Source organism: Gobio gobio, assembly GCF_949357685.1.
Source record: "Gobio gobio genome assembly, chromosome: 24".
Taxonomy (NCBI): domain Eukaryota; kingdom Metazoa; phylum Chordata; class Actinopteri; order Cypriniformes; family Gobionidae; genus Gobio; species Gobio gobio.
Window position 1 is genome coordinate 31,294,644 of NC_137120.1, and position 263,597 is coordinate 31,558,240.

The 263,597-nt window shown below is 38.7% G+C and overlaps 10 protein-coding genes across 14 annotated transcripts; 6 read left to right on the forward strand and 4 right to left on the reverse strand.

Moving 5' to 3' along the window:
- Nucleotides 1-9,302: 9,302 nt before the first annotated feature.
- On the forward strand, nucleotides 9,303-11,916 carry org (oogenesis-related gene; the record flags this gene model as incomplete). Its single annotated transcript, XM_079807069.1, has 5 exons — nucleotides 9,303-9,356; nucleotides 9,464-9,544; nucleotides 11,161-11,389; nucleotides 11,475-11,812; nucleotides 11,896-11,916. 5 exons carry the CDS (start codon nucleotides 9,303-9,305, stop codon nucleotides 11,914-11,916), a joined length of 723 nt encoding a protein of 240 aa, XP_079663195.1.
- A 27,230-nt stretch (nucleotides 11,917-39,146) lies between these two features.
- Nucleotides 39,147-81,340, forward strand: lingo3a (leucine rich repeat and Ig domain containing 3a). 2 transcript variants are annotated; one of them, XM_079807937.1, is made up of 3 exons: nucleotides 39,149-39,577; nucleotides 51,574-51,664; nucleotides 77,015-81,333. In XM_079807937.1, exon 3 carries the CDS (start codon nucleotides 77,054-77,056, stop codon nucleotides 78,869-78,871), a length of 1,818 nt encoding a protein of 605 aa, XP_079664063.1. In that variant the 5' UTR covers nucleotides 39,149-39,577; nucleotides 51,574-51,664; nucleotides 77,015-77,053; the 3' UTR covers nucleotides 78,872-81,333. The 2 variants fall into 2 exon arrangements, with proteins under 2 accessions (XP_079664062.1, XP_079664063.1); XM_079807936.1 differs by lacking the exon at nucleotides 51,574-51,664 and having other exon boundaries at nucleotides 39,147-39,577; nucleotides 77,015-81,340.
- A 2,149-nt stretch (nucleotides 81,341-83,489) lies between these two features.
- nfil3-4 (nuclear factor, interleukin 3 regulated, member 4) lies at nucleotides 83,490-97,991 on the reverse strand. The gene is made up of 2 exons (XM_079807523.1): nucleotides 97,706-97,991; nucleotides 83,490-87,189 (listed from the first exon to the last, which is right to left on the reverse strand). The coding sequence occupies exon 2, from the start codon at nucleotides 87,060-87,062 to the stop codon at nucleotides 86,283-86,285; it is 780 nt and encodes a 259-aa protein (XP_079663649.1). The 5' UTR covers nucleotides 87,063-87,189; nucleotides 97,706-97,991; the 3' UTR covers nucleotides 83,490-86,282.
- A 1,740-nt stretch (nucleotides 97,992-99,731) lies between these two features.
- LOC307120227 (uncharacterized protein) lies at nucleotides 99,732-102,391 on the reverse strand. Its single transcript, XM_079807115.1, has 2 exons — nucleotides 102,235-102,391; nucleotides 99,732-101,545 (listed from the first exon to the last, which is right to left on the reverse strand). Exon 2 carries the CDS (start codon nucleotides 101,539-101,541, stop codon nucleotides 100,552-100,554), a length of 990 nt encoding a protein of 329 aa, XP_079663241.1. The 5' UTR covers nucleotides 101,542-101,545; nucleotides 102,235-102,391; the 3' UTR covers nucleotides 99,732-100,551.
- Nucleotides 102,392-123,286: 20,895 nt separating this feature from the next.
- atp8b3 (ATPase phospholipid transporting 8B3) lies at nucleotides 123,287-154,071 on the forward strand (the record flags this gene model as incomplete). The annotated part of the gene is made up of 24 exons (XM_079807070.1): nucleotides 123,287-123,301; nucleotides 123,420-123,471; nucleotides 124,100-124,155; nucleotides 135,861-135,974; nucleotides 138,279-138,377; nucleotides 138,533-138,594; nucleotides 138,714-138,786; nucleotides 141,476-141,669; nucleotides 141,754-141,932; nucleotides 142,041-142,063; nucleotides 142,155-142,311; nucleotides 143,871-144,059; nucleotides 146,378-146,490; nucleotides 146,580-146,744; nucleotides 146,851-146,962; nucleotides 147,042-147,117; nucleotides 148,471-148,591; nucleotides 150,614-150,800; nucleotides 150,887-151,110; nucleotides 151,270-151,353; nucleotides 151,450-151,674; nucleotides 151,783-151,921; nucleotides 153,620-153,750; nucleotides 153,838-154,071. The coding sequence occupies 24 exons, from the start codon at nucleotides 123,287-123,289 to the stop codon at nucleotides 154,069-154,071; spliced, it is 3,024 nt and encodes a 1,007-aa protein (XP_079663196.1).
- Nucleotides 154,072-158,800: 4,729 nt separating this feature from the next.
- On the reverse strand, nucleotides 158,801-174,884 carry onecut3a (one cut homeobox 3a). Its single transcript, XM_079807106.1, has 2 exons — nucleotides 173,598-174,884; nucleotides 158,801-160,451 (listed from the first exon to the last, which is right to left on the reverse strand). The coding sequence occupies exons 1-2, from the start codon at nucleotides 174,649-174,651 to the stop codon at nucleotides 160,147-160,149; spliced, it is 1,359 nt and encodes a 452-aa protein (XP_079663232.1). The 5' UTR covers nucleotides 174,652-174,884; the 3' UTR covers nucleotides 158,801-160,146.
- A 22,162-nt stretch (nucleotides 174,885-197,046) lies between these two features.
- On the reverse strand, nucleotides 197,047-198,621 carry foxq2 (forkhead box Q2). Its single transcript, XM_079808305.1, has 2 exons — nucleotides 198,131-198,621; nucleotides 197,047-197,515 (listed from the first exon to the last, which is right to left on the reverse strand). Exons 1-2 carry the CDS (start codon nucleotides 198,515-198,517, stop codon nucleotides 197,159-197,161), a joined length of 744 nt encoding a protein of 247 aa, XP_079664431.1. The 5' UTR covers nucleotides 198,518-198,621; the 3' UTR covers nucleotides 197,047-197,158.
- A 4,999-nt stretch (nucleotides 198,622-203,620) lies between these two features.
- Nucleotides 203,621-213,714, forward strand: pias4a (protein inhibitor of activated STAT, 4a). The gene is made up of 11 exons (XM_079808152.1): nucleotides 203,621-203,691; nucleotides 205,543-205,927; nucleotides 206,033-206,117; nucleotides 207,069-207,110; nucleotides 207,191-207,281; nucleotides 207,389-207,517; nucleotides 207,646-207,751; nucleotides 208,430-208,503; nucleotides 209,057-209,217; nucleotides 209,294-209,445; nucleotides 210,669-213,714. The coding sequence occupies exons 1-11, from the start codon at nucleotides 203,665-203,667 to the stop codon at nucleotides 210,935-210,937; spliced, it is 1,521 nt and encodes a 506-aa protein (XP_079664278.1). The 5' UTR covers nucleotides 203,621-203,664; the 3' UTR covers nucleotides 210,938-213,714.
- A 1,034-nt stretch (nucleotides 213,715-214,748) lies between these two features.
- On the forward strand, nucleotides 214,749-226,101 carry map2k2a (mitogen-activated protein kinase kinase 2a). Its single transcript, XM_079808153.1, has 11 exons — nucleotides 214,749-215,337; nucleotides 215,431-215,641; nucleotides 215,725-215,871; nucleotides 215,949-216,026; nucleotides 217,520-217,571; nucleotides 218,449-218,573; nucleotides 218,769-218,982; nucleotides 219,861-219,925; nucleotides 220,056-220,117; nucleotides 224,234-224,279; nucleotides 224,628-226,101. Exons 1-11 carry the CDS (start codon nucleotides 215,255-215,257, stop codon nucleotides 224,736-224,738), a joined length of 1,194 nt encoding a protein of 397 aa, XP_079664279.1. The 5' UTR covers nucleotides 214,749-215,254; the 3' UTR covers nucleotides 224,739-226,101.
- A 153-nt stretch (nucleotides 226,102-226,254) lies between these two features.
- zbtb7a (zinc finger and BTB domain containing 7a) lies at nucleotides 226,255-240,330 on the forward strand. 4 transcript variants are annotated; one of them, XM_079807028.1, is made up of 4 exons: nucleotides 226,255-226,474; nucleotides 234,750-235,286; nucleotides 235,374-236,209; nucleotides 239,012-240,330. In XM_079807028.1, exons 1-4 carry the CDS (start codon nucleotides 226,466-226,468, stop codon nucleotides 239,457-239,459), a joined length of 1,830 nt encoding a protein of 609 aa, XP_079663154.1. In that variant the 5' UTR covers nucleotides 226,255-226,465; the 3' UTR covers nucleotides 239,460-240,330. The 4 variants fall into 4 exon arrangements, with proteins under 4 accessions (XP_079663154.1, XP_079663155.1, XP_079663157.1 ...); XM_079807029.1 differs by lacking the exon at nucleotides 226,255-226,474 and adding an exon at nucleotides 227,113-227,257; XM_079807031.1 differs by lacking the exon at nucleotides 226,255-226,474 and adding an exon at nucleotides 228,250-228,604.
- The last annotated feature ends 23,267 nt before the right edge of the window (nucleotides 240,331-263,597 follow it).

Below are 263,597 nucleotides of genomic sequence, written 5' to 3' on the forward strand. Positions count from 1 at the left end.
CCTGGATAAAGCAGAAGAAGATGGATGGATGGATGGGATGGATGGAGTAATATTTAATAGTTTTGATATTTTATGTGTTTTCTACAGAACATGAAACTAAGCAACTTGAAGCACACTAGTAACAAACTCCTTGCAACAATGAAGTTGGAAAATGCTTGGAGACAAACACTTTGCAAGATACCAGTGTAATCATCATACACTGTCATATTTCAGTCACTAGAGGACGCTGTTGTCCCTTTATACATAATAAGCAACATCAAACATGACTTGAGACATATGCCCTGTCCCCTGTACACTTCATATGCACTTATGGTCTGGTTGACTTACAATGGCTGCCGTGTGCAAATGTCTGTTAAGTCCATGGCTGCTTCCGAAATCGCATACTCTCTTGAGTAGGTACTTATTTTGAATAAGTAATTACTTCACTGCTAAAAAAGTATGTTCTCTATAGTATGAATGTAATCTGGGCATACTTCGCCATGTTGCCCTTATGACGTGACCTACCAGCGTCAGTTACGACGCTTCACTGCCATTCACAAATCCTCTCCCGAGACCTCATGGGATAGTAAAGTGTCCTTTGTATGCACACTTCATAATCTCGCTGGAAGAATTATGTCAACTGGGTACTTTTTGCTTACTCTTTATGAGTACTGTAAATTCGGGCATACTTCTTTTGTGACACACTGTTTTTCACCAACTATATAGTAGGGAAGTATGTGATTTCGGATACAGCCCATGAGACCGTTGTCATTTTCGGCTTCAGAAGGGTGCTCGCAAGCGCCCTCTTTGCGGTCGATATGCACCCTCGATGTGCACTTTTGCCGAGCCGGCACTGAAGCGAGCTCCACAGCAGACTGCCATAGGCTGCATTCAAAACCACATACTTCCCTACTATGTAGTATGCGAAAAACAGTATGTGACAAAAGAAGTACGTCCAAATTCAAAGTACTCATTAAAGAGTTGGCAAAAAGTACCCGGATGACCTACTACTTCCGGCAAGATTCTGAAGTGTGCATACGACAGACACTTTACTATCCCATGAGACCACGGTAGAGGATTTATGAATGAGATTGAGGCAGAAAAAAAAGGTAAAACAACGATAAAGTTGAAAATATAGTGTTTTTGCTAAAGGACATTAGTATTAGTCTTCACACGAGCGCTTTGTAAACACGGGGGCGGTACTTCTGCCTACGTCTTGCATGACCTTTCCTACATGATTACGTCATCCTTAGCACTTCGCAGATCTGCGCAAGATGAACAATTTAGGTTAAAAAGTATATTCTTTTTCTGTTTTTTTTTTTAAAATGCCCGATCGTTTCGCTAGATAAGACTCTATTCCTCGGCTGGGATCACGCAGTACCATTTGAAGCACTTGATTTGGACCTTCAGCATTTTGGTTGCAATTGAAAACCATTATATGATGAAAAATTCTGGAATGTTTTCTTCCGAAAACTTAATTTCTTTTCGACTGAAGAAAGAAAGACATGAACGTCTTGGAAAAGATGGGGGGTGAATAAATTATCAGGAAATTTTAATTTTTGGGGTGAACTAATCCTTTAAAATTATATTTAAAAGGCATTTTAACCTTCAATATGCCTTAATTTGAATTTATTTGATTAAATTTTTGTTTACACATGGTTAAATATGTTTACTTGTAGTGGTAACCATGGAAATCTATGTATAGTTTAACTAAAACGCTTGCACGTTTCAGAAAAAATATTTATCAATTTGATACTTCTAAGAGTAAAAAAGACACTATTAAAACTACTACTAATATAAAGAAATATTAGCAATATATATGTGGCTTGCTAAAAAAATGTTTTCAGTATGCATTGCTGATTTTGAATGGCTGTGAATGGAGAAACAATAGATTTAAAAAAAAAAAATAAGACTAACCGTGTTGAACTATAGCCTATAACCTGTCGATAAAAGTATCCAAACAGTTGCTCACCAGTCTAATAAAACACATAACATATTAAACATAAACATATTTTGATAGGAGGCGCAATGACATGGGCTGTGTCACTGGTTAAAATAGCCGATTTGGCTGGATTGTTGGAAAAATTTGGGATAAGTAGACAAGTCAGCAATATATATTTGATTGTTTTAGTGTTTTTTGTATATCTTATCCAATAATCTTACATATTGTCCCTTAAAACTCAAGGCATGCAGCTCAAGAGGAACATTCCCTATTTAAAGGTGCACTGTGTAAATTTTAGCGACATCTAGCTGTGAGGTAGCACATAGAGAAGCTACGGTGGCCGACACAGGACAAAGGTGTCGTCGTCTGAGACAGCAGAGAGTATCTAGCGCTCTGTAGAGAAGTTTGTCCGTTTAGGGCCACTGTAGAAACATGGCAGCGCAAAATGGCGATTTCACTGTAAGGGGACCCGAGGTGTATGTAGATAGAAATGGCTCATTCTAAGGTAATAAAAACATAACGGTACATTATGTAATGTCTTTATACACCACTGAAAACATAGTTATGTATATTATATTGCATTTATGTCAATAGATCCTTATAAATACTACACACTGCACCTTTAAGGCCTCCATTCAGACTGAGCTCTGTGATCAGGCTGTAGTGTCTTCAGTCTTTTGTCCTTATTGTGTATAGCTGAATCTTGCTCAGAGGACTTGAAAACACAGATAAAAGATCTATGACCAAACAGATTGCATAGATTTCCTTAAAAGGTGAAAACAGTTATGAAATATAGCAGCAATGAGGCACAGTTGACAAAGGGGTCAAATTAAAGCAATGTGTGATGCCTTTTTAAAGGTATTTTTCCTTTAGTATTTATTTTATTTTATTTTTTGCTCCCACAAAATGCGTTTTTTTCCCCCCTCCATAATAGCAATAATTAAAAACTGTGAACACACAGAAAATATAAATTATAGGTTAACTTAGGTTCAATGTATGAATTTTTTCAACGTTTCAAACTGTCTCTACTCTTGCTGTCATAATAGAATCCAGATGTAGGATTTGCATGTTTTGATGCGCAAACGGAGATTTCTTACAAGACCATCATGTCCATAAAGTGCAGATCAAAAGATGAATTGCCCAGTTCTAATTTAAGACATGAGTGCAGGGAAGAAGAAGCTCTCATCAAAATAAAAAAGAAGCAAAGAAGCGAGGACAATAACAACGCAAGCACTGAAGAGACCCTGAAGTGGACCATCATTAAGATCATATGCTGCTCTCAGTAATGAGACTCTTCACATGCTTTGAGGGCTGGGGCTTCCTTACGCACAGATTATGCCACAGATTTACGTCAGTAGCCTTGTCATGTCGTCAATCAATGCTGACAAAATTCAAGGAAACTGTCTTATGAGCCCACTTGAACCTAAATGGAGTCTTACTATGCAATATTCAAAGATGCCAAGTGAATTTTGAATACCATTTCCATATAACTCAGTATTATTCTTTTTTTGATAGTTGCATTAAACACACACATACAAACACATATTAGGGACGCATCGGCAACATATCATTATCGTCAATAAATGCTAATTTTTAAAGTCCTCATGAAATCAAAATGGACCCTATTTACTTTATTAGCACATATTACAGGTCATATGCTGCGTTCACACCAAACGCGAATAGAGTGTCAAAATTGCTTCTAGTTGGACGCTTGAACATTTTGAATCCATTCGCGCGTCCACAGTGAATTGGACGCGCGTATAAATCGAGCGTTTGAAGCGAAATACACGCGCGTTCAATGTGCTCCAGGAGAAATAAGTCATAAAACACCTCTCTGCCTCTTTTCATTTTCATTAAAAATATATATTAAACATTAATAGCCACACAAATGTGGTCCAGGCAACGCACTACATTATCTTCACTGCATGTATATTTAAATATCCTTAAAAAAATAAAGTTATGAAACTTCTCTTTGCCCTCAGTCAAAACGATTTGGCAGACAACAAATTATAGATTCATGACACCAAAAATCACCCGTTAGATCCACACAAGAAGAATTCTATCTCACGTTTAACCAGTACAGAGACATACGAGCCAGCGGCAAACGTCAGAAGGACTGGCCGAGTAAAGGCTGCTCTCGCCGGGGTTAATGAGCGCTGAGTGCCCGATGATCGCCTGGATCTCACAACTCCACAAACACAAGATCATTTTTTTTAAATAGGCGCTCTCTTTATAAATAAACCACAGATTTGAGCTTTAAACAACTACATTCTCACCGGAAAAAGTCTTAAAACTACATTTTGTGACACAATAGTAGTATTTTTAAATTATGCGGGGTTTCTCATCACATCACTTTACCACGTGACAGCAGCCAGCAGGCTCCTAATTGGTTAACGCGGCGCGAATTGACGGCAGAGTTCCAATTTTTCAACTCAGGCGTCAGACGCGAATTCGCTTCAAACGCGTGAATGCACAAAAAGCACCACTCGCACGTAACGCGCGTATTGCGCAAGACACTCAATTCGTGTCAAATTCTCGTCATTCGCACGACGGAATTGCGTCCATCGCGCCGCGCAAAACGCGTCTATCGCGCCGCAGGACCTCCAGACGCACGTCAACACGCCTTTCCATTGACTTAACATTGAAATCACTCGCTCCTAATGCTTTATTCGCGTATGGTGTGAACGCAGCAGTATTGTGAACAATTAATCCATGCAAGTTAATACACAGAAAAATGTTTTTGTCGCTGTAATCTTTAATCAAAATCTGAAAAGTTACTTCCAGTCTGGAAATGGCGTTCCTTCTCAGATTACATCAGTTTGACGGCTTAGGTTTGAATATCCTTAACCATTCCCCTCCAACCATTAGTCTGCTATGAGCGAGACATGGAAAGGAGGAGCGCTGAAGTAACACCCTGCCCTCTATTTAATATTCCATTTCACTTGGAAATACGTCACAGCACTGAAGAAAACTCACTTGCTACTTCCGGTTCACTGGGACTTTAATGTTATCGTTATCGATCCGACAAGAACTTTTGTCCGATATATTCTAGCCGACAGATAAAGTATTATTTCCTTCAGCTGAGACACTTCAGATGCGCAGTGTTCACAATGATGGTTTGAATGGCTTGAAATGTGATCGTAAAATGCATTCACTCAAACATTCACTGATGCTCAAGAAGAAAACACATTAAGAGCTGGGGGGTGAAAACTTCTGAACAGGATGATTTTTTCTTTTTTATATATACATTTTTTTCATTTAGTACTGCCCTTCGGAAGCAACAGAAGATTCTTTTACATGTTTCCCAGAAGACAAATTAAATACAATTTATCTTGATCTTCAAATTCATAAAGTTTTCACCCCCCGGCTCTTAATGCATCGGGTTGTCTTCTGGAGCATCAGTGAATGTTTGAACCTTTTAATAGTTGCGTTTGAGTCCCTCAATTGTTCTCAGTGTGTAAAGATGCATCTCAAAATCATACAGTCACTGCTGGAAAGGGTTCAAATATGCAAAAGATTTTTCTGAAGAATGTTGGGTAGCTGAACTGCTCAGGACAAACAAGGGACTTTTTATAAATTCAGCAATTTTTTTGTCTTGTGGACTTTTTAAAAACTTATTTTATGTAAAATTCAGGACAGTAGGCTACTAAATAAAAAATAACATGCGTTTTGTATGATCCCTCTTATTTTGTTAAAATTATTCACATTTTCACAGATTCTGCAAGGGGTGTGTAAACTTTTGAGCAAGACTGTGTGTGTGTGTGTGTGTGTGTGTGTGTGTGTGTGTGTGTGTGTGTGTGTGTATTCTTATGTCTAAATACAGTGGCAGGAAAAAGTATTTGGACTCTCTCAAGTCACACCTGTATACTGCTTTAGGCACAAAATATCAAACAAATTATGCTATACATTTTCTCAGAACTTCCAGCTGGATTCAATTTTGCACAATATAAAATATATTTCCATTAAGTGTTTTGCTGTGTTTTGACACTGTATGTCAAAAGACAAACCATTTGTATTTTCAAAAACTTTTATTTTCATTGTACGATCATAACATCTATCTGAACATCTGAACATGAGGAATTCATGCATAAAATGAATAAATTATCTCTCTCTCTCTCTCTCTCTCTCTCACACACACACACACACACACACACACACACTTGTTGATTCACAATAGAAGGCGATTGATTGTCATGTTATTGAGCAACATTGCTCTGGGTTTGTTCATTTGTGGTTTAAATCGAAAGACTTTCTTTCTTGTTTGCGAAGAATTCCCCAAAGGCTTCGTTTGCTTTTGCTGACCGGTGCTTGTTTTACTGGCTCACTCTTCTGAGCCAGTTGCCTCTGAATCTCGATTCCTGTAAGGCTGTGGCTTCTAAAGAAACGATGAGCGACAGGAGACTGATGTGGAGGGGTGCAGGCATGTATCTGAATGGGGGATGTCCTGACAGGGACGCTTCTTTTCGTTTCCAGCTTATGGTGCCTAGAAGTGTTGACCTCTTCATCGTGACCCCAACGTCTATGTCCCTGGAAGAAGAGCGCCTCTTCGTCGGCCATTTGTGGGCTTTTGCTCAAAGTTACGAAGCCGTATGGGGTGGTGACCTTGGGAAGGTGAGGTAAGGAGAGAGCCGCTTGGCTAGCAGGGTCAGAGCAATGTTTGAGATCCGAGAAAGCTTTTCTTCCAGGTACAGGAGATATGCTGCATCCAGAGGATGACGATGACACTGATGAAGAAAGCGAAAGCCGGGCATGATAGGATCCGCTAATGTCGTCGTTGCTCCCCCAGTCCACCTCTTCTTCGCCCTGTCGTTCTTTGTCATTCGCTCTGGATCTATAGCCATCCTCCAGGGCGAGTTTTGGAATGGTGAATTGTGGGATGCTGTCCGGGGTCACGACGATACTGTGTATGCTGTCTTTACTTCCTCGGCTTTCTAAGCCCAGGAAACTTCCGAACGAGCAACTTCTCGCGGTGGCCCATTTGAGCGCGAGTATTCCCGCGGAGCTGTGCCTGCGCGCGAACGGGAATCCCGCGCTTTCTGTCTCGCTCTCGGCACTCGTCCCCGAGCAGTTTCCAACACTGATGGTGCGCGTCACCGTCATGTTCTTGTGCGTTGCTGCCATGCTGTGCTCTGCCTTACTGTATATCAAATAGTAAAATATATTGTTTATTAGGCTACCTGTTTGTGGAAAGTTGTGACTGGAAGAACAACCTCAGAGATTTATAGTCCTCCAGACCCTTCAAATCTGTTTGTTTTAGACGTGCGTAAATGTGACGAGGGAGCTGTGCCCGGAAACACGCCCATATGTGGATCTCTCCCGCCTGACGAGTCTCCTCAGTGACTGAAGTTGATGACAGGAACCCCTCACGAAAATGTAGTTTGGTAACCATAGTTGCTGTTATTACAGTTGAAAGAATAAATAGCTATTAAAAACATAATGAAAACTTGTGGAAAAGAGATAGTAGACCTATGAATAGCCTGTAGATAATATAGTAGATCAATTATAGGCTAATATATGAAAAAAAAAAATAGTATTTTTCCTTTCATTGTTTAGTGCTTAAGAAACAAATGGATTTTTGGAAAAATTATATTTTATTCATATGTTATGCTATGTCCTTGTCAGTGGACACCAGGACTCACTTGTTTAAAAAATAAAATTACATGAAATTATTTATTTTTCATTCACCAATACATTTTTAGGTTGCATAATTTTTGAAACCAGAATTTGTTTAAAGATGATTTTCAACTAGGCTACGTTATGAAAGGAACAAATTGATATGCCATTTTACTTAATGCAATATATGGGTAAAATGGCCATACATGGGTTTTCCCATTCAATGCAATGCACACTGGATCTAATTTGCATATTAATGTTTTCTTGGAGCAACATGTAATGACAAAATTAGTGTAAAAATGGGGGTAATAGTTGGCAACATTTTCATTGATATGTAATTCCAGCAGCACCTGACCAATCATAGAACTTATCATTCTATTCATTTTCTGTCTGTCTAATTTATAAAAAATAAAAAAAAGAGTTCTGTCCTGTGTGTTCTGTGCTAGATTAACTGAGACTTGTAACAGCACTTGCATACTGTTGCCCTTGACTGTTCTAGTTGCTTCTATTGCTCTCATTTGTAAGTCGCTTTGGATAAAAGCGTCTGCTAAATGACTAAATGTAAATGTAATTTCTTTCCCTATTCACTTGTTGTGTCTCATAAAATGCCTGATAAACATGATTTAATGTCCTCTATTGAGGACATGTATGAAAGTAACAGAAAGTCATATTTTGATTAGAAACCCCATAAGATTTTCCTGAGATATTGATGTGTAACAAAAGTTAAAGTAGTCATATTTAAATGTTATTTACAAAATATGATAATATTTCCATAAGAGTGCAAAATTTGATCATTCAGACCAAGGGGAAGTTTTTGTCCTGGTGAAACCTCAAAACAAATGGTATCTCTGAAAAGCCCTGAATGTGCTCTTACAGGACATTTAGACTAAAACTGTGACATGTATGCTGTCAGAGAAATTCACTAAAATATAATGTCCTCGTACGTGGCATCCAGGAGGATAAATTATTATACCGTATCATATTTATGTGTAATGTGTTTTTACTCCAAGGTAGGCTACTTCAAACAATTCAATGGTATAGTGTGCACAAAACAACAGGATTTTAGTTTAAAATTTGTATAAATGTAAGGATATATTTTTAGGAATATTTTTTTGTTTGTTTTGTTTATGATTTTTTTTGATCCACAATCATTGTGAGGCAATTTATTTAAAAACAGATTACACTGGAATTAATTAATTTAAACAAAACGAGAAATGTACCTTGTATATAATTTTTTTAAAAATATATTATTCATTTATATTATTTAAATGTTCACATTTTATTGTTTTTACCTTTACATGAATTTGTTTTCAAGGTAACATTAAGATGCAAAAAAAGTGGCAATAGCATATTGCTTTTACCAAACATACAAGACATTCAAGTCGCCTTTATTTATATAGGGATTTTTGCAATGCAGATTGTTTCAGGAACAGGAAAATAATGCAATAAAGTTTGTTTTGCTATACAGCAGCTCTAGAAGAAAATGTCATAAGTAGGCCTACGTTCAGTGTTTCCGTTGTAAAAAATCAATCGTTATTAATTTAGGCCTCGGTAATAATGTTGAATATTGAATATGAAGTAATTGCGTACATTTCCATACGTTCTTATTGTATTCAATTTCGTACAAAGCCAAGGTCTCCACGCATGCGCACAAACCGGAGTGGGCTGGGAGAAACTCACCTGTTTTAATTAGCACGTGCGTGGCTGCTTGTAAATTGCTGGGGAATCGCTTTCAGACAGTCGGTGGATTCATTCAGAGAGCATCGAGATGACTAACCAGTGCAACTACACCGTTGAGTCTGAGAACACTGAGGGCCATGAGGCAAGTTTATTCGATTACATTTCCCTCACTGAAACAACAGGTGTTTGTTTTCTAAACACGAAAATGTGCGTTTGTTAAAAAATAAACAAAACGCTTGTCCTCAACAGAAGAAAGCTGTGGCGAAGAGAGGTGGAGTCGTTTCAGCCGTCCTCTGTCGGATTTCACAGTTTTGGCCAGTCAGTTTTACAGTAAGTCTTAAGTGCAAGTGAACTAACTTGTAAATAAGTGAGGTACTGAGTACCCGTTTGGTTAGTGGTCTGTTTGGACATTTAAAATGTCAGACTGTGAACAAACGACCTAAAACACTTGGAAACCACTTTTCTTATACATGCATTTTTTTGCTTAAACTTAAAGCTAGATGATCTGCTAGTATCAGTGGACACTTCTGGTGTATTGAATGACAGGGACACCAGCTAAACCATCATGAGCACCGGGCTGACCAAGACCACCATAAACCAACTGTGACCAGGAAACCAGTTTAAAATAGAAGCATTTACTTGCTTTTTAGTTTCATTTATTTAGGTAATTGTATTTACTCGACTGTGGCTGAGTTATTATTACTAGCTGCATCATGGCAGTGAGTACCTTTTAGGTTTGGTTAGTAGATGGTTTGCTTGCTTATAATGTCAGGCTATTAAACATACAACCTCAAACATTTTGGATTATCAATTTTATTTATATATTATCAACACCGGTGCAAAAAAACACAACCTTAAACTAGCCTATGCTGGTCTGCTTTTTTCAGTGGACACTTTTCAGGTGGCCATTCTCTGAAGCTAGCTAAACCATTGAACACCACACTGGCCAAAACCAGCATAAATCAGTTTAGGCTGGATTTGGTCATCTAATTGTTTTTAAAAATGTATGTATTCCATAAAGTATTAAACAAATCGTTAACTTTCTTTACAAGGTTTTTTTTTTCTTTTTAATGTTTAAAAAATATATATTTTTAAAGCTGCCGTACATAAGTTTTGCCTCTTTGTCGCCATCTCTGTTTGAAACCTGGAATTGCAGTTAGTTGTGTACTGATTATCATCTTTACGTGGGTTGTGCATTGTCACTTCTCCTCAGCACGGGTGAATCTAATGTTTTGGGGAGTATGTGTAGGCTGTCAGTCACTGCACTGGTGTGGAGACTGTACTTCAGATTCTGAATCACAGGTACTACCTCTTGGAAGTATGACCAAAATAAGTTACCGGAAAATGTCATCTGAACAAGTAGGCTGACATTTCTGCCACTTTTGTTCTGACCGACTAAGGAAAAAAAAAAAAGCATGACAAATTCTGTTACCAACGGTGATTTGTTTAATCTAACGTTCGGCTCATATCACATCAAACCATGCAAATTATTAGTATTGTTATACTTTGTTTTCAATTTGTTAATGTTAACATCAGCATTGCGTGACTCTGTATTAGCGTTACCTGTAGTCTAATCCTTTGCATTTGACTACGGGTGTAGGTTATAAATCTAGGCTTGAAAAGGCTATAAATGAAGGCTATAAACGCCACCTGCAGCATCCTCGCATGCACTACTACTACTAGCCGGACTCCTTTATGTATACAGATGTGACAAAAAAAATAAAAAAAGTTGCATTTCCTGTGGAAATCCACCAGTACCAACACATTACAAGCTTACTGTTGAGAATCGGACTAAGGTAAGGAGATGGCTTTGAACACTGGCTGGTTCTGTACTTGCTCAAATTGATTTTGGGTCATTTTTAATAAAATAAAAAAACGTTACAGACTGCAGCTTTAAATACTGTAACTTCATATTTTCGCTTTGATCTTGTATGCCGTTTCTTAAGATGCGGGCTTTCCGTGGCTTGTGGTGGCTGTTTGGGTTCTCCACTCCAGTAAAGGCCATCTCTCCAGCTGGTGAGCAAAAAAGCGTCTCCCCTAAAGAAAGACAGTGCAGAACAGTCCGAAAACGTATCCACAGGGCCACACGGCTGCTGTTGGCCATCCTGCCCCGGCGCCTACAGAGCGCTCTGGGTTATCCGGTCTGCACCAGCATTGGCTGTGCTGTGTCCCCGGGTAAGCTTATCCCTTTACTTTGGGTAAAAAAAAAACACTTTCAGATATGAGACATCAAGTGCAGCAGCTGTTATTTCTGTTTTAGAGGTGCGTTGTTCCCCTACCAAGCCTTGTGGCAAAGGCAGCAAGAGAAAGCAGGATGATTTGGATGAGGACGAGGATGTAGAGCAGCAGTCCTGGGTGGAGGCGCTCACTCAGGAACTGGCCGAGGAAGACCACGCAGTTGATCCAGATTATGAGGTTTGCTTTTCTTTTTCTTCCTGTCGGTATGTATCATTAGTCGCTGCCAAATTTCGGGATACTAATCTTCACCTGCAGCCCAGTGCAATCGAGACGGACAGTGAGGAATACCAGTCACACAATGACACTGAGAGTGACTTGGAAATAGAGAAGGGCGTTGTGGTGATCAGAGACTTGGAGACGGTACAGTTCTCACTCACCACCTTTTTGCTGTCTTTAATTTCTCTGAACTCTATATTCCAAGTCCCCTGTGTTTCTTGTTTCAGGTAGTTCCTCCTGAGGCCTAATGATGGCAGTGTGTACTAATACTAGTATGCTAATCAAGAATGGTGCAACAGTTGCAGTATGTGTTCATTATGTATGTTCTCTGGCTTTGTCGGCATTGCTCATTTAATGGTTTCCCAATTTGCTGCTTGTGTTCAGGTAATTTTGTGTATTTGTGTGTTCAGTGTTACTTTGCCTAATAAAAGTATTTGTAAGTACTATGTCTAGTTTGGTTAAGTGTCCTACACATTTCGGCCAGAGGGTGGCAGATGCGGAATTAGTTGGACTGATGGATGTACAGTCTTGCTGCATTAACCCCCCCCCCCCTTTTTTTTACTAAATATGCAATAGGTGTGCTATAACTATAGTTTTTAATTAAATACTGTACTTGTTGTTGTTTTTTCCCCGTGTATACATTTGTGGTCTTTCATTTGTGTATACGCCATACAAAAATACACTTAATGTTTACACAGTTAAATATTCCATACAGAAAATGTAATATATTTACATGCACACAATGCATGTGTAAAATGCTTTTATATACATGCCAAAAATGTATTCACATAATTGGTGTACAGTAACGGTTAAAAGTATGGTTTTTTTATTTTTTAATGGCTTTGAAAAGAAGTCTTATGCTCAAGTCTGCATTTATTTGCTCAAATACAGAGAAAAACGGTAATATTGTGAAATTACAATTTAATATTTTTATTTTTTTTTGACGCAAAGCTGAATTTTCAGCATCATTACTGCAGTCTTCATTGTCACATGATCCTTCAGAAATCATTCTAATGTTGATTTATTAAAGTTGAAAAGTTGTGCTGCTTTTTTGGAACTTTTTTTTTTTAATAAAAAGAACCGCATCTATTCAAATGCACTGAAAATGATTAGTTGAATTTACAAAATGTTTTATCGTAAGTGGTCACAATCAATTTATTTTAGCTCCATTTAAAGAACACGTGCAATTCCTATACAACCAATACATTTTTTTAAAATCAAAACTAAATTTAAATTATTTAAACGAGCACAATATGCTTAATTTAATCGGGCCATAATTTTTTCAGTGTGGAAGTCTTATCTAACTATAAATCTTTATCACCTTTTTATCATTTTAATGTCCTTGCTGAAAAGTGTTAATTTCTTTCAAAGAAAAGTTGACCCCAAACCTTTGACTGTTAGTGTATATTGTTAGGAAATATAAAATTAAGCATCACTTCTGTTTCCAACATTGATAATCAGTATATTCGATTTCTCAAGGGTCATGTGACACTGAAGACTGAAGTAATGATGCTGAATTTAGCTTTGCCTCACATAAATCAATTATTTTAAAGTATATTAAAATAGAAAACCCTTATTTTAATATTTCACAATATTACTGTATTTGATCAAATCAATGCAGGCTTGATGAGCATCAGAGACTTCTTTCAAAAACAAATGTTTGTTTCCACTTTTGACTGGTACTGCACATTTATTTGCATGGTTCATGAATTTTTAATATCCGTTAAGCGTGTTGTCTGAATGTTTTGGACTTTTTTTTTCTTTTTTTCTTTTGCATAAATTTGGGGTTTAAAAAAGCTAAAATAATTTTCAAAGAACTGGACACCATTTGTTAAATTAAATGTGCAACATGATGGATTTGCTTGGCCTGGTCTTACCAGACTCTCGTACATTTAATTTGTACAGAGAGTCTGGCCACTCTCCATTGACAAGCGTTTACTTCCTTGAAGGCGGGTACTCTGAAGTTTAAAACTATTGGATCTGCCATAACCATAGACTGTAAAAAAATATGGACGTAGTGTCCGTGACGTCACCCATAGGATTCTGATGAGCCGTTCTGAAGTGCAAAGTATGGACGAGATGGCCGTTGCCATCTTGGCAGTGCGTCATCGCGCGTCACTCCCGAATAACAGAAAATGGGCAAAAAAGCACGACGTGGGCGGAGCAGAAGTGACGTGATGACTAACAGACAGCAGATAAATGGCTATCCACCTGTCACTCGAAGTGGCCACGCCCTTAATTATGCAGAACTTTAATGCTTTATATAATGTGAACGAATGAGTTATAAAAAAAAATCACCCGCCTCACAGTTGTCATGAAGGGTAAAATTAGCCGTATAGACCAAAACCACAATTTGTACCAGGCTGTAAACATGTTTTTTTTCTGCTGTAAAGTTGGCCATTTTAACATGACGGACTACTGAAGGAAAATGAAAATTGAGCGGAAATACGTAGGAGGGCGGAGCCAGGCTAGGATTTGCTCCCATCTGAAACCTTTTTTTCCCATGAAGTAATGCATATTTTGCTCACAATTTTTCTGTTCTGAAAATGGCCTCAATCTTTCAAGCATTAATTGAAAGACGCCAGCTTTCCCAGAACAAAGCATTTTTGTCTATTGACCCGTTTTTTAATAAAGTATTTTAAAGAGTGCTGAGATTAGAGAATTGAGATGTCCTTTATTTTTATCAGTTTCCACGTCACAGGCTGGAGGAAGCATCAGTTTGGGTGTTGAGAAGCCCCCATTGATTACTCCAGACTCCACCTACCATTTATTCACCTTTCGTCATTGGTGAAGTTGGGAAAATCTTACAACCACTTGAGTCGGATGTGAACACGCTCTCTTGCTCCTGAAGGCACTGCCACCTACACTGGTGCGCTTTTAGCCTAAGGTGAGCATCATTCTTGCTTCTCGAGAAGTGGGGGTGGATTGCAAGGACTCTTAACGGCCCTTTGCACACCAAGAAAATCATTTTCAAGCTGCATATGGCAGAGGAAATGCTTCCCCTTCCCAAGTTCACAAATGAGACCAGCACATTAAATTCAGGAGTGAGGTGGTACGGAAGTGCGCACACATCCATGTGAAAGAATAGAGCGAATCGGGCCAACCGTCAAAATGCTTCTTGTTTGTTGACCTTGCTAGGAGTTTTTCTCGTTGTTTTCTGACAACATGCAGTGAAGAAAAAATGTGGTGAAATGTGATTGTTCATGGAGGCTTTGAGAAGAACAGAGATTCTGAGGGGGTAAAGAACAGGGGAAAGCCTTCAAAGTGTACATCAGATCTATGGCCTGCTGGGATTTCTTAGCTGTCGGGCGTTTTTTGAAGAGGAGACGGATGAGTCTTAGGAGAATCTTGTTTTTAGTGTGCCTGAAATAGCGCTTGTGCAGCAGGAGTTCTTATCCCCCTCTTCTCGATTTTTCCTTTAATGTAGATGTTTCTGTGTGTGAGTTCGAAGCCGATGTGATGCCTTATTCTCGATTCACAAACGCCGTTTCCTTAAGCTATGCTTAGATGCTGACTTATTGACTGTAGATGCAATTTTATGGTTATATTATGTCTCTTTCATGTCTTCGGTTTCCGTGCTTGTCCTCGGGGTAACCTCAGGCGAGGTGTCGAGGTACATAGATGGCCTGCTGCGATTTGGCACACAAAACCGCTTCCCTCGGCACATTCTGACACTGGCTCATTGTCACCTTCCTTGAATGACATCGGGTGTCGTGTCGGCAAGAGTACATTGTCCGACCTGAATGCTATTAACAGCTATATTATCTTGTACTCCCTTTGCTTGTAATGTGATTCCATTTATTTTATATAGGGCTGTGTCCGTGTATTTTAATTGAATTAATTATATGCAGTGTAATTAGCTCCGATAATTGTATACCACAGTATTTGAGAGAAGCCCCCAAACAATAAGACATTACATTATTGTGGCTGACAAAAACATTGAATAGACATTAGAAAAAAGTGGCTTTAGAAGTTCAATATATACATACATGCATACATACATACATATATATGTGTATATGTATATATATGTATGTATATATATATATATATATATATATATATATATATATATATATATATATATATATATATATATATATATATATATATATATATATATATATATGTGTGTATGTGTATATATGTATGTATATATGTGTGTGTGTGTGTGTGAATATGTATGTATGTGTATATATATATATATATATATATATACATACATACATACATACATACATACATACATACATACATACATACATACATACATACATACATGCATATACATGCATACATACATACATATACATGCATACATACATACATATACATGCATACATACATACATATACATGCATACATACATACATATATATACATATACATATATAGACATATACATATATATACATATACATATATAGACATATACATATATAGACATATACATATATAGACATATACATATATATACATAGACATATACATATATATACATAGACATATACATATATATACATAGACATGTGTATATATATGTATATATATGTATGTATGTCATATAGCATCAGCCTACTTTACACATCATTTTAGTTTGTCAGGGGTATATTTAGAGACTTTTTCTTTTTTAATTTTTTTTGCACTTTTTAAAAGTAGGGGCATACAGTATATCTGTGAAATCTTGATTATCAACCAATTATATATGATAATTTACAATTATATATTATATGAGTGTATTTTATATTGTTATTTATGAACAGATATTATATTTATATAAAAAAAACACACACCAATCAGGCATAACATTATGATATTGTGTTGGTCCCCCTTTTGCTGCCAAAACAGCACTGACCCGTCGAGATATAGACTCTTCTAGACCCCTTAAGGCGTGCTGTGGTATCTGGCACCAATATGTTAGCTGCAGATCCTTTAAGTCCTGTAAGTTGTGAGGTGGGGCGTGTTCCCCTGGTAAGCGAGGCACACGCATCCAGCCATCCACGTGATGTAAAAGAAAACGTTATTCATCAGACCAGGCCACCTTCTTCCATTGCTCTCCGTGGTCCAGTTCTGATGCTCGCATGCCCACTGTTGGTGCTTTCAGTGGTGGACAGGGGTCAGCATGGGCACCCTGACTGGTCTGCGGCTATGCAGCCCCATACGCAAGAAACTGTGATGCACTGTGTATTCTGACACCTTTCTATCAGTTCCAGCATTAACTTCTTGAGCAATCTGAGCAACAGTAGCTTGTCTGTTTGATCGGTAAACACAGGCCATCTTACTCACCATGTGCATCAATGAGCCTTGGCAGCCCATGACCCTGTCCCCGATTCATCACTGTTCCTTCCTTAGACCACTTTTGATAGAGATCTGACCACTGCAGACCGGGAACACCCCACAAGAGTGCCATCCTTCAGAAAAAAAAGTGTCTTCTCTATGCTAAGTTATAGTCGCAGGAGTTTGTGTATAGTTTTTCATGGGTATTTTATCAGATCGAATGTGTCTTTAGCTTAACTATCCCTTGAGCATTACAGCGGTTTCTTCACATTCAGACAAGGGTTTCTCGAGGTGAATTGAGCACATTCACAATGGGTTTTTAAACTGCTGCATTGTTTAACATATAGCAGCAGACGATTTTACTGCAGACGAAACGGCTGTCACATCATTCTTCTTTAATCTATGCAGCGACGTCTAACCCCTGCTGTTTGATGATACCGTGGCACTTCGTTTTTCCAGCATCACTCTCACAGGCGTTTTTCCCTTCACTTCCCAGAGGTAATTACCTTATATGAGCACCACGAGAGTACTCTGCAATTCTATGGCAAATTGTTCAATCGATAGGTTTGAGCTCAGGGACAGATGATGCTGTGCCAGAGTTTTTAGTATTCAGACTGAAGCATTAATTAAAGATCCTCACGCTGCTACCGCACTACATGAAAGGACCTTTCTGTTGAACAAAGATACTACACCACAAAGATATTTAGTGATGGACTAAACAGCTGCTTTGTGAATGTTTGGCCTACATTTCATGACTAGGCATTAGTTACTTGCTTCTAATATGTTGATTTAATTAGGCTTACGAACTAAATTTCGTTTTGGAAGAATTGTTTATTCCAATAATTATTGAAAAAAAGTGCATAATACTGATGTCTATGGTAGCGATTAAAATAGAGCAAAACACCTTTTAAAATGAACTTGGTGCTTCACATAAAGCTTGTATCAATTGCATCGTTACACCAGTCGGGGGTAACAAGTGACTGTTAAAAAAAGTGTTTGTCATTGAATTATTCTTTCAAAAGCGCTGATTCATCCAGTAATGAAACAATGTTGCGTTCCAGTTCGTTTTTTATTATGCCCTTCACTTGCTAACTTCCCTTCATCTCGTTCACTTGGATGTATGCTTACGTTCCGTGAGTGCCCACTACTGGCGGAACCTTTGCAATGGACTGAACTGGAATGTCCTAAGCCCTTGATCACTTGGAATCCACTATGGAGTTGATTTATTTAAAAAAAAATTCTCCTTTACGAAATTGTTTAATGCAGCATTCTATATGTATATAGGTGTGTTTGGGTTGTTTTAAATGTTTTTTTTAAATAATTAAAATATCATAGAGTTGTTTGAGGTGGGGCAAATTTAAACGCGATATGCGGTGACATCACAATCGTGTTGCATTGTGGTATATGAAGCTGCCTAAAGTGTACATATGAAGTAGACTCGCTCTGTCAAAATCGAGGGAGCGAGGGTCTGTCCATATAAACTTCCCTCATCCACTTCACGTGGAACGCACTTCAAAATGGCGGCAGGGATTCCCCTGAGGCGAAGTGCTTAGGGAAGTTCACAAGTGTGTGTCTAAAAGTGGAGTGGAACGCAGCCCAAGTGAAGTCTGTATGAGGGAGTCATTGAATCATGCATTCAATAGACTTGTTCAAAAACACTGATTCATCCATTAATGAAACAAGTGAAGTCTGTATGAGTGAGTCATTGAATCATTCATTCAATAGACTTGTTCAATAACACTGATTCATCGATTAATGAAACAAGTGAAGTCTTTATGAGTGAGTCATTGAATCATTCAAGATTTTGTTTAAATAAAAAGCATTATTTTTTTATTTATTTTTAAACATTATTTTATCATGTGCATTGCTTAATGTTACTGAATGAAATGCTTTGGGAGTGTTTATGTTTTGATCATCATTCTGAATCCCATCCAGATGTAGTCTTTGACAAAAAAATGTTCTTGTTCAAAATGTTGCTTTTTTTAATGCGTTAAAATCACTGTATTTTTTTTCTTTTTGCTCTATTATACTGGAAGAAGAACATGCCCACCCCCCAAAATAATAGTATTTTTGCCAATTTTTCCAAACATATTTTTGGGCTTTTTCCCGCCCTGTAGCGTTCAAATTCTTCAAAATAATCGATAATTAATTCTGTCCTGTCCCTCTGCTGCATGTGCTTGTCATAATCCGACCTGTCAATCTCCAAGATTTATTAATCAAAACAGCACAAAGCTGTCACATCAAATCAGTGTCCATTCACCACAAGTCATTTCTAATGAAATAAAACAGTTCTTAATATGTCCAAACCTTCAGCGTTAACTGGTCGCCTTTCTTCTAAAGCTCCTTCAGTTGTCTGCAAGAATCATTAATTTCAAGAATGTAAATCTTCTGAAATGTGTATCTGTCAAATCTCACTGTGCTTTTTTATTTATTTATGTGAAACATCTCTGTAGTGTATTTTCCAAACATTTAATAGATTTTTTTTGACTGTTTTAGACATGCAAATTTTGGTAAAATATTCCATTCCCTTAAGGCTGTTATATATTGGAAAAGTTGCAACTTCACATTAAATATGCAATAGTCTGGTCCGCTTGGTTCACTTTAGGCCACATTTTCTGGTTTCTCAAGCCATGCAGCAATGTCTGCACTGGCTGAGTATAATATTTATCTCACTTTATTAGAGCATAAAATTGCTTGCACATGCAAAGTCAGTTTCATAACCAAGTTGAAAAGTTCAATTTGAAGAAGTAATTTGGCATCTCTCTCTTTTACTGCACATGTCAAAGAAAAAATACAATCAACCATTTCAATCTAGAGAAGGAATTCCCAATAAGCCATTTTTTTTTTTTACTACCAGAACCCCTGATATAGTGTTCAACTGAAAAACTCTCTTTCTGTTCCCGTCAAGGGACCGTAGTGTTCTCTACCCAATTCCTTTCATTCTGACAGTGTTTTGACAAATTAATAAAGGCACCGTTGGCTCCCTAAGTGACTTGCAGGAGGCCATCACTTTTTGACAGAATCGCATGCAGTGAATTTTTAAGCAATTCTTAATTAGCAGTGTCGGTCCCTTGTGGATGCAAAGTTGGAATTTGTTTTGGAAACAAATTAGTTATATCTGAAACCACTCTGGACTCTTAACCCATGGGTAAGCACAGTTTTTAACAAGACTGAAACAATCTGATTTGCGTTCAGATGTTGAATTCTAGCTTTTTGTTTAAATAAAAAGCATTATTTACATGGAATGCTTTATAGCCTTAATTAACTCTTTCTCAGCCATCGACAGAATTTTCAGACAATCCATGTTTTCACTGTTATATGGTAGGGGGCGCTGTTACACATCTTCTGATAGAGTACAGAAGCAGCAGAAACAAGTGATATAAGCATTGCTTATGCATATATATATATATATATATTAGGGATGCCACAATACTCAATATAATATTGAACCGTTCGGTACGACATTCACGGTTCAATACGCGCTTGTGAATTGCGTTTTTTTTTTTCCGGTTTTGCATTTAATTAATTATTTTTCTACAAATTCTATCATTTGCCTCCATCCCAATATAGGCCTACTGAACAGCGCGACATACATTCACATCACATGTTAGTGGTAGAGTTCTACTCACGGAACACTATAGTTATTCACAATTATGAAAGTTCATTATTTGCATGCGTTTTACAGCCTTCATTCGCGTGCATATGCACTGTTTTAACATGCGCTTCTCCGAGCGCGCGCACTAAACGCCTGTCAAACACGCAATTACTGGAATAAGTAGTCTTATTGCGCTAATATGGTCAAATACACACAAGGTTAACATAAACACAGTCGGTTATGTCTAAAGTGAAAGTAAAATCGCCGTGTCTGTATATTAGATGCACGCAGGTCTTAAATTGACATCAGCGCAGCCTATAGTGAACACGCTGTCCTTAAAGCGACAGTTCACCTCTAAAATTGTCATTATTTACTCACTCTAATATCGTTCCAAACCTGTATTAATTTCTCGATGACAGAATTTTCATTTTTGACATTTTTTAACAAAAGACAAAGAGAAAATCACTCACTGCTCTTGACTGAAAAACTTTACTACAGTAGCTTTAATAAGAATCAGTGTATATTTTATAGTGAAGTCTATGTAGTGTTTTAATTTTACATTTATTCATTCAATTTCATACTTAAATGCTGCTGTACTGCTCTGAGCTGCCAGTGTAAATCTTTATTTTATATTTTACAATACACTAGGAATGTGTACAAGTTTTTTTTAAGTAAACTTTTAAGTTTAAGTAAGGTTTTTCAATTCTTTTAAGTAAAAGAAAGAAAGAAAAAAATAGTATTTTTTCTCCTTAACCTCTTGCTGTTCCTGACGCTTAAAATAGAATAGCGAAAAACTGATGTGACAAGCCATCAGAACCGAACCGAACCGAAAACCGAGGTATGTATTGAACCGTGGCCTAACTGTATTGTTGCATCCCTAATATATATACACATATGTACATATACGTACATATACATACAGGGCTTGACATTAACACCTGCCAGCCCGCCAAATGCGGACAGATTTCAGCAGCCACTAGCCACTTTGGCGGGTTGAATATAATTTCAGCCTATAAAGCCAAATAGAAATGCCAAGACCATCGTATCACAAAATTACAATTCAATTACAATTCTTTATCGATTAACTTGCAGTGAAGGCGGGGGAAGGCGGCGATCAGTTCTCCTTGCGCCTGAATAGTCAAATACTAGCGCACAAATGTGCAAAATGTGCATCGTGTGGAGCATCTTGCATGAACACAGTCGGTTATGGCTTAAGTGAACATAAATAGGTGGGTAATAACTGGATATGTTTCAGAATATTACGTCCATGCATTCAGCACCCCAATTAAATACTTGTCTGTCATTAATGTTAATCAAACAACTACAGATGTTAAATAAATGTATACATATTAAATAAACCTACTGTATCTGAATTTTATTTTTTTGTAATTTGCTAATTTGTTTTATTTTATATAGCCTAACAAAAATAACTTGTATATTAAATATAGCTAGTAACTTTAGAAAACCACTAGCCACAGTGTCTGGTGAGCAAAAAAGTTATTGTGACGCTGTGTGTGTGTGTGTGTGTGTGTGTGTGTGTGTGTGTGTGAATGTGTATATATAATACACACACACACACACACACACACACACACACACACACACACACACACACACACACACACACACACACACAGAGGGAGCTTGACAAATAAATAAATAAATAATAAATAAATAAGCTTTGTATCAGTAGAAACCCGGTGGTATATTCAAATTATGGTACTTTTCCCCCTCATGTCCCTCTGAGACGAGAGAATTATGCATTTTATTTCTGGAAAAAAATTAATTTTTTGGCCAGAGGCTAGAGACTACAGGAGCTAGTTCCGCATGTTTTCAACCCGCCCACAGGGGAGGGATCTCACTCACAGAATGTAAATGCGCACGGCCGCTCGGCTCGGGCATTAAAGGGTTAGTTCACCCAAAAATGAAAATTCTGGCATTAATTACTTACCCTCATGTCGTTCGACACCGGTAAGACCTCCGTTCATCTTCGGAACACAAATGAAGATATTTTAGTTGAAATCCGATGGCTCAGAAAGGCCTCCATTGGCACAATGCACTTTACACTCTCAAGACCCATAAAATGTACTAAAGACGTCGTTACAAAGTCCATCTCACTACAGTGATTCTACAATAACTTTATGAAGCAACGAGAATAGTTTTTGTGTGCAAAAAACCCTAAATAACGACTTATATAGTGATGGCCGATTTCAAAACACAGCATCATGAAGCTTCAAAGCGTTATGAATCAGCGAGTCGAATCATAATTCGGATCGTGTGTCAAACCGCCAAACTGCTGAAATACGTGACTTTGGCGATCCAAACCGCTGAATCAACTCACTGATTCATAATGCTTCGAAGCTTCATGATGCGGTGTTTTGAAATCGGTCATCACTATATAAGTCGTTATTTAGTTTTTTTTGCACACAAAAATTATTCTCGTCGCATCATAAAGTTGTTGTAGAACCACTGTAGTGATGAATGAAATCTGACTCCTGCTGCGTCTGTGCCGTGACTTTCGCTCAGCTCACTCACACGTTATTGAAAAGACAATTTTCAAAACAGTTTTTAACTGTAGTGCCTATTCTCTAACTGAACGAAATGATTGCATTACTAAAAGAAAATCAAAACGATGGTGGGGGCAGTGTCATAGTGGGCAAGTGATAACCAGTAGCCGTGGCTTTGGGAATGGCCTCGTAGGGCAGCGAATCAAGTGCATTCTGGGAGTTGTTGTCTTTCATCCACATGAGACAAAAATACATTTTCTGTCTTTTCTCAGTCTAGAAGCAACCAAATTCAAAAATAATTTCACATTTCTAGTATATAAATGACCCAGTTTAAATACACATTCATCTTCCCAGCGCTGAAGTACCCCTTAAAATAGCATATAAATCTAAACTGCCTAATGCTACTGAATTAAATGTTGAACCCAGGGGGTTGATGGACTCAATCTTCTCCATCTATGTTTTAATCATCGTTCTGAATCCGTGAAAAAACGTGTTTTTCTCAGCTTTTTTCCCCAAAATGTTGCTTTTTTCATGAAACGTACCCATATTCAAGTGTTGATAAAAAAAATAAAAAATAAAGAATGCATGAAGGTTTTTGTTGCAGAAGATATTTTGTCAAATTTCTTTATTTGGTCCATACAATGGAAGTCAATGGGGTCGAAAAGCCTGGAAAAGAGCACCCTGGACATTCTGCAAAAAATCTCCTTTTGTATTTCATGGATACAAAAAAGTCATTCAGGTTTGGAGGAACATGAGGTTGAGAAAATAACAACATTCTCATTTTTGGATGAACTGTTCCTTAAAATAAAAATAACCCTTTGTGTCTGCAGTATGTTCGTGGTTCCTCCAGTCACATTGTGTTCATGAATCATACCATGGCCAGACTCCAGCGACCGCCTTATGTAAGTGCCGTGGGCTGGACCCTCCCAGCAGGATGACAGAAGCAGTACATGAGCCTGAGGTAAAAAAAATCAAATCAAATAATTGTGTAGTCTGGAGGCCTTGCTTATTTTTGTAACTTTATTTATTTTAATATAGTGTTGTTGCTTGAACGTTGGTCTGCAAGAGATGTAGTGTCAGTCTCAAGCGCGTTCAGAAAACATGTTGTACGATCAAACATGTTGAACAATCAAACATGCCTAACCATGCATTTCAATCGTTCTGAACATGCTCATGCCATTAAGCCACCCACGACAGGCTCTCCTCTGTCTGAATCTGCATACGGCGTAGGAGGCTATTGTGTGGCCTCTCTTTAGTCCACTTAAATATCCACATTAGACTCACCGCTGCCCTTTCCTTCTGCATAAAAATGAACATTTGTGTGGCAGATGCAGCAAAGCTTTCAACGGGAAATGTGTACAGCTCCACTGTCTTGTTTATGTTAATGAAATCAGAACATTTTGACACTGAGTGACTCAGATGTGCTATTTTTTAAAAGATTTTATACAGCCCTTTTGCACAATGAGCATGAATGGATCTCCATTATGTGTAACTTAAATACTCCCATAATCCAATATAAATGCATGCATTCATATTGGATTTAAAATGTTTGGTTTTCCTGGATATCCGGAGTTAAACGGCTCGTTTTCTGTGTGTGTGAGCGTTCAGGAGGCTAGTGCCCCAAGCTTGTTCTGATATGAGTATATGGAGAACAATAAATCCATTGCTATTCTTGGACAGGCTGTGGTGTATCATTCTTTATATAAGCTGATATTACACTCCTCCACGGCAATTGTTCCCTCTGATTGCTTTCAGCGCTCACCGCTATTGTGTATCATCCTATCATTCCGTAAGTAAACATTGGGAGATGGCCTGTTGATGTTGCTGTATCATGAGGGACGGAGGCGAAGGAAATTGCTTAGGCCCTTTTTCAAAAACCTCCCATCTCATTACATTCCTGCTGGGCTCCAACAGTCAAATAAATGTGTTGCTTATTGACTCAAGAATGGTGAATTTCACACTGCCATTTGTTTTTGATGGATTTGTTTGTAAGATACAATAACTTTCTGGGCTGTGCTTAGCCTGAAATTTTTCACACAAGGACTTTTGTAGTCCTTTCATAGAATGTGCTGGCTTTGATAGGTATGCTTATGTTTAATGCATTGTTAGCTTAGCCTGCTAGCTAGCAATAATAACAGAAGTGGTCTCAAATGACACAGTATATACTATGCACTATGTACTCAACTGTCTATTGTTTGAATTTGATATGGTTATTTTGTCATCCAGTTTTGTCGGATTGTCTGAATGCCCCTCCCCCTCTGCTATGTAATTTTAGGTGTGATAGTTGAGTGCATGAAGTGTCCAACATTATACACTTTGTTTTTATGGTTAAGTGCATCATCCATGCACATACACTACTCACGATATTTATACTACAAAATGCCATAGAATAAAACAGAAGTATGTACATTGGGACTCACTTAGTCTTTTTGCAGCATTCCTGGATGTAGGCTACTCCATTTGCCGCCTTGACATTTTTCATTTAATGGTTCAGTTTTTTGTGCGTATTGACTAATTTAATTGATGCTAGCTCTGGCTGCTAGCTAGTAATGGCAATGGCCTATTCAATCACCCTTGTATAACTTTTTAATTTGTTGTGGAAGAACTTTCTTGGAGGCTTTAGCGTTTGCACGTTATGAAAATTGCATGATGATTTATTCTCAACCATGAAAATGTATTCTACATTACATATCTGGATTTTTTTACTGGGAACATTTTACTGGAGCTAAAATAGTCAACTTACACATTTCCCTGTCTTTGTGTTTTCAGTTAGCCGTCAGTTGGCAGGTTAGCCTACTAGCTTAGCTATGTTTTTCACTGATCTAGCTTTTTTCTGTCACAGAATAAAAAATTAAAAAATACTTTTTCTCTCACAATTCTCACTTTGTTTCTCAGAATTATGAGAGAAAAAGTATTTTTTTTAATTTTTATTCTGAGATCAGAATAAAAGCTAGATCAGTGAAAAATGTAGCTACGCTAGTTGCAACTCTGCTAGTTGCAAATTGCAATTCTGACTTTTCCCCCTTGCAGTTCTGACTTTATAACTCACAATTCTGAGTTTATAACTCGTAATTCTGACTTTATATTTCGCAATTCTGACTTTATATCACGTAATTCTGACGTTAAAACTTGCAATTGCGAGTTTATATCACACAATTCTGTCTTTCACGCAATTTGGAGAAAGAAATTGCGAGATGTAAACTATAGAAAGTCGCAATTATCTTTGAAAAAAAATTATTCCGTGGCGGAAACAAGCTTCCGAACTTATATAAATGATATAGAAATCATTTATATAGATCAGTGTGCTGCAGTTTCGTAATCTGCCACGTTAAATGCTAGAACAAGGTTTGTGGTTTAGTGTTTTTATCATTTTTATCGTTCATCAGCGGGAAAAAATAGTTCTGAAGGTGATCCCAACATTATTGTTCCTCTTTGTCATATACTGTAGTTGTGAGGTGGACTTCCCTAGTCTCATATCATTAAAATTATTATTAAAGCTATGTAGTTATAGTTCTTAATGTGAACGGCCCATAAAGGGATAGTTTATCCAAAAAGTTACATTCTGTCATCATTTACTCTCCCTCATGTTGGTCCAATCCTAGGGGTGTAACGAAACATGCCACGGTTCGTGCCTCCACTGTAGACTAGTCAGAAATAATAGACTCATTTGACCATTTACCATAATGTAAAAAAAAGCACATTTATTTCATAAAAATGTATGACACACACAATTAATGTCCCACTTTAGCCTACTTAACAAACACATAAATTGTATGAATATGACCAATACTGATGAATATATAGAAATTATTTAATAAAGTTATTAAATAGCAGTTTTTGTTAATACAATAAAGTAGCCACCACGTTAATTTAAAAATAAACAATAACATAAAGTGAAAATAAAGTGGCATTTTGGGGTTATGGATACATTTACCATGGCGAATACCAAATAAATACATCATGAACTGTTAATGAATCATATAAACTGCTCCTGACGAACAGAATGAACATCATACCTGCATGCCTTCCCAGCTCACACATGTCGAACCAGTTGCGTGATTTATTGGTACTTTACTTTTGTTTCATGACTTACGAATTGACAACGTAACGTTGCATGCTTGTAGTTTCTCTTGCGCTTTATATATGAAGTGATATACAGCGTGTGCCGCCACATTTGCGCGTGTAACTGAAGAGTGTGCTACCAGCACAGTATAACGGCTGACATGACAGGAAAATGGTTTTCTGAGGTTAGAGAGATAATTTTTTATTTTGTAACAAGCTACAAAAATGACGATGTTGCTGGGACTCCATGGTAGCATTTAGCCAACCTGGATTTTTACCCTTTCACCACGTAACTTGAGCGATCACCCAAGTCACGTGACATGCACTTGGAAAACAAAAGTTATTTAGTAAATAATATTTTGAAACAATACAGCTCTTATTAGTTGTTAAAAGTGTACTAATTACTGTTTGATAAAATGTCAAGGAAGATTTTTTTTTGTGGCATAAGGTGAAGTGAGAGCTGGGCCGGGGCAGCAGGGGGCGGGGCATGTTCGGTTCGACATGAGAGTATCGTGGTTCGTACTATGGGTGGTGTATCGCGGTTTTTCGGTTCGGTTTGAATATCGTTACACCCCTATTTCCTGTATGAATTTCTTTCTTCTGCTGATATTTATATAGTAACAAAACAGTCGATGGACCCCATTGACTTCTATAGTAGGCTATGGAGAAGAAAAAAAATACTATAGACATCAATGGGGCCCATCAACTGGTTACAGACATTCTTTTTAAACATGCTTCGGTATTTTTCCATTCTATATGTTGCAGTTTATTATGCAGCCGGGATGGTCCTCTTGTTAAGAAGTGTGCTTGCAAGGTAAGTTAGGGTTTCCGTTTGTACCATTGGTTTTCAATTCATTTTCCAGCGTTCAGTGCACCACATCCCGCCTTATCTGCTTTTCACCAGAGGGGCATTTATTTATTTGTGACAGCCAAGAAATTGGGGTCCATGACCACAACAGGTATAGACTCCCGTCTACCTGGGCTTTTGCTGTTTACTCCGACTGCGTAATCAAGTTCCGTGTAAATGCAGTGACACAGTTTGACCCCGTTTACAATCCCTAAGCCTCGTCTGAAAGTGCTTTTGCTTGCAACTAAAATTTTGAAGGGTTCGACAAAACCACTGACATCAGCGCTGACTCGTTCCGTCGTGGGAAAAGGGTAAGAAATGGTTCCTCTTTCATAAAGTTTACCTTTGCCAAGCAATTCCTCCCTGCCCTGATAGCATCAAGCTCCTCTGTAAATATTACATAGTGTGTCTTCGTTTGAACTGATGCGACAGCACTCACAGTGCCACTGGGAACATGATTAAGAGATTAGTTTCCTTGTTAGATGCTCTCTGAAGCCAACAGCTCAAAAGAAGCACAGTTAAGGTACACATTGTGCAATGCAGACTGCAATTTCCTCACACCCAAGGGGCACTTTTATGAGACAGCTGGATTTTGTGTTGTCACGTTGGCCAGTCGTGAAGCAGACAGACGGCCCCTTGCGGAAACACACGGTGCTTTTGGCCGATGGCACCCTGTTGCCGTAGTCTGGATGCTGTAATAGCGATGGCTTCGTTTTTTTTGGCGAGTCTCCCAGCGTTACTCTGGCATGTATCACGGGGCAGAATGCTTGGCTGTGTTCTGAATTGCTCATTACATTCCCAGAGGCGAACACAGGCCAACCCAAAGATACAAACAAAGACAGACGCAGCCGACAGCATGGAGTCCCCCCCACACACACACACACACACACACACACACTGCACGGTGACTGCTTGCATTTCTCTTGCAGTGCTAGCGTAAGACTCACTTGCTAGCCAGCCATTAATTCAGTGTGTTGGGAGTAGGAATGTGCAAAACTGCTTATTTTTTTAAATGTACTACTTGGTTTTAAGAAAGAGTTGTAGGCCTACAACTAGACTGGTTTTGGTTTCACTTGGTCCTAAATCAGATGAATTGTTAGTGGGGCATTAAAATGTATGCATGCTTACATTTAAAACCAGCTAGAGGGGTTTCTTGAGACACATTTCTAAAAGTGTTTTGGGAACAAGTTCATCTGAATGGTTGTAGCAAGACTCATTCATTTAGATTAATTTATTTACATAGATTCATTTTCACAAGAGGCTTTTATTGTGCTAATGTTTAATTACCGTGCTAATTAAAAAATGATCGGTTGTGTTACCGAAACTGCTAATGTGTAATCTTTTTTTCCCATCTAGCTTCCTGCTAGGCTAATGGCTCACTAAACAAACCTAGCATAGTGCTAATTGGTTAAGAATAGCGCTTGTGATTAGCTCAAACGAGATTGCTTGCCTACTCATTACATGGCAACAGAGCTGTGCTAACTGCTAAAGCATCGTTAAAAAGTGTTATATTACTGAAGCTGCTAATGCTCAAACGTGTGTTTTAAAGTTGACCTGTTAGCAAGCTAATGGCTTAACATACAAACATAGTGCAAATTAAAATAGCTATTTTGATTAGCACAAACAAGATTTCATGATAGCACAGTATGTATTTGATCAGTTAAGGAAGAGGGAAGGATCTTATATAATGGCTAGCTGTTCTAGGTCATTTTTTCCCCCTTGATTTTTTCCAATTTGTCATCTCGGCTATGGGATAGAAAAAGTATTGATCGCAGCCTACTTTAAAATAGTGTCAGTGCTTTAAAGGGAATGATCTCTGAGAAAACTTTCCAGAGAAGCAAAAGAGCTAAAGCACAGCACACTAATTAGCGCTCTGGTACTAGAAATACCCAAACGAAAGGAAAATATATAAGAGAAAATCTACATAAACAAGTTAATCAATTAGCCTATTGAGGAGGCAGAAACTAGACCTTGACTCATTCCTAGTTCTGTTTGACCAGATTTCAACTTGCCACAAATTGATGGTTGTTGTTGTTGTTGTTTTGTTTTTCCAGCTTCTGAAGAACCAAAAAAGGCTGTTATTTCTCAGAACACGCTTCGCATCATCTGATGAATACTAGCTCATGATCTTTGCAGGTGAACATCATTAAATTTCCTTTCTCATGTAGCAACTTGGAAATAAATATGACATATAAGGATGTATATACAACTTATTAGTCCATACACACTTGGTGTATAAATAAATCATTATTTTGGGGTTCATATATTCATCCGGATGAATAAAATGTTTTTGCAGAAAGGCATCAAAGTGAGTCTCCGAATTAACCAGAAGTCCTGTCTCTGCAGTAGACCGGTTTGGTTTTTTTTGAGCGTGAACAAGAGGATATTAATTCATCTTGACTGCAGAGAGATGGCATGTCATGTGCTGTGGAACCCCAGGATGTGTAAGGCTGTAATGAAGTGCTGTTAAAAGAAACCAAAGAACGTGTCCCGGCATCATGCTGAATGTTAGATGTGGTACCTAATAATCATCGGGCAACTTGATCCAGGTTCTTTTCAGATGGAGACCATGTAACCTATTAAGGCTACAATGAATGTAAATATGCGTTTATTTCCTTAAAGTGTGCATTGAAGTGCAGAAAAAATGTAGTTCATTCCTAAAGTAATGATCAGGTGAATTCTCTGCTAGCATAATCAAACAAAATGGTAAAAATACGATTTCTATGCAGGTTTCCCCAAACCCATCTGCCATTGGTCACATGAATGTACAGTCACGCCCCTAAATTCACGGCATTGGTTAAGCCAGTACTATGGCATCAGGCAGGTCAGTATGTTACAGGCTTTTTTACACTTTTTGAGGGAACTAACATACAGATTATTGACTTATAGATGTCTCTGTGCATTAAACTAGGATACAATTAAGAGAAAGTATTTTGACGTTAAAAATGTTTACACTTTACCTTTAAGGTTTTCGTTCTGCCTTGCTATGCATGTGGATAAGGCAGCTGTAGTTCTAGTTTCAGTTCCAAAACAGTGTAACCTTGGCAAATTTGTTGTTAAATTAATTCGATTCTAACTTAATTCGTTCACACTTTAGATTAGGGTCCAATTCTCACTATTAAAGGCACAATATGTAAGATTTTTGGATTAAATTATCCAAAACCCACTAGAACAATGTTTTTGTTGAATTTTGTTGACTTGTGCACTTACATCATCCCAAATGTTTCCAAGGATGATTAAATCCAGAGAAATAAGCAATTTTAACCAGGACACGGACCCTGTGCTTGCGTCGCCTATCAAGTCAACTTTATTTATATAGCGCTTTTAACAATGCAGATTGTTTCAAAGCAGCTTCACAGTGTTAAACAGGAAAATAATGCAACAGAATTCTATTGAGCCGTACAGCCGTTCCGGAGAAAACAGTGATGTCATCAGCTCAGTTCAATTCTCATACAGTGACAATGTGGGCTTTAGAACAGTAATTAGATCAGTAATTTAGTTTATATGGCTAATATATGGTTAATTTAGTTTAATAATTAGATTTATTTGAATATTTAGTTGAAAATTTATTTATTTATTGTCCCCAACTGAGCAAGCCAAGCCAAAGGCAACAGTGGCAAGGAAACCAAAACCCCATTAGGTGACCTAATGGAGAAAAATAAACCTTGGGAGAAACCAGGCTCAGTCGGGGTGCCAGTTCTCCTCTGGCCAATTAACAAACAGCGTATGATTATTATTCTGGCAACTTTACAGGTCAAAGGTCATAATAGATCGGAATATTCGAAAGATCAGAGGCAACACGCCGGAGACGGGTTTATTGAGGATGATGTGTCGATTAAATAATTATTAAATAGGAATAATCGAAATATCTGAGTCATCACGCCGGAGACGGTTTATTGAGGATGCCGTATTGATGAAACAATTATTAAAGTGCAATATTCGAAAGATCGGAGGCAACACGCCGGAGACGGTTTATTGAGGATGCCGTATTGATTAAACAATTATTACATTGCAATATTCGAAAGATCGGAGCCGTCAGGCCGGAGACGGGTTTATTGAGGATGGCATATCGATTTAACAATTATTAAATAGGAATATTCAAACAATCGGAGTTATCAAGCCGGAGACGGGTTTATCAATGACATCATAGTCGCGTTACCCTCGATTTCCGGGGATAGAAACCATGGAAACACCAGAGACGCTTTATTTGTTTTATTAGACAGGTGAGCAATCTATATGTTTGGATACATTCATCGACATTATAGTTTAAATCTCGTTTTCTTGATTTACCGCGAGTATCATGTTTTACCATGCCTAATATCGATCTAGCTTTACTGCAGTAGTCTCATAATAACCCCAAAGTGAACTTACAGAGTAGCATTATATAACTTTCTCAAATATTGTATCTAATATGATAAAATAACACTGCGTTACCCCACATTTGCATAAGCGGAAGAAGCGATCATCTGCGGCATAATAAAAGCTCAGAGAAATCAAGGCGTCATCAAGCAACGCCTTTGTTTTGAATTAGCGAAAAATTACATATTGTGGCTTTAACTATTAACTATGACTTTTGCCTCAATAAACTCCTAATCACTGCTTATTAATAGTTGGTACGGTTGTTAAGATTAGGTATTGGATGTAGAATATGGTCATGCAGAATAAGGCATTAATATGTGCTTTATAAGTACTAATTAACCACCAATATAGTAATATGCATGCTAGTAAAAGTGAGAATTGGACCCTTAATTAAAATGGTCAAAATTCAGATTTTGTGGGCTCTCAAAGTTCCCAAGTAGACTATATAATGTGTCAGCTCTTCCCTATGAATGTGCTCTTCCCTATGAATGTACAATGTCCCTGGACAGTCCTTTTATAGCCCCTAGCATGTATTTTAAGCTTGTAGAAGGCAGTTAGTATTTACAGCGCCAGATACCTGGCTAATGAATTTAAATGGCTGTGTTGTCTTGGATCTGTCCAGGGGAAAAAAAGGTGATGTCATGCTTCAGAAGAAGCTGGTTGTCTATTTATATTCGTTAACTCTGGGGCTGGAGCTCTGTGTGCTAGCTGAAAATAGCATCCATTATTTAAAAGTAGCGACTCAAAGCCAGCATTAACCTCCAAGGTAGTGTCGCTCGACTGTGCTTCATTCATTTTCAACAGATCATCGCATATTTTGCTACCGTTGCTCTCTGAGAGCTTTCTCGTCTTCTGGTGTTTGGCTGCATCAGCGGTATTAGCGCAGGTGTGCGTGACTGATTCCCAACGCTGCCTTTATCTGCGTCGTCAGCTTATTTCCACTTCACAGTGTTAGTAAAGTGTGTCAGGTTTGTCCTTTTTCGAGTTAATTTACCACATGAGGACATGGTCTTACATGAACCTGACATTAAAGCCCATCTCGCCCTCATCTGCAGTATACGAAAGCAGCTCGGTCCGGAATTGCAATGACTTGTAGCTTATTGGATTTTGGGGGAAAAAAAGATGACCATGGCTTCATTTCCCCACTCATGAAATTCATGAGCTCAAGTCTCCTGGTCCTTGACCTCCTTTAGAATGAAAAATCAACATCTATAATTCCTCCAATCCGGAGGGACTATTTAAATATAAATGTGTAGTTGCATAACTGGATGGTTCCCAATCCTTTCACTCTTCGAACGGAGGATAATATGCGCTTTGTTTATGGTAAACAAGAACACCCGCAGCCTTGCATATTGGATATGAAAGACATTTACACGTGGCTTTGTGGACATCATTGAACCCCTCCTGGAAGGCTAGGGACCGTCTTTCAAGAGCCGTCTGTGAATATTAAATTAGGTAAATGCAAATAGTTTTGGGGGAAAGCAATGAATGCTTATCAGTCTGGCTGGCAGTCAGAATTAAATTGAGTGGTTTTTAAATTCTAAATCAACTTAAATGTGGTAGAAAACCATGAATTAGTCATAAACATAATCAACTTTACGTTAATAACCAGTGTTTGAAATATTTAATTATTTGGTTAGCGTATATGTATATGTATAACACTTTTCTGAATTGAATTCTGGAAATGGCATTGGTTGTTCCCTCTCATTGGGATGCCCTCTGGTTTTCTGTCTTTCTCGCTCCCTTTCCTCCCAGTAGGGACTCGTTTGGACCCGGTGGGACTCCAGCTACGCTCTGCATGACTTCAATCATGACTGCCTCTGGAGGCGGCGGCTTGGTACAGCCAGACCAGTCTCATGCAAACTCCACACACACACACACACACACACACACACACACACACACACACACACACACACACACACACACACACACACACACACACACACACACACACACACACACACACACACACACACACACACACACACACACACACACACACACACACACACACTAAGGGTGCAAATTAGTCCCTGCTCTTGCAATGTCATTTACTGCTAAAAGAGAAGAACGCCCTAAGTTCAGCATGGTTAACTTTTGAGGCATTGCAATGACATCGAAAATTTGAGTCACTTCTGTCTCTCTGCTTCATGGTGATTTCACAGCAGGATGTCACTTTGTATTATTGTGTAACACATCTCTGCCTGTGTCATGTTAAAATATGAAATGCTAGACGACTTGCTTTGGTAGTACCACAGGAACCGGCTTAGCCTCCAACTAGTGACTAGATTTTTCAGTAGCAAGACAGTTGTTTACAAAACGGTGTAGCTCTTCCATTAACAAGCTACTTGATAGCAAGCTAAGCTAACAAGCTGAGTCCTGACTCCTGAGTTTTACATAATGTTTTGTCGCTAATTATTTATTTGCAGTTCTACTGTAAATAAAATAATTAAGCACAATATAGGCCTAACTTAATTGCAATATTTATTGTTTCACAATTCCTGGTGATAGCTTTCCAACCTGATTGAAATCTGTTTTGCAGAGTAGTTTCGCTTGTAATTTTTCTAGAGATGCTCGATATATCAACCACCATATCAGTATTGGCCGATATATGTTCATTTTTTGAAAGTTATTATCGGCCTGTTAAGAAAATTTGGCCAATTAAAGACGATAAATAATGGATTATTTTCTTCAGCTGAGACACTTCAGATGCGCACTGTTCACAATGATGGTTTTGAATTGCTAAAATATGATTAGAATCACTTCAAAAAAAGATAAATACTGAGAACATTATAGTTTTGTGCTTGGGACATGACTTTTGTTTTTGTAATCAGGCTCTCAAAAATGTAACAATTTGGAGCCAAGATATCAGTTATCGGCTTTCAAGTATAAAGAATTATCGGTATCGGCCAAAACTTCATATCGGTGCATCCCTAAATTGGCTTGACATAGCTCTTCTAGTAATACAATTTTTTTTTATTTTTTTATGTTTTATAACTCTCTGTGGTACTAACATCCTGCTTAGTTAGCCTTCAACTAGTTGAATCAGTGTTAGGAATTAGCTTACTAGACTCTGAGGGGTTAATAAAGGCCTTCTTAAAGGGATAGTTCACTCAAAAATGAAAATTCTGTCATCATTTACTCACCCTCGAGTTGTTCCAAACCTGTATGAGTTAATTTTTTTCTGCTGAACACGAAAGATATTTTGAAGAATGGTTGCTCTATCTGCTTGGTTACAAACTTTCTTCAAAATATCTTCTTTTGTGTCCATCAGAACAAAGAACCTCATACAGGTTTGGAACAACTTGATGGTAAATAAATGACGACAGAATTTTCATTTTTGGGTGAACTATCCCTTGAACTATCTCATAAACGATAGGTTTGTGTAAGGAAAAATATCCATATTTAAAACTTTATAAAGTAAAATATCTAGCTTCCTCCAGACCTCCTTCCGTATTCAACTTAAGAAAAAAGCTTTCTTCATAAGTTGAATGCAAAAGGCGGTCTGGCGGTAGCTAGATATTTTACTTTATAAAGTTTTAAATATGGATATTTTTCCTTACACAAACCCATCGATTCACTTAAGAAGGCCTTTATTAACCCCCCGGGGCCGTATGGAGTACATTTATTATGGATGGATGCACTTTTTTAGGCTTCAAAATTTTGAGCTGCCATTATAAAGCTTGGATTAGCCCAGGACATTTTATAATATCACTCTGATTGTATTAGTCTGAAAGAAGATTGTTTAAACTAATTTTTTGGTAGCTTGACAGTAGCTAAAAAAAGGTAGCCTATAGCTGAATACAGTAACAAGCTACATGCTAACAAGCTAACACCTGCACAGCTACCTCATTTTTGTAGTAAGTTATCTGTTTTTTATTTTTATATATTCAATGCAGTTAGCTACTTTGTTTGATTTGTGTAGCTAACTATTTTATCATTTGTCGTTTAACTACTTTAAGTTATGATTAGCTAGTTCAATAGCTTCTGACTGGAATTACATTATCTCTTTATAATTAAGGTTAATTAACACACAGTTAGCCCCCTAGCGACTCTGATTACCCAGTGCAATGGCCACCATATGCAACAAGCCATCTAGCATCGCGCACGGTTAGCATCCTGACAGGCTGGAAAACGTGCTAATGTTACTCAGCTTCACAATGTTCTGTGGCCACCTTGAAAGCATTTTAACAAGGTTTAGCACCCGGAGGGAAAACACACACGCGTCAAGGTGACCTCCTCCAAGTGCCATGGGAAGACCCATTGCCTTCGCCACATCCAGAGTCCCTATCATAACTTTATTTTGCTTGCAGGCTGTTCTCACTGTTCTCAGTAATGCAGATGGTCTCACCGGACCAAGCTCAAACACCTCCAGGTGCCCTTTTGCCGCCCTCCACCAGGGTTTGTTGCTTCAAATAAAGTGTGACGCACTCACTTCCAGATCTTGGAAAGGTCAGTCAGTCTTTTTTTTCTTCTTCTTCTTCCTTGAAAAAGAAGACAAAGGATGTTTTTTTTCTGTTGCCCCAGAATTCCCCCGTCTCTTCACTGTTCTCTTAACCATTTTTCACAGCTGCCACTCAAACGAAGCCATCTTAAAGGTTTAAAGCTCAAGCTGAGTTTGTGAGGGTGTTGAAGTACGTTTCAAACACCCACATCTAAGGCTGGCTGAGGCCATTAGGAGCAGAGAAAGCATTGCGATGTGTGTATTGTTATCTTGGCTGTTTTTAGAGAAGGTGCCACATTTTTTAGGGGAATCCAAGGTGTCTCAATGCAGTATTCTGGATAGACTAGTTATGTAGTCAAGGGGCAGTAAGGTTTCTTGGAAAATGTTTTTGAAAGAAGTCACTTATGCTAACCAGGTCTGCATTTATTTAATAAAAAAATACAGTAAAAAACGGTAATATTGTAAAATAACATTAAAATAACAGTTTCTTCTTGAATATATTTGATTCATTATTCCAGTCTTCGGTGTCACATGATCCTTCAGAAATCATTCTAATATGATGATTTGCTGCTCAAAAAACATTTCTCATTATGATCAATGTTGAATACATTTGTGCTGCATAATATTTTTGTAGAGAGATATTTTTCAGGATTTACAGAATGGAAAATTCAAGAGAACGGCGTATAGTTGTGTCTTTTGTAACATTATAGGCTAAATGTTTTTACTTTTTACTTAATCAGTTCAATGCATCCTTGCGGAATAAAAGTATTAATTTGTTTTAAAAAAAAAACGTACTGACAACTTTTGAATAATTGTGAACTATATAGCTTTAAAATAAGCTATCCTAAAACTAAATTGTAAGGCTTTTAGTGTATTTTTTCAGCATGTTATGATTTTAAATTGAATTGTTATCTCTTATACTATTTAGGACAGCAAGATAGAGAACAGGGATGAAGGGCATCTCAGTTATAGTCCAGTGCATGTGTCCTTCACCAATAAAAATACTTTGCTGTTATTTTGAGCAGCTGCAGTGGTAAGAGTTTTGGAATATCTTTACTTGTAGCTAGCTACTATGAACGCCCATTTCCACTCTATAAAAATGCCTTGGTAAATAGTAATAAGGACATAAAAAGGCCATAATTATTAGATGGAAAAAGTCATTACTATGAGAAGTCAAAATTGAGATTAACGGTAACTCTTTACATTAAGGTTCATTAGTTAACATATAACTAACAATGAACAAAACATTTGTTACAGTATTTATTAATCTTTGTTAATGTTAGTTAATAAAAATCAGCCGTTCATTGTTTGTTCATGTTAGTTTATTTCACCATGCATTAACTAATGTTAACAAACAAAACTTTTGATTTTAATAATGTATTAGTAAATGTTGCAATTAACATTCATTTAGATTAATACATGCTGTAGAATTATTGTTCATTCTTAATTCATGTTAACTATGTAGTTTACAAGTGTTAATTAATGAAACCTTATTGTAAAGTACTTACAGATAAACAAAAATATGATACTACATCATAATTGTTTGATTAAAATGAATTCATATTTGTTGACTACCATATTTGATTACAACTTATCTCTTGCTTCTCATAATTATACGTAGCATCTCCATTTCGACGTATCTCATAATTTAATTTCTCAGTCAAAAGTGACAGTAATTATGACAGTCACAAATAAATCAATTCTATAAATCAAAAGTCAATTATTATGACAAATCCAGATGTAATTTATGACATTATGTTTTTACTATAATTATGACTGTACATATCAAGTCATTATTATGACATTCTCAATTTTGACTTTTTATGTCATATATATATTGTTGTATTTTTATCATTTTGAATGGTTAATTATGAAGAATTTTGTATATCTATGGTTTTCCATACGCTGTGACTCAACATTGATAAAATGCCATCACTCTCTATTTCTTTCTTGTCTCTTTCTCTCAGCCTCCACTAACCTCCTGCTGAGGGGTCTCCGGAGGTAAACAGATGAAAACTGAAAACAGGACAAAAGATGAAAGGATTGCGCATTAAGAGGGTCACATGTCTGCTAAAATTATACAATTCCAGCTGCCTGTCTATGCTTGAGTATTCAAGCCCTCGTGGACATGGGGAGCTTTCGGTGAGGGACTGAGTTGTGAAGTCAAGGGTGAGTATGAAAATATAACAAACAAAACTAGCCAGAACAGAAGAGTCAATTCACAGTGAACTTTTTGCAAGACCCACTGAGTCCTTTAGGTGTCACCCCGAGGGACGCCAAGTGGATCTGTTTCTAGTGGATTGCTCTTGATTGTTTTCAGTTAGTTTGCACTTTCGAGACGGTCCCTAAGCGATCAGTTCGCTGGCAGTGTGAGTTTTGAAGCCATACAGCCGTAGTGGAGAGTAGAAGAGAGACAGGCTCGCTCACATATCACCGCTTCACAGAGTACGACTCATCCCGCCTGATACACTCACACACACACTCTCTCTCTTTTCCCTCACACACTTGTGCAGAAAGCCACACATCCTCCCTACTGTCACTGGAGCAATGTGTATGGAGAACCTAATGACTTCTGGCTGGCAACAGTAGAAGACAAAAGAACGATCCATTGGCGAGAAGAGGGACGATCCGGTTGGGATCTTGGAATCTTATGCTGCAGTCAGGAGCATCTGCAAGCTTAATTGGGCGACTCAACCCAAGCAGCTGTGCACAGCCCCCACGCCGAAGCTGAGAGGGACAGCCGAAACCGAGGATAGACGCGTACGCCAAGCTGACAGGGCTGGCTGATGTGGACCTTCAACCTGTCAAGTTCTGGGTGAGCACTTTCATCTTCTCCAAAGGGGCCGTTTAGTGTGGCAAATTGGCACTCCTGTAATTAGGGCTTAAATATAGGGAGCTTATTTGGGAAGTCAGACCTGTAACTTGTCATCTTTGCCGTTGGGTTGACAAGGACCCGGCGGATACCGTATTGTTCATTTAAAGCAGTTGCTATTGCTTCAGGAGCTTCAAAAGCATTTATATCCAATCTAATGCAATAATTCAGCCTGCGTCCAGCTTAATTACCTCTGTGGTGTTTATGCATGCAAATAACGAGCCTCGTCATTTAATTACGGCTGGTCCGTCTTCTTTGGACGTCCTCTTCAAGGTGGTTTTAAAGGAATGGTTTGTTTAAAAATGACATTTACTCACATTTATGCTGCTTACAAACCCATGTTACATTCTTCTGTGGAACGGTATAACAGAAGATGTCTTAGAGTTGATATGTAGCACTTTTCCGTTTATAGTGACCACTTCTGTCCAAAAACGACTTAAAACGCCACAAGGGCTGATTCACACTGAACGAATCAGCTCAATTCCTGTATTTTTTATAGGTTGATCTAAGCTTAGCTTGAGCATTAAGGTTATAGTGACCACATCTGCCCAAGAGGACAAAAAAACAGCACAAGGGTCAGTTCAAAGAAACGTGAGACGCAGGGGAGTGAAATGTATTCTTGATGCATTTTTTAAAAGTTGAAGTTGCATGAGCACAATGGTTAAAAATGTCCATTGAACGTTTTATGGAGAAATACAAAAACGCATTCTGTGATAGCTTTGTGTGAGGAACAGTCATTATTCACTAATAACTGAAATGTCATTCACGGTTATTGTTATATTAAAAAAATAGCACACCATGACATCGTGGAAGTTTTGTTGTCATTAATGGCAAAAACGTACTGGTTCGCACAAACATATTTTATTGGACTGTCCCGGTTTTAATGCAAGTAGAATTTTTTTTTTATGAAGTAAGCTCACTTAAGGACTTCTTGTATACTATTAATTGCTGTGTTTTTCTGTTTGCTTCGTTTTTATTTTTATTGTACATATATAACTTTTGTATTTTTGTAATTCAGTTTTTGCCATGAAGATATAAATAAAACTACTGATACTGATATTGATTCGCACATGTCGCAACCAAAAAATGGCACGAATATCAGTGAATAGTGTTGTAAATTGGCATCTGTTCCTCATATAAACCTGTATAACTTTAAAAGATTTAAAGTGTAGTTCATGAGTCAAGTGAACAACTTTGGGTCTTGTGGTTAGTGTAAACACTCATATAGAAAGATACGTACATTTTTGTGCGAAAATTTCCCAGCAAACGGATTTGGAACAACTAGAGCGCAAGTAAATAATGACAATTTTCATTTTTGTGTGAATTTTACCTTTATTATCCTATAATTCTTTTGTACTACAAAGTACAAATGCAATATGAGCTTGTACCATTAACAGTTGGTGTGTTCAAGTCTTCCTGGGAAGTTCACATGTACGAGTCAGGAAGTCATGATTATTTCTGCGTTCACGCCATGTCGTAATTACCGTAAATAAAGCTCTGTATGCTTTCGAATCGATCTTGCGGTACTTTGCGATGTCATACACCGATCGGTCTGCACAGCGCCACTTCAAGTCGAGCACACCTTAAATCTGCAGTGGTCCAAGTACAAATCGTAGCTCTCAGACAATTACGAGTTTACACATTGTAATTACAAGTTCTACAAATGTAACTGGTCCTACTTGACCTGCTCCGAGCAGAATTCGAACCGGTGTCTCTGATGTAGGAGCCGGGCTCTTTAACAAGGACACTAAAGACTGCAGCCACTAACATCAGTCACTAGTGCACCTCTTGAGGCCAGGGGAGGGAGGTTTACACGCACAGCTCTTACTGGCTTACGTTACACTCACCCCCCTAAACCTCACTCTCATCCGGGTCAAGGCACCAAATGTAACCGGTCCGACTCGACCTGCTCTAAGCGGGATTTGAACTGGGGTCTCCGGCGTAGGAGGCGGCATGCTAACAAGGTCTCTAAGGACCGCAGCCTCTAGCTTGAGGCCAGGAGAGTGAGGTTTACATGCACATCTCTTACTGGCTTATGTTACACTCACCCCCCTCAACCTCACTCTCATCCGGGTCACGGCACCAAATGTCACCGGTCCTACTCGACCTGCCCTGAGAGGGATTCGAACCAGGGTCTCCAGCGTAGGAGGCGGTATGCTAACAAGGTCTCTAAGGACCGCAGCCTCTAGCTTGATGCCAGGGTAGTGAGGTTTACATGCACATCTCTTACTGGCCTACGTCCGTTACACTCACCCCTCTAAACCTCACTCCCATCCGGGTCACGGCACCAAATATAACCAGTCCTACTCAACCTGCTCTAAGCGGGATGCGAACTGAGGTCTCCGGTGTAGGAGGCGGGTATGCTAACAGGGACTCTAAGGACCGCAACCTCTAACTTGAGGCCAGGGGAGTGAGGTTTACACACACAGCTCTTACTGGCCTACGTCCGTTACACAAGCACTTGAAGGCTTTTTACAGTTCAGAATCATTACAGTAATTATGACTTGACGTGAATGCACCTTATGATGTCAGGTGCATTCAAATCACTTTGGTCAGTGCAAGATGACGAAAAACACAGGCTTTTTAAATCATCTTAGATTAGATCAATCTATCGTAATTGTATAATACTATCCTATTTGGAAAAAAGTAATAATTTTGTACATTTCAACAAACTTACCAACTTTGCATCCATTGTGTCCTCCATTTTGAGTCTCCCACTCGTAATTATGACATTGCAGTGCTGTTTGTGTGCGTGCAGCAAGTAAATGCCATCTCTATACCACATGATTTGAAAGCACCAAGTGTCTTTATTCTCATCTTGAGAACTCGTCTGTTGTGTGTCTCTATTCAGGCATCATTTTTTCATTATAGTGTCCCTGCTCAAAGCTCAAACATCAAAACCATATTGAACGTAAACTTTGATGGCAATAAAATGTGTGAGGCAATTTCATTTTGGAAGGCATTATTGAACTTGGGTTATTCAGCCCCCTCTTACTGTAAGTGACAAGCTCTGTCTTAACTGGATCAGCAGCATAAGGTTTCATTGTTGCCTTTATACGCAGAGCTCCTGATGAAAGCATGATGAGCAGAGAGGATCACTCTGCGTGTGGGCAGTGGAGGAGGAGGAACAGACATCGCGGCTGTTGTGTTCGGATCAGTATAATAAAGATCAGGCTTGCAGCTGGGAAGGAATAATCACCTTCCTGTCCAAGTTGTGATCGTCTTTTCTTCTCTATTGTGACGTATATCTGAGTGAAATGGCTTCTCGGACAAGAAAAAATGTAGGGAGGGACTTGATTTTGTCCATCAGGAAGTGTTTGGATGGTTGTTTTAAACTCATGGCACATGAGTTTAGAAAAATTATGCGCATGGATAAATAATTTAAAATAAATACTGCAATAAAATATGAATGCTCAATTTTGACTTCATGGTGACTTTAGTAATGCACATACTTCTTAAGACCCCATTAATGTTATTTTTCCAGTCACTTGTGTTCTCCATTTGAGCTCTTGTAAGTTTCCGCCGAGTTTCTTTGCTATCACATTTAATGAGCTCAAGATCCCTCATCGCAGGACTGGTCCTACTTCAAGCCAAAGTACAGTAATTGGACCCTTTAAAAAAATCTTGAAAAGGGGACAAAAGCAGTTTTGAATCGTTAATGTTTTATTCATTGCCTTGGAACAAGGCTTTATTTTGCATATCTGAGGCTCCCGATGGGGTACAACAAAACGAGATTTTACATGCAGCGCATATGACGAGTATGTTATGGTTTGCATGTAAATTGCTGGTCAAAGGTCACTGCATGTGAGGCTTTTCAAACTCAGTCTCCAGATTAAAAAGATTAGTTCATCATTTCCCACTTAGTTACCCTAATGTTGTTCCAAACATGTGTGACTTTTCTCGAGGAGCACAAAAGAAAATGTTTGGAAGAATGTTGCGGTTGCCCTTTTCCATGCAGCTGCAATGAATGGGATTGATGCTTTCAGACATTATATTTTTCCTCAAAATATTGATATTATTCACACAATTTTCACTTTATGCTCAACACATTAAAACATTTATTTCTGAACATTACAATTTTATTCTCAATTTTGGCCCCGATATACTCACGTTGAAGTTCTTTTTCGTTTTTCGCTTAAGGGTAAACCAAAGTTCGAAATCCTACTGTTAGTGAACATCTGACTCCGCCCAGATTGCTGAGAGTGACGGTTATGATGAATATGTCAATATGAGCTGCACGCTTTCCTCTCGATAACAAAATAAACACAATAAAATTGAGAAAGCAGCAAGCATTTTTTAATAAAGCATAAGAAAAGCGTCATCATAGCAACGTGGATATGTTTACACGGCGCTAGTAGCCACATCACATTTATTTGTGTAGCGTTATACAATAGTTCGCTTAAAATCAAGCAGATTTACCGTGAGAAACATGAGAAACAGTGTCAGTGTCTCGTTTCATTAGAAGTACAACTTTAATTTTCTACTATAAAGCAGCTCTCCAGTGTGTTCATGTTTTCACTCGCGGATGTCTGACCTCGACCGACTGAACAAAAGAAATGAAGCGGAAAAGATTTCAGCGTGAAAGAAGGCGGAGCCTCAAAGCCACACCTACCTATTATGTAATCGCCACGGACCAATGGTAGTACAAAGGTGTTTACATGTTGCTGTTTGAGCATAAAGAAGATCTGCAAGGTTACAAAGCTCAACGTCCACTCCAAAGGGAGATATTGTAATTAACAGAATCCACTTTCAAAGAACTACAACATACGACTCGTTTGGACTACAAAACGGTGCGAGGCCTGGTTGTTGCGATGTCAAAGAGACACTTTTTTTTCCCACCCCGTTTCCAAAACTCATTTGTTTTTAAACACTGTTCCTGAACGCAAGCCAACGCTTATCTGTGTGCTGCACACTTTACGGAGAACAGCTTCCAGAACCTAAGAGCGTACAATGCAGGCTACGCACAAAAGCTTCTCCTAAAATGGAGCAGTTCCCACTTTGTCGGGATAATCTTACACAACTTGTAAGCATGTCTTATTATTTGTAATTGTGTTTTCTATTAACAGTTCCAATTATAAGTTTTTTGTTGCTGCGATGTAAACAAAGAGCAAAGCTTTGCCTCCGCTCGTCTGCTAGCCAACATTAGCGTTGATATAGTGTTTAATGTAGCTTTTGTAAGACAGTCCACCGGCCCTTAGGAAAATTAACCTTGGTTTTGCGATTACTGTTTGTATTACCATAGTTTTCCGACAAATAGACGCACCCTAGCAGCAGCAAATCTAATTTGCAGCCAGGGCGTCTAGCAACTCTCCGTTGGCTTGCGAGCTGGAAAAACCAAACTCTGGTCAGGCCAATCACATTGTGTATAGAGTCGGTGGGCGGGCTTAACATAATGACGGCAGAGTTGCGACGGTTCCACGTGCTACTTGTAAACAAAGAAGCTGGCGAGCAGCGGTCTTTCGAATCACCTTTGGCTGCGACTCTGGAAGACTTTGAGTTAAGCTTTTCTTTGAAAATTTGAAAGACAACCGTTTATCCCGCCCCTCGGATTGAGCCCTGCCAATGGTGTGTTCCCAGACCCAACATCTTGATGTGGGTCTGGCTTGTCAGGCTTGTATAACATCGTATCTAAAATGTAAAAGAAATTAATTAAAAACAAACCACTCTGGAACGTCTTGTGAAATCCGTTCTGTACGTTCTGAATCAGGCTTGAATTGGTTTGAAAAAGACGCCATCCTTAATATTTACTATTTGAGTAGAGCTTGCGGTTATGTTAAGGGGCGGGACATTTTCCGAAAATGTGTTGCCAATCGCAACACACTGGTCCAGCTAACCAATCACAGCACATTTTGTATTTCTAAAGGAGGGGCTTCATTGAAACTGGAACTAAATGGCGCATTCGAGCCAGACTGGGAAGAGAGGTGCTGTAATAATGTAAAATATGTGAAAAATAATGTTTTTTGAACAATCAAGCATGAAAGCATATTCTAATTCACCCCAAAAACAAAATCAAGACTTTGTAAAAGGGCATAATAGGACCCCTTTAAATGTCTCCTTTTGTGTTTCACAGAAGAAAGTACTATCGTGCTAAATTCATGTGTTATGGTATTTACATGTTACACAAGAATACTAGTGTATAACAATGTTCCCTGGTTCACTCTGTACTGGCAGCGCTCACTGTAATTGTCCTTTTTATGTTGTTGTAGTCGCTGTTATTGCTTGAGGCAGGCCAGCCTGTTCCGCTTAATCGCACTGTGGTGAAATGTGACGCACGTAATGCTTTTCCCGATAACTCCGCTTTTAACATGACGGATTCATGACGTTCAGAGGACGGCGCTTTTCCTCTGCTCAGTCATGGACTAGAATTACCTTTTCACCGCCCTTGGCTACTTTCTAATGTTCGGGGTGAGGCTCAGGTTGCATGTCTTCGGTGTCGCCCTGCATTGGGCCTTTATTTCTGCCAGCTCTTTAATTATGTAATTGGATTAACATCCTACGCATCAAACAAGCCCTAAAGCTGTTTGTCCTCTTCTATCAAGATGAGATTGATTTGATGGGAAGGTATTCGATAAGCCGTCCCCTTAATTTCCACTCATCGGTTGCTGGCAGATGGAGGTTGATTAATTTTTTAAATGTTAGTCCCCAAAATAGCCCCTCTGGGTTGGAAGTCCACCCACAGGTTACACAAGAGGCAGATATCTCAAGCTAGATGGCATTAATAGACGTTTCCTGACCGCTTCAATGTTGACGTTTAATCAATTATTCATTGCGCTCTACAATTGGCCATATGTGATAAATCCCGAGCGATGACATATTAAGGCCACGTTTTCAAAGTTTCAGCCTGACAACAGTCGCACACGGAGCGTAACGGTGTCATGAAGGGTAATGATGGATAGAGACTAATAACTCTATTCCGCTCATTTTCACGCTTGAGACTCATAGTATCAATTTAAAGACTTCTATCTCCCCTCTGTTCTGCATTAAAGTCATGACTCATTTCATCAGCCAATTTCTCTGGCTGAGACGGAAGCAGAGAAAGCCGTTTAGCCTGGTGTCGCTTCAGCATATAATTCATATCCATTCGCCGGAGGAATGAGTGCGATAATGGCAGGACGTGAATTTGTAGTGCCGTCGTTTTTGTGTAACATTGGAAGTTTGGTAGAAGGTTAATTTGTTTGACTTTTGCATGGTTTCTGAGTTAAAAGCAACTGAAACTGCACAACTTTTATGGCAGTTTCAAGAATGAAGTCGTAGCATTGTGAGATGATGTTAGAAATGTTTTAAGAAAGTTCAAATTATGGGATTCAAGTGGTTATTAATCCTATGATGTCTTTATTCACCATTTTGACCTTTCTCAAAAAAACTATTTACATAATTTTGAATATTGTTCATGTATTGCTAGTTTTTCAACATTCTGCTTCTCCTAATTTTGACACTTTTTCTCAAAATATTGCTGTCAATCCCATCATTTTCACTTTAAAAAATTTATATTGCGCCTTTAAAATATTACTCATATATTGACTTTATTTTCAAAATTTTACTATTCTCAAATTATGACTCCTTTATTCTCATAATTTTCACTTTATTTCACTCAGAATGTTTTAATTAGTTTAAATATTCATAGAAAAAAAATTCTCAATTTCAACTTTATGCTACTCTATTCTCTATGTTGAATTTACTCACAAAATATTGATAATTTATTACTTTGTTCTCCAAACTTTGACGTTTTTCCTCAAAGCGTGATTTTATTCTCATAATTTTCACTTTATTGTTTTTCCACTTTATTTATTTCACTCACAATATTAATATATTTTAATTATTTTAAATATTCACAAAATATTAAACAATATTCTCAATTCTTCAACTTTATTCACAAAATATTGCTACTTTATTCTCAAATAATTGAATTTACTCACAAAATATTTATAATTTATTACTTTGTTCTTCCAAATTTGACGATTTTCTTCAAAACGTGATTAAAGTTTCACTTTATTTTTCACTTTTTTATTTTATTTCACTCACAACTATATTTTCATTATTTTAAATACTCCAAAAATATTAAAAAATATTCTCAATTTCAACTTGATTCACAAAAATATTGCTACTTTATTCTCAATGTTGACTATTCACAAATATTGATAATTTATTACTTTGTTCTCCAAAGTTTGAAATTTTTCCCTCAAAACATGATTTTTTTTTTAAACTTTTTTCACTGTATTTATTTCACTCACAACATTACTGTATTTTCATTATTTTAAATGTTCACAAAATACAAAAAAATATTCTCAATTTCAATTTAACATATTGCTACCTTATTCTCTTTTTTCTTTTAACATTAGATTCTTTTTTCATTTTCATAGATTTTTTGGTGGGTGGGGAGTGGTGGAAGAGTTAGTTTTTTATTACAATATTATTTTAACATGAAGCTGCCTCTCTTTGAAACCGTTGGACAGTACTGCTTTAGAAACAAAAACAGTTTGCACACGGCTTCATCAAGTATTTAGTAGGTTTTTAAATATTTTTTCGTCCCAGTTTTTCCGTTTTTTTGAAGCTTCACTGCCTGTCTCCTCAGTGCAAACAGCCCTGGTTGATCGTTTGGCTTTTCTCTGTAGACGAAACTGTGCCATAGTTGTTTCAGAAACTTTTGGACTTGAAGAGGCTTTGATGTCGATCGTGAGCAAAACAGCCCGTTCCCCAAGGATGGTTTAATTGTTCACGTTCCTTTATTGGATCGTTCTTGACAATATGGCGACAGATGGTGAGAGAGAGATCGGTTTCAACCCGCACCCCTTTGCTTCCCGTCTCCTGCGGTAGCTGTCAGGAAGACCTGGATCATTTCATCAGATAGATTTTGTAATGACGCTCCAATTCTACACACCATTAGAGAGTTTGTTTACACAGCATATCAAGGTGTCTTCACGCTGGCATTCAGCAAGCAGTACTGGGGCGGCGTCCAAAAAAAATCTCTTGTGCCTTGTGGAAATAAATGGATCCGCTCTGTAGAGAGTTTGCCAGATGTCGTTTTACTAGTTGTCAAACGGATGAAGGATGTAGAAAGAACGACTAGAGGCAATTGATTTTGTGTATCGGTGATGGACGGGATGCCTGCACAGCTACGGTTCAAAGCTAGTCTGACCCGAGCAACAGCATCCAAGGTGGGCGGATCTTATCTTCATGTGCGACACCCTCCGTACCTTTACCTTCCTGTGCCAGTGTGTCATTCGGAGGGCCTCGAGGAGGCAATATAATGACCCCCATGTCGATGCATCCATCTAGGCAAGGCTGAATTCAGATAGACAGTGCTGATGGGACTTCAGAGGACCTGCCATGAGTTTCTCATGTGACTTAAAATAGAAAGTACAGGCAAGCTTGAACATCTCAGGCATGTTGCCAGGCATTGATGAATTATTCAGCTATAATGGAAAACCCGTTGTGATCATAGAGCCACATGTGGCAGCAAATGCGAATTCTCACTTTGTTTCCGTCTCTGTAGATTTCGATTTTCTTTGTGTAACCAGATTGTGGTTGACCGTTAATTCATTTGATTTCACAAAGTAAATTTCGTAATGCTACGACTTTTACTCTCATAATACTCTCATTTTGACATTTTTAAAAATAACTACTTTATATTACATCTTTTTGACTATTCTCGACATTGCTGTCAATCCCATCATTTTCACTTTATTCTCAAAATATTACTACTTTTCTCAAAATATTACTGCTTTATTCTCATAATTTTCACTTTATTCTCAAAATATTACTACTTTTTTTTCAAAATATTACTACTTTATTCTCATAATTGTCTCTTTATTCTCAAAATATTACTGCTTTATTCTCATAATTTTCACTTTATTCTCAAAATAATACTACTTTTCTCAAAATATTACTGCTTTATTCTCATAATTTTCACTTTATTCTCAAAATATTACTACTTTTCTCAAAATATTACTGCTTTATTCTCATAATTTTCACTTTATTCTCAAAATATTACTGCTTTATTCTCATAATTTTCACTTTATTCTCAAAATATTACTACTTTTCTCAAAATATTACTACTTTATTCTCATAATTTTCACTTTATTCTCAAAATATTACTACTTTTCTCAAAATATTACTGCTTTATTCTCATAATTTTCACTTTATTCTAAAAATATTACTACTCAAAATATTACTACTTTATTCTCATAATTTTCTCTTTATTCTCAAAATATTACTACTTTTCTCAAAATATTACTGCTTTATTCCCATAATTTTCACTTTATTCTCAAAATATTACTACTTTTCTCAAAATATTACTGCTTTATTCTCATAATTTTCACTTTAATCTCAAAATATTACTACTTTTCTCAAAATATTACTACTTTATTCTCATAATTTTCTCTTTATTCTCAAAATATTACTGCTTTATTCTCATAATTTTCACTTTATTCTGAAAATATTTGTTTTATAATTTAGATTTTTGTTCACAAAACATTACTATTCTCAAGATACTACTCGTAACTCAAAATATCGCTCCTTTATTCTCATAATTTTCACTTTATTCTCAAAATATTACTACTTTTCTCAAAATATAACTGCTTTATTCTCATAATTTTCTCTTTATTCTCAAAATATTACTGCTTTATTCTCATAATTTTCACTTTTCTCAAAATATTTGTTTTATAATTTAGATTTTTGTTCACAAAACATTACTATTCTCAAGATACTACTCGTAACTCAAAATATCGCTCCTTTATTCTCATAATTTTCACTTTATTCTCAAAATATTACTACTTTTCTCAAAATATTACTGCTTTATTCTCATAATTTTCTCTTTATTCTCAAAATATAACTGCTTTATTCTCATAGTTTTCACTTTTCTCAAAATATTTGTTTTATGATTTAGATTTTTGTTCACAAAACATTACTATTCTCAAGATACTACTCGTAACTCAAAATATCGCTCCTTTATTCTCATAATTTTCACTTTCTCAAAATATTACAACTTTATTTTCATAATTTTTACTTTATTCTCAAAATATTACTTTATTTTCATATTTTTGACTTTTCTTCAAAAATATTTATATTCTCCAATGTTACACCTTCATTCTCATAATTTTCACTTTATCCTCAAAGTATTTCTATATTTTATAATTATGACTTTTGCTCACAAAATATTACTATTCTCAAAATATTATTACTCATAATTTCCGCTTTATTCTCAAAATATCACTATATTTTGACTTTTCTCAAAATATTGCTCATTTTATTGTCATTATTTTCACTTCTCAGATATTACTACTTTATTTGAATAATTTTGACTTTCGTTCACAAAATATAACTATTCTCAAACTATTACTACTCATAATTTTCACTTTACTCCCAAAATATTATTTTATTTTTATGTTTTACTTGGTTACACAATATTGCTGCTTTTCTCAAAATATTACACCTTTATTGTCATATTTTTCACTTTATTCTTAAAATATGACTACTTTATTTTCAAAATTTTGACTTATTCACAAAATATTAATACTTCATTCTCATACATATCAATTTAATCTCAAAATATTAGTATATTTTCATAATTTTGAGTTGATCACAATATATATCTATTGTTCTCAAAATAGTATGCCTTTATTCTCATATTTTTCTCTTTATTCTCAAATATTACGACTTTATTTTCATAATTCTGACTTTTGTTCACAAAACATTACTACTTTTAATAATATCAATAATATTATATAATAATATTCAATAATATTTCTACTTTTCTCAATTTTACCTTTATTTACAAAAATATTGCTAATTAATTCATTCTCAATTGAACCTTTATTCATTGTCATTTATTCTCAATGTTTGAGAATGTTTCTTTCTCTGAATGTTTAGATTTTTTCCTCTCACACTAGCTTGGCTATATTGCTGTGGTCGATCTTTGACTAGTGTTTTTGATGTGACAGGTTTCAGACTGTCATTGTGGAGTTTGTCTGAAAGGACATTTGTCAAGGACACAATCAGGTTCTTCACTGTCTGTCTTCGATCAGATGTAAGGTAAAATTGCAACACTGCCAAATCTCAAAACTGTCACACATGAAAGGAAGCAATATTGTAATTGGGTAATCCATCTTTTTTGTCACATGCACATCATTTCTCAAGTAAGACCAGATGTGCAGTTTGCTCTCTGCTTTTACTGAAAGAGAAGAATGAAAAGGAGGAATTTAAATTAGATCTGTTTGATCAGGGAAATCCATCATCTTAATCTACAAAAATCAAACAGAAGGCAGGTAATTCTATTTATTATGTCTAACTTTTTCTGGAATATTAATATAATTTGCATTGTGATTTTTTTTGACACATTTTCACCCCAAATTATCATTATAGTAATATCTCATTACTGTAATACAAAAAAATATAATAATATTGATTAAAGTCTATACACTTATAGCACAATTATTTTTATTTTCACCCCAAACCCTGCTTACCATGGTAACATGTTATGATGCAATTATAATATATAAATATAGATAAATCATATCTTTTATAAAAAAATGTTTATCCTATATTACATATATTTAATTGTATTTTATTATAGGCCTGGCTAGTTAAGGATTAGTACCATATTAAAAAACAATGTTTAAAAAAATGTTTAAAAAAAAAAAAAAATTGCTTTGTATTCAAGCAGATTCATAATTCTTTAATCAAAAAGTTGATTCACCTTTTGATGGAAATAAATGTTGTGATGTTATTTCCATCAAGAGGTGCATACATTTTTGGCCAAGATCTTGTATTGACAATGCAAGAGTCCAGCACTCTGTAAAGTCTTCTCCAGAACACCCCAAAGACTTTCAATGAATTTAAGGTTTGGACTCAGGTGCCAAATCATGTGAAAATGATTCTTCATGCTCCCTCCCAACCGTTCTTTCACAGTTTGAGCCTGATGAATCTTGACATTGTCATCCTGGAATATGGCCATGATGTGTCTTCCTACGTGGTTGTTTAAGAAATGAAAAGCTACACACTCCATCAATAAGGGTTAGAAGAACTGTTGACAAACATATAACATAGCTAGAAACATGATAATCACTGTAATAATGATCCAATCATTGACTCTCAAGCATTTGAATATTTAAGTCCGAACAATGAATCAATGAATCAACTAGAATTATTCAGCATTTGACAAATTGTCCACTTTTTTGTCCTCATAAAGGGTGTCATGCTTAAATAATGAAAAAAAGAACTGCAGTCCTTTTGAATTTGCAGCGCTTGCTTGAAAAAAGTAAAAAGTGGATTTTCTCAGTACTTTCTTCGTTATTCATATCTCATTTCATCCTCCTTCCTCTCTTCCCTTTTAAGCCTGTTCTCAAAGAGGCCTTAGGATTGACAGTCATTTGCAGTGGCTCAGCGTTAATTCCCCATGAACACCGGGGCACTGACGCGGCTCCCACCCACTGGATTTATATGGTGACAGCCCAAAGGGGAAGCTTGAGCTCTTGGGGGGAGTAAAAAGGGAGCACCCGGCAAGTTCCCATTGAGTCAATCGTTCCCCCAATCCCCTCTATCTTCCCATCTTTCCCCAAGCCTGGTTCTGTCATGCCGTATAATTGCCCCCAGCATAGTTTCCCAACAATATTCATCACTGTTCTTGTGGTAAAATAAGGTTTTGTTGAACTAAAAGAAAGCGTTCACTCCCATGCACTAACTCATTATAGCAGATTTGTAGGTATTAAAGCGATATTTCACCCAAAAATTAAAATTAGCCCATGATTTCCTCACCCTCAAGCCAACCTAGGTGTATATGACATTCTTCTTTCAGACGAAAACAATCAGAGTTATATTAGAAAAAATGTCCTGGCTCTTCCAAGCTTTATAATGGGAGTGAATTGGAAAATTTGAAGCCCAACAAAGTGCATCCATCCATTATAAAAGTGCTCCACATGGTTATGGGGCGTTAATAAAGGGCTTCTGAAGTGAAGCGATGCATTTTTGTAAGAAAAATATCCATATTTACAACTTTTATAAAGTCAAATATCTAGCAACCGCCAGACAGCCTTCGTATTCAACTTACGAAGAAAGTGTAACGCCTCTCGCAGTTCAAAACATTACGTCCTAGTCTTGCGTTGCACGCTTTCTTCGTAAATTGAATACGGAAGGAGGTCTGGCGAAGCAAGATATTTTACTTTATAACGTGTTAAATATGGATATTTTTCTTACATGCTGTTCACGTAGTAAACACACTGCAGTGCTTCGGGGTTCTATGTCAGAACGGCGGCTCAGTATTGGCCACTGATTGCCCAGCTCCAGCATCACAAGCATGTGTCGTTGTGCTCATGTGAACTGCGTTGGCCAATAGTGAGCTGGCGTTCTGACGTAGAACCTGGAAGCTGTGTTTACTACGTGAACATGGAGACTGACATGGAAGAGAAGAAATTGTTGAATTTTGTTGTTATTTTGGGAGGTTAATTGCTCACAAAAAATTATTCTTGTCGCCTTACTGTGCATTCACACCGGACGTGAATGACGCGAATAAATCACGCTATTCGCGCAAAGTTGGACGCTTGAACATTTTAAGTTTACTCTCTTCATTCGCGCGTCATGGGAGGGGCTTCTGCCAGGCGGTTCGTCTCGTTGAGAAATGGCTAACATGGGCTGTGTTTACACGTCTTTTTTGTTAAAATTCTACTGTTAATGTGTGACAAAACGTAGTTTTAAGACTTTTTCAGGCGAAAATGTAGTTGTTTAAACCTCAAATCTGTGGTTTATTTATAAAAAGTGCCTATTTGAACATTTTATCTGCCGTTTTCTGAGTTTTCGTTTTCGCTCCGCGCTCATTAACCCCGGCGAGAGCAGCCTTTCCTCGGCTAGTCTTTCAGACATTTGCCGCTGGCTCTGATGTCTCTGTGGTGTCTCGAGCTATAATTCGTCTTGTGTATATGTAACGGGCGATCTTTGGTCTCATGGATCTATAATTTGTTCCCTGGCAAATCGTTTAGGCTGAGGGCAAAGAGAAGTTTCATTACTTTTTTATTTTTAGGCTATTTAACTTTACCTTATCGTTGTAGCCTACTAGCACTGATTTTGAATGTTTGACTGAATTGTTTGCTTTATTATAGCTTATTATACCTTTTAAGTTACTTATACTTTTGTATTATTGATCATACATAAACTTGCATTTAACAAAAAGAGACTGGGTTGTGTTTCATGTCATTTAATGTTATCACAGTGATAATCATGCACACTTGTCTGAACCAGATATTAATATATGATTAGTATAAACCAGATTTTCTCCTCATTGTTGTCACTACTAGAGCAAAGTTCCGATTTTTCAACTCGGGAGATTCGCGCCAATCACGCGTCAAACGCTAAATTCGCTCCGCGTCATTCGCGCGAATCGCACCGCAGAATGTCTATTTGCGTCTTTGCATTGACTTAACATGTAAATCACTCGCGTGGATCGCGTCATTCGCGTCTGGTGTGAACCCACCATTTAGGTTGAACCACTGTTGTCACATGGACTATTTTAATGAAAACTTTGCATGCCCTTGTGCATGCTGGGAAGAGAATGAATGCAACTGAACTACAAGAGCTCTTTTCAGGCATATTTGAACAAAAATGTGTAATACACTATTTTAATATGGAATCTACATGTCATGGTATTTTTTTTTTCGTCATGAAAATTACTTTGTGCAACTTGATATTGTCCCAATTGCAACTTTTTCCTTCTAATTGCAATATCTCTTTTTTTCGTATTTCACAGTGTGACATCTCAAAATTGCGACTTCTTCCAACTGTGAATGTATTTCTCCATTTTTTTCTTTTGATTGCCACTATCTCGCAACGTGACTTTATATCATATTTACAGCTTTATTGCTTATAATTGCAACTTTTTTTTCTCATAATTTGAATTTGTATTTATCTCAGTGTGATGTTCTTCCAATTGTGACTATTCCTAAAGTTGTGTATTCGCAACTATTCGCACAATTGAGAGAGTCTGATTTGAACAAAAAAAGTATTAATACCATATTCTAATAGGAAATCTTCATCTCCTTGGTTATTTTTCAGCATTATTTACTAGAGTGCTCCTTTACAATCCTAAGATTTGGGATTTATTTACTTGAAGTTGAAATTTGCATAGACTTTTCATACAATAAATAGCAATCTGTGGATTAAACAGACAAAATCCAAGCCATTTCTTGCCCCAATATAATCTAGTTTAGTTTTTTTGTGTGTGTTAGAGAACTGCAGTGAACACCACCTGATGTGTTTTCTGGGCCAGAAGGGGTTTACAATAGCAGAACTGCGATAAATCCCACAAAGCGTGAAAACATTAGGGAGGCAGCAGGTTTTACACAGGACATCCTCTGCTACTAGTTAGCCTGCTGTCGTGTGGTCTCTTTCCTAGAGACAGTGTAAGTCTGCCAGCTGTCACCGCTAGGACACTGTTGTCTAGCCAGTGCAGAGATTAGAGCTGGTTATTGGAAACAGCAAAAGCACAGGATTAAAGACGACGCTGAAGTAGGCCAGGCTCGCATCCAGAACAAAAATACGGGGGCCACTGTCCCAGAACATCGGCCGTGTAATAACGGTTAATCCTTCTATTTTACACCGGCACATGCCTGTCATATTTCTGTCAATGTCGGACATTATGCGGTATGCTGCCGTTGTGACAAAAATAAGCGTATACTCCATGGTTTTCCTTTCATTTGGGGTTATATTCATAATTCTAGTTTGACACAGAGTGGGTGGTAAACAGCATTACTTTTGGATGCTGCTGGGTGTTTTTGCAATTTTGTCATCGTTGGTAATCAGACTTACAATGAGATACGAGAAGCTTATTATCCCGGAAGCTTGAGGAAACCCATTCAAGGTTTGAATGACCTCCTCTCTTGTTTGATAAAATCAAGCACTTATTGTTTGATGCCTATTAAACACACACTTTTCTGTAATGAAGCCTGTTTCAAAAAATTCTAAGGAAATTATTTTTCACAATTGTGACTTTTTCCCCCCTCATAATAGCCACTTTTTCTTGTAATTGCGACTTTATATTTCAGAACTGTACCTATTTTCTCACAACTACCATTATATCTCACAATGTGACTCTCAGAATTACAACTTTTATTTCTTGCAGTGACTTTTTTTTGTAATTGCCACCATATTTATGACAATCGTGACTTTATATCTCATGATTACAGCTTTATTTCTTGAAATTGCTTTTCAAAGTTTTCTTGTAATTGGGATTTTTATGTTTTAAAGGGATAGTTCACCCAAAAATGAAAATTACCCCATGATTAACTCCCCCTCAAGTCATCCTAGGTGTATATAACAATCTTCTTTCAGACGAATACAATCAGTTATAAAAAAAAAAAAATGTCCAGGCTCTTTCAAACTTTATAATGGCAGTGAATGGCAGCCCAAAATAGTGCATCCATCCATTGTAAAAGTACTCCACACAGCTCCGGGGGGTTAATAAAGGCCTTCTGAGGTGAATCGATAGTTTTTTGTAAGAAAAATATCTATATTTAACACGTTATAAAGTCAAATATCTAGCTTCCGTATTCAACTTATGGAAAAAGCACGAAAACTGGCGCGATGATTATGTCGGACAAGGCGTAACTGGCGGGACGATGACGTAGCGTAAGCATTTTGAACTGCGAGAGGCGATACACTTTCTTCGTAAGTTGTTTTTGGGACTTTTACATCTTAATGCGATGCTCTCACAATTGTGACTTTCTCAAAATAGCCACTTTATTTCTTGTAATTTCAACTTTATATTTCGCAATTGCAATTTCTCAATTATTTTTGTGTAATTGGGACTTTTATATCTTAATGCAATGCTCTCACAATTGCAACTTTTTTCTCGAGATTGCAAATTTATATTTCACCATTATAACTTTTTCTCGTGATTGTCGCTATATCTCACAATGTAACTATTTCTGATAATTGTGACAATATATTTAAATTACAGCTTATTTCTCATAATTGGGACTTTTATATCATCATGCGACTCCTGTAATTGTAATAATCCTGTAATAACTTTAGATCTCACAAAATCTCCCATATCAATTATATCTTTTTTTTACTTAGAGGCGAAAAACTGACTTCCATCAATTGGCACCAAATCAAAAGCCTGACTACATCCTTTTCCCATGAGGGCTTTTTCCACATGCGTGTCCTAATGGGTGTCCCATGTTTTGTCTGTAACTTAACCTGAGGTATATGGAGCCTATATAGACCTGTATTTTCAAGGAACCCAGTTTGACTCGAGTCACTCCAAACTTAACCTTAGGCTCATTATCCTGCAACAGCTGCTGGTGTCAAATGGTTGTCACTGTGTTCTCAAATTTATACTGGTTGACTGAATGCAGTGACAAATGTATGGGGTCATGTTCTAGTATGCATGTAAATCCTCTGTCAAATGTGTAATTTCAGCGTTATATATATTTATACTTATATACAGTGCCGCCGCTCCCACCACGTGCTCAGGGGGGCACTACAAGAAAATGCTCTCTCCAATCACCAATCAGAAATCATTCTAATATGCTGATTTGATGCTCAAGAAACATTTATGATTATTATCAATTTCGAAAACAGTTGTGTAAAACATTTTTTTAGGATTCTTTGATGAATGGAAAAAAAACATTTATCTGAAATAGAAAGCTTTTGCAACATTGTAGTACTGTTCAAAAGATTTGGGTCAGTAAGACAAAATTTTTTGGGGGGGGGGCTGAAAGAAATTAATACATTTATTCAGCAAGGATGCATTAAATTGATCAAAAGCGACAGTAAAAACATTTATAATGTTACAAAAGATTATATTTAAAATAAATGCTGTTCTTTTGCATCACAGAAATAAATGACATTTTAAAATGTATTCAAATAGAAAACAGTTATTATTAAAACACTATTTCACATTACTCATTACTGTTTTTTTGTATTTTTAATAAAATAAATACAGCCTTGGTGAGCATAAGAGACATCTAAAAACATTAAAAATCTTACAGATTGAATGTATGCACTCAATAAGAAAAGCATAAAAACGAGTCAAGAATTTACAACCTCTCTTTTTAATTCACTCAAGTGAGCCAAGAGTATGAGCGTTTGATTTGATCAATGTGCATTTTCCAGGCTTCATCTTTGCCATTCAGTCATTGAGTTCGAACTTCTCAAGGCAGTTGAACTCCACTAGTGTCAGGCAGAGATTAGAGCAACCATTGATTTTGAGACACTTTAAAAGCAGTTTATTCTTTGACATGCATGATAAAACGAAACTCTTAACCCCTTTACTGTCACCCACCTTTTTGAGTGAAAATGTGAAAATGCACTATCCAAACATAAATGGTTCTAATTCATGAATGCTTTGGAATATAGACCTACGGTTGGTCTCTTTTTAAAGAAGAAACTCAGCAGAAGTGAAAGCACTTCAAAAAATGAAAGTGTAAAATGTTTAAGTTTGTTGTAAAACAACTGTATTGTATAAAAAAATATATTAAATATATATTTAACAAAATAATTTTCACGCAATAAAATCAAAGCTAACCAAGTCGTGTTTCAAATTTGAATTTGATATCACAAAAATTGAAGTTCCTATGAGATTTTGTTTAGGCGCTGTACCACAAATAGCCACCGGGTGACACCTATATTCCAAAGATTTTTTTTATGCGTTCTCATGTGACAAATTAATACATTTGTCACATCCCTTTTATCACAAAACAGTTGCCAAATATGGATCCTTTCCGACCATATGCATTTTGTCAAGATTTAAAAAAAAAAAAAAAGTTAGTGGGAGGAGCCTAAAAGGTTTTAATGTACGGTTTCCATTGTAACACAATGTCCGATTTCAAAACGTTTTTAACACGATGAATTTTGAGTTATTACGCTTTCGAATAATACCCAATTTATGATTACTAAAATATGTGATAGGGATAAAAAAAGGCAAAAAGAGCGCCAAGCATCCCGCTAGTGGGACGGTGACAGTTAACCAGCAATTTTAAAGATGCCGTTTTATTCTCAATGCCAGTTTATAGATTTCCAGCCTTTTTTGGTTTCCATCTCCCAAACACACTATGTTCTAAAGCGTAGTGAGCTGCCTACAGAGGCAGTATTTTAAGGGATCAGAGGCATACTCTCGACATGAAGGTAGGCAACTTAATTATGATGCTTCTTAAGATACCTTGTTTTAAGCTAATGCTAATGCATTGTGCTCAAGCTCAGTAAAATAAGTTAGATAGTGGATGAGGAAATGTTGATTTATAAGTTGTACTTCATTCTTTAAAGAGTTCGCTTATTAGAGGAGCATGCTGTTAGCTTAGCAACATGCTAACTAATGAGTCAACGTTCTTCTGTGAGAAATGCTATTTTGTGAGTCGCTGAATCTGAATCAGTCACATATGAAATTCCATAATGGTTAGGATGCTGCCTATGTAGACAGTGGGCCTATCGCGATTGGTCGATACAATCGACTGCGTCGCTGTTAATTAGTCGACGTCAACATTTTTAGTCGACTGGGTAAGTTGGGTACGATATGAAATTGTATTAGTACCGGTACTTTAAAAAGGACAGCACTCTAATAAGAGCAGTTTTTCTTAATTTGCGTCTATGTGTGACAGCAGGAGTGAGGACGTGTGTGAGCTCTGCTTCCAACGTTCAGCTGAGCAGAATGGATTTAATTATAATATTCTTTATCTGACTCCATTTTACAGATTTTTTTACCATTCAAACCCAATAATCTGAAACTGGCTCTTTTTCCTGAGCTGCGCGTATATATTTGACTGTTCTGCTTCCATTGTTTAGTGTCCAGTTAAATCTATTGGATTTAATGTCAATTTTCACTATACAGTGTCATATGTGTTTGGCATTGTTTGAAATGTCTCATAATCACAGAAATATACAAGAAGTTAATAAGAGTTTTTAGAGCTTAGAGGTATTTTACTTATGATGGTGGGTGTGGCTGTTGGAGCCATTTGGTTTCCTTTCAATCAAGCCAAATGAGAATTTGACTCAATTTAAAGTCCCTTTGTTTTCATGTATTTCCATTTGAAACAGTTTTTGGTCTGGTCTGAGTTATTTAAAGCGATGCAGCAATGAGTTCGGGGCTCAATACTATTAACAACACAGAAAACGCTCTGTGTTACGTAATATTCAAAAAGTCAGGAAATCTTTCACTCTTTAAGCTATTTCGGAATATTTGATGTTATGTATGAATTATCTTTGAATTGATTATGTAATTGGCATTATACATTTACCTGACTGTTAATAAAATTGTTACATTTTGATCCTTTCTGAATGATTCTGTAATTATTAACTATCTCCAGAACGGAACGATATAATTGCATCAAAAGGTTCAAACGAAATGATTAAATGTGTGACTAACTATCAAATATAAATGACCAAACAACCCATTGGCATTCTATCCTAAATTCGACAACTATGATTAAATGGAGTCAGATAAAGAATATTATTATTAAATCCATTCTGCTCAGCTGAAACACGAACGCGAAAACGGCCTTCGACTCGTTATCGCTACTGATCCTTGGAGCGAATTCAGCGGCCTTAAAATATTATTCAATTACTTTTACAGTTTTTTGTCATGGTATTGATTCAGTATCGGTATTGAGGTATTTTAGTCTGGTATCGTATCGAAGTCATCATTTTGGTATCGTGACAACACTATTCTATATAAAAAGTATTTGCTGATATTCTCTTTTTTTGTTATGTTGGTTTACAAATTTGTACCTTTTTACATTTTTACTCTTTTAGTTTTACATTTTGTCAATCGCTTGTTTGCATTTATACTATTTTATAGTACACTACTGAATGCCAACGTTGCAAGTTAAATTAAATGTTTTTAAGTAAAATAGTTGAAAATTGTGATAAATTAGTCGATAGATTAATCGATAAATTAGTCGATAGATTAATCGATATAAAAATAGTTGTTAGTGGCAGGCCTAGTAGACAGCGAGGCAGCTTTCTAGTTTTTGAAACGGAGCCATTATGTCAGAGTTGAATCTGTGGGGTTTTGCCAAAGGCTTCTGATAATTGTGAGGAACGGGGTAAATTACTGAGGTAAAGACTGAGCATCAGCTTTCACGCAGCAGGATAATAAGAAATGGTTCTCATTGGTGCTTGATAACTCCAGCTAATAGTGTCTAATTGCTCTTGCTGATTTGTAAGCAGAGAGAACGTTGATTAAAGGCAAATTAAAAGTCATACACAGGGGTTGCCAACAGCCGGAGGGTCCGATTGTCATTGCAGCTGCTGCAACTCGCAGTAAAGGATTGCAAATCTCAACCAAAAGTCATGCTTTGACTGAATGAGCATCTAGCTTATCTATTAGCCCATTAGCTCAGTGCTGCACTAAGATCGTGTACAATTAAGATGTGTTTCATGTGATCCAACGAGTGTAAACGTAAACCAAAGGTAGTCGAAAATGCTATTTGTAGCATAAATGCTAATCAGTCTTGATGTGTCCTGGCCTTCTAAAGAGGTTACTAAAAAGGACTAAAGTTATTCTTCAAAACAATCAGGGGAAGTAAAACTCTTTCTCTTTTATGATTTTGTACATGGATGTGTTTTTGTTGTGTGACAGCGTTTCCAAATTCACATGCGATGAATCCAAATCCACTCTCATGGAAGGCTAAGCTAACCTGCTTGGCAGTGGCCAGGCAGTCTGAAGTGATTCATTTTGACAGGGATAGAATGCCAGCCAGTGAAGGGTGTCTTCTAATCCAGTCAAGCCAAAGAGACGACCGCAGGACAGCGTCCAACCTCCGCAATGTGACCTAGCTAGGCCATGGCCTTTTCCGACACTGCCCAAAGACATTTCTCATGCAATACCAGGCTTCACGCTTCTCCAGCTCTCTCGTCTTTCTAATTAAAAGCTTATGCAACTTCAGTGTTATATTCGCCCTAATGGAATGCGTTTTAATTTTTATCACCCTGTGTTTACGTGTAATTGGCCCCAAGAGTCAGTTGCGCCAATGAATTGGCAGTTAGGATAAGTATCTCGAGAGGTTCATGGTGGAAGGCATCATAATTAGACGTGTCTTTTGTTGCATGAGTATGGTTTTTACTTTTAACGTTTTCATTTCTTGGCATTTTCCCCCCCCCCCCTTGACTTTTAAGAATTAATAAGCATATACGATAATTAATCTCTGGGTAGTTTGGTAATAGTATCTCTTTTTTGTAATATTTTAATATTTATAAAAGTTTGTCTGTTTAGTATTACATCATTTTATTACTCTCGCAAGTTGATGGTGTATCATGCTAGCGGTCAAATTCATAACATCGAGTAATAAATGCTTGCAGTTTATGGCACCGCACTCGTGTGTAATCACAATCTTTATACCGCTTCTGTAATCCTCTTAATTCATTTCCTCAGCTCTGAGGATCCCTAACACGTCCAGTGACTGGCGGCGCTCCTGTCAGTGCCGTGTCTCAATTTGGAGGGGCTTACAGAGAGGATGTTAATTTGCGGGTACTGCTGGCTGTGCCCAAATGCCAGGGGTGCCATACATGGCTGACCTACTTTACTATTGCCCTGTCCACATGCATGCTGACTGCAGTGCTGTTAGGACCTGGACTACCTAGTGGAACTCATTAGCCGCTGCGTAACTACAAGGAGAAGCGATCTTGAGAAATACCGAAAAAGCGGAAGGTCATTTATGTATGGTGGAAATTATTGTGAGGTGTGTGTTTTGACATTTTGAATTCACGAATTTCTTTGCTGGAGAGAATACATTTGGAGATGCTCTCTGGGACGTGTTGTACTGAGTTCAATCTGATGAGTCATGCCATAATAGAGTATGACATTTACCATCATTGTAACCTGAGCTACTTCACTGAACACACTCCGGTGACTTGAAAAACAAAAAACAAGATGTTAATGAGTTAATGAATCTATCAAAAGTGGTCCAAGGCAGGAACAGTGGGGAACCGATGACAGGATCGTGGCTCATTGATGCACGTGGGGAGCGAAGGCTGGCTCGTGTGGTCCGATCAAACAGACGAGCTACTGTTGCTCAGGAAGTTAATGCTGGTTCTTATAGAAAGGTGTCAGAATACATTCTGAGCTACTTCACTGAACACGCCCCAATCACTTGTGAACATTCGGTGCATTTACATGCACCCTCATAATGCAATTAAAATTGGATTTTGGCAATATTGCGATTAAACTTTACCTCATGTAAACAATTTGATTAAAATAATGCGCTTAAGCTCATAATCGTGGTAAGCATAATCGCATTAAAAAGGCATGTTAACACCTTATTTGCAATATTGCCGCTCTGACCAAAGTGCGCTGGCGTATACGGATGCCGTGTTGTTCACACAACTTCATGAATGAACTGTGGCATTATTCTGAAGTTTTCTCTTCTCCAAATCACTAAACTCCGTCAACACAACTCGCTGCGCAGTCTCTGCTCCTTATCTTCATCCAGACAGCAAGAAGAAAGTAACGACAGCGTAGGCAAACCTGGCATTATGATGTTCATTGCTGGGCCGATTAATATCCAGTACGTCCATAAAAATGTATTTTGAATTTGATGTGAGTAGATTGAAACAGTGTGGTATAACTTATTAGTGAATAATAGAAAATGCATGTAAACTGAGTGAAGAGTTCTTCTTACTGCGATTAAGACCATACTCTGATTATTAGGAATAATCAAAATAATTATTGGTGCACGTAAACGTAGTCATTGAAAAACAAAAAACAAGATGTTAAAGGTCCCATGGCATGGATTTTTTTTATTTTATTTTATAATGTATTCTGAGGTGTACTTATATTGTTAGTATGATTTTTACATCATAAAATGTCATAATTTAGAAATAAAAGGCATTTTTTCTATACTGATGTTTGTCCTCTGGCTGAATGCCCTGCTTCAAGAGGCGTGTCTGCTGTGAGACTTCAGTAAAAACGCCCACTGTTGTGATTGGCTGACATCTTTGCATTTGAAATGAGTATTAGATCTTGTAGTGGAGGGGGCGTGGTTTAATGAGGTCTACGAGGCACGAGCCTACCAGAGAGACGGATGGACCTGAGTTCACTTCTCTCAGCATGTCTCAGTTCAGTGAACTGTTGTAGTTACTAGCATATACTTCAGGTTATTCGTTTATTTCTAGTCAGAGGGACTGTCACTCATGTCAGAAAGTTAGTAACTTTAGTAAATTATGGATCAGCGCTGACTGGAGACGCGAACCGTTTAGAACGATTCAGTTCACTAAAAAGAACCGGTGCAAAAGAAAGATTCGTTCGCAAACCGGACAACACTAGTGGACTAGAGACGGAGCGATTGCTAACAAAGTTATATTGTAACTACTGAGTTGTGAGAGCGTTGTCAGCGCAAGTTTATTTTGTTTGTATCTGAGAATTCTGAATAAGAGCCCAATCCCGTCTTCCTCCTTATTCTAACAACTTTGTAAAACATGTAATGTACAATTACAGCTGTCGAGATGAACGAGTTACGAGTAAGTGTTGATTATAGCATTATTTTTAGATATTTTCCTATCATATGACGAGCGTCAGTGACGTGCATTGAGTACACAGCGCAAACAAAGACACAACAGCGCAGTAATCGAATGTAATATTCAGGCTAGGGGAACTCATATTAATGTTGAAAAACCTCATAAAATGAAAATTTCATGCCATGTGATCTTTAACTTACATTTTCAACCAAATATTTACGTTTACTATTTTAACTCCACAAATGAAAATAGCTCCGAAACAAACCACAAAAAAAATTATTGAGTCTCCAAGCTCACAGTAGTGACGTTTCATTCCTGAATTAAAGGCACAGTATGTAATATTGACATCTAGTGGTTGAAATTGGTACTGCAGAACACATTCAAAATATTGGAGAGAATTGTTTCTCCCATGCTCACTTGGGTTGCCAGATTGAGGACACGCAACAGGAATGAGCGCAATTGACAATAGAAGGCGAGAAGACTTACACACATCAAGTTGATGAGTTGATTTATCCACTTTTAATGCTCCCATTTTTAATGCTGTTTTCTGCCAAATGGGGAAGAAAATACTATTGGGTAAATTGGCAGTGGGTGGAATCACAGACCAAAACAAAAACAGACATTTAAAAGTAGAATAACTGGCTATAGTATTGTTTTTTTTAGAGAAACAACTTGGACGACATGCTAAAAATAACCATTAGTGAACATTCTGTATAGGTTCTCATTGGGTTATTCCAAAAAACTTCCTTGAAACGTTCTGGAAAGGATATTTTATGGTTATAAAAAGGTTCTGTATAGATTCTCCTTAGGTTATTACAAAAAAGAATGCAATGTTCACTGCAATGTTCTGGGTAGGGTAGTTATCATTTGGTTCCCAAAAAATAACCAAATAGGAACCATATGGGAATGTTCTGTGTTTACTGGGCAGTTGTTGTGATCTTGAATAATCTCTTTTTTTTATCAAAATGGGTTTCAGTGAATGATTCATTGGCTAATCATTCCCAGAACATTCCAAAAATGTTTTTGGTTGGCCAGGAAAATTGCCTTTACAGAAATAGAATGTTCTTTTAGGGTTTGCAACAATAGAAGCTAAAAAATAACCATTTGCGAACATTCTGTATAGGTTCTCATTGGGTTATTTAAAAAAAAAAAAAACCCTCCAGCAATGTTCTGGGAAGGATAGTTCTTATCTAAAAAAAAACAACAACAACCAAATGGGAACCATATGGGAACGTTTGTTGTGTTTGCTGGGCTGTTGTTGTGATCTTGAATAATCCAATTTAACAAATGGGATTCAGTGAATGATTCAGTGACTCATTAATAATAAACAATCTTGTTTCGCTCTTGAATGAATTTGTTTTTGAACAAATCAGTTGTAAATAAGTAACTGACTCACTCATAAAGACAAATCACATCTATATTAGTGATAAAATTTGCAGAAAAAATAGCTAAATTCTCACCAGCTAATCCCAGACCTAAATTTTGTAATCTAGCATGCTAATGCAAACAGTGTGAATGGCCTAAAATTTTAATATGAGCGCCAAAATAAATATGCTTTCGGTTTGTTTAGTAAAGGCAAATGGCCCTTTAATGAAAAAATCATTAGATAGCATCTCAAAGTTGCGCTTTAATACTGGTGTATATTGAAGAGTTTAAGTTATAATGGTGTAAATGAGTCAGATGTGGCCTGGAGGCTGTGACTCAGACCAAACTATGAGGATGGCAAGACTTGCATCATTGGTTTCTCTCCATTTTTCACATTCATGTGATTTTTTTGGCCAACAGCCATTGTTTTCAATGTCATTATCAACATCCTGTGGAGAGACTGTGCTCTCCATATGTCGATGGAAATTGGCTGTAAATAGCGTTTGTTCATCTGGTAATGAAACCAAATGGCTCATCTCTTAATCGAGAACTGAATATTCTCTCAAGGTCAAGACCTTTTGGCTTTCGTCACTCATTTACACAAATATTTTCAGTCTATAATATACATAAAAGATCCATGCTTACGCCCGTTTCACACATACTCCGTTTGCAGTGCGTATGCGGTGCGTATTTTTTTCCGTACCCATGTTAACGGATTACAGCTTTCACACTGCGCGCGGATGCTGTCCGTCTGTCCGTTCCAGGTGCGTTGCGTCTGCAGCAGTCCGGCGATCGTTTCCGTACCAATTCAAAGTCGTTTTGATTAGTGAAAACAACACCATAAAGATGATGCCAGCAATGGTTGTCCTGTCTTGGTTGCCACGTTTAGTCAGTACCAACCCTATTTCTTGACCTAATTATCTAGCTCCTACATCATAGCTGGAGCCAAGGATCAGGTCTTCTAACACAACTTCAGTGAGGGAAGATAAAACCAGCATTAAGCGTCTTGCCAAGCAGCTGTCAAGAGCATCAGTTAATTTATTCACAGGATTGTAAGCCAATAAAAGAGCAAATGTTCAAGAAGGTATACCACTATTCTTGTTGGAGGAGGTCCATCAGGGAGCCGTGGTCAGTGTCTTTGTTCTGGTAGGTCATGTTAATGGACCATGATAATCTGAATTATTCATCCCATCAGGAAACTGAGCAATCGCAATCGATGGTAGCATAGAGGGCCTTTCTGTTCTCACCTGTATTAAATATGCATAAACAAGTCATGTTCCCAGCCTGCGGTAAACCATTGTCTTTCTTCCCTGAAACACAATTGATACTCTATTCCCTCAAGAGTTGTGTGTGATTGTTCTGCCCTGCTACTACAATAGCATGCCATCTCTCATTAGCTTTCAGCTGATTAACATGCATGTTCATGAACCAGATCAGGTGAAGTTTCATGAATGCTTTTAACCTTCTTTTGTAAAAGGTGATATGATTTTATTCATGTTCATATTCTTATGTTAAAACTGAAACATACAGTGCATATATGTATTTATTTAAATCACAGCCATTGCTTTTTGATAATCACACTCAAGTCATATCAAAATGTCTGTTTTATTTTTTATAACTATTATATTGGTTCGTTTTAGAGCATACATTGGGTTTAAACATGCTTTCCAAACATCAGCCTCAACTATGAGGTGCGTTTCTTTGGGACTGTCCATTGGGTGACCCATGAAGTCTTTCATTTTCAGTTTTCGACTGCTTTACGATACGATCTTTATAATTTACTCATCCTTTTGTTGTTCCAACTCTGTATGGCTATTTCGTCTGTGGAACTTAAAATATATTTCAAATGTTTTTGTCGATACAATGCAAGTCAATGGGGTCCACAACAACATTTGGACCCCATTGACTTTCATTGTATGAATTTCTGTGTTCTACAGAAGAATGAAAGTTGTTCAGGTTTGGAATGACATTAGTCATTTTGTGGTCAAGTCCCCTAGCCTGACAAGCCAGACCCACATCAAGATGTTGGGTCTGGGAACTCACCATTAGCAGGGCTCAATCCGAGGGGCGGGATAAACTGTTGTCTTTCAAATTACCTCTGCACGCAATAGGATAGCGCTACAACCAACCAGAGCAACGCAGAAGGGGAAGCGGAGCTAGTAGATAGATTAAACTTTCGCTGTATCCGGTCGGCAAAACTCTGAACACGTCTTCCTTTCTTAAGAATGACTTCAGTGCCGTTCTTTGTTCTTTTCTCAAAGAAAAGTCTTCCAGAGTCGCGGCCAAAGCCGATTCGAAAGACCGCTGTTCGCCAGCTTCTTTGTTTACGAGTAGCACACGGAACCGTGGCAACTCTGCCATCATTATGTTAAGCCCCCCCACCGACTCTATACACGATGTGATTGGCCTGACCAGAGTTTTTTTTTTCCAGCTCGCAAGCCAAGTTGCTAGACTACCCTGGCTGCAAATTAGATTTGCTAGGCTACAAGTCCCTGTGAAATCAAAATGTAAGTTTTTTTGTCTTTTAGTATACGAATGTACAAACTCTATAAACATGGGATAGATCATGGACCTCTCAAACGTTATGCTAAAGAGAAAATCCAGCGCAACTTTGAGGGGTCCAAGCGAAAAATTATGTATTTCTGCTCAGCTATAGCGACATTGGACATCAGCCACACGGCAAACTCTAATACTTTTTCATATACTGTCTACTTTATTTGTATAACAGTTCTATCAATTAACACATTAGACAGGACTGTTAAACAGATCGTAAACTAATGAAGTCAGAGAGTGGGAGAACTGTGTGCTCAGGCTCTGCCGTTCTCAGAGTCGTCAAAATAAAGGTCCGCCGCGCCGTCAAAATAAGTGTCACAACAACAAGCTCGGCTTACGTCACTTCAGAGTTCCTACTGGCGATTTTAATGCAACCAGTAAAATGGCCCTAGGGGGAAATTTAGTTCTTGGGGAACCACCCTGGTGGTTTACTGTTATCTATAAGCTAGTGTGCTCCAAAACAATGACGAAATTCACAAGATATAAGCATACAAAACTTGCAGTCTTTCACTTCCGGCAATATGGATCAATGATTTTGATGACATCACACTGCACTTCAGCTTCTCATCAGATTTTCTGTCCAATCAAATGCTCTCTAGAATCTGAAGCATCCCGTCCCCTACATGAATGGCACATAGTGCACTATATAGGGGATAGGGAATGATTCAAACAGTGTAAATATGCTTTCATTGGGGCGAATGAAGTCTGGTTTCACATTAGTGTCACATGAACCACCGCAGCGCACACACACACACACACAGTCCGCTACGGTCCAGAGACATGATAGCACAGAGCGGATCATATGCGCGAGTCGGCGCAGACCAGAAAAAGTATCGGACCCATTTGAATTCTACACAGAATGCTCTATTTTGTGGAGATTAGAAGGAGAAACGGTTAGAGATTTATGGAGCTCAACAGCTCTGGCTGAGCTGTGATATCAACTAAACGCTATTGTTAAAAAGGGAGAGGAGCTGTTCGATATGTCCCGCCCTGTCTTCCCTTTTCAGTGGAAATTACGCCAACGCATTGAATAATGCAAGGCACTTCAGTGGACCTTTAACGCCGTAATTGTTTGCTCTTCACACTGTCAGCATTTCACTGTCGCTGCTTCTTGTTTGTCATCTCCTTGAACTCCCAAACGCCTGCTGAATCCTAGTACATCCCTGGTCTCAGTTGGCTTCTGTTCTCCAGAAACACGCTGATGCCCTTGTCAACTCTTGTTTGGCCAAGGGGTACCATTGCCTCTCTGAAGTACGACTTCCCCTTGAGATGGCCCCTCCAGGGAGTCCACTTTCACCCTGAGCATCCGTCATTTGCCCCTTCCTCATTCTCGCTCTGCTTCATCTCGTCTGACTGTCTTCTCACGGGCCACTGTAAGGTTTCCCTCGAGCTGCAGATGATAGATGGGCTTGCGGAGCAGCGAGAGACAGAATGAGGAGGATATGTACGGTTATGTAAAGAGATGTGTGGGCAGCATTTGAAATCGATGTGCGTTGAAGAGTGCTATCAGCAGCACTAAACTAGTGCAGATCCTGTGGTGATGTATGGGAAAGTTGACGCCTCCACACACTTCCCTTCAGCTTACGGCCGCTCCATGAGTTCTCGCACCTGCCCTAGAGTTTTTTTCTTTTCCTTCCAGTGTGTGTTCATTATTCCTTTTTATGTGCTTTCTCTCTAATTAAAGGTACTAGGTTGCCTTAATTGCTCCCGGTCCGTATCATCGGTTTAATTGTTTTTATTTTTTCCATCCCAGATAGACCTTTCCCTCTGATGTTCGTGCGATTTTTCAGTCTGTGCTTATGCTGCTATTTTTTCTTTCTCATCATTAAACCAGGTCTTGTTTTATATCCTGAACATCAAGCACCACCTAGTTAGATGTTTTTCCCACTCAAAACAAGTACTCCTTCAGAAATGTAGAATGTCTTTCATTTCCTTTTCACTTCATCTTGCTCTAAATAGTATGGTTCCACAGGATGGTTGCATAAAGAGACAAAAGACAAAAAGTACCCCAAAAGTTATCCCACTTATAAGTAGACTTAAAATGGTAAGTGACACTTAACCCTCTGGGGTTCTTCATTTATGGGTCACACTCAGGACTTTCGGGTCAAAAATGACCCGGAGGGCGGGATTAAGATAAAATTTTGATCAATGGAATATATTTTTGTTCAATAATATTTTTTCTTTTCTTTTTTGGTGTTTTGAGATAATTTTATGATTTATAATGAATATTTATGCAATAATTATGACCCATTTTTTCTCATTGAATATAATAGAAAAAAAAAAAAGAAAAAAAAAAATATATATATATATATATTATATATATATATATATATATATATATATATACATATATATATATATATATATATATATATATATATATATATATATATATATATATATATATATATATATATATATATATATATATATATATATATATATATATATATATATATATATATATATATATAAATAAATAAATGTTTTTTAATTTTTTAAGCTGTATTTAATTTTAGAGTCAAGCCTAGGCCTCATGAAAGCAATTTTTTAAATGAGATCGGTGCCATCCGGTGGACACATTGAGCATTTTTATCACGCAATAGCACATTTTTACCACTATAGTGGATTTACAGCTCTCTGTAGAAAGGCTTGTGAATTCTAGTGATTTTTGCACATATTTTTGCCAATTTTTTTCAGGTTGTTGATTTTAATATATAATAAAAGATTCTCAAAGACTATTTTTGTCAAGTTTTTTGTTTGTTTGGTTGGTTGGTTTACCCTCTGGGGTACTTCGGGTCAAAAATGACCCGAAGCGTTTTATAAAGGAATGTTAAAAATCGTAGCTTCATCGGAATGGTCCGAAAACTTGGTGACTTTATTTGTACTTGGTATATGAACACCCCAAAAAATTGGGGACAGGATTTGAAAAGTCTAAGTGGTCGTAAAAAAATTGTCACACTCAGGACCTTCGGGTCAAAAATGACCCCCATAGGAAACTAATGGGAAATCGGCAAAAATATGAAAATACAGAGGTTTTTTTGTGCATACAATCTACAAATCAGCCAGGATGCAGAAAAAAAGGACTCAATAGTGAAGGAGTGAATCTCTAAAACATCAAGAGTGCAAAACAGACAAAAAAACTCACACAAAAATAACAGCAATTATTCCTCAATGTAAGAAATAAAGTGCACAGCAATGAAAGCATGAGACTGTAAGCCATCAAGGTTGCAAAATAGACACACTCACATACACAAACACACATAGGGAAATATGAGACTGGTGAAACTGTAACAGAGAAATTTGAAAATATGTTAAATAAAATCAATGAATCAAATAAAACAATGGGTAACAAAAGCTTTCCATTTGTTCTCTTTCTAATGCAATGTTCAGGTTTGACTGTATTATAAAGTAAAACTGCCACTTTTTAAACCAACCAAACAAACAAAAAACTTGACAAAAATAGTCTTTGAGGATCTGTTATTATATATTAAATGGTAATTTGAAGTGCCAGTTTTACTTTATAATACAGTCAAACCTGAACATTGCATTAGAAAGAGAACTAATGGAAAGCATTTTGCTTTGACATTTTGACTGACATCTGTAGGCAGGGGCGGCGCTAGATAATTTTTAACGCAGGTGCTGAGGGGGCGCTAGATCATTGACGTGGAGCTGCGCAATTTTTATATATACCACTCAATTTTTAACATTAAATTATTTTATCACAATTTAAGTTTTAATTGTATTCAATTGGACATGCACAAAATTGATTATTTAATAAAATATTCTTTAAGATTTAGCATAAGCCTTTTCATTGAATAAAAGGAACTACCCTTTTGAAAAAGTATTTAGCTAAAAGTTACTATCAAAAAGTAGCTAGCTACATTGAAACTACTTTTCTTTCTTTTGTTAAAATGACATTGTTACAAATAACTTAATAATTGTTAATGAAGAATGTTATAATATTTGGCGTTTCATGCTACATAATGCAATTCAATTATGATTTCAAAGAGTATGGGGTCACCTTTTCCCAGTCATTTCAATGGGAAAAACTGTCAGAATCATTTGATTTAGTAAACTATCTGATACACAAAATAATCAAATATAGCCTTTATCTAAAACTGGCTGTCAAAGTGCAAAATGGCTACAAATTTAACATCAGTGCAATTACAAAATGTATGCAACTTAAATGAAATACTCAGGAGTCAAACTCACAGCACATGCAGTGATGGAGCTTGCAGCATTCTGAACAGAACCGCTCCGAGACGCCAGTCATGAGCTGCTCGCGCGAACAGTGCGCTTTGCTTGACTATTTCTTTTCGTTTTTGAATATTTTTGTTTAAAAGTAGACATTTAAAGCTTTCTATACACATATTTTTTATGTCTGTGTAAGGCAAGTAGCTGCTGAGTTTTGTTTAATTTATTTGACGCGCTCCAGTTCATGTGCAATGCGATAGCTCCGGCGCCTCCGCCACGATTCTTGTCTACTATATTCTATTTGCTTCTTATTTATTAAATCCAGGCAATTGAAACATTGATTCAAATTAAGATACAATTTATACAAAACGAATTTCACTTTAAAGAAAAGCTTTCTACAAAACAAAACTTAATGAAGTGGTCAAAATTATTTCTGACCCACTTTGTCTTTGACAAATTTTTTTTTTTTTTTATTTATTTATTTATTGGTCAACAAGCAAAATTCCATTTGCAAGCATTTTACACAGGAAAACATGAAACATACAGGTGCATACATACAATTATGTATATACAAGCACCCATAAAATTAAAAAGTAGAATTAAATAAAATAAACAAAATAATAATGTTTACATTCTTATTGACCAAAGGTGTAGGCTGAAGCTAAAGCTTATATTATGCCTACCCTTAACTCCACACAAGCAGCACTAATTAACACTCATTTAATATGACAATTATAGGATTTTCTCAATGTGTATTTTATTAATTATTATTATTACCACCATTATCACTACCAACACTGTCATCATTACCATCATTACTACTACTATTATTAACATCACTATTCAGTATATCTTTTCATTACCAATCTTTTATAAAGTATTTTAAACTGTATTAATGAATTAACCTTTTTTAATTCATCAGGGAAACTATTCCAAAGCTGAACACCTTTATTTGATGGGCAGTTTCTTCTTAAATTAGTTCTACAATATGGTATATCAAACATATATGTCCCTCTAAGATCGTAATTACTATCTCTCAAGCTAAACATAGCTTGCAAGGAATGAGGGAGGGATTGTACAAATAGTACGCATCTTTGCACTTTTCATAATCAATATAGCCTAGATGAAATTTAAAAATAACATTATAATAGTCTATTTAAACATAAATATGAAACAAAATACATTGTTTAATGGCTACAACAAGTATAGTAGGCTACAGTACAGATAAATGTCATGTCTGAGCGGGATTTGAGCGAACGTTGTTTTACTGGTGAGGGTTCGCCGAGATTGCTTACTTTGCAGAAGGAACCGCTCCATTTTTTTCAAAAATGAAATGCTACATTATTAAGTGCGACAGAGTAGCTACAATTCACCTGACACGTGACGCACACTTAATGAGTAAACTGTTTGTTTTTCCATTTGTTGTTTTAAATTATTTAATTATGTATTAATTGTATATGATTGCTTCTAGCTAAAATGTTTGGAGGTGCTATGGGGGTACGTTGGTCTTTCTTGGGGGTGCTGAAGCACCAGCTAGCCCCTCCCTAGCGCCACCCATGTCTGTAGCCTAGGTGTGATTAAAATGTCCAAGTACTTTATGGCGTCTATTTTAGATTTCGCAGCAGTGTTTTTCCTCGTCTTGATATATTTTTAGAACATTGATGTTCTCTGTATTAATATTTTATGTATAACCACCTCTCAACAGCTGTTATGGGAAAAAAAACACTAATTGCTTTATTTGCCCTTCACGTATCGACTAACAGCTGTTATGTAATTCTCAGGTGACATGCTACCTTGCTGAGGTGAACAACAGAGCAAAGAGGTAGCAGTGTCTCTCATTTACTCCTGACAATTTCAGGTCGAGGCCAGATCCATTTAAATTCCATTGCAGATGAAGCTAAAATTGGAACTAAAATGTTTTCTCACATGTCGTTTCAAACCTGTATGGCTGTATGATTTCTATGGAACACAAAAGATATTTTTAAAAAGTCAATGGGGTCCAATGTTAGTTTTGGACTCTATTAACGTTGATTGTATGGACAAGAAACTTTCTTCAAAATATCATCCTTTGTGTTCTTCGGAAGAAAATAAAGTCATAGGTTTGGAATGACACAAGGGTGAATAAATACTGTACGTTTTGGTGTATAATATCCTTTTTAAGGGGCAATATCTTTTTAAATGTATCTCTAACTATGAAATTATATAGTTAGGGTACCTCTATTCCAGCAATCTGGAGTTATTGCCCGTCAACGTGACATATAAATTCATATGGGAGCACTCTCCTGAAGACAATTAAATTTAATAAGCTGTTGAAATATGCTTTGTTGACATCTCATGAGGGGGAGAGAAGTCGGGGTGGAAAGAAAAGTGGCAGGGTATTAATCGTTGCCTATAATATTAGTATTCATGATTTTCTGACATAATGACCCATGACACCTGAGTCATAGTCGGGTGTAGTTATCCATTCACCTCACTCGCGTCACTGCTGATTGTTAGATGCTGATTGGACAGCTTCTTAGTGTCAACTGATATGGGTTTGAACCAGGGGCTGCTAATGTGTTTGGGTTACCAGAGATGATGGGGGAGGGAGAAGAAGAGTTGTGCTGGGGTGCATATTGAAATGTCACTGTTAAATGTTCAATAACAACCTAGTACTCAGAGATAGGACTAATAAACTTCTGAACCCAAGGTGAGTCTCATTACGTTAAGCTTTAGCACAAGTGTGGACCTAAATGTTCAAGATTTGACTGAAAATGCACTGACTGGGACGTCTTCAATTGCACATTTGCGAAGATCAAGTTAATATTAAATATTTATCTTTTTTTAGTCTTTTTATTGAAATGCTATCTAACAGAAATCAACATAATCATGGTGACTTTGAAGCCATGCCTAGCTCAAAGCTTGATACTGTACATTTATTTCTTGACTTATAAAGATAAAAAATAAGTCATGATCTTAAATAGATTTCTGAATGTTCATGTGTAAAGTGCTCATGACATACTAAAGCTTTCTCCTTTTATTTTTACCATAATGATTTTCACTGAAAATGTATAGCAAGTTTCTGTTTCATATTGCATTTAAACTTGATGTTTCAGTGGCTTAATCTTACAGTTTAAAGGAACCGTTCACCCAAAAATGAAAATTCTGTAATCATTTACTCACCCTCAGGTTGTTCCAAACCATACAATTCTTTGTTCTTTTGAACACAAAGGAATATATTTTGAAGAATGTGGGAGTCTGAACAGTCCTGGGGCACCATAGTATTTTTTGTCCTACTATGGAAGTCAATGGTGCCCCAAAGCAGCCTGGTTACAAACTTTCTTCAAAATATCTTCCTTTGAAATGTATACAGGTTTTGAACAACATAATACAATTTTTTGGGCGAACTATCACTTTAAAGGCCTGTTCTCATCCAAGTTTACCATAAAAATGTGTTGCAATATCATCATCCAACTTGTCCGTTCAGATATATGCAAACACAATGTTAGATGGGGTGAATACAAATGCAAATTCACTCCCTGACAGTAGGTGGTGCTTATAGAAAAGCTAGAAAAGCATAGTAGTGCTGAGCCTTATTTGCGTTTTCGTTAGGAGTTTAAATTCATTAAAATTGTGGTTTAACTGCATGTAAAGACACTTGACAACAAGATTGTTTATCTGTACTGGTCTGAAAATGTGTTGCATCCACCAAAACAACTTTAGAAATGGTTATGCATGCCCTTACATAAATGTTGGTGAGTAATGGGTTGGCTTATTACCATGTAGAAGTGGTTATATTTGAGAGTTGCAAAAGTCATGATTGATCAATACCTTTTTTTTGTGTTCTTGCAGGTGTGAGGTGCAGTGATTCAGCCCCTGTAGGGAAGGGGCATGGCGGGTTGTCCATGCCTGAGCTTACCGGGGCTGCTTGTGCTCCTAATTGCTGCGTCCCTAACACATGGCCAGGGCTGCCCACAGCGCTGTGACTGTATGTCTCATCAGAGAGCTGTGATGTGCCAGAACAAGCGCCTGGGATCTATTCCGGGGGGCATCCCGACTGACACACGGCTGCTGGATCTGAGCTGCAACAGTTTGCGCTGGGTGGAATACAATGAATTGTCGACTCTCTCGAGACTTGAGGAGCTAGACTTGAGTGAGAATCTCATCAGTGTATTGGAGCCTAATGCCTTCTCCAGCTTGCTTAATCTTAGAGTGTTGCGTCTGCGAGCCAACCAGCTTAAACTCGTGCCCATGGGTGCCTTTTCACGTCTCTCCAACCTCACCACTTTGGACCTAAGTGGGAATAAACTAGTCATCCTGTTAGACTTCACCTTCCAGGACTTGAGGAACCTCCGCAATTTGGAAGTTGGTGATAATGACCTGGTGTACATTTCAAACAAGGCTTTTCTGGGATTGGTGGGACTCCGGGAGCTAACCATCGAGAGGTGCAATCTGACCTCAATAACTGGACAGTCCCTTTCCTACCTTCGAGGCTTGGTGACTCTTCGATTACGCTACCTCAGTATCTCTTCGTTGGAAGAGCAGAACTTTCGCAAACTGGGTGGACTGCGGGCTCTTGAAATTGACCACTGGCCCTTCCTTGAGTACATCTCTCCTCACAGCTTCCAAGGTCTCAACCTTTCTTGGCTCTCGATTACCAATACCAACATTTCCACCGTGCCTACGGGTGCTCTTCGCAACCTAATTCACTTGGCTAGCCTCAATCTTTCATACAACCCCATCTCGGTTCTTGAGTCCTGGGCCTTGCGGGACCTTGTCCGCTTGAAAGAACTGCACCTAGTTGGTACTAACTTGATACTAGTGCAGCCCTATGGTCTTGGAGGCCTGCAACAGATACGATTGCTCAACTTGTCAAACAATGGGTTGGTGACCTTAGAGGAGGGATCCTTCCACTCGGTCAATACGCTGGAGACGTTACGTGTAGATGGCAACCCTTTGTCCTGTGACTGCCGCCTACTGTGGATCCTGCAGCGCCGCAAGACCCTCAACTTCAACGGAAAGTCGCCCATTTGCGCCACACCCTTGGAAGTGCGAGGAAAAGCACTTAGTACCTTTTCGGACTCTGCGCTCTTTGACCATTTCACCTGTCAGCGGCCCAAAATTCGTAACCGCAAGCTGCAACAGCTGACGGCACGTGAAGGCCAGGTAGTGTCGTTTATATGTAGAGCGGAAGGAGACCCAGCTCCGGTCATCTTTTGGATTTCACCTCAGCGCCGTCGTATCACCACCAAGAGTACTGGGAGAATCATTGTCCTGCCTGAAGGCACGTTGGAGATCCGCTATGCCCAGGTAACAGACAGCGGCACTTATATCTGCATAGCAAGCAATGCTGGTGGCAACGATACCTACTTTGCCACCCTGACAGTCAGTGGATTGCCACTGGATGGGGCATTGGCAGCGAATCGCACCTACTACGTGGGTGATCTTAATGACACTAACTTAAATGACACGCGTGTCTTCCTGAAGTTCACATTGGACCTCAAGACCATCTTGGTGTCCACAGCAATGGGTTGTATTATGTTTTTGGGTGTGGTGCTTTTCTGTTTCATTCTCTTGTTTGTGTGGAGCCGAGGACGAGGTCAGCACAAGAACAATTTCTCAGTAGAGTATTCATTCAGAAAGGTAGATGGTCCTGCTGCCAGCGGGGGTCAAGGAGGAGCTCGAAAGTTTAACATGAAGATGATATAAAATTAACTGACAGTTTGAAGGGGTAAAGCGCACAATATTGTTATTTCGAACTGAAATATATTTCCAATACCAGTCCTGCGTATAGCTATAGAGGGTTTAATGCGAGTAATGTATACTGAGAGGTACTTTCCATCATCCGAACCTTCCTTTTGGTGTCTTGGGACATATTATTATTATTAAGACATTTGTGATTAATTACATCTGTGTGGGGCTGGTTGGCATTAGGTACCCATTTTGAACTTTCTCATGTGAGAAGGCCAAGCTTGCAGTGATGTATAATGACTATTAAAAAAATATTACCATGTAATTTCCTATATAATGAAAAGATTTTTAATTTAGTAATAGTTCTAATTATTAAAGGGGTGCTTTCAGCTTGCCAAGTAATTGCCAATTCCCTCAAAAGTTATAAAAAAGGTACATTATTGCATTTTGCCTAAGCAATTCAATGTAAGTGCCCAATGGTTCACAGGCATGGGCATACATTTCACACTGCCAATGAAATAAGGGTTTGTTGTTGGATTAGCTTCAAATCTCAACCTATTAACCGCTGGGTTGCTAGAAGACTGTTTAAAGAATTTAAACTGTTTAATTATATCTTAAAGAGTTGATTTGATTTGCTCTGGATAATGAGGCCTGATAACAACTGCTTCTATATTACACTGCCACCTACTTCTAAGTCATGCCCGCATAAAGTTAAACACGCACACACACGTAAAAAAGGTACTGTAGTAACAAGATAAAAAGCACATTGTCTATATATCAGCTAAACACCAATAGCCTCAGTATCTACACTGAGTTGAAGACATTTTGTATCTTATTGTATATATGGCTGTTTTGTGTGTACATTTTGGTGCCCTGTTTTCATTAATGTGAAATAATTTTATTCAATATAACGTTCTTAAATTAATCAAAGATAATGCGTGAAAACTCTTAAAGGGTTACTGCTTTAAAAAAAAAATCTTATTTTATTACTGGTGACCTTATGTCTTTATGTCTCTTCTATGTAACGTGTGTAAAAGGGAATGTCAATCTCATGAATTGTTTCATGTTAATTTGCATGAGTATACATGTACAAAGCTGGAAATAGCTTTCTGTGTCACTGATTCTTTGATCCGTCCTGGATTTCTTATGCTTATATTGTCTGTTTATAAATGGCATTTATGAGGCGTTGGACACTAAATTTTCCCTGCTCGAGTACTGCCGCTTAAAATGAAACAGGAAGGCACTTTACAAAGCTGTTCTGCTGCCCCCTAATGTTAAATTGTCCGTTTAAAGAACACAGGGTATCAGGCTCAACCTTATTGCCTTCTAATGGTCAATCTGAATGAATTATCCTCCGGTTTATGGTTTGAGCAGATCAAATCCGCCACTGTCATATTTTAAGCAGCATTGTATGTACATTGCAAACTGCCATAATTTGTTGTCAATTACTGTAAAACTAATTAAACGAAGCTTTTTGATATTTTTGTAAAAACAAAAAAAGCATTTTACAGTTTTATTTCATGTCAAATAAACGGGGATCCACAACATTTTTGTTCTAGACGGTTTTATTCTTAAACATGTTAAGAATACTGTTCTTATATTGTACTAATGACAAATATGCTGTTTATAAAAGCATGTATCTAAGTCTCTGTGTTGGAATTTCTTCTTTTTCTGATTCCTCATGTCTTTATCATAAGCGATGTTATTAATTTATCTGTTTTTTGACAAATTTATGTAATCTAATGAATATATCTCAAAGGACAGAGCTTCTTTAAAGCTTCTCAACTTTTCGAAATGTTTCCAAATGCGAAAAGGAGGTTCAAAATAAGCATTTCATAGCACTTTTGATAAAACTAATAAAGGCTAAACTAAAGTTTGATGCTTTTATTTTTGAAACAAGGACAGTAAAACCCAATCAGAGGGGAATAAATTGTGCCATGTACTTGGGCTGAATAATGTCAGTTTAACATTATTTGTCTTCAGGTTTACATCGGTAACAACCAACTTACAAACCACCAAAAGTAACTATTTTTGCCTGAAAAGTTTGTCAATATACTTAGATTCGATCCCACAAACTTGGAATGAAATGACATGACAAGTGAGCAATTGTTGACCATAAATAAGCATCTGGTATAGTCATCTCAAGCATGTGTGCACAAGAAAATGTCAATTATTTTCTTGTCATGACACCATCTGCTTTCTAAAAAAAAAAAAAAGTTGTTTACTGCAGGATTTATAAAGCCTAGACACGAAGGCAAATGATGATATAAAACATTCAAAACATAAAATGTTTAAAGTTGGGGTATGACCTTTTGACCTTGCCTCTAAATTAGTGACATAAATTTAAGTTGTGATTCTCACACGACATTCTAAAGTACATAAATGTAATTGTAATACAAAATGAGGGTGATCTTATGTCTTGATGATGTTGTAGATTTAGTTGTGTGTGGCCAGGAATTTTGTACTTAACAGTCTATGAATAAATTGAAAAAAGAGAAGTGTCATGTTTCACTTTCACACCAAAGATGCAAGATCTGTCAATGCAATATTAACATGCATTTAACATGGTTAGCACTCTGTACAAAAACAGATAATGCAGGTCTTTTCCATCGTGGTTCAGTTTTTAATATTGTTTGTATATTTGTATTGTGCTACTGATTGATTTGTTCTGGAATCACTGACTCATTATTATGCCTACTAATGTTTATTAGTTGTGTATGGGATATTCATGTGCAATACATTGACGCTTTTTCTGACCTATGAAGTCATTTCACAAAAAGTGTGCTTATGGCAGGGAGTGACTCATATTGAAAGAAACATGTGTGATTGAATCATGGCTGTCATTAAGGAAAGATGTTTAAGAATGCAGCGTTAGTACAGAGGCCCACCCGTGAATGTTAGAGTTAGTATAGGTAGGCTAAGTTTCTTAGAATCAGTCTGTGGATAAAATATGACTGACATATTTTATTTTTATATCTTTGGCGAATGATAGAAAATGACAGTAGGTCTAAGCACTGAAATATTGATTTAAAGGGATAGTTCACCCCGAAATTTTTAATTAGCCCATGAATTTTTCACCCTCAAGCCATCCTAGGTGTATATGACATTCTTCTTTCAGACGAATACAATCGGAGTAATATAAAAAAAATGTCCTGGTGAATCCAAACATTATAATGGCAGTGAATGGCTGTTTCTGTCCATAAGTCCAAAAAGTGCATCAATCCAATCCATCATGAAAGTGCTCCACACGGCTCCGGGGGGTTAATAAAGGCCTTCTGAAGCGTAGCGATGCGTTTGTGTAAGAAAAATGTCCATATTTATAACTTTACAAACTGTAATGTCTAACTTCTGCTAACTGTCAGACGCATGTTCACGAGAGACCAGCTTATGACGCAACAGAAACAGCCATTCACTGCCATTATAAAGCTTGGAAGAGCCAGGACATTTCTCGCGATTGTATTAACCTGAAAGAAGATTGTCATATAGAATAGATAGAACACTCAGCCATTGAGTGTTTAAAGTTATGTGATAATGCTACTCTGTGTGCTCGAAAACCGAAGGTAACACGGGTATGATGTTGTTGATAGGCCGGCGACGCATTGACAAAATAGCTTTTTTCTCTGGATTTATACATTCTTGGAAACATTTGGGATAATGTAAGTACACAAGTCAATAAAATACACCGTTCAAGTTGATTTTTGGATATTTTAATAAAAAAAATCTTACATTAAGTGCTATTAAGATGAATTGTTTGAAGAATATGAGAAGAAAGACTGTAGAGGGCTACAAGAGACATGAAACTAGCATCACTATTTAGGCCAAATTCTGCTAGTCTGCTAGCTTATGCTAGCACAATTTGGAGGTAGGCTAAGGCCAAAGGTCTGTCTAAAATAGATTTTCAACAATGATAAATACATGAAAACAACTAGCTAGATCTTGTAAGTTACTCCTGCAACACAGAGTTAATTTGCGCTAGAGGATGTGGTTTACAGATGTAAAAGACGAAGACAATATACTTTTAACTTCCTATTTCTTCATTGTACTTCTCTCCCTTTATCTCTCAGGTGGTCACAGCAGAAAAAAAAAGAAGAAATGAAGAACTTTTAACTGTGAAGACAGAGCAAAATGTATGCTAATCCAGTTTTAAACAACAAAAATGCAAAGAACTACTTTGGTTCATGACGAAATCCCATAGTTATGCAAGATTACTTTGTGTCGGGCTTGTTATGCAAGTCACTAAATCACTTGCTTGCTTTTAATGGTAACAAGCGGACTGTTGCTCGCTCTCCTCACCTTGTTGTGCAGTGTGTTCGCGGCTTATTTGCTGTAGACATCGCAATTGATCATTAACGGTGACTCATTAGTGCTGAGAAACCCCCTCTCCACCTTTCCCACCCCTACACGCCACTGAAACTGTTTGCAGCCCCCCTTTCACACTCATAAACCGCAGCAGCCCCTGTGAAGTCCTTCAGCCTGTCATCAGAAGCAAGCAGCACGCACACAGTGGCCAGCTGTAAGAGGATAAGGAAAAAATCAAGATAAAAATCATTCTCACTGTGTATTATGATAATTTATTCTGTGTTCAGTGGCTTAACTGCTTGCTTACAGATAAATAAATGGTCAAAATGCAGAGATTATCATTTGTTCTTTATTATAAAAATGAAAGAAAAAAAAACTAAAGATCATACAGCTTAATGCAACATGACAAAATGTACAAAATATAAATGAATCTTTGTGAAAAGTTGTGTTAACAATATTTTAACTGTGCCTCAACTATTAGCATACATAGCACTAGTAGGCTAATCCATTATGGTTGTGAAAAAAGACTTGAGGTAACCTGTTTTCAAACAAGGCTAATCATTATTTTGACCGTATCTTTCTATACGTTCAATATTTCAGTATTGAGTTTTGAACCTAAAATAATATAAGCAAAGATTCATAAACTGTATTTCTAAATGAAAACGAGCTGGTCAGTCAAGTCAACACAACAAGGTTATCCTCCTTGTTAATTAACATCACAGCTAATGGTTTGTCAGCCACTGTTGTTGCTAACATTGCTAATGCAGTTAACATAGGCACACTCTTGTTTATCATGAATGTACATAGAAAGAATAAAGAAAAATAAAGTATACGTTGTGGAAAAATAGCTTTTGATTTATTTTATTAAGTGAAGATCTTCAAGTGATTACGAAGAACTTATCATGTCTGTTGCTAAGACCATTTAAATAAAGTGCCACTCCAGAAGACTTTTATAAGCAAGTTCAAATGTGTTGCACTAGGCTACTATCAAAATGGCTCTTAGCAGCCCCTGAATTATTGAATTTAGGTGTTTTGAAATCAACAGTCCAGGAGATTTAGCAAAATGTACAAAAGGTGCAGGCAGGAAGAAATGTTAAAAGTATGGAATAAGAAGACATTTGGCCCAAAGTTCCGAGAAACAAAATGCCTTAGATATGGAAGTTGGTTTTGTTGGTCAGTCAGTCGATATTTGAGACATTTGTCTCTAAAAGCATTTAAGCATCAAGCATTAGTCTGAAATTATATGCTATAGATTGTACAAAGGAATTACAGCATCATCAAAGATCAGGGCTGTATAATTCCAAGTCTTTCAAAAACTATACATAATGTATTGTGCAATAAACATAGTTTACAACAGGTAGCACTGTATGTTCATAGCACTGATTCATATGCAGGTTAAACTTCAACAAGGACTCAAAACATGTAAAAAAAGAAAAGAAAAAGAAAATACAGTCCACATATTGTGTGCACTTTAAGTAGCAAGCAGCTGTTTTGTTCACAAATTACATGCCAGTGACATGACACCAGAACAATTAAAGGATTACAGAAATATATAACAGAAATATCCTCTTAGCTCCTCCTTTCAGACTCTTTGAGGTGTGGTGATTTTCCCTCAAATCGAATTTGCATGTGTTTCTGACTGGTGGTTAACCAATTACTTTAGGCCTCTCAGAAACGTAAATTCATATTTTGAAAGAAGTTTGTTACATTTATCAGTATCAGATCCAACCACTTTTTTTCCAGTGTTAAGTGCTGCTTTGAGGCCTCAAAATTAAACATTACAACATTTCGATAGCTCAAACAGTAATATAATGCATCTTTATATCCAGGGAATGCATGAAATTATAAAAATCATATTTTGATTGCAATGTAAGCATCTGTCAAATGGGAAAATGACAATCTAACATCAGAGCTGTCTTAAGACACGAAACAATCGGTTTCTGAGAGAAACCGAATGGTATTTATGCAAATATATCACCTCATATCAGACGAACACTTTAGCTCTCCAGACTGCCATCACTTCCCGTAGGTGAGGTCAAAATAGCGGCCGGGTCATAGATATATACATAGATACCTCATTAGTCCCTACTTGGATCATGGCGTGGATCGCTCGAATGAGGAATCTACGTATACATCTATGACCCGGCCGCTATTTTGACCTCACCTACGGGAAGTGATGGCAGTCTGCAGAGCTGAAGCGTTCGTCTGATATGATATGATATATTTGTGCATAAATACCGTTTGGTTTCTCTCAGAAACCGATGGTTTCGTGTCTTAAGACATCAATGTGTAGTCACAAGCCGCGGGTTTAATTTGAAGCTGTCTGTCCATGTTTTTTTTACTCTAATAGAATTCGTCTCCATTGACAAGCATTATATGAGTGACACACAGCAACGGTTGGAGTTCAAAATCTTCATTTGTGTTCTACTGAAGAAACGAAGACACCTACATCTTGGATGCCTTAGGGGTAAGCAGAAAAACATCACATTTTTGTTTTTGGGTTAACTATCCCTTTAAACATATCTAAACTCACAGAAATGTATGTGATTTTGACCTACACTTTTAACGTTACATGACGTGAGAACAGTTAGTTATTCCGTTTTGAATGTTAGCAGGGAATCACTAACTTTAATCGTAACTTAATGAGAGTGTGACAACCAGAAAATCCTCTCAGGATACCTGGGATCAGTGTTACAGTATCCCAGACACATTTTTGTAGCATAAACACCATCAAATCGATAAGAGCTTCGGATTTGCCAATGTTTCTCTATGGTGCTGAAACCTAAAGAAACCAGCGCAACTACTCAACTGCCATTGGCTCATCTGCGTTCGAGGGGAGGGACTTACCGATAGGTCAATTGTTAAGTTTATTACTTAATAATTTTAAGGCAACGGGTTTCCTCACTTTTTTAAGTTAAGTCAACTGATCACTTTTTACAGTGTGTGCCATTATCCCAATTCAAGTTTTTTCCACCTAAATGTTGGAAATATTGACTCTTCAAAATGCATTTCGGGAACTATCTGCATGTGTGAACTTTTGATCAAAAAGTATTTTTTTTTTATCAAATGGTTTACAACCAACTTCCTGGAATACAGCCAAGTTTGATTATCAAAAATGTGTATGGATGACTCAATCTGAAATGTATGCTGGAATAGGAGATGCGGATTTAGCTCTATTGTCTTTGCGCTGAGAGTTTTGCGACTTCAGTCTGAGTTTATGGGGCAGGGCAGTGCTGGAATCCGCCGGCACTTGCTGCTCACCCTCGTCATCCGACAAGATCATCTGACTCCCTGGCTGGAGCAGGGGTCGTCCTGCCCAAGGTGCAGTTGCTGGGGCGAGGTGTGGTGGAAAGAGTAAAGGTGCGGCTGTAGGGGAATGGAGAGTGGGGAAGTCTAGGAAGTATGGGTGATTTCTTCGTATGGCCATAGGCTGCGTGGGAAGGAATGCCGACCCGGGGTGGGTACCCAGACAGACGGGTTGGTTCCCCAATAGATTTGAAGCCTCTCTGTCTTGCCTTTTACCCCAGTAGAGATCTTTGTCTGGGCAAGAAACCAGAGGATGCGGGGCCAAAGAGTGGAGATGGGATAGTGCTCTTTGAGATGAGGAGTAGGGGGCTCCAGAGTTGAGCAAACCGTACCGAAGCTTCAGAGCCAACAGCTCAGATCGCAGGCGAGCATTTTCCTCGCTCAATGAAACCAAACGAGTCTCCAATACGTAGTCACTGACCCTTCGTTTCTCTCGCGAGCGTTTTGCCGCTTCGTTGTTCTTGCGGCGTTTCTCCCAGTAAGTCGCGTCTTTCTTCTCCTCCGGGATGAACTCCCGCTTGCGCCGCAATCCAAGACCTCTCAAGGTAATCTCCTCGGCATCTTCATCAGGTTCCCACCTCATCTGTGAGAAAGCAGACTCCATTTTCACCGGGTAGGACTTTTCTGATTGGTTTCACGCAATATGCACCTGCTCTCTTTCTGTGTGTGGTGTCTGGAGTTAGTCAGATGTTAGTCCCACTTCTCAGTCATGCTGTCACCAGGAGCTTTACCTATGATGAAAAAGCAGAGTTATTTCCTTTGTAGGTGGTCTTGTTGTTTCCTTTTTGTGTCTGATTCCAGTCATCAATACGATCGGCAAGAGGTTATCAGTGTCATAGCAACGCAATTCCTGTTGAACGTCTTGACATTTACCTGCTAGAGACCAGTTTGGTTAAAGGTGCTAAACAGCTGAACCTAAAACTCTGTAATGTTCCTGTCATTAGGTCTATAGATGAGGTAACAAGACAAAATTTCCTTTGTGGTGACTGCTGTTGTTGAAGTTGCATTTGCAGTTGCGCTAGTCAGTTGAACAGCTGCACATCTTGCTAACTTAGAATTCAAGTATTAACAAAAGTTGCAGGTTATTACTAATACCAGTAGAAACATCAAAGTCTATGTCACAGCTATTGTTTAATCTCTAAGTTTCAGCTCTCTACAGCAATTCCCAATGCCACTGACAGCTCAAAACACTTTAGCATTTCTGATGGCAAACAGCCTAATAATGAAGTGACTATGAGGTGTTGGGGGTGTGTGCACCAGTGACCACTGGTGTGATTCAGACATGGTGGGAACCCCATACTTCCCACTGAGGGTTCCAAGAACCCCCCACACTGTCTGATGGGCTGTTATTTTGTGGGTAACCAGTGGAAGAATAATTTATTGTGAGGGACAAAGAGATCTAGTGAGACCAAACACCATGCTAACAACTGTACAGACCTACTTCCCTTCTGATGTCATTGACACATTGTCTCATCTCTATGCTGAAGCTTATAACTGTTAACTTTAGCTTCTTTTCTAGACTAAAGGTCAGATAAAAATTAATTTCCTTCCACTCAATCATATGGGTCTCCTATTAGTTTGCTAAAGACCACTTGTAGTCACATTTACAAATGCCTGAATGTCACTGCATTAGATAACTCAATATCAAAGCACGAGTCATGTGCAGACAAAATACCTTTTTCATGCTTTGTGGGTTGTCAAAAATCTCAATATTTTAAAAAACAGAAACCCCAAAATGTGAACTTTGTATGGATTATTTAATAACTTAAGACCTAAAAAAAGTTTTTTATAAATGTTTTGGGGGGGCTATATTTATTTAAAAATAAATGCTACCTCATTTGATATCTTGCTATATGTGTTCAGTGTTATTTTAGTATAATTGAGATGCTATTATAGTTTTTATTATTTTTTATATTTTCCATTTTAATAGTAAAGTTTTAGTCACTTTTTTAAATTTTATTAGATTTTTTAAAAATATCTAAACTTTTATTCATTTTTATGTCATTTTTCGTTATTTTAGTAACTCATGAGTAGCATGAGAGTATGCGCAGATCTTCTGGTCTTGCGCACCTTACGTTTTGTACAGCTAACCCCACGCTCACTGTGGTTTCTTTTTTCTCTCCTCAGAACCTTTCTCCAACTTAACAGAGTGTGTGTTTTCATGTAGGCTAACCACATCCTCTTCATCCCTTTCTTTCATCTGCTCTGCTTTTTATGAGCTTGGAATCTGGGCTCAGAGCGTGACAGCGAGGGTGCATGTACGCGTACCACAGAGCAAAAAAAAAAATAGACTTTTAGGCCAAGCCACGAGCCAATGAAACTGTGTTTGTTGAACACAGTGGAGGGGATGAATTGTGGATGCACACTCAAGCCACAGCTTTGAGACTGAGCCTGCAATGTGGTGCTATGCTGACCAGTATTAGTGTGTGTCCTTGTGCATAGTAATTCAACTTCGCTATAATGTAAAAACTGATTTGCAGCTCATTTGCAGATTTGAAATAGATAGATTAGATTTGCATACCAGTCATTTTATTAGTTTGGTTTAAAGTTTTAATGGAGAGCCAGAACCGCTTTGTCGTTGTCCACATTGATGCATGTAATATTTTTGGTGGTTTTGGAAGTGTATAACAATTAATGCCAGGAACACATTGCACGGTTTTCAAAGTCGTTTGATCTCTGTTATTCTCACACTACACGACTGTCTGGGGTACCATTTAGTTGCTGTAATGCGTACACTACATAATGGATCGGTGACAGGGAGTCACACATTACACAACTTTTCTCTAGGAAGAATCACAGACAACTCTAACTGGTCTAAACCAAGTGTGCCGCACAAGTCCTGAAAAGTGAAGCCAAAACGTTTTGATAACTTTGTTTTGATCAAAAAGGCTAACAAGTGGCTGAACGGGACTATAGAGGTTTTCAGGGACATTAAACATCATCAGCTGAACCAACGCTATCTCACGACCAATTCGTACGTATTTTACGAGGTGGCTAATTCGTACGAATTTGTACGACCTCACTCGCATGAATTGACGGGTAGGTTTAGGGGCGGGGTTTGAGGTAGGTCATTTGTACGAATTCATACGAATTTGTCAACTCTTGGCAACTCGTCAAATACGTACGATTTAGCAAAAATCGTACACATTCGTACGAGCAGTGGCGGCTGGTCAATAGAGGGCGCTGGGGCGCCGCCCCCATCAAAATTCCAGAAATATACATGTATACAAAAATGATATAAAAGGGAAATAAAAATAAAACAGTTTACTCATACGATGTGCTGGCTGTTAGTAAGAGCCTCAGCATTTAATAAAAACTGGCTTTGATGGGTTAACTATTTTATATGTTCTTCAATATGTTTCATGCGGTTTCATGCGTGAGGGACGCCGGACAAATGGATGTCTATCTGAGTCTAAAAATATATGGGCAGCATGTGACCTGAAGCTGGTCTCTAATTGGTTCTTAAAGATCCTCCTCCGGACGCAGGTCGTTGCGTCCCTGGCGAATCAGAATTGGATGCGTGTTATTTTATCCAATCTGATTGGTTCTCGTCACCTGTCATTCAACTTTACACTCTTGGCCACTAAAGCGAAAGTGCGCGGGCGACAGTCACTCCGACTCCGCCAAAACCTTATTAGGATGATCACTTTCGTAGAGATGGCAGCAGTTAAACCAAATTCTTTCACAAGGTGTTCGTTGGAAGAAAAAAAATGATAAAGGATCCCGAACCGGACCAACGCGATTTACAAATCCAGCAGCAGGCCAGTGACAGAAGGCGCAGCTGCACACGGAGCTTCACAAGCTTGTTATGAGAAACGTAGGTGGCTGGCTGGATGTGTTGTTAGCAATGCCCTTTACTGCTTGCCCTGTCTTTTATTTCTAAGTGTCGGTACTGAAGTTTTGTGGACAACAACGGGGGTAAGAGACCTCAAATATCTGACTGAACAATGCAAACGTCATGACACTACTGAGATGACTGACTTTAATCAGAGCGTCATTGAGAAATTTGCTGGCCAGAAAGAAAGGAGAGCAAAATGTATGTTCAAGTAGTCAACATGCTTTTTTATTCTTTTGTTTTTCCTTTCCTCATTCAATTATATGTGGGAAATTATTGTAAAAAAGATAAAAGTGAAGACAATGTTTTCTCTTTAATGCTTGAATTTAGTCAACATGCATCTTGATACTGCCCCCCCCCCCCCCCCGCGAAAAAAAAATCTAGTTTGCTTTCACAGCCTCGTTGTGTTTATAATCGCACTCTTGCGAAGTTTTATAACGCAAACTTTATGGAAAAAAGTTAATAAATAAAGACTAAAAGGCCACATTTAGACTGCAGGTTTTGATTCTCAATTCTGATTTGTTGAACCAGCTTACATCTGTGACCCATATCCAATATCTGTGTTTGCAATAAACACTTGGCGAAACACCACAAGATAGACTTACTGACCCGGAAAAGTAAAAATGGCGCAATTTGCAATGGATGCTGACGAAATGATAATACAAGCTTTTGCTTTTCTCACCATCTTTGAAGGTCAGCAAAACATAAGGTTGAGCCTTCGTCGTCCATTACGCCATATAAGAGTCATGTGATCGCGGTTGATGTCCACCTGAGTTGTCTCCATTCACCAGCATCGCTTTTTCAACTCGCATTGTCAGCATACATGGCAGACACAAATGTAAGTATCCGATTCAATTTACATTTCAGATTTCCACATTAGGCCTGAAACAGATCTTATACTGTGTTCCAGGCAGGTTACGACTTCAAACCACGACTCACGACTTTGTAGCGCTCCAGCTAGATGTAAACAAAGCATGGCGTACAGGGCTTATGCTTATTTACAATAATTTCTATCGCCAAAGGTGCTTACTCCTCAGTCATTTGAGGGAAACAGAGGAGAAAAACGGCGCATGAGGCAAGAGAAGCTGTTATACCTTTTATTTTACGTTATTTGTATATTTGGAAATGCATTTGGTATTAATTTATTATTGCACTCAATGGACTGAAAACTAGCTAACGCTAGAAAAGCTGCTGATATTGCATAACACTTGCGGATAAATAACGTTAGATAAATAACCGTGTACGACTTTCATAAACACTGAATCCGTAGTGGCTGCCATTGTTGTTTTGCGGGATATGTGACGTCAGAGCGCGTAACTGGGAGTACATCGATCTAGTACGAATTCACGGGTGGGAAGTCCCGTGTTTGACTGCCGTTCCAGTGCACTTCACGGATAGAAGGTTGGAAAAACATGGGTTACGGGTTTCCTGGAACGCGAAATTAGAATATCAGAATCCATGTGCTTTTTTCCTGCTTACACATTTGTGGATCATATCCAATCTGTGCCACATGGGAGGGAAAAAAAATGGAATTAGGTCACTTGAATTATGTAAGGGTAACTGCGGCCAAAGAGTTTTAAGCTAAATGGTAATGACATTGAAGTACCACAGTGTACAATAGTTTTTTTATAGCATACGTTTTTACTTCTGCTGATTGTATTTAGGCTTCAAAATTCATAAAAGTTGTGAAGATTATCATGATGAAGAATTGTAAAGTTTTGTTGGTCACAGAGCTTATTCTCTGCAGTAATCTAAAAGCCAATGGAAAAATCCTATTGTTTTTTTTTGTGTGGAGGGAACCAGGGTAATGCTAACTTCAGATGTTAGCCTAAAAAAATACATAATCAGCGCTCTATAGATAGAAAGATCGGCAATCACTTTTCAGAATGCAAATATTATATTCTCATCATTGTCAGTTAGATTTTGAATGATAAACATTGTTTATACATATCATAGTATCCATCAGAATGCTACTAATCTTATAAATGTAGATCCTTGATATGTAAACTCAATTTTGGTGCGCAGACTTTGACTTTTTCCCACTGACCAATGGAATTCTTGCACCTAACACCCATATAACCAGTGTCAGCTTGCAAACAGGCTTTATTTTGTCTTCTTTCTTTTTATTGTGTGGGCCACAGTGGTAAGCTAACCACAGAGACATGCGGTTCTACTCCAAGACTAACCTAATTCTCTTTATCAGTCAACATCTCTTAGTGGTGTCAAAAAAAAAAGACGTTTAGGTGTTAATGTGTTGAAGAGCTGGTGAGTTTTTAGTGATGCGATTTGAATGACACTCACATGAGCCGTTCCACATTGGCAGCTTTGCTGCTCCCTTGTAAAGACATAGCATTGAGTTGCAGTCAAAATTCTCACTTGTGTTTCCGATATTTCATGTTTGGTTTCATCCCCATTGCTGTACTGATGACATCCATAGACAGTAATACCACCCTGTTTATTTTCAGCCAGTTACTGGAACGTGAAACTGTCGTGAATTTTACATAAGTTGCTAACTTGGCATCTCGCAGAAAGTTTCGACAAAATCTGTTGCTAAATGTCTAACAGATTTTGAAAACCATCCTCTGGGGAAATGTAAATTTGTGATCGGTTTTGTTTGCTAATTGTGAGATGTTTTTTGTTGTCTGCCAGCCTGGTTATGCGGACATGCGCTCATAGGATATGCTAACAGTTTAGGTGCGGTGATGGTGACACACGCTGTGTAGCTAAATATACTCTCTGCCTGCTTTGTCGCTGTGCCACAGACATACACACACATGCATACACGAAGAGAAAGTCAAAAGAGATTGTTCACATGCTTTCCTCCTTCCTGTGTTGAGTATACAATAAATAGAAGTTAGTGAGAAAAGCTCTTGAAATATGCCTTGCAGTGTAGCATGCATAAACATAAAAACATAAGGATCTTCTCTCTGTCTGTCTGTCTCTCACCTATCACAGACCAGGGGTGGGATGTTATCCAGGGTATCTACAGAGTAAACCAAACGTTACATCTGAAATTAGTTTTAGTTACATTAAGTTTTGCGCATCAGCTACAGCTTTCAAACAACGTGAAGCATTTTCACCTCAAACTATGAAAGTCTGTGTATCTGATGCGTCTTATCTTTTAGTTCTCATTTTAATGGCATTATTTTAGTGCAAGATGTTTGCAAAAGTAAGGCCAACACCATGTTTTTTGTTTTGCTTGATGGTGTGACACTTCAGATTCTGTAGTAAGGAAGTTTGTTTCAAAGGAAGTTTGCTTTTTTTATCATCACATCACAAATTTTAGACATTTAAAGACCTGCTCAAATAAAATTGCTAACACTTTATTTTAAGGTGACATAGTTACATGTTACTACATGAATTTACCACAGTAAATTATGCATACTTATAAGTAGCTAAACCAAAACCAAACCCTAACCCTAACCGTAACTCTATAGTAAGGGCATGTAGTTAATTAATATTACTCAATACTTATTTGAGTAACTATGTCACTTTAAAATAAAGTGTAACCGTAAAAATTAATACCATATGGGCAGGATAAAGCAATACAACTTCAATACAAGTCATATACAAGTTCATATAATGCAAGGTTTGACGAAAACATATTTTATAAAATGATAAAACTCCCATTTCAGCCGTTAAACTAAGAAAAGGGATGAGTCCAATTATAAATTAGGCTATTATATTTATATTTATCTAAAATATGTTTATCTTATTCTTTAAAAATGGGATTATAGTATAATCCTAAAGCCGTATATCCACCAAAGTGTTTTTCCTGAGGCTAGCATATTTTTCCAATTGTTTTCAATGGGAGTGCTGCGTTTTTTAAAATGGCAAGAACGCAATGAGGGGACAGGTAAAACCATAGACTGTAAAAAAAACATGGACGTAGTGTCCGTGACGTCATCCATAGGTTTCTGAAAAGCATTTTTGAAGCCTAAAAGTGGGCAGAGCCGGCCGTTGGCATCCTGGCAGTGCGTCACCACGCATCACTCCCGGATAACCGAAAATGGGCAAATAGGCGGGACGTGGGTGGACTAACAGACAGCAGACATATGGCAGCAGCGGCAATCCACGAGTAGCCCAAGTGGCCACGCCCTTAATTATGCAGAATTTTAAGGCTTAATATAATTTAAAAACATGAGGTATAAAAAAATTCACCCTCTTTACATTTGTCATGGATGGCAAAATCAGCTGTATAGACCAAAACCAATTTTTGTACCAGGCTGTAAACATATTTTTTTTCTGTTTTTCTGTTAAAGTTGGGCATTTTAACATGGGGCTCAATGAGATTTTTGGAGCCTGTCCCTAGCGGCCAGTCAATGAATTGCAGTTTAAGTCACTTCCGTATTGGCTTCAAGAGTAACTGGGGGAGGTTGCCGCTTGGGTAAAAACACAGTACTCATCACCATATACATAATAAAGGCTAGATGTCTCGTCCGCGCTGCTGGCCAATGGAGGTCAACGTCCGCACCTGGCGGCCATCTTGTCACAGGCAGCTCGCTCACTCGTAACATTGTTTTCATGGGTGCTTGCACTTTTTAAATAACCATAACCTGCTCTTAACCTCTCCTTTCTACCGATTTTCAAACTGTTTGGTTTGTTATAAACGTCAGAGATGTCGTTATGACACTGCATACTTATGAAAAATTATTCATCATTTGTTCAAGCATCCATAATTATAGCCACGTTAGTAACGTTTGTAAGAAACCAAACCATTTGTAAATCTGTCAAGATTTCAGTGAGATAAGACTATTTGTGTTCATGCAGATCACTCGCCTTACATCAGGAGCCACAGAGCCCTGCCTGTGACAAGATGGCCGCCGGTGATGACGTTAGAGACTCCGGCGTAAGACATCTAGCCTTTATTATGGATATCTATGCTCATCACTGTCACTTTTTACCCAGCGAACCAATCACAGTGGAGGAGGGGCGGGACACATACAACACCGACCAACCGCCACATTCTGCTTGTACAATTTCAACAGATGACAACAACAAGCACAGCAACAGAACATAATAATATAAGTCAAGATCCAGAGCAAATACTTTACATTGTATCAGCATTTTATATAGAAACAATACAAAAACAAACTGTGAAATGAGATACTAGCAACACTTCCTCGGATATTCCGTATCACAGCAAGCAAAGCGCCTCAACTGAAAAAAACGCTCTTAAGCACCCACAGCTAGGCGTTTTCAGCAGAACATAGCGTTTTCAGCTGGCTAAAAACACTTTGGTGGACACGTGGCCTAAAGGTGATGATACACGGGGAAACTTTTTGAGCAAGCAATGTTTCTTGGGCACTTTCCCATTTAGAATGGGCAACAAATTTCTATCTGGATACTTTAGATCGGTCGAGGGCCCTGTGTCTCACCTGGTTGCCCGTTAATGGCAACATTGCCCAGCAATATTGCTCAAAAAGTTGCCCTGTGTATCATCACCATAAGTGTTTCGAAATATAGAATGCACATTAGCTTCTTTTCCATTTACCGACTGAATGAAAATGCAATGTCATTCTCTGACAGTAGGTGGTGTTTATGGAACAGCTGCGCCTTTTAGAAATGCTACAAGTTTGCAGGTATGATATAAACGGCATAATGTAAACATAATTCATTAACAGTGTATTCATTGGTATTTATTGGTTATGAACTGCTTTGAAAGCGCAAAACGCGCAGCGCTCAAAATGATCACATTTTGAAGTTTAATATTCACATTAAAGGCATATCGGGATTCCTGTTTCTCTATCCCCTAATTGAATTTGGTGAACTGTATAGTTTTTTTCCTGTGAAATAACGGTCAAACTGTTCAATGTCATTTTTATATCCAGTGGTATATGCTTAATGGGCATCAGATACAGCTTTCGATGACAGTAGTTGATGGTCTTGAAGCCCCCAGGGGCCTCAGGCCACATGTCTGCACCTGCCGCTAAGTTTAGATGGTGCTTTTCAGTAACAAACTTTGAAACTTCTCCTTTTTAGCAGCCTATCTGTTGCTTTTTGCCCTCACCACCTGCTTTTCTGTACATCTTTGTTTCCTGGGCTATGGTTTCTTATGTTTTATGTTTTTCCCCTCTTTAGTTGTTTTTAAATGAGGTGCGGATGTCTTCATACAAAATAATGTCTGCCTATAAAACTTTTCCATATTTTTTTTTTCCTCTTGAAAGTGTATTGGTGCATTGCAGATGTTCAGTGCTGCTAATTTATTCCAGTGTTATACAATTTATTTCCATGTCGTCCAAAAGTCTGAGACCACGTTGAAAATCTGGGATTCAAAATCAAATTTCAAAATCTTTGACAGAAAATCGACATGATATTAATATTTAAGATTCAGCATTATATCTATTCAAATTTGTGGCATTGATCATGAGATACTCCTTTGTACGGATGGTCAGATGTTTCCATCTCAAATCATCCAGAACATGACTTTACATCGTTATGCTGGTAATATAATTTATACATTTACAATATAAACATTTTGTCTTGAAATGTTGTAATTATGCACCCTCATGGGACTTTTGTTCCCCATTATTATTTTAATGCGAATAGCAATGTCTTTCGCATTGTTTCCATAGAGAAAGGTACATCATTCAAGTTGCAGTTAAATCAGAGATGCCATTTTTGACTTTGAATGTATTTTGCAGCAATTTTTTCTTTTCTAATCTCCCCTTGAAATCATTTAGATGTAATCGCCAAGATGCCACACCACACGTCCTTACAAAAGTACCCACATTCTGCAGCCGCACAAGATCCATCACTCACTTTTGAAGCTTTCAAAGACTGGAACTCAATATTTGGAAGGTCTACAAGGAAATTTACATTTAAAAATTCAGTCAAATTCAGTCTAATACACTTTTGTATGCCATTTCGGGCAAATATGGTTGCATTAATTATTGAACGTTACTATTGCATTCAACACTATTTAAAGGGTTAAAATGCCAAGAATTCATTTACCACATTAACTTAATATTGGACAGCTTAATTAATTTGTGTGCTGAATTATATAATATGCACCTTTCATTCTGAGATTTGGAAATCTGATGCTTGCAATGGAAGTAAACCAAAGGTTACATCTGAAATTAGATTAAGTCACGTTTAGTTTTGCACATCAGCTACGGCTTTCAAGCGGCGTGAAGCATTTTCACCTCAAACTATGAAAGTCTGTATGCATCTTATCTTTTAGTTCTCTTAATTGCATTATTTTAATGCGAAAAAAGTGTATAGATAGCGAGATAAAAGCTTACAGATAGCGAGATGTTTGCTAAAGTTAGGCCAATGCCATGTATTTTTTTGTTTTGCTTGACTCAAATTCTGTAAGTCAAAGGAAGTTTATTTTTTGTCATTACATCACACTTTCATAACTGTGTTCAAAGTTGACCTCTGATGGACACACAAAAGCCCCCGTTCCTTACCTTTACAGCTTTTCACAGTTCCTGTAGGCTCGTCAGGTTGACGTTGACATCACTGTGAGGATGCTCCTTGTTACTGGAACCAGCCGACTCTCCACACATCAAACCCTTGTCTTGTCTGTGTGTGACCTGAGCGTCTCACCTGCCGTGCAGTGTTGATTAAACGCCCTCCTCTCTGACTCGTGGCTTCTCTTTGGTGTGAAGTGTGATTAAAAGTTAGAGGCTGCCTGTTCGTCGCTTTATGAGATCAGCCCACAAGCCCCTGTCTGTGTCTACTTCTTTTAACACTGAGCTGATGGGTCTACACCATGGCCCACATGTCCCTCACATACGTGTACCAGTGTGTGTGTGTGTGTGTGTGATATGTGTATTTATGAAAAAAAAAAGTCAGATAGCCTATGGAAAACCACTCTTATTGATTCTTCCAGTGAGCTTTTCCGATGGCCAGATACTTGTCTTCTCTTACTCTTGTCCGGGTCCTTGTTGTTCAACTTCCTCTTCAGCCATTAACTAAAGATATGAAGGCTCTAAATTGAAGATTAAGGAATTGCAGAAGTCTGCTATTTTGAAAATACCTTCAAAATAAGGCACTTCCACTCATTCCCAAAACTGTAACCACCAAATTCTCCTCAAACATGAACAATAAGAGTAAATGAATATGCCCCCTCCCCCGCAATGATTCTTAAATTCTTCATTTGTTCCAAGCAGCCAAGATTATTTTGTCACATTTTTGCGAATTCCTCCTTTCAGATAAATAACTACATAATTCCGTTGCTCTTTTTTGTGATGTTACCTCACATATAGCTAACAACAACAAAAAACTACAACCTTGAAAAAACGATTTTTATAATAATTAGAAGAACATAACACTATAGCTGTTATCAGATGGCTTGTGTGAGGGACTGTGGTCGCTAGTGTGCAATTCATGTGTATATTCAAGGACAGCGCGCCACCTACTGGTTATCTTAATAGCATGTTCACTTAAAGTTCAAGTGACTTGTAATGGAAGGTACGTAATCTAATTTAAATGTCTTGTCCTTTGACACTCTTAAAAAACCTCATAAACATTTTAGCGACCAAGAACGTGCAGTCAAGTTTTCGATGAAGCTTAATCTTTATAAAATATACAGTCATTAAAAAAGAAATTATTTTTGAGTGAGTGTAGCTAGGCTTATTTTATGGAAAGAATTCATTGCTTTCCCTTTTCTCCCGACGTCACACTTTTACATATCGACGGTCGTGTTTAAGGACGGTTTTGTGTGAGGATTTTTATTGTTGTTTTGTTTACTGCTCTATTGACTTTATTGAACGTGATCCTGATAATGGTAGGCTATAGTGAAATAACGCAGGTGTTCTGTTTTGTTTGTTTATTAATTATCCTCTGTGTTAATAAGACGATGCTCATTAATGCTAGTATGTATGCTAACATTTTTGACTGTTTTCTGTCAACTTACATATGCGAAACGATTCTTCAGTTGTCAGTAAGATAACGTTTTTGATTTTGAAGCAATTGAAGCACCATTTCCTCATATCGTGTGGTAATGCAGATCCTGTTGGAGAACATTTAGGCATCATTTAAAAAAGGTCAGTTCTCTAACGGAATTACAAATTGAAATGTATAAGTTCATGTATGTATACGTGTTTTAGGCAGTTATACAGGCCTATTGAAGTTCCTTGACTACACAGTAGAACCTACAAAAGTATGCTTATGCCTCCAAAACCAATTCGGCCAATGTGTACCCCAAATGGTACCTCAGTTATTGTGTTTTTACAGTGTAATAGGTGTTCACTATCACTATATTCAAAATGTTGATGTCAGTTCCATTATAAAAAATACTTGCACATCACAAGCAAAGAAAGATAAGATATAGCAAAAGTACTTTATTGTACTATTGAGTTGAACTGGCCTATTTACGCCTGTAAATTAGTCTTTATTCTATTTCACACACTTGAGTATGTACTTCGACACACCAGAAGTGTGAACATGCGGTTTGACAAGCCAGAGTTCAATCAGATATCAGACAAATTTACCCCAGCTTGAAACCATCTTTATTGTGACCATTTTTCATATTTAATCATGATCACTTTAATCATTTACTTTACATACACTCCAGAACAAGTTAAGAATACTTAACTACACAATGACTAGTCTCATTACACATTCCATGTACCAATTAATATGAAGCAGTTGGAGTTCAGCGATCAACAGCGAATGAACCCATTTTTAGTTTTGCTGTTACTGTTTGTGTGTTATGGCAACTACGTAATTTTGTTCTCATTCTTCTGTTTTTCCTTTACTGTATGTGGAACATAACTAATGCATAACAGCTACAGTGAAAGGTTGTTTCCGATGTCGTAATCAGTAATATATATAATAATAATAACTATCAAAAAATCGATGATGTGGCTGTGAGAATATATAGTGTAGATTCCCAAACTTAAATCAGGTTTATATGGAATAATCAAATAAGCGAGAAGAAAGGATTCATTACTTTTAATTGCAATCCACATATTTGCAGAATAAACATTTCAAGTTATGGTTCATCTATTGTTTTCTAGGCCGTATATGGAGGAGTTGTCTTGCACATAACTACATTAAGCACAGCTAATACCTTAAAGGGATAGTTCACCCATTTCTGTATGACTTTCCTTCTTCTGCGGGACATTTTGAAGATATTTTGAAGGGCGTTGTCTATACAATGAAAGTACATTTTCAAAATATTTCTGTCCTACAGATGAAAGAGAGCCATGCAGTTTTGGGATGACACAAGGGTTGACAGAATGTTCATTTTTGGGTGAACAATCCCTTTATCACAATAAAAATACTGTTCAGGCAGCGTTATTGCTGATTAAGAGTTCTCCGGGCAAAATATTCTTCTGAGCTGTCCTGAGATATCAGCAGACAGCATGCTGTACCTGCTGTTGAAGTTCCAGAGGGACCTTCCTCCATTACGAGATCCTTCTGGGTCTCGTAGCGACAGAGGGAAGGACAACGGCCAGTTGGGATGAAGGGGAGAAGGACGCAAAGATGACGAGCCCCAAGGTAACATTTGGTTGTTGTGCTGGGTGGCGGAGTGGCTCAACCTGGGCAGCAGCTGAGGAGGGGGCGGTGAGGGTGCAGGTGCTCTCTTGGTCGGAAACAGTTGTGGGTGGCTCGGTGGGTCGTTGCTGGAAGAGACCTGTGGGTGAGATGCTGGATCCGACTCTACTGGGTCAGCATTGTCGTCCAAGTGGCTAACCTGTGAAGGTAGTTTGGTACTTTTAGGAGGCACCCTCAAGGGCGAGATGAATGGAGATGAGCTATGCTGTGGCCAAGAGTGGTGCAGCTCTGGACCTTCTGCTGAAAGAGCACCAGTACCGGTAGTCAAGCCCCACAGGGAAGGCTTGAGATGGGACGCAACAGGATAGGGGAATGGCATCATAGGTCGACTGACGTCAAGACCTCGCCCAATTCCCATGTGATACTGGAGACTCAGCACCTCGGCCCTGAGTTGGGCGTTCTCCTCGCTCAGCGCCAGAAGCTGTCCCTCCAGCATGAAGTCGTTGAGTCGTCGCTTCTCACGGGAACGCTTGGCAGCCTCGTTATTCTTCCGCCGCTTGACCCAATACGACGCATCCTTTTTCTCAGCAGGGGTCATCTCGCGTTTACGTCGTCTACTGGGTACGAGTGGGTTGCGATACGACTGGAGGTTGAAAAGTCGTCGTGCCAGCACGGATGAGCCGGTGAGTGGCAGAATCTTGCTTAGACTTTCGGATTCATCTTTGCTTGTCGAGGTCTCGCCCGTGGAGGAGGGAAGACAAGCGTCTGCTAGATGCTCGGGACTTCTTATGGTACTCATTGTTCTGGAAAGACAAAGAGCTTGATGATCAGTAGGCCCCAGTTTCAAACCAATACTTTGGCAAAACGTGTCGTTTTTTTTTTTTTTTAAAGAACCGCAATAATAACATAATCATTGGTTTTGCTGTACAGGTGAAGAAGAACAATGCAAAAGCTGACAAATGTTCCACTTCCGTGTAAGAATACGCCTACATTATACAACGCAACTTAAATTCCTCATCACTTATTATTAGTGTACATACTGCAGTTTCCTGTCAGAAAGAGGGTAAATATAGACATGAGAAGTTTGCTTGGCTACCAAGGAAATTATATAGTTTGTGAGGAATGCATCATGCTGAATTAATGACAATGCTTTCTTGGATCTGATGCATACAACCTTGATAAGATCAATTTTGGTGAGGTTGACTGTAGATAAAGATCTTATTTTTTCACTTTGCTAGGCTATATGAAAACACTGCATATGTGCAAAATTGACATAACGTTCATTTTGTCACAATTTTATTTTGCAATATATTTTGGTTTGGTGCCTCTGCTTCTTGCAACAATCTAGAATTACATTTCTGCATGAATGACATTTCATTTATTTAACGGATTCGATATTTTTAAGTCTGCGTACTAAGTATGCATAAATACTAGTATCCAAAATCTTAACTGTAAAAAAGAACCGTGACGAGAGACATTCGCTTGAACTTACCTTGCGCTGCTGCCACAGGAATGATGCTAGAAGGTGTAAATGAATTAAAGGACATCAGCTTAAAATTAAAACTCTTTGGCTGGAAACATGCAAAGACTCGCCTACCAATAACAGACAAGGTGGCATGTGAAATGCACACATGTCTATTGCATGAAAGAAGCAATAGTAGGTGAGGACCACATCTTCCTTCCTCAGATATGGAGGCGGAGACTTAGTCTTTCAACCCAGTGGTTTGAGTTATGACTCACTCTTTTGTTTGTTCTACTTTTAAAAGAATGAATAAAAGAGATTATTGCTGGCACACTCATCATTTTGTTGTTTTGTTTACAATTTATATGTTTACGTTTCGCATTTTCTCCCAGTTACTATTCATTATGTTTAGTTCTCTCCGTTTTTTGTTTATTGAATTACATATCTCATGCACCATTATCTGATCATAACAGAATAAATGTTTTATTCTTTATATATATATATAAAATTAATTAAGTCATGAATTTTAATTTACATTTATAGCTGCACTATGTAAATTTTTTTCAGTAAAATATCCAAAAACCACTTGGCCAGTGTTATATATTTTGTTCAGTTGAGTACTGACAATATCCCAAATGTTTCCAACTATTTGTAAACCGTGAAAAAAATGCTATTTTAACCAAGGAACCGGGACGTTTTAGGGAGTCGCCTGTCATATCTGCGTTACCCTCGGTTTCCGCTTTTATTCTGCAGAAACGCTTTACTCTTGTGCAGTGTGCAACAAGTGTCATAGCAGCCGCAGAGCGAACGCACAGAGTAACATCATAACATAATTTTCAACACACTCTGATGTGTCTAATATGATAAACAGAGCTGCGTTACCTCATACTCATGACCGGAAAAGCGGAAGTGTCGCCGGCGACTGTGTCATAATGAAAGTCCCGCCGCTCTTCTTATTAACAATCGCTCCAGCGGCCTTTCTCAGCTCCACAACACTCGTCCTGCTCTGCTTCATACTACAGTAACGTTAATAATCGCAATAATAATCCATGAACATGATTTCTGAGTCCTATCCCGATTCCTTTCCACCGGCTGTAAAGTGAAGACCACATGCCCCAAGATTCTGCACTCAAACGCGGTGTCATCAAACTACGACTTTGTTTTGAATAGGCGACCTCTAGCGGACTTAAAAGTCACATAGTGCACCTTTAATTTAAATGAATTTTTAATGTCATGGATGCTCTATTATGTTGATTATTGAAGTCGTATGAAGGCCAATATTCATAGTGAGGCCTTGCTTCACCATTCAAATAGCATATGCCAGAATAGGCGCATTATGTGTTATTCTGCTTGATATACGCAAGTATCCATCATTGCTTATCAAAAAAAACGAATTCTTCAGAAAGGGTTAGAATGTCAGTCGACCAATTATAAGACGCTGAAGCTCAGTAAAGACTGAAACTCCTGATGGTAAGATCGCGTAAAACAATGTTTCTTGTGGTTAAAACAGTACAGATTACTGAGAATTTTTTTTTGGTTTTTGCACAGTTTACGGTTGTCACCTGGGACTGTCCTTCCAAATTTCTGCAGAAAATTGTTTTTGTGTTCTAGATTATGACTAAACCTATGTCGGTGTGAAACATAATGCAGGTTTGAAGCTTGCGCCGCAGGGTTACAGCACTGAAGTTCGACTTGCCGCAGCTCCACTGCAAACCACTGTTAGGTTGACATCACTCCGAATAACCTGCAAAAATTCTAAAATATTAAATGCATAATGCAAGGGGGGGAAAAAATCATCTGATGAATGCAATATCGATGTATGTTTTGTAACTTCTGAGAGTTAATGTATCACTTGTGGTTACAAGAACTAGCCACACTTGACATTTGAATCTTCAAGATAAAAATGGGGCATGCATACATGATTCACTAAAGCACACTGCTGGAGTGTTTAACAGGGGTTGGATCATATCTGGGGCTTGGGGTCGCAGTGGTCGCGAAGGATGTCGGTGGGGTCACATACCTGTTGGTTTTTACCGGTGACTCATTGAATAGCTGTTGGATCTCTCTGAGATTTTTACTTCTTCTTATACCTGGTGACTCATAACGCCACCTCAAAGCTCCACAGAACTCAAAACGTTCTAACGTGGGACATAACCCGTAGTTCAGATGTACTGTTTTGTTTACCGCACGCAGCCCCCTCACGTGGCGCGCACACACTCCAGCTCAACCAGGTAATCCATCTCTTGAATGTGCAAGCAATAGCATATTTTCAGGGATGCTGCATGTGTGTGAATGAGGATGAGCGCTCGCCACTGCCGTCGCGAGCCGACGTTTGTACTGTCAGCCAGGCCTCTAACCTTTTGCATACAGTTCAGCTGCGCTGTTTGTCTGTACAGTAACTTCAATCACCCCCTGTGTTTCTTTCTCAAATGAATTCAAACCACTTCCTGTCAGTGTTTTCTCCTCACAACGACCTCATTTTAACTAGCCCCTCTCCCGTTTTTGACTCGTTCGTCGGAACAGAAACCAAAGCAGCGATTGCAGAGCAGTAGACTTGGGTATACCCCACAAACCTCATTCAGAGCCACCTACTCACTTCCCAGAAAACAAATGATTTTTTGCTGATATTTTGCATTAGATGTCGGGCCTTTCGGAGCGATAATGTCTTGACGTTTTCTTTGCGCTTTTTGTTCTTTAGGATAAATAGTTCAGGTAAATAAATGTTTAGGGTGGCTAGAAAGGCTCTGGAAAGGGCCCAGACAACAACTTAGTGGGCCCAGATCCAGCCCACATCTGGTATAGATTCCACTTGTGATGTGGGCCGTATCTGGGCTGAAACTATGTTGCTGTCTGGGGGTGATGCTGAGACTAACTTCTTCATTTCGCAAGAAAGGTATCCATTATGATAAAAGGGTTTTAGGTAATGGATTCAATGCAAAGTAATGCAAGAGATGACATTTGGAAAAGAGCTGATACAGACTTTTGTAGAGCCTGGCGTATATACGTTCAAAAAAGGTCAGCAGGTTTTTTTTTTTTTAAAGGAATGAATTCTTATTCAGCAAGGGTGCATTAAATTGATCAAAATTGATTATAATGTTACAAATTCTGTTCTTTTGAACTTATTCATCAACGAATCCTAAAAAAGGAATTTATCAGGGTTTCTCCAAAATATTAAGCAGCACAACTGTTTTCAGCATTGATAATAATAATAATGAATGTTTGAGCAGCAAATCAGAATATTAGAATGATTTCTGAAAGATTGTGTGACACTGAAGACTAAATAATAAATATTAAAATGCAATGTTTCACAACATTACTATTTTTACCGTATATTGGATCAAATAAACGCAGCGATGGTGAGACTTCTTTCAAAAACACTTTTGTACCCGACCCCAAACGTTTGAACGATTCCTTTTGACCTTTGACCTCTAGGAGTGATTGAGACCCTTTAAACTCTTCTATAAGCATCTATCAAAGAAAATGCTAAAAGTTGTGCATTGGCCACATTAATGTGATACGTAAATATAACATTGCACAAATGAAAGTCTGGACATTATATAGTAACAAACTAATGTTAAATCTTACATTTTGTATAAAATAAGATACATATTCTTATATTTGAACTGTTTTGAAGTCGCCGGCCTTTCTATACATTTCAGTTCTGCACATTGCATTGCAGTTCTATAAAGAAATTGATATTTGTTTGTCTACAAAACGAATTAATAGCTTTTAAAACAACACAAAAGTGTCCAGACTTTAGACTAATGTATGTAATTGTCAAAATAAGATATTCAGAAAATTGTTCCTAACCATTAATGTTGAGCATTAATGAGCTTTAAACTACTGTACCCATATCAGTGCAATACCATTTTCCGCTCTCTTGATTTCCCACAAGGCCACATATCGCATATAGCCTATTTATATAAATATATTCACTTTGTTCTGATTGATATTGAGATCATATTCACCGCTTGTTAATGGGCATTGACAGACCCTTTAGTAGGCCTCCATCTGCACCTGTGGAACCGCATGCGGTGAGGCTTTGAGAGCGAGATATGAGCGTTTTCTGTTTGACAGGCATAGGCCAACAGTTAAACTGTAATGGAGCATTGCCAATAGCAACCTGGTCAACCGGTCACAACGGCTCTGCAGGTCTGGCTCTCCTCTCATCTCGCAAACCACTCTGCATCTGAGAGGGGCCACATGTAAAAATAGATGAGCTTGATAGGACTTGAGACGTGTTATCTCACGCACACACACGTACGTGCTGTCAAACCTCCTTAACGCCTCCAGTCCATTGCTGCACACCGAGCGTTGATGGCACACACACACACAGGGGCCACCGTGAGGGAAATCTTTTGATTTGAGATGAGACGGGGGATGATTTGAAATGAGGAAGATGACCATCTTTATTTGGGCCCTTTTATTTGGTCTTGCAGCAGGTGAATGGATGCTAATTTACCTGCAGTGTCTCTGGCGGCCACTAGATGGAGCGCTAGGTGAAGAGTATTAAAGGTCCCATGGCATGAAATTTTCATTTTATGAGGTTTTTCAACATTAATATGAGTTCCCCTAGCCTGAATATTGTCCCCAAGTGGATAGAAATGTTGATCGGTGTAAAACCGAGTTCTGGCTGTCTTTCTCTGCCTTTGAGAAAATGACAGCCCAGACGAGCCAATCCTGAAGTCTCCTTGTTTGACGTCCAAGCAGGAACGGTTACCTCCCTTTCCTCCGCCCAGAGAATCTGGCACACCCATGCAAACGCTTGAGAGATCATGGGTTGTGAACGAGTGAACGCTGGCAGTTTCTCAGTGTTTGGATGTACAAATGAAAACAGAAGTCTTTTTTCAGTTCCTTCTGATCTGTGATCAGTGATTTCTGATGTGTAGCTAATTATTTATTATTCGTGCACACAATGCGGCTTCTCTCTCTCCCGACAGAACGGTGTTTTCTATCTTGTGAGTCAGTGTTTTTGTACGTCCTCGTCGCGTCTATCGGTTCTAAAATGTGCATACAGTCATGAGTTTCTGCTCAACATGGCAGAGTCAGATCTTTAGAGATAAACCTCACACACGCCGAAGCTCGGACTGCACTGGCCGGTGGCCTTCAACATCCCCGACCCCCAGTACTGCATCTGGCCCACAGCGGAGGCACCAAACGCGGCGTGAGATTAAGCAGAAGGGGGGTAAGCGTGAGCATATCCAGGCTAGCCAGCCTAGCCCCACAATAAACTGGATTACATTCGATTACTGCTGTTGTGTCTTTGTTTGCGCTGTGTACTCAACGCGCGTCACTGACGCTTTTATTTTATTTTAAAAATAATGATATTATCAACACTTACTTTTAACTCGTTCATCTCTAATGTAATGGTACAGCTGTAATGGTACTTTGCATGTGTTACAAAATTGGTAATAATGATGAAGACGGACTCGGCGTGACTGGGACTCGTGTTTATTCAGAACTCTCAGATACAAACACAATAAACTCGCGCTGACTGACAGCGCTCTCATAACTCAGTAGTTACTATAAATAATTTTGTTAGCAATCGCTCAGTCTCTGGTACATTATTGATGGCCGGTTCGCGAACGATCTTTCTTTTGAACCAGTTCTTTTTAGTGAACCGAATCAGTTCACCAAATCGGACTGAATCGTTCTAAACGGTTCGCGTCTCCAGTCAGCGCTGATCCATAATTTACTAAAGTTACTAACTTTCTGACATGAGTGACAGTCCCTCCGACTAGAAATAGACTAATAACCTGAAGTATATGCTGTAACTACAACAGTTCAGACATGCTGAGAACTGATGTGAAGTGAACTCAGGTCCATCCGTCTCTCTGGCAGCAGCTCGTGCCTGGAAGACCTCGTTAAACCACGCCCCTCCGCTCATTTAAAATGCAAAGATGTCAGCCAATCACAACAGTGGGCGTTTTTACTGAAGTCTCACAGCAGACACGCCTCTTGAAGCAGGGCATTCAGCCACAGGGCAAACAGCAGTATATAAAAAATGCCTTTTATTTCTAAATTATGACATTTTATGATGTAAAAGTCATACTAACAATATAAGTACACCTCAGGAAACATTATAAAATAATAGAAAAATGCCATGCCATGGGACCTTTAAGTCTGCCTAAAACCATCCATATTTCAAGTATTTGTCAGAATTGAATTAAACGTTAGTTAGCACAAATGTCCTCACTGTAGTTATCTGAGAAATATGTCATCCTTTGCACCATATACATGCTAACAGACCAGTCTTTTTCACACCTAATGATGTTCAGACACTTTTAGTGCTAGTAAACTTCCTGGCTTGGGTTAGATTGTTGTGGCGTAGGCTATGCTAATGTTTAAAGTTATATCTGTTTCCATGCAACAAAAAGGAGAAGTGAAAAGGATAGATGACAACAAGATTAAGGCATAATAAAACACTGACTATCAAAATACAAACTATCAGACTGTGGAAAATACCTGAGGACAATATTTTGAATGTAGAACACACTGCATAGGCTATAGGCTACTGTAAAAATATAGATATATGCACTCCTTTTCTGACATCTGACTCTGACGCAAAATAAATAATTGCTTTCTCTATCGTTCTCTCTTTTTAATGTCTGCACAAATTAATAGTGCATTTCTGCCACCTACTGAGCTGTGGACCAAAGATACATTATTACATAAATTAACAACCACTTGTGATTATTTATTATTATTTATTATTTTTATTATGCAAAATGTAAATAAAAAAAAGAAACATTCAACTCAATAATTTGGACTGCATTGTTTTCCTCATGAACTTAAAAGCATTATTATATCAAAGCTTACACTATATTATTATCATTATTAGCTATATAGATGAATATGACATTCCCCACCTTTTTATGTCTCAATGAGAAACATGTCTGAAAATCTGAGGGAAATATGTGTGTTTATTTCTGTATAGGGAAAGCACCTTTGATAACCCTTTCCCCTTGCTTCTCGTGCTATTTAGCAGTTACACAATGGGTAAAATTCTCTCTTCAAACCAAACATATCTATAACAGACAATTAAACAGAAAAGAGTCCTACAAAGTACAAAATCATAATGAATGAACATGAACAAATCTGTTCAGTCACTTAACCTCTGACCTATAAGGCCTTCGGGCCTAAAGCAATCAGGCAATACGGTTACAGTCAGAAATTTTCAGTGGTATTTGGGGATTTTTAATGATTGGCTATCATTAAACACTCAGTTTCAGTCAATCTCATGTCAATCTTGAGTGCCTATAGAGTAGTATTGCATCCTTCATATCTCCGAAAAGTCTTTAGTTTTATTATAATTATAAAAGAAAGATACACTGTACCGAGTCTTTCCGGAAAAAAACGAGCGGCTAGAGGCGCATCGTGTGGGCGGAGCTAAAGAATCACGAGCGCGCGCAGCGATTGCGTTGAGAGCTGAGAAAGCTGTGACATCCTTAGGGTGCTTTCACACCTGCCTCATTTAGTATGGTTGAATCGTACTAGAGTTTGTTTTCCCCTTTGGTGCGGTTCGTTTGGTCAGGTGTGAAAGCAGCAATCCCACTCGGCTGCGCACCAAAAGCAGACCAAACAAGCGTACCGAGACCTCCTTGAAGAGGTGGTCTCGGTGCGCTTTCAAACAAACTCTGGAGCGGTTTGTTTGTGGTGAGAATGTGATCCGACCTCGAACAGACCCAACTGCAAAAGTACTGATCATTTTTGGACTAAACCAGCTGCTGTAGTCAGCTGCGCTGTGCATTATGTGATGAGGAAGTGTTTGTTGACAGTTTGCACTTTAGCATGGCAGCTCGCGGACAAACTTGGAGTAGTGAGGAGGTGCGGAGCCTCATAGAAATTGGGTCTGATGACCATATTAGGTCCCAACTTTTGAAAACTCACAAGAACAGTGCGATCTTCGCATGAAGTGACGAGCGATGCGTGCCCGCCGTTTGCAGTGCATTAGAACGTTGTTTTCAAGCCGCATCCGCGCTTCATTATAGAAATGTATTGTTTGTATATTGTGGTGTATACAAACAATCTAATAGATTATGGCCAGGGACAAAACCAGTCCGCGCAGTCGCAGTTTAGGAAATACGCCATGGCCAATGAGTGATGTGGATGTTGTCATGTGACTGCATTTTGGTTTCAACTGGTTCCGACCAAAGCAATCAGTGTGGTGTGAAAAGGAACCAAAAAAGCTGAAAAATGCTACAATGTATAATTGTTTGCCCTTGGTTCGGACCAAATGAACCGAACTAGAGATGTGAAAGCACCCTTAAACGTGGAAAAAACGTTATCCTAAATAAACCACGGAGATCAATCGGATTTAGCCATACATATATGATCCAGAATCAGATCTAGAGGCTGAAATTGAACAGGAGAAGCAGCAACGACGACTAAAGCAGGACGTCTCTATGGTATGTACTGTAAAACGTATAACTTAATGGTAACGTTACCTGCTTATAGCGGCTTGTCATGCGCAAGTTTTACAACATTTATGTGTGTTTAGTACTCATGGTTTATGAAGACATAATTTGATTTATGGACTATTGTATGCGATTTAATGTTAGCAGTAGCAGGCGGAACGGTTTTTGCAAGTGTGTGTTTACATAGAAAAACAATGGAATAGTAGCGCATTTGAATGAATGAGTCAATAGCTAACAACACAAAGACATTTGAAGCAGTTTTGTAAAACGATCGTCGCCGAAATGCAGGGATCCCATTAATTCTTTGGGAAGCTGTACAGGGTTGTCTTGGGTTTCCCGGACAACCCAAAAAAACACATCTTTGTTGACATTGTTGATTTCGTGACGTCCTATGACTGCAGCGCACAGCCGATGACTTCTCTAAAGCCGAGCACAGCGCCATAATGGGCGTGCATTTGTTCTCTCGCTCTATTCGCGTGCGCGTACAGCCTGTACAAGGACATTCCGCCCCATCTGACGTCACATATACCCATACTCCAAAAAACGTTCCGAAACTTATGAGAAACCGGAAGGAGTATTTTTGGCACAGAAATACTCCATCAAACCATGTCCATGTTTAGCATGGGAATCCAAGTCTTTAACAGTGTAAAAATCTCAGTATGCATGAAACAGCATTCCCCCCCCCCCCCTTTAAGTCAGAACTAAAGGCTGAAAATGCACTCAACACTGCAAAGTGACAAATCGTAAACAATATCAGCTATTAACCATCAACCAAAATTTGGATTCAATATTCAAAATAACCTTTTATTTGTGAAATGACACTTGAATAGGCCTATTTATATTTTTCCCTTTTCCTCATTTTGTTCTCAAACTTTAACACTTAATTTAACTGATCAGACATTCAAAGTTATTGTGTCTCATTTCTAAATACTGTAGACCATATACCGATCAGGCATAACATTATGACCATATGACATTATGACTCCTAATATTGTGTTGGTCCCCCTTTTGCTGCCAAAACAGCCCTGAACCGTCGAGGCATGGACTCCACCAGACCCCTGAAGGTGTGCTGTTGTATCTGGCACCAAGATGTTAGCAGCAGATCCTTTAAGTCCAATAAGTTGCGAGGTGGGGCCTCCATGGTTCGGACTTGTTTGTTCAGCACATCCCACAGATGAGATCTGGGGAATTTGGAGGCAAAGCCAACACCTCAAACTCATTGTTTGAACCATTTTTGCTTTGTGGCAGGGCGCCTTATCCTGCTGGAAGAGGCCACAGCCACCAGGGAATACCGTTTCCATTAAAGGGTGGTACATGGTCTGCAACAATGCTTAGGTAGATGGTACATGTCAAAGTAACATCCACATGGATGGCAGGACCCAAGGTTTCCCAACATTGCCCAAAGCATCACACTGCCTCGACCGGCTTGCCTTCTTCCCATAGTGCATCCTGGTGCCATGTGTTCCTCAGGTAAGCAACGCACACACACCCGGATGTAAAAGAAAATATCATTCATCAGACCAGGCCACCTTCTTCCATTGCTCTGTGGTGGCCCATTCCTGATGCTCGCGTGCCAACTGTTGGCTCTTTCGGCGGCGGACAGGGGTCAGCATGGGCACCCTGACTGGTATGCGGCTATGCGGCCCCATACGTAACAAACTGCGATGCACTGTGTATTCTGACACCTTTCTATCAGAACCAGCATTAACTTCTTGAGCAATTTGAGCTACAGTAGCACATCTGTTTGATCGGACCACACAGGCCAGCCTTCGCTCCCCATGTGCATCAATGAGCCTTGGCCCATGACCCTGTCACCGGTTCACCACTGTTCCTTCCTTGAACCACTTTTGATAGATACTGACCAGTGATGCGCGGGTCAATGTATAAACAACCCGCACCCGACCGACGTTTTCAACTAACCCGCCCGCAACTCGGACCGCAAAAAAAAGAAGAAAATATTGTACCCGACCCGCTTCCTGACCCGCATTTTTTAAAAGTAGTAAATGCTCATCGTAGCTCATTGGGCCATTGAGAAAATGTTTCAGGCCCTGACGCGGTGCGCTCAGAGGTGCAGCAGCGAGAGCAGGAAGTTCTTGAGGCGGCCCATCATTTTCCATTTCAGCTCCAGATGCATATTATTGATGAACGCGATGTTTATGTTTCGACCCGGCTTGAAGAATTCATCAGCCCACATTTGGAAAAGTGTGAAAGCCCTTAGGAGCGCAAACTGTTATTTTTCTGAATGCTGTATGATATAGCCTAGTGTTATGTAATACAGGCTTGATTTATTGATTTATTTCGTTTAATTTTCTTAACAATTAAGATGCTGCATGTGTTTGTCCAGTCTAATCGAAGTGTGCGTCTCTCCCCCGACTTTCCCAACAAAAATCCCGCCCCCTCTCAGAAAATACGTAAAACTGACTTTAAATGCGTTTAAAAGTAGCCTATTAAAATGGTACAATGGCATTGCTCAGTTCAACGTTTTGGGAAATCGGGCATTTTGTCCCGCGTCAGCACTTATTCAAAAGTTAATAACGCTCAACCAGTGATGCCAGTAACGCGTTACTTAGTAACGCGTTACCCTAATCTGACCACTTTTTCCAGTAACGAGTAATCTAACGCGTTACTATTTCCAAACCAGTAATCAGATTACAGTAACTTATCCAAGTCACTGTGAGTTACTTTTTTTGTCATTTTCCTTAGTAAAAATATATATTTTTGCTTTCTTGTTGAGTCTCAGCAGGGGTTTTCCTGCATAGAGAACTACGAGGCGGCCGCTCCGTCTGTCGACAAAACTCAAGACAGGCAGTCACTTGCTCAGATTAGCCATGTCGTGATAATTAAATAATCATCAGAAATATAAATTGTCACATTATCCTTCAGCAATCATTATTAGAATATTATTATTTACTAGTAGCCTACAAAGTAATCTAAAGCCATTCCATAGCTGAATGTCTTTCCTCCGCTGTAGCTGTCAATCATTCTCCGTTCAGCAAAACTGCGCGTCGTTCGGTTCCAGTCAGCAGTCAGCGGTAAAGCTCACTCCATATGATATATTCCCGTTATAATACTTGATATGTTGATAAAATAATTTATCTTCCTGGAGTTTATCTAGCGGTTTCTGAAAGATGTTGTGCTCGCTACTCAGGTGACAACACAAGGACTATTAATTAGCATCACACGCACAATAACCAGAATTAAAAACTGTGAAGAAACAAATAATCAGTGAATGTTTGGACCGATATAGGCTACATAGTAGACTAGGATTTGTGGGCTCAACGCTCATCTTCTCTTTATGCCGTGGACTCTTCAATGTGCACTCGCGCTGCACTGCACACTCTGACTCCATGTTGCTTTAAGCGCATCATTCTGCACCCGGGATGCACATAAGCGCTTTGTTGCCGCTCTGTTTTGAAGCGTTTCATATATTTTCATAGTTTTGTGCACTTAAAGATTATTAAAAAATATATTGTTCTCACGGATCGATCATATATTTGTTGTCCCTTTACAGAGCTGCACATTACGTTTACAATAAAATATAAATCTTGTAATTTTATATTATTTGTGTAGGCCCATATCATTATTTACATTCATATATAAATATAAATTAAAAATTAAATATAAATTGTTTTTCATAAATGTATTTATTAAGAACACAAAGTAATTTGTACCTTTTCATTAACATGTTTAGGGTTTTATGTTTAGTGTTTTATGTTTAGTAACATGTTTTATGTTTAGTGTTGGCAAAAACGGTTGTCATTTCTATGTTGAGGCGGCAGGGGTGTTGTCGGCAACTGATGAATGTAACTAATAAAGTAACTTGTAATCTAACTTAGTTACTTTTAAAATCAAGTAATCTTTAAAGTAACTTAGTTACTTTTAAAATCAAGTAATCTGTAAAGTAACTAAGTTACTTTTTCAAAGTAACTGTGGCAACACTGCGCTCAACATTCAAAAGGTAAATAAGGATTTATTGACGATCCGACCGACCGTGACCCGAATATCATTAAAAATATTTTTGGATGACTCGTAACCGCGGGTAACCGCGGGTGGCCGCGGGCACCCGCTCATTTTGGATCAACCCGCGCATCACTGATACTGACCACTGCAGACCAGGAACACCCCACAAGAGCTGCAGTTTTGGAGATGCTCTGACCCAGTCGTCTAGCCATCACAATTTGGCCCTTGTCAAACTCGCTCAAATCCTTTGGCTTGCCCATTTTTCCTGCTTCTAACACATCACATTTGAGGACATTTGAGGATATATTAGGCAGCACATTTGCTGCCTAATATATCCCACCCACTAACAGGTCCCTTTGATAAAGAGATAAATCAGTGTTTTTCACTTCACCTGTCATAATGTTATGCCTGATCAGTGTATATATACATAGATGCCTCATTAGCTGCCGTTTCAATGGACCGCTATAGGTAAGCCGTCCACCATATTGGAGCGGTACATGAACAGTCAAGAGCAAAGAGTCAAGAGTGTCTGTTTATAATAGGTATTTGAAGTGGCATTTTGATAGTTTGGACACATAATGAGTCATAAAGACAGCCACAGATTTTGTGAGAATTTGGAAAAAGCAGCCGGTTGCACTAAAACAATTGAATAGTCTACATAATTCAATAATATGTGAAATTGAAATTGTTAACCCATCTAATTGTATAATATCTAAAACTTTCAATGATAACCTTTTCAGTTTACAAACCGCATATGAGATTCTTTAGTATCAACTGTGGGAAAAAAAACATGAATCATATATCTGGAAAATGAAACTTTTGCATGTCGTGAGAGCATAAACCATCTCTTTAAACCTTTTGATGATGTCAATTGGGAGGTGAAGGTCAACGGCCGTTTTCATAAGTCGTTGCACTCCAAAATTTTCCGAGGTTTCCACCAGAGCCGTTATTTACGCTGTTGGAAACCTTTTTTGCATCTTGGGTCATGGAAGCACTGAATAATATATATCGAATAATAAATAATAACATTTCTTAACATGTTCCTAATATACACCCCCTGACCTGACCTTTCAAACACTTTCTTCCTTCTTCTTGTGGTCATGCAGGTTTGTGGGTTTCCCTTACTGTGATGAAAGTTGAACTTAACTGCTGCTTAATCATGTCTAATTAGAAATATGAGGGTATTTTTCCGATAAATGGCTCGTTATTGCTGTAAATCGTGATGGCTGTTTGGATTCCGACACCCTCCACGAAAGAGTGGCCGCGGCCATTTGTAACTTGAATGTGTCAGTGTTATTAACTTCCAGTTATTTTACTTGTACAAAAGGAGTCTATTTTTTATTTTTTTAAAAATTGCAAACGTTTTATTGTTAATATCATACAATTTTTATTTCATTACCATAATAACAAACACAGTAACTCATTCAGTTTAAGTTCTGCTTAGTATAATCAGTTATTAAGTTTACTTAACTTTTTTAATATTAAAGGCAGGGTATAGGTGATTTGCTTTAAAAAAAAAAAAAAATGTGTTATGCTGGTTGAAAGTCTCGACATCTTGATAGCAATCACTAAGTTATTGTGACCTAAATTTATTTATATGTTTTTATATTGTCTGCGGAAGGCATAGGACAATAAATTGTTCATCCAATCATAGACCTCGTTCCGAGGGTTACGATAGGATGTCCTACCTGCCTAAAGGCCAAAGTATACTTCACTTTTTATGCGTACTTGAGGGTCAGCGTACAGTGCACGTGATGCGAATTCCGTCATCAGAGTATATATATATATATATAAACTAAATACCTGTTTTAAGGAATACTCCCAACATATAAAAATGAAAACAATAATTTATTACATTTAAATATGTGTACAGCTCTGATTTGTTTTAAACCAGCACTTAACCATAATTGGCTTTATGTCATGTACTGCTTTTATTTCTTGTTCATTTTGTAGCCTATACAAATAAAATGCATTTATTGTATTACTATTATTTATAAAAAATAATATTTGTGGGATGGTTACAAGCTTATTAGGCATTGATTAGAAATACACAGGAAACTTTTAGTCAGTACTTTCAACCACCATAGCACAGCATGTCACCACACACTAATGGCAAATTAAAACCAAGTTTGTCCTTATGAATCATCTGTGTATTGTCTAGTGGTTAGAGTACGGTTGCTGAGGGGTGTAAAATATGCTGGGTTTGTGCATCTTGTCCTTGTTTAATTTATATGCCTTGGTTTGGCACAGTTGTGCCACCCCTGAATGTTCTGTTTGAGTGTGGGTGTAGAAATCTGTCTGCTGACGTAGCGGGTGGAATTAGAGGGATTTCACTAGTCATAATCTCTGCCAACACTGTTTTCACTTATAATAAAAGCAATATTGTACTCTCTGAACCACAGTCTTTGCTATGTAGAAACAGTGAGAGCATCTCCCTCTGGCCAAACACCTGAACTGATTGACGTCCACTGACTGATCCTTTACACAGAATATAAGTAATCTTCAAATAACGCTGCAGAAAAAATGTAAATATCTAAACTGCCGTAAAAGTTACAGTTAAATGAGGAGAAAAATGCCAACCTTTTCTTTTTTTGTTAAATCACACATATTTTTGTTAAGTTTATATATTATTTTTTAAAGTGCAAATGGCATATTTTTTAATAACTTATGTAACGACTGAGACAAATCAGACACATAATTACTTGTTACATTTAACAAATATGCTTTAAATGCTTTTTATGCTTAGTAACGAACGCTTTATGCGTCCCCCAAAAGAGCAGGAAAGGTCTCAAGTTACCAGGGCTACCATCAGATAATATTTTGTATATGGCTTGAAAGAATGTGAAAAACAAGGGCCATCAGGAGACCCATAGCCCTTAAACAGACTTTCCTGCATTCATTTATAGGAAAACTGAACATGCATATGATTATAACTGTCTTGTAAAAGTGTATCTTGTTTGGTGTCTACGAAGTTGTAATTTAAAAATCGGAATGATTGGGTATATGATATGTCAATACCTGTGCAACATATTAGTATTACAAGAATCTTTAATAGTTCCTTCATCAGCAACCAATCCAGTTACATATACAAACGATCTGCTTGAGACAAAGGATCGTAAAACTTTCCCTCCGAAAGCCTAAGAAGGAATGGCTTACTGACCACTCGAAGGAGAGGTTAAAAGGCCCTCGCGCAGAGCCGCCTCCCTCTTCTCACTCTTGACCGACACGTCACCTCTGATGTCTCTCAGCTGGCCAAGCAGACCAGGCTGGCAGGCCTACACACACATCAAGCAATGTGCGTGTGTGGGACAGGAACCCCGACCTGACCACATGGTCGCGGGCCGGCAGACCCAACCGGCCGGCAGAAATAACTGTTCAAGTTCATCATATCTTCTTCAGTCAACGCAGAAGAAATTGATTGCAACTTCAACACCATCGGATCGAACTATCAAGACTTTCTCTTGTGATTGTACATCCGACGGGTTTTAACCGCTCGGGCAAATGCAAGTAACGTACGATATACTAAATCGCTGTTTAGTTATTCAAAGCTGTGGACCCCTTTGTTCAAACAAAGGATCTTGCCGCCATAACTGATGGTTCTCCCAGGTGTTTTCATAGCTTCATTCCTCTGTACTGACTCGGTTCTTCACCCATTTTAACTCAGCATATTACTCATGTATGTTTTTGTTTTGTGTGTATGCGTTTCTGTTTAGTTTAGTTGTGTTCGTGATTTAGTTAATAAAACTTGTGCACAAAACATACGCAGTACTTTATGCAGTAGAGATGAACCCAAATACTGCCATAACAGTTGCTCATTGAGTTAAGCAATTCATATGATGCACTGCGCATCTGTGCAGGCTTCAATTGTCACCACGACGGTAACCCCCAAAACTCCAACATGACAACTTAATAGAACATTAAACAATAATAACAAGCCTTTTACTTTATTTATCTTGCTTAAAACGCATGAAGATAAATAAATTCAAAATGTTCTCTTCCAATTAAGTCCCATGCAAAGTTGAACAAGCAGCAAACATCCTCATTTTGAGTGAGTGCTTCCATTTCAGCAGCAAAACAACAACAAAAATACCTAGAAAATGTTTAGCAGATAAAACATTTTTATATTTACTTGAAATCATCTTTTCAGTCATTAAAGAAAAAAAAGTTTTCGATTATATCATATCAGACTGTGAAGAGATTATTGTCTTATAATAATTGTCAAAATGTTGCAACATTGTTATTCTTCTTCCTATTGCAGAATGGAGAGAAACATGGGTAAGCAAAGATTAATCTAATATTCTCAAATTTCTAAATTTAAATTTCCACAATGCAGATTTCAGCTTCCTCCGCAGGCTGCTACTGGTCCGCATTTGCATCCTTCTGTGCTATTTCCTCTACAAAACCACTACCTTTGCTCTGGTGCACAGTTTCTACAATGGCTTCAGCACTCGGGTATAGAGCAACTAGGTCACTTGATCCACTTTACACCCACCAACCCCAACCGCACTGCGAAAATATCTGCTATTACAGTCAAACTGAGATCTGTTTGAGATGTACTGTAACAAGTCAGATTATCCATTAACAGTAAGTAAAAGAAGTTCAGAATCATCAAAGTGTGACAACTCAGGCAGGATAAGTTGTATGCAATAATGTCTGTCTTAAGCAAATGTGTCTAATTGTAAGGTTTGTGGACATAAAGATTTAATTTGGTAAGTTGTAGAGATCCATTGACATTATGAAAATTATTATTTCTATTACTAATACTTTTTAAATAAATTAATTGTAATAATAGTAAAAGTACATAAAGAATGCAATGTACTTTTACTATTATTACAATTAATTAACAGAATTAACAGAATGCAATGTACTTTTCATGTTAAACATGTTTTTAATTTCTGTATTAAAATTTACTTGGTTATTTTTGTATTTTTTGGTTATTTAGTTATTTTTAACTGTCCTTATATCATATACAACTCACCACAAATGTAAGGATACTTATATATTAATAATTCATAATATTTCTAAAATATGAATGTATTCACTGTGTATTGTAAATCTCTTTAAAAATCTGCTTTTAACTTGATGATTACACCATGTTATTTCATTAAATTTAAACTTTTCTTGGTATAAAAACATTTTTAAAACGACATAAAACCAACATCAATACTAAGCGTCTATTTCTAAGAACATAGCACATGTCGTTTGGATATGAACAGTTTTATATGTCATTGACCCTGATAATGGTCAGTAATTGTTCTTACGTTTGCACATAAAACCATCTGACACATATTTGGTCCTTCAATTTTTTCCCCCTCTTGTCTACAGTCGTGTTAAAAAGAATGTACACCCTTTTGAATTATATTTACGTTTCAGGACATAAGAAAATATTATCTGGTCCTTGGCAGGTCTTAAAATTAGGCAAATACAACTACAGATGAACAACAACAACAACACATGACATATTACACAGTGTCATGGTTTATTTAACAAAAGATATGCCATAATGGAGAAGCCATGTGTGACAAACTAAGTACACCCTACAAAGGAATTGAGAGGGTAAGTATCAGTCAGGCGCTGCTAATCAAATGCCCTTGATTAACTGATCATCAGCCAGCGTGACCAACTCTATAAAAGCAGAAGTTTACTGGTCTGGAGCACTCAGATGTGTGTTAACACAATGCTAAGGAGGAAAGACATCAGTAAGGATATTAGGGAAGCAATTGTTGCCCATCAATCTAGGAAGGGTTACAATGCCATTTCCAAACAATATGAAGACCATTATTTTACAGTGAGGAAGATTATTCACAAGTGGAAAACATTCAAGACAGTTGCCAATCTTACCAGGAGTGGATGTCCCAGCAAATTTACCACAAGGCAATGCTCAAAGAAACTGTAAAAAAAACAGTTACACGAGCTACACCTCATGAGCTACACCTCAGGTTCTACAGGCATCATTTAACATGTTAAAGGAGTTCACTTTCAAATGAAAATTACCCCATGATTTACTCACCCTCAAGCCATCCTATGTTTTTCTTCTTTCTGATGAACACAATCAGAGTTATATTAATAAATATCCTGATGCTTCCAAGCTTTATAATAGCAGTGACGGGGAGTTTGAAGCTCAAAAAAGTGCATCCATCCCTCATAAACATACTCCACACGGCTTTAGGAGGTTAAAAAAGGACTTCTGAATCGAATTGATGGGTTTTGTAAGAAAAATATCCATATTTAAAACTTTATAAAGTAAAATTCTAGCTTCCGCCAGACCGCCTTCCATATTCAACTTATGCAGAAAGTGTAATGCCTCTCACAGTTCTGACTTCAGGTACAAGTTGAATACAGAAAATGTCTAGATATTTTAATGACAGAACAATAAAAAAGATAAGAATGGCTTGTTTGGAAGGGTTGCCAAGAGAAAGCCTCTTCTCTCTAAAAAGAATATGGCAGCACAGTTTAGGCCCTGTTTACACCTTAAGATTTGGTTTCATTTGGGTTGATCAGATCCCAAGTGGACGACGCTAAATACAGGTGTAAACGGGTGTAAAATGTTTTGAGCTTGTCCACTTTCGACCTCTTCCATAGGTAGTCGAAAATGCTTTTGACCAGATTGCTTTCGTAACGTAAACACTCATGTGGTCAAATGCGTTCGAACAGCCACAAAATACAGCTTACTGCCTTAAGCCCTGTACACACCGGGACGAATATCGCGCGCGCTTATCGCCAGCATTTTTCGAGACGTTTTTCGGCGCGTCTTGAGTGTTCACACCCAAGCGATTTTCACTGGCGATGCGCCGAGTGAATGCGCAAATTCAGTAGCGCTCCCAGTACACAAGGTGGTGCTGTGGCACTTTACGCTTCTGACACTCGCTTGTCACACAGAAGAAGAAGAGAGATAGTATTTACGTGCTTGCCAAAACCATAGACATATTGTGGGTGCGTCTCAATCAGCTCCCTAGTTCAGTAGTCAGGGCACGGATCAGGACATAAGTCAATGGGCTGACTCCCTGATCAGTGCCCTGACTACTGAACTAGGGAGCTGATTGAGACGCACCCTATGTCTATGGCCAAAACCATTCACACACTTATTGCTAACTGGCAAGCAGCATTAGCAGCTCATCTTCTTTGTCTACTTACTACGTGTTCGTCATAATATCAATGTGTGCGCAGCAAGACTGTTTTGTGCTTGAGCGCCACCAAGTCGTGTTTTACTGTCACTTCAGCAGCTCCAGGCACGTGAACAAAAGCGCCGATCTCATTGGTCGGCCAGTTTTTAACGCGCCACTTCAAAATAAAAAAACGAACTAGAGCCGTTTTTTTTATTACGCTTTTACGCATGCCGGTGTGCACACTCACATTGGCGCCCTTTGTTTAGTCACGAGGCGTTAAACGTCGGCGATAAACGCGTGTGAAAATCGTCCTAGTGTGAACAGGCCTTTAAAGGGATAGTTCACCCAAAAATGAAAATTAGCCCATGATTTACTCACCCTCAAGTCATCCGAGGTGTATTTGACATTCAGTTATATTAAAAATGTTCTGGCTAATCCAAGCATTATAATAGCAGTAATAGTTGCTCTGTTTTTGAAGTCCATGAAAAATGCATCTGTCCGTCAAATAACATGCTCCACGCGGCTCTGGGGTGTTAATAGAGGCCTTCTGAAGCGAATTGATGTGTTTGTGTAAGAAAAATATCCATATTTAAAAATGTATTTAATTTTTTTCTATGGCTCTGCATCAGCCGTCCCTGCGCCATCACTTCCGGCGAATAAGGTCAAAATACCGGCAGGATCATAGATATATACATAAACTCCTCATTAGTGCCTGTGCGGAGTGGTCGAATGAGGACGTATATATATATCTTTGATCGCGCTAGTATTTCGACCTTATTCGCCGGAAGTTATGGCGCTGGGTATACTAGATGACATTCGTCTGATAAGAGGTAAAAAAACAACATAAATACTGTTCGGTTTCTCGAAGAAACCGATCGTTTCGTGTCTTAAGACATCAATGATTCGTATGTCTGTGTTTTTACTCTCATTGCTCTCATACTCTAAAATATCCCCATTGACATGCATTATACAACTATCACACTGCAACGGTTGGAGTTAAAAATCTTCATTTGTGTTCTACTGAAGAAACAAAGACACTTACATCTTGGATGCCCTGGGGGTAAGCAGATAAACATAAAAATTTCGTTTTTGGGTGAACTATCCCTTTAATGTGTGGGAGGTGCGCTAGCCAGACAGGATTTACACTTTGCTGGTTGAAAACCCAAGTTTGGTATGAAGACAAAAAACATACCACCCACCATTCCTGATTTCTTACACACACTTACCGCGTTCGGCGTGGTCTTGTGGCTATTAGAGCAAAAACAAAAGCTGCTGTTCTCTGTGCTCTTTTTTTTCCCGCCGTCTCCGGTCGCGTTCATATGTAAATTGCACAAGCAATTAGATCACCCTTTTTTTCCATTAGATCAAAAGATCTGACAAAAAACATACATTTACCTGCCCATAGAACCTCCCCTCGAAGAAATCAGGACATAAGTGTTTGAAAGTGGACAAAAGAGACGGATTAAAACACCAGGTGTAAACGGGTATGTGTCTTCCTCGTCTACTTGTGATCCGATCGACCAAAACGCATCTTAATACCAGCTGTAAACAGGGCCTTAAGTTTGCAAAGTTGCATCTGAACAAACCACATCTGGAACAATGTCCTTTGTACAGGTGAGACCAAAGTGGAGATGTTTGGCCACAATGCACCAAGTCATGTTTGACAAAAACCAAACGCAGCTTATCAACACAAACATCTCATACCATCTGATGATTTGGGCTTGTTTTGCAGCCACAGGACCTGGCCACCTTGCAGTCACTGATGTACTCTTCTGCACACCAAAGTATGTAAAATGTGAGGCCATCTTTCCGACAGCTAAAGCTTGGCAGAAATTGGGTCATGCAAAAGGACAATGATCACAAGCACATCAGCAAATCTAGAACAGAATGGCTGAAAAAGAAAAGAATCAAGATGTTGCAATGTCCCCGTCAAAGACCTCAACCCGACTGAAATGCTGTGGTGGGACCTTAAAAGAGCTGTGCATGAACAGATGCCCACAAAACTCAATGAACTGAAGCAACGTTGCAAGTGTAATATGTACGATGTAATAATAACATGGTATAATATGTGTTGTTGTTCACTTGAGGTCGTATTTCCCTCATTTTAAGACCTGCTAAAGACCAGATGATTTTTATGCCCTAGAAACCATAGAATTCAAAAGGGTGTACTTTCTTTTTCACATGGTTTACTAGCCTAGCATATACATCTTTGTCCATGTCCCAGTGGATTTCCACTGTTGAGGTAACTTGATTCACAAACCTATTTGATTGCATAGCCTACTTAAGTGAGCATTATTGATGGCCACAGTATTTACATTAGGGTGACATGATGCAGGCAGCACATATGCAAAAACTGATTCAAGAGTATCATCCCTGTGTGGAAATTTGTTTATGTTTTTATTTCTGTTCTAGGTTATTGTACATCAGAGGCGTCCAATCATGCTCCTGGAGGACCAATGTCCTGCAGAGTTTAGACTCCAATTAAACCAAACTCCAAATGTCGTACATAATGGACCATTTTTAGCACCATAGCAATCATCATTAATTTAGTGTTGTTATTTCTATGCACTCTCTCATCTATTTGTTCCCTCACCAATCCTCTTTTCCTCAAAATCATTATAGTGGTCATCCTCTTGACGAACATATTTTCCAACCTATACTGGTTATTTTTACGGAAGCATTTGTGAAAACATCAGTAGTCAGTTTTCTTCCCACAGTTGTTTTTTTGTAGAGATCCGTTCAGTGTTGTTAATCCTATGCGGTGTCTCACTGAAGGGAAAGGTTTTGAAAAGTTAATAAAAAGAGTTGGGCTAACATCTGCAGCGCCCCCACAGGACAGGAGAGTTAAGGCCCGTTCACAACAAAGATGATAACTATAATGCTGCGTTCACACCAAACGCGAATAGAGCGTCAGGAGCGAGTGATTTCAATGTTAAGTCAATGGAAAGGCGCGTTGGCGCGCGTCTGGAGGTCCTGCGGCACGATAGACGCGTTTTTGCGCGGCGCGATGGACACGATTCCGCCTCCTTCGCGCGTCCAGTTTGCACAAATGACGCGAAATGGACGCAAATTTAACGTCTTGCGTGATACGCGCATTATGCGCGAGTGGTGCTTTTTGTGCATTCACGCGTTTGAAGCGAATTCGCGTCTGACGCCCGAGTTGAAAAACCTGAACTTTGGCGTCAATTCGCGCCGCGTTAACCAATTAGGAGCCTGCTCGCTGCTGTCACGTGTCAAAGTGACGTGATGAGAAACCCTGCATAATTTAAAAATACTACTATTGTGTCATAAAATTAGGTTTTAAGACTTTTTCAGGTGAGAATGTAGTTGTTTAAAGCTCAAATCTGTGGTTTATTTATAAAGAGAGCGCCTATTTTATAAAAAATAATCTTGCGTTTTTGGAGTTGTGAGATCCAGGCGATCACCGGGCGCTCAGCACTCATTAACTCCGGCGAGAGCAGCCTTTCCTCGGCCAGTCCTTCTGACATTTGCTGCTGGCTCTGATGTCCTGTAGTGGTTCGTCTTGTGTGCATCTAACGGCCGATCTTTGGTGTCATGAATCTATAATTTGTTGTCTGCCAAATCGTTTTGACTTAGGGCAAAGAGAAGTTTCATAACTCAATTTTTTTAAGGATATTTAAATTTACATGCAGTGAAGATAATGTAGGAGTTGCCTGGACCACATTTGTGTGGCTATTAATGCTTAATATATATTTTTAATGAAAATTAAAAGAGGCAGAGTGGTGTTTTATGACATATTTCTCCTGGAGTGCCTTGAACGCGCGTCTAATTTGCTTCAAACGCTTATACCGCGTCTACCGCGTCTATTTGGACGCTTGAACATTTTGAATCCATTCGCGCGTCCACAGCAAATTGGACGCGCGAATGGATTCAAAATGTTCAAGCTTCCAACTAGACGCGGTAGACGCAATTTTGACGCTCGATTCGCGTTTGGTGTGAACGCAGCATTACAATAATAGCCTGGATGCCAGCCGAATTTAGCCACATTTAGCCACGAATTTTGCGAATTTATCACATCAGTCTGGACTTGATCCGGAACAGGAGCTGTTCGGACCAATGAAATTGTCAGGGCGGGCTTTATACGATGATGGACAGATGATAAACAGTAACGTAACCATCCACGTCATCAAAGAGCGCTTGGGTTGAATTCATTCTAATCCTAAACGGAGAACTTGTTCGTATATGCATTCACCTTTACTATTTCTCTCAAAAATTATTATCTCTTTTCTCTCCGATGGCTAATTGACAGTTGGACACACACCCGCCTCCTCTCACTCACTCTTCTCATTCACTCTGGCTGAATAGTGCTTACACCAAAAGTGCATACACCACTGATCTATATAAGTGGCGCTCTCATAAAGCCACCTCTCAAACAGCTTGTGTGTACCAAATTGACTTCTCTGACCACTCTCATTTGGTAGATTTTGAATAAACTGGGTGTTGATCTGTCTGGTCATTGTGGAATATAGTATTCCTTATAGTGTTTGTTCTATACTACATATTTAGGCAAATTTGATCCATTCAGAACATTTGCATACTGTGTGCACACTATACACACTGCATATGACAATATAAAATGAATTATATGCTATTCTAAACTCTATGAATTACCTCTGATTCAATAAAAGCACACCCTTTATGCTGTTTTGACAAGAAATGACTCAGCCATTGTAGGATGTATTGATGAAAAATGCAGTTTTTATTTAGTCAGGAAAATATTTTGTGTGCTGTTTGTATCCCCACAATGCTGTCATGTTTTTGTTTTTTTCTCTATTTATGCATGTATTCATAAATGTAGCTACTTCTTGTTAACTCTAAAAACTTATTTTCTTTTAAATCAAATCAGATTTTTCCTAATATTTGCTGTTGCTGTCTTTTCTCTTATTCGGGTAGCCTAGCTGAAACCGGTAACCTGAAGTCTCTCGTATTAAAGCCCGTTCACATCAAGAATGATAGCTATATTAGCGACCACACCAAGGCATATATCATTATATTTTCTGTTCATTATAAGTTGTCTGCTGCTTTAAATGCTCAAGCTCAAGTCAGGTGGATTCTGATTGGCTGTCAATGTTTTTATCGTTCAAGTGATTCCAACGATATTGTTCCTTGCCATAGGTCTATAGTTATAGCGGATGCTGATATTCTTTTGCAATTAGAACTATTTTTAAAACTTTATCATTATCAATATTTAACCAGCAGCCATATCACCCTGTAGACCAAGACTGGTTTCCCACTGAAGCTAAGCAGGGCTGAGCCTGCTCAGTCCCTGGATGGGAGACCAACTGGGAAAACTAGGTTGCTGCTAGTAGAGGTGTTAGTGAGGCCAGCAGGGGGAGCTCACCCTGTGGTCTGTGTGGGCCCTAAAGGCCAATTTATACTTCTGCGTCGAGTGCACGCAGAGGGTACGGCGTACCCTACGCATAGACGCGTTGGATACGCCGTACCCTACGCCGTAGCCTGACGCGCACCTCTCCAAAAATGTAACAACGCGTCAATTCTACGCGGACCGCAAGCGCTGTGATTGGTCTGCCAGAACCCTTCCCTCAGGTCAATAAATAAATAAAAAATCTGCGATAGGAGTGTGTGTGTGTGTCCAGAAATTGGATGATAGTTCCTTACGTCTGCTTTAACACACTATTTTGCAGTCCAGCGATTCTTTATGGTAGTAAATAAATACATAGATCCGCTGAATATAGTTTATTTATTTTCTCATTAAAACCAAAGATGTTAATCAGTAATTGTATATCAAGAACAGGGACACATTAGGGTAGGCTATATTTCGTGAATGAAGTCTCCGCAACAACAATCGCTTGCTGAGCCACCGCTGCTGAAAACAGCGGCCACGAGCTCCGCATGGTTTCACAAACACATTCCAGCGCCAGATCGCCTTATTTAACTTTACTAATCAACTAGAGATGCTTAATTTGTATTAGATACAACAACTCAAGCTGCAAGAAAAGCCGCTCTCTCACTGCTGCTGATATTCCGACATGAATGTACAGATTCTACACATCAAGCTGCTTCTTCTTCGGCTGTTGTCTTGATTACACCAACATGCCCGAGGACACTGCCTTCTAGCGTCTGCATGTGGAATTGCACATTGACGCAGACAACAGCGCAGAAGTATAAATGCTCACGACGGCGTCGGCTACGCGCGTAGCCTACGGCGTACACTACGGCGTACACTCGACGCAGAAGTATAAATGGGCCTTAACACCCCAGTATAGTGATGGGGACACTATACTGTAACAAGCACCGTCCTTCGGATGAGACGTTAAACCGAGGTCCTGACTCTCTGTGGTCATTAAAAATCCCAGGATGTCCTTCGATAAAGAGTAGGGGTGTAACCCCGGCATCCTGGCCAAATTTGCCCATTGGCCTCTGTCCATCATGGCCTCCGAATCATCCCCATATACAATTGGCTTCATCACTCTGTCTCCTCTCCACCAATAAGCTGGTGTGTGGTGGGCATTCTGGCGCAATATGGCTGCCGTCGCATCATCCAGGTGGATGCTGCACATTGGTGGTGGCTGAGGAGATTCCCTCCTTCTATGTAAAGCACTTTGTGTGCCTAAAAGCGCTATATAAATGTAACAAATTATTATTATTATTGTTAAGGCGCATTCACACCATGTACGATAACTAAAATGATAACTATATTAGCATCTACACCAGTGTACAATAACGTTATGTTTATTATAAAGACACGCTGCAATTTTGTCGTCTGCCGCTTTAAATGCTCAAGCTCGTCAAATGATTCTGATTGGCTGTCAATGTTTTTATCATTCATTAGCTAGAAAAAAAATTGTGAAATTGATTCCAACAATATCATTTCTTTGTTCCGTTATCGTTATAATTGTGGTCTGAACTCTGCTATTCCTTTACATTTGGAACGCTTTATAAAACTACATTTCATTTTCGTCGCTGTAGTTATCATCCTTGGTGTGGGCCTTGCACCACAGACTTCGAAAACAGCTGGTGTCAAGTGAAAATTACTTCATACCGTGTTATTAATACAAAGGTTGGGGGGTTTCGGGATACCTCCCTGAAATGACTTTTTGCAAGTTGGGATGTCTGCATTATTCCCGTCTCTTTTCTCTCCGCTTATTTTCCCACCTGTGTTGCTCCATATCGAGTTCCAGCCCCCTCCTTTACCTGGTGGAGAGCATTTGCACAAATTCCCTAGTCGTGCATTTGAAAGGGAGGAGAGAGGGAGAGGGAGGAGATAGAGCTGGAGAGAATGAGGCTTGAGAGGAGTTTATTCCTAAATACAACACTAGAGATAAGCAGAAGAGCGAAAAAGACATGATTCAACAAATGCGCTAACATATACTACACAAGACTCGGGGGTTTGTTGGCACGAGGAACACCTGGAACTGTGATTTAGGCTACCCGGATGAGCGCTGGGGAGAAGAGCACGGAAAGGGAGCCCTTTGGGATCTGTTATCAAGGAACAACAGTAAGCAGGTGAGGTGTTTTGTGGGTGAAACTCCCCAGTGTTCACAGTTTAGCACTTAGCTTTATTAATCAGACTCACTGAGTGTTACTGTGTCTCTATTTCTGGATGGAATGTTAGTTTCCAAAGACAGGAATGGGACAGGTGATGCTAATTTAGACATTCCTCAATTTTCACATGCTTCTGTTCATATTTCAGCATATGTACATATATCATATAATCCAGGAAAAAGTTTTGTGGTATTAATTTTATGCGCCAGGTAGCTACAGTACCTGTCAAATGTTAAGCAAGCCTGCATTTATTCAATCAAAAATGCAGAAAAAACTGTAATATTGTGAAATAGTATATAATTTATTTATGTGATGCAAAGCTGAATTTTCATCAGCCATTACAGGCTTCAGTGTCACATGATCCTTCAGAAATTATTCTAATAAATATGCTGATTTGATGCTCAGTTATCAATGTTGGAAACAGTTGTGCAGCTTAATATTATTTGGAATATTTTTTTAGGATTCATCGATGAATAAAATTTCAAAAGTACAGCATTTATTTAAAATATAAATCTTTTCTAACAATATCAATCTTTAATATAACTTTTTTTTCCCCAATTTAACACATCCTTGCTGAATAAAAGTATTAATTTCTTAAAAAAAAAGAGAAAAAAATTACCCCCAACTTTTAAACGGTAGTGTATTGTTACAAAAGCAGAAAATTCAGCTTTATTTTAAAGTATATTACAATAGAAAATCATTATTTTAAATTTTTAAAGATAAAAAAAAAAAAAACATTAAAAATAGTAATGTTTCCAAACATTTGACCGGTACTGTATAGATACAGTATATTACAAATTTTTTTCTATTCAATGAATGTAGTGTATTTTGTTTATTTATATAATACATTTTACATTCATTTATATTTAAATGATTAAACAACTATATATTTTATTAATATTTGTATATTTAGTATATTTAATTTTTCAAATTACAAATAAATTAACAATACATATAAATGTATTCCTTAATTTATTTAATGTTTTTAGTACATCACTTTATAATAATTATATAATATATAACTTTTAAATATTTTATTAATTTATAAACTATATATTTTATTAAAAAGTACTAACAACATTTAAAAAAAAAAATACAACTAAAGTATATTATAACATTTATTTATGTTATAATACATGACATGCTAGTTTTTTGTTGACTCTTATTGTCTATTTGTCCCAGGTGAGCATGGAAACAGTCTAATGAATTACAGATTTTATGTTTGTGCCCGTGAGACGGGCCACTGTCAACTGACCTCTGTTAATATGGTTTTCATCTTTCTTTTCCACAGTCTATGTGTGTTACTCCATCATGGCCGTAAGCAAGACTGAGAGAGGTTGGTTATTACTGATATTCTTTTATCTTTCAAACAGCTTATATAATTATTCATTTCAGTACATTCACAAGCCTTAAAGGGTTAGTTCACACAAAAAGGAAAATTCTGTCATTAATTTACCCGCCCTCATGTCGTTCCAAACCCATAAGACCTTGGTTCATCTTCAGAGCACAAATGAAGATATTTTTCATGAAATCCGAGAGCTCTCTGACCCCTCCATAGACAGCAATTTAATTAACACTTTTAAGGACCAGAAAGGTAGTAAAGACATACACTGTAAAAAAAATAAATGTAATTTTTACAAATAATGGTCTGTATTTTTTACCGAATTTTCCTGTTTTGTCATTATACAATGAAATGCTTGTTGTTTTACAGATATTTGCTGTAATTTAAATTTCTACTATTGGGAATTGCTTGTATTTTGGTATTACATCAAATTTCTGTATTTTCAGGGGAATTTTTCTGTATTTTTACAGAATAATGTGTCATTTTACATAACATTTTGATTAATATTTTACAGATTTTTCTGTAAAAATAGAAAAAGGAAAAGAATGTATAACTACAGAAATCAGCAGTAATTCAACATGTTTTTCTTACCATTTAAAATAATGTGTTGGTTAACGTGAGTTTTTTGAGGCTAAATAATAGCATTTGTACATACAGTAAATAGTCCAAGTGACTACAGGGGTTCAACCTTAAATTCAAAGTTCAAACCTAAAATTTCCTGATGTTTTACTCACCCCCATCTCATCCAAGATGTTCATGTCTTTCATTCTTAAGTCGAAAAGAAATTACGTTTTTTTGAGGAAAACATTCCAGGATTTTTTTCCACATCATAGACTTCCATGGCAACCAAAATGTTGAAGGTCCAAATCAATGCAGTTTCAAAGGAAGGGCTTCAAAGGCTCTGCACGATCCCAGCTGAGGAATAGGGTCTTTTCAACCTACATTGCTCATCTTGCGCTGCTCTGCAATGTGCCAAGGATTGCGAAATCACGTCGGAAAGGTCATGCTAGACGTAGGCGGAAGTACCGCCCCCGTGTTTACAAAGCGCACATGTGAGACTAATACAAAATTCCAGACGATTTTGAAGTTGAAGATAGTGTTTTTTGGTAAAGGGGGTTTGTATTAGTCCTCGCACGTTCGCTTGGGTGGGTACTTCCGCCTACGTCTAACGTGACCTTTCCGACGTGATTGCGCAATCAGTGGCGCGTCGCAGAGCAGCGCAAGATGAGCAATTTAGGTTAATAAGTGTAAACTTTTTTGGGGGGGGAAATGACCGACCGTTTCGCTAGATAAGACCCTATTCCTCGTCTGGGGTCGTGCAGAGCTTTTGAAGCCCTTTGAAAGTGCATTGATTTGGACCTTCAACATTTTGGTTGCCATGGAAGTCAATAGCCCCGTTTCCACCGAAATTACCCGGAACAATTTGTACCAGGAACTTTTTTTTACAGGAATTTTTTTTCCTCTGACCTGCTACTGTCTGCGTTTCCACTGTGGTCTAAAGTACCGTGAAGATTAGGCAAATTAGTCCAGAGACGTGGGACTGCGCGCGACTGTTCCTCCCAGTCAGCGACGGACAGAAATAATTCTTGTGCAATACTGTCTGCAACAATAACAAGTATGGAGGAGATGCAAGCAGCGCTGCTTTTGCTAGTTATGTATCGGTTTACTAAAGATGTAATTAACAAAATGGCGGAAAAGAGACAAGCACTGATACTAAAGCGTATTCTGAAAGCTCAAAAAAGCTAGATTTAAAATAAGACAACGTATGTTATTTATCAGCTATTACGGACATTGGCTGTGTGATTGCTGAGACAACGCGCGCCATCAGACAGAAAGAGCAAGACTGATATTTACTGCAGAACGAACCTCGCAAGACTTTTAAAAATGCCGATTGAAATAAAATGCTGTTCAGTGCCCAAGTCCCACCCCCGAAAGTTCCTGAACTTTGAAAAAGTACTACCTCGCGAGCAGGGCCGTTTGGAGGGGGAAATATTTACCTGGAACTTAATTTAGACCCTGGTTCCTGCGGTCGAAACACACAGAGTACCACCCCAAAGTCCCTAGTTCCTAGGGAAAGTTTCTGTAGTGGAAACGCGGTTTATGATGTGGAGAAAAATCCTGGCATGTTTTCCTCAAAAAGCGTAATTTCTTTTCGAGTGAAGAAAGAAATACACGAACACCTTGGATGAGATGGGGGTGAGTAAAACATCAGGAAATTTTCATTTTGAAGTGAACTAATCCTTTAAAGGGATAGTTCACCCAAAAATTTGCTTCAGAGGCCTTCTGAAGCAAATCGATGCGTTTGTGTAAGAAACATATCAATTTTTAAAACTTTATAAAGTAAAGTTTCGTACGACCACCTTCCGTATTCAATTTATGGAAAAAGTGCCTCTGCCGATCTAAAGACTAAAGGCCCATTTATACTTCTGCGTCGAGTGTACGCCGTAGGCTACGCGCGTAGCCGACGCCGTCGTGAGCATTTATACTTCTGCGCTGTTGTCTGCGTCAATGTGCAATTCCACATGCAGACGCTAGGAGGCAGTGTCCTCGGGCATGTTGGTGTAATCAAGACAACAGCCGAAGAAGAAGCAGCTTGATGTGTAGAATCTGTACATTCATGTCGGAATATCAGCAGCAGTGAGAGAGCGGCTTTTCTTGCAGCTTGAGTTGTTGTATCTAATACAAATTTAGCATCTCTAGTTGATTAGTAAAGTTAAATAAGGCGATCTGGCGCTGGAATGCATTTGTGAAACTATGCGGAGCTCGTGGCCGCTGTTTTCAGCAGCGGTGGCTCAGCAAGCGATTGTTGTTGCGGAGACTTCATTCACGAAATATACCCTAATGTGTCCCTGTTCTTGATATACAATTACTGATTAACATCTTTGGTTTTAATGAGAAAATAAATAAACTATACTCAGCGGATCTATGTATTTATTTACTACCATAAAGAATCGCTGGACTGAAAAATAGTGTGTTATAGCAGACGTAAGGAACTATCATCCAATTTCTGGACACACACACACACACACACACACACACACACACACACACTCCTATCGCAGATTTTTTATTTATTTATTGACCTGAGGGAAGGGTTCTGGCAGACCAATCACAGCGCTTGCGGTCCGCGTAGAATTGACGCGTTGTTACATTTTTGGAGAGGTGCGCGTCAGGCTACGGCGTAGGGTACGGCGTATCCAACGCGTCTATGCGTAGGGTACGCCGTACCCTCTGCGTGCACTCGACGCAGAAGTATAAATTGGCCTTAACGCGACCAGGACAGGTATGCTCGTCACACGTCACGAACGCATCTTGAATTGCGAGAAGGAACTTTCAACACTTTTTCACGTAAGGCGAACGGCTGGAACTTTACTTTATAAAGTTTTAAATATGGATATTTTTCTTACACAAACGCATCGATTAGCCAGAACATTTTTAATATAACTCAGATTTTATTCGTCTGAAAGAAGAATGTCATATACACCTAGGATGACTTGAGGTTGAGTAAATCACGGGCTAATTTTAATTTTTGGGTGAACTATCTCTTTAATTTTATGAAGCGACGAGAATACTATCTGTGCGCAACAAACAAACAAAAATAACAAATTTATTCAACAATTTAATGTCTGTGTCAGTCTCCTCCGCAGTTTATGTTGGCCAGCTCCTGCGTCAGCATCACACGCATGCGTCGTGGTGCTCACGTGAACAGCATCGGCCAATGGTAAACCGGTGTTCTGGCGTAACTCGGAAGCGCTGCACTGTATTTACTAAGTCAACAGCGTGAAGAAATTGTTGAATAAAGTCGTTATTTTTGTTTGTCTTTTATGCACAAGAGTTTTCTCGTCACTTCATAACATTAAGGTTGAACCACTGGAGACACATGGACTATTTTAACAATGTTTTTCCTACCTTTCTGGGCCTTGAAAGTTGCAATGAAGTTGCGTATGGGTGGTTCAGAGAGCTCTCCGATTTTATCAAAAATATCTTAATTTTTGTTGTGAATATGAACGTCTTACGGGTTTGGAACGACATGAGGGTGAGTAATTAATGACAGAATTTTTGGGTGAACTAACCCTTTAAGACAGACCAACATCTGAGCATTTCTACAAACGGAAGACAAATTCGGAAGACTTCGTTTTTTTTAAAGCTTGAAAATATAATTAAATGGCACTCCATACCTCTGATACCGGGTGTTCATGATGAATCATGACTGAAAATGACAAACACCCTTTGTTACAATAAATAAGAAAAACGAGAAACCATAAAAAGATCACTTAATTCGTATAGAGTAAATATTTGAGTTTCAACTCATAAATCTTGGAGTTCTTGACAATTGTAATATTGGCTATGATATCCTTTATTCTTGACCCTATTTGATTTGAGTCTTTATTGGAAATGGCATGATGAATTAGATGGCACTCCATACCTCTGATACCGGGTGAGAAACATGTTTTTTTTTTTAAGTGATTCCTATGTTTATCCCCCTAAAATATGTCTTTATAGAATGTTACTTTTATGAAATGTAAAAAAAGCCTTATTTTCTCCACATTTTGAGCAATACATTTGAGTCTAGTGTCCATAATTCACACTTTGCATGCGAAAATAAATATAACAGAAATCACAATCTGTAAACCATTTCAGGAAAATTATGTATTAAATGCATGCTTTTTATATTACTCCAATTATGGTATTAAACATGCATTATTAATTATTATTTGATTAATATTGAACCAGATAAACCTTTTTCTGCCTATTTTACAAGCAGTAGAAATGTAAATCTTTATCTATTTATTCTTTTTTTGCAATTAATATCTAAACATGGTTCATTTGTGACTTTTACCATCTCTGGTGAACTAGAAGATGCTGAAGATGAACTAGATCTGGGTGAAAAAAGAAGTAACATTTCAGGCACACAATTAAAGCAAGTACTTTGGATGGGTCTGGAAATATCTGAAAAGAAGTGGCCGATTCCTTTCTAACATGTTTAGGATGATGTGATGTTCAATCATCTTTTCTTTACTTGAACCCCTCAGGAGTCAGTTGGGAGGTACGGGCCAACGGCCATCATTTTCATCAGTCCTGTCGCCGCAAATCTTTCCTATGTTTCCGCTGGGGGCGTTACGCTGTACGTGAGAAAGAGTTTTGATTCATATTGGCTAGGGAGAAGTAGTTATGGAAGCATTAAACAACATTAGATACCTTTGGGCTGCCTTCAGCTTCATATGTTGATGTTTTCAGTTGTTTGAAAGCAAGTACCCAGTTTTATTCATTGTTTGACATGTTTCTAATGGGTTTTGTTGCCAGGACAATGTGGTGCGGAGCTACAAATACACCCCACTGACCTTTTTGCCTCTTAATCTGTATGAGCAGTTCCAACGAGCGGCAAATCTTTTCTTCCTACTTATTGTGGTTTTGCAGGTTTGTGGAGTTTTTTTTAACCCATCTCTTTAATACACAAACCCATGAGGAATATTTGACTAGCACATTTTTCCCCCCATGAATACTGAGTTCAAGGTGGCCGCTCGAGTTCATGATGAATGACACATGCTCTTTTGCAAATAGGGAGTTGAAAACACCTGATGTTTGAAAAAAGATAATTACATAGTCATGACAATCTCCCTTTGTTACAATAAATTAGATAAATGAGAAATCATAAAAAGATCACTTAATTCTTATAGAGTAAATATTTGAGTTTCAACTCAAAACTTGACAATTGTAATATTGGCTATACTATCCTTTATTCTTGACCCCCTTTTATTTGAGTCTTTATTGGAAATGGCATGATGAATTGGCTTCATATTTCTCACACACACACACACACACACACACACACACACACACACACACACACACACACACACACACACACACACACACACACACACACACACACACACACACACACACGTTTGTTTTTGTGAAATGTGAGGACATTCCATAGGCGTAATGGTTTTTATACCGTACAAACCGTATTTTCTATCCCCTTACACTGCCCCTGTCCCTAAACCTAACCCTCACAGGAGACTGTGCAGTTCACTTTCTGTGAAAAAAAACTCATTCTGTGTGATTTATAAGCATTTTGAAAAGTGAGGACATGGGGAACGTCCTCATATTTCACCCTCTTTTTGTAATACCTATGTCATACCCATGTCATTATACACATTTGTGTCTTGATATTTCACGAAAACATGCCCACACACACACACACACACACACACACACACACACACACACACACACACACATATACATACATACATATATATACACATGTACACATACATACACATGTACACGTATACGTACACATACACACACATAAACGCACACACACACATACATATAAAAACAGAGCCACAGTTCTTCATGGAGTGCAGAATATTAAATATTTCTTATTCATTTTACATTATTGTGTTTCTTTGTTTTAAAATGTAATATAACATTTTAGGCTAAAGATTTGGGTGTTTAAAACTTTAGTGTATATTTGAGTGTGTGTGTGTACAATTTATATTATATACACAACGATCAGGCATAACATAATGACCGTGTAATATGATTGTGTTGGCTTTTGCTGCCAAAACAGCCCTGACCCGTCAAGGCATGGACTCCACTAGACCCCTGCAGGTGTGCTGTGGTATTTGGCACCAAGATTTTAGCAGCAGATCCTTTAAGTCCTGTAAGTTGCGAGATGGTGCATCCATGGATCGGACTTGTTTGTTCAGCACATCCCACAGATGCTCGATTGGATTGAGATCTGGAGACCAGGTCACACACCTCAAACTTTGCTCCTCAAACCATTCCTAAACCACTTTTGCTTTGTGGCAGGGCGCCTTATCCTGCTGGAAGAGGCCACAACCACCAGGGAATACCGTTTCCATGAAGGGGTGTACACGGTCTGCAACAATGCTTAGGTAGGTGGTATGTGTCAAAGTAACATCCACATGGATGGCAGGACCCAAAGTCTCCTTGCAGAACATTGCCTAAAGCATCACACTGCCTCTGCCGGCTTGCCTTCTTCCCATAGTGCATCCATGTGTTGTAACGTGATTCATCAGACCAGGCCACCTTCTTCCATTGCTTCGTGGTCCAGTTCTGATCCTCACGTTCCTACTGTTGGCTCTTTCGGCAGTGGACATGGGTCAGCATGGGCACTCTGACTGGTCTGCGGCTATGCAGCCCCATACGCAATAAACTGCGATGCACTGTGTATTCTGACACCTTTCTATCAGAACCAGCATTAACTTCTTGAGCAATTTGAGCTACAGTAGCTCGTCTGTTTGATCGGACCACACAGGCCAGCCTTCGCTCCCCATGTGCATCAATGAGCGTTGGCCGCCCATGACCCTGTCGCCGGTTCACCATTGTTCCTTTCTTGAACCACTTTTGATAGATACTGACCACTGCAGACCAGGAACACTCCACAAGAACTACAGTTTTGGAGATGCTCTGACCCAGTCGTCTAGCCATCACAATTTGGCCCTTGTCAAACTCACTCAAATCCTTACGCTTGCCCAATTTTCCTGCTTCTAACACATCAACTCTGAGGACAAATTTTTGCTGCCTAATATATCCCACCCACTAACAGGTGCCGTGATAAAGAGATAATCAGTGTTATTCACTTCATAATGTTATGCCTGATCGGTGTATAGATTATATTATATTAATTATATTATATTATATGAAAATGTAAGCTGTTTTGTACATCTTTGGTTTCATTTACAGTGTGTTCCTATAATTGCGACCATCCCTTGGTACAGCACAATGCTTCCTTTGCTGCTTGTTTTGCTTGTGCGCGGATTTAAAGATCTGGCTACTGATGTGGTAAGTCTATCATTCTTGTCATTCTCTCAACCAATACTTTTAAACGACTTTCACTTATCTAGAAGTTTGAAGACCAGTAGTATCTCAGTTTTCAGCCATTTCCCCCTCACTCCCACATCTATGCATCATTCTCCCTTTGCTCCTACGTCTCTCAGGGCCGGCGACGCAGTGATGCGCAAATTAACCAACGCCCGTGTGACATTCTCACTCCTGAGGGGTGAGTAATACTGGCCTGGAGATAGTTGAGACCAAAGCTCAGAAACAAAACAAACACATCATCATCATCTGATCTAGATTTACAGAGAATCTTTTGAATCTTGAATATCTCCTTTGCAGCTTCAAAACTGTTAAGTGGAAAGACGTACGTGTTGGTGATATTCTCCGGATTCATAAGGACCAGGTTATACCTGTGAGTGTGTGCATCTGTGTTTCTAACCCGGCTAAAGCGGCCCAATAAAGTATCTGGACCCCTTAGTCACGCATAAATATACATTTTCTTTGTGTTAGATACAAATACCAAATAATTTTTGGTCTCAAAGTTATGTAGTGGATAGATTAAGTAATTTCCTACATTCAGGTTAACTACAGACATGTTTAGCTACGTTTGACAACCATACATTTTCTCCTGTTTATCCCAGGCAGATCTGCTACTCTTGTGCAGCACTGAGCCACACAGCCTTTGCTATGTAGAAACAGCAGATATCGATGGGTAAAGAGCGCATCTCATCCTGGACAGCTGTTTGGGTTAAACTACTCAAAATCACACACAAAAAATATAAATAAATGGTCACTGATATTCAAAGAAGTTCGAAACAGTTGTTTCTTATGAACTTGTATATTATGGTGAAAAAAAACCCTCAAATATATATGTTGAGGAAAATTAGCTCTAATGCTAATGTAATACAGTTTCACGGCTGTTTTGGGCTAAACTACTCAGAATGACATCACACAAAAATGATGAATACATGGTTACTGTGATATTTAAAGCAGTTCTATAAACATTTTTATGAACTTGCATGTTATGGTTGAAAAAAACCCTCAAATATACCATGTTGTGGAAAATTAGCTATAATGCTAATGTAGTATGTTTTCACAGTATTATTCGGGCTAAACTACTCAGAATGACATCACACACAAAAATTATGAATACATGGTTACTGTGATATTCAAAGCAGTTCTATAAACTTTTTTGTATGAACTTGTAAGTTATGGTGAAAAAACCCCTCAAATATACCATGTTGTGGAAAATTAGCTCTAATGCTAATGTAGTACAGTTTCACTGTATTATTCGGCTGTTTGGGCTAACCTACTCAGAATGACATCACACACAAAAATTATGAATACATGGTTACTGTGATATTCAAATCAGTTCTATAAACATTTTTATGAACTTGTATGTTATGGTGGAAAAAAAACTCAAATATACCATGTTGTGGAAAATTAGCTCTAATGCTAATGTAGTACAGTTTCACTGTATTATCCGGCTGTTTGGGCTAACCTACTCAGAATGACATAACACAAAAATGATGAATACATGGTTACTGTAATATTCAAAGCAGTTCTATAAACATTTTTATAAACTTGTATGTTATGGTGGGAAAAACCCCCTCAAATATACCATGTTGTGGAGAATTAGCTCTAATGTAGCATGTTTTTACTGTATTATTCGGCTGTTTGCAGAGAAACCAACTTAAAGTTTCGCCAGGCTCTGACTGTAACCCATGCTGAGCTAAATGGAGATTCAGCTAAGCAAAACCTGGGGTCTTTTGATGGTTTGTATGGACTCTTTGGGTAAACATTGGAGTCATTCATTCGCAGTGACTAAAAGATAAGCTTTCTATTCATTTCTCTTACCTTTGGAGCTTTAGCTCTCTCTCTTTGTACCTTAGGTATTGTGTGGTGTGAGGAACCAAATGGTAACCTGCATTCTTTCAAAGGTGAGTTACATTGGAAAGGAGAGAGCCACCTTCTGGACACAGACCACCTGCTCCTCCGAGGAACTGTACTGCGAAACACAGACACAGCCTATGGACTAGCTATATACACAGGTTAGTCAAATCCGTGCTATTAAGGTGAATGTTGACTAAAGGGGCATGGTGATGGAAAAAAAACACGAGAAGGGAGGAAAAATGTGTCATTATGTCAATGTTTTGCATTCTCTTGCCAATATTTTGCATAGCCCTGAGTAACTTTTTCTTGCAAAACTTTTGAGTTCTTTGCGAGAATGCAAAGTTTCTCGGGGGAACGCAAAAGCATTGAAATATCATCACCATGTCCCTTAAGAGGTTCAGTAGAAATGGGCTGAGAAAAATTAAAAATTAAATTTTGAATTTCTTTGACCTCAACAGGCTCGGATAGTAAAATTCTGCAAAACTGTGGCCATCTGACACTGAAGAAAACTCGGGTGGAAATATTACTTAACAAAACCGTGTTGGTGGTAAGAGATAGAAAGAAACTTTATAACTCTTAGTTGATATAGAAACTATTTCAACGATTATCTAACGTAAAATTTACCTAGCTTGAACAATAGCTTGCTTTAAGTGCATTAATGTGTGTAATTACCCCTTGACCTTCTTGACTATATAGAACAAATAAAATCATATGTAAATATCCTATTTTTTCATAATCAGTTATTTTATTAATTGTAATGAGAAGTACTTAAGGCAGTGTTGTTACTCATTCTGGACTGTGTATATATACACCGATCAGGCATAACATTATGAGGTGAAGTGAAAAACAACTGATTATCTCTTCATCAAAGGGACCTGTTAGTGGGTGGGATATATTAGGCAGCAAGTGAACATTTTGTCCTCCAAGTTGATGTGCCAGGAAAAATGGGCAAGCGTATTTGAGCGAGTTTGACAAGGGCCAAATTGTGATGGCTAGACGACTGGGTCAGAGCATCTCCAAAACTGCAGCTCTTGTGGGGTGTTCCCGGTCTGCAGTGGTCATTTTATGTATTTTGCAATATTTGTTATTTAGTTTGACCACCTGAGGATTACAAACCAATATTATATTATGTATAACTTATAAATGTTTCTTATTATGGATTTGTCTTGAAATATTCCCTGTGTAAATCACTATTTATCATGTTTCAGATGCTGCTCTTCATGCTGACAGCGGCTATCCTCCTCGCTGTGGGCGCGGGGGTTTTTGAGTTCAGGGTTACCCCTCAGTACGACGTTGTCTCTGTCTTGCAGCGTGACTCCTCTCCTGCCTACATGGGCTTCCTCAGCTTCTGGGGCTACATCATTTTGCTTAGTCCTTCTATGCCCATGTCTCTCTATATAACGTAACAGCGGCTCTCCATATTTTCACGATTTGCGATCCTTTTATCTCTGAATATTTTGCTCACTGATTCATTGTCCCACACCAGATTTGAAGTGATCCACATGGTGCACTGTCTCATGATTGGCTGGGATGTTGAGATGTACTGGGAGGACAATAACAGCCCCGCTCAGGCCCGTACAACCACCCTGAATGAGGAATTGGGTCAGGTGGGCCACCTGCTCAGCGACAAGACCGGCACTCTCACGCAAAACCGTCTGCTTTTTCGTCAGTGCTTCATCGCCGGACACATTTACGGTCCGTCAATTTCTTTGACACTCTTTTCAGCTTTCTATATTTTAAAATGTCAATAATTACATCTGTCTGTTTGTTCAGGTGACATGGCAGGGGAATCCAAGGTAGGGTTTAAAAGATACATTTTTATCTACTGACCCAGACTAAAAAAAACGCACACTTTTATTTATAAAGCTATTTTATTTCTATATCAAGCCACTAGACTTAAGCTGGAACCGGTTTTCCTTTGGCGGACTGAAGTTTTCTGACCAGAGATTGGTGGACAAGCTGCGTGCACGAAGCAGCCCGGAGTGCCAAGAGTTCTTCACCGCTCTGGCCCTTTGCCACACTGTCATGAGCGAGTGGAGGGATGGTTGGTAGAAATGCCATTTATTCTGCCATTATCACCATTTATCACAACATTGTATTTGCTAGAGGTAAGGAAGGTGAAATGATGAAAATATAGCTGCAAGATATAATTACAGGGGCAGCGATAAAATAGATTTTCATCATCTTGTGGGGTGTTACTGGTCTGCAGTGGTCAGTATTTATCAAAAGTGGTCCACGGAAGGAACAGCGGTGAACCGCCGACAGGGTCATGGCTCATTGATGCACGTGGGGAGTGAAGGCTGATCAAACAGACAAGCTGCTGGAGCTCAAACTGCTCAAGAAGTTAATGCTGGTTATAAAACAGCGATAACATAGATTTGATTAGAATATACAACTTTTGGCCACCAGGGGGCCCCAAAGTTTACATAGATCATCAGCACATTGGTCCCAGTGCAAAAGCATCACACATTTAGCTTAATTTCCTGTTTGGTCTAAATAAATTGGTTATTGACCATGCAGATTAAAAGTTATCAGCAACAACATAGAATACTGTTTGAAAGTTTGGGGTACCATTTCTTAAGTGTTTTTAAAGTAAGTCTCTTATGCTCATCAAGACTGCATTAAAAAATACAGTAAAACAGTAATATTGTGAAATATTATTACAATTTAAAATACCAGCATCATTACTCCAGTCTTCAAGGTCAAGGTCAAGGTGAACTTTATTATCCCACAAGGGGAAATTCATGTGGTCATACTATACGCGCCCTTGTCACAACATATTCTCTAAAAAAACAATAAACATAAATAAGATAAATATAACATTCAATAAACAGTTTTAAAAATGATAACAAGAATTGACAGTAACAATCAAACATCACACATCTCACGTAAAAAAAAAAAAAAAAAAAAAGGGTCACATGTCATTCTAATATGCTGATTTGCTGTTCAAGAAACATTTTTATTTTTATCAATGTTGAAAATGGTTTAATATTTCTGTGGAAACCGTGATGCATTTTTTCCAGGATTCTTTGATGAATAGAATATCAAATTGAAAGTTACATTACAAATGTCTTTACTGTCACTTTTAATCAATTTAATGAGTCCTTGGGCCGGTTGCATAAACCATTAAGACTAGTCTTACAAGTTAGACATACATTTTTTTCTTTAAGACTGTTCATAACTTTTTAAAATCAGTTACATAAAAACCTAGACTGGCCTAATTTGATACGAAAAGTAAGACTGAATGCCACTTGCCTAACTGCTAGTGGCTCATACTAGATCTTAAGACACTGTCTTAACATAATGGCTTAGTTTATGCAACTGGCCCCTGGTTGAATAAAAGTATTAATTTCTTCAAATACAAATCTTACTGACCCCAAACTTTTGAACAGTGGTGTAATTTAAGTTGTTGTGGTGCTAGAAGGTTTGAGAGGCAGAATAATAATAATAATAACATGAACAAATACAATAGGTGCTTACACCTTTTTGATACTCTAACCCTAATGAACAGATTCCCGGTGGAAAATTGCACTAAAACAATTATAAAATAGAAAGACATGACAAAAAAGTAAATTAACCCTAAATTGTGTTTTCTGAATACAGGTTTACCTCATTACCAGGCTGCCTCTCCAGATGAGGAAGCTCTGGTCTGTGCATCGCGGGAGCTCGGTTTGGTGTTTCTGTCTCGCACACGTGAGACTCTCACCATCAGCGAGATGGGCCTCACGCGAAACTATCAGCTCCTGGCCCTCCTGGACTTCACCAGCAAGAGGAGACGCATGTCAGTGCTGGGTGAGTTTCAACAACTGCTCTTACATTTAGGCTTTTATTCACATATAAACATTGATCAGCAAACATAAACAGAAGCTCAACTGAACCTGCTTGAGAACAAACCTCATTGGTTCTTGCTGAAGCTTAATCGTGCTGCGTAACACGAGAATTAACCACATTGGTTCTTGCTGAAGCTCAAACGTGCTGCGTAACACGAAAATGAACCTCATTGGTTCTTGCTGAAGCTCAAACGTGCTGCGTAACACGAGAATGAACCTCATTGGTTCTTGCTGAAGCTCAAACGTGCTGCATAACACTAGAATGAACCTCATTGGTTCTTGCTGAAGCTCAAACGTGCTGCGTAACACGAGAATGAACCTCATTGGTTCTTGCTGAAGCTCAAACGTGCTACGTATGGACTGCATTTTATATAACACGAGTAACACGAGAATGAACCTCATTGGCTCAAACGTGCTGCGTAACACGAGAATGAACCTCATTGGTTCTTGCTGAAGCTCAAACGTGCTGCGTAACACGAAAATGAACCTCATTGGTTCTTGCTGAAGCTCAAACGTGCTGCGTAACATGAGAATGAACCTCATTGGTTCTTGCTGAAGCTCAAACGTGCTGCGTAACATGAGAATGAACCTCATTGGTTCTTGCTGAAGCTCAAACGTGCTGCGTAACACGAGAATGAACCTCATTGGTTCTTGCTGAAGCTCAAACGTGCTGCATAACACTAGAATGAACCTCATTGGTTCTTGCTGAAGCTCAAACGTGCTGCGTAACACGAGAATGAACCTCATTGGTTCTTGCTGAAGCTCAAACTTGCTGCGTTACATGAGAATGAACCTCATTGGTTCTTGCTGAAGCTCAACCGTGCTGCGTAACACGAGAATGAACCTCATTGGTTCTTGCTGAAGCTCAAACGTGCTGCGTATGGACTGCATTTTATATAACACGAGTAACACGAGAATGAACCTCATTGGCTCAAACGTGCTGCGTAACACGAGAATGAACCTCATTGTTTCTTGCTGAAGCTCAAACGTGCTGCGTAACATGAGAATGAACCTCATTGGTTCTTGCTGAAGCTCAAACGTGCTGCGTAACACGAAAATGAACCTCATTGGTTCTTGCTGAAGCTCAAACGTGCTGCGTAACACGAGAATGAACCTCATTGGTTCTTGCTGAAGCTCAAACGTGCTGCGTAACACGAAAATGAACCTCATTGGTTCTTGCTGAAGCTCAAACGTGCTGTGTAACACCAGAATGAACCTCATTGGTTCTCACACGTCAAGTGAACATGCTCGTGTTTCCGTTTACCACAACCGATGTGTGAGTTGATGAATGTTTATATGTGAATAAAAGCCTAAATTCTGTTCATCATATAAAGCGATCGAGTCTTTTCAGAAAAATTGGACTAAACCGCTCAATACATATGGATTTGTTTTACGATCTCCTTATGGACTTTTTGAAGCGTCAAAGTGGTAGTTGTGTAGCTGTGAATGGAGAGACAGAAAGCTCTCGGACTTGATCAAAAAGAACTTCATTTGTATTCCGGTTTGGAGCGACATGAGTAATTAATGACAGAATTTTCATTTTTGGGTGAACTAACCCTTTAAAGTGTTTGTTCACCAATAAATGAAAATTGTAATTTACTAAAGAAAGAAATTAAATGAAAGAAACTCAATGGGGTCCAAAAAACCTGTTTGTTTTTAAACTGCCATTTATATTTTTCAAATTTCTAAAATATTATGAAGGTACAACCCAAAGTATACTTGAGTTATGATGTGAACTCTTAGCAGTCAATAAAGCCGAACGTGTAATCTCTCAAAGCTTACTCCATTTGGTAGCGTCCGCTGAACACATGCGCACTAGAAAGATTCATCTGTGTCCAGTGTCTGAGCTATTTCTCTCCAGAAGGTATCAGCATATTAGCGATAAAAATGTTTTTGTACTATTTTTTTGTGTCTCAACCCAACTTTATGAGAACACAACTGTTTTACGAGTTGGCAATTTCATATGAATTTGTACAAGGTCCACCCCTAAACCAAACCGTCAGTGGGGAATTAGTGGATCATAAGAAAACGTACCAATGAGATTGTACCAATTTGCCAAAATGTAAATGGTTACTAATTGCCATGAGAGTGTGTGGGACAAACTAATTAGCGGCAAAAAATTCAAGGCATATATGTGGGCTCTGTAAATAGTATCCGCACATACTATGCATACGATTAAATTTACATTATGCACACTGTACACATACCCTAGTGTACGCATACAAATCTAAGTATACTTTGGGCTTAACTGTATGGGTGTGTGTGTGTATGTGTGTGTAGTGAGGGACCCTGGAGGACAGTTGAAGCTGTACTGTAAAGGTGCAGATATGGTGGTTCTGGAGAGGCTTCATAGGGACTGGTCACTTCAGGAGAGTACCGAGAGAGCTCTAGAGGTGAGGCGACTTTAAGAGAAAACATGGCTGAGTAAGAGCTGATTTACGACGCAGTTCTTCATGTGTCTGGATGTGTGTGCAACTGGCAGCTGTTTGCTCAGAGCTGTCTGAGGACTCTGTGTGTGGCGGTGCGCTCTGTTCCTGAAGCCCTGTGGACGGAGTGGAGCCGCGCCCTCAATCAGGCGGCCACAGCGACGGGTAACCAGGAGACTGCGCTCGAAGACATACATGATCAAATGGAAAAAGACTTAACGGTACTCAAAGGGAGTTATTATGAAACAAATATGTCTCTGGAGGCAACTTAAGGCAAATTATTAAATGCAGGTAGCATTCTGTTATAAAACAATCCTGTTTGTGTAGCTGTTGGGCGTGACGGCCATTGAGGATCGTCTCCAGGAAGGTGTACCCGAGACCATCGCCGCCCTGCGGAGGGCGGGGGTGAAGGTGTGGGTGCTGACGGGAGACAAAACAGGTGCTGTTTCAGCATATAAATTGGTTTGAAGAAGCGAAATGAAAAGAAATTTATGTTGTCTGCTATTTCTTTCCCACAGAAACGGCTGTAAATGTGGGATATGCGTGCAAACTAATGGATCCAGACACAACCCTGATTCAAGGGGAGGAGCTTAGGTCAGAAAATAGTCATCATTTAATTTATGCTAATCTGAACTTTTGTATGAATCAGCTTTGACTGTGACAAGCAGTATGCAACAAGACAAATGCCTTATCACAATTCGAAAACTAGCACGTAGTTTGGCCTACATCATATTTTTGTGAAAATGGTATGCATTTTTTTTATGTGTATATTAATAATAATAATAAAATAATAAATTGTTGAATAAAATCATAAATATAATTGCATTATCTAATATGATCAACAAAATCATTAATTTATATATAATTATATCATGTAATAAATAACAAGTATTATTATTATTAATTAATAATGTTATTAATAAAATAAATTAATGATTAAATGCATAATTATATCATTTAATTATCATTATTATCATTTAGTAAAAATAATAATAATAATTAAATCAACATTAAAACAATTAACAATAAATTAAAAATGAAAATTAAATAACATTAAATTAAATATTAAATAGCAAAAATAACAGCAATATTGTTGTTTCCTCCAAAATTGCAATAGGCTTTTAAATGTACAATTATATTATTTAAATAATTAGTAAGAATAATTACAATAATAATAATTAAATTAACATCAAAGTATTTAACAAATAAAAAAAATTAACCATAAATTAAAAATTAAATAGCAAAAATAACAGCAATATTGTTGTTTCCTCTAAAATTGCAATAACTTTTTAAATGCTTGACACTAAAAGTTGAATTTGAAAGGTTATGGATTTAGCAAAAAGCTAAAACTTGCATGTATACAGTACGCAATAAGGGGATCTGAGCTAATGACACAATTTTATGACTGCTATGTTCACCATGTTGTCATTGTCATGTGACCAACCGGCGTCATTTGTCTCATTTCACTGCCTTTCACTGACAACTCTCCTGTTTGATAGTAAATTGTCCTCTGGATGTGCACTTCAGAAAATTGGCGGAAGTAGTAAATCATCCAGGTATTTTTCGCCAATTGTTTTATGAATTTGGACATATTGAATATATACGGGAAGAATGCAATTTTAGATGCAGCCACAAAATGTGTATGTCACCAGTTAAAAATATAGTAGAAGTATGCAAACTGGTTCACAACCAATTGGCCATTTTGATTAGTTTCTATTTTTGTCACGTCACACTAGATAGCCACACACATAGTGACATTTATTTGATCCACGATGCTGCCAATATAGCTGTCTTTTAAGCGTTGAATATGTTCTGATTGGCTGTGACTTTGTGAGGACAGAATGACTTGATGCTGTGAATTTGTGTCATCGCACCTGGTTAGAACATGCACAAAGATACACATACACACGTGATATAACACAACATGACTGTTGTCAATATCTCCAGGCAGCTTCTAGAGTCTCCTTCTCCAGATGTTCGTGTCATGTCTAAAGAGACAGAGGTTTGGATCACAGACAAGAGAGCAGTCAAAAGCAAAACTGCCCTAATCATCTCGGGTCCTGAACTGGTGAGCATTTATTTACAGCCAATGGTTTAGGCTTTTGGAGCTGAAAATCTAAAAGCAAAAGTTTAGATTTTATAAATAAATAAATTCTCTACCATTCAAAAGTTTAGGGTCAGTGAGTTTTTTTTGTTCAGAAAGGATTCATTAAAGGGTTAGTTCACCCAAAAATGAAATTTCTGTTATTAATTACTTACCCTCATATCGTTCGACACCCGTAAGACCTCCGTTCATCTTCGGAACACAAATGAAGATATTTTAGTTGAAATCTGATGGCTCTGAAAGGCCTCCATTGGCACAATGGCACGGTTCACTCTCAAGACCCTTAAAAGGTACTAAAGACTTCGTTACAAAGTCCATCTCAGTACAGTAGTTCTACAATAACTTTATGGAGTGACGAGAATAGTTTTTGTGCGCAAAAAAACCCTAAATAACGACTTATATAGTGATGACAGTTTCAAAACACGGCATCATGAAGCTTCGAAGCGTTATGAATCAGTGAGTCGATTCAGCAGTTTGGATCGCCAAATTTCAGCAGTTTGGCGGTTTGACACGCGAGCCGAATCATGATTCGACTCACTGATTCATAACGCTTCGAAGCTTCATGATGCCGTGTTTTGAAATCGTCATCACTATATATGTCGCACAAAATCTATTCTCGTCACTCCATAAAGTTATTGTAGAACCACTGTAGTGAGATGGACTTTGTAACGACGTCTTTAGTACCTTTTAAGGGTCTTAAGAGTGAACCGTGCATTGTGCCAATGGAGGCCTTTCAGAGCCATCAGATTTCAACTAAAATATCTTCATTTCTGTTCCGAAGATGAACGGAGGTCTTACAGGTGTCGACCGACATGAGGGTAAGTAATCAATGACAGAATTTTCATTTTTTGGTGAACTAACCCTTTAAATTATGGAAGCGTGTTTCCACCACTGAATAAACAGTAAAAAAGCTAATTGCGACTTTTTATCTCACAATTCTGCCTTTTTTTCCCCCCTCAGAATTGTGAGATATCATATAAACTCACAATTCTGACATCTGAAAAGGTAATAGCGAGGTTATATCATAATTCTGACTTTATGGGCCCTATTATACACCCGGCGCAGTGCCTAGTTTCAGGCCACGGGAAGCAGAATATGACGCAGATCCGGCGTTCGGACACATGACCCAGAAGCGATTTGTTTACAAGCAGAGGAAGACGCGCGTGTCTAAGCTGTTGGATTCTACATTGATCGTGCTTTAGGTCTCAGCGTAGTTCTCAAAATGGGGCTTAAGTGTGCATTTCATGGATTCCCGAACGCTGGCGCTACGTCATATTCTCGCGCATGCGTCGTGGAGGCACACACGGAAGACAATAACAAGCTGGATAAAGGTGTTATTGTGATTTTTTTTTTTTTTGGCGCACAAAAACTATTGTCGTCGCATCGTAAAATTATTGTAGAGTCACTGTGGTGAGATGGACTTTGTAACGACGTTTTAAGTGCCTTTTATGGGTCTTGGGAGTATTAATGTACTGAATGCCAATGGAGGCCTATCTGAAGCCTTTCTCAGCCATCAGCTTTCAACAAAAATATCTTCATTTGTGTTCCGAATATGAACGGAGGTCTTACGGGTGTCCAACGACATTAGGGTGAGTAATTAATGACAGAATTTTCATTTTTGGGTGAACTAACCCTTTCAGGTCTTCAATAAAACAAGATGAGAACTTAAATATTCCCAGCACTTTCTGTGATGTAGTGCTTTTCTTCTCTTTTTCATCAAACCGCAGTTTTTGCAAGTTCCCGCAATTTTATAGCATAAAATTGCATAAATATCCCGCATTTTCCATCGCATTTTTTAAGAAAACGTGCCGCATAATCAAGGATTTTTGCCCGCAACAATCACAAAAAAAAGCCAAATTTTTCTGGAAGGACTGAGTAATGATGCTGCAAATTCAGCTTTGACATCACAGGGATAAATTACATTTTTAAATATATTACCATAAAAAAACGGTAATAATATCTCACATTATGTCTAACTATCTACAGGTAGAATTGACCAAAACTCCAGAATGGGGGGCGAAGTTTGTTGCTCTCTCCGATCAGTGCCAATCTGTGCTGTGCTGCCGTGTGACCCCGGCACAAAAGGCAGAAGTGGTCGAGATGGTCAGGAAGCATTCGACTTCGATTACAATGGCAATCGGAGATGGCGCCAACGACGTGAACATGATCAAGAGTGAGACATTTTTTCACTGTTAGTTCACAGCTAAATGAATAAAATTTGTGCTGTGCTTATTAATAAAAATCTCCGATATTCACCAGCGGCACATATTGGCGTGGGTCTTTGCGGCGTGGAGGGAAGTCAGGCGGTGCAGAATGCAGATTTCGCTCTGGCGCAGTTCAGCTTCCTCCGCAGGCTGCTGCTGGTGCACGGGCACTGGTCCTACTACCGCATCTGCACCCTTCTGCGCTATTTCCTCTACAAAACCACTGCTTTTGCTCTGGTGCACATCTGGTACAGTTTCTACAATGGATTCAGCGCTCAGGTATAGAGCAACTAGGTCACTCGATCCACTTTACACCCACCAACCCCAACAGCGTTGCGGAAATATCTGCTATTACAGTCAAACTGAGATCTGTTTGAGATTAAATCAACATGCAACATTCTCGGCTTATTTTGGTGCATTTTCTGTTCTCTTTTCCAGCCCATGTACGAGAGCTGGTTTATTAGCCTCTACTCAACACTGTACACGTCTCTGCCTATACAGTGCATGGGCTTTTTTGAACAGGTAAGCCAAATAAAGAGCGTTTTGACCAATCTCAACACATCCGAAAGCTGATTGGTTCATCTGTCAGTCTATCCGTTTACATTGTCTCTTGGATAGGACGTGAGTGCCAAGAGCTGTCTGTGCTGGCCGGAGATCTACTCGATTGGACAGAAGAAGCAGCTTTTCAATCCTTTTGTTCTGGCCGTCACGCTCCTCTACTCCTTCTACACCTCCATCATCCTTTTCTTCATACCTATGGGAATATTGCAGTACTCTGCTCTCGATTTTCAGACCTTAGCGGTAACGGTGGAAACGTGTGCGGTGCTCACCACCACTGTCGAGGTAACTAGACGACATAAACAAAGGCTGCAATATTTAAATGACAAACGGTTACAGAGAAAACACCTGTGATGGTGATAATTGTGTTATCTTCTTTGTGTCTTGTTTTAGGTTATTCTATATACGAAATTCTGGACCAAGTGGAACATCGCAGCAGTCATCTTTAGTTTAGTGGTGTTCTTTCTGTCCACACTGGCTCTCCATAGCGCTCGCCTCTTCACTCTCTCCCCTAAAGACTACTTTTTCCTGGGTATTCATGTCTACATATTAATCATTATTCATATAAATTGCATATCTCTAGATGAGGAGACAAAATACATTTCATCTAGTAGTGAACTTTTCTATCTTTATCATGCTTTCTGTTTTTTAGACACAGTAATTGCGGAGCAATTTTAGCTGCTATTTTTATTTATCAATATAGTTTTTTAATTTTTTTATTTTAGACCTAGAGATTAGAACAACAAAAATTTTAGTTAATTTTAGTTGTTGCCATGACTTATCCAGTAATCATAAATGACTGGAAAGGTTTTTAAAAATAACATTTACTGAATGAATATTAGAAAAATGAATATAAATGATTATTTAAAAAATATTAGAAATAGTTAAATGAATATGAAAAATGATTATTAACCTTATAACATTACACACACACACACACACACACACACACACACACACACACACACACACACACACACACACACACACACACACATATAGGTTTTAAAAATAACATTTACTGAATGAATATTAGAAAAATTAATATAAATGAATATTTAAAAAAATATTAGAAATAGTTAAATGAATATGAATAATGATTATTAACATTATTATAACACACACATATAGGTTTTAAAAATAACATTTACTGAATTAATATTAGAAAAATGAATATAAATGAAAATTTAAAAAAATATATTAGAAATAGTTCAATGAATATGAATAATGATTATCAACCTTATTATATCACACACACACACACATATATAGGTTTTAAAAATATCATTTACTGAATGAATATTAGAAAAATGAATATAAATGAATATTTAAAAGAATATTAGAAATAGTTAAATGAATATGAATAATGATTATTAACCTTATTATATTACACACACACACACACAGGTTTTAAAAATAACATTTACTGAATGAATATTAGAAAAATGAATATTTAAAAAAATATTAGAAATAGTTAAATGAATATGAATAATGATTATTAACCTTATTATATATCGCACATACACACATATAGGTTTTAAAAATAATATTTACTGAATGAATATAAATTAATATAAAAAAAATTACAAATTGTTAAATGAATATGAATAATGATTATTAACCTTATTATATCACACACACACGTGTATGTATGTAATATAATAAGGTTAATAATGGTTATTCATATATATAATTAATATATATTTTCATACTTGCATATATATATTTAATTGATTAAATATTTTTTCTATATTAACTGAGAATTAATATTATAAAAATAATATTAATCTTAATTATAATTTAAATATTTTTTTGTTTATTTTTTACATGGGAATCACAATTTTGAAATTCTTGGATATTATTATATTTTAAATATACTTTTTATAATATATTTTAAAAATACTTTTAACTGATTCAATATTTAAAGATTATTCATATGAATTAAAATTAGAAAAAATATAATATAATATTTTTTTTATTTTACATGGGAATCAGAATTTTGAAATTCTTGGATATTTCCATGTGTCCATGACTATGTGAACCCTTCCTTGTGTTTTTAAAATCAAAAAATCATGCAAAAATCTATTTGTGTAAGCCACCAGGGGGCAGTGTAAAAAAAATGTTTTTAGCTGTAAAATGTCATGTATAATAATAAGAAGTCTTTATGAATTTCAGCCAGAAATCCTTTAATGTTGAACCCCTTTTGAATATGTGAATCTTGAATTTTCAGGAGCATCACCAAATACTTTCAGTACTCCTGAGGTTTGGCTGACCATATTTTTGACCACCTGTGTTGCTGTCCTCCCTTCAATAGCCATACGGGCCTTAGGTGTTGTGCTAACAAACCCCAACAAACATAAGGTTGTTCCTTACTTTGTCTAATTAACATATATCACATGTTGTGTTATTGATTTTATGCTCACCGTATTTTCCTTTTTACACATGTAGATACACATTTCAAAGAATGAGCCTGTTGAGCTGCAGTGGTTTCGGAGAGGTACCGTTCAGCGCCGTTCATCCTATGCGATGTCCCAGGGGAAAGGCTTTGGAAAGTTAATCACCACAGGAGTCGGGCTTCCCTCTACAGCGCCCCCAAAGAATGGGAGAGTTACAGCAAACGGTCTGAAGAAAGAATCTCCACAGGGTTCACATATAGAAGTGAATGGTGATGTATCATGCTAGCGTCTTCAGTGTTTTGTCATGCACTAAAAATGTGAGTAGCAAATATTGTAACCAATGGTCAGTCGTCCACAAACCCGGTTTTTCGGTGCATTTCCAAAATGGAGGCCCAGCATACACCTATTCCAATTAATAGAGACCATTTTGCCAATATTACATTACTTTTGTACGTTTTGGGTTTGGTTTGTACATTTTAAAATGCAAATAATGTTGTAAAAGCCGTTTGTCTTAGTACTGTAAGCATAAATAGGGACAAAAAGTTGATTGGGTAGCCTAAATCCCATGATCTTCAGTTTTGTAATATTTGGTCTTTTAAATATTCTTGTATTTTTTTTGCATACAAATATTTTACAAATAAATATATTTAATTGAAAATGTATTTCTTTCTGATTATTGCTGCAAACAAATCCAGGCTAGATAAATAAACAGACAATAGCGTGAAAGTGTTCAACAATGGTTTAATTTTATTTCAAAACACGCAATTTACCCATATTACCTTTTTTAGTTTTTTTTTTTTTCTGTAACAGTTATTACTCCAATTTGTCTCCTGTCCACTTGCACTAAATGAAAAGTGCTCCACAGGCTCTCTGGCTCCCCCTGTAGGACAGGAGGAGGAATGAGGCTCTCCATGATCACATGCCCTTTAACCTTTAACAGCTGCCTGAGAACAAGTTTGTGTGTGCATGTGAAGCTTCAACGGGATATTTAAACTGGAAAGTCCCTGTACAGAAGATTTTGAACAGGGGCAGACCAATATCTTAGATTCTAGGTGTTTACATTGAGCTAGAATGCTAAAATTCATAAATTATTGTCAGCCAGGGCAATGCGACAGCTTCAGAAACACACACTGATTGTTTTTGGTTTTTTTTGGATTGTCTTTACCCTTTGATCAGTCTTTGGCTTGGGTAGATGTGCTCTAAAGAGAGTTTGTGTGCATGTATTCGTTGTCATTTAGAAATATTTACGTTGCGCACACTCTCCCCTACATGGCGAATTTGATACACTGCTAAATTCCCTTAACACTTAAACCAGCTCAAGGTGGTTTGCTGTCTTAGCCAGGTTATCTAATCAGCGAGCTGGTCTCCCAGCCTGCCAAGCACCCAAAACGCCTATAAAAACAACAAACCAGATTGACTAATCCTAGCTAGCAAGTTCAGACTAGTTTAAGATGGTGTGTTTAGCAGGTACATTTCAAGTTTTCTACTGCAGGTAACTTCATCCTGGTGAATGAAGTGGAAAAGAGCCTGAACCAGCAACATTGATTAAGATTGAGGTAAAGGCTTTTCTTTTTGTTGTATTTTTGCATAGTTCTTGGTGCAAAGACAACCAGCCTCAGCTGCTCTTTATTGACCGGTTTGTGGTTATTAGAGAGCATTGTTAGCGCAAACGTTAGCACTTGCCTGCGCTAGCTCTTTTTTCGATTGGTCCAGCAGTGTGGGAGTAGTTAGGTGAGATAACAACGTAGCTAGAAGTGAATGTTAGTGTTAGCATAACGATTAGCATTAAACTTCTATTTATTGTCAATTTTTGGTGGCTAAAATTTCTTGTGGAAGTTAATCTACCTCTTGAAACACTTGAATATTTCCTATGCTTTACTATACAAACCTACAGGGAAGAGCGGTTGCAAAGTTAGCTAATGTTGCACATCATAAGCACCACAGCAAGCTAAATAGGGCAGTGGTCACCTACTTGTGACCAATGAGCCTCTTTCCTCCTTCCTTTCTCCTCTTCTCCTCCTCCTCCTCCTCTCAGCCTGTCTTCTCTCTACCATTTTTTTCTCCTTGTTTTGAAACTGATTGTCTTCTACCATCACAAAGACACTTGGTTCTGATTGATTGACAGGTAACAGAAGAGGAAGAGCACAGTGTGACTGGGGGGGGGGGGTTGGATCTGCAGACAGACCCGGAGAGAAACATGATGTACATGATGCTGTTTTACAGTCGATGAGAGACCATTTCTGGTTGGAGGGGTCTGTTGCAAAAAAACTGGCTGGTAGCATTCCAGTTTTGCATGAAATGGTGTGCAACCCAAATCGAGAAACACGCCACATGTAAACAAATGCACACAAGATTACATTTCAGAAGAGGAGACGTGTGTACATTAGGTCCATGACCAAGTTCAGTTGCCCAGGATAAACGGTCATGCCCCACTAAAGAGTTATATACATAAAAGAAATACAAGAAGGGCAGAGAGGGCTGCAACAATACATGCACACAACCAGTGAAAAACAACAGTGACAGAAAACTCTACAAAACAAAGACCCCTCCAACACCTTTACCACCCTTCCCACCCATCTCCATCCTCCCCCAGGGTCTATTCGTCCTAGTCGCTCCCATCAAAGTCCAGGTCGATCCAGCTTTACTCTATACAGTATACAATAGTCATGCAGAAAAAAAGTGTCCCCGCCACTTTAAATGGGAGGAGTTTGTTTTTTCATTATCTTTTAAATCAATGCTAGGAGCACTTAACACAATCAAGTTAGCTTTAAATAAAAAGAAATGAACATAGTTAAAGTTTGAAAAGTAAATCATTAGAAAAAACTATGCATATATTGGAAATTCAGCGTATTGTGATTTTGCTCTTTTCAGTCATCTTTCAATGTTTCTGTTTTTTCTTTCACTCTCAAATCCTTTTCATTTGCGTCCTGTCTTTCATTATAAACATTCAAATGTCTTTCTTTTATAAAGAATTATGTACCATCATCGATCAAAATAATAATAATAAACAATAAATTGGCAAATGAGTGAACCAAACAACAACACCAACAAAAACACAATTTAACAGTATAAAGCTTCAAGTCACAAGTTCAAAAACTAACTATTATTAGTCTTAGCAGTGTTAGTGTACTCATTGTAATTAGCATTAGTTTACTCTAAATTACATAAACTTTACACAACATTTGAGGTATTTCAGAATCAATTGTCAACACCTTCCTGCCAAATCCATGTGGTTTCCAATGGGAGAAATATAAGAGGGAAATGGTTCAAAGCGTCTTCTAAAATGGCCTCTTCTCCTGAATCACTTACAGCTATTTAAATCTTTGATAACCAAACTGTCAAAAACAGTCCAAGACCTAAATCAATGTAAAATGTTGTTAAAGTCCAGTCTGGTATTTTAGAAGTTTATGATATAGCTTGATTTAAATTAGTGCTCATGAAAATAGGCCGATTGTGGGTATACAGTACCGAGGCATTTTAGTGAAATCAGGGTGTTTGACATCAGAAATACAATGCTAACATTGAAAGATATTTTCGAGATCCGACCGTGCAAATGACAAGACTAATGCGAAAGAAAGCCGGGCATTTTTACAGGGCTTTTAACCCAAATAAATTCCGTATGATAAATAAAATAAATAAAGTTGGCATTATAAAGTGCTTAAACACCAGTTTATGTCAAACTAACGTCACAATCACCCCGTGCTTCAATATCTGTATGCCCAAGTAGTGTACATTTGTATGTTCGAGTAATTGTGCAAGGTGCTGGTCACATAATACGCATTCTTGTGGTTAAAAAGTGTTTTCCAACTCAACTTGGCGCCTTTAAATCGCGGCGGCGCGAGACACTGAAAAGCCGGGAAAACGTGGCTCAAAGGTAGCGCAGGTTTACACAGAAAAACAATTAATTAAAGCAGCGAAATGGAACTTAAAAAACGCGTTCTGTGTGTGAACTGACCCAAGGTGTGTGCGTGTGCTTCTGTGTGTGTGTGTTCCAGAGCAGTCCCACCCGTTGTTGAAGGAAAAAGGCACTCAACTCAATCTGCATAGCAGCCGCATCCCTCAGTGTGGTGCTATGCAGTCTGACTGCACTGTAATAGTATGTATGTCATCTTATGTGTGAAACTCCATTTGTCTGTTCGTTTGCACCTGTAACAGCTTTGGTAATTCTATTGGGGTTTTTGGTATTTGTGTGTATTCCTCCCTTTGGCAGCACAGGATTGGCAGGTCAAAGAATCTTTGGTATCAGTGGCTGTTTCACAAACCACCCAGCTCAGTGAGGTAGCCACACTGGTTCTCACTACAAACAAAAGGTCAGTTTTATCAGCTATCGTACATATTTTGCTGATTTGTGTAGCACAAATCTGCTCTCTCTTAATGCTCATAACCAGGCCCACACGGAATCTGCGTACATAATTCTGTGGAAAGATTTCCACAGAAATTTGAATGCCAGTTATTCACAAAACTCTATTCTGACGTACCTTGAATATTCGTTTATTACAGATTTTGTCTGATTTGATTATGCTTTCAGCTACACTTTGCACCACGTTTGAATTCATTCCGCAGAATTCCACTGATTTTTCCACCGTAGTTCCGCAGATTCCACCTGGGCCTGCTTATAACTCCAATGCTCAGAGCATTTTTTGCATTAACAGTGCCAACATTTATCTGTTCAGCAAGTCCTGCAACATTTCCAGAAATGCTACTGTTGCATTCAAAGACACTAAAAAAACTCCTCTTCGATTTTTGAACATCTCCCCACGGAGGTAAGGTTGTGCCCTTGTTTCGCACCCATTTTGGCAGGGTTTTACGGAGGAATTTCAGGTGGAATTCTTGTTTTTGTTTACTCTTCAACAGAGCCGAGAGAGCAGTGTCTCTTTCATGGTCAGTGAAAGTTCCTTCCGTTATGACCTGTGGTAGTTCACATGCAATGCAGAGATGTCCAGCTGCAGTCCTCCAAAGTTTGGTTATTCTGTTAGAAAGTCTTTTTTTTTCTTTTTCTTTTTTTTTTTTCTTTTCCAAATGATCAATGCCTTACGTATGCATGGATCACAAGTTTGATAAGAAATAGAAATATTTTGTACCAATTACCCGCTTTAATATTATGAAGAGAAAGTAAGTGGGAGACAGATGAAGAGAAAAAAAGGGGATTAGGGGTTAAAGAAGTTTCTGTTGTGTCGCTGTAAAGCTATTTCTACCTTTTCAGTTGGTTTTATCACAGACCAGATGTACTGAATGATTCATTATTTTCATCATTTTTGTTTAAAAAAAAAATTCTGATTCTTTTTAAAAGATGATTGTTGGTTGCGATGGCACATAATGCCGGTTTGGGTGTGGACTCTGGCTGAGGGTATGTGAACTTTTATATTAAGGCAAACATTATTGGCACTAGATTTTATGTAACCTTTTGGACTGTGTTTACCCCTTGTCCACTTTGCAGGATAAACATAACATTTGATTTGTCAGTAAGATTTCAGTTGTGTGTGAATGTACCATTTTGTAACAAATATTTCCATACGCGTTTAAAATGTGCCTCTCGTTGTGTTTGGCTGTACCTGTTTTGACCTTTGGCCTATCGTGTGTCTATACAGAATGAAAAATATTCTATTCGTAGTTGAAATGTCATAGGTCGCAGTTTTTTTCGAGATCAGAAAGGGTGCACCATTGCTGAAAATGGCCCAGTATTTTGTCTCCAGACTTGATGACGGTTCTCAACTGATTCGCCTGTTGCATTACGGACAGTTTGACTTATGTGTACATGCATTTAACCACAAGTGCAGTGAAACGTCGCAGCCCAGGCAGCCCTCCATTTCCATCTGTGCAAAATAAACTGTATGGAGAGCCGTGATGGGTAAACGTGTGAGTCCTTGTTGCAGGAGCTTGTTCCGTTTCACCTTCAGTAGAGGTCGGCGTCTTTCGTTTTTCTGTCTGTATCGATTAGTCTCTCAATTCATTAGCTTAGCATATGATCTGAGAGCCTCAGAGAAACAACTGGCCATTAGGGAATTGTGCCGCCGTGGGCCAGAGAGTGATGATGCAGGTGGTGGCTTTCTTTGACAACCTCGCTTGAGTAACAAGCCGTCTGTGCTGTGAGCTTTGAAAGTGCTCGTTTGTCCTCGACTGCACTAACAGATCACTTCCGCTCACTTTTTTGTGGTTTATGCGAATATGATGTGGTGCTTTTCCCATGTGGAGATGTTTGGCTTGATTTAATAACAGTCCTGAAGAAGTAAAAGGTTGCATTTACGTGAAACGTCGCCATTTTTTTTGGCAGCAGTGGGATTGATTGGCACGCAACGGGTGACTATGTGAGGTTGGAATGAAAATCCAGTCTTAGCCGCCCAGGGGGAAAAGGGGTTTAGATTTAAGCCTTGGAGAAGGTGGTGGCGGAGGTGCCCGGCTGTCCGGGGCTGGCTACATGGCCGTGATGGTGTTCCTCATGCCAGCGATCGACGCAGCGGCGACGCGCGTTCATGAAGAAGTTGCTGACGGTGCTGAGTTCCAGGCCCAGCTGCTGCGAGATGGTCATCTGCATTTCCTTCGAGGGCCGCTTGTTCTCCTTGAAAATGGCGATGAGAGTGCGCCGCTGCAGATCGGTGAAGACCAAGCGCTGCTTTTTGGGTGCCATATTGCGTTCCTTGTGCTGCTCTTGTTCCTTGCGCTTGCAGGCTGTGGGGATCAATGGGGTGAATAAGAAAAGTTCAGGGAAAGGGAGGTAGACAAAGAAAAAAAAAATAATTAGCCTCATGTTTGCTCTACATACTGAAATGCCCTATTTCAAAGCAAATTCCACAGATGAACAGCTTTGCAGGGAGTCGAAAATGTTCAGACTCTCCTGTTTGGCTGTGGATTAATAGTGATTTAAGACAAATCCATTCTATCTCCCCGGAGGTCAAAAATCATCCCTTTAAAGAGAGCAGACAGAGCAGGCCAGCGGTGAGCACCTCAGCCTGGTCGTTGCAGACACTGCTGTTTGATTCAATATTAATGCAGTTTGGGCTCACAGTAGGGGAGCGAGTGACTGGTATACAAAAGTAGGGGTCTTTGTGTGAGAGAGAAAGACGGAAAGAAAGAAAAGAGAGTGAAAAAGAAGGAAAGAAAGAGAACGAAAAAGAAAGAGGCAAGGGAGATATTGACTCATCCTATTTTAGTGTGTATGTGTCTGTTTTTGGAGGTGGGGTCGTCCACAGAGACTCCGGTCTGAACGCCCCTCCAGCAGGTCTGTAGTCTGCGACTTCAAACAGAGGCCACTGGAGGGCACAGACCTAAGAGAGGCAGGCTATTTTCAAACTGCCTTTAACTCGCACCACCACCTCCCTGTATGTTTCTGTCCTGGCAACGCACAGAGAGAGAGAGATTCTGGCTGCCTACTTGAGGGCAGTAAACACTACGAGTGTTAGGAAACACGAGTACGCCAAGAAATGTTTTAGTTCCTTTACAGCTTGCTAGTGCAAATTTTATTATGCGAAAAGATGATCAGATGGCATTTCTAGCTGTTTTTTTCTTAACATAACGGCAATTATAAATGTCAAATGTATTTCATTTTACATTTACACGTGTTATATATTATTGTTTTGTTTTACAATGCACTCACAGACCTTTTGCTTCTCTCAGCGTTATTTGTGAATGGATCATTCACAGTCACCTGTAAAAGCAGCAGCTCGTTGCGTCTTACCCGGATTTTGTCTATCTGTGTGCGTTTGTGGAGTGACTGGAGCCAAACTGTGGTGCCATGTATCTAATTACACTGAGCCGAGGCCCATTGATCACGTCACCTCTCGCAGTCAAATCTGTTTACTACAGGCGTCTAACTGCCTGGACCGCATCCATCATATTCAGATTCTATATCAGCCACTCTGCGTTTACACGCGCTCGCGCGCTCGCACACCGTTAAATGCATTGTACACTTGGAAGTGTACCGACCGTTTAAATGTTGACGGTGCTAACGTGCCTATAATATTTGTTTTCGCATAACATTACTCCTTTCGCATAAAGGTGTCTCGAAGCGCCGAGTCTGAAGTGAATGATGAAGCTTTAAAGCCCTTTAAAATGTTATTAGTCGTCTGTGGTGCTCGACTGAAATAACTACGCCTGAAAAAACAGACCTCAGCGTAACTGACGTAGACGACCTTTCAGCGAGATTTACTGGAGCCTTTTGTTTTTGAAAGTCATTTGCCTATTGACAGCGGTTCTCAGTACTCCAACACCACACGTTTAATATATATATTACAAACCTAGAAGGCTTTGTTTGGTGTTATAACCCGAGTCAACCAGCAGGTGTCGCTGCCGCTATTCCCTGGTGTAAACGGTTTACAGGCGTAAGATTTTGTAATCAATATTGATCGATCGGTTGGGAAGGGGGCCCTGATTACTGAACCAAGCGCGGCGTAGAAAAGGAAAAAAATCGATAGCTGCAGACTTTAGAGCTACAGTGAGCAGAGTGTGGGACAGAACCACAAATATATTGTACAGAAAAAAATAAGGCAATGAGTGACAGAGAGAATTGAAGCATTCGGAGGGGATTTTTGACACTCTCGCTTAGCACGTTTGATAAATTTCACAAATCCTAAACAAAACCACACTGTAGTATTTCTTTCTTTCTTTCTTTCTTTCTTTCTTTCTTTCTTTCTTTCTTTCTTTCTTTCTTTCTTTCTTTCTTTCTTTCTTTCTTTCTTTCTTTCTGTTGTTGCATTTGTGACCTATATGATCACGTACTAGCATAACCTTGTTTTGCTCCTTATGATTATAGCTACAAACTTAATTTTACAGTAGTTATTTTGGTTAATTTCGCATAACAAAATATTAAAAAGGGTTTTTACCTGATACTTCTTGCAGGTCGGCTACAGCAAGAGTAGGTGACACAAAAATAGGTGAAGTTTGTTTTTAATGTCCTTTTTGTTTTTAGTATTCTGTCGTAGCCTACAAAGAAATGTATTTAGCTAAATAGTAAGCTGCGTTGTGCCTTCTCAAGTTAAATGTGAAAATATGTTGCGAAAAATATAAACATTTGACGGTAACAGGGTTGACATGTTTCAACATACCAATTTTTTTTTTAAATAAACAGTTAACTGTACAATAAGATGAGTAGACTACTGTAGGCCTATTTAAAATTTTGCGAATGGCATTGCTAAAGTTGATAAGCATTTAATTTCACTGTTTATTTATTTGTTTTGTTTTTTTATTGTATAGCCTAAGGCGCACCCTTTTCGTGAAATGACCCGCAAGATGTTCTCCACGACTATGAGCAGTTTCTGATTTGCATGCCTTGCAACACACCAATGATAGCGGGGTAGGCCTGTGGTGTTCAATACCGATCGATAAATCCGTAAATAATTCGTTTTTGGAAATCATTTCATTTAATTAATTATAGTTCCATGAAAATTGTTCTGGTAATGAGCCAGAAACTACGATATGCCTGCCTTGTGCCAACGGGGAGCTGAGTCTAAATTCGAAATAATACCAATTTAATAGCATTGCGTGCTGTGCAGTGTGGGGAATGACAAACGAGGACACACTGCAGTATGATTCAGAATAATGACTATAAAAACACAGCTGCAAGCGTCCATTTATGTATGGCCTATAGTGTTAATTAGTCTCGATGTGGGACAGTGGCCAATCGCGGGTAGGCTACGTCTTTAAATTACTCCGTATTCGCCGCAAATGTCTGCTTATTTATTTTTAATAAACGATGCTTAAGCTATTCGATTATAAATTCGTTTTGTAATGAGAGTAGGCCTACTTAGATGGACCATTCCTCATCTTTATTTTATCTTTTTTTTATGCTTGTATGGCCCAGTGGACTAATGTTTATGTTTTAAAAAAACACTTTTGAAAACTTTTATATAGACTGCACATTCAGTCTAAAATAGGCGTATATGTATAGGCCTATTTGAGAAAAAAATAATTAAGACTACAATTATGTGAGATTAGAGTTAGAAAATTGAGTTGCCATTTTATGCTTCCGTTTCTTTTTTCTTTTTTGTCTGCTAAAATAGTTTTGTGTTAATTGGTAAGCTCTTCTTGTAAACAAGATTGTGCTCAAGGCTCTCTTTAAATACTCGACTAAATTTAGTGTAATGCAATAAGGAAAGATCAGTATGCTAATATTCAGCTAATTTGAAATAACAGCTCAACCTGTTCAAGTCGGTTAGTTATTGAAGCCGTGACATGATGGCAAATCAAATTTTCTGGGCGCACTCTGTGGAAGTTCCCGTAAACTGGCTTTAATCTTTAAATAGGCTATTTAAAATAGAACATGTTATGCTCATTTGTGGTTATGTAAATATCAAACGTTATCATGACAGTTGCCCTGCTTATGTTGGTCGACGTGACGTCCGAACCTTGAGAATGAAAGCGTTCGATTAGTTCTGTTGCTATGGTAACCTTTGTAGTGAACTTTTTTCTTCCTTTTTTCTAAAAACGCGATTGAAAAGTATCCACTTTTTTCCTGGCGAGTTTTAGAATATGGGAGGCACTTCCGGTGTGGGGAAGTTCCACTTAAAAAGACTAATTTCAAATCATAAGGTTGCGCTACAAATAATCCTTATCCGTCAGTTTGACTGAATGAGCTGTAAAATTCCCTTCATGTTCTCGTGTTCAGACTTCAAGAGAATAACGTAACTCATGGAATTTTGATGTGACATGGTTTGACGAGAATATCAATAGCTCTTTTCAGTCACTGCATTGTTTCCCTCTTGATTATTATTATTTTTTCTTTTGTATTTCGCTGTAACTGTGTGAAAAAGACAACATATGCCTACTGCACATTTGTGGTCTGCTCACCCGTTTTAATTTACAATATATCCCATTAATAATTCACTGGAATCCACTAAGAATCTCTTGTTTTTCTCCCAAAATCCTCACGTCTCGTTCCAGGTATGTTTTCCACACAAATGTAACAGTAATTGTCTTCCCTTTTCACTTAATCCCTATAAAGATAAATATACAGATAAAGGCCTATTAACTACAGTGATATTTATTGCTGCAGAGCTAATGAGGGGTTATTCATGGTCTGTAGTAATTTGTTAATGCTTTTACACTTTCAATGTAATTTTAATGTTCGATGGTTGAAGGGTGAGTTGAATGTCATCTCATGTACCCAGTTTTTCACTGATTGTTTACAGTTTAATGGAAGCAAAGCGTCATGGGGCATAAAAGTGAAGCTACGTCACACTGCGTTGCATTCTGGGGCAGTGCCTCCATATCCTAGTTAAACCAAAATAAATTCAAAACTTTCAAAAACACTCTGCAATGTGATTATTTTATTGAGTGATTAAGCGGTGGTTTAAATCTGTGATATTTTTAAAGGCTAAGTTCACCCAAAAAAGAAAATTCTGTAATTTAATTACTCATGTCGTTCCAAACCTGTAAGACCTTCGTTCATCTTCGGAACACAAATTAAGATTGATGAAATCCAAGAGCTCTCTGAACCACCCATAGGCAGCAACGTCATTGCAGCTTTCAAGGCCCAGAAAGGTAGTAAAGAAAGACATCATTAAAATAGTCCATGTGACTCCATTGTGCGTAAAAGACAAACAAAAATAACAACTTTATTCAACAATTTCTTCATGCCTGTGTCAGTCTCCTAAGCTGTCGACGTAGTAAATACAGTGCAGCGCTTCCGAGTGCTACGTCAGAACGCCGGCTTACCATTGGCCGACGTTGTTCACGTGAGCACCAGGAAGCATGCGTGTTATGCTGACACGGGAGCTAGCCAATGGTGAGCCGCCGTTCTGCCACATAAATTGTTGAATAAAGTCATTATTTTGGGGGGTTTTGCGTACACAAAAGGTATTCTCGTCGCTTCATAAAATTAAGGTTGAACCACTGGAGTCACATGGACTATTTTAACAATATCTTTACAACCTTTCTGGACCTTGAAAGTTGCAATGACGTTGCTGCCTATGGGTGGTTCAGAGAGCTCTCGGATTTCATCAAAAATATCTTCATTTGTGTTCCGAACGACGTGTTACGTGTGTAGAACGACATGAGGGTGACTAAATATTGAACCCTTTAACAGATTTGCTATCCGGCGCTTTTACACATAAAAGATGAATAAACGTGTTACATTGTCCAGTTTTCTCCCTGACCGATGATGTGAGTTACTATGGCAATTCTCGATGCAGCATGAATGACCTACATAAAATCAAAACACTGCCTTAAAGGTCCCATTCCGCATGATCCCATTGTTCAAACTTTAGTTAGTGTGTAATGTTGCTGTTAGAGCATAAATAATACCTGTAAAATTATAAAGCTCAAAGTTCAATGCCAAGCGAGATATTTTATTTAACAGAAGTTCCCTTTCAAAGCCTACAGCGAACGGCTGGCTTGGACTACATCCTGGTACTTCCTTCTTTAATTACGTCAGTAGAGCAGTAGAACAGACTAACCTCCGCCCACAAAGAAACGCGAAAAAGGGGGCGCGGTCTTGTTGCTGTCCCACGTGGAGAAGCGGACGTGTCGCGTGGAGAAAAGGAACTGTTGCGTTGAGTGTGTTTATCGCCATGTCATCGAGACGCTGTTATTTTCATCCAGGAGTCAAATCACCTTTGTTTGGCTTTCCCAGGGACGCTGTAAAGATTATTGAACGCATACATCTCTCCGTTAAGAGGCGTGACCTTTCCAACATGCGCTAAGCTGCTGTCGAATCACAACACAGGAACTGCTGGCACGTGCGCTAAGCTGCGGTCGAATTACAACACGGTAAGCGCTTGCACAATCAGAACTCGTTACGTGTTTCTGAAGGAGGGACTTCATAGCACAAGGAAATCACCAGCCGTTTTTAGGACAGTGGAAACAGCGGTACACAGATAAGTACATTGTGTGAAAAATACTGTGTTTTTTTACACGCGAAACATGAACACATGTTATATTGCACACTGTAAACACAATCAAAGCTTCAAAAAAACACGAAGAACGGGACCTTTAAACTCACTAGCAGAAAGGCAGCACAATCCTCCTAATATGCCGTCTAAACAAGACAGTTAGCCAGAACTCAACACGGCGTGACGTCAGCTTCGCATTCTCTGTAGACCTTATGTAGCTCCGCCCCTTTTCAGCACTCATTGGCTGCGTCCGAAACCTGGAAAATGCTGCCTTCGGAGGACACATTTCAAGGCAGGAAGGCACCAAGGCAAGTCCGAATCTAATGTTAGCTTTACTTCCTGTCTCCAGAGAGACACGATTTTTGAAGGCAGCATCCTTCGCTGCCTTTGATTTCCCACAATCCTGTGCTTTCCATTCTGTGACAGTTGAGCTGGAAAAGAAAGATGGCGTCCGAAAGTTGCATTTGCTGGTCAGTTTGTGTGTAAATGTACGTTTTTTTTTCACCAACATTATTTACCTCTGATGTCATTTCTAGCGAGAAATTACTAATTTAGTAGTTAAATATTTGTTTAGTTCTCACCAAAGCTCGCTCTATTTTGGTGTAGATCATTAAACGGTTACACTGCCTAAGAAGTCTGTCCGAAATCAGTTTGGTGAGGTGCCTTCATGCACAAACGCTGCCTTACAAGCCTTGATAAGGCAGCAAGGCAACGAGTCACTGCCTAGGTTTTCGGACGCAGCCAGAGTGTTCTGTCTTCTGGTTTGTATTTCCGCAGCATGAAGGTAATATCTTACGGATTTATGAATGAACTTCTCGTTTTTAAAATCTTCCCGGGCTGTTAACTCTACAATAAGTAAGTCCACTTTACCAGCTATTTAGGATAGGCCTACTCTTCGACAGCGGTGTCATAGAAATATACAGAGCTACCGCCGAAACGGAAGTTCAAACACAAAATGGCTGCACACTTGTTTCTCTGGCACATAAGCTTTATAAACTGTAGCAGCAGCAATCTATGTTCAGCATTTCAGATGGTTCAGATTTGTTGATATGTTCAAAGCTTATGATGTGAATTGTTGGTAAATTATTGATATTGCAAAATACAGTGTGTGCCTTTGAAGGTACAGTAAAATGTATGGGGCAAACTATTTACTACTCATCAAAGGCAGTCATTCATGTTTGACTACATGGATCCATGGCAGGTTCTTGTTTTTGAGGGTTAAACTGGGTTTCATCATGATCAGCTAATTGGAACTATAATAACCAAACTCCAAGGGATCAGTCCAAGGGTTCTTGACTTCACAAAGTCTAAATAAATAAATAAATGGTGTCTCGTGTGAAAGCTGGAGGTGTATGCGCGCTCTCTTGGATTTCAAGTGGGAGGACTGAGGGAGTGCAGGGATCGATGACTGGCCGCGCCGCTCAGCCGACCAGTCTGCCTAGGATCGATGCATAGAGTGCGGCTGAGCTGAAATTGGGAGCGGAGTGGCTCCCATAGAGGCCTATCCAACGGTGTTTAAAAAGTCAGTGTGTCATGAAATTGCCCTTGTATGAACATGAATTGTTATCATCAGCAACAATTCCGCTGTAGATAAGCAGGGGTGTGTTTTGCATGAGTATGCCTGTGTGCTGTGTAAATATATTTAACACCAGTGCGTGGAAATCAGAATTCATAATGGATAATCTGTTGGGCCTGGGTTTGGACTAATGTAAACAGCTGATATGTGGGGTTAGTATGCTGTGAGTGAGGCTTGTTGTCTCTGTAAAACATTACTAATGAGGTTACACCTTTTTCCAGCTGCTCTCTCTATGAGGTGGTCTGACTAAACAAGCACATGACTTTTAAAAGTCTCTCACCTTTTAAACAACTCACTGGTAAGGCTACCATCTCTTTAGGACTTATCATGGATTGATTTTATCTTTTTCTCTTATTTGATTTATTGGACGTCTGCCGTTTTTATCAGCGAGACTTGGTGCTAATCGTCTCAAAGGTCGATGTTTTGACAGGGGGCGATTCTGCTGAGTTAGCCATGTAGGAGGGTGGTGGGCGAGGTAAAGGGCCAAACCTGTGGTCTAACTACTGTTCAAGGTACTACATTTCTTTTAAGAACTAAGCATCGCGTATTAATGCTGACGTAATCATAACACATGACTATTGCGGTGAGATCAATAATTGAACGGTTGTTTAAGTCAAACATCCGCTCTATCGACACATTGGAACGTGTTTGGTTGTAAAGACTGTTTGACCTACAATTACAGAGAAGTGAGTTTAAGAGGTCTGAAGGGTTGAGGGACCAAACGCCCTGCACAAAGTCTCGAAAGAACATTTAAAACCTCTGAAAATACCACAGGATTAATCAATAGGTTTCATTTCTTGTGTGGGCTCAAGCTGTCATTGAGCACGTACAACTGCACTCTCTTTAAAAATAGATTTCAGTCAAAACCAAAAAGAGTTTTATAGCCTGATGCTAGAATAACATTTTCGAGCTTTTTTCTTTGTACTGGCGATCTGATCTGGAAAACCGATGTAACATCAAGAACATAATCTTTTAATCTCCAAAGAAACATGCACATCAAAAAATGTTATTGAAGATGGTCCTCTTTTCTTTATTTGACTGCATGTAACTTCACAGAATATTTCAAAATGTTTACAAACTAAAACTCCTACAGTGTTGGGCCACTAAACATCATTGGGTTTCACAGCTTTTACAAGATGGGTTTGATTGACTCATTTAGCAGGTTGTGGGCTCAATGTGTCTGTAAATGATGTAAACGCACACCAATAGAGTCACTGCTCTGTTAAATGGCCCCGGTCTCTCAGCCTCTGGAGGGTATATGTGGTTTTGATTCTGACCACACTGGTTAGTTTGAATGTTCACATTTTGTTTTCCCAATAAAAGGCTGTGCATCCATTGTATGTAAAATGCACTTAAATATTTATAATTTGAGCATAAAATGCCCATTGGAATTCAATTCTAATATATGTTATATTGGCAAATAGCCTATGCAAAATGTGAATGCAAATTTATCCCTCCATTTAAATTATATTGCACAATCAAGAATATAAAAACTAGGGAAGGTAGGAAAAGTGCATTTGTGCATGCGGCCGAACTAGCTTTCAGGTGCTTCAGATAATGCAGAATGCCCAAGTGCTTTGTGCCGTGACTCAAACGATTTGGAGGCGTTGTTCTGTAATATCAGCTATGATAAAATTATTAAATCCCCCCATGGTAAAATTTAGTGGTGACGCAATGCAATTTAACCCTTTGATGCTCTCCTCCTAGGCAGCACGGTCTCTTAGCAATTTGATTTAAAGGTCACTCTCTCCTATCGATCCATTTTGGCGGGCGAGCACAGAGATTGATCATGAAAATCTAAGCTCGCGGAGACAGTACTGCACGCATTATAGAGCAACAATGTGAGATCTTATGGTGGCGCGTAGCTACATCTGTTACTCTGTCCTCAGTTATTTTACAGAACGGGAGTAAGGAGCTGGTTAAAACTTGGACGTAAATGACTTACGTTCTTACATAAGATATGTTTTCTATGTTCTATGCCTATCTTTTCTGACATAATGGCCTTAACAGAATTTTTTACAAAAAAGTTGCAGAATAATCGGTCATATGCGGACATATCGATTTGAATAGTTGCAATAACACCAACATCTCTAGTAAAATAAACGCGCATATTCACGTTGGTTGCAAATAGAAAACATAAAAAAATATTTCATATTTAAGTACTGCTAGAGTAAATGTTTGAGCCGCATAACCTTAACAATTTTTTTTTAAATAAAGCACAAAAATTGAAATAGAATTTTCGTACTGGGGTTACCATAGCAACAGTTCGCTACTCGAGCTCAACGTAGGCCTATCGGACAGTAGGCTACATCGCCAAAACAGCAGTAGCCTAGTAGAGTTATTAATATTTATCATTTTAAGTCGTCTTTAAGTTGACCATTAGCTCGTATAAGAAAAAAAAATTGTACCTCAACAGGACATATGAGAAATTCGAACCCCTGAAAGTTATTAAATAATCGGCACAATTCAGAAACCATAACCAGCTTTAAAATTAGAATAGGCTAATACAGTAGGCCAAGAGGGGACGAAAGTGAGTTTTCTCCCATTTGGTTTAGCTTAAGCTATTGAAATAGCAAAACTAGTAGGCTAACTGAAATCAATAAAAATGCCTCGAATTTGCTCGAGAGGTAAAATATTATCTTCGAATAGCTACCTTTGAGTAATCATATTTCAAAAACGGATTCCATGCATTTGTTTACCAAACAGGTGACCGCTTCTTCGTTTTCCACTTCTGGCTCTATCAATTATTAAGGTCAGCATCGATCATTTTCTTGGCCTGCCAAAACCCGTCTCCCCTGAAAATGCCTCGATTCGCTAATCCTAAATCAATTGCGTCCATCCTCGTGGGCTGGGAACTGGAGGCGAGACTGGAAGTCATTTGATGAGGAGGAGGATGATGATGTTGAGTGAAAAGCAAACACTCCACTTAAAAAGGTGTGTGTGTGTGTGTGTGTGTGTGTGTGTGTGTGTGTGTGTGTGTGTGTGTGTGTGTATAACAACATAACTACCAATCCTAAATTGATTGATTGCGCTCCGTTTCATGCGCGAGACCTATTCTATCTATATAGTTTAACAGGATTCAGAGGTTTAAAAAAAAGATGGGCACGGTGGTGGGTAGCCTATAACTTTCATATGGTTCCTTTGCAAGAAATGTTGTGGGTATGTCTTAAATCACATTTGGGTAAATATATATGTGTGTGTGTGTGTGTGTGTGTGTGTGTGTATAAGGGGGGAAAGCCAAATGTATCTTCTCGTCGTGATGCATCGCGTGTAAATACACATTGACTTTAATATTGTTTTATCCTTTCCTCCTTGCACATGACTAAGAGAGACTGTACTATATGATACACAGTCAAATCTACATCCTTCCTCCTAACGAAACAGTAGGTAAATCCAGAGTCCAATGGGAGAGAGTGCTGAGCCGGTATAATTGATAGATGTACTGGCTATCTTTATTGATCGCTGTATTGATTGGGCCAAATACATTGAGATGGAGTGTGGAATACGGCACAGATGCTGAGACGAATAGTTTTTCATCGTTAATGCAATCTTTAAACATTGCGCATTGCGGTTTGCACTTTTTCTGTCAGAATTACGCGCGACCTATCTGATATGCCTTATATATGCTGCTTATATTTGTCGTTTTTATGAAATATTTAAAAATATTCTCATTGTTTATTTTCTATCACGAATGCCTACTGTCAAAAAACGCTCCAGCGCACCAGAAGAACAATACCAAATGATCCCACAGACACGGGCATTTTCACATTAGCCAAGCAGTGCCACGGCATTGATTTTTGTGACTGTGATGAATTTGGAATAGTAATTTGAATTTATTGATTGATGTAGTGAACGAGTATTCCCAGACTCTGAAACACAACCCCCCAACTTCTACATGCGCGCTGTGCATAATGGCTCATTTAAATTGCACTTGCCTTTGTTATTTGCATAGCATAGTAATTCCTCATTGAGCTAAATTTACTATAGATCCGGAACGTGCTAGGGTTTTTATTTTATAAAAGGTATTATTTAATTCCAGAAATGCCGGGGTTTGTCAATTTACTTTTTTTCAGCAATAGTTAGCCTAATAAAATTGAAGAAAGCGAATTAATTAAAAACTATTTGAAGTAAATAATTTATACATGTATGTGCATATGTATAATATATTAAATAATAATTTAAGGGTCAGACTTTACAGTGTTCGTGTAATTAATTAAAATGTCATGGATTGCTTGTAAAATGGACGCATTGTAAAGTGTAAGGCCTGTGGAACTGAAGAAAAAGCAAGTTTACCCGAAAGGCATTGAGTTACCACACCTCTAAGTTACTACCTGTAGCAGAGTTCGTCTCCCTTTTAGGGTAACCCCTTTTTAATAGGATGTGGAAGAAAAAAAATTCTCGATGCCCAATTAGCTTTAACAGCAACGGCACTTAAGAGGACAATTGAATAGCGTTTAAATCTTTATTTACCAGAACAACTTTAAATGCGTAAAGGAACAATTTACATTCCATTAAGTGCTTTTCAACGGGGCATTGACTGGAACTAAAATATGCCACTATATCCTGGTTAATTGAGCCCACAACTGAAATACGACGTGAGGCGATAGGTTTTGACGGGTCAGCGGCCTCTATTCCAACCATTATCAAAGGTATGTTCAGTACACACACTGTTTTTATTTATTTAATTTTATACATTTCATATGGGCACATTTAAAGGTCAAGATTACACATTTGTTTTAGTTTGTAGTACACACGGTTTTAGTTTGAAGATGAATGAAAAAGGGACATTTATGAAAAGAAATTAAGCCGAGGAACCATTGATGTGATGTTGGTGCAAAACCAATGCTTGTTAATGTCTTGAAGTCATTGGAACCAAATTATTTAGAAGAAATCATTATTTTAAAAAGTCAGTTTTTACTTTAAGTGTTGACCTGCAATGGCCTTTTCACAAGCCTCAACACCTACAACAGGCCGCTGATGGAGCTATGTGGTGTACTTGAATGTAATTTACACACACTAATTTCCTTCCTCCAATCTTAAATATATTCTAATAATTTGAAATAATGTTTACGTATTTTTGCTCAGGTTATTAGCAAATATATTCAATGGAATAGTTTTAGATGCTTGTGATATAGCCCACTTGTTCTAGTTCATTTAAGGATACACTGCTTTTGTTGAATGTTTTATTCATATAGTCTGTTTTTTTAATTTTTATTATCTTTCTGGATAGGAGCAGATGCCTTCAGATGAACCGTGAGAAACCAAGCACAAATATTAAGAACAAAGAATATTAGGTCAATGTAGTGTATTGATTACATTATTGAAGATAATGCAAGGAGATAAAAGTAATATAGATTTTGTGAGATACTTTTTTCTTTTTTTTTGCACGAGCAGACTTCAGTGACCCTCACTCACCTGCAAGCCTAAGGGCTGACATGCGCTGGAACTCTGGTTCCTGCAGCCACTTCCACATCCGTCTGAACGTCTCTCGACCTGACTTGAGTTTACTCCAGGGTTTGGGATTCCGCAAGAGGTCCGAGAGAGTACCTTGAGAGCGACACAAGATCCTCTGGGCAAAGATGGCCTGTGGGATGCTGTACCTCTTTAACTCCGCCGTTATTCGCTGAGCCACCTCCTTGGTGTTGATCTCCTCCACCTGCCCTGACCCACCGCCCTGTCCGCCGCCTCCTGCTACCTGCCTATCCCGCTCCGAGAGCACCGACCCATTCGCCTGAGAGTGCGAGTGACTGTGGTGATGGTGGTGGTGGTGGTTGATGCCGTTGAGAGAAGACATGATGCCCGCCCCATGCCCGCCTAAACCCCGCGCCAGGTGCTCCTCGCCCCGGCCGAGCATCGCAGCGTGGGACTCGAAGCCTCCTGTGGAGATCATCTTGTCATTCCCCAGGTGAGCACTCGGACCGTACGCGCCCAGAGTCTGTTGAGAGTTGTGCAAAGACCCAAGGCCATTGGAAAGAGGCGATAAAGGTTGTCCCATCCCGGACAAGTCTTTGGAGTAGTGGCCGTATAGGTTGCTCATGGACGCGAGGCCCCGGTCATCCCGCATCAGTGTAAAGCTGCCGCTGACATTCCCGGCGGTGAGACGCTGGTGCGCGGGATGGTGATGAGCGTGCGGGTGATGGTGAAATTTCTCTGAGACGTTGGATATGGGAGGCAAATGGTGCTGCAGCGGCGTCAGGGTGGTGTAAGTGCTGCTCAGACTCATGCTCGAATCGCACGACATGGTCATCGCTGGATGGAGAGGACCGGACAGCGAATGGTCCGTGCGATACTCCCCGGCCCCGTCCAGTATTGAGGCCATGCTGGACACCATCGCTGACCTCCCGTGCGATGACACCAAGTTCCTATGGGTCGTCGACTGTCGCGCGTGAGGAGAGTTCATCAAGTCTCCCGTTTGATGGGAGTGTGACACGCCGTGCAGATTCCCAATGTTTTCCATTGTAAGTTCCATTGTTGAAAGACACTGTTTTCCCCCTCTCTCTCTTTCCTTTCTCTCTCACACTCTCCCTTCCAATAAATTTTAAACGATCTCAAAGCCGCGCGCCATTGATCCCCGAGATCTTCAGTGTTAGTCAATCCAGCATTTCACCACGCACATGTACGTACGCCTGGTGTCTAAACGCTTGTATCTATCGCCGTGGCGCGCGTCTTACTACTGACAGTCGAAGCTGACCGAGTGAGAGTGTCTGTCTCGTGACCGCGCAATATATTAAGATGTGTGTGCACGGGCGCGCGCACCCCACAAAATAAAGGTTCTTCTGTGATTCTTAGATTCAGCAAAAAGCCTTTTTCCTACCCAGAACTCATTTTTGTAATGTATTGATCTTTAGTTAATTTTGATGTTTCATTATCCAATTTCTTCAGCCTATTGGTTTCTGATTAGTTTGAAACACCAGCAGGCTTTATATGCGTTTTCTAAAGAACTAGAGAATAAAAATGTTTTTGAAACTTATTCAAGATGCAAAAGCATTTTAAAGGGTGTACACTCACAGTTTCAGACTTGTGCTGACGTCACCAATCTATAATATAGGTGATTCACTTTCTCTCACAATTTGTCCCTCGATCAGCTGTCTTTAAATATGAGACCGAAATCGAGTGTTTTTACTTATTTGGGGTGCATCTGCAAACTTTGACACCAGCAGTGTTGTTGTGAATTATTGGGGATTCCTTTATGGACATGATTCATCGGTTTCTCCTGATAAAGTTGCTTAACTTGGCGCCAGTGCGCGACATCTTAATGGTTAAATATTAATGGATTTCCCAAACCCCAAGTAGATAAGATAGTCAAATTCCTTTTGAACGACATGAGATCACGTGATTAATCATATCATATTTGTGTGAATCGCTTGAAAGTTTAAAGAAATGTCATTATCAAGCAAATGGTCTATTTGCAGTTTTATAAGGCTTTATGTTGTGGCAGAAACTGATGTGATGTAATTAACGCCACGATTTGAACAGCAGATTTTTTTTTTTTTACTCTAAAACAAAGAAAGAAGGTAAGGCAAACAAATCAAAGAAAGAAAAATGACGCACACTTCATATTCAGTGTTTTTATATGCATATAAACACTTTCTTTAGACGAAGTTGAAGGTGCCCATTTCTCTGTTTTGTATTTCTATGATGATTGTGCATGGACAACATGCAAATGTATCATTCATTTCTTTACTTTGTTGTTCTATTTACATTCAGGCCTGCCATTTGTAATTCACTAGCCTAGACTTGTGCATATGCCTTTTGACATAACCACTGATTTATTAGTATTTGCAATGTAGTTAGTATATTGTTAGTGATAAGGTATAGGGATATCCTTTATATTTCAACTTTTTTAAAAGATAAAAATTAATTGTATGGTATAGCCTAAATAGGACAATGCATAGGCTACAGTTTTTTTCTCTCAGATGATCACTTCCGGTTCACGCCTATTATTAATGCCTCAGTCGCTGATCAATAAATTGATCATTCAGAGTGGGATGGGTAATAAATGTAATATATTTGTTTTCTCTGGGCTTGCTAATGGTAAATTCCCGTTGTCACTGACTATCATAAGCCCACTCATTTATTTCCAGTTAATAAATAAAACGGAGGAAAAACATCAATATATTTATATAGCCATACCAAAAAAAAAAAAAAAAACCTTTCTGTTTGGTCGAATTTCCTTGGATCTTAATCGCTGGACGAGTGTGTGCATAATAGGCCCAGAGCAACAACATGCACGACAAGAAAGCTTAACTTCACAATTTAGCGTCAAATATTCAGACAGGAAATTAAAATTGTATTATAATTGTGAATAGGACTATGACGTTAGAAAAAGCATCATTTTCCGTTGGGATTGCTGTTTCTTTATTGATCCTTGCAATCAGTGTTATTGAAAATAAATTAGTCCGCTCACAAATCTTTGCTGCAGCTTTGCAGAATTTTATTCACGGTCCTTTCACTACTTGTAGGCTAGGCCTACTCTATAAAGTGTACTATAAAGTGTGATTTATATATTTTAAGTTAAGTAACTGTTTGTTATTTGATCATATGCAACTTAAGCCTTATTGTAAGGTAGCCTATTAATTGGAACATCTAAGGGGTTAGTGATACGATAATGTTATGAGGCGGCCACGACAAAAAAAGGGTTCAGATATTTCTGGCTCATATATCTGGACACAACCACAATTGATTATTGCATTGATTTGTTCCTTGCTATTTACAAAATAATGCTGCTATGACAGGATAATTGAATGCGGTTTAATGTAGAGATGCACAGTAACAGCTGATGCGTTTGCTTGTGAGAAGATCGCCAGTTAGTTTTGATAGGCCTAATTGTTTTTACATATCGCCATTTATGATATTGGCACTGTATATTGCAGTGCCTTTACCGACCTGTCTATTTTTTTTAATTAAAAAAAAAAAAAATGTTTACATATTATATTTCGCTTAAGTTAAACATAAGATAAAAGGGTGATAATTGTCAAGTTTCCTAGAGAATATGAATGGTTTATCAAATTAAATGATAAGAAACGTAGCCTACCATACACATGAGTAGCTACATACTTTTGATAATTTGATTTAAACTTTCCCCCCTAAGAATTAAGTATGTCGGAGAGATTTCATGAAGTGGCCTATATTTAAACTGTAAAACGGTTTGATTAAATGCTACACCAAGAAACACATTTGCTTTTGTTTTAAAATTATAAATATTAATACTGTTTTTCTAATTGTAATTATTTGCGTTGGCCTGTGTGGGTTGAGAGGTTGCTTATATTTAATCTACCCAACAGAATTTGAATTCTTTAGGGGTTAAAGTTTTGTAGTACTCTGTAATAATAGTGTTTTGGTTCTCTGAGTAATTTCTTGGAGCTTATAGTGTAACATTGCACTTGCTGCATAAATTATTAGAGAGCAGACCCTGATTTAATTTTCGCTCGAATATTCAAATGAGCTAGACGTACCCTGTGGCTCACATAGTATGAAATATTAAAGCTGTCGATATCCAAATAGAGACTAGGAAAGCCATAGAGACTCAATATTTTATTTTGCATTTCTTAGGGTGTAAGTCTACAAACACAGTTGCTTTAGAAGTGTGTCCACCGGTTGCATTTATTTTTAATATCATAGTAATTTACACATTACACTTTTACACATTAAATTTAAGATTTACTTGAAAATTAGTTGTCCCGGTCATAATGACAGACGACTGAGGTTTAATTTTAAATGTGCAATTAGTCCTTCCAATAATCAATAATCAGTATTTTTCAATATTTGTCTGGAAACCAATTACCCTGAAATATTAAAAGAGCAAAATTAACAGAAAATGTAAAACAAACAAACAGTGCAATGTTATTTCACTAAACTTCAAACAACTCAACTCATTAAAACTTTGTATTATTATTATTATTATTATTATTATTATTATTATTATTATTATTATTATTATTATTATATATTTCATAGTTTAATAGGCTATATTTTGTTGTTTCACCTGTCACTCGGATATGGGAGGCTGATTGAATTAGGGTGTGCTGTAAAGGTCCGGATATTCTTTCTGTGGGTTTGATTAGTTTCTATCACATAGTGTGACAAAGATAGACTCAAATATGCTTGACTGCATTATCACTCGGCTGATCGATCACACCCTAAAGTAAATTTACTTGAATCGGTTTATTGGCAGAAGTCAAGCAGTCCTGTTGAACTGACCATTGCAGCAGAGTTAGGCGAGACTTAGAAATTTATTTTCTCTTCACACAATAAAGTATTTAGGATTTGGCTCTGTAACAACCTAAAATATTCCGCACATGTTTTGATATTGTAGGAACATTGTTAAGCACGTCACCTGTATGCTTGCATTAAAACGTGGAGCACAAAAATATAGGATTGTTTGTGACAAAATACTATTTAACTTTGTTAAACAAGTTCTTTGGAAAGTCATATTTTCTTGTAGTAAGAAAGTTGTTTGTATTCTTAAAACGATAATAATCATGTCTGTGCTTCAGAGATTATTGAAACACAGGCTATTTCTGATTAGGCTATAGAGCACCCGTCACAAGTTGAACACATCGAAAATATTTTTTTTTTCAAATAAAAATGTTATCTTTTTAAAATGTTTTACATGATAGGCTACCACTTTATTTTACAGTGTCCTTGTTGTTAGGTATTTATTATAAATTGTGCATAATTACATGCAATTTTCCTTACCCACAGCCTAATTCTAACCCTATAGTAAGTACTAGTTAATTATTATTACTCAGTACTTAAATGTATAATTTCACTGTAACACGGACATCTTAAAATAAAGTGTAACCTGATTTTTTTTCTTTTTTCTAAATGAACGTTATGGGCTACATTCGACTGTAACAAACAGTCTGCACAGCCTAATCATTTTGGTTATTAAACACTAAATCTAAATCTTTATTGCTATGATTCAAATAATCACACTTTTCTCAGATTGAGTCCTGCTCTGAAGGTGGAACCGGATTTTCAGTGTCCCGTGTATTTAGAGACCTGTGTGTTTGACAATGCCGTGCGAAAGAGAGCATGTGATCTATGGCTCTGGTCGCTGATCGATATATCCGCATTCTGATCGATTGGTAGAAAGCTTTTCATCAGAAAATGCTCCATCTTAGCCAAACGCGGCATTTAAAAGATTTAAAACTTTAGAAAATGTAGTTTTAGTTTTAGCATTGTTAGAAATTTGCTCTCTTTTTGTGGGGTAATAATTGAAATAAGTAGGCTAATATTAAATATCAAATAGTTAGACCCATTACTCGCATTAGCATACGGTTTGTCGATATGAGTTTCATAAATAAATGACAAAAATCATGTTTTAGGCCTAATGCTAAACATAAGACAACGATGAATAGCCATAGGCTTTTACTGTAGTTTTTGTCGTATCAAATTCCAAATAATTCAGGATATTTGCGTTTATTTGATATTTCCCATATTGACCTATGCTAAATATATTTAGCTATGTTATTGTCTTTATCGCGTGTTCTTTTCCCACTATAGCCTATGTAACGAAATTATTGTGATATCTAATGTAGGCAATCCTTTTTTCCCCCTTTATGTACAGCTGCACAGTGAATGATTTTAAAACACCAGGAAATTCTTTGCCTTCTCAGTCGGATAGTCAGCATCATCATTTAAATATGATCGATTACATCGATTATAGCCTGTTTCACAGATGTCATATACTTTCCTTTTTTATCTGACCTCTAATTTTTTCGAAAGAAAATGAGGTTTATTTTGTTGTGAGTCTGAAAATAAAACGGGGCAAAAATAAGATTTGCTAATCATGCAACATGCAAGCATCTCTTTGGCAGGTATGCTCTACATTAATACAATAAATAACATTTTATTTCCAGTAATTTTTTTAAATACCCATATCCTTAAAGGCTACTTTTGCCACCCACAGTAAGATGTGTTGACTTATAGCTAAGGTGAGTTATCAATTTGCATATGCTCAAGCCATGGAAGGAAAATCTCTTCTTCATATGAAATGTAGGCTATCTAATTTCACTGAACGTTTAAATGTCAACATGTCATAACACCACATAATCGTGTCAGACACCTCAGCTCATTACTTTTCCCTTTAGTATTTTCGTATCATTGCAATGATAACGTCTATCAACATAATTAATAATGATGAAATTAATATTAGTCTATTATTAGTGATCAGTTAGTTGAAACCACTGATAACTGATTAGTGATGTTATTAGGCCACATATGTTATCTTCACTGAAGATTTAAAAATTAATATGAATAGGTTCGTGTCTGTGTTAGAACTTCAGGTTAACTTTGGAACTTTTATAGTAAAAAAAAACAAAAAGCCAAAATACACATTTTAAATCGGTTTACTTTAATGATCAAAAACCGTATGTGAACAAGAACATAAAGATAATTTTGAGGTCTTAAAAGAATCCTATTCAGCATTTATACGGTTATGCAAAGTCAACATATACTGTATATGTTGCAAATTGTTTTCATTTATAGTATGTAATAACTCCTGGTAGAGCAGTGAATTTAGAGTCATCAATATCTGTGTACGTGTGTGTATGTGCGCACCTTCAGCTTTCAATACAAGGTTTAGACTGAGCGAGGGGGAAAACGTTCCCAGCCTCCACAGCCGAGAAAGCACCGGTTGCTAGGCGACAGGCGAAGGAGAGATGGATTGAAAAGGCATACTCGATCAATTCCGGTGAGAGTGAGGGGGAAAGGAGAGAGTGACCCAGGGAAAGAGAGGGAGAATGCTATTGCGGCCAAAATCATACTGCAATCTTTAAGCTCGGTTAAAACGTATGGTTCTGTAGTAGGCTATAGCTATCTGTCTCTCCGTTACTCGCACCTGCCGCCGCTAAAACATTTACCGCCGCCATTTTGAGTGACCTCAAAATCGTTCGTCCACCTGCTTCGAATAGGTACGCCCCAAATGACGGAGGATTTTTTTTAAATTCTACAATTCACACCCCGATTCGACAGGGAACAGATGCCCGCCTCCACCCCCACTGCAAGCCACACATAGGCGCGCGCGCTCACCCCGCAGTGTGTGTCTGCACAGAGCAGTGTTGAGTGTATCGACTGTGTATCGATCCTTCCACTCACCTCCCTGCAGTCAGCTCTTGTCCTACATAGCAAGGCCTGTCTGATTCCTCCATTAATGGCCCTTATCCAGCGCCAATCTTTATTTAAACTGAAAAGTAGGAATCAGCACCCCCCCCCCCCACACACACACACATACACCCGCTGCTCGTTCTTTCTTTCTTTCTTTCTTTCTTTCTTTCTTTCTTTCTTTCTTTCTTTCTTTCTTTCTTTCTTTCTTTCTTTCTTTCTTTCTTTCTTTCTTGCTTGCTTGCTTGCTTGCTTGCTTGCTTGCTTGCTTGCTTTCTTTCTTTCTTTCTTTCTTTCTTTCTTTCTTTCTTTCTTTCTTTCTTTCTTTCTTGCTTGCTTGCTTTCTTTATTTCTCTGAGTAGAGCTACATGTTGCTCTTGTGGTAGGCTAACATCAAAATCGCTAAGCGTTTTGATCAGATCGAAGATTTGAGTTGAATTTTTGCGCTGGATTCGAATTTGGCTGTGGAAAGCGATGGGGGATCCTTATCTTCGCCATGCAGAAACAAGCCATAAGCAATAAGACATTGGCTTCTATCTGTGCTGGCACACACAATGGGGATTAATTGATCCCCTAATACCACAGATAAATCAATGTTGCCCCTCCATTTATTTGGCCAATCAGAGCATGTGTCATTGGATAAACGGACGTCTTTAGCCAATAGGAGTTGGACTGAGCGTGGATTGACAGCGCTCAACATTGGATGGAGTCAATCAAATTGGCCTTGGCAAGGGAGCTGTATGGACTTAGTGCCCAAAATACTCTTCCTCGCCACAAGCTATGAGAAGAAAAGACGTAGACTACAACGTATAGTGAAGTACAACAGTGAAATTGAAAACAAAGGAATGTAACGAATTTACCTGGTGAAGTATTTGATGTTAAGTGAATGATCTAGGACTTTCCTTTCCTTTCCTTTCCTTTCCTTTCCTTTCCTTTGTATTTATTAAGTGCATAAAAGTAAAAATGGCATAGGCCTATGTTTTCTAAAGGTATATACATTTACTGTGAGTCATCCTAATGTCCTATAGGCCTACGTTAATTTAATATTTAATATAAATTCTCAGTCTTGCTAAAACCCCTTTAATTTCCCTAATACTATTATGACCCTAGCCTGTTTAATATGTTAAGGATTTTCATTACCCATTTAAATGTTTTTTTCACCACTGAAATTTTCTTGGAAATATGGATTTTCAGCATTTTGTTTCGCATCATTTTTATTGACATCAAATTAAATAGGCCGCCAACCCCGGCTAGCATCCGTACATCTACATATCGTACATAATAAAGCTGCTTCCTGCATAATGTCCCACTGACCCTCAGTGTTGACCTGCTGAAATCTCTATTTCTATTCTAGAGATCTGCTTGATACTCTTGTCTCTCTTTGTTTTGCATCCTTTATTTTTTTTCTCCACAGATTCTCTTCGTTTACCACAGTCATGATTTATCCAAACATTTTGTATCAAACACTGCTAAAAATATTCCCTTTCTTTCTTGAAATATTGATTTTGCCTGTAGCATTGTCTATGTTGTGTGTGTGTGTGTGTGTGAGTGAGTCTTTGGATGTGTTTTATGGGGTAAGGAAGGGGGGTGCCAACATTAAAGCAGAAAATGGGTTCAAATACTATGTGTTTTCCACTTTTAATAAAATCCTTGAATCGCCAGACACCACACAATCATATTCATCAGCTTTGCTCGTCGACACGTCCTCAATTCCTTGGAGTGATTTGACGTGCTTAACTTTTACCAGACAATCCCATTCAAGTACACTATGAATTTTGCAAGTTAGTCATTTGCAAAATGGATGAAAAGCATATAATTTTGCTGCAACAATCGCAGGCTCTTTTGTCGTCGGGGCATAATGGAAATGGAGGGAACTGATCAATAGGTTATTGATTTTCATTGGATGGAGTTGGGGGAATTGAGAGAAAGCGAACGAGGAAGAAAGAGAGAGGGCGGTGGGGGCTGACTGTGAAATGCAGGTTTTTGAAATCTTCTGTTTAGAAGATGAATGCTTCTACTGGAAGCAGGTGATCTTGTTTGTCTCCTCACACTTGCCTGTTTTGAAACAGTTCTGGTGCATTGTGGGATTGGCTGACTCACAGGGCATAGTTCGGCTCCTTAAACCGTGTTGCCAAAACACACTTATGTGAACTTTAATCTGTGTCTGTTGGATCACAATGTCGAAAGTCTACCAGTAAGAAGTCATTTTTGCAAAGAAATCCAAAACTTGGATGTCTGTTTTTTTTTCTTTATTCTCCTTTCTGGACCATTAAAGGGACAGTTTACCCCAAAAAATGAAGATTCATTTATTCACTCTCGTGCTGTTCCAAACATGTATGACTTTCTTTCTTCGGTGGAACACAAAAGATATTTGGAAAAATAGCTCTGTGTTTTTTTTTTTTGTCCAATATAATAAGGGCAAAGGAGTCCAGTGTTGTTTTGGACACCGCTTGCTTTCATTGTACAGACAAAAAGAGTTCTTCAACATAACTTCTTTTGTGTTCCACTGAAGAAAGTTGGTCATACAGGGTTTGAACAACATGAGGGTGAATAAACGACTTTCGTTTTTGGGTGAACCATCCCTATGTTCTTTGAGTCTGACTCAAAATGAGTCCACCTCACCAGTGAACTCTACAAAACGCTCAGAAAATACAAAATTACAATCATTATCATGCCTTTATCTCCACATTTGATGGGGAGTTCCAATTGATCAGTCCTTGAGGGCAATTGGCCTGCACTTTGCAGTGTTTGGGGTGCAGGCTATGTTATCTGGGCCGGTATCGCAGACGGATGTGTGGTGATACGTGTCTATGGCGTGTTAATGCGTGAAGCTGGACTTGCATTGATCTCTGCGCAGGATGTCAAACATTTTAGCGGCGATCTCGTCCTTGTTATTGCTCTCCACCGCCAGGCTGTTAATGCATAAAAAATCGTTTGTCCCCATGTTTTCCTCCCCATCTCAATTGGACGCCCAGAGCAACAGAAGAATACCACGTTGTTTTACTCCACGAGCACTCCTCCCCCTCCCTTATTTCTGTTCTCCTCGTCCCTCATCCTTCCATTTTTGTGTCCATCTATCTTTACGACACCTGGTTTCATCTCCTTAATGTTTCCGGACTTGACAGTCTCCCTGGTCAAAAATTCTTAATTAAGCCTGCTGTGTGTATTTGCAGTTAGGCAAATTGCAACCTGACAGGGCTAATAAAAACATTTTCGAGAGAGGGAAAGCGAAGGAACCGAGCGAAGGTGTGGAGAACCGTCATCCACACCCCAACAACCCTATCTGTTCCTTCCTCTCTTTATCACTGTCAGCCATTCCCTGCATCCTCGCATTTTCTACATCACAGCCCAGAGGAAGAAGGATTGATAAATATTGCGGGTCTACTTTTGCAGGTCTTTAATCTCTCTCCTTTTTTGTTTTGGCCTGCGGGACTCATCGATTAGAACATTAAATCAAAAATCCTGGAGATGTAGATATGAAAGTTTTGTTTGCAAGCTTTTTTCTTCTTCTCCATGGTTGGTGCAGTTGTGGTTAGAATTATTGGCACCCCTGGTAAATATGATCAAAGATTTAAAAAAGAATAATCTGCATTGTTTATACTTTTGATCTTTTATTCAGAAAATTCACAAACATCTAACCTTTCATTGAAGTAAAAGAATTGAAGGTGGGGGTTGGATCACATGAAATAAATGGTTTTCTCCAAAACACACTGGCCATAATTACTAGCACCCTTTTATTAAATATTTTTTGCAAACTCCTTGTGCCAAGATAACAGCTCTGAGTCTTCTTCTAATGCCTGATGAGTTTGGAGAACATCTGACAAGAGATCAGAGACCATTCCTCCATACACAATCTCTCCAGATCCTTCAGATGTTGGTGCTGCTTCTCTTCAGTTCAGCCCACTCATTTTCTATAGGGTTCAGGTCAGGTGAAGCTTAATTTTATGCTCAGCGACACATTTTTGTGTTGATTTTGACGTTTGTTTTGGATCATTGTCCTGATGGAAGATCCAACCACGGCCAAGATTTTTTTATCTGTAGGATTTGGACATGGATTTGCTAGAATCCATGATGCCATGTATCTGAACAAGATGTCCAGGACCTCCAGCAAAAAAAGTAGGCCCACAACATTAAAGATCCAGCGGTATATTTAACCGTGGGCATGGGGCAAGAATTCTGTCCCTTTTGAAGTTCCAGTCATGTCTGACAACTGAATATGCTGGAGTTTGTTTTTGGATAAGCAAGGAGGAGCCAGGAGGACCAAACAACACGTGGACATGTAGTTAAAAAAACAAAAGTAGACTCAACTAATCTCTGCAATTCTCCATCTGTGGTCCTTGGAGAGTCTTTTCCACTACACAGTACCAGCTCACCTCGACTCGCCTTTGTTTGGTTTTCACTGTGTAAAAGTTGTACCTGTACCTGCTTCCAGGTACTTTTTTTCCTATCACCTCCGGCGAGGTTCTGAGCGAGCTGAGGCGATACTAAAATATGACGTGAAAACACGGCAGACTGCTGATTGGTCAGAGAGAATCGTCACTATTCACTGCGTCATCATTGCACGCACCAGACGGAGTATCCTGAATTTTTTTTCGGTCTATGGAATAACCCCGCCATTTTTAAATAGTTTGGCCAGAGATTGCGTGATATACCCATTACTATTATGGCAACTCGGAAGAATACGCCGTGGTCAAACGAGGAGGTTTCCTTTGTTTGGTTGCCGAAGAGAGGATCCAGCGAGAGCTTGATGGGGCAACGAGGAATGAAAAAGTTTCCTGCGGCATCGCTATGACGACCAGGTACTATTGTGGAGGTACTATCTGCAATGGAAAACGGAGCGAAAAGCGAGCCGAGCCGAGTCGAGCTGGTTCTAGTAATGGAAAAGCGACATTTGTCCACTTAAACGCTCCTCCTCGCTGTGCATTAGGGCGATATAGATGCACGTCCTCTTCCAGGCAGATTCGTAACATCTTAAGTTGATTGGAACTTCTTAATTATTGGGGATTTTTCAGTGCTTTAGCTATTTTCGTACAACCACTTTCTATTTTGTGAAGCTCAACTATCTTTTGAGATCAGAACTATATTCTTTGGTTTTACCAGTTGTGATGAATGATTAAGGGAATTTGGCCTTTGTGGTTCCTCATATTTATACTCCTGTGAAACGAGAAGTCATAGGCATTTTCATGTTCCTAGCCTCCCTGGTGTGCTAAAAAATGAAATTATTAATGGGATTATACTTCAGAGATATTTCACTTTATTTTGTAACTTTATTTTAAATTCTAGGGGTGCCAATAATTGTGACCAACATGTTTTGGGAAGAGTATATTTCATAATGTGAACCTTGATGAAAGGTTAGAATTTTGCTATTTTTTGAATGAAAGATCAAAAAGATTAACAATGCAGATTTATATTTTACAGCCATCTTTGATCATATTTACCAGGGGAGCCAATAATTCTAAACACAACTGTACTAACCCAGCTCAGTTTGAGGAAGTATGTTTCTTCAAATAGGATAACCAGCATAGCATTTGCTTAAATACCTGCTAAATAATGAAGGCACCAGTATCTCCTTTGGGCTCCAGCTACTGACCTGGAAGGCCATAGATGTTGACCTTTCGGGATAATTAGCTGGATCAGTAAAGGCCACATAATCTCCAATAATATTTCGAACCTTGATTACTTGTATTGTTTAAAGGGTTTTCAACGGTTTTCCATTTATCACAACCTTGAAAGAAATACACTACAAAAAAGTACTTTAGTGTTCAAAAAGTGCAATGAATTTATCGCTGTTTTTGTAACTTTGGCAAATACATAATTTTACATATATTTTTATATAAAGTTGTAAATGTAATTTTATATCATCTTATTTTTAAAAAAAAAGTATTTTAAAAAACTGCTAGATAGCATATTGTGTCATGCGTATGTTGTAAGACACAGCTGTACATGAGCTGACACCTTATTGTCCATATACCCATCACTTATCTGAAGTGTGAGAAATCCATTTCTGAAGTCTCAGGCCTTCCTACGCAAGACCACTGGGCTCCTCGCACCTCTGGTAATAGTGTATGAGATCCATACCTTCATCTGTATTGCTTGCTCATGTGAGAGAGTGGACATTGGCTGTTATGGTCGCAGCTTTCTCGTGAGAGCAAGAACAGGAACCAGAGGTGTCACAGCTTTGTATCGCAACGCTTCAAGAAAAGGACTCTAGTGTGCCTCGACATGTTGTATTGTCATTGTGTTAAATGTGTGTGTGATTGCATGAGCCTCTTTAGTGGAGGACACTGCAGCTAATCAGCCAAGAGGTTCTGTAGGGTGTTAGTCCTAGTGTTGGAGAGTCCTCCTTTCCTCTCCAAGAGTCTTGACATCTCTTAACCTCTGTCAATTGCAATGGTGTCACTAACCGCATTTCCTCCCATACCGCACAAAGCCAAAGCTCCTTGCAGACTTGCCTTATGCAGCTGTGCAGGGAGATGTAGATTTTAATATACAAGATGTAATGAATGCAATAGCATATGCTATGTTAGTAATTGTCCCAAATAAGAAAAGCATTGTGTACTTTTAAAAAGTTATAAAAAACGTGTTCAGTTCATTTTAATTTCAGTTCGGAGTCAATTTATTCAAAAAATCTATTTCCTGACTGAGCAAGGTGACATGTTGAATCTAATGAGCATGCGCAAAGGAACGCAATACTCTTGGGGCCTTCAGATGGAGTTTGAAATATATTTACTACTTCCGAGTTCCGACTTCCGAGCACATTAACGACCAAGCAACCTATTTACATGTGAGAAACTCGACAAGTTGCGAGTTGCGACAAACTTGCTTCAAGCTAAATACATGTTTGGTAGCCTATCATGTAGAATTAAGAGTTAAAAATCACAATGATCTGAAAAATAAATGTAAAAAATAATATGACCGATAACGTCCCTGATGTTTTTACGATGTGACATGCAATGTCGTGATAGTAGGCTACTCAGTTTGTAAGCAGAATCTTCTCAGGTGCTCTTGAAGGCAGCATCTTTACACATTCACTTTTCTAGCAAAGACAACTGAAAGGTGAGTGCGTGTGTGAATTAAACAAAGACGTTCAGGTCAGACATTTTCCGTCGGATTTCCGATGGTTTCCGGAGGTTCCTTTTGCGAAAACAAAATAGTGTTTTGCCCTCCACGCAGCACATCGTCGACCGTCTTAAAGGAATAGTTACAGTTTTTAAGATTTTATTTGTGCTATTTAAATACATACTTCGTTTTATATAGCCTAATAGTCCCATTTTGTAGAAACCGTATAGCGTTTACCTCTTCGGACAACGTCTATTCATGCATGACTGTAAACACACTTCTAACCTGACGTAGGCTAATTGAAACTTGTTTGGGACAGCTAGATGTGTACTTTTATGTAAAAAGAAAATATATGTACTCACATGTAAAAAAATAAAATAAAATACAAATAATAATACATAGGCCTATTTTAATGATTAAAAATAAACGAACAAATTATGATAATCGACAACCACCTAATAATAACATTTGCTAGGTTAGAGGAGCCATAAACAAAGCAGTTTTAATGAGATGGAGAGTAGGATGAACAGGAAGAAGGAACTAAAGTGATGGTAGTGTCACTGGTGTCTGTAAGTGGGGTCAGGAGCTTGGAAGGTGAAAGGTCACTGCTACTATTAAAATACCTTTTAAGAGTCCTTCAGAGAGCTTATGTAATAGCTTGACCAGAGGTTGTTAACCTGTATATAAGGAGTGCTTCCTTTGAATATATTTTGACCTATAGGTGAACGAGGATGTGGAAATGTTGGTCAAGTTAATGCTCTTTCCTCTGTGGTCAAGGTATTTTGTGTGGAATAGAAAACGACCGGCAAAAGGTTCTCGGTTATTAAACTGTAAAAATGTTTTGTTAATTAACCTATACACATACATACAGTAATGTGATCAAATCTTTTTAGATCTAGCTGTTTGTTGCTTTTCACCTTAAACGTGCAGATATGAAATTAATGAGAAAATAGTAAATAAATATTTAATTTAAAAAAGAGCAGATACTAAGCAATACCAATGGACAACATGTCATTTTTACACCTGTAATAGATACAACAACGAAGGGCACTAATGCAAAGTATTGCAGACTATTCTTTAATACCTGTGGCAACACCATCTCTCAGAAACCTGCTGTCTTTGTTAGCTATCCTTTTCTTCCTTCTCCAGTTCTACAACCACTCTGGGTCCACCTTCACCTTTGCACCCCCTTTATCCTCCTCTATCTCTTTCTCTCCATCTTAACTCATCTTCCCCCCCCCATCCTACCCTTCTATCAGTCCATGACCATTACGCTCATAAATCAATATTGACGACCCATCATCCAAAGGATGAATTACGGGACTGTGGATGGCTATAGTCATGTGACCGCCAGGTTTTACATTATGTTTCGGCTATTTAGTTGACGCCATTATGCACAGGGATTTAGAATGAGGTCCTTTCAATGCAAGGCAGAGGAAGGAGACACATTACCGTCTTTAAAAGCACTTCATTGCCGTTTCTCTTCAACTGATAAAGAACGAGGTGTGAAAGAAATGAATAGGCCGCTTGGTGATGCAAAGCAGATACCGTAGCTCTTAACAAGAAGTTTCATACAAACACACTCCCACACATTCACGCAGAGGGAATATGATCGATGATACGTTTTCTGTTTTCACAAGAGTGTTCCGATGCATTCATACACCTCACATAGTGAGTAATCAAATGCTCACCATGTGAGCTTATTGCAAGGTGTCTGTGTACTGTATCTGTAGGAAGCTACAGCCTTCTAGTTGGTTTATCTGCAGAATTGAGAAACATGGCCTGTGCTTAAGCCTCGAAATTAAAATATGTGGGCTGGTAAGAGAGCCAATCACAGAAGTGCTTTCATTGCCCTCTGGCCACTTCTGACCTCTTGACCCTGGCCATGACCCCCTCAGGCCAAAGGTTACCCTCGGGGGTCAGAAAGGATCACTGGCAGGCAGGTCCATGAGTTGTCACCATGGAAACCACTGGAGATAGATGAAGATAGGGAGGTAGAGGAAAGATCATGATGCTTGCCAAGGTCCTCTTTGTTTCATTGTCCAGTGGTTTTGTGGGTTTAGGATCCCCCTGCTGGACAAAACCAGCCAGTTTAAGGTTGAAAACTGAATCAGAGGGTCATTGGTTGGTTTTTTCTGCTAAATACTTATTATTAGATTATAAATATTAGCATATTTTTTTACTTCAGGTTCAGATAGCACATCAAGAAGGCTACACTATATGGCCAAAAGTTTTCCCTTGCAGGTTTAAACACTTAAATACGTTGAGGAGAAGTGGTTTTGAAATTAAATGCTCAACAAGCACATATAAGTTTGGTTCATGTGTCCACATACTACTGACCATGTAGCGTAGTTGTATAGACCAGTGTTGTGAGGTGGTGTTTTTATATCAAATGTAAATGTATGTCCCTGTTAGACTTAATTTTCCTGGTTAAATAAACATTACATAAAAAAGAGACCAAATAAATTCTATTTTGTAATTTTACACTATGCAATGCTCTTTAAAACCAAATATAGGCTAAGTTATTGTTTTTATGCATTTTTACATTTATTCCAAAAACTAAAGGTAACAATTTAAAAAATATCTATTATTTGTGAACTAATGTTCATCTTTTCTTTTTAATAGTCAACTTATTTTCATCTGCCATCAAGCTTGTACACACTGATCACAGACATGAAGTACCTTCAATTTCCCCAAACTGTTTGCTCACTAAAAAAACCCCAGTCATTTTGGTTTCAGGCCATTTCAAGTTTGATTTTGACGTAACATAAAGCGGTGATATGTGGCTGAGTTGTTCACAAAGCCCCGTTTCCACTGAAATTACCCGGAACAATTTGTACCAGGAACTTTTTTTCCTCCAGACCTGCTACTGTCAGCGTTTCCACTGCGGTCTAAAGTACTGTGAAGATTAGGCAAATTAGTCCAGAGATGTAGGACTGCGCGCGACTGTTCCTCCCAGTCAGCGACGGACAGTAATCATTTTTGTGAGATACTGTCTGCAACAATAACAAGAATGGAGGAGATGCAAGCAGCGCTGCTTTTGCTAGTTATGTATTGGTTTACTAAAGATGTAATTAACAAAATGGCGGAAAAGAGACGAGCACTGATACTAAAGCGTATTCTGAAAGCTCAAAAAAGCTAGATTTAAAATAAGACAACGTATGTTATTATCAGCTATTACGGACATTGACCGTGCGATTGCTGAGACAAGGCGCGCCATCGGACAGAAAGAGCAAGACTGATATTTACTGCAGAACGAACCTCGCAAGACTTTTAAAAATGCTGGTTGAAATAAAATGCTGCGTGAGCTTAACCAATCAGCATGTTCAGCGCCCAAGTCCCACCCCCGAAAGTTCCGGAACTTTGAAAAAGTACTACCTCGCGAGCAGGGCCGTTTGGAGGGGGAAATATTTACCCGGAACTTCATTTAGACCCTGGTTCCTGCGGTCAAAAAAACACACCGATTACCACCCCAAAGTTCCTAGTTCCTGGGGAAAGTTCCTGCGATGGAAACATGGCTTTACTTTTTACTTAGTCTAAGCATTAACACCATCATTATCGTCATTAGGCCGATTCGCGAATGCTCACGAAAACTAAGAAGCGGGATTTATTGCACGGACCAATTAGCCTAGAAATCTAGACGCACCCTAGCGCCAGCAAATCTATTTGCAGCCAGGGTAGTCTAGAAACTCTCCGTTGGCTTGCGAGCTGTAAAAATCAAACTCTGGTCAGGCCAATCACATCGTGTATAGAGTCGGTGGGCGGACTTAACATAATGACGGCAGAGTTGCGGCGGTTCCGCGTGCTACTTGAAACCACAAAGAAGCTGGCGAACAGCGGCCTTTCGAATCGGCTTTGGCCGCGACTCTGGAAGACAAAGCTTTTCTTTGAGAAAAGAACAAAGAACGGCACGGAAGTCATTCTTAAGAAAGGAAGATGTGTTCTGAGTTTTGCCGACCGGATACGGCGAAAGTTTAATCTATCAACTAGCTCCGCTTAATCTTCTTCGTTGCTCTGGTTGGTTGTAGCGCTATCCTATTTCGTGCAGAGGGAATATGAAAGACAATCGTTTATCCCGCCTCTCGGATTGAGCCCTGCCAATGGTGTGTTCCCAGACCCAACATCTTGTTGTGGGTCTGGCTTGTCAGGCTATGGACCAATCATATCCAATCATAACCGATCATATCCAGTCATAGAGATGGAGGCATTGCCTCCTCTTCCTCCCAGTCATTCTTAATTACCCCGTCAAACTCAACGCATGCTTTGGGGTGTCTGTTAAAAGTCAATGGGCTCAGGGGAGGCAAGCCTCCTGCTGTAGCTTTACCTGCGGGTGTCGCTGTTGGACAATGTTACTTTATCGACTTTTACACTTTTTACATTTTTTATTTTTAATGAGAAGGAAAGTGAAGCTGTGAGGGATAGGCTAGACGTACATCTCTTCAGTGGGTTGTAGGCTACTGTTATTTAATGTGTTTTTGGATAGTTCAGCTGACGCAACTCTGCAAACACAAAATCTTTCCAATAAATTTCAGTAGACAAAAAACTCCAGACATTATGCTGTGGAAAACTATGAGTGATCTAGGAGCTTATACAGCTGTTTTTTTTTTTTTTTTTTTTTTTACAGTGGATGCCATTTAAATACAGATGTATATTTCATGTGAATGTGTGAGAATTACAATTCATGAGCCTCTATAGGCAAGATATATTAGGCAAAAATATTTTGTGCTGCATATAATATGTTAACAAATACCAGTTTGCAGCATAACGGACTGTTTTTATACAGCTAAAATAAATAGAAGAGGCTGACACCGGAAGTCTTGCACATTCAAGCTAAAGCACTTTCTTTAAAAATAAGGTGGATGAATAAATCCTGTGAGTACAATGAGTGTATTGTGCCACCTAGTGGTTAGATTGTGACTAGATTGCTACTATTGTCTTTCTGTACTAAAACAAGCTGAAAGGTCATCCAAAGATAATGATCCCTTCACCCTAATGGCCATTTTGATTGCAATTAGTCAAGCTAGATTTTTAAAGAATCTCCCTACACCTTCTTGTAATAAGTCTGGTATTCAGGAAAATAAAAGAAATCAAATCTTCCTCAGAATCCAAATCTGCACTGTTAGGCAGCCTCAAATGTCTGATGATCTGGGGTAAGTCTGTCTTAACCAAACTGTGCTGATCCTGCGTCGCTGCACAGTTAATCACCAGGTAGCGGAAAGCTTTGGCACCGTGAAGGCGTTTGATCAAATCAGCTTTGGAATGCTGAATAGGACAAAAACCGGGGCCAGAATGTTTTGATCGGCCTTTGCCCCACGACTCATCTCTTCTTACCCCACTGTCCGTTAATCAGGCCCACGTCTCCGGCGTTAATCTCCGCCCCCTCCCATGTACCTAATTAGATTAAGGGGATCAACACACCAAGCACTGCTCCACAGCTTAATGTGGTTGAGGGGACAGGCCTTTGATTAGAATAAGAAAATGAAAAGAACTCAGTAACACACGCGTATGTGTGCCTTCACAGTGCGTTGAGATGGGAGTCAAAATGCACTGTGAGCTTTATTGGCATTCTGGTGAAATCGCAACATGATAGCAGTGACGTTTTATCTTAAGTCATGTAATTACCAAAAATTATATGAAAAACAGCCAACGGCAAAGAAAACAGATTCACTCATAACTCATGCATTTGTGTATGAGAGAGAGAGAGAGTGCAAATTGCAACCTGCTCAACAGCTTGTATCTTATAAACATAAGGCACGCATATGCAAGAGAATTAACGTCTAAAGCTGTCAAAGGCAAGAGGATTTAATGCCGAGGACCATTCATGGGAATTAAGCAAATTAATGCAAAGGAATAAAAGATTGGGTTCAGAAAATTTAATTAGATGGCTTTGTAACAGTGATAATTGGTTAAAAACCTTGTTTCTTTGGTATGTTCCCACTCCTCTCTCCAATTAATTGTGGATATTTATATGTCTCAGTTATCCTTCCATGAAAAAGGAGAACATTTTGTTAATTATATATTTTGTCTTCGAAAAAAATGATGCGTGTTGTATTTTGTCGGTTGATAAAATACACATTTAATTGATCAATTAATTAAATAGGCCTATGTGTATAATTAACCGTTTGCATATAATTTTAAAATATATATATATTATACTAAATATATTAAATATATCATTAGGAGTCCATATAGTGTGTGACACTATCATTAAGACCTATCTGAATAAAAAAAGTGCCGAAAAGTATGATGGTTTTAAATTAAATTTAAATAATAAAAATTAGAAGGCACACTGTTTCATTGCATAGCAATGTGTCTTCTTTACAGCAATACATTTGATGAATTAAAAAAATTATAAATAGGGTCACTATATTTGAGTTCTTCTCTCAGCCGCATCGGGGTTATACCAATAACTGCCCACATGGCGTTTTTAGTTTATCCTTATGAAAGTGAAGTGGGTCAAGACTGCTATCTTCCTGAAGCTGGTAGGAATCAGAGACCTATAAAAGGCGTCAGAAAGGACTAAGCCGAAATCATAATTTAGCCACTAATTATTCCGTCCAGATGTCCCACATTAGCTCATGACCCTCTTGTTATGCTCGCGGTAATACAGTTTTGAGGCTTCATCCTGGCCCACACTCAACTAACTCATCCCTCCCTCCTTATTCTCCAGCAGCAGTGTAGGTCCTCACCCGAGGAACGCTTACCAGATTATGCTGTGTGATAAGCTTCCTATTTTTCGAAACTGCATGGCGATTTATGGGATTATCTGGGTACTTATCCCGGAGTCGGCTTTGGGCAGCCTGCCGAAATCTCTTAGGACTAAAGATTTGGCTTCTGAGCTCTTCTGTCTAATTATTATCTGGAGTGGCCATAGTCGTGAGGAATGTGTTCACTTTTGTACACCATGCGTAATGTCTCCCAAAGTGATGCCCGCACGCTAACACACTTGGTGAGAAATTAAATGGTATTATTGTATTACTGGTCTTAATCATTTGTTATGTTGCACTCTAAGATTTTTAACCTAATTTCACAGTTTGCAAATATATCTGTTTAAGCGCACAAGATTTTGCACCATCCTTATGGACCTTATTAGTTCTATCTCTAATTGCACAATGCAGCTATATTTATTTTATTTGACTGGATATTCGGTTTATACACTATATTGCCAAAAGTATTGGGACACCCCTCCAAATCATTAAATTCAGGTGTTCCAATCACTTCCATGGCCAAAGGTGTATAAAATCAAGCACCTGGGCATGCAGACGCTTCTACAAACATTTGTGAAAGAATGGGTCACTCTCAGGAGCTCAGTGAATTCAAGCGTGGTACAATGATAGGTTGCCACCTGTGCAATTCGTGTCCATTCGTGAAATTTCCTCACTACTAAATATTCCGCGGTCAACTGTTAGTGGTATTATAACAAAATGGAAGCAATGGGGAACAACAGCAACTCAGCCACGAAGTGGTAGGCCACGTAAAATTGCCTTCAGATTCAGCTCAAGAACAGTGCGTAGAGAGCTTCATGGATGGGTTTCCATGGCCGAGTAGCTGCATCCTAGCCTTACATCAAGTGCAATGTAATGCGTCGGATGCAGTGCTGTAAAGCATGCAGCCACCGGACTCTACACTCTAAAAAAAAAGGTTCTATATGGCACCAAAAATGGTTCTTGGCTCGTAATTGTAGGGGAACCTTTTTGTAGTGCTATATAGCACCAATTTTGGTGCTTCGGTGGTTCTTCAGCGGTTCTTCAGAGGTTCTTCACTGGTTCTTTGACTAAGGTGCTATATAGCACCTCTGAAGAACCGCTGAAGAACCACTGAAGCAGCAAAATTGGTGCTATATAGCACTAAAAAAGGTTCCCCTATGATTACGAGCCAAGAACCATTTTTGGTGCCATATAGAACCTTTTTTTTTTAGAGCAGTGGAGACGTGTTCTTTGGAGTGACGAATCACGCTTCTCTATCTGGCAATCCGATGAATGAGTCTGGATTTGGCGGTTGCCAGGAGAACGGTACTTGCCTGACTGCATTGTGCCAAGTGTAAAGTTTGATGGAGGGGGGATTATGGTGTGGGGGTTGTTTTTCAGGGGTTGGGCCTAATATTCAACAATATTATTGATCTGACTGCATTGACACCACTGTATGAGAACTGAGCTGGACGATGACATCACTTTTCTCCAGAGCTGCTGTAGATAAATTAACCAAATGAATAACTAATGGTTTTTACAACGGAAATGAATCAACTCTGACAATGACACTATTTTCTACTAGAGCTGCTGTCCAGCCAAAACAAATGTTGTATTATTTTCCTGTTATCACTGTAAAGATGCTTTGAACACTCTGTATTGTAAAAAGTGCAATATAAATAAAGGTGACTTGACTTTAAAAATCCCTTATTAACCTTTTCTGTGTAAAATGATCTCTCTCAATTTTACTACACAATGCCATAAACCCTAAAACGATTTAAACAGCTTTACAACTCAAATAAACCATAGGTTTTAATAGAGCCATTCATTTAAGTGCTTTAATAAAATTATAAGATTCACATTTGTTTTTAAATCCTGTAAAAATTGGCCCCATTCACTTCCATTTTCTTTTTTTAAATAAGGAATGTCAAAATAATTTTTTGTGGTAATCTACATTATGCCACAAATGCTGGAAAACTCCTTTAAAAGGATGCAATGAATAAGAAAATGCAACACTTTTCCTCTAACTTTATTTGTTTTCATTTAACGAATACATGCTTTACATATGTACAATTGAATTCTCAACACTTTTACATGCAGACATTCTTTTCAGGTTAGATCCGGTTATATCAATCCATGAAGGGATGGTGTGTGATGTGTCTGAAGTGCAGCCCAGCTCCAGTAGACTCTGGGTGAGAAGCTCATCATTAACGGATGGGTTGGTGGACAACACCAACACGGTGTCCGTTTCAGGCGGCCAAGGGTTTGGTAATGCGCAGGCAGCCCGAAGGGAAGTTGCCCCGTTACTCTGCGGATCCTTCTCCGGGCTCGTCGCCGGTGGTAGTCCCCATTAGAGAAGTCTTGAAAGTTGGCCGGATGAATAGCCCAGAAATGACCCTTGCCGTTGTCACTGCGGCCAGCTTTGATGAAGCACTCATTCAAAGACAGATTGTGTCTGACACTGTTTCTCCAGTTCTTGTCCTGTTTAAAGAGTAGACAATGTGAAGTATGGCTCATATGAAAGAGGATACTTTGACCTCTATGAATTTAAGTAAAGGTCTATAAACAAAATGGTGAGTGTATAAATTACGGGATAGTATATTTTAAGAATTACCCATCACAGAGTAAAATATCATGCAAATTTGACCAAAATTATCATAAAAATTCACTTGGGAGTCGGATATTTTGGTTTTACCAATAAAAAGTCTTTGTTAGATCATGCGATAATTTTTTTTTTACTGTAAAATCCTTTGGTTTAACAGATAAAGATCCGAATATGACTTTGTTAGATTGTCAATTCAGATCCCAGTTCATGATATTTTGCCCTGGTTTGTGTTTGCTTTTCTTTCTTTGTGCAGTAGGTCGCTTGTTATCAACAGGATTAGTTTGTAGACGTCCTTAGCACTGATTACTAAATTTTTTGGTAATGATTACAAATGTGAAGTACTGTAAGTGGTCTCAAGGATGTAGAACTCTCAGAAGTATTAATAAGATGTAAGAGCAGCTTATGGCTCTTTGACTTTTCAAGAGATCTGTGAAAACCAGTAGCACAATTGCCTAACCACATGTGCAGACAAACTCTTTGAGGTACAATACCTTGCTTTTGAAGTAAGAATAGTGATCCATGATCCATTGGTAAATATCACATAGCAGGAGTTTCTTTTCCTCTGAATCCAGGATGGCCATTGAAATGAGGGCAATGTAAGACTGTGATGGCTTTTCATCCGTTCCTTCACTCTTCAGATTTGTCTTCTCGTGTTCTTCTTGACATCCGTTATCTTTGTTTTCCTGGTTCTCTGGTTTTTCACAATCCTGTTCTTTTTGTTCGGTTTGGTTGACTGTGGGTTGAAGACGTTCAGATGGAGGGACATTGTCCTCTGGTTCTTCTCTCTCAGTGTTGCGTCCTTTATTGTACAATAGGTAGTCAATGGTGAACTGAAGTCCTAGTTGTTCTCGATTGCTTCGGCATGTGTTGTCCTCCATTTCTGTATTGTTGGATCTTGAAATCTGTCGCTTAAGCTTCGTTTTTGGATTCCATTAACGTTTTGTCCTGGTTTGACTTTCTTTGTGTTTCCTTTTCAAGAAGTGCTAAAGATTAGTCCATCAAACAAACATTCGGTAACAGATGTGACGTCAGTCTCTGAGGCATGCGTAAATCGAGCAAACAGGTAAATGCGTTCTTTAAGTTGTGTTGTTTCTTCTTCTAGATAGACTTCTCTCACAATGACCAGAGCGTTAACGTCACTTAATTTAAATGCTCTGCATATTTGACTACATAATTAGAGGCAAAGTGGGGTATAAGAGAGTTAGAGGCAGGGGGTCTAATTGAGGGGGATTATTTTTAACCCAAGCAAATCTCTGTAATTACGAGAGATTACACAGATTAATAACCACAAATGGTCTCGGGTGGTGTCTGTAGTGATACTGTATGACCTCTAGGTGTGCCTATCCTGTTTGGCTAATGCACTAATGTCAAGATGAATGTTAAAAATTGTTGTACAGCATCTTTATTTATGATTTTTTGTTGTTGTGTTCAATCTTTGGAGTATATGCAGTTTAAGGGTTTAGATGTGTAATACTTACAGTAAGAAACATTTGATGCAACCTTTTAATTGAATTCCAAACATTAGAGTTTCATTTTTAGAGAGCATTTTATACAATTATACAATTTATACAATACAATTTCACATTCTCTTACATTATGCAAAAACTTTTATTTTACTGCACTAAAAGTATACATTTTCTTTTTTTTATCAGATGGTAGTTTTCTTGGCCGATTCCAATTTCCGAAGAAATTTTCTATGACATAATTGACAGCATATACAAACAAAAATCGACTTTTCTTAAATGCAAAATTTTGTAAAACCACATGTAAAATGTTAGTAATAAAATAAGAACAAATAAACAAATTGCAAACAACAGCACAAAAAAAATGCAATAGAATAGAGAAAGTTTTTCAGTCAAATATAAAATGACATCGTCTTCACTGTAAAAATTAAATACGGATTAATGCTTATAATTAAAGTTGCAAAAGTTCATTCAAGAGCAGTGAGTGATTTTCTTTGTCTTTTGTTCTTTGATTAAAGGAACTCTCCACTTTTTTTTTTTTTAAATGGCTCATTTTCCAATTCTCCTAGAGTTAAACAGTTGAGTTTTACCGTTTTCGAATCCATTCAGCCGATCTCCGGGTCTGGCGGAAGCACTTTTATATAGGTAGCTTAGCATAGATCATTGAATCTGATTAGACCGTTAGCATCTTGCTCCAAAAATTACCAAAGAGTTTAGATATTTTTCCTATTTAAAACTTAACTCTTCTGTAGTTACATCGTGTACAAAGACCGACGGAAGATGAAAAGTTGTGATTTTCTAGGCCGATATGGCTAGGAACTATACTCTCATTCCTGCGTAATAATCAAGGAATTTCGCTTTATGCGCAAGTCCCGGGGGATATAAAGAAACGAGGACATTTCATTCTACCGAACTAAACACAAGTGCTGAATTACTATTTATACAGGTCAGTTTATTTCACAAATTAAAAATGTGAGGAAACGCAATGCTGTTTCACTTAATCAACACTATCTAAACTGCATTTGAGTGTGTTGAAAATTATAATGCTATTCTGTGTGTTAGTTTGTTGGCTGTGTGAGACTAGCCGTAAGCTACATTAACATCATACTGATGATATTCTAATATTTCATTGTGTTGAGCTACATAACATTGATTCGTTTTTATGTACATTTGCTCACCTGTCTAATAAAACAAAAACAGAAACTCTGTCAAGTCAAAGTTTGTTTCAAAGCTCTCGACATCTCGAAAACGCCACGTCGATACTGGTCCTCTTTTGATTTCTCATTTTGTTCCAAAGTCTGCTTGCATTGGTCCATAATGTTGCTTTGAACGAAACTAACAGCGTGCCGCGAGACGTTATGCAGTTGTCCACATCTGCTGCCATGGTTTCTACGACAGTAAAAGCGGAAACCTAGGGTAACGCGGATATGACAGGCGACTCCCTCACACACGTCCCGGTTCCTTGGTTAAAATCTCAATTTTTTCACGATTTACAAAGTTGGAAACATTTGGGATATTGTAAGTACTCAACTGAACAAAATATATAACACTGGCCTATTGTTTTTTTTTTAGATTGTACTGCAAATATCCTACATATTGCACCTTTAAGTGTTAAACTGTGTCTGCACCAAGATTTTTGTTTCGCTTAATAAAACTTGGCCAATAAAAACTCCTGTTGTGATTTTGCCTGGAGTCATTTCACCAGAGTTCTTATGTGAACAAGCATGTTGTATTGGTTTCAGATTATCCAAATGAGTGTCCTAAAAGACTTTGTCAATTAGTTCATTAGGTCTTATGAAGGTAGTGATTGGATTACATGTGAAACTGTGTTCCTGTTAAAGCCACTGTTAGTGTGGTTGTTTGTCTGTTGTTGACCTGACACTGGAGTGGCCAATGATTTAACTGGGACGCGATGTCTTCACTCAAAAGGTAGGAGAGTTGGAGCATTTGGTCATGTGGGCTACAGCATATCACTTTGACTCATGTGCATATTTGACATAAAATAACTGCAAGAGCACATGTTGGGTTTTCATGTTTTATGGGGACTTTCCATAGACATAATGATTTTTTTATGCTGAAGCTGTTTTCCTCGCGGGGACCAAAAATAAACCCCACAAGGATAAACATTTTGGATATTGCCAGTCTTGGGGACATTTTGCCCCCATAAGGAGATTTACCAGGCCACACACATCTGGTTTATTATCTTTGTGGGGACTCTCCATAGATGTAATGGTTTTTATACTGTACAAACTGTATATTCTATCCCCTTACACTAACCCTACCCATCACACAAAACTCTGCATTTTTACATTTTCAAAAAACTGATTCTGTATGATTTATAAGCTTGTTTCCTCATGGGCACCTCAATTTAGGTCCCCACGGTGACACAATCTCCATGAGTCTGTGTGCATTCAGGTTGAAGTCCCCACCGTGATAGAAAACATGTACACACACTTCCATATACACAGATTTTTTACATCACGTGGTGCATGTGCATCGCTTACCTGGGGGCACCAAGATGCACTAATTTGGGAAGAAGACAAGCTGGCAGAGGCAGTGTGATGCTTTGGGCAACTTTGACACATACCACCTAAGCATTGTTGCAGACCATGTACACCCTTTCAAGGAAACGGTATTCCCTGGTGGGATTCCCTGTGTCTCTTTCAGGAGGATAATACGCCCTGCCACAAAGGAAAAATGGTTCAGGAATGGTTTGAGGAGCACAACAACGAGTTTGAGGTGTTGACTTGGCCACCACAATCCCCAGATCTCAATCCAATCGAGCATCTGTGGGATGTGCTGAACAAACAAGTCCGATGCACCTCGCAACTTACATGACTTTTACAGTCTATTAATGTGAATGTAATGTAAATGTCAAGCTTCTAGAAAATAAATTGAAATTTTCTTTTCACATGAAACCATCTAACAGAACAGTTATTACAATTATATTAAAATAAATGTGAATGAAAACAATATCTTTACTGATTGCTACCTGCCTGAATACCACAAAAAGAAACATTGCACTGTAGCTTTAACAGATCTTCACCCTTGAATATTCCCCCTAAAGAACAATCTGAAGTTCTTCTCATGGGAAGTGAGATAACATGGATTTTATGGGAGAGAACAGGTGGAATATAATCACTGTCAGCTTTGCAGATCAAATGTCTTAAATAACCCTCGGGTGACTTTTGCAACTGGTTCTTTAATTGAGCCAAACCTGATTTTATTTGATCTGTTTTGCTGGTTTTTGGTTGAGCAAATTGACCACGAGTATCATCCTAAATGAGTAAATCTGTACATTTTCTTTGCTTGTTGTTTGGATTTATTTATCTTATTTCACGTAAGTTCTTAAAAGAAGCAAACCATTGTTAGACAGCAGCGCCATCGTCTGCTAGGAGAGAGGATTAACATGCAGTTTTCTTAAAGAAAGAGTTCACCAAAAATACAAATTCCGTCATCTTTTTACTCAACTTTTTATGTTGTTTAAAACCAACTTTTTTTTCTTCAGTGAAACACAAAAAGAGTTATAGACAGCCCCAGTCATCATGCATTTTCATTGTATGTTTTCAACATATTGAAAGTGAAAGGTTAATGTGGCTGTAATTCTGCCTAAACCTTTGTGTTCCACAGAATACAGGTTTGGAGTATCATATACAGTGAATTAGTGAGACTGAACTTTCCCTTTTTACCAAAATAGTGTGAGGTTATTGTATGACTTGAGGACAGGTATTCTTGTTCTAATCATAAGTATATTTTATTTTATTTTTATTTATTTTTTCACTTGTAATGAACAATGTAGGCCTACCTGTTTTCCCTAGCTCTGCTTATATCACGCATGATATTTACCTCAGCAAATTGTTCTCAAACATTCTCTGCTTCCCCTCCCCCACCACATACAATACAAAGAAACATGGCATGGAGTTTCCTGAGGATTGTGGATTCAGTCTCGTGTGGATTTTCCAGACTTGTCTTCTACCCAATTGTCCTCAATGAGCAAGTATGCTCGTTGTATTATATATAACAATACATTGTAAACTCGATGCGATTTTGAATATATTTATGAATGGTTTAGTGTGCTTCTGTAGTCGTTTTAGGGCTGAAATTACACAAAGCATTCAGTCCTCAATATCACGGCTTTTTACAACTCATGAAATGGATTTTTCCATGCGGAATGGATCGGATGCAGCCATGCGCTCCTCTTCCACTTGTCGCGGGAAACCCACCTCTCACATCACATCTGAATGCAAAATGCAATGTGCTTTCGCTCTCACACCAGACTATTAAAGTGGGCAAATCAGACTGTGAAGTTCAGGCGACGGTGGGTAGGTTTACAAGCACCAGAGGCCTATCAGAAAGGGTAGACCTTGCTTCAAGTTTTCTTTTTTGACTGTACTGTCTCTTTTAAAGCGCGCCGTCACGCCTCTTCGCAAACGACCCCGCCTACTTATGGACAGTCCGCCGCGCTGATTGGACACCGGCGGCGGTCATCGAACGCCTTCTCGGCTTCTCATTGGCCAGCTGCTGCCTTTCGCTTCAGGCTCTCGCGGGGCTGCTGTGCGAAGATGGCGGCCGAACTGGTAGAAGCGATGGTGAGTAGATGAGATTTTTAAAAATAGTGAAAGTAAAAGGAGCCATTCGAGTCAGATGCGGTACCTATTAAAACAACTTGAGTTTAATTCCATAATATGGTGTTTTGTGCTCACACGGGACAAGTGGGAGTGTGTAAAGTGCGTTGGCAATTTGTATATGTGTGTATGTGAATGGTTCTGTCTTAAAACACAGTAAGCTGTCTATGTAGCCGGCATATTTGGCGCGTTCTAACGTTCGCTTCGAATGTTTGAACGTTCTGAATGTTCATTTGATGCTCAAAAAGCAGTCTGGGTAGACAGTTCACCAGGCTTTGAGACACAGCTAGTGTTCCTGTGTGCGCGCGCGCGGGGGCGCGCTGCCTGTGGAAATGAATGATTAGTCTGCACAATGCAAAACAACAAAACAGTCCATAGCTTTTCATATATCAAACAATACGGCCATGTAGTTGTGAAAAGCAACAAAATTGGAAATTAGTTTGCAACTACTTTGAAGTGATGCATGTTAATGTATAGTCACATGTACAATTGATGCATGTGGGTTGCTTGACAAGCTGTATCATTTTCATTTGTGCAGTGTCTCTTTACTACTGAATATCAGCAGATATTCGCATCCATGCTGATATCCATTACTACAGGATGATTTCAAATAATCCTTAGGGGAACCTCATTGTTTTACCTGTTTGGCAGAGCTGAGTCCTGTGTAATGTTTATATGGAGGGTGTCATCGGCCTGCATGACAGTCGTGGTGAACTAGAGAATCAGGCCATTTAGAAGCTTAAGGGATGTCTTCGCAACGAATTGAAAAAGTCAAAACAATTTTCATGTTCTATAAACAACTTTATAAAAAGTAATCTAAAGTTTTAGCAAATATGAAAATTTAGTATATGCTTTAATCTAAAGTAACTTTATGTACTATAGGGGAAATATCCCTGGAATGCCCGGAGTTTATGTGTCTTTAGGCCTGTTCACAACAAAATTAATATTGGGGCTGAAATTCTGTGCGATAAACAGTTGTTTAAAGGCACAATATGTACGATTTTTGAATTATAATACACAAAAACCACTAGAACAGTGTTATATATTTTGCTGACTAGTGTACTTACATTATCCCAAATGTTTCCAAGAATGTTTAAATCCAGAGAATAAGCTATTTCAACCAGGACGCCTATCAATGACATCATACCCGCGTTACACTTGATTTCTGAAACCATGGAAACAACCAAAGACTCTTTAATATTATGTGTTTTATTAGACAGGTGAGCAACTGTTTGGCTAATCATTGTTATATAGCTCAACACAGTTAGTCTTATAGTTTAAATCTCGTTTTCTTGATTTACCGCGAGTACCTAGCTTACTACAAAGTACAAGCTACGCCTTTGTTTTAATTAAGCGACCTCTAGTGGCGAAAAATTACATATTGTGGCTTTAACTTTGTTCAGACTGTAATTTGCATACTGTCAATGCGACATTATTTTACAGAGTCTTTTTCCATCGCACTGTGAAGAAAACTGGCCAACCAATAAGCTTCAAGCTTTTGGTCACATGCCCAGAGATACTGCTGTTACATAAAACAGAAAGTTGCTCAGCATTGCTTGGTGTACCAGGGTAACCACTGTATTTCTGCTTTTCTAACACCACCTAGTGTCAGAGAGTGAATGTGCAAAAATCCCTTTACTTTACAGGGCTTTACTCAAGGACATGGTGCTTGAATTGTTCCCTTTTGGGAATCGAACCAACAACCTTTAGGGTTAACAACCCAGATGTCAAACTCTATACACCACACCTCACTAACAACAGTGTTTTTTGATCCTCACGTCACTCTTTCATTAATGAATTTCTCATTCTTGCCAGAACATGGTGAAGAGTTTCCGGGTGTCTGATCTGCAGACGCTGCTGGCCTCCATGGGCCGCAGTAAAAGCGGGTTGAAGCAGGACTTAGTGGGAAGAGCTCTTCGGCTCGTGCAGACCGAGTACAGTCCAGAGCTGCTAAAGAACGTCCGACAGCTCTACGAGACGCGCTTCCCCAAAGCCTCGGCCTGGCTGGCTGCCCGACGCCCGGATTCCGTGCCAGTAACCTACCCTGCCCTCAACTCCTCCTCGCCCAGAGGCACGGCCCAGGGAACAGACTACCTCAACGGCATTCCCAAACCGGTGCCGCCTCCTGCGGCCGAAGTCAAACTGGTGCCCCTGCCGTTCTACCACAACCTAGAAACGCTGCTGCCACCTACAGAACTAAGTGAGTCCCATTATCATGAATAAATAATAGGCCAATTATAAGAGGTGTGCCTAGCCGAAGAAGTCATTCAGCGAGATAATTCTGCTTTTGTCACTCTCTTTGCAGTCGCTCAGAACAGTGAGAAGCTGCAAGAGAGTCAATGTGTTTTTGAATTAACACCAAGCCAAGTGGAACAGATCCGGAACTCCAGGTAAGAGGTGCAGTCAAACTGGTAGCTTTATTTAGATGTCAACCGATGACCAATAACAATGATATTTAAGAAATGTGGGCATACATGTAATGGAATTTAATGATAGAAAATAAGCAGGCCTGTGTGGATAATGAGTGTGCAGAGCAGATTGTCACACGCCCATTGTTCATTTTTGCATTGTTACATTTATTTACAGTTAATCATGGCTTAACAATAAGGATTATACAGTTTATTTTTTGTAATGGTGTGCCAGAATTATATTTACAGTTGTCTTTAAAGGTTTTCTGTACCAGAATCTTTTTTTGGTGTTGCAATAACAAATGGAAATGAAAGATGGATCTTTTTGCTGGAAAAGAATGATTTTTTTTTTACTATGTTTAAATACAGATACAATTCCACAGATTTCCCCCCAAAAATGATACAAAAATCAAAAACCTGCTTATATTATACGTTATTCAGTGGCCGTTATTATTGTTTAATGTTGATAATCTCAAAATGGACAAATATCAGCCAATGAGTCTACATGGCTGAACTATTTTCTTATTTACTTATTGATTAATTATTGATAATTGATTAATCACGATTAATTGCATCCAAATTAAAAGTTTGTTTAAATAATATATGTGTGTACTGTGTATAATTATGTATATATAAATACACACACATGCAAATATTTCCAAAATGTATATATGTATGTGTATATGTATATATATATATATATATATATATATATATATATATATATATATATATATATATATATATATATATATATATATATATATATATATATATATATATATATATATATATATATATGATAATTATACATAGACATATATTATGTAAAAACAAACTTTTATTTTGGATGAGATTAAAATACAAAAACTTTTTTAACACACAGATATTAAATATCTGCAATTGTATTTACTCATGCCTGTACATTTACAGTGAACTTCGCCCAGGGATGAAATCAGTTCAGGTGGTTCTCAGGTACGTCATTCAGCTAAATTCTGTTGGTAGGTCAAGTTTTGGTGTCAGAGAGGCACTAACATGCCCTTTTCTTCCCCTAGAATCTGCTACACAGACTCTATCGGTGTTCAGGAGGACCAGTATCCTCCTAATATTGCTGTGAAAGTGAATCAGTCCTACTGTCATGTACCGGTAAGTTGTGAATTTCATTAGGCTGAAAGAACAGGGAGGATGATCGTAAATCTAAACGCTGTATATCTTGTGTTGCTGTACATGACATTTTATTTCTGTTTGTTCAGGGTTACTATCCCTCCAACAAACCGGGTGTTGAGCCGCGCCGGCCCTGTCGACCCGTCAACATCACGCCCTGGTTACACCTCTCCTCAGTCACTAACAGAGTCACCATCACATGGGGCAACTTTGGAAAGGTACAGAGACTTGATACAAAGAGCTGTTTTCTTATATCCTCATTTGTGAATGAAGGATATTAGATGAAGGATACTTGGTTTAGGCACAGTTGAGTGTGTTGTTGCTGACCGCTGTGTTTTGGATGCAGCGGTACTCTGTGGCAGTGTATCTGGTCAGGGTGTTCACATCTGGAGAACTCTTTAACCAACTGAAGCATTGCTCAGTCGAGAGTCCCGAACGTTGTCGCGAACGCAGTAAGTTTCATTGCCTTAACCAAACATTGCATCATGATGAGCTTATGCTTGAAACCCTGACATGAAATCAGTTTTTATTTTAACAAATGTACTAAACTTGTAACTTTAAACTGTTGTACCTTTTTTAGATTATTGTATTTTTTCCCCTTGTATTGAACTATTGTACCTTTTTAATTTGTTCATGTTTTTATATATATCATCAGACTTATAATTAATAATTAATTAATTAATAAGTATTTTTCATTGCATTTATAACCCTTTTATCGATTTTTGTAATTTTTCATTTCAGTAATATAAAGGTATTAACTTAAGATATAACTATTCAGCAAGTGCATTAAACTGACAAAGACTTTTATTATGTTACAAAAAAATTATATTTTAAATAAATGCTGTTCTTTTGAACTTTCTATTCATTACAGTACAATTGACTTAAACATTGATGATAAGAAATGTTTTTGGGCTGCAAAACAGAACATTAGAAAGATTTCTGAAGGCTAATTATATTCAAATATATTCAAATAGAAAAGTAAATTTAAATATACAGTTTTTACTGTATTTAAAAACAAAAACAAATGCAGCCTTGGTGCATTTATCCTTTTTTTTTTCTTCAAAAATATTTAAGCATTTATGTGTGGGTATACATCAATGTTTTATTGAAGCTTTTTGTTTTGTACACAGTTCAGGACAAGCTGCGCTTTGATCCTGAGAGTGAGATCGCCACTACGGGACTGCGAGTGTCCCTCATCTGCCCTGTAAGTGTCCTATGTCTTTTTATGTGCACTTTTAGCTGTGGAACCAATGTGGCAATGTTAGTAGATCTAACAAGTAGGATTGTGACTGAGGAAATTTCCCCACCGGTTAATTGACGTGTGACAACACCGGTAATACCGGTATCACTAACGGGGGCTTTTAAATCGCTAATTCTAAGCCGAAAGTTAAATGCGCACGGCTGCTCGGGTATTCATAACGGAGCGGAGCAAAGCATGTGTTTTCAATGAACAAAGCATGTGTTTTCAATTTCTCGTCAGCTCAGCTCCTCACTCTCGTGATGAATGAAATCTGACTCCTGCTGCTGGTCTGTGCTGGGACTCGCGTTCGGCTTACTCTGTATTAAGCAGACATGTTCAGTTTTTATTTATAGTGTCCGTTCTCTAACTTAACTAAAGTATTTTATTACTATTAAAAAAATCTAAACGACAGTGGGGGTGGTGCCGTAGTGGGCAAGTGATGAAACCGGTGTGGCATCTGAACACCGGTAACATGACTATCGCAGCAAGCCTTCTAACAAGTGTCTTTTTAACACAGCTGGTGAAAATGAGACTTGGAGTGCCATGTCGAGTGCTCACCTGCGCTCACCTGCAGTGTTTCGACGCCGTCTTCTTCCTGCAAATGAATGAAAAGAAACCCACATGGACCTGCCCTGTATGCGACAAACCGGCTCCATTTGAGCTTCTTACTATTGACGGGTAAGCACACTTACTCAGACTCCTTGCTTGTCTCTGGGACTGGCAGTAAAACTCACCTCTATGTGCCCCGTTTCAGGTTACTGTCTGAGATCCTTAAAGAGACACCAGAGGACGTGGAGGAGATTGAGTATTTGACTGACGGCTCATGGAGGCCAATCAGAGACGAAAAAGAGAAGGATAGAGATCGGGAAAGCAGTCGCTCGCCCGACTATCCGGTGGTAGATATATGTAAGAAGGTTTTCTGTCTTCTGAAATGGCATTGACAATGGACCCTTTTCACATTTCCGGTATTCTCAGTCATAGTTGGGTACTACTTCTATAGCGGTCACCGGAAAATAAAACAAATATAGTTTTTGCATTCCTATTGACTCCAATAGCAAAATAAAATGTTTTATGACTTTACAAAAAAGCAAGAAAATACAGAGAGATTGATTTTTTTATATATATATATATATATAATATATAAATAAATAAAAAATTAGGGCTGTCAAAAGATTAATCGCGATTAATCACATCCAAAATAAAAGTTTGTGTTTACATATGTGTGTGTACTCTGTTAATTATTATTTATATATAAATACACACATTCATGTATATATTTAAGAAATATTTGCATGTATATACTGTATATACATTTATATAATCTATAATATATATATATATATAAATATAAATGTTTTATTTATAAAAATAATATTTTTCTTATTCTTAAATATATACATGCTTGTGTGTGTTTTTATATATAAATAATAATTAACAGAGTACACACACACATATATTATGTAAACACAAACTTTTATTTTGGATGCGATTAATCGCGATTAATCTTTTGACAGCCCTATATATATCACTGATTCTTGAGATAAGGCGGACATTCTTATGCTGAGGACAGATTGATTTACATGTATTTTCCAAGTGTAGAGCATGTATTTAAAATTACATAAAAATAAAAGCAATGAATGCCCTGAGTACCCAGATTTTTTATTTTGATGAATTTCTTTATTTTAAACACAGAGGGCTTTTATATGTATGTCCCAAATATCAAAAATCAGTGATATATGTATAGATGAGTTAATATTACAAATGGTTTCTTGGCTTTTATTTTGGATTTATTGTCAGTACTAGAGTTCACTGGGGTAGGGTACTTTACTGTGTGGATGACCATGTTCGTCCGCCACCACCGAAGACTATTTTTGACCCTGGAAAAACCCTGAATAGAAACACCCATGCAACAGCCTTAAGTAGTTTTTTGTAATGGCAAGAGACTGTAACAAATTATAGTGTTGTAAATGCACTTTGAATTAAAAAATAAAATCTAAAAAATAGATTTATGATGTTAATAAATGTGGACACACATCATCACAGTCTGTGAAAAGGGTCTATATATTTAACTTGCGTAATATTTTTTTGAGCAAAGCTAAATATCTAACGGGACTTGTCTCTTGTCTAAGGTGTTCCTGAGGCGAACGGCCACTCCCCAGCACATAGCGGCACAAACCAGACCGGGAAGTCTGGATCGGGTGGCGCGTCGGCAGGAACCGGCAGCACCAGTGGCGGGTCGGGAGGCGGAGCAGTGGTGGACCTGACTCTGGACGACTCGTCGGAGGAAGAAGGAGGGGGTGGGGCTGAGGACAGCGAGGACACGGACGACAGCCAGGACAGCCCCGCCCCCAAACGAGGCAGATACGATTATGACAAAGACCTGGTCACCGCATACTGAGACCAGCAGGACACTTAGACTTGTTGGGGGGGTGTAGATGGGATCTAAGCCTTGGAAATTCAAGAAACATGTCCCTGTATCCTCTCCCGAATGCATACACACTCATGCACGCACACAGACATGCAAACTCATGCGCTGCTGACTTCTGGAGCAGTCGGGCATCGCGTTGACAAACTTGTAGATGCCCCGTAAAGCCATTCCCAGTCATTCACTGCATCTTAAAACTGTATTCTCCCTTTAAAGACCACGGAAGAGTAATGCCACCTTCAATTCAGCTCTATTGTCCTCAATTTCCTCTCCACTTTGTGTTCTGGCAGGTTTAACCATCCTGGGAATTTAAGATCTTGCCTTTTTTAAGGCCTTCAAAATATTACGAGAAAAGCCCTGTATCTCAAAAAAAGTTCATTCCTTTGGTCGAGATCATCCAACCATTTACAATCTGTTCAGCGGCGTTTTCTGTTAGTCCTCCACAATGAGATGTTTATATTAGCTGTTCGTTTCAATGCAATTTGGAGACATAACTGAAGAATTTCCATCTCTCATTTTTGTTTTTAATTTGTCCACAGAAGTTGACAACCTACCTCAGTCTAACAGCGGGCTTGACCAGAGGGTTATTGAAAGGGTGTTGAATCCCTTACATGATTTTTTTTCTTTCTTCAAATCCCTTTTGTTTTCCTTGTACAGCAACACTGGAGAGGCATCAAGCATTACTTATTATTTTGTGCTTGCCCATTTAGGCATCATATTAAAAATGATTCTGACTCTAGCAACGAGTTTCTGGTCAAGTCTGTCGGTCAACTGGCGTGAACTTAACTGAATGTGGTGCGCAAATCGACACTTCATTCGGAGGGAATGATGCTTTGACATCAATGATCTTTTTGAAATGCTAGTCAGCGAGTAAATATTGTATGATATCTAATGTAATAATGGCAATGTATTCTTTCTGATCATTTAATGGAAAATTGCAGGTCTCAATGTCATTTTAATGCTTTCTTTCAGTTTGCAAGGCTGCTAAAGTCACGACTTGAGAAATTCTACACAGGAAGGGCAGACCGATTAAATCAGGTTGAGGAGAGGACAATGAGCTGATTTCTTTTTCTTCTAGACATGATTAGTAAATACTAGGTTTATCTAGCAGGGGAGCTGATGTTATTGGCATAATACCTTAAATTTCGCTCCACTTTACAGTTTTTCATTTTAGACATGGCTGATTTGTTTGAGCCCATTGTATGGAGGTTGTTTGTGTTCATTTCAACTGGCTGAGGAGGTGTTAACATTTGCGTGACGTTTTGTGGACTTGGCGACAGGCGCGGTTCTTAAATATGTTCTTTAATTTGTTGTCAGAATGAGTATTTATTGATTTAACAGTCTTTGCCTCTTTCATTTGAATTGCGTTTGCTCTTTTTTTTGTGTGTGTGTGTGTGTGCGCATTTGAGGCATTTCGCAGCAATGAGTTTCCAGCATGATGCTTTGTGATGGTAGATAACGCTGTGTCCTCTCACGGCCTGCTGGTGTATGTGCAATTTCAGCCATTTGCGAACATAAGGGGCGCTTAGTCTGGACTATACAGACTTGACCTAAACCTCGAAAGAAATCAAAATTGCGCTAATCGACCAAACACAAATGGCACATCCATGGGCTGATCTGTTGAGGAGGACTCAGGGATGACGTGTTAGTTCTACTTGTCTTTACATTTTCCTCTCAGTCAAACTCGACTCTCGATCCAGGTTCCAGCATTGCGTACATTACCTTTACCTTCAGGTCATGTAAAGCAGTCAGATCTCCGATCTGGACATTTCATTGCATCTACGAATAGTGATAAATATAGCAAAAGGACTTTTTCTTGTCCTCCAAGATTCCAGAGAAAATCACTGCACTTAGCTCACTAGTGGCAATTTTAAAGGTTTTTGTTTCCAACTAATCCTGATTTCTGACTTGAATACTCAGTACTGTATCCTATCTGTGCTTGGGAATGTCTCAACAAAAGAATATCGCCAGGAAGGGTCAAATTACTTGTCATTTTAGGTTCGTCTTTGAGTCGAGGCATGGTCTTCCATCATCTTTTCATGATACGCCCAACTTTTTTCCCTTTTCTTTAGATTTTTTTTTAAAGAATAGTCCGTGCTGCAGTTGACAGTGTCACATAATAAGACCTTAATGTAGTATGTTGCCCTAAATTTGACCACACTTTTAAGGTAAGGAACCTCTTGAATAGACTTCCATTTTAGATAGCTAGATCAATCTATTAGAAAATGTGGATAAAATGTACATTTGCTTATAATTAAGAGATAAATGGATGGTGATTGACAACAAAATATATTTCCAGCTCAGAGGTGAAGACGTCCTCTGTGTAGCCAGGTGAGGTTGAAATGTTTTTTGGTTTTTTGTTTTTTTGGAATGGAGGCATCCCCTCTTGTAACAGTGCTTAAGACAGCATGGGCAGTGGCTTGCGGTTCTTGATGTAACTGTTTTGTTTGTGTCTTTTTATATGTTCATATTAAAAGCCAATAAAAAACAATAATATTTTATCAAGTTTTGAATTGCCTCCAGTTGCTCCAGTGGGCGGGCACAAGTACTTTGTTATTGGCTACTCTAAACCCTTCATGAGGAAAATGTAAATCCGTGACCACCTCTATGTTCTCAACATGGGATTTGACGAGCAAATCAGTTGTCCCTGTCTGAACTGAAATTAAACTGTAAAAGCTCTAACACCTGTCAATTATGTGTGCAATTAATTAAACTGATTTAAAATAAATCTAGATTTTGTCTTTCCAGTGATTTGGACTTAACTCCATTGATTACTTAAAGAATATATTTAACAATTCATTTAAAAGCACAATAATACAGTTTATTCCAGAATAAGTCACTACAGTTGGTTTGATGACTGACAGGCTACCCACACATTAGTGTAATTGCACGACACGAAACACTGAAAATATTGCTGCCTTTTCCATATTTTACGTTTTACAGATTTAACTTTAATTTACAGTTAAAAAAAAAAAAAAAAAAGTTTACCAACGTATTGGAGTACTAATATCTGTTTTACACCTTTGTAATACACTGACAACCATCAAAAACGGGTGGTGATGTGAAAGTCACGTGATTATTGATCACAAGCAGCTTTTCCACAAGTTGATAAGGTAAATACTAGCTGCACACTGTGTTATACACACACACACACACACACACACACACACACACACACACACACACACACACACACACACACACACAGAACACCAACATGGTAACAAACATGACATTAATGTACATTAGAAAAAAACTGAAGAAATAACCATTTCAACGAAAATACATCAAATGTGAAGTTTCACGTAGGGAATTCTGGAAATGTTTCAACGGTATTATAGGCTACTTGTTCTTTTTCACTTTCAAAACTGTATTTTACTGTAAAATTAAATTAACGTTACAGTTTACAACAGTTTTCACCGTATACAATACAGAAACTTTCTGTTAACCAAGCTGTTTTCTCACCGTAGTATTTTACTGTCTCTTACCGTTAAAATCACGATAATTTTAGTGTAGTAGTTATTGTATGTTGTCAAGTTATTTAACGTTAGTCAATTGGCTTACAAGGGTTTATAGACCAAGCTCAGACTGCAGATATTGCAATACACGTGATATTAAGGGCTAAACTATTATAGAAACGTACTTTCTTACGTTTTTGGCGGTAACTACTATGAATAACAACGAATTTTAGTAGGCCTACCTCTTATGACTTGACAGTTCTTCAGTTCACCACTAGATGTCGTTCTTACTCATATAATCCTTTTATCAAAGCTCGAGATAAGGCAGTGTTCTGTCGACAGTTCTCGCGAGAGCTTGTAAACGCTTCCTCTTGGTTGGATAGCGGCTTCCTGGCCGGACTTTACCCCCCCCCCCCTCCTCCTCCGTTTTTTTCTTGGGGGAAATTTCAACTTCTGTTTTCGCGGGTCCTCCATCAAAACAGTTTCGGACAGCAGTACGCGGTAGGTGCTGTGATTGTGAACGACAGGCCTGACTTGTCTTTTGCCGCTTTTTGTCTGTGGGAGCGCTCGCGAGTCAGAGGCCGTGTCGAAGAGACATTCCAGCGATGCACGCGCTAAAATAAACTGCATTTCGCGTACTTTTGCGCCTCTGGCATTCGCTCTTTTTACTTGACACCTTCATATTACTCGGTACAGCTTGTGGAGGCATGACAGGGTGTTGCAATTAGGGTCTTACGCATTACAGAAACTTCTATCGCCACTGCCAGGGTTTGTGTAGCAATTTGAAGGGGTGGATGTCAGTAGAACCTGCTTGTTCTCTACTCGGACAACTATGGCACCAAAAAGAAGACCGGTCCCCTTGATTATAACTCCCACAGGAGAAGGACAGTCAACCAACATAGATGCAGCGGCAGAGTAAGTATATCATTTCCTATGTCTGACACTTGTTTGGTGTACCTTCCGGCATACTTCAGTAAGTCTCACCTGGTCCTGTTTTTCTGTCTTTAGGGCCAACCTGGAGGCCTTGCAGAGGAAGTTAGGGGAGTTGGACTTGGATGAACAGCAGAGGAAGCGTCTCGAAGCTTTCCTCACCCAGAAAGCCCAGGTGGGCGAGCTTAAAGATGAAGATTTTGAACCCATATGTGAACTTGGGGCTGGTAACGGTGGGGTGGTCCACAAAGTACGTCACAAACCCTCAAGACTGGTCATGGCCAGGAAGGTGAGCGATCCACTGACTTTATGCACCTGCTGCTGATGCTAGTTGGCTCGCCGCATTTAATACAAAGGCTGTGTTTTCCTCAGCTTATTCATTTGGAAATCAAACCAGCCATCAGGAACCAGATTATACGAGAGCTGCAAGTCCTACATGAGTGTAACTCGCCTTACATTGTAGGGTTTTACGGCGCCTTCTACAGTGATGGAGAAATCAGCATCTGCATGGAGCACATGGTGGGGCCAGTGTTGTTGTTTATAGCTAGAGTTTATAGCAAAAGTGTTACAGCACACTAACATGTATTTGTCCGCAGGATGGTGGTTCTTTGGATCAAGTACTGAAGGAAGCCAGAAGAATCCCTGAAGAAATTTTGGGCAAAGTTAGCATAGCTGTAAGTATTTTGTTGTATCTTCCAGATGACTTGTTATATATTGAAGTTGACTGGTTTATCTTTAACAGTGGTTCTTTAAAATTAGGAAACCAACTTCTAGTTGAGGGTTATAACATGTTGGCTCTTTTAACCAGCTCTTGTTCAACGTGTATTTTTAGGTGTACGCTTTATTATTAGATATGTTATTTGCCACTTTTAACACAAAATTACAGATTCAATTGCCGTTCAGATTCTGCTGTGAGCAATGTTCTTGTTATTATGCATAGTCTGTAGGTTTTAATTTGTTTGAAACTACACTAGCTTTGTGCTAATAAATGTTACTTATAGTTGACTGATTTATTTGTATATCTAAAATCAGTTATCCTGTACGATTATTCACCAATCTTCCTATAATACACTTTTTAAATACCTACTAGACATTCAGAAAAATTCATAATATCATGATTCCTGTTTGGCTATAATGTGAGCATAATGTTTTTGTGAAATAGAAAATATATATTGATGCCATATAATTTATCAGTATCGGTCTAGTTAGAAATATTGCTTGATATATGATATGGTTTGTGTAAAGTTTCTCCATTTATTTTTTTGCGGTCACCTAGCACTCACTTAAAACGAATATGCAAAATCACTAATAATTTAATCAATAATGCTGTTAAATGTAATCTTTATCAAATCTCAAAATTACTATCTTTTTTTCATAATATAAATTATAATGTTGCGATGCATTGTAGTGTGTAGCGTTTAAAATGATACATAGTATTGTATTTTAATAGTCATTTATTGCTTATCTGCCATAATGTGAAAATAATAACCGTCTTATCGGTATCGGGGATTATTTTAGTATGGGCACATCCCTAGAATAAAATTTTACTATCAGCTTATGGTAACTGTGTTTTTAATATTTGCATATGTAAAGTCATAGCAATATGTACATAGGTAATGCACATGTAAAATGATCAGGCGGTTGTGAAACGGCTGTAGGAATCCCTGAAGTGAGAAGTGCAGATGGCAACCTGCTCTACTTGTTATTGTCTAAAAGCCGAATCTAAAAATCGGGGCACAACCTCCATCGTAACATGTCTGCCACTATTACGTGCCGACTGCAATATAATAAAGCTGTGACCACACCCACGGATTTACAAACTCCCTTTCAAGTCAGAGACACCAAAGCATGCACATTTTTCAACACACATTTAGTCTTTTTCATCCCAAATGAATAAGGCTAAACTTCTGTTTCACATTTGATCATGACAAAACACAAACACTTTAGCGCAAAGACCAAACAAAGGTGCACAGATCTGTTTATGTGTGTGTCCATACTGTTTATTGCACGTGTGAGCGAATGCATCTTAGCTTTCGGTAATCACAAAGCAGAAGTTGTTTTGTAAAGACTAGACCATGTAGCACGTTCTATAAATTCAGGAAGCTTGAGACCACATTGACCGTTGAGAGATACCCCATTGATGCTATCTTTAATTCTCGTTCCGCAGGTACTCCGAGGTCTGGCATATCTCCGGGAGAAGCACCAAATAATGCACAGAGGTACACGCATTCCTTACTAATATCTTAGAAAAACATACGTGTGTGTACACGCGCTGGGATGGTGGCAGGAAGTAGCCCCCTAATGCAGCTATTGAAATTGCATAAGAAGCTTAAAAATGATTATTCTGGAGAGAGATTAGGCCTCACTTTTTCAAAGGTATTTACTAAAACTCTAACCAGAGACTGGTTAAAACAGAAAAGTTAATAAAAATCACATTTATACATTTTTTACACTACATTGTACTTTTTATTCCACCAGTTAGCGTAGAAATATATTCAGCGTCTCCAAGTGTGGCGCAACCAACATTTGAACAATAATACTATGTCTGAAGATGCAAAGTATCAGTTTCTCTGTCAGGTTGTATGAGGGTCTGGAGGAGCCACACTGGGTTTGAAGGGTTAGATGGAGGGTTAGGCCTATAGTTGTGCTGTTGTGGCAGGGATCGCTTGCCTGCTTGCAAGGAGCTGTCGAGGAGCCCAGCCGGTAATTACAGCCTCTCGGATGTGATTACATGGCAGCCGCACCCTGCACCCCCCCTCCCTTCTTTTTCCTCTCCCACTCTCACCCCTCTGTCCACTCCCAGTGGGTGTTAGGGCTGAAGGAGGGCCCGTCACGTGCGGAATCGTTGCATGTCCACACTGTTATTTGCTCCTCTTGGCCTGTGTTTAAGAGGAGAGAGGTAGAAAGTGGCTTGCATGTCTGTCCTTTCTGCTGTGTTGTCAGAGTCAGCTTTGCAGTATGCAGAGCATCTTGCGAAATGTTTTAGCTGGGCTTGCTGGAGAAAGGGTGTTAGAACGGGGATGAAAAGCCAGGTGGTGCCGCTGGGATTTGGACCCCAGCCCTCCATCTAACTTGGTCTCTCTTTGGTCCCCACAGACGTTAAGCCCTCCAACATCCTGGTGAACTCGCGCGGTGAGATCAAACTGTGCGACTTTGGCGTGAGTGGCCAGCTCATCGACTCCATGGCCAACTCCTTCGTTGGAACACGGTCGTACATGTCGGTGAGTCACCCTCCCACTTCCCTCCCCAACCCCCAACCCTTCTCGTTCCAAGCCCTGAGTCGGTGCCCAGGATTCTTCCATGTGGAGAGGAGGAAGTCGCTGCCAGGTTTTAGCCCACTCCTCTTGGCCACCTGCAGGGTGTGGCGCCCCACCCTAGTAGAGCCTTGACTTGCTTTCTGCTCTCTGCCTTGACAGCCGGAGAGACTCCAGGGCACGCACTATTCGGTTCAGTCAGACGTGTGGAGCATGGGCCTATCGCTGGTTGAGCTGGCTATTGGACGCTACCCCATCCCCCCTCCCGATGCCAAGGAACTGGAGGCCATATTTGGCCGGCCAGTGTTGGACGCAGGTGGGGCAGAAGGCCACAGCATGTCCCCAAGACCAAGACCTCCAGGACGACCAGTTAGCGGTAAGACCTTTTTTAATTTCTCTTAACATTTTTGTTCAATAAAGTGAGGTAGATCCAATATTGGCATTGGTTTTATTTACATTCAGTCTTCTCCTTACAGCCCTCTATGGTCACAATAAACAGTGCTTTTCAGGTTATCTGCTTTCACAGATTATGTACAGAAATTGAATAAAGTAATCAAATGTAGATGAATCCTTATTAAACAAAATTTAAGTTTAGCTATTAAGTTACAAAAGTTATATAAACGTGAATACATTTGGAAAGAGGCAAGCTTTGTTTCCGAATGCCATAAGTAAAGATACTGTCATTTTTATAAAAAAGCATCAAAAGTGCAATATTTATCATATATAGCCTATAACAACTGCTTCCAGTGTGTAAACATTATGATTTACGCACAAGATCCAGCAAAAGCTCCCGACAACCTACAATTTTTAAACTGACAGACAGACGTCACTACCTGAACTTCAGTGATTGGCTCCAGCTTGAGTTTTTCGTTATTATATTTTCATGAAGTTTAGAAATGGCAAACTTGAATTGAAAATGCTTGCTCTGTGCCAGTGGACATGCAGCGTTCCCTTTCTCTCACGTCGAGTGTGCGAGTGAGAGAAAGCGACAGGGGCGCTCTCAGCCAAGCGACGCTATGTAAAGCTCAGCAGTCAATTAAATTCTATCTGTGCAAAACAAATTTTTTGCCTCTAAATCAATTACAGGTGAGTGAAAATGTACGATTTACTAGCCATTGGATAATTAGATTTTTTTTTAGTCGCCTTGCGTGAAATTCGGTCGCATATGCAGGCGATTTACTTGCATTTAGAAGGTATCCATAGTCTGCATAATATACGTGTTTTAGTCAAGCTTTGCAAATTATTTTCCCCCAGGACACGGATTGGACAGCAGGCCAGCCATGGCTATATTTGAGCTACTGGACTACATTGTCAATGAGGTCAGAGGATTTGCTTAGCGTGCAACTTACTTCCTTTGTGCTTATTTTTGCCTTTTATAGTGTTTTTATGTAGCAGTTTCACTTCAATATCACCCCTTTCTCTGCTCCCCACCTGTCTCTACATCTGCAGCCACCACCCAAGCTGCCCCATGGCGTCTTCACCATGGACTTTGAGGAGTTTGTGACAAAATGGTGAGATCCTGTGTTATCTCTGGTGGTTTTATAGTACAAACCTGCAAAGACTAACTTGTCATCAATGTTGAACAAAGTGTTAAACTAAACTATGGCACAGTTGCAAAACATGTGGGTGTCCAATTTCCTGGAGAGTTTAGCTCCAACCTTCCCCAATACACTTGCCTGGAAGCGTCTAGTAATTCTGAAGACATTTATTAGCTGTTTCAGGTGTGTTTTATTAGCACTGGAGCTAACCTCTGTAGGTTAGTGGACATCCAGGAGCAGGACTTGGAACCACCGCCGTAGTACAATCAAAGTCCTTATCAAGGAAAGTCTGTTCACTCGGCGGCCATATTTGCAACGCCTCCGGGCAGCTATTTCGGGGATACAAGACCAAGTCCTATCTATTTGAATGGGGGAATCCTGGAACACTTCTTGTCGAACTCACAATTATATAACATATTTCAAATCAGCAACAAAGTCTGACATATCCCATAAATGTTGTTTCTCAAATAGCGTTAAAAGGTTTATTTTCCAGGCTAAATGAGCCAATGCACATGTGCAGTCCTAAGCACGAGTCTCCGGTTTCTATGGGAACCGGAGCTTCTAACGGCAGCTGAAGTAACGCAATGACTTTACCAATCAGCGCTTGGCTCTTTTACTTTAGAAGTCGGGACTATTCCGCCATATTCCGCAGTTTCTCCCATTCGTGAGTAATAGGGGTGAACTGTCTTTCTATGTCTACAGTCTTTGGTACCTTTGTACCTGAAATCGTTCAGTTTTTGCAAAGTCGGGCAAACATATCTAGATAATGTAATTTTCTCTTGGCTTTGTCAAGCATGTGCACACATTTATCTGCCGTATTTGCCTTTGTGTTTTGCTCTTGCTCCGAAACAAAGAGGTGGCTATTTAGATTACTCACACTGATAGTTTAAGAGAGCTTGACAATGCAAAAAAAAAAAAAGAATCTGTGGCTCGATTAGAAATAGGGTGTGCGTGGCAAAAATGACGTCAACGCGGAGTGGGCGGTAGTGCGCGTTGAGTGCGCGAGACCCTATTTCGCGTGGCGGTGTGCAGTGCATTTTTTTGTAACTTTCCGTGCTGCTCCGCAACCGAAGATGCACGAGTTCAAGGCGAATCTAGCCGAGCATGACGTCTCATCACACCGGTTGCTTATATTTACAAAATGAGCCTACAAAAGTATAAATAAGCCCTTTTAAATTAAGATCCATGTTTAATAAAAAAAAAAAAATCACGAAACTAAATGTTTAGTGAAATTAGGAAATATTTAAGAGATTGTTAATTTAGTTGTAATCATGTGTGCATATATTTTCTCATGTCACAAGTAATACACACCCTATAGACTATAGGGTACCCTATAAACTATATATCAAGATTTACTGAGTTTTACACGATTCTTTTGTAGCGTGCATTGGTGAAGTGTACTAAAATAAATATTATCACCTGTGTACATTAGCCTACTTCTCAACGCTTTTTCCTGATGGTTTATAGAACAACAATTACTATCACCAGACCCAGCTCAATTTAAGATTGAACATTGGTCTGGGGAGTCTGCTATGTATTTTCTACTGAACAAGTCAATTCAAATGACTCTGTATGCAATGGGATAGTCCTTCAACCAATCAGACCACAAGAGGCGTGATCAACGGGCAACGACCCATCGCTTCTCTATCCGTCATCGTGTTGAAGGGTTACTTCAGTGATTTAGCATTAACCCATTTGTGGCCAAATTTTTCTGAATGGTTTCATGCATATAGTCATGTTAATAGTGTTCTATGTGAACGTGTTCTGCATTTATTTTCCCCAAGTTTTAGTTTTTTTTTCTTCTTGAAAATCATATTTGAATGTGCGGCAACTATAGTTGCCGGTGGGCAAATATGTTGTATGCACCCCTTCAATGTCAAATTTGACTAGGATGAGAAAATTTGGCATCTAACTCAAAATAACTGCTTGCAACAGATCAGTCTTTACACAAACAATCACAAACAAATGTATTATGTATAAAAGTCGAAGAACATTCGATGCAAACTCAAAAAAGCTGCATCTATCTTATAATCTGTTGAATATGAAAATACAACTTAATACATCTTAAAGTGGTGGAACATAGTGCAGAACAAAGTAACTAACAGGGTATTGTGTATCAAAAGTTAAATGAAAATAAATTAATATAATGACGAAAAAATTACATCTATATAACATAAATAAATAAATAGTCCCATAGTATTCAATGGCTGACTGTAGTAGGTTATTTCATATAATGTAAATGTAAACTCATTACTTGTCTGAATTTCCACATTATAATGGAATCATAAGCTACTAGTCATAAAAATAATTAGGGTCCTTGACCGATTAGAATGAAACACATCCATTCCAAACTGGATGAAGTGTTCTCAATATTTTGGCCCTTACAAGACATATCATAAAATATGATATTTTTCCCTATCGAATTGAGGTCTACTGTACAGTAGAGATGTCAGTTAAAGGGTTAAGTTATGTTTTAGGCGGGATATTATGAAAGCAAAAAGCACTAAACAAGACCAAAAATCTTGATTTATTAACCCATTAACACAGTCTACCCCATTTCCCCATTATATGTACTTATCGGAGGATTTTTTCCAGAAATAAAATGCATAATTCTCTCGTCTCGGGGATATGAGGGGGGAAAGTACCATAATTTGAATATACTCCCGGGTTTCTACTGATACAAAGCTTAATGCTAAATCACTGAAGTTACCCCTTAAACCCGCCAATAGCGCGCCAGGTGGATAAGCCAGTCTGTGATTGGTTCCCGCAAAAGTGTAACAGAAGCAGTAGAAATTAATGCACAGGTTTCCAGACTAAGTTGCAGGGCGAAATCAAATCGTCGGCAGATCAGGCTGGGTTTACCCAGGCTACCGAGTCGCCCTCTGTCGTTTCACAGAATAGTACTACGGAGAGCGTGTCGAGTATAAACGCCTTGTCCGTTTGGGAAGGAGGGCGCGCAGTCAGCGGAGGCTCGCGCTGCGGGGCCAGGCGAAAGTATAAACAAGGCTTTAAGTTTTCCACTTAAACTTAACACCTCTCTATAGACTTCTGGGGCCTATACCATGAAGCCGGTTTAGCTGGCTAGCCAGATATGTTTAAGCTTAGTTTGTGCCAATCCTGGGTTTTAGGTACCATTAAAGTGGTTTGGCTTTTAGCTGTGTTCATCTCCATAGTAACTTAAGCTCCACGGCTAACCTGCTCCAGGGCAGGTTATGTTCTGGATAAGAGATCTCAAACTGAAATTAGACCAATCAGCTGTGTGCAAAGTGACACACCTCTGATGCAATGAAGTCACTCCCCCTGTTTCTACTCCAAATTAAAGGTCACTACATATCAAATGGTTTTTAAAGACTAAAGTGTCTGGCTTTTAACAATGCTTATTTATTATAATAATAATTTTGAATAACTTAGATATCATTTAAGTAATTATTATACCCATAATCAATTACACATGTATCATTTTAGTTAATCAATCATTAATAGGCACATAGTTAAAATTAATATAAATAGCCTATATAAAGGTCATACAAATAAGCTTTTAAAATCAATAAATAAAGCTATAAAAATGACTACATGTGAGTTTTAATGTTCAATTCTCTCTATATATCAACTAAACTAACTTCATAATGTTTACTTGCACTGACTAAGTAAGATTTTTCGTAAAGTTGTCCACTTTCATAGACAGCTCTTTTCTTCTTCCTGTGTAAATTTGTTTAAATTCTTAATATTTTCAATCATGTAATATTCTGCAGAAGAGAGAAATCAATTTCGCTGCTTCTCTCGCGAGAAGTAGATGTCAGTTTCACTGATCCACATCATGTGATTGGCTGTTCTCTACTGATGTCACAGCTAAAATCCTAAACTCAGGATCAAAGCCTTAGTTGACAGAGAAAGCTGATGATCAGCATCATGGGACCAACAAAGCCTGAATAGATTGGTTTGGTTTTGTCAACTCGAAACTAATCCTGTAACCCTGAGTTTGTTAAACTACCATCATGGTACAGGCCCCTGGTCTATCCCCTGTTTTGTTGATTTTGGATATTTAGTTGGTCTTATTTTATATATTTTTTTTGTATGTGTGTTTCACAGCCTCATTAAGAACCCTGCTGACAGAGCTGACCTCAAGATGCTAATGGTACGTACATTTGCCTGTATGGTAACCATAAAATGAAGACAGAGATTCAGAAGTATATTAAATAGAAATTTTAGTTTATCATCTATAAAGTGCTATAACATGGTTTGAGAAGGACTTGAGAGCTCTTCCGAGTGGCCACACATGTCCAGTAATGTAAATTTTTGGCTATGTTGGCGAAATGTCCACGCCTCCAACTCATTTCCGTATTACCTGTTGGTACTCGTAACATCAATATCATGATGTTGGCGAATGCATTACAGAAAACAGTACTTGTAGAATTATACTGAGGCAGGATATATTGAAAATTAAAATGCATGGCGTAATTAATGATGTTATGTTCGTTTGCAGGGCCACACGTTCATCAAGCGGGCCGAGGTTGAGGAGGTGGATTTTGCTGGATGGATGTGTAAAACCATGGGCCTCCACCAGCCCAGCACACCCACTCATACCTCTGAATGAACGCTGGCTCACAGCGTAGGCACCCATGCCATCCTCATCCTCTGCTTTACTTCTTTCCTGTCTGCTCTCACAGGCCTGTATGCTTGTAAGCCTCCGACACATCGCTGTGCACTCTTTTGCCGTTCTCTGCTTGCTCTTCCCTTCCGCTGCAGTGTGTTCTGGGGACATTGCTTTTTAAGAGCCTCTGGTGTTGGAACACTTAGTCATTTCAATGAATATGGAGATTAGAGTCACTTAAGTAGAGTGGCTGTATTTTTAACGACCAGATTATTCAGGAATGTGTCGAATGGTAAACAGCAATTTCATTAGTTTTGTCTTTTTCTCTTCATGGTCGGTTTATTAATTCATCATATTAGTTTTGTTGCTAAAGTGATAATCATTGGCAGTTAGCATTACACTGTTAAAATTGATAGCATGGATCGATGGCAAAAAATGTAATCATGAATCAGCTGCTGTTTGCATCTAAAGCGACTGTGGATCATACAGGTTGGTTTATTACAAAGGTGATTTATTAAAATTGCAAGATGGCCAGCAATGCCCAAGCGCATGTGTACAGGTGTTTATCTCGTGCATTGCAGGTAGCAGTGCTTTTAATCTGCTTAACACAGGCCCTCAAAATGGTTTCATTATGTCTTTCTACGGTACGTTTAAGTCTTGTTTGACTCATCTGTCACCAGAATGGTTTTCTCAAATCTCACTTTATTTGTCAACTTAAAATGGTCTTCAGAAAGGGTATATTTGGGAAGAATTATGGTTTATAACTTGTTTTTTTTTTCTTTATATAACCTAAAATGTCTTTCTTTTGGTTTCAAGTTTGAGTACAACTAGGGTTGCACCTAACTTTACAGTGCTTTTCCATGAGCCCCACTCCAACCAAGACCACAACAGGGACACTCATAGTCTGTTCTCCAGTGGTATATAAAGTGCAAAGTAAAGTCTCAGGCCACCATGTACAGTGCTATGCAGATCAAATGAACCTCAGCAGATATTGCCGTATTAGTAGGTCTTATATAAATACACGGGTGTTACAGATGGGCATTGTGAAGTGTGGCTAAAGCCCACTTGCTCTGAATAGCTTTGTGTTTCTGTTTTTCTCTCTCTCTAGTGCTTTTCAGTAACATTGAAACTGTATTATTCACACACTGGCATTCAGCTCAGACCAAGTGAATGCGTTGCCACACTTGCGTGTATAAAAATATATGTACAGTACAAACGGTACTGATTTCAGTCTTACAAATACCATTTTATTTTTTGTTTTTTTTTGGACTAGTTTAAAGAAGAGGATATAAGTCATTTTATTACCATTTGGAAAGTGTTGAATACAGTTCTAATATAAAAATAAAACTTATTTGTGAATGATTACTTTGCTGTAGTTGTTGTCAGTCTTCTTCGCTGTTTCTTTTGAACATTTGAATCAAGTTTTAAGTGTCCCTATTATACTGCCCTCTACGGCTGGTGTGTGTTAGTTCATCATGCTCGTCTCCTACTTAATACTTCAGCATTTAAGCAACTCAGTGTCATACACAATTACGCTCCTCTGTGTCCACTCCCTGTTTTACGGGAGAGTCCTCGATAGTACAGTCACTCTCCGAGAGGTAATATACTACTCCTCCTGGTTTTGAGAAACTCAGTCCAGCAGCAGGTAAACCAGCGAACGAGTCTCTTAAGTGGTGGAGGATAATCCATGTCTGTCCCGCTGGTCGACTGCACTCATCGCTTCTCTCGGCATGATTTTGGTAAGTGCGGAATCGCAGTACGCGTTTAGGTGTTTGATTTGCGTATTAATTACTGTTTATATTGTTTTGGAAGGTTCGGTTGTTAAATATAATGGAAGAAGAGGTGTCGAAAAGGTGTAGCAGTAAGAGAATAATGTCACTCCTATCCAACGACCCCTTGAGAGTAGGTACACTCTGAGCTGTATTAGTTTGAAACAGTGGAGGGTGTGTGTATATGTGTTGCGGGGGGGGACTGCTGGCAGACCCTGAGTGTCCTGGAATGTGCCATGGCTTGTTCTGGGGTGGGACTCCATGACCTCAGGCAACGGGATGGGTGGGTGCGACTGCATTCACACACACAGGGGAGAAAGAAGGACGGTTAACTCTCATTATTTTGGCGCACACACTCACCCAAAGTACATGTGCAACACCCCGGCAAACAACTTTGTACAAATACAGGCTGGTTTTACCAGTGACATCCTTGTGAACTCTACCGTTGCGTTAATGTCATGAGTGATGGTGGCCACTATGGCATGATAACAGCCTTTTACTGTATTCCCCAGAGAGTAGCAGAGAAGAGCAGCATGGGGGAATGCTGTTTCTTTAAGAGAGAGGGAGAGCGAGAGAGAGAGAGAAAGGGAGGGACCTTTTTGCCCTCCAGAAACCAGGAAGGGAATTGAGTTGATCTGCTGGTGCTTGGTTAGCGCATACAGAGCTTTAAACAGCAGAGACAGCTAAGAGAGAGAGAGCTCCACAGAGGAGGGAAGAGCTAACCCATAACAAGCACCGCCACGGCCATCGCAGGTGAGCTTGCTTCCCCCTGATTGTCCCCCGTGTCGTCTGCCCAGGGCCTATCGATCGAAGAGAGCAAGGCTGAGGAGGAAGGAATGAGGGAGGGGGACCGAGAGGAGAGAGCAAGAGAGTGTGTGTGTGTGGGGGGTAGGAGGGGGCTCCTGTGCCAGTGAGGAATTATTTCTCTCTGTTCTTTGGTCTTCAAAATAACTGCTTTAGCACACCTTCAGTTCACTGGCATTGCTTTAATAAACTTTTTTTCTATTCTCACAGTTGATAACTTTTTGTTGTTGTTTTAGAGGCAGCCCGTAAGGGGTGTGTTTGTCGGAGGTTAGACGAGCGGAGAAGGTTGTAGGAAGGAACCAAAAATAATTCCATAGGACAAGGTACAGCGTTATGCACTAGGGTCCAATTTTTTTATCCTTGTCATTCATTCGGAAACTAACTCTGATAACTCTGCACACACGTTTGGAATGTATCTTTCAGCCTTGAAATACGTTTGCACTGGTTATAGCTATGATGGAATATTTTAGGTTTAAAAGTCTCCCATTGGGTTAGGAATGCTGAATATTCTGGATGGTGTTGTGTGATGATATCGGTTTATTGTGTTTAAGTTCCACCGAGTTGTGTCAGGATCCCTTTGTCTTTTTTTCATACGTACAGAGCTTGGCACCGCTTGTTGGCTGGTCTGTACTTTTAATACCTGGCATCCTGCTAGCAACACACGGTAGTGTATAATTCAGCTCTGAATGCTTACGTTGAAGCAAGCTCTGAGATGTGGGGGTGGCAAGAGCAGACTGTTTGGGACTTGTAGTTCATGCTGTGGCCTAGAAGCAGGTGAAGTCATATTTAAGGACTGCGCTTCCCAGAGTGCATTGCCCTTGGCCATACAGGAAAGGGAACAGCCAGTAGCCTATCCTAGTGGGGAGGTGTGGTGATTGAGAAGCAGGCAAGCCAATCACAGAGGGGGAAGTGAAGCTAGAGCAGTGGGCTGAAAATAGAGTGGGGGAGTTAGTAGGTGTCTGACTGTGTGGGATCAGGCAAGGGCTTGCCTGTGTAACTAGGGCCACTCGGAAGTTTCCTGTCTGCAGTTGCTCCAGAGCACAGCCCTGCCCAGGCACAGAGGCAGGCAGGCAGAGGGAGACTGAGCTGACCCACAGGGAAACGATTCTTGCCGGCCGGTAAGAGCTCCAAATGCACTCTCACTCTCTCTGGTGTCTGAGACGGGAAAGGCAAGCTAGAAGAGAAATAATGGAATCTTAAAAGGGGAAAGAGAGGGACTTGGCTTGATTAAGTTCAGAGCGCTTGACCCACTTGCAGATGGCATAGAGATGGAAAACGGAGGCCTGCTGTGTTAAGGTACGACTTGGTAAGCTTCTGTGCAGCGAGATTCACTTTCCAAGTACTTTATTAACTTAACTCTTTGTTTTGATTCTTTTTTTTTATATCTGATCTGACCGTTACGAATCGTAATTTAATCAAAAGAAAATATGTTCTAGCTAATTCAGATTGGTTTAAGTTTTGGTCACATAAATTGTTGATGTCTGCGGGTTTGACACTTTGGCATCTCTGGTGGGTTGTGAAACTATTTTAAATAAACTTAAATTCACATCAAAGACATCCTGCTCACTGAGATCTCTAAGAACCTTGGAAAGTTTTTCCTCTTCTCCTGGCAGATCCCTTGTAGGCTTCTCTGCCCCCTCATTCTTTTTATAGCTGTGCCATAATGCACATCAACATCTACTCCCTTGGTGTAAGGGTCTTTAGCAGGGTCTCATGACTTGTCCATTCAGTAGACCGCATGTTTGTCCTGGACTCAAAGGCGTTGCAGGAAGCTGCAGTCTCTTTCGCTCGCTCTCTCTTTTTTTTTATTCAAAGATGTATGCAGATCATTTCCATCCCATACTTGCTCAACTCGTTTTCACTAGTGCGGGTACAGGGAGGACGCAAGGGGTATTTTTATTCACAGATGACGCCCAGTGCCTGAATAATGCACAGACAAGGCTCCTTGTCTCACTGGGGTGAGGCCGTTCTTTATTGTCTTTTGCTTGTTTAAGTGGCAAAGAGATTCTTACCCACCATAAACCAGTTAGCACAGGTCAGCATATAGTTAAATTAGCTGACAGGGTCGTTTCAGGTCGGCATTTATGACAGTTAAGGCATGTGTGAATTGCATGCAGACTCACATCGAGCAGTATTTTCTTTTTTGATTTTCTTTTTCACAGCATGTCTTTTAATATATATGTGGACATGAAGTTTCAATTGCTACTCTCATCCAAAGTGAATTGGTTAGTTTTATAATGCACTTGCGTGTATGAACTAGCTTATGAAATACAAATATTATTTGAACTTACACAATCCTCTAGAAAAGTTAAGTAAAATCGTGGTCTGTTGTGAGGACATCGGGCATCTGTTTTGTGTCCTTGAGCAGTGCAGGACTAAGGGCCGAAAGACAGTAGAAGTTCCCAGCAACTACTGTTTGACCTAAAAGTATAGTTCATAGTTCATGCTAAAGTAATCCTGGAACGTTTTGAAGACGCTTTGAATTAGATTTCTGGATAAGGTTTAGTTTTATTACGTTTGGGGGACAGTGTACATTTGTAAAGCATTTTTGAAGTGATCAAATTAAAGACTGATGCTGGGAGATGGGCTGATGCATGCTAGCATCACTATCGGTAATCAGAGAGCTCATCTCATTATTCTCTCCTTGCGCTCTTTAAAGGGCCTTCTACCACTTGTCCTTATCTGCTGAGAGTCTGTCGACACAATGAGTGAGGCCTTCTTCTTGGTTTCCTTGACAGTAATGTGGAATCCAATTGCTGTAAGTTTATGCTCTCGTCCCCGTTCTCTATTGTGGATCCGACCTCCAGCAGATGGAGGAGTCCTTGACATACTTACCTTAGTGTTATTGTTCAGAGATATGCTGTTGAGGTAGAGCTGAAAAAGAAATTCTGGGTGGGTTGTCATGTCTTTTTGCCTTCTCAGCAGCGGCAGAAGAGGGAAGTGGAAGCTGTGGTAGACTGGTGGTGGAGTGTGCAGTGCAGTGTCTGGGAGAGCTGGTCATCTGATAACAGAGCGGGTTCTGTTACACCATCACCAGAGTCACGCAGGAAGTCTTCTTCCGCCCAACCGGCCGGGCTGCCGCTGCAGCTGAGAGCTTGAGACACGGGCTATGGCCTCAGTGCAAGGGCACTGGAAGGGCTGGTGTAGTGCTGCAGCCATTTGTCAATTTTGTTTCTGTTTCGCATGTTGGTTTGCATGCTCTTTCCTTGTTTCCTGGCCCAACCTCAGATTGCCGTTTTGGGCAGCTCAAAGACACACGCAGGGAGTTTGGGCTGGAAAAGTTTGGTCAAACTATGAGGGGGCGTCGTGGCATTTTCACACGTGGGCTTCATCTTCTAACAAAGCTGCTGCTGGTCTAGAAAAATCGTAGGCATGTTGTTGCATTCAAAGTTGGGATTCTATTTGATATACTTCTACAATGACCTTTAATTTCAAACCATGAAGAGAACATAGTTTGCCTGTACCAAAATTTGATCCCATGACAGGTTTTGAGGGAGGTAATTTGCTGCCTATAGAAGTTTCCAGCAACTAAAGAAAAGTAAAACCGAGAGTTGCGCTAGCTCAAACGTTTGTGTGCACGTGCTTCAAGCAGTTTCACCCAATACCTTTCGGGGGGCGTTGTGCATACAAGTCTGGATTTTTGGCAGCCTACTGACATATCTCCAGTGAAACGACCCAGCACTACAACTCCAGTTTTATCAGTTGTTCGCCCACTTCCTCCTTGCTCTTTTCGCGACCAATCATGCTTCCCTAACCAACGCTGGCAGGAGTGACTCATTTGCAGGGCCTTGCTCAAAATCCTGTTCTTCTTGGAACAAGTCAACCCCTCTCCATACTGTTTACGATTATCCGGTAATATCCTCTCTGCCTTGACCTTGAACCCTGTCAACCTAGTCTAGTGACTCCCCTTCCCTCCCTCATGAGGCAGGAGGAGCTAATCTCACACACTCAAGCTTCCAAATACATACTGAGTGTACATTTATGTCACAGGGATGCTGTGTACATAATTTACATGTTTGCCATTAATCCTCTCAACAGATTCTTTCAAAGGATTCTTAGGCTCTCGTGAAATACACATTGAAAGGTGTGAGGCTGCATTGACGAAGAAAGAAAGTTAATAGAAAGACACTGAAGCGTTTTGTGAAACCCTACTGCTTGTTTTGGTTTGTCATAAGTCAATGTGTTTTCCTGGAATGCATGGCATGTGCTTGCCTAAGATGCTTCATTCTGAGGTGTCAGTTTTCGGTTCATATAATGAACAAGTAGATTTGCCGTTTGGTGTCCTCCACTGGATTAGCTTCGTTTTAGAGTTAGTTGAGGAGAGCAGCAGCTGCATTCTAAGAACTTAATCACCAAACACATTAAATAACCACGACACAATTTGATTGACTGTAGTTACCTCATGATTCTTGTAAAAAGATTTGACTGTGTTGGTGGTGTTATTTCCAACTGGTTACATAATTCTGCTTCACAGTTATATTGGAGTATGATACAAAAAATGCAACTGATGTACCTTTCATGCCTATCTAAAGGTAACCAAGAACTTCTAAACTGCTTTTGTTTACACTTGCCCAGTATAAAAATGACGCAGATACTCATTAAGACAGTTTGACAGTCTCTGAAAACTAATTTCGAAAGCTGCTCTTCACGTTGGCTGGGAGGGGCTGTTAGAGGAGGGTGGGGGATGAGGTGGGATGAGTATTCGCAGTAACTTGTGGTTTGACTTGCAAAGTAGTTTAGGCCTGTGCGTGCGGCCAGCAGAAGAGGTCTGGAAATGAGACGTTGGGGACGTTGCATGGCCCCTGTCACCCATATCCATGAATAAGTGATGAAGAATGTTGGGAGCCCTGAGAAGGTGTCAGGATCAGGTTTGTTTGCACTGTTTCCTCTTTCTTTCAGCTTTGCCCTGGGTTTATTCAGGGACAGGGATGCTGATTAACTAGTTTCTTGTATCATCCACAAGCTGAAGTACAGAGAGATGAATTTTGGTTTTGAGTGTCCCTTCGAAGAACTTCCTTATGTCAGCAAAACAGCTCTTTCTCTATTTCTCTAAATTCGTGTTCTTTCTGATTTGGAGGGTTTTGCCAGGTGTGGCACAGGTTCAGCGTGAATTAAATTGTCTGATTTTAAATGGTTTATTTTAGTGTTTAAGGGGACCAGAATTGAAACATTCTATCATTGACTCACCTCAAATTGCTCCAAACCTGTAGGATTTTCTTCTGTGGGACACAATACCATAAACCAAAAAGATATATATATTTTTTTGTCCTTACAGTAAGCGTCAATGGAATACAAAACAACATCACACCCTATTGACATTCTTGGTGTGGGCAAAAACAGTTTAAAAACTGGAAGTCATACATGGTTTGGAACAATGTGAGGTGTGGGTAAATGATGACAGAATTTTCATTTTTGGGTGAGCTATAACTTTAAAATGAGCACTAATTTCAAACATTTACCTCATGAATTCATGAAGAACATTTGCCATACTTGGAAACCCTTATTGTCTAACCCAACCTCCAGCCTGTCCTCTATCTTGATGTATTCAAATGATCTGCAATAAAACAATGAGATAGAATGCACCTGTTAGTCAAGTGGGGGGTAGGGGTGGTAATAGCATCCCCTACAGATGCACATCTTTTCTAAAAGTATACATTTTTTTTCTATAAAAAAAAAGTAAATGGAGAGACAGAGAGAAAAGGACTTAAACCAATGGCTTATGGGCATTACCATCTAACTTTAACAAGTCAAGACATGGTCCAGTGGGGGACTATTATTGGAATGGCTTCACTGAAGTGTGCTATATAGAAATGTGTAGTGCATATGTGCCCTAGATTATGCCATTTTCATCATACTATGATACTGAATTTCAGTATGTGCCAAAGTCAGATGGCGTGTAAAAACGGTGCACATAAGGTGAGCCTGAATGTCACCCACAGTAATAACGCAAGCGAGACAGGTAGTGGGGGTTGGATTTGCTGCTGAGTTCTACCTTCCCACCACCTCTCTAGTGCTACACCAATAGTGACCTGACTTGGTGCCAGATCTCTAGGTGTGGAGGAAGGCAGCTTTGTGAGCGTGAGAGCAAGCAAGCAGCCAGGTTGAGCAGGTCTTGCATGCATACCAAGGGGCTTGATCTGAAGGAATGTCATTTGAATGTATTGCTCTTATTGAGTATAATCCCCCGTGGCCTCACCCCCTGCTGGGTCACTTTGGCAGATGGAGGGGCGGGGGGTAGTTAGGCTGTTTGGCTTTCACGTGTGAGCGTGTGTTTTCCAATGGACAAATCAAGGAGGGTTGCCTTTCAGAGCCCCCCTCCCTCTACCCTCGCCTGTACTGCGGTCGATCATTTTAATCTCCCCCCACACGTGATCAAGGGGACAGGCCTTTCCTGAAACTTGGCACACAGTGCAGGGTGGGGTAACCGGCTCAGACCGGATTGACAACCTCCCTATTTAATACTGTTCCCTTGCAGCCCTGCGTGTGTCCTCCTACTCTTCCTCCACCTCTAGTGAGTTTTTTTCCACTCAGGCCTTTAGCCGGCAAACCCCTGCCCCCACCCCCTTCCACAGAAGCCAACTGACACGCAATTCAGTGCACATGGTGCCCAGGCCTATACGATGTGCCATGCACTCCCCCACCCCAGCAAAGCAGCACAGTACAGATTCTCCTTTCCCACTGCCATCACGACAGCAGGCTTGCCACCCTCTGACATGCTGCTACATTTGAATTCAGTTAACACCCTGAACTGATTGATGTAAACTAGAAGGCTCTTTTAAAATGCATTTCAAGACTGCTGACTACCACAAGACTCTCAACTACCCCAAGTTGAAGTCAAACAGCAGCTTTTTGCCTGCGTCACAAGAGATGTTGGACATAACCAGTAGATTGTTTGATGCTTATAAGGACCACTTTAAAGCAGCATTTTTGCACGATGATTACACACAGCATATAAATAAGTTTATATATAGTTTATAATAAGAAACTGAGAAGGGGGACTGAACTATAAGTTCTATATATATTCATTATCATATGCAAAACTGATACCTTCTCATCATTTAAAAAAAAATCTACACCAGTCTTTCAACAAGCACATTGTGTATTTACATTCACAGTTTGTTGTCAGAATATCCTTTTATGTCTTGAGGCTTCCGTTTGTGGTTCGGATATTCTTGACCAGTGGTCTTTTGTATAGGAGCAACCATTTGGCAACTATCTATTAGCCTCTCTGCTTCGTTTGCATAGAGGGCTTGGAAATCCTACCCTGGATGGTCATAGAGCGCTGAACTTCTAATGATTGATCTTTGATTGAAATTTTGTCCATTTTTAATTATGTCAAATACTTTGCCTTGATTTAAACGTCATAATAATTATTTTAATATCTGCCAGGCACTTTGTCACGTAATGATTAATAACTGTTATTGTTCCTCAAAATTCTCAGACAGGCAGACGGACAGACGGCAGGACGGACGGACGGGTGGCGGCTGCGATTGGCGGCTCGGCGGCAGGCTGGTGGAAAATGTCGTCGGGAGCAGGTGGGCGGGGAAGACGTGAGGGGAGGGCCTGTGGGGGTGCAGGCGAGGTAGAGGAAGGACCAGTGGGCATCCCCTTTCCAGAACACAGTGCTGACCTGCTGGGCAGTCTCAACCGGCAACGGCTAAGTGGGCTGCTGTGTGACGTACTGCTAGTTGCCCAAGAGAGAGAATTCCCTGCCCACCGCTCCGTGTTGGCTTCCTGCAGCACCTACTTCCACAAGCTTTTCACCTCGGGCCTGGCTGCTGACCGCCAGAAAGTCTATGCGCTGGACTTTGTGCGGCCTGAGGCGCTGGCCGCCCTCTTGGACTTTGCCTATACAGCCACACTCACAGTCAGCCGCAACAGTGTGGTTGACATCCTAAGCGCTGCCCGTGTGCTGGAGATCTCGCCCGTCCAAGATGTCTGCACACACCTGCTGGACACCAAAGTGCTCTCCCCGCCGGTGGGTGACCTGTGTTTTTTTTTTTTGCAACTCTACAGATGAATGTTTTGTACCTGTATGATGAAGTAGTTCCATTTCTTTTTGCAGGCGGGCAGTGAGCAAGATGAAGACGAGGAAGAAGAGGAGCGAGGAAAGAATGGAAAAGAGCAGGGCATCCGGCTGCGTGCCCGTGAGTACTTGGAGTTCTTCCAGAGGGGGGCGCATTGGGGTAGCAGCTGCAGCACGCCAGAGCTCAGGGACCTTCCCGCACACCTGCACTTTAGCCAACGCAACGGCGCTGACAGCAATGGCACGCCCATCAGCCTTGCTGACTACTACTCCCCACTGGCCCAGGCCCTAACGCAGCCACCTCGTGACCCAGAAGACGAGAATGTGGATGAGGAGTGCCAGGATGGAGCTTTAGCTGCAGAGACTCTGATGCCTTTTTATGCTCCCACTCAGAATGGACATTACTACCTCCATCAGGCAGAGCTTAAATCAGAGAGAGAGGTGGAGGTGACAGGTGAGCGGGAGCACGAACAAGGCCCTGCCAGCGCTTTGCTACAACAGATGATGGACTCCTTGGAACAGAAAAGGGAACAGGCCACGACAGGTAGTGGGGGTAAGGAGGATGGGCCAGAGGGCGAAGAGCAAGACGTGGAATTTTACTTGAAGTACTTTAATAGTGCACCGCACGAAGAGGCCACCACTCCCTCCATGTCTCCAAGTCTTCTACCACTGTGGTCAGTGAGGGGCAACGGAGGTGGAAACCAAGCAACTGGAGGGGGTAACAGCGGTGAGAGGAAGATGCGCTCTAAGGCCTTTCAGAAGTGCCCCATCTGTGCCAAGGTCATCCAAGGTGCAGGCAAGCTTCCACGCCACATCCGTACACACACCGGAGAAAAGCCCTATGAATGCGCCATCTGCAAAGTGCGATTTACCAGGTAAGCTATTTTTGTCAGTTTTTTTTTTATCTCATGGAAAATTGAGTTTAGTATTTGTACACTTTAGCATCTTGTGTGCTTTCAAATTGAAATTGTCAGGTAGTCAGTACACTAACACAGTCAGCCATAAAGTTGTTTTATGTTGACAGAAAGGTTGCATGACAAAGTCCTGGAATTTTAACAAGGGGGTCCAATAAAAGTGGGTTGTGGTAGCACAACCTGGTCTACTCTTATCAGGGATGAGGCCGTAATAAAACTCTCCATGCCGATATTGAAGGGGATTACAGCATGGTGGCCTATCGACGCCAGTGAGTCAGCTGAACTTGTGACCCGGGAAGTTACGTTGATTATTGCCCCTGCCATATACAGCCCCTCTTTTAGACAAATGGCTGATGAAAAATACGGTGTGCTACAAGACTGAATCTTGCTTAGCAAGCTGCTAGCATGGCTTACCCTGCACTTAAGGGCATCACCTCTTCCATGAAACCATCACCTTAATGAATTAATCAGGAGACACGCATTGGAAATAGACACTGCACCAAAAATATCCAGTACCCTATTTGCGTAGGGATGGATCTAAGTATGCCACCTAAATACACCACCTATTGGGAAGGGGTACTGTAATCTTAATCTCGTTTTATCAGGGTTAAGAGTGCGCTTCACTCACACTGCAATAAATCAATCCTATCTTTTAAATAATTCATCTGTCTGTGCCCCACTCTGTTACACTGTGTGTATGTGTGAGAACACACGTTTCCTCACAAGCATTTATGTATATATTATCCATATTTTGGTGAAAGTGGAGGAAAGGTGAGAAATTATGAGTGAGAGAATCTCCAGATGCAGTCAAACATGCTTAAATACACAAGCAGGCATCAACGTGTGCACATGTCTGTGTTTACATATTTGGGTGTGTGTCTGTCCATGGAAGCGCAGGAGCACATTTGTGTGTTCGGTAAGCCTCCAGTGTTCTGGACGGGTCAACCACCCTAGTTTGTTTAGCTGTACTCTGCCCTGGTCACAAGCTTAGGGGAAGGGACAGAGGGGTAAGCTGAGAGCAGAGTCTTCCAACAGAAGGCTTTGCATTTGACACCACACCATAGCTTCCTTATTAGTGCAGAACAATACACTTTGACGGTCTCTTGTTGAAAAGAGCCTACTTTTTAGCAATTCGGACCAGGTGGTGTCAAAAGTCAGACATTTTTATGAGATGACCAACATGAAAAATTAGTTTTGCTTGGATTAATATTTTTTTTAAAAAAATTAAATATCCAACATAATGTTGTATTTTATGTAGTTTTATGGTGCTTTAAAATGGTTGGAGGACAATTGTGGGAAGACATTAAAGGTTAAACCACATTCTTCCAAACCTGTTCCTCAACCCAGCACACCTTTTCGATCGTACGTTGGTTTTTTTCCCCCCATAAACTAAAAGCTCTCCTCAGTTAACCTCAGCTTCCTTTTGAAGATTTTAGATTTTGAAGCAATTGTGCTCTTATAACACATTCACCATTTTGAAATGGCTCTTTTGGGAAACTCAGGGCCCACTATGACTGAACTGAACATTGAGCCCTTCAGTGCCTCATTGGCCTAAAAAGAAATTATGGCGATAAAGCTGTGAGCTTTATGGCTCTTTTCCTCATTTGACCTTGGCTGCCTTCAGCACAAAAGAATGATAAATAAACTTGACTTTACTCTTGAAAGTGAAGATAAGGAGGTCAGACTCCTTTTGAGGATATAAGTTGTCTTTGATGTGAACCCCCTTAGCTGTTTGTTTATATGTAGTGTGTAATATATGTGTGCCTGTTTGTCTTTTCCAATGATCTGTGTGGCTAACCTTACCGGTAGTGCTGGACGGTTTGACCAAAAATCTGTATCACGTTTTCTTTTTTCTTTTATTGGCAGTTTCACGGTATATCACGTTTTTTTTCCACTATACCTTTTACTATAGCTTATTTTGCCGGGTTGGAATGAAGACATTTGAGTTTGTTTATGTTTTAACAAACTGTATTATTTATTTATTTACTTACTTATTAATCAAAGTATACTAATGTACATTAGTAATATATTTATTCCGTGTTTTACTGAACGAATATCTTGATTAGTTGTCGTAAAGACCCTTTATTTCCTGTGTATGATACGACAAATGTCGATAGTTTTATCAAATTAAAAGGTGAAATGTTGCACTTCTATAGAGATGAAGTTCATGTGTCCTCATATAGTGAGACACCAGACGCTGAAATCATCAGGAGTGTCACGCTTGCTTCAGTGTGTGTAAAGTTAGGCGAAACCGCGGCGCTCAGACACTAGTCCGTATCGATATCTAATACATTGTACGGCAATTTTAATTGTTGTGTTCTAAAATTATTACCATTAGTGTAAGAAGGATATGCATTAATAGAGTTCTGCTGTCAATACACTCTACATGGCACTCGCCGCTCTTCATGGCCACTTGATAGATACAGAAGCTGTATGGCAGTATTTGAAAAATTCATATCGGTCGCGAAATTTAACCCTGTTTACCGGATGAACCGGTTTACCGCCCAGCACTACTTACCGGTGTGTCTCGTAACATCAGATTGCAGTTAGTGACTCACCCCATTATGGAACATCAAGTAATGTGGGAGTGGGCATTTTAAGGAATTAATAGTGTATTAAGTTATCATGTATTCTATATCATGGTATTGTTTTGTTAATATCCTAACCTTAAATTGCTGGTGAGTCTGTCATTTGTTAATTTGCTTAATTCACACAAACCCATGGGTAGTGGCTCATTTGAAGTTTTTCTATGGTCTTTTCCAGGCAGGACAAGCTAAAGGTTCACATGCGCAAGCATACGGGAGAGAAGCCTTACCTGTGTACTCAGTGTGGCGCCGCCTTTGCCCACAACTACGACCTGAAGAATCACATGCGTGTGCATACAGGCTTGCGCCCCTACCAGTGCTCCAGCTGTTTTAAAACCTTTGTGCGCTCAGACCACCTCCACCGTCATCTCAAGAAGGACGGCTGCAACGGCATCCCTTCCCGACGAGGCCGCAAGCCACGCATACGAGATTCCGAGCTCCTGGAAGGTCCTTTGGAACTTCATGGCCCCGAGGCAGACATCGAGAGAGGTCGACGGCATCCGGACAGGGGCACAGGAACATCAGTCATGGAGGAAAATCACGGTAGTCACACGCACAGCCCGGTTGCCGATGGGGAAGGTAGTGAAGATTTGACCTCGGGGCAAAGGGACTCTGCGACTACATGAGTCAGACTTTGTCAGAGAGGGCTTTACTCAAAAATGAGAGGAAGAATGAAACGAAAAAAATAAGACACTTCAAACTACATGGTCCTCTTTATAAAAAAAACAAAACAAATCAGGGTGTCACGCAAATCTAATCTTCTGGTTTCTTTTTTCCTCCTTTTTTAGCTTCCGCATTCCGCATAGAGACTTAACCACCACGTTACTGGTCTGTTGGAAGAGCACTTCAAATCACTCACCCGTGCTGTCGCCATCTTTCTGGGTCTTTTTGTTGGTGTTTTTTGTAACATAATGGCATAGCCATATGCGTACGAGAAAAAGATACTATGCAGTTTAAACAAGTTCCTCATCTCTGGGTTGCATCTACAGGGCCTTGTCTTAAAAAGTAAGGTGTCAAACACCGGGCTGACTGCTGCTTCAACAGGTTAGCTATGAATGCTCTAAGATGTGATCAAGGCAACCAATAGATCTCTCTTTCTAATGCAATGAGCGACATGTACATACACTATAAAAAATTATATTGTCTCAGATTGCAATATATGCAATATTCTGATGCAGCACCTTTTTTCTAATGTTCCAGAAAGAATCGGACAGGGGTTTGATTTAAAGTGTTACTTTCGCTATAAAATATGTTTGTTTTTGATAGTTTATCTTTTCATGGTTTAACAGGTTACCGTTTCGAGTCGAATACACATGGGGAGATCTCATTAATTTGTTTCTGGCAGGGAGAGAGCGTAAGACAAGGGATGAGGTCCTGTGTTTCTAAAGCACTACCTTCATCTGATCGCCACTGGGCACAATCATGTTAAATCTTACCTCTCACAGGCCTGCTTTTCCTTATTGGCAGTCTTACTTGCATTATATTCTTTCTTATTTTTGGGATTGTCTTAATATTTTGTCATTTTTTCTTTTTGACCTTTTGAGTTGACTATTTTGGGTACTTGACACTTTACATTTGTATACGTGTGTATATATTAGGTTGTAATCTTATGAGACCCTTTACAAGAGATATATTGCAGATAGATAGGGTTGCATCTTAAGCTTCACTCCAGGTTTCTCACTGCGTTAAGTTTGCAGGGGGTGGGGTGGGGGGGTATGCTGTTTGATGTTGTAGAGCATTATAATTGAGAAACCCATTTTTTTTTCCTAAGCTGCACTTAATGGAACCCAGAAGTTTCCGCCCAAAGTATGATTTGTGATAAACGTGCTTCATTTTGAGTCTTTCTGCAGGAGAGTGAAACTGTACGCAACCGATGAGTGAGGGCGCCACTGTTATGCAAATGGATAGTGGACAACTTAAGCAGGGAATCTTTTATTTGTTCGTTTGTTTCAGCGACGGGAGGAGAGAAAGAGTCGAGCACCTTTTTTATGCATTTGCACAGCTTTACTAAAGATATCCAACAGAGATAGAGAAATCTATTTAAGGAGGCAGTTTGGGTTGGGGAGATACAAAGTGCTTATTCAATTTCTTTGCCCAAGGGACCACAGAGAAAAAACGAGTGATAAGGTGAGCAATAAATTAAGTCCAAATAAGCACACAGCTGTAGCCGTGTAAGAGGGAGGGTCCAGTTTTTACAATTTGAACAGTTAATGCAATGTACGTAGTTAAAAAGTGAGATCGATTAAGCCTTTCTCGCAGTGCAAATGATCTGCCGAAGTTTGGAAAGAAAGTGTCCTAAAACTGAGACCTTTGTTATAAAGTAATGTGTGCTTGCTTGCGTTGGTGAGAGCGGGTGCAGCACCGTCCTATGGCCACATCAGAGCAGGATGACTCATTGAGAGGGGCCTGGAGCGACAACAGGCACTTTGTGGGCACGTCAAGACGGGCTCCCCCCAAAATCCAGCAGAGTGGGTGCTTTGGTTGAGTTAGGCCTCTCGTTTAAATAAGGCATGTATGAGCGCAAGACTTGCCTTTTGATGAAGTGGCAGATTTGAAAGAAACTTTCCAGGCACATGCATCCTAAACGCAGTTTGCGATCCTTTCTAAATCTTTCAAGTGGATCGCATTGTATACACAGTTTTGATCTGGTGTGAATTAGAGGATATCATTCCTTCTGTAATGCTGTACCCTGTTTATCGGCCTTTTGCACCTTAATAAGAAAGCAAGATTTGAATGCACTTTGTTACAGAGAAGGGCACTTTTTAGTCAAAAGAAACGGGTACTTTCAAACAAAAGAGCAACTGTGCTAAAAAACAAAAAAGGCCCATCTAAGTGGGGATACTTGGCTTTTTTTTTATTATAATGGTAATTATTATTTTGGCTTGTATGTATGTTGCTTTTGTTTAGGTCTTGACACCAAGCTGCCAAAAAAGTGCACAGTCACTCGAGAGAAAGGACAGGGTGATTTTGTGTTGAAATTTTTGATTGATATGACGTTAACAGAAAATATATATATATATATATGAGATTAATTGCACTTGAAGTTAATTAAAAAGTTCTCTATTTTGTCTTAATACAGAAGAGAATAAAGATGTGGCAGCATCTGCAGGGATTTATGACAACGATCTATAACTACATACTCCATTTAAACAGTCTAGTTTCTGTCAATGCATTGCAATATTACGCCGGTCAAGTGACGCGTTCACTTAAAATTTGTTGTTGAAGGCCACACCCTAAGCATCACACTACTGTACGTTTTTGTGTGACTGGACGCCACGGCAGAATTAATCCTTCTGGAAATTCCAGTGCGTGAGCCTGTGTTTTCACACCCCAAAACACTCGGTTAATAATACATCACATGCCTGTAAGGGTTTATGTGGTAACACATTGACCTAGACCATCTCTTATCAACTGTTTCACTCATTGCTTGTGATCCTCCCTATGAAGTTCACAGTAGCGGGATTTTCGTTGTACCTATGCACCACCCAAATTGATCCTCCCTCGTTGCAAAAGTTGGAGTGGAAATGTTGTGGGAAAAGCCTACTTGAGTTCCCTTTCTGTCTATGTTTTTTCTGTGATTATTGAGTGTGAGAGTTTAAAACTTGCTATGCTTTTTTTTTATTTTTTTTATTGTAAAATGTGTTGCGGCTTGTTTGTATTTCTAGCGAAGATAATGTTAGCTGTGTTTGTGGGGTTTAGGGTTAAATGGATGGTTAGGTGGGTGGGAGGGGAAGGGAGGTACAAAGCCTGATAGCACTGGAAATGGTGCTTTAGCTGAGAGAGAGTTTTTGCACTAAAAGTCACTCATGTCCTTGGAGGAGGAGGACTGGGGAGCCGGCAAAAGGCAAGGCCTTCGAGTTTCTGTGAACACAGAGTCTGTTTAATCTCCACTTCCCTATGTTTGCAATTAACTCTTTGAAAACCAAAGTAGGGAAAGACTAGGATGACGATCTCTTGGCCATAAACGTGCGTAAAACAAAACCATTTCCTAGACGACTGTAGGTCAAGAGTCCAAAGCAACTCCAACAGAAATAAGCAGCTTGAGACACAGTATTCATGGAATGGCTTATTTCCAATGGTTAACAGGATCAAACCCTAAGCATCTGTGTCTACGTAGCAGTTTGGTGGAGTTATTAGAGGTCTTTGTGAGTTCACGCAGACTCGTTGGCTTGATCTGGAGGAGGGGGGCGTAAGCCTTGTTCAGAGGGTCCAAAAGGAGTCAGGGGCAGAGTCTTGAAGCTTGACAAGTGGAGAAGGATTGCGGAAAGAATGTGCCTTAACTTAAAAGAAGATTGGGAGGATTCTTCAAAAGATGGCTTCCATTCTAGCTTCCTAAACGATTCTTGAATACTTGTCGGTTGACGTCAATGTTTTTTGCGGACATTTCTACGAACCAAAAGGTTGTTTGTCCAGAGATTGTCCAATACACCTCAACTTGTAAATAGAACTAGTTCAAATTGTCTTCTGGGGAAAAGCTGATTGCAGTGAGGAGATTGTCATCTTTACTTCCGTTTAGCGCTGTTTATTGCTTCTGCCCCAATTGTGACTCCACTGACAGACACTACAGCGAGAAAGTGTCTCAAAAACAAACATTTCCATGACTTCAGAAGCACCATGTATGTAATATCCAAAATCTTTATCTATTTTGTGTCTTTTATCGGTTTAATTTATTGGACGGGATGTCAGAAAAGCATTAAAGATTACAATGACAGTGATAACCGTAATAATCATGGAGGATAATCTTATTACAATTTTAGATGTTCTGGCTGGGTCAAAGCACAACTAGCTGAGGACGACATAATGTATGGCTAGATTTGCACAGTTGTTCTCACCTGATCCACTGCTGTTTGATGCCCAGAGGGCGTGTTGCACAATGAGCGGCTCATGGGCGGTGGGTACTAGTTTGCACAGTTTGGGTAGGGCATTTTTGTGCAGGTTGGGCAGGGGAACTGTGTCTTATAAGGGGGCTTTGGAGAGCCTTGTCAGGTATTGCTGTGCCATTCTGTGTACCTAAGGAATTTATAGCCATCTACGTCTTTGACTGCCTCAGCTGGTTATGTTTCACTGATCAAGGAGATGTTCTGGAGAGCAGATGTCAGAGGTTGTGGTGGGAGGCGGGGGGGGATTTTGGGATTATGGGCCATTGTCTATGCTTCTCAGGTTAAATAAATACAGCAGTCCATGTCCATGTTTGTTGTTCGGTTTAAGCTCAAATTTTGCCTTCTGTGTAATCAAAGCTTTATTGTACTGAGAGTACACCGACCGAATATATATATATATTATGAGTTTTGAAGATTATATTGAAAAGCCAACTACCCATGTGACCACAACACCCTCATTCGTGTTTTGCCTAACAACTACGTTCTTTTCTAGTGTAGAAAAACAAAGGCAAAAAGATTTTTTGAACATTCGACAGCAGTGAATTATGGGATGGAGACATCGAATCTGAGGTCTTCAAGTCAAGGATGCATTCCATAACACTCTTAATAGTTAGAACGAACTGATGTAGGTAGATGGAAAAGAGGTGGTTTCTTAAGTCTTAAAAGTTTGTTTCTCTGTTCCTCTACCCATGTGCAGGGAAAAGAGCGCGTTGGGCTTCACAAAGCCATCAAGCTGATAGCAGTTCTGTGATTGTAACAAAAAAGCACTTTGCGAAAGGCCATCCAGAATATTGTGTGCTGTCTCCTTTGATTATTACTGTTGTTGTTATTGTTGTTGTTTTTTTTCCATCTTGTTGATGCGTTTTTTTTTTTTTTTAATCTCATTGTGGATGTAATGATTTATTTAATGCAAAAACTACATGAAAAGAAAAGAAACTTGAACATGCGATATATTTGGGTTGAAGTCCATTTGAACTGCCGCCCCGTACCACACACACATCTCTGGAGATACACAAAGAATGGCATATGTTCAAGTTGTTGTACGTGTTTTCTTTCTAACAGTTTTGCACCTATAAACTCTCATCACAACGGACTTTACATTTTGCTTAAAGGACATTTCTTCCTGGGTTTCCATTGTTCTGCTAGATGCTTCATAGAGAAATACAGAATTTATGAGATAATAGATGTAGGTTATTGGAATTGTTGGGGCGTAACTATCCCCGATAATGTCCACTAAAAGGCTGCAAATACTCAACTTGCAATCCATCCTGTCCAAGGCAGTCAGGTTTGGACCATTATACTTATACATTATACATAAACTTTCCTGCATATGGACAACATGTGATATTTCTAATTGCATTCCTTCTATGTTGTTAGATGGTAAAATATATTTTCCACAATGTTTTTGCATAAAGTTTAAGAGTTTATAAGGGACTCGTATACTATATTCCAAGCTAACATCTCTTGTACGTTTCACAGTATCAAATCTGTACGCGTAATTCATCATGTGGGTAATCGCTGAACAGACGCAAGCTCTGCACAGAAAACAATAATCCATTTTCATGCTTCGGGGGCACTTTTTTAACACTTATGTTGACTTTGGGGCGGCAGAAAATTCCCAGTGTCTCAGGCTTGGACAGCAGAAACCCTTTTTTTTTTGTTTTTTTGTTAATACAAGTCCTGTTCCTTTCCATTGTCTGTCAGTGTGTGTTGAAGCTATTGAGATGTACAGGAGAATTTTGGGAGAATTTGCACTTTTGGCGATGAAAAGAATTTGTATTGTATATGAGACCACTAAATCTACATCGTCTAAATCAAACAATTCCATGTTGTTTTCCTTTTTTCATTTTATTCTATTTTTTTTTTCTTTTTAGTTTTGTTTTATTTTTACAAAATATATCCAAAAATGTCTGACGTTTAAGAAATGAGACATTTCTATTAAAAACAGAATGTTTACGATCTCCCTGTCTTTGTATGCTATGATTTCCAAAATTACAAGTGTGTAATACAGGCATGTCTGTATCTATTAATATGAATGAAATGAAAAGAAAGCTGTTTTAATCCTGCTGGGGGGAAAAAAATCTTCTTAACCTGCTGGTCTTGCCTGGTTTAAGATGCTGAAAACCCCTCTAAAACCAGCCAACAGATCAACTTAAGTTGAAGATGGGTTATTTTTCCACCAGGGAATGTAACGTGTTTGTACTTTCAGAGTAAACAACATTGTACTTATCTTTTTCCTTTTATCTAGAACGTGTTTACAGATGCAAAGGTGCGCTTGATCCTTATACTGACACCTATCAGCGTGGAGGCAGCATTACACAAAAACTAAAGTTTTCCGTTTATGCAGGGTAAAAAGTTTTTTTTTTTTTTTTTTAACACATTTTCCAGACCTATTTTTTTCACACAGCAAAGAAACTGGTAAATTGTTTATAGAATTGTTGTACAAAAGAAATATATAAGACTTGCAAACCTGCTGCTATATTGAATACTGTGTGGCTACTGCCAAATCATAGCCATGTAAGCTGGTAGCTGGTTTAAAGTTGGCATTATCTGGTAGACCATCTTGGTCCAGCAACGTATGAGCTAATCCAACTAGCTTAAAGGATTAGTTCACTTTAAAATGAAAATTACCCCATGATTTACTCACCCTCAAGCCATCCTAGGTGTATATGACTTTCTTCTTTCTGATGAACACAATCAGATTTATATTAATAATATACTGGCTCTTCCAAGCTGTATAATGGCAGTGAACCGGCCCATGAGTTTAAAGCTCAAAAAAGTGCATCCATCCCTCATAAACGTACTCCACACTGCTCCAGGGGGTTAATAAAGGGCTTCTGAAGCAAATCGATGGGTTTTTGTAAGAAAATATCCCTATTTAAAACTTAATAAAGTAAAATATCTAGCTTCTACAAGACTGCCTTATGTATTCAACTAACGAAGAAAACGTAACTGCTTCGTATGACATTGGACGTAGAGTAAGCGTTTTGAACTGCAAGAGGCGTTACACTTTCTTCGTAAGTTGAATACGGAAGGCGGTCTGGTGGAAGCTAGATATTTTGCTTCATAGTGTAACGCATCTCGCAGTTCAAAACACTTACTCTTCGTCCAATGTCATACAAAGCAGTTACACTTTCTTCATAAGTTGAATACATAAGGCGGTCTTGTAAGCTAGATATTTTGCTTTATAGTGTAACACCTCTCACAGCTCAAAACGCTTAAGCAACGTCCAATGTCATACGTCGCGTCAGTTACACTTTCTTCGTTAGTTGAATACATCTTGTGGAAGCTAGATTACTTTATAAAGTTTTAAATACAAATGTTTTTCTTACAAAAATTAATCGCTTCGCTTCAGAAGCCCTTTACTAACCTCCCGGAGCAGTGTGGAGTATGTTTATGAGGGATGGATGCACTTTTTTTGAACGTCAAACTTGTGAGAACCGTTCACTGCCATTATAAAGCGTGGAAGCATCAGGTCAGGATATTTATTAATATAAACCTGTGTTTATCAGAAAGAAAGTCATATACACCTAGGATGGCTTGGGGGTGAGTAAATCATGTGAATTAATGTGATGTCAGGCTACTTTTTAGAAGATGGTAGCTGGTAAACCAGCTAATAACTACTTAATTATTAGCACAGACCAGCTACATGATATCGCCAAAATACACCAGTTTAAGATTGTCTCCAACATGATTTGTGTAATGGCTATTAAATATTTTTGCTAATTTTAGTCATTTGAATGGCCTAGCATGTTTACCAAAATTAATACCTGAATTAGCGAACATGCTACTGTAGGTTAATTAACGGTCAGTTCGCGCCAATTATGAGAATAGGCAGAGGTATGAGTCGACGACATGAATTCGTGAAAACAACGATAATTTTTTGACTTTTTAGGACTTTAATAGATTATCAGACTTTTTAGATTATCAGTACTACTTGTAATGTGGGGTTTAATTTGAAAATAAGCACTTACATGTGACATCAAGAAGCTTATATCCAGCACATACATTTTCGCCATTGCAATAAATCTATTGTGTACCTTCCTTTAGGTCAATGGGCCGCGGGCACAAAGTAAAGGCGCTTTTTCCCCTTCTTTAAAAAAAAAAATCACATTAATGTAGTTCATTGAATCACCACAAGATGTCGCTATACCTTAACTGTTCTACCGCTACAAACTCATCAAGATATCACGTGATGGGGTTATATATCCAAACGATCTGCATTGTTCTTTGTGTACAGTGAGTGTCATTTACAATGAGGTTGTCTCAAATATCATTTATTTTAATCTATAGTTATTTATTATAAATAATTAACTATAAATTAATCTAATTAGGCTATGAACTGTGGCTTTTCTTTCAGGCTGGGTGATTCCTGTTATACAGCATTTCCACGTCCCACCATATTTTGGATAAATAAGATATTACAATTCTTAAACATGAAATTATTATTTTATGACAATATCCACAATTAAAAATGAGTTACATTTTCAGTCATTTCACTGCACTGGTTTGAGTGGATATTTTTGTCATGTCACTGGGTGCTATTCACCAATTTATTAATAAATATTTTAGATGTTTCTCAAATTCTGTTTTCTTTTGCCTAACTGAAATGAAACATTGTTTTCGTCGTATTAGGCTACTTTTAAATTGGTAATCATTGTGTATGCTTTTCTTTGTCACTTGCCATTTCAGATTGTGTCCTTTTCCCATTTAACAAAAGCCAGTTCCATAATGACTTAATCTTCAACAAAAGTGAATTTGTGTCAGGAAAACCATCAGTAAGTATTCGCGGTGGTTTATGTGATGTTTTTTGGGGTATTACATGGTTTGTCTCACTTTCAAACATCATGTGATTAAATGAGAGAAATGAAAGATTAACTTCAGGATGTCCAATATGACTAATACCAGTATTGGGGGAATGATAAGGGCTTATGTACGTAAAATGTGTGAATAAATGTTCGCTTATTTGAGGCTGTGGGTAGTGTCCTCCTCCTCCAAATGTCCCAGACATAACAGAAACAGGATGAAAACAGAGAATTGAGGGGTGATTAATAATTAAGCAGAACAGAGCAGGCGAAGGGGTTACATTGTTTTTCTCACTCAGGGGTGTTTTTTCTGTCCGAACAGATTGAGTTGGAAACAGGGTCACCGGGATCAAAGAAAACCCTGAAGCAGCCAGTCAAGTTTTTTTTTTTTTTTTTTTAGATATCTGCAGGCCCACTCTCTGTATTCTCTCTTTTTTTCTCTCTTGCAGTGTGTGTGCGAGTCAGTGAGAGAGAGATTTCACGCTATGACAGGACTAGATAAAACCCCTGCAGATTTCCCAACAATGAACTCCAGGAGGTATATTTCAAAGAGAAAAATATGTCTTAATCGGTCTCATTGACAGCCTATTATTACCGAGTCAAATGACATTAAAATCACACTTAGATTGGTTGAAATCTTTGGTCAGGTACATTTAAATATCCCATCCACAATGCACAATTTAAATGGGGGGAAAAAAAGGTAATTGTATCATACTAGTTTCTTTTCAAGTACGGATTTGTCGGTAACTATTCCATATGTCAATAATTTGGTGCCACTCAACGCAACCCCCCCTTTCATATGTTAATTAGGGACCTTGACCTTTAACCCCTGAACCTCACATCCCCGTATCGCCGGTGCCCCCCAACCCCGTTCCACACACAAAATGCTTTCAGTGGCGCACCGCCGCCCCAAAGCCTCGCCTCTGGACATCTCTCGGCCCCTGGAGACTGAGAAGCGAGGTACCTTTAAACCACTGCGGCAAAAATCCCCACCAAAACTCTGCAGTCATTAATATGCAAAAATGCAAATGAGTGGGTAATTAAGAGCTGGAGCTCTCTGGAGGCTCTTTGATTGCTAATGAATTCTAATCTGCAAAAAAAAGGGGGGGAGGGGAACGAGGAGAAAAGGATGAAAGAATCAGACAAAAAGAGGAAAATATTAAAAAAAGTCGCCGCTATATGTAATCATACAATCCCTTATGGAAGCAACAAAGATCTTGCGCGTACGGGTCGTCCGATGACCAGAGACAAACATTCGCTAGAAATGCTAACAATTGGCCCAGGGTGAAATGATAGGAGCGTATCCAACACCCTGACATTCCAAAGGCCCTTTGAAAGACTTTCCGAGACAATAAACAGGAAACGGCAAAGCTGTACTGTACGTCCACGTAACACATATATTGTTTTACGGTATATTGTGGTGAAGGTGAGTTCCTGAGAAAGACAGTGACAGAGAGAATGTCGGCGAGGTCAGGTAGCATGACTGTCTGCATGGCAGCACCAGCTGTGTTGTAGAGAGGAGATGTTATTTCATCACTTTTGCAAGCGAAAACACCCCCCACTCACACTCCCTCGCTCTCTCTCTCTCTCTCGCTCTCACACACAGGCACACACAAACATGCTGTTATTGTTACTGAAGTAGTCCCACGATACCCACAATCTCTCACTTCACCCCTCCACCCTCCTCATCCGTCTCTCCTTCTTTCTTTCGCTCTCCGCATTCTGCACCTCCTTGCTAGTTAACTTCATTTAAAAAGTGATATTTTTTGGTTTAAAGGAATAATGAATATTGTCTTATTTACTTGCCCCCATGTCGTTCCAATCCGTGTGTCGTTGAACAAAGAAGGAAAGAATTAAACATTTTAAGAAGTCTTGAGTCGGTTCTTTGAGTTTCAGATGATTCAGTTCACAAAACCTCATCCATGAATCATACTGATTCGGTTCTCGAGTTTATCTCACTTACTTAAAGGGATAGTTCACCCAAAAATGAAAATTACCCCATTATTTACTCACCCTCAAGCCATCCTTGGTGTATATGACATTCATAGCTTTATAATGGGAGTGAATGGAGGTTGAGATTTGAGAAGCCCAAAAAAGTGCATCTATCCATCATAAAAGTAATCCATATGACTCCAGGGGGTTAATAAAGGCCTTCTGAAGCGAAGTGATGCGTTTGTGTAACCCGTACGCATCAATTTACAGCAAAAGAGTGACCCCTGACCTGACTTATTGACGAATGCAAAGCGCAGAGGATAGAGCGAAACAAAAAAACAGTCACAAATTAGAAGTCTAAAACGAGAATATTTAAAGAGAATTTCGATAGAAGAGAAGAGGGGCTTGAGTTTGTTGCCCAGACCCTATTTGTTTGAACCGTGAAAGGCGTCAAAGCTTATGCTACTCCATCCTTCAAGGGTTACTCTTTTGGAGTAAGTAGACTTGTGTAGGGCGTCTGCCAGAAGCTAGTTATTTTCGTTTATAAAGTTTTAAATATGGATATTTTTTTTACAAAATCCCATCGCTTCGCCTCAGAAGTCCTTTATTATCCTCCTAAAGCCGCGTGGAGTATTTTTATGATTGATGGACGAGTGCGTTTTGGGCTTCAAAATCTCGACCTCCATTCACTGCCATTATAAAGCTTGGAAGAGCCAGGACATTTTTAATATAACTCCGATTGTATTGGTCTGAAAGAAGAATGTCATATACACTTAGGATGACTTGAGGGTGAGTAAATCATGGGCTAATTTTGAGTAAATTAATGATTAATGAGTAAAATAAGGTCTGTGGTAAACATAACTTGACAATAATTGGACGTTTTATTCCACAATGTACACCCCAAACGTTCTTGTAACTTATTACAAACATACGTTCAAAATTTGGTGAGTGTAATGTGTAGAGCAAAACATCCAAGTATCATAAAGTGGTTTACCACAGACCTAATTTTACTCATGAATTGAAAACCCCCATAGGATAATCTTGAGGAAACCAGTGCGAAATAGACTTCCAGGTTTTGATATCATCCTCGCACCGCTTGGCTGCATCCGAAATCACATACTTCCCTCCTATATAGTAGGTGAAAAACAGTGACAAAAGAAGTATGTCAGAATTCACAGTACTCATAAAAGAGTAGGCAAAAGTACCCGGATGACCTACTTTTTCCAGCGGGATTCTTAAAGGTTTAGTTCACCCAAAAATGAAAATTCTGTCATTAAATACTTACCCTCATGTCGTTCGACACCCGTAATGCTGCGTTCACACCAACCGCGAATAGAGCATCAAAATCGCGTCTAGTTGGACGCTTGAACATTTTGAATCCATTCGGGCGTCCATAGTGAATTGGACACGCGTATAAATCGAGCGTTTCAAGCGAAATAGTATATATAATATGTCATAAAACACCACTCTGCCTCTTTTCATTTTCATTAAAAATATATATTAAACATTAATAGCCACACAAATGTGGTCCAGGCAACTCCTACATTATCTTCACTACATGTATATTTAAATATCCTTAAAAAATAAAGTTATGAAACTTCTCTTTGCCCTCAGTCAAAACGATTCGGCAGACAACAAATGATAGATTCATGACACCAAAGATCGGCCGTTAGATCCACACAAGACGAACCACTACAGGACATCAGAGCCAGTGGCAAACGTCAGAAGGACTAGCCGAGGAAAGGCTGCTCTCGCCGGGGTTAATGAGCGCTGAGCGCCCACTGAGATCCACTGGATCTCACAACTCCAAAAACACAAGATAATATTGTTTTAAATAGGCGCTCTCTTTATAAATAAACCACAGACTTGAGCTTTAAACCACTACATTCTCACCGGAAAAAGTCTTAACTACATTTCGTGACACAATAGTAGTATTTTTAAATTATGCAGGGTTTCTCATCACATCATTTTACCACGTGACCGCAGCGAGCAGGCTCCTGATTGGTTAACGCGGCTCGAATTGACGCCAAAGTTCCGATTTTTCAACTCGGGCGTCAGACGCAAATTTGCTTCAAACGCGTGAATGCACAAAAAGCACCACTCGCGCAAAACGCGCATCTCGAGCAATTCGCGCCTTTCCATTGACTTAACATGGAAATCACTCGCGCCAGCCGCTCTATTCACGTTCGGTGTGAACGCAGCATAAGATCTTTGTTCATCTTCGGAACACAAATGAAGATATTTTTGTTGAAATCCGATGGCTCAGAAAGGCCTCCATTGGCAGCAATGTAACTTGCACTCACAAGACCCATAAAAGGTACTAAAGATGTTGTTACAAAGTAAAGTAAGTTACAATAATTTTATGAAGCGACGAGAATAGTTTTTGTGCGCAATAAAAAAATCGACGCATGTGCGAGAATATGATGTAGAGCCGGCGTTCTGACACATGACCCGGAAACGAGGAGCTTTGTTTACAAGCAGAGGAAGACGCGCCGTATCCAAGCTGTTGAATTCTATATTGATCGTGCTTTAGGTCTTGGCGAAGTGCTCAAAATGGGGCTAAAGTGTGCATTTCCTGGATGGCCGAACCATCTTAATTTGTGTTCCGAAAATGAATAAAGGTCTTACGGGTGTCGAACGGCATGAGGGTAAGTAATTAATGACAGAATTTTCATTTTTGGGTAAACTAACCCTTTAAGTGTGCATTCAATGGACACTTTACTATCCCATGAGACCACGGGAGAGGATTTGTGAATGGCAGTGATGCATCGTAACTGACGGTGGTAGGTCACATGATAATGACAATATGGAGGATGTAGTACATCCAGATTACATTCATACTACACACACTCATACTATATAAAACATACTTTTTTTAGCGTTCGTGAAGTAATCACTTCAAAATAAGTACCTACTCAAGAGAGTATGTGATTTCGGACACAAGCTCTGTTCGCATCGGTTAAACGCTCATTGAAAAGGGAATTGTGGCTTAAATTTTTGTCTGTTTCTCACACAAATCTATCATATGATCTCGGATGACTTGGAATATAGAGCACAATTCTTGTGAACTACTTTTAAGGGGTCTTTTAAAAGCTAAAAGGAAGTTGTGATTGTCTTTTCTTCCTGTTGCTACATACATCCGAGTGAAATGGCTTCTTGACCGAGAAAAAAAATGTAGGGCGGGACTTGATTTTGACCATCAAGAACTGATTGGCTGTTTGCCAATCATTGTTGTTTGCTATTGCTGTGATCTCATGTGAGTGACAGGTTGTCCCGCCCTCACGCCGACAAACACGTCATCAGGGACTTCAACAGATGTCATTGCAAGGTTATTTTGATTTTGATTATGAGGGCAAGTATATTAAATGATGTGCACGGATAAATTATTGATAATAAATACTGCAGTATTACATAAAAATAAAAAAAAACAAGAATTGTACATTTTGATTTCATGGTGACTTCAAAAACTCGTCATTGTAATTTTATGGTAAACAACGACTTGCAGGTTTTTTTTTCTCTTTCCTCATATCACGGAAGAAAGACGTTCGGATTTGCAACGACATGAAGGTGAGTAAATCATAACAGAATTTTCATTTTCGCCTGCTTTACCCCCCACAGACACATACATGCGTAGACCTATTTAACTTACAGCTGGTTTATATTGATAAATTCCGATAAAAGCGTTTAACAAACGTAGACACGGACTTACAATGCACTGTGAAAGGGTTAATGAACTTATACAGCATCTCGCTCTGTGTCACGTTAAGTTAGCGCTTGATCGACCGCAGGTCTGTGTGGCGGGAAGCTGGAGGTCTTGGGGTTTGTAAACAGGAAGCTTACGCTACACTCACTGTACCTGATGCGTGGGTGATAGAGCAGGGGCTGCCCGAGCAAAATGTGCAACGTTGGATCCAAAAATGGCAGGTGTGTCAGAGATAGGGGAACACATGATATAATCTTACGAGACCCTTGAGAGGTTGAGTGTGAAATGGTTGGAAAAACTTGTAAATGCCGAGGCAACCGCATCGCCCCATTTTTGTGTTCTCAAAAAGATTTTGATGTGTGAATGCATCTTTGTTTTTTAATTAACCCCACCAGCACATTCATTAGCATAAGGCAAAATTACTTGCATTATGAAATATCAAATTATTATACAATAATGGAAATTACAAAAAAACAAAAACAACTGTAAAAAACAAAGGTACTAAGAGTAGTTCACTTCAGAATTATTTTCCTGATAATTTACTCATCCAAGATGCTCATGTCTTTCTTTCTTCAGTCGAAAAGAAATGAAGGTTTTTGAGGAAAACATTCCAGGCTTTTTCTCCATATAGTGGACTTCAATGGGGTACAACAGGTTGAAGGTCCAAATTCCCAGCCAAGGAATACGGGTCTTATCTAGTGAAAGGATCGGTCATTTTCTAAAAAATAATATACTTTTTTAACCACAAATGTTTGTCTTGCTCTGCGATGCGCCACGTATTACGCAGTCATGTTGGAAAGGTCACGTGTGATATAGGCGAAACTACCGATCAAGTGTTTACGAAGCAAACGTGCAAATACTAAGTCAAACGCCGTTCATAAAAAAAGGGTAAAACAACGATGTTGGACAATTTTGAAGTTGGAGGAGAAAATGAGATGGAGTTTTTCGCCCTACCACGGTATTTCCGCCTACATCACGCGTGACCGTTCCAACATGATTACATAATATGTATTGCATCGCAGTGCAAGACAAACATTTGTGGTTAAAAAGTGTATAATTTTTATATAAAAATAATAAAAAAAGACAGTTTTCACTAGATAAGACCTTTATTCTTGGCTGGGATCGTGTAGAGCCAACATTGAAACTGGAATTTGCACCTTCAACCTGTTGTACCCCATTAAAGTCCACTACATGGAGAAAAATCCTGGAATGTTTTCCTCAAAAACCTTCATTTCTTTTCGACTGAAGAAAGAAAGACATGGACATCTTGGATGACGTGGGGGTGAATAAATTATCAGGAAATGTTTATTCTGAAGTGAACTACTCCCCTCTGGTGCTGTTTGGTCATTTTTGACCGAAAAGCGTTACATTTTCTTTTGTTTTTTAGAATTTTTTACTTCTGAATGATACGAAACTTGCTAAATGTTTTAGCACTTGCTATGTGAACACACACACACCATGGGCCATCTAACATTTGGGGGGGACGGTAAACAAAAAAATATCTCGAGCTATTTTTGAAAGGGACACAAATAATACAGCCAAAATTGTACTTGGATATGTGTGGCATTTTTTTCTGATGTTTGTTTTTCTTTTCTCTGTCATTTTATCTGGCCAACAACACAAAGCAATAGTGGTTTAAATATGAGTTATCATGGGTTCGCCACGTGGTAATATAATTGTTAAATGAACACGCCACTATTTTTGAAAATAGGCTCATTTTCCAACTCCCCTAAATTTAAACAGTTGAGTTTTACCGGTTTCGAATCCATTCAGCCGATCTCCGGGTCTGGCGGTAACACTTTTAGCATAGCTTAGCATAGATCATTGAATCTGATTAGACCATTAGCATCTCGCTCAAAAAATGACCAAAGAGTTCCAATATTTTTCCAATTTAAAACTTGACTCTTCTGTAGTTACATCGTGTACTAAGACCGACGAAAGTTTCGCTTTTCTAGGCCGATATATGTCTAGGAACTATACTCTCATTTCTGCGTAATAATCAAGGAACTTTGCTGCCGTGCCATGGGTGCAGCAGCGCAATGATCCCACCGGTGTGTAGGTGAGGTGCATGATGGACCAGACCACTGTGAGGCAAGAGATGGGGGACTCAAAATGTTTGTCAACCTCAAATTTGGAACAAAACTTGTTTAGATTTATGGCTTTGATTTTCACAGTTTTAGAGAAAAAGCGTGGTTTTTGGAAAAAATTTATTTCATATAAAAATTGAAAATAGTATTTTTGTGAATTTTTTTTATAACAATAAAAGTAAAATTCATAAAGTTTTCTTAAGTTCACGTTTAAAAATGTTTTCACTTTGGCAATAATAAGTGTCGTATTTTAAAGAGAGACCAAACTTAAAGGATTAGTTCACCCAAAAATGAAAATTCTGTCATTAATTACTCACCCTCATGTCGTTCGACACCCGTAAGACCTCCGTTCATCTTCGGAACACAAATGAAGATATTTTAGTTGAAAGCTGATGGCTGAGAAAGGCTTCAGATAGGCCTCCATTGGCATTCAGTACATTTACACTCCCAAGACCCATAAAAGGCACTAAAAACGTTGTTACAAAGTCCATCTCACCACAGTGGCTCTACAATAATTTTACGATGCGACGACAATAGTTTTTGTGCGAAAAAAAAAATCTAAATAACGCCTTTATTCACCTCTTCTTGTCTTCTGTGTGTGCCTCCAAGACGCATGCGCGAGAATATGACGCAGATCCGGCGTTCGGACACATGACCCAGAAGCGATTTGTTTACAAGCAGAGGAAGACGTGCGTATCTAAGCTGTTGAATTCTACATTGATCGTGCTTTAGGTCTCGGCGTAGTGCTCAAAATGGGGCTAAAGTGTGTATTTCATGGATTCCCGAACGCCGGCGCCACGTCATATTCTCGCGCATGCGTCGTGGAGGCACACACAGAAGACAAGAAGAGGTGAATAAAGTCTTTATTTTGATTTTTTTTTCGCGCACAAAAACTATTGTTGTCGCTTCGTAAAATTATTGTGGGGTCACTGTGGTGAGATGCACTTTGTAACGAAGTTTTAAGTGCCTTTTATGGGTCTTGGGAGTGTAAATGTACTGAATGCCAATGGAGGCCTATCTGAAGCCTTTCTCAGCCATCAGCTTTCAACAAAAATATCTTAATTTGTGTTCCGAAGATGAACGGAGGTCTTACGGGTGTCCAACGACATTAGGGTGAGTAATTAATGACAGAATTTTCATTTTTGGGTGAACTAACCCTTTAAGTCTGTGTTCTAAAGCATTCGAGATTTATGAGATTTTTATTGGTAAATTGAAATTTTTAGGCCTATGCTCAAAAAGTGAATAAATAACTACTGCATAAATATAATCTAGTACCATAAAATCCCCTAAAAAGAAAAAATCTGGTCATTTTTGACCGCCACACGTCGAACACCAGAGGGTTAATTGTCACAAAAAAAAAGTATAATAAAAAATATAGGCAAAATTTAGTTGTATACAATTCATATATAGGGAAACAATTCGGGGAAAATGTGCTTAATGTCACAAATTATGTCACAAAAAATAATAACAAATAAAATTTAAAATTATATAAATATATTTTTTTTTATTTACACTTTTTTTTTTGGGGGGGGATTTTGGGGTGTAATGTAATCAGCAAGTTTTCGTGTGATGAAACCATTCAGGCATGCTCAGGTGCCTGGTCTTGTCTTATCTACCCAAGGCATTTGGTAAGCATTTGTATCACTGCTAATCAACATGGTGGGTTGATGGTCCTTTTCCCAGGGTGCTGCGGGTGCCTTCGTTTTAGTGTCCGTTGACTGGCCTCCAATCGAGCGAAGTCAGCGGGGGTCAGTTTACCATGTGCAGGGCAAGCAAAACAGATAGATACTTCGTGCTCTGCCTCTCTCCCCCCCTTCTCCTCAGATAGACTCAGAACATGGGCAAAGGGCCAAAGTCATCAATCTGTGAAGTCGAGTTTCCGAAAAATGTTTCCATTAGGCTTGTAAATACAGAATAATTTTTACAATCAGCCGCATTTCAAAGATTTCAATTAAGATTCCTGTTTGAGAATAGAAGAATTCAGCTCGTGATTGTCATAGAGATGTCACTGTGTGAGTTGATGGGAAGGCATGGGGGTTGGTGAGGCTTTGGGGTTTGCGGAGCTTGGCCTAGTTTCATGTCTGATCACTACCGTATGCACTAAAGATCTCGCCCTCCACTGCAGGTAGTCAACGAGTGCAGCGCAGCACACCCCGAACATCTGTGTGATACAGCAGCCATGGAGGAGTTTCTTTGAAGAGCTCAGATGACTTTTAGTGATGTGAAAAGAGAGAAGTAAATCAGAGATTAGAGAGTTCGGTGCAGAGGATGAATGCATGAAAAGGTTAGGGGTTCATACTGTGCAGTGCTGTAGAGCAAACAGAGATAAAAGGTGGGTTCTGTGCACAGATGACCTGGAAATGGAAAACTCTGGAGATGCACACGGCGAGAAGCTTTGGGTTCAAACCAACTGACGGCAGGTGCTCTGTTCCGTAGAATAGTTTGGTTCACTCCTTTCGTTTTGATATAATTTTCAGTATTTTTGTTATTGGGTGAACTATAAGAGAAATACATTCCGCCATTCTCATCTCCATAATTAATCCAGCTGTTTTACTTCTGAGCATTTTTCTCATAATGTGTCTCATTAGATTCTCATTACCGTAATACATTCATTCTGTTCGGTTTTTAAGCAATAGGAAAGGCATGTGCTTCGACGCGACCCCTTCAGCCGTGACTTATTCACGATACAGCCTCGAGTACCATAAGACGGTTACCACGCGATACAAATATTAAAGCCATAATATATCAATGTAACTTTAATGAAGTAAAATCACTAAAAGCATTCCTTCCCCTGGAAAAAAAAATAGTTCCTGACCGCGTGAACGGCAACATAATGGTGCGTTCAAGTCCTCCTGGGAGGTTCGTATTTACGAGGTGAGAAGTCGTGTTTACGACGTCATGTGCGTTCAAATCGGCGGTGTACCTTCTTTTAATGAATTTCACGAAAATACTGCAAGGTTTGTTAACTCAGCTTATAGAAAATGAAGAACAAAGAATGTGCAGCAGGTGAGTTTTAATCGTTTACGTTTTTAATTAATCTATGAAGCCACTGTAAACGGTATCATTATATTTTAGGTTATATATTCAGCTAATTATAACAAGCACATGATAAATGCCAGTTTCTAGGAAGTGTAAACATAGAATTTCAACAAAATTTTACCGTCAACTACAGACGTTGCATCCATTGATTCCGCCAAGTTTCTCACTGACACGCCCACAACTCCCGAACTTCCCACTAGTATTTACGACTTCGTGGTGGGGTTCATGTGCGTTCAACTTGTAAATACGATGGTTATGACATGATCTTTTCACAGTCTATGGACATGACTTGAACGCACCATTATTACGCCATTAGATGGCGGCAAAGACTGTCTTTATGAGTGAGTCACTTTTGTAAAACACGGAAACAAGACGCAACTGACAAATGCTTTGCTCAGCGTTGTCAGTGTTACTAAACTGTCTATAAGGACAAGATATCGCAGTGGACATTCAAACGGATTTTTTACTATGAACTTAGGACTGACCTGAAGGAAAATGCTAAATCTGAATGCAGGTAATACACAAGGTCACTCGATTTCTCTCTCACACACACACAATACTCTACTTCAGGGGTTTTCAAACTTTATGATGCCAAGGACCCCCAAATATGATGAACCTTTCTGAGGGACCCCCTTCCTAAAATCCATATATTTTTATGTACGAAAAAATATTTAAACTGTTAGATAAATAGTAAGTGTGACATTATAACTATAACATATTGTTTCCCAACTTAAATTGGCTATTCATTTTGGATGTATAAACCTGAAGAAGAACATTTTCAATTAAAAATGATTTGTATAAGCAACTTTTACAATAAATGTATGTAAGCAGTGTACGTAGCGTGTTAAGAAAACGGTCCCAGTGAGCGAGATAAAGTGGACTAGAAACTCAATAAAGATACAAATGAAACATACACAATTCTGGAATGTATACGGCAAGAAAGGAGAGTAACATTTAGAAATGAAACCGTTAGAATATTCAGTAGACTTTATCCATTTTTGCTTTGTCTTTGTATTCTCTGAAATGTTCTGGGGACATCTGGAGGACCCCTGGGTGTCCCCGGACCCCAGTTTGAAAACCCCTGCTCTACTCTACACAATACTGTAAGCTTCAATTAACAACATCAATGAGAACAAACATATGTTTACATTGCTGAGAGTGGTTGATAAGGGTGTTGTGTAGTGATACACAGAACCATTGTGTGAAGCATGTAATAGCCATAGATATGCATACATATCTATGGTCATAGCAGTGTTTTATCGTGAATAAATCACAGCTATTGACCAATCAGAATCAAGGACTGGAACAGTTTTATAAACATAAATAAATTAACAGTTGAACAGAAAATTAAAAGTACAAAAATGAAATGCCTTTATATACTTTACTATTCAAGTAATAATAAAAATGTTCTCTCTCATGAATTTAATGGTTTTAGCATTACGGTATAGAGAATTGGGTAGGAATTTGCAAATAATGTTGCAACCGGAACAATATTTAATATGTTTTTATTAGTTTTACTAATTTTCTTTTTTTTTTTTATAAAAAAAAATCTTTATTTATTTATTTTTTAAAAATTCGTCACCTTGGAATTATAAGGTTCTATCTGACATTTTTGTTAAAATTGAGTCAATCACATATTCTTATTCTGTGACTTATTTACATTGTGTGATTATTATTTGCATTTTTAATGTTGTGTGCATTTAGAAAACAAAAAGGTTCTATCTACAAAGTCGAATGGAATGCAAAAACTTTGAAGCTCAATATCTAAAAAACTCCTCAGAATGCTCACCAAACCTTATAATTCCAAAGTGGCGAATTGTTAACGTTTAATTTGTACTTAATATCTCTGGTTCTTTTCATTTTAGAATGAAAAACCGACCAGGTTTTGTGAAATTCACCCTACGTTTCAATTTTGCACATCAAAAAAATACATCTTGACATCGTAAATTTGTTTAGATGTTGTGGAAAAATTGCACGTAATATGATAAGCCACAAATGAACTCCCCCAAATAAGTGTTTTTTGAACCATTGCAAAAGTGATTGGTGAATGCATATGGAAAACACACGAAAATAATACTTACGCTCTGTTAAACCAAATAAATACACGCTGTCATGAATAATTTCCATATACCAATTTAATGTTAATTGCATGGTAATTTCATTGTATGCTTCAAATTGAGTAGTATAATATTATGCCACGGAAATGTTACAATAGCAAAACAATAGTCTTTATTCAGACTTTTTACATAGATAAATATTTTATACGCTCACACAAATGTATGAATGATTAGCACAAACGTGTGAAACATATGCTAATTTTACTTCTACATCTGGCGTTAATTACAGACAGAGGGCGGAGGATGGCTGGAAGGAGGATTCAACAGAGTCTCTTAGATAATGAATCCTACCATGCATGGAAACAAGATATTATACTGAACCATCATGGATTTTTTGTGTAAATCAGTCACATTTCACGGCCACTCTCTGATTCGTCCTGTTTGCTATATGCCTGTGATGACTAATCCATTGTTCATCAAAATCTCAATCAGAAAAATGTACTTATCTTTTTCTCGTATAATCCCTGGACGTCTTTCTAAACCTTCAAGTTTTTTTTTTTTCTTTTGTCCGTTTTAACCCTCCTTTCTACATGACCCACTGCAAGCTCTCCATGTCAGGCCCAGCTGTTACTACAAACTATTTGGAGATCTTACAAGCTCGCTAATTTCTCTCTTGAAATCCCACTGTTCGCTGTGAACCACAATCTGACCCATAGCGATCGGCTCATTTGTCTTTGCTCGAATAACTTATATAGCCTAAATATGTATATAAATGCATGCATGATCAAGCATAACGATAGTTATTGTATGCGGTGCTCTCGCTGTGCTAGTAAAGGTATGTGTAACCCAGATGTATTCCTTTGCCTTACAGCTCCATTGTCCACCATATAGGACCCTTGGGGCTAATTATTGCAATTTACTGTGCCTTTTGTTATTCAAGGGAGATCCATGATATTATTTACTAATTTTGCTCCCTCCCTGCTGTGGAGATCGGAAATGGTTCATTTTTCCTGCCCCAATTTTGCCGTTTTTTTCTTCTTCACTCAATAATGTGGTTTCTTCCAACAACAAAAAAGAAAGAATAAAACTTTGGATTTATTTGTAATCATTGCTATTATTATTATTATTAACAATATTTTTCAAACCACACCCTTCTCAGTTTTTCAACCTCCGTAACATTTAACTAAATAATTGTCTGTTTAATATTGGAATTTAAACCCCTTTATGACATTTTCCACGATTTTCGCCAATTTCTAGATGGCAGTCTTTGCTCTGGTTGACCTAATTTCTAGGATTTCTTTTCTTTTTGCTTGTTCCTTTTTGTCGTATATTGGAGTGGTATGAAATCTACAATGAATCGAGGCTTTGACTTGTACCCCTTCATCTGTTCTTTCCTGCCATCATCCCTCTCTCTTCTTCTGGCCATGCTGCATGGCCTCTCGTCCCATCCCCCAACTACACACTCTGTTATGATCCCTGTATTCTGTGATCCCATGCTCCTCTCTCCCCCCCCTCACTAGACCAGCTCTATGAATCAGCCACAGGGAGAGACAGAAACGATTCTGTGGTTGTGGTAAGATTTATGGCTAGAAGCACATTCTCAGTAGGGCAAAATATTCGGTGTGATGGTTAACTTGGAGTAGACGATGATTTTGTTGCTTTGGTTCCACATGCCAGCTTAGTTTGCTAAAATATGCATTTTAAAATAAAACTTTTATGGAGGCTTGTTTCCACCACAAATTTAAAACATCCTTTTTTTTCTCACAATTGCGAGATTACATCTCTTTAAGCAAGTTTATATCTCACAGTTCTTACTTTATATCTCGCAATTGCGTGTTATAAAGTCATAATTGCGAGATATAAACTTGCGTGATGTAAAGACTAAGAAAAAAAGCCCGAATTGCAAGTTTATATCTCGCAAATCTGACTTTATAACTCGCAATTGTGGCTTTATATCACATAAATTCTGAGAAAAAAAGGTAGAATTGCAAGATGTAAACTCGCAATTGCGATGAATGTCAGAATTCGCAATTACCTTTTGTTTTTATTCTGTGGTGGAAACAAGCTTCCATACACTTTGCATGGGGTGGTTGTAGAGTAATGAGGATATATGCAAATATATGTAATGTTGTAGTGTAATAGTATTTATATATCAGTATTTATTTGTTTAATATAGTATTTAATGATTATTTTGTATTATATGTTGGACAGAAATGTAATTTATTGTAATTTAATTTGACAGTTAAGTAAGGCAAAAAAAA

Bases quoted from the DNA above. Each gene is read 5' to 3' on its own strand.
- pias4a (XM_079808152.1), top strand. From the start codon at position 203,665: ATGGCGGCCGAACTGGTAGAAGCGATG. The intron at 203,692-205,542 runs GTGAGTAGATGA...CATTCTTGCCAG, and splicing joins CCGAACTGGTAGAAGCGATG to AACATGGTGAAGAGTTTCCG. The intron at 209,446-210,668 runs GTAAGAAGGTTT...CTCTTGTCTAAG, and splicing joins CTATCCGGTGGTAGATATAT to GTGTTCCTGAGGCGAACGGC.
- map2k2a (XM_079808153.1), top strand. From the start codon at position 215,255: ATGGCACCAAAAAGAAGACCGGTCCCCTTGATTATAACTCCCACAGGA. The intron at 215,872-215,948 runs GTGGGGCCAGTG...ATTTGTCCGCAG, and splicing joins GCATCTGCATGGAGCACATG to GATGGTGGTTCTTTGGATCA. The intron at 218,983-219,860 runs GTAAGACCTTTT...ATTTTCCCCCAG, and splicing joins TCCAGGACGACCAGTTAGCG to GACACGGATTGGACAGCAGG.
- zbtb7a (XM_079807028.1), top strand. The intron at 235,287-235,373 runs GTGGGTGACCTG...TTCTTTTTGCAG, and splicing joins CCAAAGTGCTCTCCCCGCCG to GCGGGCAGTGAGCAAGATGA. The intron at 236,210-239,011 runs GTAAGCTATTTT...GGTCTTTTCCAG, and splicing joins TGCAAAGTGCGATTTACCAG to GCAGGACAAGCTAAAGGTTC.
- foxq2 (XM_079808305.1), bottom strand. From the start codon at position 198,517: ATGGAGGACAACACATGCCGAAGCAATCGAGAACAACTAGGACTTCAG. The intron at 197,516-198,130 runs GTATTGTACCTC...CTCTTTAAACAG, and splicing joins ATTCTTACTTCAAAAGCAAG to GACAAGAACTGGAGAAACAG.
- LOC307120227 (XM_079807115.1), bottom strand. From the start codon at position 101,541: ATGAGTACCATAAGAAGTCCCGAGCATCTAGCAGACGCTTGTCTTCCC.
- lingo3a (XM_079807936.1), top strand. From the start codon at position 77,054: ATGGCGGGTTGTCCATGCCTGAGCTTACCGGGGCTGCTTGTGCTCCTA.
- onecut3a (XM_079807106.1), bottom strand. From the start codon at position 174,651: ATGGAACTTACAATGGAAAACATTGGGAATCTGCACGGCGTGTCACAC. The intron at 160,452-173,597 runs GTGAGTGAGGGT...TGATCCCCACAG, and splicing joins GTCAGCCCTTAGGCTTGCAG to CCTGCAAGCGCAAGGAACAA.
- nfil3-4 (XM_079807523.1), bottom strand. From the start codon at position 87,062: ATGGAGTCTGCTTTCTCACAGATGAGGTGGGAACCTGATGAAGATGCC.